We start from the raw sequence: 288,358 nt of genomic DNA, 5'->3' as shown, positions 1-288,358 counted from the left end.
ACCAATACTGGGCCGTGGATCATTTGGTATCGGGCCACAGTATTTAGTATCCGCCCTTGTGGCCACAGGGAGTTCCGATGCTTTGCCTGCGATGTCCGCTGCGGAAAACGTTTTATCCCAGGAGACCACTACAGACTGTGATTGGCTGCAGTGGTCACATGGGATGAATCGTCATCCCAGGAAGCCGGCCTGGAGAAAGAAACAGATTTATGAGTAAGTATAAGATTTTTTTTTTCTGAGTTGCGTTTTTTGCAGCGGAATCGCTGTGATTCCGCTGCAGTAGACCCAACAACTGCTATTTGTTGTGGATTTTACCTCCCCATTAAATTCAATAGGTAAAACCCACACCAATTAAGCAGCATTTACGCAAATACAATTGACTTGCTGCGGAATAAAACTCTGTGCCGTATGTCAATTTCTGAGCGTTTTTTCCGCACACTATTTACGCAGCGTGTGGATGATATTTGTTCTATCTCATCCACTTTGCTGCTACTGTATTATGCTGCGGATTTTTCACAGTATTAATGCAACTTGTGAGCTAACCCTAAACCCCGCAACGTGTGAACTAACCCTAAACCCCGAAACAATCCCCCGACCGGTCCGTGGAGAAATTGTTTTGCATGAAACTGGTCCTTGGTTAAAAAAAAGGTTGGGGGCGGCTGCACTAACCCCTTCTTTCCCATAGAACCGTAGGGATGCTGACATTAACCCCCATTACTGCCCTAAATAATAAAGGTTTTGACATTAATCCTTCACTGTCTTAGACCAACAGGGATACAGAAATTAACCCCTTTATTGCTCTCTACCACATGGGATGCAAACAATAACGCCTTCACTGCATTAGACCACAAGTTCTGCAGACAAAAACCTTCGCTGCCCTAGACATGCATGCTGCATAAGGCACTGTTCACATATGTGTTGTGACTTCTGTTCATAACGGAAGCCACAATCCTGTTTTGAAACCCACATAAGACAAGACCAATGGCTTCTAATAGACCCCATTGCCATATAATGGGTTACGACAGGGTACTATCCTAGGGCCGTTTGCAATGCTATTCATGCTGTCAAATCTAACGGAATTGCCGACTAGGTCTCCAATGCAAATGTAAACACAGAATAATACTATTTACCTGGATGCTATTTGTCTCTATGTATCTGGCTGCTGTATGGATAATTGTTAGGGTGCTTTATCTTAAAATTGACAGTATTTTATGCTGATCTTATTGCCCGGCTCAGAGGGAACAGTGCTCGGGTCTTTAACTGTCACACCCACTAGCTAGGCTTAGAGGGAACACTGGCTACATCACTAAAATCTTAAGGGCCTGTTCACTTCAGCACTCGGTTTCCATTGATAGGTTCTGTCAGACCTTTCCGTCGGCGGAACCGATCAACAGAAAGGCAAACAGAAACCATAGCTTCCGTTTGCATTACCACGGATTTCAATGCTAATGCTTCCAGTGACGTAGCTATAGGGTTTGCAGCAGTTGAGTCTGGGGCCCTAAGCCTTGAGGGCCCACAGTGCCCGTTGCCACACAGAGCTGACCGCGTTGGTCCCGGTTCCAACTGTATCTGCGTCCTCAGGACGCAGATACAGTTGAATTCAATGATAGAGCAAGGAGCTGACGGCTCCTTGCTCCACATTAACTGTGCCGTGTGCCATGAGCGGCTCGGTGCAGACAGAGGAGATGTAGTGATGTCACCGCGCCTGTCTGCTCTGAGTCACTCATAGCAATGGCCATAGGGGAAGGATCACCTCCACTCATCGTGGGAACGAGGAAAGGTAAGTGATTTTATTATTTTTCTATTAGGCACATATCATATGGGGGCATTATACTGGGTATGGGAGGGGGGCTGATATGGTGACAGCTATAGGGGCATTATACTGTATGGGGGCATTATACTGCATGGGGCAGCTATGGGGGCATGATACTGTGGGAGCATTATGCTGTATGGGGCCTTATACTGTATGGGGGGCATTATACTGTATGGGGCAGGTATGGGTGGCATTATACTGTGGGGGAAGCTATCGGGGGCATTTTACTGTGGGCACTATACTGTGGGGGGAATATACTGTGTGGAGGGCAGTAATGGGGGCTTTATGCTGTGTGGAGGGCAGTTATGGATCATTATGCTGTGTGGGAGAAGCTTTGGAGAGCATTATACTGTGGGACAGCTATGGGGGGCATTACACTGTTGGGGGGGCATGTATGGGGGGCATTATACTGTGGGGGCAGCTATGGGGGCATTATATTGTGAGTGGGCATCTATGAGGGGCATTATACAGTGTGGGAGAAGCTATGGGGTGCATTATACTGTGTGGGGCAGTTGGGGAGATGTAGGAGGCCCAAGCTGAATTCTTGCACAAGGGCCCATGAGCCTTTAGCTACACCCCTGAATGCTTCCATTCCATAAGGTTTCCATTTTTTTGCGAAAACAATAGCGCAGTCGAAAACAGGAAACCATTAGCAATGAAAGCATTACCATTGAAATCAATGGTAATGCAAACGGAAGCAATGGTTTGATGACCATCAACGGAAACTGAACGCTGATGTGAACACACTGTAAGGTGTAGCGCACACTGTATGAAAAGTTAGACAGCTATTATGCCGGTATCTCACCCTAGACTATAAAGTATTTTATTCCAGGGCACATCTTATAAATGTTAGAGTGGTTGCGGAGGACTTTGTACCATATAAATAGGGAGTGCCAACCTGCCAGATTCTTATGGAAAGCAGAGTTTGTCCGACATGTTTCAGATTACTTTAGCCTTCACCCCCACAGCTGGTGCTGCTTTTCATTGGTCTCCACCAACTCCGACTAACAAGTAGAGCCAGCCATTGTTTTTTTTCTAGCCACTGAACTTGATTCACACTTTATTAGAAGAGAGAAGCCCAGTTATACCAAACATAGGTGAAATTATCATATCTATTAACAGGAAATACATATATGAGAGAATTCTAGTTTATGGGGAACATAGTTCCTTTAGTTTGAGAAAACATTGGCAGGTCAAATGATCTCAAAACCTGCAGAGTTCAGCTTTTATTCATCAGACTGCAAATGTAAAATAAAACCTTCATTCTGATTTTAACAGACAACAAGGACAATATTTCTCTCAGACAATTTTTCATATATGTGTAAGGCCTCATGCACACGACCGTATTTTTTCCCACCCGTAAATACTGGCGTAAATACGGGTCCGGTGTCACACGTATTCCACCCGTTTTGCACCAGTATTTACGAACCCGTGCCCGTAAATATGGGTCCGGTGTCACCCGTATTCCACCCGTATTTACGGGCACGTTTTTGGCGGCAAAATAGCACTGCACTAATCGGCAGCCCCTTCTCTCTATCAGTGCAGGATAGAGAGAAGGGACAGCCTTTTCTGTAATAAAAGTTAAAGAAATTCATACTTACCCGGCCGTTGTCTTGGTGACGCGTCCCTCTCTTCACATCCAGCCCGACATCCCTGGATGACGCGGCAGTCCATGTGACCGCTGCAGCCTGTGATTGACCTGTGATTGGCTGCAGCGGTCACATGGCCTGAAACGTCATCCAGGACGTCGGGCCGGATGTCGAGAGGGACGCGTCACCAAGGCAACGGGCGGGAGACCGGACTGGAGGAAGCAGGAAGTTCTCGGTAAGTATGAAAGTCTTTTAATTTTATTTTTTACAGGTTTATACTGATCGGTAGTCACTGTCCAGGGTGCTGAAAGAGTTACTGGCGATCAGTTAACTCTTTCAGCTCCCTGGACAGTGACTATTTACTGACGTCGCTTAACAACGCTGCCGTAATGACAGGTGCACACATGTAGCCACCCGTCATTACGAGAGCTCCATAGACTTCTATGGACTGTCCGTGCCGTTATTACGGCCTGAAATAGGACATGTTCTATCTTTTTCAACGGCACGGGCACCTTCCCGTGAGAAAACGGGAAGGCACCCATCGCCAATAGAAGTCTATGAGCCCGTTATTACGGGTCGTAATTACGACCCGTAATAACGGGAGTTTTTACGGTCGTGTGCATGAGGCCTAATACAAGAAATGTTGTACAAAAATAATCTCTATGTGTATTCCACATTCATTAGAAAGCAATTAGACTAAATGCCCTCTTTATTTTCTGCAATATAAATGTCCAAGAGAACAGAGTGGTAGACGTGATTAATGTAAAAGACCGAAGCTGGAGCACTTTGCTTACATAACGCACACTTTTAGGGTCTGTGCAAACTGGGCGGATTATCTGCGAATTTCATTGGGCAAAAAAGCGTATTACAGTAGCTGCAAAGTGGATGAAAATATTGTGAAACCGTGCTTAAATTGACCTGCGGTGCATTTTTTAATCCGCAAAATGTTATGCTGCGGAAACATTGCACTTATGATTTGTTTTTTTCTTTATTGAGTTCAATGTGGAGGTAAAAGTCTCAAAACAGCAAATATTGTGATTTTTGCAGCAGAAAAACTATGATTCCACCGAGAAAAAAAAAATCACAAATCTAAAAAGAAATACAAATTTTCCAAAAAAACTTTTACTTGTTTAAATCAAATAAAAAAAAAAAAAGTCTATACTTACCCCCTTGTTTCCCCGGGGTTTTCTCCGTGCAGCCCAGCCTCCTGGGATGACGTGTCATTCCATGTGACTGCTGCAGCCAATCACAGACTGAAGGGGACATATGGGCTGCAGTGGCATCACAGGAGGCCGGTCTGCACAGAGACCAGAGGGATGCATCGCTATGGCAACGCCAGTCAAGTTTTTTTTCTACTTTTTTTTGTCTGTAGCGGCTATTCCGGGCGAAAATCTGCACCACAATATGGTGCGGTCTTTCAACCGGAATTCCCTGCTGGTTCTAAGTTGGATACGCTATGTACTTTTATGCATTGTATCTGAACTGTGTGAATATAATCTTATTATGAATCAGAGCTGGTTTTAGAAAAAATATGGCCCTGAGCAAAAAAGCTAAGTAGGCTTTACACCTATAATTTTTATACTTCTAGGAGTGCCCCTCAAAGTCACCAAATAGCGAAACACAGGGTCAGTAATACAGACCGGTGGGCAGGGCCATATATACAGCTCATGCTGCCCTATGCACTGAGACGGAGTATGCCTCTGTTTACTCAATGGAGATCATCTATAAATGCAGGTACACCAATGTTTTTTTTTCATGTTTAGTACCTGTTGCAGCCATTTTATTTAAAACATGTTTCTTTCATTTTGGTATGGCACACAAATGATTGATGAGGATCCATTATGATTTTTTTTTTTCCCTCTACGAAAACGTAATATGATGGACAATAAGTAAATTTCTGCACGAACAACCCCCTACAGAAACTTCTACATGATACCTTTTTCTAGAGAGGTTAAAGGAGTATTCCCATCTCGGACTTTTGTGGCATATCTATACCTCACCAATGGGACCCGCTCCGATCTCTTGTACATCGCCCCTTGATCCTTGTCCTACCTTCTGCCGCTGTCACTGCACTCCGGCCACTGAGTTGCAAGGCGACCATGAGTTCGGAAACAGCGGAAATTGCTGAGCTACACGGTTTCTCTAACTCCCATAGAAGTGAATGGGAGGTATGGAAACAGAATAGCACAGCGAGCAACCCGGTTTCTGGACCTTGGGACATATGGAAACAGCGATCAGTAGCCAGAACCCAGCGATAGCATAAGAAGGTAGGACGGGGTCTGGGGGCCCCGTTCTAGAAACTGGTGAGTGGAAGTGGGACCCACATTTATCGGACATTTATGGCATATCCACAGGATATGCCGTAAATGTCCGAAATGGGAATACCCCTTTAATATGTGTAGAAATGCACTTGTTGTCAATAATTTTACATTACATTTGTACATGAACCGTGTTCCATATAATGTAAAATGGTAGACAGTACAAGACGTGCATTTCTACACAGACATGATATGCCCTTTTCTATACGGGGTAATCTGTGTAGAATTTAATGCGCCTTTTTTTCCAACATTACATTACATAGAGCACCGCACATGGAACATTTTATGTAGGGGCAAGTCTATGTAGAAATGCATTTGCACAGATTAGCCTCTATGGAATTTAGAAACTACTAAAAGTATATATCATATACAATTGGCCTGTGTGACTACATAATTCTTGTCTTTCACTCAGGATGAGGCCTAATGTACTCATATAAACTATGTAGGTAACTGAGGGCTCTTCTGCCAGGCCTCTATGTAGCACTGGGCCTTACACATGCCAGGGCTAGCACTGTTCCAGGTACAGTAAACAGGCAGCCAGAGATTACACTAGTCAACATCGGTCGTACGTATACACACACACACACACACACACACTTACATAAGCCACAGCGACGGCTGCCCATGTCCCATCACTAGCTTAATGCTAAGCCACTGCTCCTCCGCATCTTACTATAACAAGATCTTATATTTGTATATAGAATACCATACACACAGAGGGCACAGCCAGTTACCAGCCCCAGTGCCCCAATCACCACTGTGTATCCCGTTGAACATTAAGTGATGTGAGACGCTCTTTCCTCTGGGCACAACAGCACTGGAGACTCAAACACCGCTAGAATTCCTGCCTGAGGGGATGACTAATACAGACCCACCTACATAGCAACACCTGGAATTGGGCTGTGTGGGGCAGACGGTTGCAGTTGAAGAGAATTATTCTGAATTATTAAAAACCTGGTTACATTTAGTAACTTCTTAGGCTGAAGGAAGGAGTTTTGGTGGAGGCCTCTTCATCCCTCTCCCTAGGATACGGCCATGTATCTCCTCACTACAGTGCACAAGTCACACACTTACTACATACAGGCATCCACACATGTACATTAGTAGGCAGACTCACAGATACTGGGATGAACACACTTACATACAGGCATGCACACACACTTACTACATTCGTGCACACACACACACACACACACACACACTACATACTGTCAAACATACATACACACTTGCATAATTTTGCATGCAAATATATAAACCTAGGTACACACACAAATAGTGTCTCCTTACCTCTGTTGTAAGAGAGAAGTGCAGGGGAGCAGGTCCAGTGAAGATAGCCACAGCATGAGGAAGGGGAGAGCTTGTATACTTCTTAGCATAGTACAGTAAACAGTGAGGTGGAGGGGAGTCCACTAGGTAGCAGCATTGCACATTGCAACCGCACAGCCGCTTATCGGACGCAGATATAATTAAATACTATCAGCTCGCTGCACCGCCATTCTTTAGGCTACAGACCACGTTAGGCCTGCCGCCTATAAGACGCTGGGACAGGATCCCTGCGCAGGCTGGCGCGATGACGTCACTGCATGGCGCCGTCCTACACAAGGGTCCCGTCTCAATGTCTCATAGGCTGCAGGCCTAAGATGGCTGAGGAGGCCCGCTGTACAGCTCCATTAGTCGCAGTGGACGGGGCTAGGGGAGTAAAAGTTTTTTTTATTTGTTTGGAGGGCACTATCTACAGGGGGCTATGTGTGCCACTATCTATAGGAGGGCACCGTGGCAGGAGTCTACAAGCAGGACTGTAGGGCACAAGAAGCATTCTGTGGCATTGTCTACCGGGGAAAATGTGTGGCAAATATCTACAAAAAAGCACTACCGTATGTCTGGCACTATCTACAGAGGCAACGGTGTGGCACTGTCTATAAAGATCCACGGGTCAGAATGGCCTATGGCAAATCCGACCCGTATTAATAAAGTCTTACTGTTGGTATTCAGCTTGGACCCTCACCTGATGGCTGACCCAGGTAAAAGGACCTTCACTAAAAATAGTTGAGTGCCCCTGCCCTAGAATAATCATGTTTGACCATATTTATTAAACATCTGCAACATTTTTAAGATGGTTAACCTCCAGATATTTTTTAAATATTGTACTTCACATTTCAAAGTATGTCTCCAACAACTCTTAAATTTAAAAGTTTTGACGAAGTATTAACAAATCTGCCTTAATTCCTCAACCCTATTCCAAAATACACATATTACACAATACACATTGTTATAGATCACAATATTATACTAGGAATTTATTTGACTCAAAAACTTATAAATGCAGACTGTTCTCTTGTCCACCAAAATTTGCTACTGACCTCAGCTGCCTCAGTTTGTGTATTCCTAGGTAAACACCTGTTGACTGGGGAAGAATGTAGCAAACCACGTACACTTATAGGAGCATAGGGTTAATCATGTTTATACAGTGTTTGCTTGCATGGAGGTTACAGCAAGCAAGTGCATGGAATTTATCCAGGTTGCTGACGAAAAGCTGATTATGCAGCTGAGAGGAGATGAAGCAGAGAGGTCTGTGAGATTAGGTTTTGCCCTCATAGTCTGCCCTACATTGCCAATGAACCATCCGGTCTACAGCCGTGGTAGATCTCTCTATAATCACTCAGCGTTGCACATCCCTGCATAGCTCCTTAACATTCTTTGCGTTTTGTTATAAAATTGACATAAGGTTAAAGAATACCTCCACTTCTGTTATACGTTCCATAATACAATCTTTTAAAACATGTTATCAGTGGTGATCTGTTCCCCCACGATCACCTAAACAAAGAGGGGTCCTGACGTGCCCTTTATTTTTCTGACTCCTCTGAAACAGATCATTGTATTTCCTACTCTATTGTTACTCTCCTATTCACTGTAATGGTACTGCATGCAGATTAACCCCTTAAGGACGCGGTCAAGTCTGGGCCTTAAAGGAACAGTGTCACCAAAAAATTTTTTTTTATATCAGTTTGATGTTAGTGTTTTATTAAAAAGTTTGTATTTATTTGTGTGTTTGTGTGTTACTTTTTTTATTTTTACACTTTTTCTTCCCTATGGGGGCTGCCATTTTTTTTCCATTTCTGTATGTGTCGATTAACGACACATACAGACATGGAATACGGCAGCTCCAGTCCCATAGGGAATGCGAACGGGGCCCGTTCCATCCACTATGGTGTACGCCGTCTGTGTGGGAACGGCGCATGCGCCGCTCCCACACAGTGCAATTTGAAATGCGCGCCCTCCGGCGCCATTTTCCTGTGGACCGGAAGTCGCGGCCGGACAGTAAGATTACTACTTCCGGTCGCGGCTTCCGGACTTGTGCACATGGAGCAGCGGCAGCAGACGCAGCAGACGGACCGGAGGGAGCGGCGGCGACTGGAGCAGGTAAGTGATTTCTATGTATGTTTGTGTTTCAGTGTGTGTTTACTACTGTATGTTAACCTACTACACTGTGTGTTAGCTCAAAAAATGGCGACACACAGTGTAGGAGGTTAGACCGTTCAATCCCCTCGTTTCTCCCGGCACTAGCCAGGATAAAGGAGGGGGGGATTCTGAGAGCTCACTAGAGCGAGGGATTTTTTCCCAATTTTGCAGCATAAAGCAATGTGGTTGCTTTACCACATGCAATGCTGCAATTTTGGGAATTGCTCCATCTAGTGACCAGCAATGGGAAATATTATAAATTAGAATCCAATTTATAATATTTCCTGGCTCGTGAAAAAATAAAAAAAATTAGAACAATGTTTAATCACCCACACACTAATTGTTTAACTAAAAAAAAATAAAACATTTTTTGCTAACACCACATTCCCTTTAACCCCTTCCCTCTTTGGCCACTTTTGACCTTCCTGACAGAGCCTCATTTTTCAAATCTGACATGTGTCACTTTATGTGGTAATAACTCCGGAATGCTTTCACCTATCCAAGCGATTCTGAGATTGTTTTCTCGTGACACATTGGACTTTATGTTACTGGCAAAATTTGCTCGATATGTTCAGTATTTAATTGTGAAAAACACCAAAAATTAGCGAAAAATTGCAAAAATTAGCATTTTTCTCAATTTAAATGTATCTGCTTGTAAGACAGGCAGTTATACCACACAAAATTGTTGCTAATTAACATCACCCATATGTCTACTTTAGATTGGCATCGTTTTTTGAACATCCTTTTATTTTTCTATGACCTCACAAGGCTTAGAACTTTAGCAGCAATTTCTCACATTTTCAAGAAAATTTCAAAAGGCTATTTTACAGGGGCCAGTTCAGTTGTGAAGTGGTTTTGAGGGCCTTATATATTAGAAACCCCAAAAAAGTCACCCCATTTTAAAAACTTCACCCCTCAAAGTATTCAAAACAGCATTTAGAAAATGTCTTAACCCTTTACACATTTCACAGGAATTAAAGCAAAGTAGAGGTGAAATTTACAAATTTCATATTTTTCTGCAGAAATACATTTTTAATACAATTTTTTTTATAAAACAGAAGCTTTTACCAGAGAAATGCAACTCAATATTTGTTGCCCAGTTTCTGCAGTTTTAGGAAATATCCCACATGTGGCCCTAGTGTGCTACTGGACTGAAGCACCGGCCTCAGAAGCAAAGGAGCACCTAGTGGATTTTGGGGCCTTATTTTTGTTAGAATATATTTTAGGCACCATGTCAGGTTTGAAGGGCTCTTGCGGTGCCAAAACAGTCAAAATCAACCAAAAGTGACCCCATCTGGGAAACTAGACACCTCAAGGAAATTATCTAGGGGTGTAGTGAGCATTTTGACCGCACAGGTTTTTTACAGAAATTATTGGAAGTAGGCCGTGAAAATTAAAATCAACATTTCTTCAAAGAAAATGTAGGTTTAGCGATTTTTTTTCTCATTTCCACAAGGACTAAAGGAGAAAAAGCACCGTAAAATTTGTAAAGCAATTTCTCCCGAGTAAAACAATACCTCACATGTGGTAATAAACGGTTGTTTGGAGACACGGCGTGGCTGAGAAGGGAAAGAGCGCTATTTGGCTTTTGGAGTTCACATTTAGCAGGAATGGTTTGCGGAGGCCATGTCACATTTACAAAGCCCCTGAAGTGACAAAACAGTGGAAACCCCAAACAAGTGACCCCATTTTGGAAACTATACCCCTTGAGGAAATTATCTAGGGGTATAGTGAGCATTTTGACCCCACAGGTTTTTTGCAGAAATTTTTGCAAGTAGGCTGTGAAAATGAAAATCTACATTTTTTCAAATAAAATGTAGGTTTAGCTAATTTTTTTTCATTTCCACAAGGACTAAAGGAGAAAAAGCACCATAAAATTTGTAAAGAAATTTCTCCCGAGTAAAACAATACCCCACATGTGGTCATAAACGGCTGTTTGGACACACGGCGAGGCTGAGAAGGGAAAGAGCGCTATTTGGCTTTTGGAGTTCACATTTAGCAGGAATGGTTTTCGGAGGCCATGTCACATTTACAAAGCCCCTGAGGGGATAAAACAGTGGAAACCCCCCACAAGTGACCCCATTTTGGAAACTACACCCATTGAGGAAATTATCTAGGGGTATAGTGAGCGATTTGACACCACAGTTTTTTTGCAGAAATTATTGGAAGTAGGCCCTGAAAATAATAATCTACATTTTTTCAAAGAAAATGTAGGTTTAGCTCATTTTTTCTCATTTCCAGAAGGACTGAAGGAGAAAAAGCACCACAAAATTTGTAAAGCAATTTCTCCCGAGTAAAACAATACCCCACATGTGGTAATAAACGGCTGTTTAGACACACGGCAGGGCTTAGAAGGGAAAGAGCACTATTTGGCTTTTTGAGATCACATTTAGCAGGAATGATTTGCGGAGGCCAGGTCACATTTGCAAAGCCCCTGAGGGGACAAAACAATGAAAACGCCCAAAAAGGGACTCCATTTAGGAAACTACACCTCTTGAGGAATGCATCTAGGGGTGTAGTGAGCATTTTGACCCCACAGATGTTTCATAGAATTTATTAGAATTAGGCAGTGAAAATAAAAACAGTCCTTTTTCTTCAATAAGACGTAGCTTTAGCGCAAATTTTTTCATTTTCTCAACAAATAAAGGAAAAAAAGAACCCAACATTTGTAAAGCTATTTCTCCCGAGTACGGCAATACCCCATATGTGGTCATAAACTGCTGTTTGGGCAAACCGCAGGGCTCAGATGGGAAGGACCGCCATTTGAAGTGCAGATGTTGCTGGATTGGTTTCTGGGCACCTGTGGGCCCAAAACAGTGGAAACCCCCCAGAAGTGACCCCATTTTGGAAACTACACCCCTCAATGCATTTACCAAGGGGTGTAGTAAGCATTTTAACCCTGTAGGTGTTTTGTAGAAATTAGTGTGCGTTCAATGTTGCAGAGTGAAAATAGGATTTTTTTCCATAGATATGCCAATATGTGGTGCCCGGCTTGTGCCACCATAACAAGACAGCTCTCTAATTATTATGCGGTGTTTCCCGGTTTTAGAAACACCCTACATGGGGCACTAATCTTTTGTCTGGACATATGACAGGGCTCAGAAGTGAAGAGTACCATGCGGAGTGGAGGCCTAATTTGGCGATTTACAAAGTATTGGTTCACAACTGCAGACGCTCAGATGTGAAATAATAAAAAGAAACCCCTGATAAGTGACCCCCACTATGGAACTGCACCCCTCAAGGCATTTATTAAGGGGTGTAGTGAGCATTTTCAACCCACAGGTCTTTTCCATAAATGAATGCGCTGTGGATGGTGCAAATTAAAAATGTATATTTTTCCCTAGATATGCCATTCAGTGGCAAATATGTCATGCCCAGCTTATGACGCTGGAGACACACACCCCAAAAATTGTTAAAAGGGTTCTCCCGGGTATGACGATGCCATATATGTGGAAGGAAACTGCTGTTTGGGGACGCTGCAGGGTTCAGGGCCGAGGGAGCACCATTTGGCTTTTGGAGAGCGGATTTTGCTTGGTACTATATTTGTTTGAGTATTGCTGGTGTTTTATAATGTGGGGGTACATGTAAGCGGGGCGGAGTATATAAGGGGCATAGTCAGGTGGTATAAAAAAATAAAAATAATCCATAGATGTGTGTTACGCTGTGAAGCAATCCTTTCTGCACAGGCCGGTGTCGCACTGATAAATGGTGTCATTTCTTATCCCCCTTTTGGTCCACACTCCGCGCCTTTGTAGTTTGGGGAATTTTGCTGGGAAAGTATTATCCTGGTATAATACGGGCACCGTCGCTTCCAGCGGATATGTTTGGGCCCTCCCCTTCCTGGTTCCCTAATTTTAGGTCCTTGATAAATCGCCTCTTGAAACTGAAGAAATGTTCCCCTCGGGCACAACTGGATATTTTTATTTCCTGACTTATTGGAGCCATAACTAATTTTATTTTTCATAGACGTAGCGGTATGAGGGCTGGTTTGTTGCGGGACGAGCTGTAGTTATTATTGGTACCATTTTGGGGTACATGCGACTTTTTGATCACCTTTTATCCTATTTTTTGGGATGCCAGGTAAACAAAAAAACGCAATTCTGGCACAGCTTTTTTCGTTTTTTTTATACAGCGTTCACCATGCGTTATAAATTACATGTTAACTTTATTCTGTGGGTCAGTACGATCCCGGCGATACCTAATTTATAGCACTTTTTTATGTTTTACAACTTTTTGCACAATAAAATTACTTTTGTAAAAAGAATGTATTTTTTCTGTCGCCAAGTTGTGAGAACCATAACTTTTTTATTTTTTTGTCGACGGAGGTGTATGAGGGCTTGTTTTTTGCGGGACGAGCTATAGTTTTTATAGGTACCATTTTTGGATACGTGCGACTTTTTGATCACTTTTTATTGTAATATTTGTAGGGCAAAGTGACCAAAAAACAGAAACTCTGGTAACGTTTTTTACGGGTTTTTTTTACGCTGTTCACCGCGTGCAATAAATAATATAATATTTTGATACCTCCGGTCGTTACGGTCGTGGCGATACCAAATACATATGGTTTATTATTATTTTTCAATAATAAAGGACTTGATAAGAGTAAAAGGGGGATTGTGTTTTATTTGATTACTTGAAACTTTTATTGTTTTCAAACTTTTATTTTTTGCACTTTTTTTTACACTTTTTTATACTTTTTTTACACTTTTTCTCAAGTCCCACTAGGGGACTTGAAGGTCCAACGGTCAGATTTATTTTTTTCTAATACATTGCACTACCTATGTAGTGCAATGTATTAGATCTGTCAGTCATTCACTGACAGCAAGCCGTTTAGGCTTCGCCTCCCGGCGGGGCCTAAATCGGCTTCCGTAATGGCAGAGCAGGAGACCATTGTGTCTCCTGTTGCCATAACAGCAGTCGCCAGTCCCGATTGCCTGTCAGGGCTGGCGATCTGCTAGTAACCACTACGAATGCAGCAATCGCTTTCGATTGCTGCATCGAAGGGGTTAATGGCAGGGATCGGAGCTAGCTCCGGTTCCTGCCGTTACAGGTGGATGTCAGCTGTACAGTACAGCTGACCTCCACCGCTGATGACGCCGGATCAGCTCCTGACCCGGCGCCATCTAGCCGGCAGCTACGGAAGCCGATCAGGCTCCGCCGCCGGGCGGATCTTGACCGGCTTCGGTACTAGGCAGACCGGGAGGCCAGTATTAGGCCTCCGGTTGCCATTGCAGCCACCGGAACCCCGGCAATTTCATTGCTGGGGCTCCGATGAGCTGCAAACACCTTAAGTGCAGCGATCGTGTTTGAGCGCTGCACTTAAGGGGTTAATGGCGGGGATCGAAGCTAATTTCGGTCCCCGCCGTTACAGTCGGATGTCAGCTGTAAGATACAGCTGAGATCCGGTGATGATGGCACCGACTCAGCTTCTGAGCCGGTGCCAAACGTTTGACGTACATGTACGGCATTTTGCGGGAAGTCAATGCTTTCCATGACGTACATGTACGTCAAATGTCGGGAAGGGGTTAAGGATGCAGCAATTTTGTTTTTTCATCTCCGCATTTTGAAAGTTATAACATTTTAATTTTTCTGTCGACATAGCCGTATGAGAGCTTGCTTTTTGCAGGAGGAGTTGTATTTTAATGACACTATTTTGGGATACATAAAATGTACTGAATTACTTTAAAAAAAAATGTTTTTGGGGATGGGAAAAAAAAAGCAATTCTGCAATTGGTTTTTAAGATTTGTATTTATGGCATTCACCCTGCATAATAAAACTTGTTGCATTTATTCTGCAGGTCGTTACGACTAAGACGATACTAAAACTATTTATTACGTTTTTCTACTTTTGCACAACAAAAACAATTTTTTTACATTTTTAAATAATTTGTTTCTTTTTCCATCGACCAAGCTTTATGAGGGCTTGTTTTTTTGCGGAACGCGTAGTGTTCGTTAGTACAATTTTGGGGTATAGACAACTTTTTTGGGAAGATGTAAACAAGAAACAGAAATTCTGGCATTGTTTTTTTTTTACTGTGTTCACCGTGCAGGGGTTGTTACCAATTACGCAGAGATTTTTTCTGTACAGCAACTTTTTATTTACAATTTGTTTTAGTCCTGCTATGAAACTTGAATCTGCAATCCTCCTATTGCTTCTATAATACACTGCTATACTTCTGTTTGCAGTGTATTATGCCTGTCAGTGTAATACTGACAGGCAGTCTTCTAGGCCCTGCCTTTGGACTTGCCAAATAGGCTCATCTATATGGCAGACCTGAGGCCTTTGTTAGGTCCCATCATCACCCGCTGATCACGTCGTTGTAGGAACTGGTGCCTGTTGTGGCCTATTCGTTTTTCTGCCACATAGGATGATAACATTACTAAAGATTACATGAAGAGTTGGGGGACCCTGTTACAGATTTTGCATCAGGACCAAGGAACTTCAAGTAACCCCTCTATTCTACAGCCTTATTTCTTAATCTATGAACATGCATGGAGACCTCTATTGGATACCAGCCAAACAACTTTGATTTATCTTTACTGAATTATCCCCACCGTAGGAAAATGCAGATTTACATTTAAATTTACATTTGCAAGTTGTTTGTCTTTATGATTGTTGTTGATTACATTTTATTTACCAGAAATCAAACAACTCCTTTATCCCTGTGATTGTCTATCAATGAAGAAAAGGACTATAAACACTAAGATGGTACAAAAATAATAATAAATCACAAACAATTATTTAATACGTATGTCTCACTGTGTATATACTAACATGCCAGCGTACGAAAGATAAAATACTCACAAAAATAGTACCTTGTATAGTAGATTCATTTTTACATGGAGACTCTTCGTTCCCCATGCTGACATTGAACTCCAAGAACAATGACTCCACACAGGTGAGGTGGAATCAAGGACTGACTTTATTTCGTTCTTTGTATTCATCCATCTTAAACTTCTGGAAGGGTTAAAAAAAGAATAGTGAGGCACGTACAGTACTATTCTTTACATATAAGAGACAGGAGCTCATGTATAAAAAGCAATGGTAAAGTAAATAACGTAGATCAGGCTTTAAAAATGGATTATATACTTGCTATTCAACAGTATCAGAAATGGATGATAATAAATAGCAGCCATCAGTGCTCTCATATGCAACGCAGTCCTCATACAGTGCATTGAGTGACATTTTTATGAACATATTACATAATTGAGGCACATTTGTGCCATTTTCTCAGGCAAAACATGACCATAGGAGAGATTTTTTAAAAGTGGTGCAAATGAAAAGTGGAGTAGTTACAAAATTAAAGTTAGAATCTGGTTGTTATGGCCATCTACTCTACTTTTGCTTTACACTAACACTAGTTTTGATAAATGTTCCCCAGTGTGAGTATGTATGTATGTATGTATGTATACACACACACACACAAACACACACACACACACACACGCACAGTGAAGAGTCTTCGAGACGACCACCCAAATTGCATTGAAAAGTAGTCTTGCAGACAGGTTGTCCTCTCAAAGAAGATGGCCTTCATGCATAGTAAATGATGGAACTTACCTCTGACACAGGAAAACAGGTCTAGCTAAAGGGGTGGTCTTCTCAAAGCAGTGTTCTCTTGAGGAGGTTTCACTGTATATACAGTATTTTCAAATACACCCTGTAAGCATGCCGCTTGGGAAAATAAATCCAGGATATGATGCATATTTTAAAAAAAACACAAAAAAATAAAACTTCTAGAGAAAATTACATTACATCTTTATTTTTATTTCAGTGTATTTAAATGCTAGAGATACGTATGTATTAACTTTACATGCAGCACCAAAATATACTAACAATGTTTCAGAAAATTACAACAAATATGTTCATATTTCTATGTGTTAATGACAATATCACTCACCAATTCAGGGTGATTTCTCATCTCAAAGTAGCATGAAAAATTTAAATAGTAAACGTTATTTCTCCCAGTCAAACTGGATATTGCAAAGGCTTATGAGCTTCACTGGAGTGAGTAAATCATCTAAGGAAGGGATTTCACTTCTGTAACCTGTAAGCTAGGAAGCTTAAGGAAGGTGTTGTCTGAACCAAAATGTATTCTAATCTGTAATGAGCGAAGTTACCTGGTCGAGACTAACACACTTTTTACTATGAAACCTTACTCCTTTTAGTTCTATTACTTGCCAGGTTCTTTCCCAAAAGCTGCCAGCATGACTCTTTTAGATTTGATAAGGACTTAAATTTTTTCATTAAAGCAGAGGTGGTCCAAATGCAGATCTTGACTCGATCCGAGGACTGCATATTAAATTCCGTGTCACCTGTTCCCGGGCTAAGCAGTAGGACTATAAATATTGCATAAATATGCACTGGAGGAAACCAGTATAATACTGCTGATGACACCCACACTACAAAAACAGGGCACATCTTGTAAGTAAAAAGCTACCATATGGGACGTTGGTGTCTGAAGAAAAAGTATTTCACTACACAGAAAAGGCTGGGAGTGGTAAGCAGGGCTGGTAGTGAAGGTCAGACATTATTGGGCTTTGTAGGCAGTGAAGAGTTTATTAGGGGTTAAGCTGCGGGGGGGGGGTAAGGGTTAGTTCTAGCTTTAGTCAAAGATTTAAGCCCTTCGTGATCACCAATTCGCCTTTTCACGGCCGTCACTAAGGGGCCTTAGGCTAGGCGGCCGCCACCGCCATTTCACGGCAGCCTAGTCTAAGTCCTGCACGGGTGTCCCATGCAGGCTGGAGCAGGTGCTTAGCTGTCTGATGACAGCCGGGCTCCTTCGATCGTGGCCGTTTAATCCCTTAAATGCTGCAGTCAATAGCAACCGCAGCATTTAAGTGGTTTACAGAGGGACGGGGCTCCCTCTGTCACCCATCCGCGGCCCACAAATGCGAACGCAGGCCTCCGATGGGGTGCCATGGCAGCTGGGGGCCTAACAAACGGCCGTGCCAGACGCATGGCCTAATAGATTGCCTGTCAGTTTTACACTAAGCATTATAAGGTTGGCCGTTGCGAAAACAACGTAGCTCGCATGCCGCACTGTTTCCGTAATGGCCATTCACTTCCATTGGAGTTATGGAAACAGCGTAGCTCAGAGTGATACACTGTTTTCTTCTTACATGGTCGGAAATCACAAGTGCCAGTGGGAACACAGAATGTAGAACGGGGTTTAGGGGGCTCCGTTCTAGAGATAGATGCTGGTCCCAGAGTTGAGACCCGCACATATCCGACATTTATGGCATATCCTGTGGATATGTCATAAATGTCCCTGATGGGAAACCACTTTAATGTTAAATAAAAATTATTAATAAAGAAGCACAGTAATAATAAAAATAAAACAATTTTTTCCATTAAAAAGTGGTTTTATTTAGTAAAAGCATAAAAACAAAACATGTAATTTAATGCAAAAAACAATGGCAGAATTGCTATTTTTTTCCATTGCCCCCCAAAAAAGTAAAGTCAAATCGATAAGTCCCACGTGCCCCAAAAAAGTAGCAATAAAAACTTTGTCTCGTTCCGCAGTAAACAAGCCTGCGTATCACTACGCTAACGGAAAAATAAAACAGTTATGGCTCTTGGAAAGAGACGATGCAAAAACAAATAATTTTAGTTCAAAAGGGTTTTTATTGTTCAAAAGTAGTATATGTGGTATCTTCAAAATCGTACAGACCCTTGGGAATAAAGGGAACATGTTATTTACGCTGTACGGTGAAAGGCTAAATTTAAAACGCGTAGAACAATGGCGGAATTGCTGTTTTATTTCTATTCCCTCCAAAAAAAGTTGATAAAAGTTAATCAAAAAATTATATGTACCCCAAATTGGTGCTATTAAAAAAATACAACTAATCCCACGAAAAATAAGTCCTCCTACAGCTATGACCACGGAAAAATAAAAAAAGTTATAGCTCGTTGAATGCGACAATGAAAATAAAAAAATAAAAAAATGCTTGGTCATTAAGGTCTAAAATAGGCTGGTCACTAAGTGGATTAATAACAAAGGAGGAATAGAAAGAGGAACATTTTCAAGGGGCAAAAGGGGACGAGCTTACTAGTAGCACCGTCATCTGGACCAATTAAATGGCAGGCTGTACACGTGCCATCATGCATGCTTGACTAGTGGTGCAAATGTAGGCCTTTCTTTGTTGATCTGGATGGCAAAACGGACTCAATAATTCCTATAGATCCTGACTCAACAATTCCGATCTACACAGCACTGCACAGAATGCACACGTGGCTGTGTACTGTAGAGTGCACACATGAAAGAGGAGAATCAGGGACCACCAGTTGTCCACCACTTGTTTAAATATACTTTCAGCCAAAAACAGGGGGGAAAAAAAAAAAAAAGACTTTGTCCGTGAAATCATCTACGCATTATTTCTCTGGTAAACTGACCTGTTTCTGTTCCACACTTCTCCTTCTGGGACAGAAAGTGACTGTTTGAGTACCTCGGTCAGCCATATTAGTCCTCATAGGGCTAAATTTCTCAGTTATCCCATTTCTCATTTCTCCATGGTAGCCAGAAAACATCCCCCTCACATCCTTCTCACAGAACAGAGACATGCTTGAGTCTATACCTGTTGCGGAGGAAACAAAGGAACAGATGAATGCCAATGTTTCTAAGTGAAAAAATAAACAACTAACAAATGTTGGCTATCGCTCTTGCTTCTGATATTCTGACGCATCAACATTATTGAGCTCTGGGTGGAATTCCTTATACATTTTTATGTGCGTGGAAGGATAAATCATCTTGGGGTAATATCTTTGCCTGGCAAATCACTTTTTTCCAAATGTAGATATTTAGCTAAATTTAAATAACACTTATCCTTTTCTACCTCATTTACTTGGGTCTATTATCATTCACTTCAGACCAATAATTCCTCCACGAGCATATCTACTATATTCAGTAACTCCAGTATTAACCAATGTGTTTATTGGGATTTGGGCTGCAAGTGAGTAAATGAAATGTTCTATCAAAGACAGAGCCGATTCTAGCTTTTCTGCTGCCTGAGGCGAAAATTGAAATGGCGCCCCCCAGATTTAGATTTACATCCCCCTGGCTGTTCTACCTCACTACCAGCCTCCTCCAACTCTTGTGGATGTGCCGTTGCCTTGTACTCCACTGGCATGCGCGGTTCAGCAATGAAGCCAGGCAAAGTACACCTCGCTGCATGGTGCATGCCCAAGTAGTACAAGGCAATGGCGCATCCGAGAAAGTTGGAGGAGGCTGCTAGTGATGTATAACAGCCAGGGGGTTGTCAATCAAGCATGGAAAGGTGGGTTTGGAGGCAGGACTATGTTACTCTTCAGGATAGCTGCACCGCCCCATGACCCTTCAATGTGTAATTAGCATACAGTGTGTGCCATTTTAAAAGTTGATTTTATAGATTTTGCTGCATCTGCAAAAAACATACAAGGGAACATTTGGAAATATTGTCAGGTCATGTATTACTGCATGGTGGCAGTTCAGGGGGTTAAACCTACCTGACAGGTTCCCATTAACCCCTTAAGGACACGGCCAATTTTGGCCTTGAGGACAGAACAACTTTTTTATATTTCCCTCTTTGCATCCCGATGCTAATAACTTTTATTTTTTGTACGACGTAGTTGTATGAGGCGGGACGAGTTGTACTTTATGTAGTTACCATTTTTTGGTACAAATACATTATCGTTTAATTTCTATAAATTTTTATTTTGGCGAAAACGCAGGAAAAAAAGCAGTTCCGCAGCAGTTTTAATTATTTTATTTTTTACACCCTTTCATCGCGCCATTCAAACGGTTAATGGCGGAGAAAATATGTTTTTCTCCTCTCCGCTGTCAGAGCGGGGCCGTGGCTGTGTATTACAGCCGTTGCCCCGCTCTCGATCGCGCGCACAGACGGCTGTCACACAGGATGAGAATGCTCGTCCTAATGCGCTAAGTACTCGCCGCCCAGGACGAGCATTCTCGTCCTGTGTCAGCAACCAGTTAAATATACAATGAATTGAAAACAATTCCATCTGTCCTGCAATTTTGTTATTATAAATATATCCTATATAATTACAACTCCAGAACCAAGCTCAATGCATATATGCAACACCAGAACCTAGCTCAATACATATATACAGCACCAGTAGAAAGTTCAGTACATAAATACACCAGAACCAAGCTTAGTAGATATATACATCACCTTAACAAAGCTCAGTACATAAATACAACACCAGAACCAATCTCCGTACATACTGTATATAAAACACCAGAACCAAGTTCAGTACATATATACAAACACCAGAACCAAGCGCAATACATAAACACAGCCCCAGGACAAATACAGATCAATTTAGTGTAACCCCTGCTGTATAGGTTTGCATGGCATAAAACTACAGCTCCCAGCATGGCGAGAGCAATAGTAAGAATATCTTGGGAGTTGCTGTTTCACAAAAAAACTCATATCACCCATCATCTCACAGCAGATCATACAGTGACTACTGTATGGATTATAGGTAGAATAAACATTTACATTGAGTAACTCACAGGTGAGGTCTCCTCAGATTCTAGTTGTTCTCTTTCTCTTTTCTTCTCCGTCCGGTCCAGACCTCTCCTGGCAACAGCTCATTTCTACAGTTTGCTGCTCAGATGTCTTCAGCTTCTCACTTTTCAAACATTTCTGCACCTATAAACGAAGATAAAATTCTCATGGTGCCACACACTACGTCCCTAAATATAATAGCGCCATAGCCTGCACCTCTAATTATAATAGCACCTCACACTGTGTCCCTTATTATAATAGCACCATTCACTGTGTCCCACACAGACACACACACAGTGCCCCCTGTAGATAGTGCCGCCTCATAGAGCCCCCAGTAAATAGTGCCCCGCATAGAGCCCCCTGTAGACAGTGCCCCACATACATAGTTCCCCCTATAGAGCCTCCTGTAGATAGTGGCACCCACATAGAGCCCCCTGTAGATAGTGCCCACCATGGAGCTCCCTGTAGATAGTGCCTCCTCATAGAGCCCCCTGTAGATAGTGCCCCCCAAAGAGCCTGCTGTAGAGAGTTCCCCCCAAAGAGTCCCCTGTAGATAGTGCTCACCCATAGGGCCCCCTGTAGATAGTGCCCCCCATAGATCCCTGTGTAGATAGTGCCCCACATAAAGCCTCCCTGTAGATAGAGTTCCACATATAGCCCCCTGTAGATAGAGCCCCAAATACAGCTCCCTGTAGATATTGCCCCACATATAGCCCCTGTAGATATTGCCCCACATATAGCCCCCCTGTAGAATGCCCCACATATAGCCCCCTGTAGGTAGAGCCCCATATATAGCCCCTGTAGATAAAGCCCCACATATAGCCCCCTGTAGGTAGAGCCCCATATATAGCCCCTGTAGATAAAGCCCCACATATAGCCCCCTGTAGGTAGAGCCCCATATATAGCCCCTGTAGATAAAGCCCCACATATAGCCCCCTGTCGATAGAGCCACTAACACTTTTAACAAAAAATGTTAAACGTTTCATACTTACCTGATCCCGTTCCTGCGCTGTCCTCTTGCAATGCAGGCATGCTATCTTCTGAGCAGGTCTGCTGGGGCTGAACGATGCAAGCGGCGCGATTATGTAATTAAAAGGCGCTGAATGGCAGGGCAAGGCTTTCTGATGACCTCATTGCACCACTTGCGTCGTTGAAAATCGCTGATTGGCGGGGTGGTTTGCAATCATGTCATTGCGCCGCTTGTGTCATTAAAAAGCGCTGAATGGCAGGGCACGGAACATGCCCTGTCAGCGCTTATCCATATAATTGTATCTGCGTCCTATAGATGCAGGTACAATTATAGTGTAGGTGGGGGTGGCGGCCGCTTGAAGGGAGAAGCTCATCTCGCCTCATGAACGGTGCGACCCTGGGTGTCGCCTGTATGTTACAGCCGACACTTCACTGCAATGAGCAGAATCAAAGATTAACTACTCAGATGCCGCGGTCAATAGCGCGGCATCCGACAGCCCATCATCCTTCCCACGACGCTATCGCAGGGGGGCCAATGGTTGTCATGGCAGCCTGGGGGCCTAATAAAGGCCCCCAGGTCTACCATATTTGCGCTCCATCTAATCCCTGCCAGAGCCATGGCTTAATAGTTAAGTAATACTGGCTCCTGTACCTGGAGCTAGAACTAGGAGACAGGAATTAAGAGCAATTGTTAAAAGTAAAAAAGTAAATATCTATCCTGAGTGATAAACACCACCATGCAGGTCACTATTTACCACAGAAGGCTGGCCTGTGTAATCTCAAGACACCATTATACAGCATTAATAGCCATCCCTGGTAAATAGCAGCGAGTTCCTCCAGTTACACAGTACATATATCTGATAATACAGATAAAACTGAATATTGACTGTAAAATATTAGTCAGAAGAGAAGTTCCTCAGTCAGGGTATGTTTACACGCCTTATTGTCAGATGTATTTTGGAGCATAAAAGGCTCGTATTATGCTCCAAAATACACTTGAAATATGCCTGCAGACAGTATCGCATTGATTTCAATGGGAAAAACACTGTGTTGTTCATGAGAAGCTTATTTTTACGCTTTATGGAGCCTCAATATATGCTTGCAAATACCAAAAACGCTTTGAAAATTAGCTCAAAAGATGCCTGGAAACAGAGGCGGTTTCCTCTTGAAATCAGCCTCGTACGTTTCTGTCTCAAACATATATCAAGTGAACATACCCTTATAGCTAGACAGGAAATTGCTCAGCAAATCTAAGACTGCTGTCTGACTAGTATGAAAGTCAGCAAAGGGTTAAAGTAGTTTATCCTGTATAATCAGGCCATGAGAATGAGATAAAGAGTTAATGATTATTAGATGTTTGTACGTGGGCTGTAAAACCCCTATTAAAGAGGCTCTGTCACCAGATTATAAGTGCCCTATCTGCTACCTAATCTGATTGGCGCTGTAATGCAGATAACAACAGTGGTTTTTATTTTGAAAAACGATAATTTTTTAGCAAGTTATGAACAATTTTAGATTTATGTTAATTGGTTTCTTAACCCCTTCCCCCTGCTTGCATTCTGGGCCCTAATGACCTAGCCATTTTTTAAGTTTTTCCATCGTCACATTCGAAGAGCTATAACTTTTTTATTTTTGAGTCGACATAGCTGTATAGGGTCTTGTTTTTTGCGGGACAAGTTGTATTTTTTTAATAGCACCATTTTGGGGTACATATAATTTATTGATTAACTTTTCTTAACTTTTTTTGGGGAGGGGGATAGAAGAAAACCTGAAATTTCGCCACTCTTTTTTGCGTCCTAAATCTCCTATAAATAACCCAATAACTTTATTCAACGGGTTGTTACGATTGCAAAGATACCAAATTTGTATCGATTTTGTATGTTTTACTACTTACACAGTAAAAACACTTTTTTTTTCAACAATTATTTGTTTTTGTGTCTCCATATTTGAAGAGCCATAACTTTTTTATTGTTCCGCCGATGCAGTTGTATGAGGGCTTTTATTTTGCGGGACAACTTGAAGTTTTTATTGGTACCATTTTATAGTAGATGTGACTTTTTGATCACTTTTTAAGTCAAGTCAGGATTCACAGAAAACAGCAATTTTTCCATTGTTTTTTATTTTATTTTTTTACGGCGTTCACCGTGTGGGTTAAATAAAGTAATAGCTTTATAGTCGGGGTTGTTACGGACGTGGCGATAGCAAATATGTGTAATTTGTTTTGCTTTATTGTGCTTTTTTCAATAGTAAACCATTTTTTTTTTTTATTAACTTTATTCAAATTTTTTTTCACTTTTATACTAGTCCCACTAGGGGTCTTTACTATGCGATCATCCGATCGCTTTTATAATACACTGCAATACTTTTCCTCTGGCGTGACCTAGCAGGCATTTACTACAGGCAGACCGGGTGGCCGTTATAAGGCCCCCGGCTGCCATCAGAGACACAGACACTCGGCGATGTTATGGCCAGGTGTCGGTGGAATGAGAGGGAGCTCCCTCTCTCTCTCTCCAAAACAACTCAGATGCGGTGCTCGCTATTGAGCGCCGCATCTGAGGGGTTAAACAGATGAGATCGATACTAATGTCGATCTCACATGTTCGAGCAGGGATGCCCCCAGCCCTTAGCTACCTCTGGTAGCTGAGAGCAGGGAGATTGAACAGCTCCCTGCTCTGTTTATTTATCCTGATACAGCGCCGAGAAAAGGCTATTGCATCAGAATAAAACCCACTAATGACCGCTGTGAAAAGGCTGATCGGCGGTCATTAAAGAGGCTCTGTCACCAGATTATCAAATCCCTATCTCCTATTGCATGTGATCGGCGCTGCAATGTAGATAACAGTAACGTTTTGTTTTTTTTAAAGACAATCATTTTTGGCCGAGTTATGAGCAATTTTATATTTATGCAAATGAGCCTTTCTAATGGACAACTGGGCGTGTTTTCTCTTATTTCCAACTGGGCGTGTATTGTGTTTGTAACATCTGGGCTTGTTTACTTGTTTTACTAACTGGGCGTTATGAATAGAAGTGTATGTCAGCATCCAAACAAGTAAACACGATGGTCAGCATCATACACTTCTCTCTATTCATTTTGATCTGTACTCACAGCACAGCGTGATCTCGCGAGATCACGCTGTGCTATCACATACAACCACAATAACTTTATCGAAGTGTCTTGAGAGTAAATAGACATTGCCTCCAGCCAGGATAAGAGGTCTATTCACACTCCCGACACTTCGGTAAAGTTTCTGTGGGACAATTTTTGGCACCGGTTCCCCTTACTGCACTTCCGTGGCTTCGATTGCGGTACTGCACAGCTAGTTGCAACATTCTACTCCCTTTTGTAGCAGGACAGGTAGTTCTCACATATAAACGGTTCGGGGCCTAGCGATAGTGTTACCTTCAGATGGTCCGCTGGTGTCGATATCCCACAATGTTGATTTTCCCCCAGGGTTGCACCCCAATTTTCTCTCTTACTCTTCTAGACCTTCTCCTTTGACTTTCCACCATGTTTTAACGACTCAGGGTCTTGGGTCTTTTGATGTACTTGTCCCGGAAATGGAGAGATCAATAACTAGACGTTGGGACTTTATACGGGTACAACACTTCTATAATGATAAGACGACGAAGCTGCATCTGCATAGGGACCGGACACCGCTGGAGCAGTTGTGTGTTGCCTCTATTCCTCCAGTTAAAACTATCTCTATCACTTACAATTTTCTGCAGGATTTAAGTAATGATACACTTCCATCCTTTGTGAAGGGGTGAGAGAGGGAACTTGCTTTGCCTCAGTCGATGGTTGACTGGTCGAAAGCATTTGCCTTGTATCATAAATTCTCTATCTCTTGTAAAGCCCAGGAAACTAACTAGAAGATATTATCTAGGTGGTATAGGGTCCCAGTGTTGCTCCACTCCTTTTATCCAGCGGTATCAGATGAATGTTGGTGGTGCAGCAGAGCAGGTGGCACTATGTTGCATATTTGGTGGGGATGCCCATTAATACACAAATTCTGGTCTACAGTAGTGGACCTGATTCACAAGATCACAGGTCAGGTGCTTCCCAATACTCCAGAGGTGTTGCTTCTCTCCATGCTCCCTGGTGCAATCAAAAGATATATGAAAACCCTGATTAGTTTCCTGCTGATCGCAGCTCGCACTGTTATCCCACGTCTTTGGAAGACCAGTAGCGTGCATACGATTACTGACTGGTTTCAGGAGACACTACATCTGCAGAGAATGGAGGAGGCAAGACAAGCCCATCATAGGTCCTCTGGGAATGTGAGTTTGGTTTGGCAGGAGTGGAGAGTGTTCTGTGAGTCTGACGATTATTTGTTGAATGCATAGGCTTCATAGGGAGGGGAGGGCGGGTCTCCTTGCAGTTTGAGTCATGTTTCCGTTAGCTGGGAGTAGGGGGGAGTGCATGCCCTATACTGATGGGGACATTGATACGTTCTGGGGGGGGTGATATGTCAGATCCGTTAGAGTTCTCTGGGTTTTCTTGTTCTGCTTCCATTTCTTATCCTCTCTCTGACAAAGGCTATGTTTATTGGTGATCTGCGCTGCCGAGTGGTTTTGGTTCTGGTCGCCGTGGTGCCTACAGTCCTGTTAGTAATGCTCATTTTGTATTGACATGTATATGCTTTCTAATATCCATGTTTTCTGTTTCCATTATAACTTTTTCTTCTGCTGGGTCAGAGGACTGCTGTACATTTTGTTTTGGAACTTTGTATGCATAATAACATTTTATTATTTTGTATTACTTTCTATGTATTTTATGTTTTGCTGTATACATATTCAGATGAAAAAATAAATAAAAGAATGTAAAAAAAAAAGTTTCTGTGGGACTTCTCTTTACAACGCCCACTTGATCAAAAGTTAAAAAACACCCAGTTGGGCATTAAGAAACGAATTAGCATAAATCTAACATTGTTCATAATTTGCTCAAAAATGATCCTTTTTTAAAAATAAATACCACTGTTGTATCTACATTACAGTGCCTATCAGATTAGGTAGGGTATAGGGCATTTATAAACTGATGACAGAGCCTCTTTAAAGTTTAAAGTTCAGTTTAACTTATTTTTTGCAAAGGTGAGCACTCAGGGCGTTTCTAACAGGCTGAGTCTTTATCTAACATTTATGTATGTACCATAAGTTATCTTAAACCTAATTGGTTACGCTACCACTGCAATGAAGCTATACTTGTAATCCTGTGTGTCTTCTATTGACTTTAGTATGTTATCTCCCTTTGGCATCCTGTCCTGCATAAATAAACCGACAGGTTGTGGTTCTACAGAGAATGCCACATGAGATACTGAAGCACTTATCTGCGTCTTCTCTCCGATGCATTGATATCCTGATTAGGACTCCGAGTGTAATGGCGGAAGGAGGTGAAGGGAACAAGTGAGCCCTAATCTACCCACCGCCCTGTCCCTGCCTACTTGCAACGACCCGCCCTAGGCGACGGGGTACAACTGGGCGGCGGTCCCTACGCTGTCTAAGTGCAAGGGGGTACAAACAGGGAACACGCAAGGGAATACAGTAGCCCACGGAACGCCGCAAGGAAACGGAGCGGGAAAGAGCCAGTCAGGATCAGGAAGTAGTGGAGTATACAAACGGGAGCACGGAGCAGAAGCAAGCCAGGGGCAGAGCAACGCAGGATAAACGGAACTGAAGCAAGGCAGAAGCACGGCAGAAGCAGGCTGGAGCAAGGCAGCAGTGGGGCCAGGAATCCAAGAGAATAACAAGCAAGGAGGAAGAGAAAACGGCAGGTATAAATGGACAGGGGGCGGAGCTAACTCTGACTGACCAGGCCGCGATAGGCTCTCCCACTCCTGAGCCTGCCACCCTGATTGGTGGGAGCAGGTGTCAGTCTCAGAGGTCTGGCCTCAGGTGTCGACTGATTAATCCTGGGAGTATACCCAGACATAGTGCCTGGCAGATCCTTTACACCGAGGCTGGATTCTTAGGCTTTATTCAGACGAACGTGAAAAACGTCCGTGCAACGCGCGTGATTTGCACGCGCGTTGCACGGACCTATATGTGTCTATGGGGCCGTGCAGACATGTCCGTGATTTTTGCTCAGCGTGAGTCCGCTGAAAAAAAGTCACGACATGTCCGTTCTTTCGGCGTTTTGCACGCATCACGCACCCATTGAAGTCAATGGGTGCGTGAAAACCACGCATGCCGCACGGAAGCACTTCCGTGCGAACTGCGTGATTCGCGCAAGAGCTGTCAAAAGGATGAATGTAAACAGAAAAGCACCACGTGCCTTTCTATTTACAAACATCCAAACGGAGTGTCTTTGAGAAGAGCGAACCCGGACAACCGAACCGAACTTCACCGGGTTCGGCCAAACTCGTTTTGGCCGAACCCGGCAAAAAAAATTCCGGTACGCGACGTCCGGATATAGTCACTGTCCAGGGTGCAGAAAGAGTTAAACTGTTTCAGCACCATGGACAGTGACTTCCGATTCTGACTTACCGCTAACTCCCGGCTTCTTCCTCCAGTCTGACCTCCCGGGATGACAATTCCGTCCAAGTGACAGCTGCAGCCAATCACAGGCCAAGCACAGGCTGCAGCGGTCACATGGACTGCCGCGTCATCCAGGGAGGTGGGGCCAGATGTCAAGAGAGGCGCGTCACCAAGGACGCGTCACCAAGGCAACGGCCGGGAAGTTCTCGGTAAGTACGAACCTCTTTTTTTTTTTTAACAGGTTGCTAGATATGGTGATCGTAATTCACTGTCGAGGGTGCTGAAAGAGTTACTGCCGATCAATTAACTCTTTCAGCACCTTGGACAGTGACCGACGTCGGCTAGCCTCATCTCTATGATGGCGGCTGCGCGAAAATCACGCAGCCGCGCAGCATACACGGATGACACACGGAGCTGGCAAGTGACTTTTGCGCGCGCAAAACACCGCGTTTTTGCGTCCGCAAAAATGCCACGTTCGTGTGAATCCAGCCTTAGAGTACCTTTAACTCTACCAAATCCAGGCTACTCTGACACAGTAGAAATACAGATTTGCCACTATAGTCCAGAAAAGTGGACAAGAAATTTACATTCCTAAACTCCACAGAATTATCTGCTCTACCTGGAAATACATGTATATGTGAAGCTGCCTGAAGAAATGTTGAGGTAAAGTCCTGCTTGGGCAGTACATCACTTGACGGGAGCCCCCCCCCCCCCAACCAGGACTTCACCTGAAGCAGCGATTACATGCACAGTAATGTATCCACATAGTTGCCAACATTGAATTTTTTTCCAGGGGCACTTAGGGTGTGGCTTCTTTGGTGGGTGTGTCTTACAGGATGTGGCTTTCTTCCCAAAATTACAAATAAACAAACAAAAATGTCTGCACTAGTTTGCCTGACAACTATTATGGTGGCCAGTATCTCTCCGTTATATGTTTAATGTTTTAATGTTGGTATCTAAAAATGTTTTAAAAAGCATTAGTCAGGGTCCTCAATTTCAACAGGATTGTAAAGAATTTAAGTTCCAAGTGAAAATGACCATCACATCCTCAATTAACCAAGGAATGAAACTTGAACTCAAACGTTATCATGGAGTAGATTTGCTCATGATTTTGCCTCAAATTTCATCAATTGGTTTTAGTGGTAAATTTCACTCCTTGCAATACTCATAGTTTTACTATCCTGTTCCGCAGCAGGAATCTCTACTGCAGGTGAATATACCGTAGTCTGACAGAATAAATTCACATATCAACCTGGGATCCTGATCTATATTATTCTGCAAGTTGAGTTACATTGATGCTCATATGACAAGTCCAGCTCATCTCCATTACAAAATGTTACCACTTTATAAATGCCATCATCTTGTTGCCAGCTAAAGGCTTTCACTGCACTCTAGAAAGACTTTCTTCAAACTCCATTTTATCTGGAAGTAGGTAACAAAATACCCGCTCGTGCCTGATCGAATTTTCTTATTTATATACTCAAGGACAAGGACTGTATGTCTAGATTTACACACAATGCTTTCGGTGGCACTTTTTTCCCAAAGAAACTGCAGCCAGATAATACATTAAATTCTACAGTGAAATATAAGAATGCCTACATATACACAACATCTTGGTTTCTGACAGATTTTTTTCTGCCTACAAAATATTCTGTGTGAACATGGCCTTAATATGTAAAATCAGCTTTATAAATAGTTTAACTAGCACATGAACATAGTGAAGATATTTTGCATTTCCAAAATGCAGTTACTGTACATCAACTACTATTCTTCAACGTCATCTTAATAATCTATTGTAGCAGAGTCTAAAAAATTACAAAACAAACACAAGAGATGAATATTCAAAGTGATGTAAATAGGTCACCCATTCGTAATTTGGATGCAGAGTTTTACTATATTGGATAATTGCTTGGGTAAACGTTTTAAGTGTAATTGCAAAACCATTAAAAGCTCCATTGATACACCACACTTTCTAGTGATGCAATTATTAGCTGCAGAGCAAGTACGAAATAGGAGCAAAATGACATACCATACTAATAAACTGATGCCATCAACCGTTGCACGTTACCACACTTTTGCCCTAGGTCAGCCCTAGAGTATACCAAAAGTAGTACACACACTGAAAAACGAAACAAACATACAGGCATATACTGTAAATGTATATATAAATATTAGTGGCGGAAGCACAGCAAAAATTCAATATGTAACTATACTGTAATGAAGACATGTTTCTATCGTGCAAAACTCTCTTTTTGAGGACCCGGTAGCCTACTACGATTGCCAGAACCCCACAAAAAATATATATTCAGAGCCATATGCGCACCCATACCCATACACACACACACACGCACACACACACACAATGGCCTTACGCAGAGTCTGAAATTTTTTTTTTTATCTATTCAACGGATAGCAACTATATCCAGCTGTATACTTCTTTTTTTTTATTAAAGAAAAGGCCAGTTTGTTTACCTTTGGACATGTATGTCTAAGTGGCAAAAGTTTAAATCTCTAAAGGCAATGGCTACAGGGTGATGTGTCGCTTTGCAAGGCTGCCTATGTGGTCGTATTGCGACATGCGACCTAATATGACCGCAAAAAAATCAAAACGTACTGGATTTTGAGTCGCAGGTCACAAGTTGCATGCAACATGGCTTACCATAACCTGAGATGTAATTTCAATGGTGACGGATCCGGTGGAAATGGTTTCCGTTTGTCACTGTTGTTTAAGGGTTCCGTTGTTTTGATAGAATGAATAGCGCAGTTGACTATTAAACCCTTAAACAACGGTGAACATTTCAACCGGATCCGTCTCCAGTGAAGCCAATGGTGATGCAAAAGAAAGCCTATGGTTTCCGTTTGTTTCAGTGAGGGTTCCGTTCATGGGTTCCTCTGATGGAAGCCTCAGACGGAACCCATGAACGGAGTCCCGACGCAGATGTGAACGAAGCCTAAATTGTGTAAAACAGTGACTCCAGTGAGACTTGTATGCGATATGATCATGAAAAAAAACAATTGCCTGTGACTCGCACACAAATTGCCCCCCCAAAAAGTTGCTGGACTCCAAGGCTATATCAAATAACAAACCTTTTTTTTGTTGCGCGACGCTTGTACGATTTTATGTCACGCGACACATGTCCTCGTGTAGCCTTAACCTAATTGGTTACTATAACTTAGGGCTCACGCACACTGCTGTATTATGGATCCATAGAAAATCCCAGTTGAACTGAGCGGTAATATGCAATATGGGACCCACAGTAGATTATACGGATTTACTATACCTCTACATGCCTCCAATGTCATACAGAGGTTTTTGTGCCAGATTTCATATGAAATCGGAAGCATATAGACAAATAGTAAGACCCCCATAGAGTTCCATGTGTGCCGTATTAAGAGATTTTTTTTTCTTTCCTTATGAATACGACAGAAAAAAAAAGTACCATTTTCCATATGGCTCCATGCAAATGCATTATAGACGGCAAGACAGAGCCAAAGAGACTTGTGACACCTCACGGCCACCATGCACATTGCTCTGATGTGTGCATGAGGCCTCTAGGCGCTTTCATAGCGGTTGTGGTTAAATGTCCAATGTAAGGTGTTATTTGTATAGATGTATTGTACCTGTGTAGGTATAACACAACGTTTTGACAGGTCAAAAATGCTGGGGGGTCGATGTTAGTTTAACATCTAGTGAAATATGAGAAAGCCTACAAACATAGTATTTGGGGCGTTTTTGTAATCAGTTGTGGTTTTATCAAAATGAGTGTTTCGTTTTTCCTGGCATTTTTTTCAAAATTGTAAGGGAAAACTATACTTGCTCTCACCAGTAATTTGATTTTCCCTTCACCCATGACAGCACCAAGAAAGGGGATCCGCCTCCCAGGACAGCAAACCTACAGATAAAAAGGTCGAGCCTCTATTCACGCCTTAGTGGTTTCCTGTCCTAGGAAGAGACCTACAGGCCCTGTTGCGCCAGGGCACGGGAACTTTTGTTTTCAATACCTGCAGGGTAGTTATCTTCAGGAGAATTCAAATTTTAAGCTCTGCTCAGAAAACATGTCCGGTGTGGCTCATTGTCATTTATTCCATGCTGCAGAGGCCTTTGGTAGAAAGGCTAGAGTAGGGTCTGGAGGTTCAGTGGCATCTGACGCACTTCCGGTTAGAAGTAGGAACATCAGGGGTGCGCATGAATGGAGCGGGCGCACATCATCTACATCATCACTGAGCGCCGTCTTCCGATTGGAAGATTAAGCGCTCGGTAAGGCGTGCAAACGATGAAGCGTGTGCACACAGCACTGGAACCTGTGGGACGCTTGAGCACTTCCGGCGGAAATGGGCTTTCTGGAGGGTGGCACGAGATTTAAATCTGAATTTGATCATATAGAAGGTGCCACTGTTGAGATACTATGTCTGCAATTGTAGTGATTTAATAAAAAAAGTCCGGCCTGAGAAGCTTCAGAAAACTCCATTGAAGACGTTGCCTCAGCTAGGAGAACCAGCTGAAGTTTCCATCCCTACTCTGGCCACGGTAGTTTATGCTGCATAGAGGTGGTGGTGAGTGTTAGGCTGGGTTCACACGAGCATGTTAAGTCCGTAATGGACGGAACATATTTCGGCCGCAAGTCCTGGACCGAACACACTGCAGGGAGCCGGGCATTTAGCATCATAGTTATGTACGACGCTAGGAGTCCCTGCCTGTCCGTGGAACTACTGTCCCGTACGGAAAACATGATTACAGTACGGGACAGTTGTCCTGAAGCGAGGCAGGGACTCCTAGCGTCGTACATAACTATGATGCTAGGGGCCTGGCTCCCTGCAGTGTGTTCGGTCCGGGACTTGCGGCCGAAATACGTTCGGTCCATTACGGACGTAACATGCTCGTCTGAACCAAGCCTTACAGAGCATCAGAGGTCACCCATATAATTACTATACACCAAAACATCCACTTTTTTTTTTATGCTGAAACATGTTACTCAGAACTGAACAACCTCAACCAAGATGTGAAAATACAATAGAACAATAGTCATTCTAATCCACCTAGCTAGGGAACAAGGGTGTAGCTAAAGGCTCACGGTCCCTGGTGCAAAAGTTCTTCTTTGGCACACCCCCACACCCCCCAACTTCTTCTCATGGTCGACGGCCCGGAGCTTTCAGCTGCATCGCTGGGTCTTCTAAGTGACCCAATGATACAGCGATGGCAGCCAGGAGTGTCATTAAGGTCTTAAAACATCAGGGGAGATAGCATATCTTTAGCACTATAACCCCATAGCTATGGATAGGATTACATATAGTGGCTCAGCATACTTTATCACATATGATAGGCTTAGATATAGGGCCCAGCAGACAGGATCACACCATGTGTGATCCTGTCTGCTGGGCCCTGTATCTAAGCTTACAACATGGTAGGCTTAGACACAGGGCCCTAGCAGACAGTGATCTTATACAGTATAAGATTACAGTCTGCTGGGACCTTGTATTTAAGCCTACCATGTGGCAGGATCACACATTGAAAAGTGTATACAAGCCTACAATGCAGGAGGCTTAGATACAATGCCCAGTAGACAAGATCACACCATGTGTGATCCTATCTGATGGGCCCTGTATCTAAGCCTACCACATGGTAGGCTTAGATACAGGGCCCCAGGAGACAGTAATATTATACTTACCCTTCTCCTCGGCTCCGGGCAGAGCAAAGGTCCTGACGCCATACAGAATTGCGACGTTGTTTACAGCTCACAGCACTGTGACATCATGACATCGAAGACATCAGGACCTCCGCTGGGCTCGGGAACAAGGAGGGTAAGTATACTGTTACTATAGTAACAGGGGCCCCTTGTAGTTTATTACATTGGCCCCAGTTACTATAGTAACTATTAATCGACGTGGTGCAGAGTGCTTCGGGGTCCGGTCGCAATTGCGTCCCCTATAGCTACGCCACTGTAGGGAAACTTTGGTGGCCGTACTACCGTTATTAGGAAACTGAACTCTTTAGGGTGAGTTCACACAGAGTTTGGGGGTTTTTGCAGGAGGAAAATCTGCTTCAAAATTCCGTTTGGAATTTTGAGGCAGATTTTCCTCTGCCGGCACGCCGATTTTCGCTGCGTTTTTCGCCCGCGGCCATTGAGTGCCGTTGGCTTAAAACACAGCGAAGTACGCTTTCTCTGCCTCCCATTGATGTCAATGGGAGGTCAGAAGCGTGAATGCCCGAAGATAGGGCATGTCCTATCTTCCCGCTCGCGGGGAAAAAACGCCTCCGCCTCCCATTGAAATCAATGGGAGGCATTTTCGGACGTTTTTTGGCGTGATTTCTGACTCGGTTTCCGCGTCGAAAACTCTGTGTGAACTGGCCCTTTTACTGAAGACGACATTTCCTAAGATCTAGGCAGTGGAATTTACTTTCTTTCTGAGATTTTGGGGAGGGGGTCCCACAAAATAAGGGAAGAATAGTCTCCTGAGACCGATGAAATTTAGGGGCTACTTTGGGTAGGAAAGCTAGGTCTTGTTTAATAACCACCTGTTTTCTAATGCCATTGAAAAAAGAAGGGTTTACAGAAAGAGTATGCAATTCACTGATTCTCCTAGCAGATGTTAGTGCAATTAAAAGAATGGTTTTGAGCGTCAGGATTTTAATGGGGAATTTTACTCAAAAGGAGGCTTTGGTCAAAGCATTTAGTACCAAATTAAGATCCGAAGGGGGGATTCTAGGTCGATCAATTGGCCTGGCCCTGACAAACCTGTTTATCCAGGAATAATCTGCCAACCCACAATTGAACACTCCTAAGGCCAAAATCTAGACTTTCAAGGTGTTAGTGGATAAACCTTTCTCCAAGCGGCTCTGCAGAAACTCTAGAACTGGTTTAAAAGGGACTATTCTAGATTTGAAGAAATGTATGCCACGTTCTTGCATAAATATTCGTGGTCACCCTCTTTCTTCTCTTCAATATAGTTGAAATAACTTCTTGAGAGAATTCTTTGTTGGTTAAAATTTTCCACTCCAATTCTATGCAGTCAGATGGAGGTTGGAAACTTAGGGGTGCACCACTAGGCCCTGGAAAATGAGATTCTGAATTTCTGAAAGAATCCAGGGACACTGACATTATCCTTAGCCAGGTAAACCAGGGTCTTCTTGGCTAAAAGGAATAAATTAGAATCACTCTCGACTATTATCGAGACAGGGAGGAAAAGCATAAGCCAGGCTGAAGTTTCATTTGTGAAGAAAGGCATCCACTCCAAATGGGAATTCTCTTGAATTCAGGGAGAAAAAGGTGTCCACATTACGGTTTTCTTTGGATGCAAATAAATCTATTTCTGGTCTGCACCAAAAGGCCACACTTTTGTTGAAGAATGACTGATTGAGGATCCAATCCCCCTGATTTAACTGATGCAGACTCAGAAAATTTACCCTGTTGTTCTGCACTTTAAAGCATCTGCCCCGATTCCAATCTCCAAGACTGAAGCGTATCATGCACGGGTAATTAACCCCTTGATGCATTATTACACACATGTACTTGATAAGCGTTAAAGTATGGAGCGCGCTCACGGGCTGAGCAGGCTCCATACGCTGCGTGTGTCAGCTGTGTTTTACAGCTGACACCTGGGACTAATGGGCAGGAACAGCGATCGCGCATCAATAAAAAAAAGTTATGGCTCTTGGAACGCGGGGAGTGAAAAACGAAAAAGAAAAAATGAAAAATGGCTCCGTCCTTAAGGGTTAATAGGCCCATGCATGGTACTCTCAAGCGTTTTACAGTTGCCTTGGCACGTTGCTTTATGACAAAAGTCAGATTGGGAGGAAGATTGGAATTGAAGCAACACATTAAGGTGATTTGCGTACATGATGCGCATTACGTGCTTGCCAATTGTATCTGACAAGTTTATAAAACAAAAAACGCACCAAAATCATCACCCACTTATTTCCGCATCAAAATGTAAAAACTGCACCTAAAAACGCATAAAAAATATGCACTATTAGACCGGATTCACACGAAAGCATGCGTTTTGCACACACAAAAAATGCGGCATTTTGCGTGCGCAAAAGGCACTTAACAGCTGCGTGTGTCAGCCCCGTATGATGCACAGCTGCGTGATTTTCGCGCAGCCGCCATCATTATGACACTGTATGTTTGTAAACAGAAAAGCACGTGGTGCTTTTCTGTTTTCATTCATACTTTTCACTTCTGTTGCGAGAATCACGCTCGTCCCACGGATGTGCTTCCGTGTGGCATGCGTGATTTTCACGCACCCATTGACTTCAATGGGTGTGTGATGCGCGAAACATGCACAAAGAACGGACATGTCGTGAGTTTTTCGCAGCGGACTCAACCTACGTAAAAATCACGCAACTGTCTGCACAACCCCAAAGTCTAATATAGGTCCGTGCGACGCGCGTGAAGATCACGCGCGTTGCACGGACGTATATCACGTTCGTCTGAATAAGCCCTTAGGTGCAGATTTTACCTGCATTTACGATGCAGATTTTCGGTACCAAATTACCTGACACCTAATGGCTCATGAGCAGGATGTGTATTAGGTACAGATTTTCGGCGTGGATTTTCCTGCGGCTAATCTGCAGCACAATACAGTGCCAGCAAAGTAATTGAGACCTCAAGTAGTCTCATCTACACATTGCAGAATTTTTCCGCACGTAAATTGACCTGCAATGCGTATTTTTAAATTTGCAGCATGTCAATTTATCTTGCGTTTCCACATGCAAATTGTATGTGACAAATTTATAAAAAAAAACGCAGAAAAATTTGCATTGAAAAAAAAACCCTTAACTATTAGGGCTTATTTAGACGAACGCGTAATACGTCCGTGCAAAACGCGCGGGATTTTCACGCGCCTCGCACGGACCTATGTTAGTCTATGGGGCAGTGCAGACTGTCCGTGAGTTTCACACAGCATGTGTCCGTGTGTCCGTTGCGTAAAACTCACGACATGTCCTATATTTGTGCGTTGTTCATGCATCACGCACCCATTGAAGTCAATGGGTACGTGAAAATCACGTGCAGCACACGGAAGCACTTCCGTGTGATGCGCGTGATTCGCGCAACAGCAGTTAAAAGTATGAATGAAAACAGAAAAGCACCACAGTGCTTTTCTGTTTACAAACATACAAACAGAGTGTCATAATGACGGTGGCTGCGCGAAAATCACGCAGCCACGCATCATATGGTGATGACACACGGAGCTGTTAGGTGCCTTTTGCGCGTGCAAAACGGCGCCTTTTTTGTGCGTGCAAAACGCACACGCTCATGTAAATCCGGCCTTAGGTGCGGATTTTACCTGCAAAATGAATTGTGGTTTTGCGGCAGATTTTTCGCATCAAATGCCGCAACGTGTGAATTTAGCCTAAACACTATACATCCATCTGAATGAGGCCTAAGTCAATGGGGATTTATGAAATCTTTTTACACCTTGGATTAGTGACTGGATTGTGGGGTGGATTTAAAGCAAGATATTTCACTGTAGCTCAGTTGTTTTTTATCATTAAGGTCAGACATAGTGATCATGTTGCAGTTATTGTTGCGACTACCGCAAAATCATGGGAAAATATCACGGTTTTGCTGGCATTTTTAAAAAAACAAAACATGTTGATTTGTTGCATTTTTGTAGTAGTCGCGGCAATAAACTTTGACATGAGCACTACATCTGAATACCCTTCCTTCTGAAGGGATAAACCACAATAGTAACAGGCACGTTACACCTCATGCACACAACGGTAATTTTCATCCGCAATAACAGATAAAATTGCGGACCCATTCATTTCTATTGGCCACAGACATTTTTACGTATATTTATGCCATAGAAATGATCCGAAAATTATAGGACATGTCCTATACTTGTCCACAATTGCGGCCCTTACTCGCCATAGAAGTCTAGGGGAGCTTCCACAATTGCAGAAGGCTACGGATGTGTATCCGTAGCAGTTGGATCCGTATTTGCAACAGCAAAATCCCTTACGGTCGTGTGCATGAGGCCTTAGGCAGGTTCAGACTGTGGGTTTTTTCACACCGATTCCAGCGCTTTATCAGCGTGGAAAACACCTCTTACTTAAACACCCATACTTACCCCCTCCGTCTTCTCTGTGCGATATCCAGCCTCCTACGATGACGTCGCAGGCCATGTGATGCTGCAGCAGTCACATGTGATAAAATGTCATCCCGGGAGGCCGGACTGCAGGAAGAAGGAGAGTGTTCTGGGTAAGTATGATTTATAAAAAAAAAAATCAGAGTTGCGATTTTTGCGGTGGAATCGCTGCGATTACGCTGCAAAAGTTGAAACACTTGGCTTTCTGTTGCGGGTTTTACTTCCCCATTAAATTCAATGGGGAAAACCCGCAACAGAAAATCAACAAAAATGCAGCATAAATTGACATGCTGCAGATTTAAATTGCGCACCACAAGTCAATTTATTAACGTTTAAGCTGCATTTTTTTTCCGCAGCGTGGGCATGATATTTTCGAAATGTCATCTACTTTGCTGCTACTGTAAATGCTGCAAAATTTCCGCACACAATTCCGTTGCGAAAATTGTGCAGCGTTTACGCTGTGTGGGAATCTGGCCTCAGGGTGCGGCTGAAAACCACACTGAAAAAAAAATCAATGGCTTTTTTTCCACGATTTGCAGCAGTTTTGTGGTTAGCATGGAAACTGTGGTGAGTCGCGGTAAAAACTCATGGGTTTTTTATCCGCGAGGCAAAAAAAAAACAAAACAACAAAACAGCAACGTGTGAATACACCCTAAAGGCAAATTCAGCAACTGTTATTTCAGTCTCAACTAAATACTGTGTGAACATACCCATAAAACGTTGGCGCTCCCTCCACCATCACAGAAACAAACCACATGTTAGAACCCACAAACAGAACTTCATTTGAAACCAAATTCAAACACTAGGCCAATACAGCGTACGCATAGCAGATAGGAACTGATAGGAATTATACGTAAACATAGTATAAAAATAAATAAATTAGTCTAGTGGTGATAGATTATCAACAATGTCAACTTTGTACGAAGTTCACAAATTACCCATCTTTCTGATGTGCCATTTCCATCATTTAGCTTCTGCACAATGCCCAGAGTGGGAGTGCCAATGCCGTGATCCATATACAGGAAGAAAGCAGCGAGCGCATTTCCTGCTCAAACAAGTCACTGATACATTTGCATCGCTCGAAACAGGTCAGGATTCTATGTTTCTGATGGGTATAGTTTACCTAAGGGTATTAACATTACATGTCTTGCCTGTGGTGCAACGCAGCACACGTGTATTCCAAATATTGCTTCTATTATAGCTGGGGACAATTGTGAAGGATTCGTGACACTGGGAGAACAATAATCCAAATCAAGTGAATTAGCTGAAGAATTCAACGTGGACGTAAATATGGATGAAACCGTAAGGCCACATGCACACAATGCATATTACGTGCGGATTTGCTGCATGGATTTTCCTGCGGCATAAAATAAAACCAGCAAAGTAAATGAGATTTCAAGTAATCTCATCTACATGTTGCAGAACTTTAGATTGACCTGCAGTGCGTATTTTAAAATCTAATGTCAATTTATCTGGCGTTTCCATCTCAGAGTTGTATCTGACAAGTTTATAAAAACAAAAAACACACCAAAAAAAAATCTAAACCTATTTCCACATCAAAATTTAAAAAAACTTGAAGTTACCGGCGTTTGCCTGCGGTTTTGATGCAGATTTTCCGCATCAAATCACGCAACCTGTTGCCAAACGTTGCAGGCGTTTGAGGTCGTCTAATTCCTCTGAATAGGGTTTACAGAAATCCATGCACATGTTGCAGAAACAACCCCATTCAGACAGATAGAATGGATTTCAGACGTGTCTGCGACAAATCTGCTATTAATGAACGTTCACTATCTGTAGGACTTCAATATGTGAACAAGCCTTATAATCTGTCAAGGGGCAATTTAATGTATCTAAAATATATAATCCTGAATATAAATACTATATAATAAAATAATGCATTAGTGCCAGTGTAAAAATATGTATTTCTATGGTAAATTTACATCCGAATGTAAAGATTTTTAGTGCTTGGTAACGAACATTGAATTGTTATCTCGATATCCCCAAAAATATCTGTGACCGCAAAATACGTGAAACTGCTACATTAGCATTATACAGGTAACTAGATCTTCTGAAAACTAACTCTGCTGCTTCCTAGACTTCTTAAACCCTTTTATATTTCCATTATGTGACGCATGCGGTACCTGCTGCCTGTTTTGCCTTGACACTATATTTCACAATCACCTTAAACCTGTGTCTTGAATGCCTATGACAATTTTCTATGTGGGGAGGGGTAGTAAGGTGTTGGTCAACAGCAGACCAGGCTCCCGGCTTTTCAGATCACTTTGCATAAGTTCAGGTGTGCAGGGGAGGCCTGATGTGGATCAGCTCAGCTGAGCTGTGACTACTGGGCCTGGAGACGGCTGACTTGCCCCAAATATGGCTGCTTGATCCATTCCTTTGGTAAAGTATGATCGTAGCCAAATATCAATGTTCCACTTTTCGGGACTGGAATTGCCTTTTTTTATTTATATTGTCACTTTTATTTTTACCATCATGTTATTATAAAACCTCAACAGGCCTTGAAAACCGCATGACGCGAGCCACCAGAGTTCAGTATAGTGTAACGTCTGTCCTCTGTGGTAACGTACAGCCTACAGAAACTATTCTAGAACCGTTTGCCCATTGTGGCTTTCACATGCGTTATTTAATGCTGCTGCTTTTCTCCATGAGGGGGGGAAAAACCCGCAAAACCACAACAAATAGGGCTTTCTGAGGTAACAAAACAATGACATAAACTGAAGTCTGCAAACACGGAGGCCTCATATATGAAAACCAGACAAGAATTGTTTCCCATAGCAACCAATGTGATCACTGCTTTCATTTTAACACCTGCTTTAAAAACTGGAATCTCATTGGTTGCCATAGATCCTTCCCAATTCTTGTCTGCACTAGTTTTATACATGAGGCACAAAATGGCATTGAGATTTTTGCAAAATTAATTCTCAACTTGGTGCTGCAGTTTTCAAACAGAAGAGTCTGAACTAGACCAGTTTTAGGCGTTTGTAGTACAGGCACATTTAATGTATGTATTAGGCTGGATTCACACTCGCTGTGTTTTTCGTTGTGTTTTTAATGGTGTTTGCACCTTTTTTTTTGAATGTGTTTGTTAGTGCAGTGAGATATTACATTTAAGGGCTTGTCCACACGTAAAGGAATCGCTGCAGAAAATTTCTGCAGCAATTCCGTTAAACGGCTTTCCGCTGCGGCAAAAGCGCACCATTTCCTGCGTTTTTGACTTCCGAAAGTGGTGCGCAGTTTGCTGCATTTTTCACAATGTTGGGAGATGGTGACCTCTCCTCTGAAAAACGCAGCAATTCAGTCCACTTTCCGCAGCAGGAATTGACATGCTGCGGTCCGAAAAATATGCACCGCAGGTCAATTTCTGCTCTGAATTTTTAAGCAGTGTGTGGATAACACCAAATAAAAGAAAGTCACAAAATAATCCTTTAAAAACGCACGTTACGTTTTAATAACGCATTTTTAGATACAGTTTAAATTGGCAGAAAAATTATTTGTGAAGGAGTGCATAGGGTGCATTTACATGAGACGCAAGCAGACACCGCGGTTTGCTGCAGTTTTGCCTCTGCAGTTTTTACAGATGAAACTTGTAAAAAAAAATTTTCATCTGTAAAAAATAAATAAAACACACAGGCAAAGAACACATCATAAACCGCGGCAGTTGGAGATAAAGCCGTGTGCGTTTTTGCCACTATTTTTATTTTTTTACCTTGCAATTTAACGTCTCATATAAATGCACCCTTAGGGTAGAGAAACACACAGCGTGTTCAGAGGGGATGTGCTGCATCAAGCTGCACAGCGTATCCGCCCTGAATCCTGCAGGAAATGGCGTCCGAAAAACAGTGGTGCGGTTTTGCGGGAAGAATTTCCCCTGCGGAAAGCAGTGCTGAACGTGTCAACACGTAACGAAATTGCAGCAAAAAATTTCTACAGCATTTCCGCTAAAACTAGCAGACATTCCGCTGTGGGAAAACCGAACCGTTTCCTGCACTTTTTTACTGCAGAAAGTAGTGCAGATTTTACTGCATTTTTTTCAAGTCTGTGAGATGCTGAAAAACGCAGGAATTCAGTCCACTTACCGCAGCAGGAATTGACACGCTGCGTAACGAAAAATACGCACCGCAGGTAAATTTCAAGACTGACTTTATACGCAGTGCGTGGAAGACATTTGCTTGTTCACACCTACTTTGCTGCTACTGTATTCTGCTGCATATTTTCCGTAAGAAATTCTGGACAAAAAATATGCAGCAATTCCGTTATGTAGGGGCAAACCCTTAAAATGACCCCCTCCCTCTCTTCTATGTGTAGTCCGGCCTCCTAAGATGACATTGCGGGATATGTGAATGGCTGCAGCGGTCACAGGGGATGAAATGTCATCCCAGGAGACCGGACTGGAGAAAAAGCAGGGAATTCTGGGTAAGTATAACTGTTGTGGTTTTTTCACTTACGGTTTTTGCAGCGGAATCATAGTGGTGTGTGTCGCAACACACACCACTTTGTTGCGTTTTTAAGCACCCCATTGAATTAAATTGAGAAAACCTGCAACACAAGAGCAGTGATTTCACAGCCAGCAGAAATTGCTGTGACTTAAAAAAACGCACCGCAGGTCAATTAATGAGCGTTTTTCCGGCTGCTTTTTTCCGCTGTGTGCGGATGAGATTTGTTGAAATTTCACCCATACTGCTGCTACTGTATTACGCTGTGAATTTTCGGCAATGAAATTGGTTGCAGAGAATCCGCACTGTTTACGCTATGTGTGTTCCTACCCTTAGGCCGGGTTCCCACGGGTCGGATATGCTGCTTAAAATCTGTGCGGCGAATCCGACCTGGAACCGGCAGCACCACACCACATTGAGGTGCAGTTTTTCTTACGGAATTTTCGCAGTGCTGGGGAAAAAAAAGAAAAGCTTTCATACTTACCCCCTTTCTCTTTTCAGCTCATAGTCCAGCCTCCTAAGATTTTGCAGGCCATGTGATGCTGCAGCCTGTGATTGGCTGCAGCGGTCACATGGGATGAAACGTTATCCCAGGAGGCCGGACTGCTGGATTAAAGAGAGCGTTATTTGTAAGTATGATTATATTTTTTTCGGAGTTGTGATTTTTGCTCTGGAAACACGACTTTTGCGGCAGAATAGCAGGAACACTTGGCTTTCTCTTCCAGGTGTTGTCAATTTATTAGTAAAATTGGAAAAAATGTATGGATATACAGGGGAGCGCTACTAATGAGTAAACGGTTGGCAATGGTAAATTCCTTGATTTATTAAATATAGGCAACGCGTTTCAACACAGGACATGTGTCTTCATCAGGCCAAGGAATTTATTAACTTTTACGCTGCGTTTTTTTCCCCAGCGTGGGCATGAGATTTTCTAAGTCTCATCCACTTTGCTGCTACTGTAAATGCTGCGAAATTTCTGCACTGAATTCTGTTGCAGAAATTCCGCAGCGTTTACAGTATGTGGGAACCCGTCCTTCGGGTCCACAGAAAATCTGCAACGGATTACATTACCTATTTAAAATGCGTGAAAAAGTCTATGGAGGCTTTTTATTAAAATTGGTGTTTCATATGGCATTCTTGGGGTATGTTTACACGGTTTCTGTACTGAGCAGAAAAATATGAGGCTGTTTTCAAGAGGACCGCCTCTGAAAACCAGGCAGCTATGGCAAAAGTTTTTACGTTTTTCTTCAAAGCGTTTTTTGTATTGTCCATACGAAATGGTCAGTATTTGCCTCAAAAACACTTCAAGAAGTGACATGCATTTCTTTTTTTCCAGATGTAACATTTTTGAAACCGTGGCATAAAATTAGGCCTCATATGCACTACCCAGCTTTTAACATTGAAAACAATATTAACGCCATACAGCCCCCCTGTGGATAACGCCATACAGCCCCCCTGTGGATAGCGCCATTCAGTCCCCCCTGTAGATAACGCCATTCAGTCCCTATCTACAGGGGGGACTGTATGGCGCTATCTACAGGGGGGACTGTATGGCGCTATCTACAGGGGGGACTGTATGGCGCTATCTACAGGGGGGACTGTATGGCGCTATCTACAGGGGGGCTTTATGGCGCTATCTACAGAGGGGGCTGTATGGCGTTATCTACAGGGGGGGTTGTGTGACACCCAGGGGAGGGGGGGCCCAGTCAAAAGTTTGCTATGGGGCCCAGTCTTTCCTAGTTACACCCATGGTGCGAAGAGTTCCCGAAAAAGCCGGGTAGACGTGTCCAGTCTTTTTACGACTGCTGATAATTCAAGGAATCTGAAATCATTACTGAAGACTGTCATACAGCTAAGACCCTGTCCACATCTGCATTGTGCCATTCTGTTGTTCTGCTCAGAGGAGCAGAACAAATGAATAACGGAACTAATGGTGCCATTGCACGATGGACACCGCCGGTTGCTGATGAAACCCATTTACTTTGGGTTCCGTCGGCTTTCCGTCATGGTGTTCATGGTTTTACCAGACACAATAGCGCAGCATGCTGCACTATTGTCTGGTGTAAACCCTGCCGGATCTGTGATGGAGGCCACTAACGGAGCCTCCGATGCAGATGTGAACAGAGCCTAAAGAAGCTTTCCAAAGAATACCGGATTATGAAATTGGTACTTATGCAATAATATTTCCTTTAATGCGACTCTAAATACTTGGGATTGATGGCATGTGCTGTTATCTGTGGCTGGTCATGAAGAGGTTAAGAACGTCTTGGTTCAATCCCGCCTCTAAGAGCAGTGATTGGTTAGCTGTATTCTAGCAAGCTCTGGGCTGCAAGCTGGAGAAGGGGTCACATACATACAAGCAAGCGTGCAGCTGAGGTACCACCATAGAGAGCAGCACAGGGCAGCTAGGGATGTGGGTAGCTCATGTAATAAACTGAACTACATGGATTCACTGTGCTTATATAGAGGTGACCTTATAAACAGGGCTATGGAGAAGAGATCACCAGAAATGGTTTCACCATGGGACAAGTGCTGATACAGGGCAGGAGGTAATGGAGATGACACTGAGTGGAGAAGAACAGATTGAATGGACAGGCTGGAAGTAATAGGAAGGTAAAGTGCAAGTCCCTGGAGGGAAAAGCCTATGTGATCCAGCATGGTGAACAGGAGCTCCGCACCCTGTAATGTACATGATTGACAGCTGGATCGGTACCCTATATCGTATATAGTGTGTATGTATGTATGTATATATATATATATATATATATATATATAGCGCAAGTGGCGTTGTCACATTATGTATTGGGTTTATTTTTTTATAGTAAATATGTGATTAATATTGTTACAGATGTTATATTGGATTTGCTACAGGTTATTTATGCTCATGTTTGTTACTATAAGGTCTATATGTATGCAGGTTATTTTGCTTTGGATCATACTTTGTAAGACATCAGAAGGCTGCAATGAGTCGTTTTGCTGGGGCTTTTCATTGGATTGCTATGCAGTAAAATCTGACTCCTTGCTTACTGTTAGTAGTGACTTCATATATAAAATACTGTTTTGGGGGATCGTTCATCGCAGCAAGACCTTCTTACTCAATGTTTTGTCATATATGCTGACTGATAACACTGCAATGTGCTGCAGGTCTCTGCTGAAAATCCTATGTGATTTTGCTTATGTGACTAACTTCTCTCAGGGTTTGTACATATTGGGAAGACATGAACTTTTCCTATGGACACTCATGTGACTATATTCCTGCTCCTACATTATATAACCTACATTGTGGCAATTACTGCCATCTCTAGATTTTGGAAATATTTCTGTTTTGTGCTTGATATTTCCCTGTGATTGTGAATGAGTATTCTCTCAGGTGAGAGTAACCACAACTACTGCTCCTCAGTGATCTCATGCGTTGCCACGCATTGTGTACAGCCCAATGCATCCAACACAGCAGCAGACTGTAGAACAACCATTATATGTCATAGAAATAAAAGGAAATTGGCGTAGTCATCCCGCAGTGACAAATTGCTTCCATTGAGTTCTATGTGGAGGATAGTAGCTATGTTTTCTTGATAAGTATCATAAAGCACTTGTAGCCTTTAGCTCTAGTGTGTATAAGGCCGGGTTCCCACAGGTCGGATACGCTACGTAAAAATAACGCAGCGTGTTTGACCTGGAACCTGTAGTACATTCCATCCGAAAAATCGTACCACATTGTAATCGCAGCACTTGTAAAATGAAAAAAAAAAAAGTTGATACTTACCCCCTCCCTCTTCTCTGAGCGTAGTCCGGCCTCCTACGATGACACTGCAGGCCATGTGATGCTGCAGCCGGTGTTTGGCTGCAGTGGTCACATGGGATAAAACATCACCCCAGGAGGCTGGGCTGCAGGAAGGAGAGAGTTCTGGGTAAGTATGATTTATTTTTATTTTTTCCCGAGTTGCGATTTTTTTTTTGCGACGAAATCGCTGCTATTCCGCCGCAGAAGTCTAAACGCGTGACTTTTTGTGGAGGGTTTTGCATCCCCATTGAATTCAATGTAGAAAACCCGCAACAGAAAATCAATGAAAACGTAGCATAAATTGACATTCTACAGATTTGAATCCCGCACCGCAGGTCAATTTATTAACGTTTACGCTGCGTTTTGTTTTTTTCCGCAGCGTGGCCATGGAATTTAGAAGTCTTATGCACTTTGCTGCTACAGTAAATGTTGCAGAATTTCCATACAGAATTCCGTTGAGGAAATTCCGCCGCGTTTACGCTACATGGGAACCCGGCCTAAGAAGGACCCATTCCATTGCAGCCTCCGCTGTTTATTTTTTTAGCATTGCTAGTTTACTTGGTCCTGCGCTACGTCTATTTGATCTTGGCTTGAATTATATTAGAGTAGCTGGCATTAATGTCTTTTCTCTTTCAGTGCCCCCTCCTACGCATTTTTCTGCTTCATTATCCATGTCTGTCCAGCCTTCTTTCTCTAGTTCCTTTGAAAGAATGAATAAGATTAACCTTTTAGCCCTCAAAGCCCCATGTTAACTGGTGTCTCGGTACCCCTGCGGGACAGAGCTTTATGGTAAAAATGTACAAAGTGTTTTCGGACTGTTCTTATTTATAAAAATCCGGGTCCTTTCAGGTACACCTGCTGGCACAAGTTTAGGATATCTTGCTTAGTGTTTGTACTCTGAATTTAAATATTGTTTTGTTGCACAAGCGCACTTTTTCTATATGATTATGTGATGAGTTGTCCTTCAAAATGTCGCTGTGATAAGTTTTATTCATCCTAAGTGACTATAGACACAAGGCTTTGGTCACAGTCAGACAGATGTTCAAACAAGGATTATGGATAGACCCCAATGACTGTTTCCCACATCCAGAAATGAATGTAAAAACAAAACCTAACATTTTAGTTAGTATCTTAAAATTAATTGGTTCCAAAATTGTTACCATACCTCGTTTATGTTTTTATTTTTTTTACATTTTCCCAATCAGAACTCATTGTTCCTGAGGCTAGTGATTGGCTGCAGCGATTTTATATAGGTGTACGGACACGTCATCGCTGCAGCCCTGCCTACAATGAACGGCTACGCTGGAATGAGTCTTTTATTGCTTTATGCCCCCCCCCCCTCCCCCATGGCAAGATTTTTTCTGAATGTGTAAAACCCAGGCAAGATATCAATCCCAATTATTTTCCCTGTCTTTGTTGCTTTGCACTTTCACACATCGCATACTTGTTTCCATTCTGAAATTCTGCAATAAAGTGCAGCAGATTCTAGACATGCTGTGGATTTGCAAATAGACAGCATTCCGATAATTCATTCAAAATAATAATCGCATTCCTCCAAATCTCGATTTATTTTTTATTTTTACCCTCTATTGTTAGAAACATATATATATATATATATATATATATATATATATATATATCTCTATATATCTCTATCTCTTCCATCTGAACATTAAATAAAGAAAGCTTTTCATCTGGTTACGCAAAGCACCTTTATTCCATAGACAAAAATAGAAAATAGAGACCTCCAGCTCACCTTATATAGCAGATGTAAGTCATCCGGCACGGATCCTCGTGTCGGCACACGATAAGTAAACAGTAGTAGAAACAAAGGGATTTGGATCCAGCGTGGGTTTGTTGGATAAAATGGAACAAGGTTCCAAGTTTAATGAAAAAATTTTTGTTCGGTTAAAAATGAAGAGAGACACCAGGAAACACAAAGGGATTTGTGAAAAAGTGTGCAATCCTGGTAGTGTAGGAGAAGATATCCGTATTGGAGTGAAGCCTACGCGTTTCAAACGCTACACGCGTCCTTAGTCATGGCTGATGCTGCATCAGCCATGACTAAGGACGCGTGTAGCGTTTGAAACGCGTAGGCTTCACTCCAATACGGATATCTTCTCCTACACTACCAGGATTGCACACTTTTTCACAAATCCCTTTGTGTTTCCTGGTGTCTCTCTTCATTTTTAACCGAACAAAAATTTTTTCATTAAACTTGGAACCTTGTTCCATTTTATCCAACAAACCCACGCTGGATCCAAATCCCTTTGTTTCTACACCTTTATTCCATGTACGTCACACTGACTCATTCTCCTTCTGCAGCTTCAAATCATTCAGTATTGAACTTGTCAAATGTTTTTTTAGCACCTATGATTTAATATCCACTCTTCGCACCTGAAGAGGATGTGGGGGGGGGGGGGGATAAGTAATTATTGTTTTCACCATAAAATTTTCATGAGATATAATAAATGCAATAACTATCACATCCCCCAAAAATATGAAGTTAAAAGTACATGTGGGCTTTTAATGCAGTAGTGTTTTTTGTTGTGTGAACCTATCCTGGTATTTCCTACTGGTTCAGGAATTTTAGTCTGAATACAGAAGTATACAGGGCTGGGTATAGGGGGGCAAACTGGGCCATTCCCCACGGCCCCAAACGCCTAGAGGTCCCTCAGAGGACTAGACTGCCATGAGCAAATTGAATTTACCATTGACCCTTTTACTACCATAGACCAGGGATTTTTAAATAAGTAGCAAAAATCTAAAAGTGACAGGAGGGGGGGGGGGGGTTGCGGTAAATTCTCCACAACGGAAAGCCGACGGAACCCATTACTAAGCTTAGGGGCCTCTATTATGCATCATGTCAAGGGGCACCTCTGTAGCCACTTAGATGCCGTAGTTGTCATTAACCCCGGTGTCTAAGGTGTGAAACGGCTGGGTTAGGAGGTGACTATGATCCCAGCTGTTACAGCTTTTGTGCCATTGACTGGGTGCACCATTATACCCTATTGCGGTCAATAAGCCTCAATTAGGGCATAATGGTAAGCTCATTTGCGCGAACAAGTTAATGACTTTCCTGGAAGCAGCCATATTGGAAACGCACTTCCTTCTGTCTGTATAGACCAGGGGTCAGCAGCCTTCGGTACTCTTGCTGTTGATAAACTACACTTCCTAGCATGCCTTGACAAACTTTGGATGGAATAATAAAACCTTTGGCTGTCTTGGCATGCTGGGAGTTGTAGTTTCACAACAGCTGGAGTGCCAAAGGTTGCTGACCCCTGGTATAGACAGTAGAACAGGGTGTCTGCTTTATGGCAGCTGAAATGAATGAGTCAATAGACTGAGAAATCTCAGACTATATTACAGTCTCCAGTAAGTGATGGAGTGCCGCCACTACCCACAGAGACCAGGGAGTGACAGGAGTGTGTATAGTATTACTGTCTTGCCTTATCTAGGCCTCCAGCAGTGCAATAGATCTGTCATTGTAACCACAGCTTTAAATGGATAATGAGCTCATCCTGTCCTAGTTTACACAGCAAAACTGTCAAGTGATCTGCACCAAACAGGAAGTATCAGTTTATTGCAACTGCTCTAGTGGTCAGTGTAAGAACTGGAATTTTTCTAGATTTTCAGAATATATACTAGTCCATCTCAATGAATTAGAATATCATCAAAAAGTTCATTTATTTCAGTAATTCAATTCAAAAAGTGAAACTCCTATATTACATAGATGCATTACATACAGAGCAATCTATTTCCAGCAGTTTTTGTTTTTTCTTTTAATGTTGATTATGGCGGACAGTTAATAAAAAAACAAAATGTAGTCTCTCCGAAAATTTTAATATTGGGTAAAGGTTGAAGATTCTAGACTCGTGGTGTCACTCTCTAATCCGCTAATCAACACAAAACATCTGCAAAAGTTTCCTAAGCCTTTAACCCCTTCAGGACTGAGCCTGTTTTGGCCTTCAGGACGAAGCCGATTTTTCAAATCTGACGTGTCACTTTATGTGGTAATAACTCTGGAATGCTTTTACCTATCCAAGTGATTCTGAGATGGTTTTCTCGTGACATATTGTACTTTATGTTAGTGAAAAAATTTGGTCAATAAATTCAATATTTATTTGTAAAAAAACACCAAGATTTAGAGAAAATTTGCACAAATGGGCATTTTTCTAAATTTAAATGTATCTACTTGTAAAACAGATAGTAATACCACACAAAATAGTTACTAGTTTATATTTCCCATATGTCTACTTTGTTTGCATCATTTTTGAACGTCGTCTTATTTTTCTAGTACGTTACAAGGCTTAGAACTTTAGCAGCAATTTCTCATATTTTCAAAAGGCCATTTTTTCAGGGACCTGTTCAGCTCTGAAGTAGCTTTGAGGGCCTTATATATTAGAAAGTCCCCATAAGTCACCCCATTTTAAAAACTGCACCCCTCAAGGTATTCAAAACAGCATTCAGAAAGTGTTTTAACCCTTTAGGCGTTTCACATAAATTAAAGCAATGTAGAGATTAAATTTACAAATTAAATTATTTTTTTTGCCAAAATTCATTTGTAATACATTTTTTCCAGTACCACAGAAGGTTTTACCCAAGAAACACAACTCAATACTTATTTCCCAGATTCTGCAGTTTTTAGAAATATCTCACATGTGGCCCTAGTGTGCTAATGGACTGAAACACCGGCCTCAGAAGCAAAGGAGCACCTAGAGGATTTTGGGGCCTCATTTTTTTTTTTTAGAATATATTTTAGGCACCATGTCAGGTTTGAATAGGTCTTGTGGTGCCAAAACAGTAAAGACCCCCCCAAAAGTGACCCCATTTTGGAAATTACACCCCTCAAGGAATTTATCTAGGGGTATAGTTAGCATTTTGAACCCACAGTTTTTTTGCTAAATTTATTTGAATTAGTATGTGAAGATGAAAATCTACTTTTTTTTTCTGAACAAACATAGAAATTTTTAATTTTTACAAGGAATAAAGTATAAAAAACACCCCAACATATGTTAAGCAATTTCTTCCAATTATAGCAATACCCCATATGTGGTAATAAACTGCTGTTTGGACCCACAGCAGGGCTCAGAAGGGAAGGAGCGCCTTTTGGATTTCTGATTTTGCTGGAATAGTTTTCAGTGCCGTGTCACGTTTGCAATGCACTGGAGGAACCAAAATAGTGGAAACCCCCAAAAGTGACCCCATTTTGGAAATGACACCGCTCAAGGAATTTTTTTTAGGGGTAAAGTTAGCATTTTGACCAAACAGTTGTTTTGCTGAATTCATTGGAATTAGTCTGTAAAGGTAAAAATCTACTTTTTTGCTGAAAAAACGTAGCCATTTTTAATTTTTACAAGGAATAAAGGAGAAAAAGCACCCCAACGTTTGTAAAACCATTTCTCCCGATTACGTAAATACGCCATATGTGGTAATAAAGTGCTGTTTGGACCCACACCGAGGCTTAGAAGGGAAGGAGCTGTATTTGGCTTTTGGAGCTCAAATTTAGCTGGAATAGTTTTTGGGTGTCATGTCGAATTTGCAAAGCCCCCGAGGGACCGAAACAGTGGACGCCCCCCAAAAGTAACCCCATTTGGAAAACTATACCACTTAAGGAATCTATCTAGGGGTATAGTGAGCATTTAGACCCCACAGGTCTTTTGCAGAATTTATTAGAACTGGGCCGTGAAAATTAATATCAACATTATTTCCACTAAAAAGTTGAATTTTTTCAATTTAACAAAGGATGTTTTGCTTTTTCTTTTAAATTTTTCCCTCCCCGCTTTCCGAGAGCCATAATGTTTTTATTTTTCCGTCAATAGAGTGGTTTTAGGGCTTATTTTTTGTGGGACGAGCTGTAGTTTTTATTGGTACCATTTTTTGGTACATACAACTTTTTTTAGCACTTTTTATTACATTTTTTGATAGAGCCAAGGTGACCAAAAAAACGGAGATTTTGCAGTTTTAAATTCTTTATTTTTCACGGCATTCACCATGCGAGTTAAATAATGGTATATAGTAGTAGCTTGGACTTTTACGGACGTAGCAATACCAATTTTGTGTATTTTTTTTCTTTTTTGACATTACTTTAGAGAAAAAATGTGAAAAGGTTTTTTTTTTTGGACTTTAAATATTTATTTAATTTTTTCCACTAATAATAACTATTTACTTTTGGTTTTACACATTTTATTAGTCCCGATAGGAGACTTGAACCGTTAGATCACTGGTAGAATACACTGCAATACTAATGTATTGCAGTATATTGTCATTTTTACATGCTCCTGTAACAGCTCGATCGCTGTTTCTGTCCGTTAGTCCCGGGTGTCAGCTGTAATACACAGCTGACACCCGCAGCGTATGGCGCAGGCTCAGTGCGTGAGGTGCTCGATACATCACCCCCACACCATGACATGCTATTAAGTCATGGTGCGCGAAAGGTTTCATGCGCAGCGGATGGTGCAAAGTGAAAATTTCAATTTTCGACTGGTGTGCCATTTTAGTGCACTATGTTGTGCCCAGTTTGTGCCACAAATACCACACATAAAATATTAACCGGGTTCTCCCGGGTATGGCGATGCCATATTGGTGGACGTAAACGGCTGTTTGGGCACGCTGTAGTGCTCAGAAGGGAGGGAGCGCCATTTGGCTTTTGGAGCGCAGATATTGCTTGGTAGGAGCTCTGGTGTTTTGCTGGTATTTCAGTTTATAATGTGGGTGCATATGTAGGCTGGGCAGAGTACATCAGGGGCATAATAAGAGGGTATAATAATGCAGTAAATAAATAATAATCCGCAAATATGTGGCCAGTGGTGCACTTATAAATGGCGCCTGATCTTATCCGCTTTTAGAACACTGCATATTTCGCATCGCCATATTCTGAGAGCCAGAACTTTATTCATTTTTTCACCACCGGAGCGGTGTGAGTGCTTATTCTTTGCGGGACAATCTGTAGATTTCATTGGTACCATTTTGGGGTACATGCGATTATTTATTTATTTTATTTTTTTTTGGATCACTTTTTATTCCACTTTTCGGTGTCCAAAAACAAACAATTCTGACTGTTTTTTTTTTTATTTTTTACGTTGTTCACCCTGGGCTATAAATGACCATTATATTTTATTCTGCGGGTCGGTACGATTATGGCGATACCATATGCATATTGTTATTTTTAAATTTTACAGCGTTTGCGCAATAAAATAACTTATTTATAAAAGAAACTATTTTTTGTGTCACCATATTCTGAGAGCCATAACTTTTTTTTTTTCCAGTCAAAAAAGCTGTTTAAGGGCTTGTTTTTTGCGGGACGGGTTGTAGTTTGTATCGGTACCATTTTGGCATACATGCGACTTTTTGATCACTTTTTATTGTATATTTTGGGAGGGGTGGGGACCAAAAAATAGTGGTTCTGGCACAGTTTTTCGTTTATTTTTATTTGCGGTGTTCACCGTGCGAGAAAAATAACATAGTTTTATAGTTGGGGTCGTTACGAACGCGGCGATACCAAATATGTGTACTTTTTTTTTACGTGTAATTTTTTTTCCTATAATAAAAGACTTCCTATAGGAAAAAAAGCAGTTCTTGCTTATGTCACGTATAACTTTTATTTTTACACTTTTTTTTTTTTCTTTTTTTTTAAACCTTTTCATTCTTTTTTTTTTTACTTTCTTTACTTGTCCCACTAGGGGACACTTAGACTTGCAGCTCTGATCGCTGCTGGAATACATTACACTACCTATGTAGTGTAATGCATTCCAACTGTCATTGTGACGTGACAGTCACACTGACAGGAAGCCTACGACGACCACCCTCCGACTGGTCCTCATAGACTTCTGTACATGGCAGCCCGGAAGCCATTGTCTGGTGTCCGGTTGCCATGGGTACCATCGCCAGCCCCCGTGATTTCACGTGGGGGCTGCCGATCTCCGCTAAACTCCTTAGATGTGGCGATCGGAATCGACCGCCGCATCGAAGGGGTTAACTGCCGAAATCAGCGGCGATGGGCCGCTGATCGGCAACAGGGAATGCAGGGCAGACACCCTGCACAGTTAACTGTCAAAGCACTGACGTAACTGCACGTCGAAGTGCGCGAAGTTACTGCTCCCCTCGACGTGCATTAACGGCAAGGTGTGGGAAGGGGTTTAATGGTCCAACAGTCTGGTTCAGTAGCTACACAATCATGGGGAAGACCGCTGACATGACAGTTGTCCAGAAGAAATCAAGGTCCCAGTGTCTGGAGGAAGAGTGGAGAGGCATCAATCCAAGTTGCTTGCGGTCCAGTGTGAAGTTTCCACATTCAGTGATGGTTTGGGGAGCTACGTCATCTGCTGGTGTTGGTCCACTGTGTTATATCAAGTTTCAAACATCTTCGAGATTCAAAAGATGGTGGACACCTAAGAGGTGGAGCTACAGTTCATTACATAGTGGGGTTCTGATACTCACAGAACTGGTCTTATTTAGGCCTTATTTGTGCGTGCAAAAAACGCGGGTGCGTGCATCGCGAAACACGGGCAAATATAGGACATGTCATGAGTTTAACGCAGAGCAAATACGCTGCATGGAATTCACTGACAGTCTGAACGGCCCCATTCACTAACATGGGTCTGTGCGACGCACGTGATTTCCACACGCGTAGCACGGACGTATTATACGTTCATGTGAATAAGGCCTTACTGTGTTTAATTTATCGTTCTGTTTTTGTGCCTGTGAAATACATTTCAGTCCAGTGTTTGTCAGCTTCGCTGATGGATTTTTGCTCTTTCTTTTTCGGAAGATATGAAAAGGTCAAGTGGGTAATGAATGCACATGTAGCTGAAGTTTTCTGACTAGAGGCTCTTCTATATTAATAAAAGCTGAGAAATTCTGCATGAGGAATTGTTTTTCATAGCAAGATAGGACAAGTTTGAGCTGAAAATTCTTCAATTCAGATAACCAAAGACTTACCAGCATTCGGCACATTATGTGGATTAGTCTGCTGTAGATAACAGTGCTGAGAGTCTACACGATTCTTAAACTGCTGACTTTGCCAGGTTGAAGAAGAATAATGGCATTACTGTGTGTACAGACTTTTTTTTTTTTTGTACAAATTTCCCAAAGGGTATGTCCAGGCACGGACAACTGTTGACCTATCCACAGGACAGCTCGTCCATGTATATGATCGGTGGGGGTGCAACAACCGGATCCCGTACTGATCAGCCTCTCCAGCTGCCTCCGGGCGCCGGATGTTATGTAGGGTATGCAGTATTCAGTATGCAGTATTCGGAGCGGGAAGCAGATGGCTCCGACACCTGCAGTACTGCAGCTCGGCCACTATTCTGTGACCTGAGCCATCTGCTTCCGTCATATACTGATGACGTTTCCATAGGATTATGGAGCTTGGACAACCCCTTTAAGGTCCCCTTCACACACACGCACTTTTTTTTTTTTAAATGCCTTTTTGGTGTTATTTTTGTTTGTTTGTTTATGTTATTTTGTGCATTTTGTTTTACCTGGCATTTTTGTTAAGTCTTAGGGTATGTTCACACGGCTTATTTTCGGCTGTTGATTTCAATGTGAAACACCGTGCATGCGTAAAAAAATGCCCGCGAAAAAAGTGCATGTCACTTCTTGAGCCATTTTTGGAGACCTTTTTCATTGACTCTATAGAAAAACAGCTCCAAAAATGCTGCGAAAAACGCGAGTTGCTATAAAAAAACAGCTGAAAATTTTCAGACGTTTTTTAGTAAGTATGTGTACATAGCCTAAGGCTATGTTCACGTGCTTAACCAAAAACGTCTGAAAATACGGAGGTGTTTTCAAGGGAATACAGCTCCTGATTTTCAGACGTTTTTTTGAGCAACTCGTGTTTTTCGCTGCGTTTTTTATGGCCGTTTTTGGAGCTGTTTTTCAATAGTCCATAAAAAACGTCTTCAAAAACGTCCCAAGAAGTGACATGCACTTCTTTTAAACGGTCGTCTTTTTACGTGCCGTCGGAACTGAACGCCGTATTTCCAATTGAAATCAATGGGCAGATGTTTGCAGGCATTCTGCTTCCGATTTTTCAGCCGTTTTTCGGGACATTTACTGCCCAAAACATGGCTGAAAACAATAACCTTATAGAGAAGCCTATGGGAAAAACACACCAAGCCTAGAGCATGCTGCATTTTTATTGAAATGCCACTAACTAAAATGCTGTGTGTATATTCTGTCTTATGTTTTACTAGGTGCCAGCTTTAATATATAGCCAGCATCCTGCTGCAATAGCAGAGATTGGAGTTACCTCCAATCTTGGCCGTTTGACCTCTTAGATGCTGCAGTCAATATGGACTGCGGTATCTATGTGGTTAGACGGATTAGAAGGGGTTCCCTGACAGAGGTAGCACCCGATGGACTGCTATGACAGCCAGGAGCCTAATAATGGCCCCTGGCTTCCATAGCTGTATACCTAATAAATTGCCAGTCAGTTTGTTACTGCCTGGCAATAATGCTTTGGTATACAAAGTTTACCAAAGCATTATATCGCCGATCAAATGATCGCATTGTGAAGTCCCATAGTTGGTACTAAAAAATAATGAAACTTTTAATTTAGTTCATTTAGTGTTCACGTCAGAAATTTTTTTGGTATCCTCAGGATTTGTAAGGAGCCGTACTATAAAGTTATCACATTATTTAAACTGCATTGTAAATAGTGTAAAAAAAAAAACTGCAAATAACTGTTGTGTTGCTTTTCCATCCTATTTTTTCCCCCAAAATATAATAATGAATTTGTGTACCCCAAAACATTTTCATTAAAATATTTGTCCTGCAAAATTCAAGCCCTCATATGTCAAAATCAATGTCAAAATAAAAAAGCTTAGGGTCTTGGAATGCGGCAACCGTTTTTTCATGAAATTTCTTTTTTGTGCAAAAAGAAGTAGAACATAAAAATAAAATATACATATTTGGGATCACCGTTATCATACTGATCTATAGAATAAACATAACCTGGTAGTTATGCTGCACGGTGAACGGCGCAAAATTTATAACTAAAAAAAACAATGGCGAAATTGCTGTTTACTTTCCATTCCCCCTGTAAGAGTTAATCAAAAAGTTATATATGTACCCCAAAATGGTGGCATTGAAAAATACAACTTGTCCCACAAAAAACAAGCCGTGATACAGCTGTGCCGGCAGGAAAATAAAAGTTCTGGCTCTTCAGATGAAGCGACATACAAATGAAAGAATCTTGCGGTCCTGAAGGCCAAAATAGGCTCGGTCCTGAAGGGGTTAAAGTAACATCTGGCTGCATCTTTATTTGGGCAAAATTAAAAAGAAAAAGCAAAAACTGAAAACGCAACTAATTGATGTGTGAATCCAGCCATAAAGTGTATGAGTACAACCCCCCCCCCCCCCCCCATCCCTGTGCTCAGTTTAGGACATTTGAGCATCGGAGAGGACAGTCCTCTGCTCGGGATCCTCAGCTATGTCCCGCTTTAGGCAATTGCGTCCTTGCATTCAATAGACAACTATTCAGCTGAATGGCTGGCATGAAACGTTACATTTCCCTTGCGGCGGCTCTGATAAGATTATATGACTATACCATCACAGCTTGTCTGGTGAAGGCTCCTCTTGTAGTAGCCAGTGGAGGAGAAAGTCATGAGTTCAGTCTATTCATATAAGTGTCTAGGTCCGGGGGTTCCTGTTTATTATGTAGTTACTTTCATAGGAACATGGATCACATGCTGATTATCCTTTCAGGCAAAGTCTTCATTAGTCTTTGGTGCTCAGTTCTTCTATTCATGGCTTCTTCTGCACAACTGCTGAGTGAGTTCTCTCTAATCTTATCTGATTGTGGTGAAGGGGTTGAAGGGTACCGTCTCAGTCTTCAGTGTGGCAGATGGCGGTGAGGAGACATGACTAACAGAAGGATCTAGTTGATATTACATTTTTCTCTTTGCCTGGATCATTATTTAACATTTAGTAATTCTGTTATTCATCCTTGAATTAATTATAGATTCTGTCAGCAGGATCTCTAGGTATTACAAATAATCCATGTCATTTTTTTTTCTTTCTACGTCCTTAAAGGGGTTATCCACTTTCAGAAAATGTAGTTGTTTTTTTTTTGTATAATTGAAATGTATGCAATTTTTTTAAATCTACTTTCTGTATTCCCTGTGGTTTTCAAGATCTCTGCCTGTTGTTATTTAGTAGGAAAATGTATTGCTTACTTCCAGTGGATACAATTCTGTCCATGGTCATGTGATGGACACACGGGTGCTGGGATCGTTAGAAGACACAGCTCTGCTACACATACTGTAACGAGCTGTGCACCTTTTGTGATCATCACATGACCATGTCTTAAAAATCGCGTGGAATCAATACAGAAAGTATATGGGAAAATTGTATGTATGACCTATTATTTATACAAAAAATAACACTAATTTGCTGAATTGGACAACCCCGTTGAACTTTTCTGTATGGAGTTATCGTTGCAGATTAAGTGTTCTGTGTGTTGTTTTAGTAATGTATTGACTTTGAGCTAAACGGCTTGTTCTTGATAGTAAGGGCCCGTTCACATCACCGTTGCCCTTCTGTTGAGGGGTTCCGTCTGAGGTTTCCGTCGTGTTAACCTCTCAACGGAAGGCAAACGGAAACCTAAGCTTCTGTTTCCCTCAGCATTGATATCATTGGTGACGGAAACATTGCTAAAGGTTTCCATTTGTCACCATTGGGACAGGGTTCCATTGTTTTAACGTAATGAATAGCGCAGTCGACTGCGCTATTGATTTAGTAAAAAAACGACAGAACACTGTCACAACGGTGACACACGGAATCCCTTAGCAATGTTTCCATCACCGTTGATATCAATGGTAAGGGAAACTGAAGCTTAGGTTTCAATTTGCCTTTCCGTTGAGCGGTTAACCCTCCGAAACCCTCCGATGGAACACCTGAACGGAAGGGCAATAGGCAATTAGGGCAGCCTAATAAGAGGGGTCTTTGTTATTATGTTGTACTATTTTTATACATATAATATCCTTCTTACTGGATGATGGCTCTTCAATAATCCGTGTTGAGGCTTGTCCACACGTAACGGAATTGCTGCAGAAAATTTCTGCAGCAACTCCGCAGAAAGTAGCAGAAATTCTGCTGTGAAAAAACCGAATGATTTCCTGCACTTTTTGCTGCAGAAAATAGTGCAGATTTTGCTGAGTTTTTCTCAATGTTGGGAGATGGTGACATCTCCTCTGAAAAAATGCAGCAATTCAGTCCACTTTCCGCAGCAGGAATTTACATGCTGTGGCACGAAAAATACGCACCGCAGGTCAGTTTCTAGTCGGAAACCTTACGCAGCGTGTGGCTGAGATTTGTTAAATCTCGCCCACTTTGGCGTTACTGTATTCTGCTGTGTATTTTCCGTCTGAAATTCCAGGTTTTTTATTGCGTGTAGCATGACAACCAGAGTGGCTCCTGAAGCAGTCGGAAAATGTTGGCGACCAACAGAGTGATGTACACACAATTCTTAGTTGAAGTCCTGGAAATGGCAGTACCGTCTCTTTAAGAACCGCTGCAGATAACATAAGTATCAATTCAATAGAACGTCACAACAGTAGTTTGTAGATAACTAAATACTTGGCAGAATACCATATAACCCTTGCAAACGCTCTTTTCCTTACAGCCTAGTATTGGTCTGCTCTGTGGCCCTACCAGCATTTGCTCTCACTTGGGTCAGTTGAGGATAGACTCCTACTGTTATGAGCGCCATTGTCTTGACACACAGCCTTTCTCAGCGCTGCTGCCATGGAAACCAGACACACCAGACAGACACAGAAGGACAGCGAACACAAGGGGGAAAAACACAGACACTATGGCCACATATTTAAAGAGAACATGTCACCAGCATTTCACCTATTGAACTCTACCCACCCCTCTCTTGCCGCTGCTGTCAAAAGTTCATTGCTGGTATTACCTCTCCTAAACTCATTCTCCAACCGTAAATAACGGTTTTGCGCCTTTTAGGGTCAGTTCACACATTTTTTTGACACAATGAAAACGTGTCGGAAAACGCACCAAAAAACGTCCGAAAATTCCACCCATTGATTTCAATGGGAGGCGGAGGCGTTTTTTTCCCGCTAGCGGAAAAACCGTCTCGCGGGAGAAAGAAGTGACATGCCCTATCTTCGGGCGTTTACGTCTCTGAACTTCCATTGACATCAATGGGAGGCTGAGAAAGCGTATTTCGCTGTGTTTTTGCCCATCAGCGCTCAATGGCTGCGGGCGAAAAACGTGGCAAATGGCGTGCAGGCTGATCAAAATTCCAAACGGAATTTGGAGGCAGAATTTTCTGCCTACAAAAAACTCTCTGTGAACATACCCTTATGGTAATAATCCATCAGTCTTGTTAGTTCCTCTTCTTATGCCCCCCAACCACCGAAAAACTGGCCCGCTCTGAATGCTAAAATCTCGTCTGAGATAGCGTGCACGTGACCGTCATGTATGGTCCAACGCCCTTCCCTGCTTCGTCCAGGCCTCAAATCTAGTTGCTGCCTGTTGACGCAATCATGGCCAAAATATATTAGACTGAAGTTGTAAATGGGTATGTCAACTGATACCCACCCAGTAAATTTATCCAGATCCAAATCATAGGTTATATCGGAGAGAAGTAAGGGACACGAGACAATGCTTGTATACACAAAAATACTTCTCTGCGATTTTATTTACAAAAGTAATTCCAATAATATCTTTCCAAAAAGGAGTAGTTTGATTTCAGCCAATCATTTACAATGTGATGTTGACTCTGGTTTAGCCAATAGCATACAATGAGATGTTCGTACTGAGCCAATCATAGGCGTAAAAAACTTTTTAAATGTAAAACCATAATTTCCCAAAATATACCACGTCAACCTGGCTAAAGACTCCTACTGCCCCCACCGCTACAGTAAACAATCTGTTTTTCCCAGAAAGTAGCAGATAGTAGAGTCCTTTTCACATAATAAAAGGGGTAAATATTTGTCTATATTCTCCATAACCAGAAAGACTAAACATGCAGCTCAGGAACGAAAACCTATTGTTTCAGACAATGCTGGCATGGATACAATCTCTTAAAGCAACGTGAATTCTTAATCATACAATGGATTCTTTTAGGATACAAGATGGATGCCACAAAATGGAGTCACGTTAACCTATTTGAAATACTTTCACACTGCGGAAGCGCCGCTATGGTGTCCCGTTGTGCACACGCACCAGAATAGGACATGCGCAAGTGCGGGATTTTGTGTGTGCTGGGGGAAGGTGAGGAGCGGTCAATCATAAGTAAAGAGGCAGGGTTAACACGGAAATGCTTGAGGAATGAAGATATAACCCTTTTATGCTCATTAGCACACGGTTACATAAAAATGTACCACCAGGTTTTGCTGGTTTAATAGGTGAGATTCTGGTGACAGGTTCCCTTTAAGAAGGTAGCATTACTCCCTTACATCCTAGTGTACAGCTATACGTAAATTGGACCCATCATTAGGTCCATAACTATATTTTGTTTTATATGCAGTCTAAAAAACATGTTTTCCAATGAAGTCTTGTTTTTTTTAATACAAATCAGAGTAGTGACAATGATTAGCAACCAAGACACCTATATTTAATGGCTATGTCCGTCTTGGGAATCACTTTTATTGCTCCAATTCAAAATACAATAACAAATAAAGCAACTTTGCAAATAAGATATTTTGAAACCAAGAAAAAAATTATTTTTGTCTGCAGCACCTATGCAGACCCATGGGTCTCCATAGTCGTAGACTACAAACAAATTCTGTGTAGTCTGATCGTGCAGTCATGACACTTTTTTTTTTTTTTTTTTTTGCGATCCTATTGTGACCCCCAACATATTTAATTAGTAAATCTACCAATGAACATAAATTTTACCACAAGCAAAACTCATATAGAATTTATGTAGATAATTAGCCTTTTGTAAATTCATATAGCCCATTGGTTATCATGAGTTACATCCAGCATTAAATCTGGATTACACGTAAATCCACCGAGAGAACTAAGAAGCGTTAATTGTGTCGGTCTGTACATCATACCAATCTGTCAAACCGCTCTTCAGAACAAAGAGGTGTTTATTTATTTATTTTTTTTCAAATTGTGTAACTTCATTAGGACAGTCATTGACATGTTTTTGACTATAAGGGTTAGTCCACACATACCGGATTTTCTGCGGAAACTAGCCCAGAGTAAAAGCCGGCCCTCTGTGATAAGAGTAACTAGCAGCCACTCCTACCGTGTATTAGATTGCATAAGGAACTAAAATAATACATTTCATAGCTCATAATTACTGGTGGATAAGGGGTATGTTCTATGATGAGCAGGGGGTCTATGTACTTTTAGTTTATTTTGTCTGCAGGGGCCCTCTGCTTTCTGTCCCCTTTTGTAAACCCATGTAAAATTATATTTTAAAAAAAACGGGAAGGAAAATATTTCAGCCTCGTCACTGGTTGGTGTTATACCAGCACTAATATCTTTACAGTCATTGGTCAGTAATTCCTACTTTGTGAGGCCGAATTTCTTATAATTGGATGACATTTGTGTGTGAAATGGAAAATACAGCTTTATTTGGTAGACTTTGTTCTTATGAAATATATTAAGCTCCGCTTATCAGGTTGTTCAATCTACAAAGCGATGAATAATTAATGTGGAATTGGAATTAGTGATCAAAGTGACTGAAAAGTTATTGTTCTCTCCTGGGTATTTATTTTAAGCAGTAAAATTTATATCTTCATGAGCAATGTGAGCACAAAGCTAGTCAGAAAACTGGGCAGAGTCTGACCACTACGTGGCTTTGGCAAGCAGAGGTTTATAGGATGAGGAGGTGCGTTAGGACTAGGGGCGGTGGGTTTAGATAGGATTATTAGACTAAGCTAGAACTGGGGGTGGAGCCTTCAGGAGGTTTTATACAAGGGTGCTAGGCAAGGGCAGCAATTTTATGGCCAGTAGAATTGCCGCCCACCCTCCCCATTCGTATATCTTTTGCATTCGGTATCACCTATGTGGTCTTCGGGTAAGAGGGACAAAAGTAGTTCTTCACATCTTCTATTGTATTTTAGTCTTTTATGATTGGGCTCTTTTTTTTTTTTTAAATCTATTTTGATTTGTTTGGTGTTTCTCCAGAACCCGCTATCCCAATCAATTGACAAGTCAAAAGGAGATTTATGCTGGAGTTAATGTTGATTTTTGTATGATGAAATGTGTTGTAAAGCAGGCTTTTTCAAGGGGTGGTCCCTTGGTAGGTCTATCCACTTTGTTTTTTCTATACCCGTATACTAATTTTCTGGAGACAAACCATAAAACTGTCACACTGGCATAGGGTGCCTTTGTTTTGCAAAATTTCACCCATTTTCCGAACTGACAATGTTGATATGCTGACACGACATATTCCTTAACCCCTTCCCGCGATTGGGCGTGACTACGTCCGGAATCAAAGTGATTTCTCGCATTCTGGCGTACAGTTACACCCAAGCTTCAAACTGTCACAATGTCAACAGACATGGTGACAGCGTCCCGATCGCAACTGTCATAGACAGTTGCTGAGCAGGACTCACGGGAAAAGACCAATCAGAGTGGTCCCGTGCCGGCACGAGCTGTGATTGGCCAGTCAGTACTGACAGGCAAATCACAGCGCAGGAGCAGTGTTTTGCCGGCATCTCCGTCTCTGACAAGCTCATTCCTGTCGGAGAGCTTGTCCGAGTCGGAAGCAAGTACAAATACAGTGGAGATTGTTAAAAAAAGAAATAAATAAATAGCGATCTGCCGCTTTTTTGCCCACTAACCAGTGATCACCCCCTTTGGTGCCCACTGGTTAAGAAAAGATAAATAAAAATATATATATATATATATATATATATATATATATATATATATATTAATTTCAGTCCCCCACAGTGTCCTTCTGCCATGCTGTGATCTGTGCCCATCTATCACCTGTCGCAGTACCCGGTCACCATCACCCTGCTGTGTCCCTAGATTGCCCACTGCCAGAGTTCCCTGTTAGGTAGCAATGCCACGTCTCATTTCGTTTTTCCCCTGGTAGGTAGGGTACCCTTACTAATTGAATACAGCAGGGTCGCTGGTCTGTTCTCATTGCACGGTTGAGAGTAGCGGTTTATTTTTTTGATAACTTTTTTTTTTTAAAAGTTATAAAAAAATTTGTTCGTTAGTTAAGTAGCAAGAGTTCGTTCGTATGGGCAAAAGAGTCTTCTCAGCCGAGGAAGCATATGAAATGCTGTGTTCCGATATGGACAGCGCGAGTGAAGGTGACGCACAGTTCGCGCTTCCATCTTCCTCTGCATCCAGTGACTCTGAGTCTGCACCCCCCAGTCGGCGCAGAAGAGCCGTAGGTCCTGCTCTGCCTGCGTTGACCTGTGAAGCTGCGGACAATTATACCCCCCAGGTGCCTGAATTTACAGCCCCCTTAGGCATTCAAATTGAAATTACGGGTTTCAGCCCCATTGATTATTTTAAACTTTTTATTTTTTTAATTTTTTTTCAGACGCCTTTTTAGAATTAATTGTCCAGAATCCCAACTCATTTTATGGGAGAGGCCAAAATTGGACCCCCACAAACCCAGTGGAATTGCGGAAGTTTTGGGGCTTATTTTTAAGTTTTGGTCTCATAAAAAAGCCCAGTATTAGAGACTATTGGTCCCGATATTTTATATAATACACCCCTTTACCGCACAGTAATGACAAGGATGTGATTCGAAGCCATCCTGAAGTTCCTGCATTACAATGACAATAGTCACTGCCCACCCCCACAGGACCCAAATTTTGATAGGCTATATAAAATAAGACCATTAATTGCCCACTACTCCCACATTTTTTCCCAAGTTTATAGCCCCCAACAAAATATTTCGGTGGAGGAATCACTAGTGAGCTTCAAGGGTAGACTGCACTTCAGGCAGTATCTACCCAATAAAAGTGCCCGGTACAGCATAAAACTCTACAAGCTATGTGAAAGTGCCACCGGTTACACCTACTCTTTTAGGGTCTATGAGGGAAAAGACTCCCATATAGATCCCCCAGAATGCCCCCCCTTCCTAGGAATTAGTGGAAAGATCGTATGGGATCTTATCCATCCTTTACTTGGCAAAGGATATCATTTATATCTGGACAACTTTTACAATCGTGTCCCATTGTTAAAAGTTCTCTCGTCCAGATCCACCTTGGCGTGCCGAACAATCCGCAAAAATCAGAAGGGACTCCCCAAAACTTTGCTGGGTGAGATCCTAAAATTAGGAGAGAGCAGAGCTGTCTGCAGCGACGATCTGCTCCTCCTGAAGTACAAGGATAAAAGGGACGTCCTTTTACTGACCAGCATTCATGACAGCAGAGGCAGCCTTGTCCCTGTACGTGGCTCCACCACCCAAGTTCCCAAACCCTATTGTGTACAGGAGTACAACAAATATATGGGTGGCGTTGACCTGTCTGACCAGGTTATAAAACCATACAGCGCCATGCGCAAGACCACGGTATGATATAAAAAGCTGTCTGTGCATCTTACACAGATGGCATTATACAACGTCTTTGTCCTCTACAGATATGCCGGCAGTGGGGATACATTCCTGCAATTTCAGGCAAAGATCATCAAGTCCCTGATATTTGGTGACCAGGTAGGAGAGGGCAGTTCATCCGGTTCTTCCATCAGCAGGATAATTCCCGGTCAGCATTTCCCCACAGAAATCCCCCCCCACTGAAAAAAAACAGCAGCCCCCAAAAAAATGCAGTGTGTGCGCCAAGCGAGGCATTCGTAAGGACACCACATACCATTGTGAAATGTGTCCCACAAATCCCGGCCTGTGCATGAAACAATGTTTCAAAATATATCATACCTCCTTGGATTTTTTTTTTTACATTTATTCTTCATTCACCTTTTCTGTCTCCGATATTGGCCATGAACAATTATGAATTTTTTTTGCTGACCAGCCCCATTTAAAATTTGTAAAAAAACACCTAAACAAAACTAAAAATTCTCACTATACCAAGGCCCCGAGGGAGTGTCTTTCTCACCTAGGTTGCAAATCTGAGTGAGAGGAATAAATCCAGATGAGATTGGTTGTCTCCGCAAATCTTTTTTTTTCGCTGAGGCCTTTGATTTATTTTTTGGGCTGGATTTTATGGAATGGTGGGTAGGTTGGTAGTGGGACCTGCCATTCCCTCTCCCTCCATTGCAGGTTTTCCAGGTTGTCCTCCTTATTTACTAAAATTAAAGTATTTCTTTTTATACCCCTAGATGAATACCTAGAGGGTTGTCACTTCACAATTTAAAAATTCTCACTATATCCCTAGATGAATACCTTGAAAGGTGTTACATTAAATCTTCTCTCTATACCGCTAGATGAATTCTTTGAGGGGTTTAGTTTCCTAAATGGGGTCATTTTTCTGGGTTTCTAATGTTTTGACTCTCCAGAGCTTCTGTTTTCATGACACAGGGCAGTAAATGCCATCGTAGTAGGCCTCAGCTGTTGCATGGTGCTCTTTACATTCTGAGCCCCACCACGTGCTCAAACAGCAGTTTATCTCCACAAATGGGGTATTGCCGTATTCAGGAGAAATTGCGTAACAAACTGTGGGTGCTTTTTCTCCTTTAGCCCCTTGTGGAAATTATGAATTTGGGGCTATAAAGCAACATTTTCTTTGAAAAATCTAAATTGTATTTTACTGCCCAGTGTATGAAACACCTGTGGGGTCAAACTGCTCACTATACCACTTGAAAAATTCCTTGAGGGGTGAAGTTTCTCAAATGGAGTCACTTTTGGGGGGTTTCCACTGCACTGGTACCTTTACAAATGCGACATGGTGCAGAGAAATCAATCCAGCACTCCAAAAGCTCCTTTCCGAGTCCCGCCGCTTGCCCAAACAGCAGTTTATGACCACGTTTGGTATTTCCGTACTCTGGAGAAGTTGCTTTACAAATGTTGGGGTGCTTTTCCTCATTTATTTGTTGAAAAAAATAATTATCTTGAGGTAAAGCTACATCATCTTGGAAAATAATGTAATTTTCCATTTTCACTGCCCAATTCTAATGAAATCTATGAAACACCTGTGGGGTCAAAATGCTCCACCCCTAGATGAATTCCTCAAGCGGTGTAGTTTCCAAAATGGGGTCTTTCCTTTATTTTTGCACCACAAGACCTCTTCTAACCTGATATGGTGCCTGAAATATAATTTAAGAAAAGGAAGGCCCAAAAATCCCCTAGGTACTCCTTTTGCTTCTGGGGCTTTTGTTTCAGTCCACTAGCGCAGTAGGGTCACGTGGGATATTTCTCTAAACTTCAGAATCAGGGCAATAAATATTCAGTTGTGTTTCTCTGCTAAAAACCTTCAATATTACAGGAAAAATTGATTAAAATGGAATTTCTGCAAAAAAAAAAAATTACATTTGCAAATTTCCCTTCCACTTTGTTTTAATTCCTGTGAAACGCATAAAGGGTTAAGAAACTTTCTAAATGCTGTTTTGAATACTTTAAGTGGCGCCGTTTTTAAAATGGGGTGATTTGTGGGGGCTCCTAATATATAAGGCTCTCAAAGCCACTTCTGAACTGGTCCCTAAAAAAATAGGCTTTTGAAATTTTCTTGAAAATTTGAGAAATTGCTGCTAAACTTATAAGCCTTGTAACGTCCTAGAAAAATAAAAGGATGTTCAAAAAACGATGCCAATCTAAAGTAGACATATGGGAAATGTTAGCTAGTAACTATTTTGTGTGGTATAACTATCTGTCTTACAAGCAGATACATTTGAATTTCGAAAATGCAAATTTTTTGCTAATTTTCTCTAAATTTTGGTGTTTTTCACACATAAATATTGAATATATCGACCAAATTTTTGCACTAACTTAAAGTACAATATGTCACGAGAAAACAATCTCAGAATCGCTTGGATAGGTAAAAGCATTCCCAAGTTATTACCACATATAGTAACACACGTCAGATTTAAATAATGAGGCTCTGTCATATGGTCCAAAAGTGACTGCATCCTTAAGGGGTTAAAGAAGTTCTCCAGCGATTCTGAGATTGTTTTCTCGTGACACATTGGACTTTATGATAGTGGAAAAATGTGGTCGATAAATTCAATATTTACCAGTGAAAAACACCAAAATTTTGTGAAAAATTGCAAAAATTAGCATTTTTCTAAATGTAAATGTATCTGCTTGTAAGACAGGCAGTTATACCACACATAATAGTCGCTAATTAACATCCCCCATATATCTACTTTAGATTGGCATCATTTTTTGAACGTCCTTTTATTTTACTATGACGTCACAAGGCTTAGAACTTTAGCAGCAATTTCTCACATTTTCATGAAAATTTCAAAAGGCTATTTTTACAGGGGCCAGTTCAGCTGTGAAGCGGCTTTTAGAGCCTTATATATTAGAAACCGCCAAAAAGTCACCCCATTTTAAAATCTTCACCCCTCAAAGTATTCAAAACAGCATTTAGAAAGTTTCTTAGCCCTTTAAACGTTTCACAGGAATTAAAGCAACATAGAGGTGAAATTTTCAAATGTCATTTTTATTTTGCAGAAATTCATTTTTAATCTATTTTTTTTGTAACACAGAAGTTTTTACCAGAGAAACGCAACTCAATATCTATTGCCCAGATTCTGCAGTTTTTAGAAATATCCCACATGTGGCCCTAGTGTGCTATTGGACTGAAGTACCGGCTTTAGAAGCAAAGGAGCACATAGTGGATTTTGGGTCCCTGTGGGACCAAAACAGTGGATCCCCCCCAGAAGTGACCCCATTTTGGAAACCACACACTCAAGGTATTCACCTAGGGGTGTAGTGAGCATGTTAACCCCACAGGTGTTTTGCAGAAATTCGTGTGCACACGATGTGGGATAGTGAAAATGGGATTTTTTTCCATAGATCGGCCAATATGTGGTGCCCAGCTTGTGCCACCATAACAAGACAGCTCTCAATTATTATGCGGTGTTTCCCTGTTTTAGAATCACCCTTCATGTGGCCCTAATCTTTTGCCTGGACTTTCGACAGGGCTCAGGAGTGAAAGAGTACCATGTAAAATTGAGACCTAATTTGGCGACATATAAAGTATTGGTTCACAATTGCAGAGGCTTTGAGGTGAAATAATAAAAGAAACCCCTGAGAAGTAACCCCATTTTGGAAACTGCATCCCTCAAGGCATTTATTAAGGGGTGTAGTGAGCATTTTCACCCCATGTGTCTTTTCCATAAATGATTGCGCTGCAAATTAAATTTTTTCCCTAGATATGCCAATTTAGTGTCAAATATGTCGTGCCACTGGGGGGACACACCCAAAAATTGTTAAAAGGGTTCTCCCGGGTATGGTGATGCCATTATATGTGGAAGTAAACTGCTGTTTGGGCACACTGTAGGGCTCAGATGGGTGGGAGCGCCATTTGGGTTTTGGAGCGTGGAATTTGCTTGGTAATAGTTTTGTTTGTAGTATCACTGGTGTTTCCGTTTATAATGTGGGGCTTATGTGAGCTGGGCAGAGTACATCAGGGGCATAGTCAGGTGGTATAATAATAAGGTAAAAAAAATAATAAAATAATCCATAGATGTGTGTTACGCTGTGATCGATCCTTTCTGCACAGGCCGGTGTCGCACTGATAAATATCCTTCCTTATCCCCCTTTTGGTCCACACTCCGCACCTTTACAGTTTTGGGAATTTTGCTGGGAAGTGTTGTCCTGGTATAATACGGGCACCCTCGCTTCCAGCAGATATGTTTGGGAGTTCCAGGTGCGATTATCGCGGGCTCTAGTGTGTTTCAAGGTTTATACTACTGTTATGCCCATGGTTATATGCTGATTCCGGTTTGATATCTGTTATAAACATACTGAGTCATAGAGGGTTCGCAATGGTATCAGTACTCAGTAGTTTACTGTTTAATACGTTTTTAAATACACACGGTGGGGCTTTTGTCACAGTGGTGATTGTACCCCTGCCGTCAGCAGGCACGGTGGTCTTTTACTGTGACACGTTTTGAAGTTTAAATTTTTTTTTTATAATAAAGAAGAGGCCGTACTGCAGACGAAAAATAAAATAAGGGGAAGCCTTCATGACTTAAAATAGATGGGAGGGACATGGAGTTGGTTGGCCTATGGGAAGTTAAAGATAGGGATAGTAGGAGGGTTAGTGGGAGTAGGGGTGGGGATTGAGGGGGATGTATCTGTTTCCGGTAGTTTTCTTCCTCCTCTTCGCCAGGACACAGAAGCAAGAACATGTTTTACATCCCTGCTGTGTCTGACGAGGAGGTGCTGGAGCTGCTGCGGACCGCGGCAGCCTCACAAGGTCCTGGATGGATGGGGGCGCATGTAGCGGCACTGCTGCACGGCCAAGCGGGTGCTCCGGACCAGGAGCTGGCGGAGGCGTTGGGAGCGGGCACGGAGCGCTCCACCACACCGCCGGTTTAGTCACTGCTGGAGCAGGCGGAGGTATGGGACCGGCGTTCGAGGGGGACGGGTAGGAGGCAAGGAGAGCTCGTCTCTCCCGTGACTCAGGTGGTGGCCGGCACTTCTGGCGCAACGCGCAGCACGAGGCGCTCGCGCCCGCCCGAGTCCATAAGTCATCCCGCGGGCGCTGCGGCGCAAGAGGAGCCCCTCTGTTGACCCTTCAGGCCAGACTCCAGGGCGGCCTGCTGCTGCTCTCCCGCCTGGTCCTGGGAGGAATCCCAGAACGCGGCAGCGACGAGGATGATGCGACCTTCACTTCCAGCCACCCCCCCTCCCTCTTCTGTGCGTGGCGGAGGGGCAGCGGCGACCCTACATGGCGATGTGCCAGCCAGAGGGTCGGCTTATCGCGACAATGAGCTGGCGGTGGAGGATGGCAGGAGCAGAGGACGCAGGATGAGGTCGGTGGTTGGAGTGCCAGGTACTGAACAGCGTGGGGCTGGTTCAGCAGGCCGGATGATGCAGGACCTGGAGCTAGGCCAACAGGATGATGTGATGTCGCCTTCCCGTTTCCCGGACAGAAGTTGGAATTCCCCGTGCACACACTGCCAATGCGGACAGCGCCAGAGGGGGACCGGAGCATTGGAGGACGGTGAGCTGCGGGCCTCTGCACGTGGACATGGGTGTCTGGCTGACGGGTTCACAGTCCCTGGGCAGCCTGGTGAGTTGACGCCTACGTTACCTTTTCCAGCTTTATTGATGTCGGGTGTCGGTGCGGATTGTGTTGCATCGGCTAGCGTCGCGGCGGAGTCGGGGGCCCGGGGTTACAGCCGGATGTGGGGGGATAGCCTGACGGAGTTAGTGGGTTATTTAAAGGCGTTGGTGGGGCGGCTAGGCGGCACTCCTTCACAAGAACAGGCGATCACGGCGCCGGCCGCGGTTTTGGGGGGCAATATTGGTAGCGCTCCGGTTCTTCAATCCGGGGCGGCGATAACCATGGGGGCGGCGGATGCAGTGTCTGTTCAAACAGAGTCACCAAAGGAGGTTGATAGGGTGCGTTTGGATGATCGCGCGCGCGGAGAGGTTTATGTATGTTATGAGGTCCCGTTGGGGGCACATTTGAAGCAGGAGGTTAAAGAACGGATTTGGAAAGATGAGTACGTGGAGATCTTTTTCCACTCGAGAAGTTTAACTTAGATAAGGTTAGGCGGGATGAAACAAAGAAAGACGAGGAGGAAAAACGACGGTTTAGGTTGATTCCAAAAACTTTCGTCAATTGGATGTAGGCTTTTGCAATTTTGGCGAGTGTTATTGGAGAAAAGGCGCCGGATAATTGTTCTGCCTTATTTTGTTATTTATACGCGGTGGGGGAGGCGCATCGGGTTTATGGGGGCCAGGCTTGGCTTCGTTACGATGAACAGTTTCGGCAACGAAAAGCGGTGCGGCCAAATATACTGTGGGATCATAAGGACATAGCATTATGGTTGAAGGTTACGGCGCTTTATAAACAGGGGCAGTCCTTTCCTGGGAGCGGGAATACAGCAGGAACTTCCAGCGGGACTAGTCAGGCCTCTGGTTCCAAACTTTGGAAGTGTTGGCACTTCAACGAGGGGCAGTGTAAATTTGGAGCAACGTGTAAATTCAAACGTGTGTTCACACTGCAGCGGGCAGTCGCATGGAGCATCAAAATGTTTTAAAAAGGGTAAATTACAAGGGGGAGCCAGCGGTGCGTCTGGTCATGGGGGAGACTCCGGTGAAGCTCATAAGGATGGCCCCCTTTCTAAGTAGATACCCTAACAAGGAGGGGGCGCAGTTGATTAGTTCGGGTTTCGTTCTGGTTTTGTTATTCCGCCTCCTTCTCATGAGGTTCCTTTCACGAAGCGCAACCTTAAGTCGGCATATCAGCATGCGGGGGTAGTCTCGGAGAAACTTACTAAGGAGGTTGATCTGGGCAGAATGGCGGGCCCCTTAAGTACGGTCCCAGTTCCGGGTTTGGGGGTGTCTCCTTTAGGGGTGGTCCCGAAACGGAAATGTAACAAGTTCCGGCTCATTCAGCATTTGTCGTTCCCAAAAGGGGCGTCGGTTAATGACGGCATTGACCCGGACCTGTGTTCCGTGGTATATACATCGTTTGATGCGGTGGTAGCATTGGTGCGAGGTTACGGAAGAGGAGCATTGATGGCCAAAACGGATATTCAAGCGCCGTTTCGTTTATTGCCGGTCCATCCGGACAGCCAGCGGTTGTTGGGATGTTATTGGGAGGGGGGTTATTACATTGATCGTTGTCTCCCTATGGGTTGTTCGTTGTCCTGTGCGTACTTTGGGGTTTTTAGTTATTTTTTGGAATGGGTAGTTGGGGAGGTCGCCGGGGTGGAGTCTGTTATTCACTATCTCGATTTCTTGTGTGTTGGTCCAGCGCATTCGGGGGTTTGCGTGAATTTGCTGGAAACATTCAACTGGGTGTCGCGGGAGTTCGGGGTCCCCTTGGCTGTAGAATAAACAGAGGGTCCGGTGACGACCATTTGTTTTTTGGGGATTACAATCGATTCTATGGCAATAGAGTGCAGATTGCCGGAGGATAAGCTGGGGGATTTGTGGTTGGAAGTGGAAAGAGCGTGTCTGATTAAGAAGATTACGCTACGTGAATTGCAGTCTTTATTAGGGAAATTAAATTTTGCTTGCCGCATCATGCTGATGGGCAGGGTGTTTTGCCGACGGTTGGCAGCGGCGACGGCGGGTGTTGGGAAGCACCATCATTTCATTCGTTTGGCGGCGGAGCACAGGGAAGATTTGCAGGTTTGGCTCCATTTCTTGGCACACTATAATGTTAGCTCCCTTTGGATGTCGCGGGCGTTAGACAGCTTTGATTTGGAATTGTTTACTGATGCGTCCGGTGCAGTGGGGTTCGGGGCGTTCTTCAAAGGGCAATGGTGCGCGGGGCAATCACCGGTTTCGTGGGTGGAGGCGGGCTTACTGCGTAACTTGGCCCTGCTCAAACTGTTTCCCATCGTGGTGGCAGTCACCATTTGGGGAGACAGGTTCCGTGTTAAGAAAGTGCGCTTCCATTGCGATAATCTGGGGGTGGTGATGGCTATAAATAACACTTCGGCGTCGTCCCCTCCAGTGGTTCGCTTGTTGCGTCAGTTGATGCTTGACTGTTTGCGGTTGAATGCGTGGGTGGTGGCGGTGCATGTTCCCGGGGTGGAGAATTTTATTGCTGATGCGCTTTCTCGCTCGCAGTGGGATCGTTTTCATCATCTGGTCCCGGACGCGGAGTTAACTGGCGTGGATTGTCCCAGTCATCTGTGGGAGCTGGTATCCGGGCGGCAGGTGCATTGATTGAACGGTCACTAGCCAGTTCTACGTGGTCGGCTTATGCTGCTGGATGGAGGCAATGGGAAGAGTGGGTGAGATCTTTGGGTGATGTGTGTTCTGATGATGATAGGATGGTGGCCTTGTTGTTTTGGTTGGGGGAAGCGTTTGCTAAGGGTTGCACTGTCGCCAAGGTTAATCGCTCCGTGGCGGCCATTGCTTTTGGTTTTAAATTACGGGGGTTAGTGGACATCACGAAGAGTTTCCTGGTGGGCCAGGCATTGAGGGGTTTGAGACTGGGTGTAGTGGTGAGAGATAAGAGGCGCCCCGTGTCTTTTCAATTGTTATGTTCACTGGAGGTGATGGTGTGGCAGGTGTGTCGTTCAGTGTATGAGAGAAAGCATTTTCGGTTGGCTTTTGCGTTAGCCTTTTTTGGAGCGTTTCGGGTGGGGGAATTGGCTTCGCCTAGTTCGGTTAAACCAGGGGGCTTGCTGCAGGATAATGTTGATTTCTATGAGGATAGGGTGGAGATAGTGTTGCGACGGTCGAAAACTGATCAGGCGGGTGTGGGACGTCGGGTGGTGGTGTTTGCGGTCCCAGGAAATCCGGTTTGTCCAGTTTTGTGCCTCAGGGAGTATTTAGAGGGATTAGACCTTTTGGATGCTCCATTGCTACGACATGCAGATGGCAAGTTTTTGTCGCGTTATCAGTTAGTCTCGGTATTCAGAAAACGTCTGGTGGCTTGTAGGGTGCAGGCGGATCAATACTCGTCTAATTCTTTTTGCATTGGGGCAGCGACGGAGGCAGTGAGATGGGGTTTGGATGATGCAGGTGTGCGGCGGATAGGGCGTTGGGAGTCTGCGCGTTTCCGTTCTTATGTTCGCTTGCACATGTTGTGATATGGTAATGTGTAACATGTTCCGGATGTGTGCGTTCCGCCTGAGAAATACTTGTGTGAGGCAGTGAGTGGAGGTCCGTGTATGTTTTCCCTTTTGTTTTGCAGGCCATAACTCATGCATGGTGTGGATTATGGGGCACTCCTTTGTGTACTGGGGTGCCCTTCGCGCAGACGTACGACCGGACGGTCGATAGCTCAGGATCCCTCGGGACGTGGCGGTCCTGCAGTGGATGGGTATACGGGGAATGACATGGAACAGGGTTTGGCCTGAGTTTCATAACTTTGTACTGCTGGACAGGGCACCAGAGGTGCTGGTGTTGCATGTGGGGGGCAACGATTTGGGCCTACGCCCTTTTCGGGAGTTTGTGCGGGACGTCAAGCATGATTTGCTTTGCTTATAGGTGACTTATCCTAAGTTGGTGACTGTGTGGTCAGAGATGGTCCCAAGGAAGAGCTGGCGCATGGTTCGTTCTGTGGCGAAAATTAACAAGGCCCGCATAAAGGCTAACGGGGCTATATCGGGCTTCGTGGCACGTAATGGCGGGGTTGCGGTGCGCCACTGGTATTTGGAGTCTGGGACAGGCAGGTATTGGAGAGAGGATGGTGTGCACCTCTATGACGTTGGAATGGATATGTGGAGTCTGGCTTTGACTGAAGGAATTGAACGAGCGGTGGGTGTGTGGAGGAGCTCGCAGGCTTGAGGTGGTCAAGGTCTATTTCGCTTTGGCGGGGGGGGGGGGGGGGGAGTCCTTGAAGTAGGTCGTAAAAAGTGGTGGGGGGGAATGCATCACGGGTTGCACCCCCAATTAGTTGGTTTCTTAGGGTGTTACCCCTTTTGAAGACTGGGTTATATATGGTGGTCATCTGCAAAAGGTAATTGGTGCCCCCGGGTCGGGTTACGGCTGGGGGTAAGGTATTGGTGGGCAGATAACCAAAATTAAATATCGGTAGCTTCAAGGACTTTCCCCTGTCATTCTGGTTGTTTAATAATGTTATGACCCTGATAGGGTCGCAGTTGGTTATTTAATGTTATGAAGAATTCCTTTTTGGGGATTCAAAAAGTTATGGTATTTTAAAATTTCCTTGTTATTTAAATAATAAACGGCTGCTGTGGCCATTAAAATCCAACTGATGTTTCAGTGTCTGCTTTGAGTAAAGGGTAGGTTTCCATAAGGGGAGAAGCGACTCGACTTATTTGAGTCATTAATCAACTTTTGGAATTAGTCAAGGCCGGATTTACACGGCTGTGTTCAATCCGTGATATGTGGACCTCATGTTGGCCGTATTTCCCGGACCGACCACAGTTCAAGGAGTTGGACTTCTTGCATCATGGTAATCTATGCCTCGCTGCGGGAATACTATCCCATACTGTAATCATGTTTTCAGTACGGACATTATTCCTGCGGGGAGGCAGGGACTCCTAGCACCATAGATAACAGGGATGTTAGGAGCCCGACTCCCTGAACTGTGTTCGGTTTGTGAAATACGGCCGACATATGGTCCGTAGTATATCACAGACCGAACACGGCCATGTGAATCAGTTCTAAATGCTTAGGCCCCATGCACACGACCGTGTTCGGTCTGTGATATGTGGGTCGAATGTCCCGGACTGAACACCGTGCAGGGAGCCGGGCTCCTAGCATCATACTTATCTCTGACGCTAGGTCTTGTTGCGGAACAACTGTCCCATACTGTAATCATGATTTCAGTACAGGACAGTAGTTCCGCGGACAGGCAGTGACACCTAGCGTCATAGAGAAGTATATTTCAGGGAGCCCGGCTCCCTGCACTGTGTTCGGTCCGGGACATGCGGCCGACATGCGCACCACATATCACAGACCGAACACGGTCGTGTGTATGGGGCCTTACTGAGCTCTGAACTTGCAGATTCACATGCAGACTGCTTAAAAATAATAGAAATACAGAAATTAGCCAGCAACATGCGCAGATGAATGTCTCTTTTTCCATGCAAAAGTGAAGGTGCCTTTTTAAGGGATGAAGGCGATCTGGTCACACTTTGTGGTCTGAACAAAACACTGTGGCGGTATTGTTGTGTTCTTTGTGTAGACTTTAATTATATCATAGCTAACTTCGAACAGATGCCTTCACAGTGGGTATTTTTAAGCCTTCATGTTGGGGCCCAGCAAACTGCCTGTAGGAAGAAACCGTTTTTGTATAACCTAAAACATTACCACAACTGTCCCTCAACAAATTCCTATTAACCATTGTCAGTAGCAATTTTTCAGGTGAAGTAAGGCCATGGAACGAACTTCCTCTTCCTCTAGTCATACTCACGAGCTGGTTTGGCAATGTCTTCATTATTTCTTCTTGCTCTATTTCACTCTGACCTGCTCTATGCCCTTCACCAAGTCCCTTTTCCTTTACCTTTCAATTTTGGTCTTGGTGCTTAGTGATTGTGTCCATTTTTGGCTGCTTTTTCTCTGTGTATGGGCAACTTAAGTCACGGCAACTAGTATGACTCAATGTGAACACTGTTCAGAGCATAAATTATCAGTGTGCCAACAGCAGGGAATGGGAAAAGCGGCTTTGCAGCAATTAAGCCAGGGCACTGCCCTAGCAGCCAGTAATATTAACCATATTAACCCTTCCCGTCACAGCTATTTTTCCTCCCCCACCTTTCAAAAGTCATATCTTTTTTTCTATTTTTCTATCGATCTAGCCATATGAGGGCTTTATTTTTGCAGGACGAGTTGCAGTTTTTCATGCCGGCATTTATTGTACCATATAATGTACTAGGAACATGGAAAAAAATTATTTGTGGGCCGGAGGCAGGGCTTAAAAGGAGTACAAAGATGGCAGCCCTGAATGTCTTCATCCCTGTGATCGAGTCATGTAGGGGGGGGGGTGGACTGTCAGTTGTCTGTCCCCCTATTTTTAACAGATTGGATGCATCTAAGGGGTCAAATGACCTGGTTTCCGCTCATTACACTGAAGTGTCAGCTGTATTGTAGAGCTGACACCCATGTTGTGTGTAGCGAGCTTAGCCTGTGAGCCTGCTCCATATTTCCCCCTGCCTTGCTATGATGTAAGTATATGTCATACGTCGGGAGGGGGTTAATCTGATTTTCTAAACAAATAAACAACAAAAAAAGTGAAATAAAGTTAAAAACTTCTTTATGATCTTATAGGGGTTTTCCCACTACTGGACAACTAATGACCTAGCCACTGGATAGGTCATCAGTACATGATCTGTGGGGTTCCGGAACCTGCACCGTTAAGCCAATCTGGCTGCCTCCGGGCACCGGAAGTACATGCCGGAAACAGTTGGCTCCGGCCACGGAATAGTGGCCGAGCAGCAGTACTGCAGCTCTGCTCCTATTCAAGTAAATAGGAGCAGAGCTGCAGTTCTGCAGCACGGCCGCTGTGCTATGTACAGAGCCAACTGCTTCCGGCTCCGTACATCGCGTAATGGGCCATAATATCCGGTGCCCGCAGGCGGATCAGCTGATCGGTATGGGGTCCGGGTGTCTGACCTGCACCGATGATCTACTGATGATCTTTCTGGGGGATAGGTCATCAGTTGTCTGGTGGTGGACAACCCCTTTAACCATCACCACCCGCTATCATGTAGTGGGCCGTCGATGGTGGTTTAACGCTCATTCTGGATCATTGCCCTGTGCAAACAGGGCAATGATCAGACGATGAATGAGCAAACGCTTGTTTACACGGCCAATATAATGGTCACCAGTCAGCAGCACATCTCCCTGTGTAAACAAGGAGATGTGCTGCTGACATAATGGAAACGTATACGGAGTAACAATCGTTTGTACCCATACATAACCAATCATTGCTCCTTGGAAAAGGAGAAAACGAGCGCCGATCAGCAAGCTATCTTGATCGGCACTCATTTTCAATGCCCATAATGGGCTGTGTAAGGATGTATGCACAATATGCGTTTTTTGCCGCGCGGCCGATAATTGCACCGGAAAAAAACGCTGCAATAAACTCATTCATTTATCAATGTGATCTTATGCCGCGCGGCACAAACCTCAGAAAAACCGCACCGTGTGAATACACCCTAAAATAACCATTGGACACTGTAAGGGTATGTTCACACGCTAGCTGTCATTTACGGCTGAAATGACAGCCTGTTTTCAGAAGAAAACAGCTGCGTCGTTTCAGCCGTAAAAGCAGCTCCTCGTAATATACGAGGCGTCTGTGACGCTGGTATATCTTGAGCTGCTCTTCATTGAGTTCAATGAAGAACGGCTCAAATTACGTGGCAAAGAAGTGCCCTGCACTTCTTTGCCGAGGCAGTCAATTTACGCGTCGTCGTTTGACAGCTGTCAAACGACGACTCGTAAATTACAGGTCGTCTGCACAATACGTCGGCAAACCCATTCAAATGAATGGGCAGATGTTTGCCGACGTATTGTAGCCCTATTTTCAGGCGTAAAACGAGGCATAATACGCCTCGTTTACGCCTGAAAATAGGTCGTGTGAACCCAGCCTAATGCTGATATCAAAGCTAATTGGACATAGTCTGTAAGTCAAACTTTTTTTATATTCATCAACACCTTCATCTGTGTGAATCTGATATAACGTTAGCCAGACGTGGGCAACCTGCTGCGTCAGTTTGTGTTTTAGCTACCAGAGTCTTGGCAGAGAAGGGCAGCAGTAGACTAATTTATTTAACTTCTTGTGGGCGTTTGGCAGTCTGCGGAGAATCAAATCAAGTCATTCAACGGAGTCTTGACAGATGCCATTAATGTAATTACTGCCCATGGTACGTTTTATTTGTGGCGCTTTAATGTAATTTGCATTTGGGGATATGTCTGCTGATGCTTAATGTCCTCTCTGTCTGGGGAATAAACCACCCATAACCAGGCAGTGACCTCATTTCATCCTGATCTTGTTGATTTCAGTCTGATGATGAAGGTCTCACTGTTCTGGAAATTGATTTCTTCTCCTCACTGCGCTGTCTCGCCCTGGAGTTGAAGACGTATTCCTTATGAATTACTGCCAGTACTTACAGATACCCCACCCAATGTAGTTAGATCTGCCTGCTTCCTTCTTATGTGGTGGCTACTTTGCTTCTGATCGGATATTGCTAAGCAGAAGGATGATACGCTGGCTTAATATTCTGTGGTACTCTGCTTGTCAGGAATGGTGAGTCAGGACGTATTGTGGTTTGCTCTTAATGTGATTTCATGTAACACTAGGTAATGTGGATATTTCTGGGGTTAATATTTATAACACCTATTTGTTCAGCCGTATTCTGCGAGTTCTCAGGCAATTTGCTTTTGCCTTGAATTTTTTTATTCAGTGCCAGTGTGAATACAGTATGTGTTGAGCAATTTTTCATTTCTATAGGTCCTCGTCATATCACATTGTATTATCAGATATATATTTACTCCCGTAGGGCTGCATTTAAACCTACTGTATTATTTTAACATAATTTTCACATTACACAAATTATGCAGCCCCAAAGAGAGAAACAAATTCAGCTCTACTACATCTGTATGTGTCTGTGTGTATAATTATAGATGGATATAAACTTTTATTTTCATAGGAGTTTTAAATATTGACTAAATTAGATTATGAAGTGTACACCTAGTACTCATTATGATGTCCAGATTAATATGGTATATTACAAATTTATATGGGGTCACAATAATAAATGCAGTGCCTTATTCTCTTCACATTGTCTGAGGCTCCGTCGCAGATTGTAAATTATCACTGACAAAATAGCGCAGCATCCTGCGCTATTCTGTCTGGCAAAACTGTGGACATCGTGACAGAAGCCCGACGAAACCCAATAAATTTAATGGGTTCAGTCGGCCGCCGCCTGTTTCCATCCTGCGTTAGATCAGGTGCTCTGTTTTTCCCGTTATTTTGTTTCTCTGAGGATACAGAATAACGGAAAAGCAGATGTAATTAGAGCCTTAGATATATCGGATCTATTGTAAAGCTGTATGCCTGTAGTTTTTTATTCTGCCAGATGTAATTCCATAATTTTGTGTGGTTTTTAAAAAAAATTCTGTGGTTTTTAATCTAAAATGTTTTGCTGGATGACCTTATGTCGGCTCTTGCTATTGGGTTATTTTTTATTGACTTTCAGTAAAATTATGTCCTTGGGGTCAGGATACAGTTAATAGCATTAATGTTAAATGACTCATTGTGGGTACATGCATCTGACATGCAAAATATTTTTTTCTCTTCTTCTAACAGGATAAGTTATTGTGGACGTTGGTCAGATGATTCTCCGCCTGGTTATCACATGCTGTGTCGTGAAGCTGAGAGAACACTGACAATATTATTTAAATTGTGGAATAATTAGAGGCGTATAATGGAGAGCCATACCTCCGTCCTCCAATTGCACAAGCCCATTATGGAGCTCTGTTACGTCAGCTTCTATCTTTCTCGCGGTAATGTCAGGGGATTCACATACAAATGCTGTGTAACTCGAGACAAAGCTGGAGCATGCTTTGATAACTGTTTTCAAGTCAGTGAGGAGACAGAGCGTGCACAGCACAGGGATCCACCCTACGGAAGCTTTTCAGAGGCCTTAAAGAAAATTAATACAAGGGACCTGCTCACAGAGCTTTACAAGCTCACTGCTGCTAAAGATAGACTGCTGGTTGATCTCCTCAACACATCCAAGACCCCAAGATCCAAAATGGGTAATCAGGATGGTAAATTTCAGGACCTTGCTGGAGCTTCTCCGTTTCTGGATGAATCCTCTATCCCAATTGATTTTCAAGAGTCATTGACAGCCTCGGTGGAACGAAAGGCTCCCTCCTTGAAAGGAAAAAAAGGAAGGAGGTTTAGCCGAAGGAAAGAGAGCATAGAGGATTTTGTGAACAAAAAAATTAAGCGGAAAAGCACACCGGACGCAGGAATGGTACCTGGTAAAGAAACACCATTAATTAAGGTTTCTTTGGCAGGCCCAGTGGATACCATGTTACGTCCAAGGCTCCAGTCGGTGGAGAATACGGACGTTAATGTGTTGGGTCTTTCTGTGAAAAACGCTCATGAAAGACCCAGTGAGAGTTCGGGGATGCTTGGTTCTGGGTCATCAGCTGGAAGTTCACAATCTTTGTATGACAATGATGTTTTTGGTGACTTTTCTTTAATTTCTCAGAATGGCAGCCCTATGGGGGATTTACAGGATGTCCTCCGGATGGTACAGGAGCAGCGGAAGGACACTACAGGTCAGAGCGATTTATTAAACAGAGTCCCCCTAGAATATGCTGGCAGTGATCAATCCTGCATTGAGAAAAATATTAAGACTGTTGTAGCCAAAGTCCAAGACCACAGCCCTTGTGTGCAGAGAGTGGTGACTACATATAGCTTCTCTGATGATTCTTCTAAGGAAGGTAGATGTGAAAATGTCACTGCTGTCCACTCTGCTGTGTCAAATGAATTTGTTTCTAAAGTTGATGTACTTAATCTAAATGAAACTTTTCAGAAGGACAAAGATGAAAACTCTGAGGTACATAATGTGGAAGCCATGGTTGATAAGAAGACCCCGCAAGTACATGGGTTTGTTAACAAAAGTCTCCTTAGGGTCCTTAAAAGTGATAATTTGGAGGAGACCGAGTATTGGCTAGGGCAGCTTGATCACAAAGGAGGACATGGTCGGGTCAGCCCCAGCCTGGTGAAACAGGTAACGAATTTCCAGGAATATTTAAATGTATCGAGCGCATCTCAATCTAACAGTAAAGTGGAGAAAGCGATCACAACCCCGTCTGTAGACTGTGGTTTGGTCCGACACTCCTTCGCATCAAGTAATAATGTCAATAAAGAAGGGTCTCCTGTCCCGTCTCCATTTTCATCACGACTACCCAGTCCTCAGCTTCATCACCGGATTCTCCCTTTGCGCACCAAGACTTTTGAGGATGACCCTAGATCATGGGGAAGAGAAATGCATTGGCCTATACATGATTTTTTCAAAGAGTCATCATTACTCCCTAGATTAGGGGGTAAAGCAAAAGCATCTAGTCTTACTAATCTAGGGCCGGACTCCTGCATTACTGATGATTTCAGGCAAAGGCCGAACGGAAATCGGAAATTGCATGCCTTGCAGCTTGATTTACCTCCTCCAGGTTAGTAGCTCTGTCTTCTACTCTTATTTACTTGGGCGATATGATTTGCTCTTATTGATTTATATAGTTTGAAGTGCCCTTCATTTAAAACAATAATCTTGTATGACAATTATGATCGCATTAACCATGATCTTGTACATGACTTAGATGTGGTGTGGCTAATAATTTCACTTTAGCCTGGTAAATAAATTTTTATTTTTGCCCGGGCATCTGAAATTTTCGTGTGCTCATTTATAACCTAAAGAGTGAATCACTAGCAACTACATCTAAATCCTGTTGTCTTTTTCTTCATCAGAAGTCACACCCTTTCCAACTAACCCATATTTCCTTAGATTATTATAGCATTAAAGCTGTTTTTGTCTGTTAAACTGCAATGTTTTTATGCATTCATCACATTACAAGCAAGATTATTTCTACCAATTCATTTAGGTATAGACGGTGCACGGTCTTTATATTGCTGGAACTTCCTTTGTCTCTAAAAATACTTTTTGCCAATATCCTGGTAAATGTTTGGCAGAAACCCATCTTCTATTTTACAATTGTTAATGTTTTATGTTTTATGCAAACCTTTCATTGAGTAACTCTTGAAACATGTGACCGAGTGTAAAGCCAATTAGTGAAGGGTGACTAAAAGATGTTAATGAGAATAAGCAGTCAAGTGTAAGGATTTTATTAAACTTGAGGAATTGCAAAGCAGATATCCCATTGCTGGATTGTGTATGAAATAAAAATGTCTCCAGAGTTTGGCTCTGTGTAAACACTGCAGAAAATGCCTTGCTTGGCTCTGTACTGCAAAGCTGGGCCAGGCTTTCAGACTGTAGCATAACAACTTGTGATGAGGCTGAACTATAGGTTAAAGTATAGGCTCACTTGTAGAGGTTTAACTTGAAGCTCCTGGGCCCAAATGCAAATCGATAACATGTTCCCCATATATCATGTGCCATTTATAATAGTTTGTTCTTATGTGCCGGAGGGGCCTATGGAACCCTTTAGGCACTGCTACCTCTGCACCCCCTATAGCTGAACCACCACTCGCTATTGTGAACCTTTGTTGTATATAAATTTCTAGTATTGTAATTGCTTGCTTTAAGAGCAGTAGGGCTCTGATTACAGAGGAAGGGAGCTGCGAAAAAAATAATTTTCTGTTCTGCAGGCTGTGCGCAGACCTACTTCGCTGTACTACTAGATATACTAATCCACCTCTACTAAATTCTCTCACTGACTCTCTGTAGATATATTGTAAGACTACACTTTTATTTGATATGCGTTAAAAATAAAGATTGCGCTAGGCATCCTTTCTCTATTCCACCTAAAACAATTGGTTTATACTGGGGCAGTTGTTGCTGAAAGAGACCAGACCAGGAAACCGTACATCTGTCTGAATGCAAAAATTTAAATTTAAATCTAGCAACACCGATTCAACCAACAGCCCTATGTTACGCTCACGAATCTTCATGAGCGTATTATAAATGTCTCCACGCCTTGCATCCACAGTGTGACCTACAGACACCTCAGGAGACTATTTTCAATAGGATATTAAGATCGTACCATTTCGTAGGAACGCCGGAGTTCTGATATTCAAACTCCGGTGGCCATGATGAGAGCAGGGCACGGCGGCATGAACATGTGTGCAGATATAGGTAAACATTTATCAAATTAAGTGCATTAGACAAATTGTGCAAGAAATGTGCGCGAATCACGTTATTTTATCATATTTCACTGTGCCTTAGGCCTTGTGCACATGACTGTATTACTGTTCCATAGAACTCGTAATAGGGAACGCATAGGCTGATTTCATTCAAAGGCATATGAAGTTGGTTGTTGTTTTTTTCTGTCTGTGTGAATAAACAGAAAAAAATTGCCACGTTCGATAAAACGCTGTGAAGCAGAGGTATATGGAGACGTATGGTTCCCCGTGGAACACCATATGAAGGCACACAGAGTCTCTGCTGCTCTTTGGTACAGATCCTCTGTGGATCTCTGTGTGCTGCCGTACAGCCTCCTGCATGCAACTCGGTTGTGAGCGTGAGGTCTTTAAAAATATTAAAGCCTAAATCTGGTTGCTATGCTATAGGTAACCATTACAGTTTTTTCTTTTGCACTAGTTCTTATACGTGAGCCACAAAAATGTTTTCGGACCGCCTGTGTCTGCTGCACTGTAGAGCGATCCTGGCAGCAGTCTGCATTCTGCTGATGGACTCACAGGCCAGTGGTAGGGAATTTGAGTGCCAAAAATCTGCACTATTTTATAATGGTTAGCAATTCCAACCATACAAGGGAATTGTAATGCAAAGCCAAAATTTTGTGAGACTGATGCGAAGTCCGGTTCAGACTGATAACTGGTAACCAAGAAGCCTTTATATCAACGGTTGAGACCTGAATATCCACATTTGTTTACTTCAGAGTAATAGTGTCCTGCATCGCCTTGGACAAATCAATGTGTTTTTGTATCCCTTGCCTGACACTATTTAACTGTGTATGTTTTATATCTGTACAGAAATTGTCTTCACGCACTGTCCCCAGTGGGGCTAGCAATCTAAATTCCCTATCAGTAAATGTTTTTGGAATGTGGGAGGAAATTGAAGTATCCGGAGGTGACCAATGCAAACACAAAAACTCCATGTAGATGTTGTTCTTAATATTAACTAGGGGAGCCCAGTCCTGCAACGCAACAGTTTTAACCACTGACCCACCATGCCGTGCACCCCACTGGGTTTGCATCTTTTGGGGTGTGTGCTCTGACTAGGCAAGTACACATCAGGGCTGTTCTAACAGGGTGGTCTTTGTTTCTTGATCAGTAGGACCATTTCTGTAGACCCCTTTATATATTTGAGATAGTCATTGAATGTTGCTTTTTATTTGTGTAGAGATTAAAATGTGTGTGTATGTATGTGTTATCTATCTATCTATCTATCTATCTCTATAGCACACAAGAAAATGGCGACCGCACACTGCTAACACCAATGCCACCTAAACACTATAAATAAATATGCATTGCCACTGAATCTACTTACAATAGTGAGGTACTTAGCGCAAGTTTTGATCAACTTGTGTGAGCCCACCTGCCATGACAAGGTGACCTCTATATAAGGTGGTTCCCTACGCTGCACATGCACCCTGAACTGGGACTAGGCCTACATATTCTTTGGCATGGTAGGAACCAGCATTAAACTAATTAAAATCACCCAGGACCGAATTTGAGGAGTATATATTTTATCGCAGCACTTCAGAACTTGTTTCAATTTAAATCGGTGATCTATAAACATGGTGCACTTTTCACAATGTTTATACACAAAATGTCAATAATGGATGTCAACACTTTATGTACTTTTACATGTTTTTTTTTTATGCTATATTTTGTTATTTACACTTGATTGTTTTTATTGCCACATATGGTGTATATACACCTGCCAGTTTGTTTTATCACATTGCTTGACAGAGGCCCTGTGATAGGGCTGAAATGCTGCATTGACATAGAGAAATAAATTACTGATTTAAATTGAAACCGTTCGGGAGTGCTGCGATTTCTTCTATTTATACATTTTGGACCCTTGATCAAGGTCAAGTTCGCCTGACACCCTATACTTGTATCTGTTTGAAGTACTCGGAATAAGGTTAAAAAATTTGCTGAATCATAAGGAAGTTCAAACAGGAAAGATACATTGAAAATGAGCTAGAAAAAGCAGTAAAACGCTGTAATTGGCAACCTATTTATGGGTGGCACTATAAAAGAACGAATGCAGTGTGATTAGCTGGACATCCAGCACTACTCTCTTCTGGCATAAAGGCTTGTGGATTCTCACATATAACTCAAAGGGTTTTTCCCATCAGGGACATTAATTACATATCCACAGGATATGTCATAAATGTCAGATTGATGAGGGTCTCACCTCTGGAGGTTGCACCCATCTCTAGAACTGGGCCCCCTAAACTCTGTTCTGCTGCTCTGCATTGGAGCTGAAGCGTGTGATTTCCGACCATGAAGAAGAAAACAGCGTAGCTTGCTGAGCTATGCTGTTTCCGTAAGTCCCAAAGTAGTAAATGGCAGTTTATGGAAGCAGCATAGCATTCAAGCGCTGCTATTTCCGTAACTACCATTCAGTTCTATGGGACTTATTGAAACCGTGTAGCCCGCTCAGCTATGCTGTTTTCTTCTTCATGGTCAGAAATCACACGCTTCAGCCACAACACAGAGAGGCAGGACAGGGTCTGGGGGCCCTGTTCTAGAGAGGTGCCGGTCACAGAGGTGGGACCCGCATCTATGTGACATTTGACATATCCTGTGGATATGTCATGAATGTCCCTGATGGGGAAAACCCCTTTAACTACCTGCCAAATGGTTGCTCAGTACTAATGCTCCATTAGCTGCTGATGAGTTTGCCTTGAGGGCAAGGCAAGTTTTTAATAGGAAAAAAAATACATATACTGTATCATTACATTTAAATTTAAGCTACATATTGATCTGAAGTATTGGGTGATAAGGTTAAGGTGGTAACTTCTGAATGCAGCCCACAATTCTGTCTGCTCTTAATATTTCATTACTTTAGTCTCCTTTTTATTTTATTGCTAACCACAACATAATTTGGGCCCTTGAAACATTGTAGCACTTGAGTGTATGTTTACACGACCTATTTTCAGACGTAATTCAGGCGTTTTACGCCTCGAATTATGCCTGAAAAGACTGCTCCATTACGTCTGCAAACATCTGTCCATTGCTTGCAATGGGTTTTATTATGTTCTGTTAAGACGAAGTGTAATTTTATGCGTCGCTGTCAAAAGACGGCGCGTAAAAATACGCCTGCGTCAAAGAAGTGCATGTCACTTCTTTGGATGTTTTTTGGAGCCATTTTTCATTGACTGACTACATCGAAAAAACGCTCCAATTACGTCCGTAATGGACGGCGCGAAAAAAGCGAGTACTTGCAATTACGCCTGAATTTCAGGAGCTGTTTTTGTCTGAAAACGGCTCCGTAATTTCAGACGTTTTTTGCGTTTGTGTGTGAACATACCCTAACAGTAACTCAAGATCTCTTGGATGTCGACCTACTGTGTTATATTTCAGGATGTTGATAGATTAGTGAAGAGGAAGTGGTTTGATTTGGAAAATTTTGGTAGTCATTAAACACAATCGCAGGGTCCGATACACCACAGAGAGGTCACTTCTGATGACATCAAGTTTGCTGATTTTTGCAAATCTCAGAAAGGATAACATGCCTAATGCATAAGTAGTGTAGTATTCTGTAAAGGAGAACTGCAATATAACTCTGTGTGTTTATGCATTGATGCAATTTGTATCCATATATAAATTCATTAGGTACCAAAAATGTTCTGCTCCTGCATTTACATTCTGGTAAGTATGCTCTATAGAACAAGGGAAAGAAGTACCCTAGGGCAATGATGTTGGATGTAGAATAGTATATAAAGTACTGATATGCTCATCTTTAGTGCACCTTATACAAGTGCATTTATGATGCTCCAATGACTACACCTCTTTGTCACAGTTGAAGGTGAAGGATGAAGTCACTGGTAAATGGATGGATCATATCTTAGTAAGCTAAAGGTAGAACTCAACTCCTTCTTTTTTTTTTTTTTAGGCAACCTAGCACATCAAATACGCTAAATGCAGAACAATACCATTCTTTTATCATTATACCTTCCTTAAGATAATAAGCTGCATTCAGGTAACTAAGGCTTTGTTCTCACCTGCGTCACGGCTCCGTTCAATACCGTAGTCGACTACGCTATTGATTCAGTCAAAACGACAGAACCCTTGCACAACGGAGACAAACAGAAACCATTTGCGCCGGGTCAGTCCCCTTTGAAATCAATGATGATGAAACCTATGGTTTCCGTTTGTTTCAGTCAGGGCTCTATTTTGGCAGAAAGCTCAGACGGAACGTCAAAATGGAGCCCTGATGCAGATGTGAACGAAGCCTAATGCAGTAGCATTTTAGCGTCTGTATTATGGCCAATAGATTCAGATCCCCGCAATTCAAGTGAATCAAACTTCGATAACCATAGGTGATCTTAAACAAAGCACCTCATTAAACCTCCTGTCCTCCCTTATGGAGTTTTCCCCTGCAAAGGCCACATATACAGTCCCGTAGGTAAACTGAATGGCTGCCATGATGTGTAATCCTAGGGATATGCAGTCAAGTGACCGCATCATCCATCAGATCTGGCCTGTACATGCATTTGTACCTAATTTATGTCATGTTGAGTAGCTTTACAAATACATTGCTTTATTTAACTTGTACAGACCTTGAGATAAAAATCTGAGTTTAGTTCTGGATGTGAATGCTGGATAACACTACGTTCATTTTGCTGGTTTCCTGTTAGTTGTATGGTGTGATGCTGTGTAATAGCCACCAGAGTTTCCCAGCCAGGGATCCAAAAAAAAAACCAGCAAGATCTGATCCTCTTACAGTAAAGCTAAATGATTTTTTTGAATCACAATGAAACGTAGGTGGTTTTAATAATCTTTCTTGAAAATTGGATGGAATTTTTCATCCTAGTAGCCGGCAGGAAGGAGTTTCCGACTAGCAAGCTGAGGAAAGTCCTGGTTAGCTAGCAATGTCTCCAGAGAGAGGGCTGCTAGGTAGCAAGCCTATCGTAAATGTTGCTATGAGCAGCATTTATATTTATAGATCATGCTACCAATAACAGTGATTTTTATAGCAGATCGATCAAGGTCAACGATAAATTTATAGGTTACAGGTTAGGAAAACAGGCCTTAAGCATGTTACACCGATTATAGCCCCAAACAAGTCCATAAAACTCTGCTAGCTTATGCAGAGAATATACTCTTTACACCACTCCGTATGAGATCCTGGTGTAGAAAAATGACCTTACTTCCTAATAGAATGGGCAGAAAACTCACCTTTTAGCTCTGATTGATTAATTTCTCTGGTCATTTTTGTTAAATTGGGTTGTATAGTTAGTACGGTCAAAAAAAGACATATGTCTATTAAATTCATCTAAGGGATGGGAGAAATTATACAACTTTGTTTTACCACTATTGAACCAGAGGAAGGTTTAAAAAATAAAATAAATCTATATAGTAAATATAAAATTACCCATAAGGCATCCCTAAAAAGGAAAAATTCCCTCCTGATCTTAAGTGGCAATCCAACTTGATCAACTTTAAAACAAGAATTCTGTACAATGCATTCGGAAAGTCTTCAGACCCTTTACATTTTTCACATTTTGTTATGTTGAGGCCTTGTACTAAAATAAGACAAACAATCATGTTTTTCCCCATCATTTGGCACTCAATACCCCATAATGACAAAGTGAAAACAGAATGTTAGTAATCTTTGTTATTTATTGAAAAGGGAAAACTAAAATATTGCATTGACATAAGTATTCAGACCCTTTACTCCGTACTTAGTTGAAGCCCCTTTGGCAGTGATAACAGCCTCCATTCTTGTTGGGTAGGATCCTACAAGGTTTGCACACCTGGATTTGAAGATTTTCTGCCATTCTTGTCTGCAAATCCTCTCAAGCTCTGTCAGGTTGGAAGGGGACCGTCGGTGGACAGACAATTTCAGGTCTCTACATAGATGTTCAAGTCATGGCTCTGGCTGGGCCATTTAAGGACATTCACAGAGTTGTCCCTAAGCCACTTCAGTGTTGTTTTGACCGTGTGCTTGTGGTCAGTGTCTTGTTGGTAGGTGAAATTTCGGCCCAGTCTGAGAAACCAGAGCACTCTGGATCAGGTTTTCATTGAGACTATCTCTGTACTTTTTGTTCCATTCGTCTTTCCCTCAACCCTGACGAGTCTCCCTGTCCCAGCCACTGAAAAACACCCCCCACAGCATGATGCACCCACTACCATGCTTCACTGTAGGGATAGTATTGGGCAGGTAATGAGCAGTTCCTGGTTTCCTCCAGACATGACACTTAGAATTGAGGCCAAAAAGTGTAATCTTGGTTTCTTCAGACCACAGAATCTGGTTTCTCACTGTCTGAGAGTCCTTAACCCCTTAAGGACGCAGCCTAGTTTTGGCCTTAAGGCTCAGAGCCCATTTTCAAATCTGACATATTTCACTTTATGTGGTAATAACGTCGGAATGCTTAAACCTATCCAAGCGATTCTGAGATTGTTTTCTCGTGACACATTGGGCTTCATGTTAGTGGTAAAATTTGGTCGATATATTCAGTGTTTATTGGTGAAAAATTGCAAAATTTAGAGAAAATTTTGAAAACATTACATTTTTCTGAATTTAAATGCATCTGCTTGTAAAACAGACGGTTATACCACCCAAAATAGTTACTACTTCACATTTCCCATATGTCTACTTTAGATTGGCATAGTTTTTTGAACATTCTTTTATTTTTCTTGGACGTTACAAGGCTTAGAACATAAACAGCAATTTCTCATGTTTTTAAGAAAATTTCAAATGCCTTTTTTTTAAGGTACCTCTTGAGTTCTGAAGTGGCTTTGTGGGGCCTATGTATTAGAAACCCTGATAAAACACCCCATTTTAAAAACTAGACCCCTCAAAGTATTCAAAACAGCAGTTAGAACGTTTTTTAACCCTTCAGGCATTTCACAGGAATTAAAGCAAAGTGGAGGTGAAATTTGCAAATTTCATTTTTCTTGCTGAATTTCAATTTTATTCATTTTTTTTTCTGTAACACAGAAGGTTTTACCAGAGAAACACTACTAAATATGTATTGTCCAGATTCTGCAGTTTTTAGAAATGTCCCACATGTGGCCCTACTGCGCTCGTGGACTAAAACACAAGCCCTAGAAGCAAAGAAGCACCTAGTGCATTTTGAGTCCTCTTTTTTATTACAATATATTTTAGGCAGCATGCCAGGTTTGAAGAGGTGTTGAGGTGCCAAAACAGTAGGAATCCCCCAATAGTGACCCAATTTGGAAACTACACCCCTCGAGGAATTCATTTATGGTTGTTGTTACCATTTTGACCGCACAGTTTTTTCACAGCACGTATTTGAATTGGGCTGTGAAATGAAAAAAATGTCATTTTTCCAATAAAATGTCATTTGTGATCAAAATTTCTTATTTTCACAGGGAACAAAATACCCCATTTGGTTGCCCAATTTGTCCTTAGTGTGGCAATACCCCATTTGTGGTGATAAACTGCCGTTTGTGCCCATGGGAGGGCTCAGAAGGAAAGGAGTGCTATATGTTTGTTGGAGTCCAGATTTTGCTGGATTGGTTTTCGGGTGCCATGTCGCATTTGCAGAGCCTCAGGGGTATCAAAGCAATGGAAACCCACCAAAAGTGACCCCATTTTGGAAACTACACCCCTCAAGGAATTCATTTATGGTTGTTGTTAGCATTTTGAGCACACAGTTTTTTCACAGCACCTATTTCAATTGGGCTGTGACATTAAAAAAATAAAAAATTACATCTTATTGGAAAAAATTTCATCAAAATTTCTTATTTTCACAGGGAACAAAATGCTCAATTTTGTTGCCCAATTTCTCCTGAGTGCAGCAATACCCCATTTGTGGCAATAAACTGCCGTTTGGGCCCATGGGAGGCCTCAGAAGGGAAGGAGCGCTGTGTGTTCTTTGGAGTACAGATTTTGCTGGTTTGGTTTTCGGGTGCCATGTCGCATTTGCAGAGCCCCAGAGGTATCGAAGCAATGGAAACCCAACAGAAGTGACCCCATTTTGGAAGCTACACCCCTCAAGGAAATCATTTATGGGTAATGTGACCATTTAGACCACATAGTTTCTTCTCAGAACTTATTTGAATTGGGCTGGGAATTAAAAAAAAAATATATTTTTTCCAATAATATGTCATTTTAGCTCAAAAATTCTTATTTTCACAAGAAATAAAATACTCCATTTTGTTGCCCAATTTGTCCTGAGTGCGGCAATACCCCATTTGTGGTGATAAACTGCCGTTTGGGCCCATGGGAGGGCTCAGAAGGAAAGGACCACCATTTGGCCTACTGGGGATTTTCTAGTGCGAAGTCATGTATGCAGAAGCACCTGAGGTACCAATACAGTTGAAACCCGCAAGAAGTGACCCCGTTTTAAAAACTACACCCTTAAGGCATTCATCTAGAGGTGTAGTGAGCATTTTGACCGGAGACCTACACCCCATAAACTGTAATGTAGGTTCTCCCGGGTATGGAAATACCCTACATGTGGCTGTTATCAGCTGCCTGGGCACACAGCAGGGCTCAGAGGGGAAAGATGAGGGGGGTAAGCTGTGCGGAGTGCATCAGGGTAAGTAAAATTGGGGTAAATTATAAACCAAGGGATGTATGATAAATTTTAAAACACTCTTTCATACAGAGCTCTGGTTATTCGGGACACGTGTCACATTGATATATTGTGTCATCCCTTATCGCCCTGTTATAGCAGACTTTGCACCTCTATTGACTATTTCCCTTCTTGCCAGTTTGGGGAACTTCTCCTGGAAAGTGTTGCCGCCCTGGTACGATGCGTGTGGGCTCGCTTCCAGAAGTACTGGGTGCCCCCCCTTCTTGGTCCCTAAAGATTAGGTTCTTGATAATCACCTCTTGAAATTCCAGGAAAGTTCCCGTCTGGCCTGCACATCGATGCAGCACGTACGCATTGTACAAAGCCATCTGTATGATGTGCCCGGCCAGCTTCTTATACCACACCGCATGGCGCTGTAGGGCTTCAGGATTTGATCTTACAAGTCCATCCCTCCCATGTACCTATTGTAGTCCAGGATGCAGTCTGGTTTGGGGGTGGCCTTTCCTTCATATATCCTAAACCTGTAGGTATACCCTGATGCACTCTCGCACAGCTTATACATCTTCACGCCATACCTTGCCCTCTTACCCGGCAGGTACTCTCGGAATTGAACCCTCCCTTTAAAATGTACCAGGGACTCCTCAATAGAAATACACTTCTCGGGGGTGTATGCTTGGGAAAACCGGGCACTGGAACGGTCTAATAGGGGTCTCCGTTTATACAAACGGTCAAAACTGGGGTCATCTCGGGGTGGGCACGGCTCATTATCAGTATAATGTAAGAAGCCAAGTATTGCCTCATTTATTTATTTTTTTAGGTTCTAGTTTAGTTCTGAAGTTGCTTTGAGGGGTCCATATATTAGAAACCCCTATCAAACACCCCATTTTAGAAATTAGACCCCTCAAAGTATTCACAACAGCATTTAGAAAGTTTATGAACCCTTTAGGTGTTTCACAGAAATTTAGAGCAAAGTAGAGGTGAAATTTACATATTTTTTTTGTCAGAAAATCCTCTTTATACCATTTTTTTTATAACCCAAAAGGATTTATCAGTGAAACGCAAATTAATACGTATTGCCCAGATTCAGCAGTTTTGAGAAATATCCCACATGTGGCCCTAGTGCGGTAATGGACTGAAGCCCCGGCCTCCGAAGCAAAGGAGCACCTAGTGGATTTTGAGGCCTCTTTTTTATTAGGCACCATGTCCGGATTGAAGAGGTCTTGTGGTGCCAAAACATTGGGAACCCCCCAAAAGTGACCCCAATTTGGAAACTAGACCCCTTGAGGAATCCATTGTAGTTTTCTTGGGGTGCATGCGACTTTGTGATCAGTTTTTATTCTATTTTTAGGTGGCGTGGTGACTAAAAAACAGCAATTCTACTATTGTTTTTTTATTCTTTTTTTTCTACAGCGTTCACCGTGCGCTATAAATGACACATTCACTTTATTCTGCGGGGCGATATGATTACGGCGATACCAGATGTTTATAGTTTTTTTTTATGTCTTATGGCGTTTGCACAATAAAATACGTTTTGTAAACAATCATTCACTTTTTGTGTTACCTTATTCTAAGAGCCAGAACTTTTTTATTTTTCAATCAATAAAGCCGTGCGAGGACTTATTTATTGCGTAACGAACTGTAGTTTCGATCAGTACCATTTTTCGGTACATGCGACTTTTTGATCTCTTTTTATTCCATTTTTTGGGAGGTGAAGTGACCAAAGAATTGTGATTGTGGTACGGTTTATTATTATTTTATTTTACGGCGTTCACCATGCGGGATAAATAATGAAATAATTTTGTAGTTCAGGCCGTTACGGACGCGGCAATACCAATTATGTATAGTTTATTTGTTTGTTTATATATTTTTATTAATAATAAAGGACTGATAAGGGAAAAAGGGGTATTTTTACTTTTAATACTTTTAAATCTTTTATTTTCTTATTTTTACACATCTTTTTTTTAACTTTTTTTAACTTTATTACTTTGTCCCACTAGGAGACTTGAGGGCAGGAGGCTCTGATCGCTATTTTAATACACTGCACTACATACGTAGTGCAGTGTATTAGAACTGTCAGCTACTCACTGACAGCAAGCATAGTGGGTCCTGACGTTGTCAGGACCCACTAGGCTTCCGTCTATGGCATAGCCGGACGCCATTGTTTGGTGTCCGGTTGCCATAGTCACCATCGCCGGCCGCTATCGTGTAGCAGGCCGGCGATGGCAGCTTAACCCCTAAAAAGCCGCGATCTCTATAGAACGCGCCTTTTAAGGGGTTAATCAGCGGGGACACAGCGATCGGTCCCCGCTGTAGGAGCTGTGACAGCTGCTGAACAAGACAGCAGCGTCACAGCTCCTGTATGTGTCGGGAGGACGGCCGAAACGGCCGTTACTCCCGTGACGTACTATTACAGCATGGAGCGCGAACGATACAGCTGCCATGCCGTAATAGTACGTCAAGGAGCGGGAAGGGGTTAAGGTGCTATTTTCAAACTCCAGGCGGGCTTTTATGTGTATTTTACTGAGTAGGGGCTTCTTTCTTGCCACACTGCCATAAAGCCCAGATTGGTGAGGCGCTGCAGTGATGGTTGACCTTCTGGAAGTTTCTCCCATCTGCACACAGGATCTTTGGAGCTCAGCCAGAGTGACCATTGGGTTCTTGGTCACTTCTCTTACCAAGGCCCTTCTCATCTGATTACTTAGTGTGGTGGGGCGGGCAGCTCTAGGAGGAATCCTGGTTGTTCCAAACTTCTTCCATTTAAGAATTATGGAGGCTAGTTTGCTCTTGGGATCTTTCTGTGCGTCAAATTTTTTTTTGCACCCTTCTCCTGATCTGTGCCTCCAAACAATTCTGTCTCTGAGCCCTACAGATAGTTCTTTCCTCCTCCATTGCTTGATTTTTACTCTGATATGCATTGTCAGCTGTGAGACATTATATAGACAGGGATGTGTCTTTCCAAATCATGTCCAATCAAATGAATTTACCACAGGTGGACTCCAAGGTGTAGAAACGTTTTGATATAGAGAAACTAAATTTCAAGTGTGATCGCAAAGGGTCTAAATAATGTCCATGTGAAATTTGAGTTTTTAATAAATTTGCAAAAATGTCTAAACTTGTTTTTCGCTTTGTCATTATAGAATTTTGAGTGCAGAATGATGGGGGAAAAAGGTGCATTCTTTAATTTTAGCGCAAGGGCTCAACATAACAATGTGAAAAATTGAAAGGGTCTGAAGAATTTCCGAATGCGCTGTACATTAACATACTGTAGGAGCTGATATTTTTTCGCTCTAGGAAATGGTCTAAGCATTTTTTTAAAGCGATCTACCGTTCCTGCTCTGACCAGCTCCTGCATTGGGCTATTCCACGGATTTCACAGTTCTCATATTTAAAACCTGGCAATACAGATGTAGCTATCTTTATCTTGACTCTTAACGCATTAAATACACAATGGCAAGAAACAAACTGACTTTTGCAATGGCTTTTGTTATCAGAGACCAGATAAACATGGCTACATCTGTATCTTGCTGGCATTAGAAGCCGCTGATTTGACATTGCATTTTATTATTTAGTCTATGATCTAGTACAAATATAGAACTAGCAAATATATTAAAAAAATATCTTTATTAGAATGTATTCTAAAAACATGCATAGACCATCACACAAAATATAAAACATATAATAAAAATGTGCTAGTGGTATGAGGGGTCGCAATGCATCACATAACATATACATGTGGTAGGGCGGCATGATATATATATATTCACAAACGCTGTACAAAAACACCTCATAAATTATCAATACATGAATATGTAGTCACTGGATGAGGTGAAGGTGAAGAGATGAGAAATGATCAAAGATCCAAATTCATATCAGATACCAACCCGTATTTTGCATGTTTGCCCCTCAATAAGACAGACCACCACCAAACACCCCGACGCACGTTTCGCCGTCAGCTTTTTCAAGGGGTAATGGTCAGTAAGAAATCTTGAGCTTAAATAGGAGGAACAGAATCATATGTTCCAATCAGAAAGTATCATACATATCATGAACAGTTGTAATATAAATGAATCGCATTCGTTCAAAATACCTTGTGAGCAGCTATCATGTAAACATGCGGCGCCGCCATGATCCCATCACCCTGGAACAGCAGAGAGGTGGATAACACATATTCATGCGCACCCGCGTCATGACACGGCGCCGGGGGGAGGGGAGCAGGGCGGCGCGTGCACACCACACTAACACATGTGGCCATATTGAAAGAGGGCAAAGTTGCCAGAATTATTAATATTTACTGCTTGATCGTATTTAGCACAGTGCCGCTATGATCTCGTCGTCCCCGGACAACAGGGAGGCGGACACCACATATACATGCGTACCCGCATCGCCATGCTGCGCCGGGAGGAGGGGAGAAGGACGGCGCATACATATCACAAACATACATGCAGCCATATTGCATTAGGGCAAGATTTGCCCATAGTATATATATTAACCCCTTCCCGCACCTTGACGTTAATGCACGTCAATGTGAGCAGTCACTTTGCGCATCTTGACGTGCAGTAACGTCAGTGCTTTGACAGTTAACCGCCGCGCGGCGCTACACCGCAGCCGGGGTTAACTGTGCAGGGTGTCTGCCCTGCATTCCCCGTTGCCGACAATGGCTTCTGGGCTGCCATGTACAGAAGCCTATGAGGACCACCCGGAGGGTGGTCGTCGTAGGCTTCCTGTCAGTGTGACTGTCACGTCACAATGACAGTTGGAATGCATTACACTACATGTGTAGTGTAATGTATTCCAGCAGCGATCAGAGCTGCAAGTCTAAGTGTCCTCTAGTGGGACAAGTGAAAAATGTAAAAAAAAGAATAAACATGTTTTAAAAAAAGTGTAAAAATAAAAGTTATAAGTGACATAAACAAGAACTGCTTTTTTTTCCTATAATAAGTATTTTATTATAGGAAAAAAAATGAACACGTAAAAAAAAAGTACACATATTTGGTATCACCGTGTTCGTAACGACCCCAACTATAAAACTATAATATTATTTTTCCCGCACGGTGAACACCGCAAAAAAAAATAAACGAAAAACAATGCCAGAATCACTATTTTTTGGTCCCCACCCCTCCCAAAATATACAATAAAAAGCGATGAAAAAGTTGCATGTACGCCAAAATAGTACCGATACAAACTACAACCCGTCCTGCAAAAAACAAGCCCTTACACAGCTTTTTTGACTGGAAAATAAAAAACTTATGGCTCTCAGAATATGGTGGCACAAAAAAGAAATTATTTTCTAAATAAGTTATTTTATTGCGCAAACGCTGCAAAATATTAAAAAAGATATACATATGGTATCGCCGTAATCGTACCAACCCGCAGAATAAAATATGATGGTCATTTATAGCCCAGGGTGAACGCTGTAAAAAAATAAAAATAAATCCTTGTCAGAATTGTTGGTTTTTGGTCACCCGGCTTGCCGAAAAATGGAATAAAAAGTGATAAAAAAAATGGCATGTACCCCAAAATGGTACCAATGAAATCTACAGATTGTCCCGCAAAGAATAAGCCCTCACACGGCTCCGGTGGTGAAAAAATAAAAAAAAGTTCTGGCTCCCAGAATATGGCAATGCAAAATGTGCAGTGTTCCAAAAGCGGATAAGATCAGGCGCCATTTATAAGTGCCACAAAGGCCACATATCTGCGGATTATTTATTTACCGCATTATTATACCCTCTTATTGTGCCCCTGATGTACTCTGCCCAGTCTACATTTGCTTGTTTTTTGCAGTGCAAGTTGTAGTTTTTTATGGCACCATTTATTGTACTGCATAATGTACTGGGAAGCTGAATTTTTTTTATTTGTGGCGTGAAATGCTGCACGTGCATGACGTTCTGACAAACCGCATTCACATGAGTTAGGGCTTATTCAGACTAACGTGTTAATCGTCCGTGTGAAGGACGTTTTTTTTTAATGGCCGTCACACGGCTGCATGTATTTCTATGGGGTTATTCACACGGTCGTTATTTTAACGGACCGTGTGAAGGGCCTGTTAAAAAAATTGGACATGTCCTATTTTTGTACGTTTTCACAGATCCCTCAATAGACTCAAGTCTATGAGGGATGTGTGAAAACGGGTCCCGCACGGCTTCAAATCGGCCACGAAAAACGGCCGTTCTTCACGTCAGATTTCACTCACATTGGTCTGAATATCGCCTGAGGCCTTATTCACACGAACGTGTCCGTTTTGCACACCCAAAAAATGCTGCGTTTTGCGTGCGCAAAAGTTCAGTGTGGCATTTTTATATGGTGCATGGCTGCGTGATTTTCGTGCAGCCGGCATCATTATGACACTCTGTTTTGATGTTACAACACAGTAAAGAAGGAGGGTCTTTTATGTTTCCCTTCACTTCTTTACCTATTGTAGCGCGAATCACGCACGTCACCCAGAAGTGCTTCCGTGTACCGTGCGCGATTTGCACGCACCCAATGACTTCAATGGGTGCGTGCTGCACGAAACAGGGGCAAGTATAGGACATGTGAGTTTTACGCAGCGCACATACGCTGCGTGAAATTCACTGACCGTCTGAACGGCCCCATTCACTAACATAAGACCGTGCGACGTAATAAGTATCATGGACGTATAACATGTTCGTGTGAATAAGGCCTTATATTGTAATTTGTAGTGAATTTTCAGTGCGCAATTCGCATCAAAAATAGGAGGCAAGTAAGTGGCCTTATTCAGACGTCGATGTTTGGTTTGTGATACACGGACCGTGTATCGGCCATATTTCCCGGACTGACCACAGTTCAGGGAGCCGGGTTTCTAGCATCACAGTTTCTATGATCATAGTCCCTCCCTTCCCGTGGGAATACTGTCCCCGGTCCCGTACTGAAAGCATCATTAAAGTATGGAACATTATTCCCGCGGAGAGGCAAGGACTCCCAGCAACACTGATAACTATGATGCTAGGAGTCCGGCTCCATGAATTGTGGTCAGCCTGGGAAATACGGCCGATATACGCTCCGTATGTCACGGACCGAACGCGGCCGTCTGAATAAGGCCTTAGTCTTCGTTACACAGTGCGGTGAAATCCCATTTTTTTTGCCCCAATTTTTGGAAAAATTTGATTTGACCGCACTGTGAGAATATAGCCTAAGAGCACTTTTCAAGTTTTATATCCTTTTTTTAATGCAAATTTTGTAATTGCGGCACAAATCACATGGTTTTGCCACAATTTTGTTATAATTGCGGCAAAACGGCGCCATTTTTTCCGCGATTACGAAAAAACCGCTAGGAAAACAAAAAAATACCAAAAAACATTTTAACATACTTTATACATACTACAAATGGGGTCAGGGGGAATGGGAAGCAGATTGGATAGGGGAAAACACTCACCAGCCTGCAGGTCCGGTCGGCAGTGTAGAGGAGCTGGCTGGGGGGCGGGATCTCCACACACAGCTTCTGCACATGCTGCATCTTCCCCGTCCAGTACGTGAAGCTCCAACAGGTATGCAGGGGGTGCCGCGGGCGTTAGTAGGGGCGGGGCGCGAGTGTTGCGGGGGGGGCCCGTGAGCGTTACGAGGGGGGCCCGCGAGCGTTGCGTGGGGGGGCGACAGTCCGAAGGGGGGAGCGACGGCAGCCCGGCGGGCCCCTTTTCTTCATCCATGTGGCCGCGCCCCTGACGCGAGTACCAGTAGTACCCGTCTGATGGCGGCCCTGACTGCAGAACCCCATCATTAAAGAAATGATGCAAATGATATTTTTTCATTTAATCCAAATGGAGAGCTGGTCTTTAATTTGGTAATCCATTTACATTCAATACGTTCCAATTTTCGTAAGGTGTCACCAATGATGATTTTATCTATGCCACAAACTCTTAGATCTTGCCATCTATTGTTGTGGTGTTTTCATTTGTTAATCTTCTCCCAATCATTACATTCAATTGTACCTGCTTTCTTAATGTCCCTCACGTGTTCTTGAATACGTGTTCTCATTTCCCTTGTGGTCATCCCCACATAGGAGAGGCCACAAGGGCAAGTCGCCATACACACCACACCTGTGGTACTGCAATTGATAAAATGTACAATTTTGAAGAATTTCTGATTATCAGAATCAGAGAATGCATTTGTTTTTACAATCAATTGGCAAATAGAACAGTGGCCACAAGAGAATGAACCCCAATCAGGTCCCTTAGAGCCAAAGAGATAAGCATTTGGTTTCGGATCACTATAATGGCTACGAACCACTACATTTCCACCCTTATCTGCTGGTTTGAAAATCAAATTTTTAATGTTCTTAAGTTCATTCAAAGCTTTCCGCTGTGCCTGCGAAAGGTTATCATAGCCCCTATCCTGAGGTAACTCGCGTAACTCGTCAACCACCATCCTCACAAACATTTCCACTGCTTGATTCAATTATAAGGGTGGAAATGTAGTGCATTTGGGACGTATATATTTGGGAAATCCATAATCGCTCCCCTCCTGTTCCTCTAAGGGTATGGTCACACGACAGCGTCCGTAACGGCTGAAATTTCGGGGATGTTTCCGCCTGAAAACATCCCCGTAATTTCAGCCGTAACGGCATGTGCAGGCGCTTGAACGCCGCGTCCATTACGGACGTAATTGGCGCTGCTATTCATTGGAGTCAATGAATAACGGCTCCAATTATGGCCAAAGAAGTGACCGGTCACTTCTTTGACGCGGGCGTCTATTTACACGCCGTCATTTGACAGCGGCGCGTAAATAAACGCCTCGTGTGGACAGACAAACGTCTGCCCATTGCTTTCAATGGGCAGATTTTTGTCAATTCTATTGAGGCGCTATTTTCTGACGTAATTCGGGGCAAAAACGCCCGAATTACGTCCGTAATTAGTGCGTGTGAACATACCCTAACAGAGATTCTAATGCCCGTAACGCTCCCAATTCTTCTTGGGCTGAAAAGAAATGATGGGGATCACTCTTGGCATAATATTTTTTATAAATCCGCTTACGAGCAAAAAGAAATACATCCTTAAAGGGAACCTGTCACCAGCATTTCACCTATTAAACCAGCAATACTTGGTGGTAGAGGGTGAAAAATCATTTCTATATAACCTATAATTGTCTTCTTAGTGGGGTCTGTAGCTTTAGTATTTAGCTTTTTAGTGTTCCCACATCATATGCTAATGAGCAGAAAAGAGTCAGATCTTCATTTGAAAAGAGTCAAATCTTCGTTTGGAAACAGTCATATCTTCATTCCTCAAGTCTTTCCAAGTTTACTTCGCCTCCTTACTTTTGATTGACAGCTCCTCGCCTTCCCCCAGCACACAAAATCCTGCGCTTGTGCATTGATGTCCTCTTTTGGTGTGTGCGCACAAAGGGACACCACATAATTACGATAAAAGGCGCAAAACGTTTGCAGACCGATATTTACAGTCGGAAGAGGAGTTTAGGAGCGGGGATAACGGCAATGAACTTTTTATAGAAGCGGCCAGTGAGGGATAAGTAAAGCTCAATAGGTGAAATGCTGGTGACAGGTTCCCTTTAATAGCTGTAAAGTCGTCAAATCCAGATCCAGATACAGGTCAGAATGACAAACCGAGTGAGAGAACAGAGATCTGACAGGGAGTGAGTACAACATCAGACAGGTTAATTACCTTTTAGTTCGCCGTTTATGGTTTCATCTCCAGTGGGAGTGCCACCGAAGCCTGAGCTGGATCGTTGTCGGCACGGATAGGTAACTATTGATTTTTTTTCTGTTTGTTTTCATTTCCAGCCCCTAATTAAAGATTTCCACTTTCTGGATAACTCCTTTTAATCCCTTCCCGACATTTGACGTATAGCGATGTCATAACCCGGTAGGGGAAGTATGGAACGGCTCACTCTCCATACGATGTGGGTGTCGGCTGTATGTTACAGCCGACACTTCACAGTAACGAGCGGGATCGCGCTCGAGCTTGATCCTGCTAGTTTAACCTGTTAAATGCCGCCGTCAATATCAACCGCTGCATTTAAATCTTGAGGGTTACGACCCCCTCTAGCAGCTCATCGCGACCCCTCCAATGCAATCGAGGGGTGGCGATGGATACAATGGCAGCCTCGGGGCCTAATGAAGGCCCCCAGGTTTGCCATCTTTGTGGAGCTTAATAGAAGACTGTCAGAGAGACGATATACTGCAATACCTTAATGTTGCAGTATATAGGGCAAGCGATCCAACAATCGCTGGTTGAAGTTCCCTAGGGGGACTAATAAAAAAAAAAAGTATACTATAATGTTTTGTTTTTTTATGTATATTAAAAGTTCAAAACCCCCTCATTTTCCCCCTTGAGCATTGTAAAAACTAAAATAAACATAATTGGTATTGCCTCATCCGTAAAAGTCTGAACGATTACAATATATCATTATTTAACCCACACGGTGTACGCCGTATAAAAACTAAAAATGTAAACGCCAGAATCGCTAGTTTTTCGACACTTCATCTCCCATAAAAAGTGATCAAAACCTTGCATGTACTCAAAAATAGTAGCATTAAAAACTACACCTTATCCCGCATAAAAAATAAGCCCTCATACCACTTAATCGACGGAAATTTAAAAAAGTTATTGGCGACACAAAATTAATTTTATTTTTTACACTTTTTTTCTTATAAAAGTAGTAAAACATATAAAAAACTATATATTTGGTATCGCCGTAATCCTATTGACCCGCAGAATAAAGTTAACATGTTGTTTTAGTTGCACAGTGAATTCCGTAAAAACAAAGCGCAAAAAACAGTGGAGGAATCGCTGTTTTATTCATCTTCTACCACACAAATAAATGTTTTTTTCCTGTTTCCTAGTACATTATATGGCACAATAAATGGCGCTACGGAAAACTGCAACTCGTCCCTCAAAAATCAAGCACTCATAGGACTATATCAACAGAAAAATCAAAAAGTTATGGCTTTTGGAAAGTGGGGAGGAAAAAATGAAAATATGAAAGTTGTTTACGACGGGAAGGGGTTAAAGGACAGAACATGCACTTAGTGTAATTAGTGTAATTTATGTAAAACGACAAAGCCCGTTTTAATCAACCAAATTTGTTATTTGAGAATCAATAATGCTGTATTACAAGAATACTTTTTTTGGTAAGATATAGATGGCTGTGCACCTTCTCCATTTTATCAGAGCGTGTAAATTTAGTACACCGTTATTTCTGCAGTCTGGAATTTTGTCCCTAGTAATCCCTTTAAAGAGGCTCTGTCACCAGATTTTGCAACCCCTATCTGCTATTGCAGCAGATCGGCGCTGCAATGTATATTACAGTAACGTTTTTATTTTTAAAAAACGAGCATTTTTGGCCAAGTTATGACCATTTTTGTAGTTATGCAAATGAGGCTTGCAAAAGTACAACTGGGCGTGTTGAAAAGTAAAAGTACAACTTACCTGCAAACGCTGATACTGCTGCAGAATCAACTGTAGCCTCTGGTGCCGATGTGTCTTCGCTCGTCTGACACGATGCAGGACCTGTGAGTGACGTCACAGCGTGATCTCTCGAGAACACGGCTGTGTCTGCACTGCCAGAAGCTGGGCGTTCTGAAGAGAAGTGGATGATACTTCTCGTCAGAACGCCCAGCTAGTAAAAGTAGTAAAAACGCCCCGATGTACGCACATAATACACGCCCAGTTGTACTTTTACTTTTCAACACGCCCAGTTGTACTTTTGCAAGCCTCATTTGCATAAATACAAAAATGGTCATAACTTGGCCAAAAATGCTCGTTTTTTAAAAATAAAAACGTTACTGTAATCTGCATTGCAGCGCCTATCTGCTGCAATAGCAGATCAGGGTTGCAAAATCTGGTGACAGAGCCTCTTTAAACACTGACTTGGCAGTACTGTTGCTGTAATACATAGTCTAAAAGATTAAGATGGAAATTAACCCTGTGCTTAACAAAATTATCTGAAAAGAACTTTGGGATATTTTTTTGGATCAATCTCATAGGTTTTTTTCCCCTTTTTTTTTTTTGTTTAAAATATACCAAAATCAAACCGTACCTGCCATCATAATTAAAGGTGCACTATAGTACTGCCACAGCGCATAGGAACGTCATGTCACAGCACATAGGGTGTGCCCTGTACTTTTTCAGGCTTATACTGTATACAGCAGCACAATGCAGATTTTGTGCCTGTAATAGAAACAACCCCGTTCAGATGAATGGAATAGATCTTCTGTCGTAGAAATTCCTGCAACAACATTTGCAGTGTGTACAGGGGACCTAAGGCCGAGTTCCCACGTAGCGTAAGGGTATGTTCACACGGCAGCGTCCGTAACGGCTGAAATTACGGGGATGTTTTCAGGAGAAAACATCCCCGTAATTTCGGCCGTAACGGCATGTGCAGGCGCTTGAACGCCGCATCCATTACGGACGTAATTGGCGCTGCTTTTCATTGGAGTCAATGAATAACGGCTCCAATTACGCCCCAAGAAGTGACAGGTCACTTCTTTGACGCGGGCGTCTATGTACGCGCCGTCATTTGACAGCGGCGCGTAAATATACGCCTCGTGTGAACAGACAAACGTCAGCCCATTGCTTTCAATGGGCAGATGTTTGTCAACGCTTTCAAGCCACATTTTTCGGACGTAATTCGGGGCAAAAACGCCCGAATTACGTCCATAATTAGTGTGTGTGAACATACCCTAAACGCTTAGGAATTTTCGCAACGGAATTCTGTGCGGATATTCCGCAGCATTTACAGTAGCAGCAAAGTGGATGAGATTTAGAAAATCTCATGCCCACCCTGGGGGGAAAAAAAATGCAGTGTAAACGTTAATAAATTGACCTGCGGTGCGGAATTTAATTATGCTGCGTTTTTGTCGATTTTCTGTTTTCTGTTTTCCCTTTTTGAATTCAATGGGAATGCAAAACCCGCAACAGAAAGCAAAGTGTTTGCGACTTTTGCGGCGTAGTCGCAGCAATTACACCTCAAAAATCACAACTCCGGAAAAGAAAATCGTAGGAGGCCGGAGCTGATGTCAAAGGGTGGAGGGGGTAAGTATGAGCGTTCTTTTACGCAACGGAAATTCCGTCCAAAAACCGCACCACACTGTGGTGCTATTTTTCGGATAGAAGGTGCTGCGGGTTCCAGGTCAGATACACTGTGGAATTTTTATGCAGCGTATCCGACTCGTGGGATCCCGGCCTAAGGCTGGATTCACAAGTAGTAGATTTGTTGCAGAAAATTGTGTCCGAAAATCCATCCCATTCATCTGAATGGGATTGTTTGTGCAGCAGCTATTTGGATTTCTACAAGCCTCGTTTAGAGAAATGGGTCACTTGCGGAAATTTCTGCAACAATTCTGCTGTTCGTGAATTCACCCGAAGGCTACATGCGCACGGTTCGTATTTTGTTGTGGAAAATACACATCAAAACTGCATGAAAAGGCAGGAAATTTGCGGGCAAAAACTGCACTTAATCGCGTGTTTTTTGGTGCGGAATCTGTGTTTTCATTCTGCGGGTTTTGGTATGTTTTTAATTAGAACTGGGCAGATGCATTTCGCAAGCAGAAACGCAAGATAAATTGACATGCTGTGGATTTTAAAATACGCACTGCAAGTCCATTTACATGCCAAAAAAAAACGCAGTGTGTACATGAGATTTCCTGAAATCCGCACGTAATACGTATCGTGTGCATTGAGCCTAACACTTGACTCTTAATGAACTCAATGAATGGTATCTGTGGCCCCTTTAGGCCAATTTCCCACAAGCAAATTCCGGCCCAACCGGTAGTCTAATGAACTGAACTAACAGCATTATAGGGCCCTCTAATGCTGTTATTTCGCATCATCAGATGTGTGGCCATAATACGAGTGCAGAAAACACTGAAACTGACCTTGCACTGAAGACCACTGTGCTGCAGCTGCCACCTCAGCATGCATAGCTAGAGGCACCAGACAAGGTTGCCCACTTTTTATGGGTTTGTTCACCCTAACTAGAGATGAGCGAACTTATGATAAGTTTGGTTCGGCTGGTTCGCCGAATTTCTTCAGAAAGTTTTATTCGGACCGAACCTGTAATTCAAGAAAGCCCATAAAAATCGTGTATGGAGCTCCCGTAATGACGGGTGGCTACATGTGTGCACCCGGCATTACGGCAGCGTTGCTAGGTGACGTCAGTAAATAGTCACTGTCCAGGGTGCTGAAAGTTAACTGATCGGCAGTAACTCTTTCAGCACTCTGGACAGTGAATTCCGATCACAATATAGAGCAACCTGTAAAAAAAAAAAAAGATGTTCGTACTTACCGAGAACTTCCTGCTTCTTCCTCCAGTCCGGCCATTGCCTTGGTGACGCGTCCCTCTCGACATCCGGCCCGACATCCCTGGATGACGTTTCAGCCAATGTGACTGCTGCAGCCAATCACAGGCCAATCACATGCTGCAGCGGTCACATGGACTGTCGCGACATCCAGGGATGTCGGGCTGGATGTCAAGAGAGGGACGCGTCACCGTTGCCTTGGTGACGCGTCCCTCTTTCGGCATCCAGCCCGACCTCCCTGGATGACGCGGCAGTCCATGTGACCGCTGCAGCCTGGGATTGGCCTGTGATTGGCTGCAGCCTGTGATTGGCCTGTGATTGGCTGCAGCGGTCACTTGGACTGAATCGTCATCCCGGGAGGTCAGACTGGAGGAAGAAGCACGGAGTTATCGGTAAGTAGGAACTTCAATTTTTTTTTACACGTTGATGTATATTGTGATCGGAAGTCACTTTCCAGGGTGCTGAAACAGTTACTGCCGATCGTTTAACTCTTTCAGCACCCTGGACAGTGACTATCTCCTGACGTCGCGTACCGGAAAATCAGTGACTCGTAAGCCGGGTTCGGTCAAAACGTGTTCGGCCGAACCCGGTGAAGTTCGGATTCGCTGCGAACCAAACTTTTCACGATGTTCGGACCGAAACAGGGTTCGGTTGTCCCGGTTCGCTCCTCTCTCAACCCTAACTATAGAACCCTTGACCGCAACGATCAGGGCTTATCCTAGTATCCGCTTCGAAAAAAATTCAGGAGACAAAATATAAAGCTAGTATGTTCGCTGATGACCTGCTTCTGACTATAACTCAAATCTCACCCCAAATTATTTGGTGTACTGTCTGATTTTGAAAGGCCTCTAGTATAAAGGTAGAATATAGATTAATCTGAAGTCGTGTTTTTAAACACGCAGAGATGTTACTAAAGCAGATCGTATCTTACTTTAAATTCCAAAGATGAGAACATTACCTCATCTATCTTGGTATTATTCTAACTATTATTGTTCAAATGGAACTATGCACCATTAATCTGCCAAATGCAAACTGACTTCAGTAAATGGTTATCACACTCGCTTTCATGAGTAGGATGTGAACAACATACAATTAAAATGGTTACTTTGCCTAATTTCCTTTACCTTTTTAGGTCTTAACCATTTCCCATCCTTTCAAAACTTTTTAGATTTATACCTTCTCAGATATCCAAGTTTATCTGGAATAATAAAAGATCTGGTATAGCTCCAGAAGATCTGATTTAATTAGAATGATGGCGGGCTCTCATTACCGAATTTTACTAAATAATTTAAAGCTACCCAAATTGCACAACATACTCCAACCATTAACTCGTTAGTGACCGGCCCATAGTGTTTCTACGTCGGTCACTAACGGGCCTTATTCCGATGCAAAATACTTTTTATGTCGCTGCATCGGAATAAGAAAACCGAGCAGGGAACTGTCAAATCTCCCTGCTCTCAGCTGCCAGATGTAGCTGAGGGCTGGGGGCGTCCCTGCTCGAACGGGATCTCCCACTCATCCCACTGACACCCGGCGATAAGATCGGCGAGTGTCTGTGTCTCCGATGGCAGCCGGGGGCCTAATAAAGGCCCCCAGGTCTGCCTGTAATGAATGCCTGCCTCCACGGACAGGCAGTAATACACTGCAATACAGAAGTATTGCAGTGTATTCTAAATGTGATCGGGTAATCGCATAGTGAAGTCCCCTAGTGGGACTAGCAAAAAAAGTGAAAAAAACAGTTTAATAAAAAGTGAAAAAACAAAAACTGAAAAAAATAATGAAAAACCCACTTTTTTTCCCCCTTACAAACTGCTTTATTATTAACAAACAAAATAAAGTAAAAAAGTTATACGCATTTGGTATCGCCGCATCCGTAACGACCCCAACTATAAACTTATTACATCATTTAAACCGCAGGGTGAACGCCGTAAAAAAATAAAATAAAACACGATGCAAAAATTGCTGTTTTTCTTTGAATCCAGCCTTAAAAAAAAATGTGATAATTGATCAAAAAGTCGCATCTACTCCAAAATGGTACCGATAAAAACCTACAAGTCGTTCCGCAAAAAAAAGCCCTCATGCAACTGCATCGGCGAAAAAATGAAAACTTTACGGGTCTTCAAATATGGAGACACAAAAACAAATAATTTGGAAAAAAAAGTTTTCACTGTGTAAAAGTAGTAAAACATAAAAAAATGATACAAATTTGGTATCGTTGCAATCGCAACAACCCACTGAATAAAGTTATTGTTATTTATACCACACGGTAAACGGCATAAATTTAGGACCCAAAAAAGTGTGGCGAAATTGCTGTTTTTTTTCTATTCCCTCCCAAAAAAAAGTTAATAAAAGTTCACCAATAAATTCTATGTACCCCAAAATGGTGCTATTAAAAATTAAATCTTGTCCCGCAAAAAACAAGACCTTATGCAGCTATGTCGACGCAAAAATAAAAAGTGTATAGGTCTTTGAATGAGACGATGGAAAAATGTAAAAAATGGCTTGGTCATTAACTTCTAAAATTGGCTGGTCATTAAGGGGTTAATACGTTTAGGGCTCCTTAATGGACCACTAGAATCTACATTATTTATTCCCTAAACTTTCAGTTAACTTTTTTGGGCCTGATTTAGAGACTTTTATCTATCTGTATTTTGTCCCTTTTACTCTGTTTGTTTCCTTTTTGTTACTTCTATTTCCTACACAGCCCGCTTACTTTGTTTTGTTTACAATGTACACACACTCCAGTCATTCACACATCATACAACCTTTGCTGATACTTTAATATATAAAAATTCTTTACTTATGAGGGCCTGTTCACATCAGCGTTTGGTTTCCGTTCAACCTTTCCCTTAGAGGAACCGATGAACCAAATCTATCGCTTCCATTTGCATTATCATGGATTTCAATGGTAATGTTTCCGTTTTGTTTCCATGAAAACCCCCCAAAAAAACAATAACATTATGGAAGGAAACATGCTGAAAAGGAAGCATTACTGTTGAAATCAATGGTAATGCAAATGGTAGCGATAGTTTTTGTTCATCGGTTCCTCTGAGAGAAAGGTTGAAAGGAACCTGAATGCTGATGTGAACAGGCTCTAACATAGAAGTGATAAAGCAATATACATTATATCAAGAAACAATGAATTGCATAGAGAACACAACCATACACAGCCACCTCCTTTTCCCACCTTCCCTGGGTACTAAGCACATGTGGCCAGTAATGTATATGTGTATATATAATATATATCCAGATCTCAACCCTATACGGTCTCTTGGAACTACACTTATAATCACAGCCACATAGACCCTGACCATTAGAACATGTACATATAGAGACATGCATAAATAGCATATATATAAGCTACTCCTCTTTACTCAACAGAATATATTCCTAGAATATCTATATGTACACATAAAGTCCTACTGTTTTGGTATTATACTTCTATTATGTGTGTGTGTGTGTGTGTGTGTATGTATGTGTGTGTATATATATATATATATATATATATATATATATATATATATATATATAATTATGACTTGGCCTGTTCCTGATATAAGGGCTGTTCGTCCAGAGAGAGTCTAAGAGCTTCAAATGGCCTAAATGTTCCCCTTAGATGTCTCCACCCATTCGATGGATCCACCCAAATAATGCTCTCCAATGTGTATCTGTACAGCATACGTAAATCTATTCCCGGAATGCCCAGCTACATCCAGTATACAATGGCTCCTTCTTGTACAGAGGAACATTGTATTGCTAATAAGGCAGTAGATTAGAATCTATGACCTAATGGCCTCTGGACATACTGACACCTCAATGGGTGAACATCACTCAAATATATCTGGTAAATGCATATAGTATACACAGATTATATTTATGTGGTCATAGGACAGTGTCTGGATGGGAACAATATTCTCCTTTTAACCGGGCTACACTATCTCCCCACCATACAAGTTTTAAACAGTTCTACTTATACTGTGCACTCTATAAACATTTGGAGATCTTTACACTTCATTCAAACCTTTCCTCCACCACTTTTACATTTATTTCATACTCCTATGCTCCCCTCCGGTGGGATGCTTGGTCTTTCTAATGATGGATATCCACCCGTGTTACATAGTTCGTATGGTTGAAAAAAGACACACGTCCATCAAGTTCTTCCAAGGGATGGGAAAAAGGGAAGGGATGAAACAAAATTCTACACATTGACATAGGAGCTGATATTTTTTTGTTCTAGGAAATTATCTAAGCCTTTTTTAAAGCCACCTACTGTAGCTACTGGGACCAGCTCCTGCGGTAGGCTATTCCATAAATTCACAGTTCTCACAGTAAAGCAGGCTTGTCGCCTCTGCAGATTGAACCTTTTTTTTCTCCAGACGGAGGGAGTGCCCCCTTGTTCTTTGAGGGGGTTTTACAGGGAACAGGATTTCACCAGATTTTTTGTATGTGCCATACATATATTTATAGAAGTTAATCGTGTCCTCCCCTTAGTCGTCTCTTTTCAAGGCTAAAAAGGTTTAATTCTTTTAACCTTTCCTCATAACTTAGATTCTCCATGCCCCCTTATTAGCTTAGCTGCGCTTCTTTTTATTTTTTCCAACTCCAGGGCATTATTTCTATGAAGTGGAGAACAGAACTGAACTGCATATTCTAGATGAGGCCGCACTAATGCTTTGTAAAGTGGTAATATTATTTTCCTGTCCCGCGGGTCCATGCCTCTTTTTTAATACACGACAATATCTTGCTGGCCTTAGAAGCGGCTGATTGACATTGCATGCTGTTATTTAGTTTATGATCTACAAGTACACCCAGATCCTTCTCAACAAGCGACTCCCCTAGTATAGCTCCTCCTAGGACATATGATGCATGCAGACTGTTGGTACCCAGATGCATAACATTACATTTATCTATATTAAACTTAATTTGCCAAATGGATACCCAAACACTTAGTGTGTCCAAATCCGTTTGCAATTTACAAACATCTTCCATAGATTGAACATTACTACATAACTTGGTGTCATCTGCAAAAATAGAAATAGTGCTATTAATCCCATCCTCTATATCATTAATAAATAAGTTGAATAATAGTGGTCCCAGCACGGAACCCTGGGGTACACCCCTTATATCCGGGGACCATTCAGAGTAGGAATCATTGACCACAACTCTCTGGATACGGTCCTTGAGCCAATTCTCAATCCAAATACAAACTATAACTTCTAAACATATAGTCCTTAATTTACCCATTAGACGTCTATGAGGGACAGTGTCAAATGCCTTTGCAAAGTCCAAAAACACTATATCCACAGCGGCCCCTCGGTCTAGGCTTCTACTCACCTCTTCATAAAAACGAATCAGGTTGGTTTGACAACTGTTGTTCTAAGTAAATCTGTGCTGGCTGTCACTTATAATACTATTATTATTTTTTTCACATACGCCTGTATATAGTCCCTCAACAGCCCCTCAAACATTTTTCCCACGATGGATGTTAAGCTTACTGTTCTATAATTACCCGGGGAAGACCTAGATCCCTTTTTGAAAATAGGCACCACATTTGCCCTATGCCAGTCCCTTGGCACAATACCAGTCACTAGAGAATCTCTAAATATTATGAAGAGGGGGACAGAAATAACTGAACTAAGCTCTTTAAGAACTCTAGGGTGTAACTCATCTGGTCCCGGGGGCCTTGTGTACATTTTATTTAGCTTGGACCATATCTACATTCAGCCAATTGAGTATATCAACTGATATATTAAAGGGGTTATCCGGGGACCAAAAATTGCATTGCAATAATATATTTATGTGAAACTAAGTAACTTACTAATATAATTTAATTAAAAATTCTGTGCTAAATGGTGCAGTTCAAACCTCATGAATTATTCAGGATGTGCTGGAGCTTTTCTAAAAGTGATGACGCTCCGACACGGCCCCATGTGACTAAGCTCTTGCTTCATGTGCTGTTCGTTAACATGACCGCAAGGGGCTGTCACATTGCCTATTGCTTGAGTCCCGAGCAGAGCATCAGCTGATGCTCTGCTTGGGGACTCCACAACTTCTGCCGACGTTACTGTCCATGTATGGACAATGACGTCGGCAGAGTAGTACTGGAGTCCCCGAGCAAAGCATCAGCTGATGCTCTGCCTGGGGACTCCACAACTTCTGCCCACGTCATTGTCACTGTCCATATATGGACAATGAGGTCGGCAGCAGTACTGGAGTCCCCGAACAGAGCATCAGCTGATGCTCTGCTCCGGGACTCCAGTACTGTTACCGACGTCACTGTCCATGTATATAAAGTGACGGTGACGTGGGCAGAAGTCCTTGAGTCCCCGAGCAAAGCATCCGCTAATGCTCTGCTCTGGGACTCCAGTAGTGTTGCCAACGTCATTGTCCATATATGGACAGTGACATCGGCAGAAGTTGTGGAGTTCCCAAGCAGAGCATCAGCTGATACTCTGCTCGGGGACTCCAGCGATACGAAACCCCTGAATTGACCAAACATGGAAGTCGGGAGCAGTACTGGAGTCCCGAGCAAAGCGCTATCTGATTCTCTGCTCAGGACTCAAGCAATAGGCAATGTGACAGCCCCTTGCAGTCATGTTCTCGAACAGCACATGAAGCAAGAGCTTAGTCACGTGGGGCCGTGTCAGAGCGTCATCACTTTTAAAGCTCCAGCACATCCTGAATAATTCAAGAGGTTTGAACTGCACCATTTAGCACAGAATTTTTAATTCAAGTATATTAGTAAGTTACTTAGTTTCACATAAATATATTATTGCAATGCAATATTTGGTCCCCGGATAACCCCTTTAACAGCACTGGCACCTGCTACATCAGCTGCTCTTTCTTCTGTTGTATATACAGAGCTAAAGAACCCATTTAGTAACTCTGCCTTCTCTTGATCCTATGTGTCCAACTCCCCATTACCACTATTTAGGGGTACTACATGTTCAGACCATTGGCTTTCTTGCATTTAAATACTTGAAGAATTTTTGGGAATTTTTTTTTTTACTATCCTTGGCCACCTGCCTTTCATTTTGTATTTTTGCTGATTTTATTACCTTTTTACAGATCTTATTAAGCTCCTTATAATTTACAAAGGCTACAGCTGTACCCTCAGATTTTTATTTTTCAAATGCCCTTTTTTTGTTGTATATTGCCCTGTTTACAGAAGGTGTAAGCCATGTGGGGTTTAATTTTAGTCGTTTATACTTGTTACCTATAGGAATAAATTTTGCACTATAATTACCCAAAGTAGATTTTAAGATTTCCAATTTTATCATTTGTACCATTATTTGACATTCGTTCTTCCCAATCTATGTGCTGAATTGCAGCCCTTATCGTGGGGAAATTGGCCTTCTTAAAATGTAAGTGTTTTTGCCCTCCCACCCGGGCTTTTTTTTTTTTTTTTTTTTTACAGTATAGGTAAAATGTAACTATATTGTGATCACTGTTACCGAGGTTTTCACGAACATCGGCATTCCCAACAAGTTCTGCATTATTAGAAATGACCAGATCCAACAGAGCTTCACCTCTAGTCAGGTCTTCCACAAACTGGCCCATAATATTTTCCTGCAACAGGTTGAGGAAATTTCTCCCGTTTGCAGTTGAAGCCGAACCATGACACCAGTTATTCCTGTAATTAAAATCTCCCATTATTACTACAGTACCAGCCTATGCAGCCCGCTCCAGCTGTTTATATAGCTGACCTTCCATCTCCTCAGTTATATTTTGGGGTCTACAGATTACACCCAAAAAAAATTCTGTGTATACCTGCCTTTGTAATTCCACCCACAAGATGTCAATCTCCTCACAATCTTCACCCACTATTGTCTCTTTCACACTCAACCTTCATATCACTTCTCACATACAGACATACACGACCACCTTTCCTATTTGTCCGGTCTTTCCGAAACAGTGTAAAACCCTGTAGATTTACAGCCCAGTGATGTGAAGAGTCTAGCCATGTTTCAGCAACACCAACTGTATCTATATCTTCCTCCAGTACCAAGGCCTCCAGCTCCCCCATTTTGCTTGCTAGACTTCTGGCATTTTTGAACATATACTTTAACTTGCCTTTCAATGTTTCACTTTCTGAATCAGAAATGTGATTATTTGGGCATTTTTATTTCCATTGCTGTTTTGTAACAAAAGGATCTCCTTATCCTGTTGTCTAGTCCTCTCCCCATGGTCTATTTCTGCCCCCCCCCACCAATTTAGTCTGACCCCTCTCTAACCTAACTACCCCTTTATTTTCTTCATTGACCTCCCTCCTCAGACCTAGTTTAAATACTCTGCCACCCCAGCTAGAATTTTCTCCCCCAGCACAGCGGACCCCACTTCCATTTAGGTGCAAATCATCTGCAGAATACAGTTTGTACCCCAATGAAAAGTCAGCCCAGTGCTCTAGGAACCCAAAGCCTTCCCCCTCTACACCAAGACTTGAGCCATGCATTTAGCTCCATGAGCTCCAGCTGTCTTTCTTGTGATGTACATGGCACAGGCAGTATTCCTGAGAGTACAACCATGGAGGTCCTTCCCTTCAGCTTGTAGCCTAGTTCTTTAAAATTATTCTTAAGGCTCCTCCACCTACCATGTATTCTATCATTGGTTCCCACATGGACCACGATAGCTGGATCATCACCAGCCCCTCCCAGTAATTTTTCCACTACATGCCGAACCCTGGCACCAGGGATACAGCAAACCATTCGGTTGAGGCGGTCTTGGCGACAAATTATTCTGTCCGTCTTCCTGATTATAGAATCCCCTATAACTACTAATTGTCTTGCCTTAACTGCATTACCATCCCACCGACTACTAGCTGGGCTGTTCTCCCGGCTGTTCGGGAGATCAGTATCCACTTGGGCTGCCATTTCTGAGACCAACACCCTCGCATCCTCACCCAACTTGGCAATTTTGCTTGGAATATCAGAAACAGGATTTTCTTGGTGTAATTCCTTCTACTGCCCCTAACTACATTAACCCAGCTACTTGCCAGGTCCTGTTGACCCGTGTCTTCACTCTCCAGATCTACCACACTAACTGTGTGCTCATTGAGCAGCATGCGCCGCTCAAGATTGTCTATTGCCCTCCGTGTTGCATTTTGCTCCTCCAGATCTGTAATACGAGCTTCCAGATGAACAACAGAGTCACAGAGGTATTCGCCCTGGAATTCTGGCACCAGTCGGGCATACATATGGCAAACTGTGCACTGAAGAAAACCTCCAATCTTGCTGTCTGTTATTCCAGTTACAAAAAAAACTGTGAACAATTGTTAAAGTAAAATAAAATAAGAGTACTTACAGGGACTTTAAAGGGATTGTCCACCTTCTGACAACTGATGACCTATCAACCGGATAGGTCATCAGTATGTCATCGTGGCAGGTCCGACACCTGGACCCCGCACCGATAAGCCGCTCCCGTGGCATGCGTGCAGCGGATGTTGTGGCACATAATGCTATATGCAGAGCCCGGAAGCCGTTGGCTCCGTACATAGCATAGCGGCCGTGCTGCAGAACTGCAGGTCTGCTCCTATTCAATTGAATAGGAGCAGAGCTGCAGTACTGCAGCTCGGCCGCTATTCCGTGGCCGGAGCGAACTGCTTCTGGCTTGTACGTCCGGTGCACGGTGGCACCGGACCAGCCGATCTGTGCGGGTCCCGGGTGTCTGGCCCCCACACATCATGTACTGATGACCTATCCGGTGGCTAGGTCATCAGTTGTCAGAAGCTGGAAAACCCCTTTAACTCCTGTTTTCAAGTCCGGTTTAATAACTCCACTTGATCCACAATCCACTTAAAGAGGCTCCGTCACCACATTATAAGTGCCCTATCTCATAAGGAGATCGGCGCTGTAATGTAGGTGACAGTGATGCTTTATATTTAGAAAAACTATCTATTTTAAACCACTTTATGAGCGATTTTTAGCTTTATGCTAATGAGTTTCTTAATGCCCAAGTGGGCGTGTTTTTACTTTCGATCAAGTGGGCATTGTACAGAGGAGTGTATGACGCTGACCAGTCAGCGTTATGCACTCCTCTCCATTTACACAGCAGCATCGAGTTCTTACTAGAAAACGATGTGCAGCCACATACACAGACATTAACGTTAATCAAGTGTCCTGATAATGAATATACATTACCTCCAGCCTGGACGTCATGTGTATTCAGAATCCTGACACTTCTGAATCTTTTCTGTGAGATTTCCAGCAAGGGAAACGAAATCTCGTTTACATCGTAATCTCGCGAGATTACGTGTGGCTTGCTGGAATCTCACAGAAAAGATTCAGAAGTGTCAGGATTCTGAATACACATGACTTCCAGGCTGGAGGTAATGTATATTCATTATCAGGACACTTGATTAACGTTAATGTCTGTGTATGTGGCTGCACATCTTGTTCTAGTAAGAACACAATGCTGCTGTGTAATGAATGGAGAGGAGTGTATGACGCTGACTGGTCACTGATTGGTGAGCGTCATACACTCCTCTGTACAACTCCCATTTGGTCGAAAATAAAAACATGCCCACTTGGGCATTAAGAAACTCATTAGCATAAAGCTAAAAATCGCTAATAAAGTGGTTTAAAATAGATAGATTTTCTTAATAAAAAGCACTGCTGTCACCTACATTATAGCGCCGATCTCCTTATGTAGGAGATAGGGCACTTATAATGTGGTGACAGAGCCTCTTTAATAAAGCAAGCGTAAAAAGAGAGCTAGTTATGCTGACTCTTCCTACAAAATCGTATATTAATCTGCTCAACTCCTCCTGCTCTGTAACATGCTGCCTGCAGATGTGATCAGTTCCCTTTTAATGCCATTTTTTACTATTAACTTTAATGGCGTTTTTGCTTCAAACTCCAAAATAGCTAACTTTTTACTTCCCTTTTTAGTGACCATTAAACATATCCATGACATAACATGCTTCATTTTGTTATAGAGCTCCATTTTTGTGGAGTTTCATTTGATTATGACTCATAAATTTAGAAATAACTTCCCAGTATTGTTGGTAGAGAATAGTTTCTGCATTGATTAAAAACTTCAGTAGAGACGTTGTGGCCTCCACTATCAGAATTTTTTTAGATGGCCAACCAAGAAGGAGGTCAACCTGAAATGCATGCTTTAAGCTGTTCTGGAGTTCATATCTACACTACTCAGCAATGGGTAAAACAATAGGGCATTGATTACTTCAGTTTTCCATCTTCTGGCCATTAGAAGGAACTCTTAGGGTATGTGCACACACACTATTTACGTCCGTAATATACGGACGTATTTCGGCAGCAAGTACCGGACCGAACACAGTGCAGGGAGCCGGGCTCCAAGCATCATACTTATGTACGATGCTAGGAGTCCCTGCCTCGCTGCAGGACAACTGTCACGTACTGAAAACATGATTACAGTACGGGACAGTTGTCCTGCAGCGAGGCAGGGACTCCTAGCGTCGTACATAACTATGATGCTAGGAGCCCGGCTCCCTGCACTGAGTTCGGTCCGGAACTTGCGGCCGAAATACGTCCGTATATTACGGACGTATTTAGTGTGTGTGCACATACCCTTAATCTGTATGTGCTGTGTCCACTTAAATGCTGGAAGTTTTCTGTCCACAGCCCCTGCTCCAGCAAAAACAAAGATTTTTGTTTATTTTCTTTGGGCATTGCAAAATACTTTTTGTTAATTATGATTAAAAAAATTATAAAAATTTGCCGTCACTGAGTATAAGTGCAGTTGCACACGACCAAGTGCCACTCGGGCCGTTTTTCACGGCATCTGACTGGCACCCAATAGTTTTCACGGACCCATTCACTTTAGCAGGTGACTCTGGTCTGTGATAACTGACCTGATTCTCCGATCCGTGGAAAGATAGGATATGTCCTATCTTTCGACTGATCACTACGGGACCCGGCCGGCACACAACAGTCGCGTGCATTAGGCGTTAGTGACCCGTACTTATGCCATGAGAGAAGCTGGCGCTAGTTTCCATTTTTATTTTCAGAATATCATAGGGTATGCAGCACCCCCATCTTCTCCCCATAATAAAAGGGTGTTTCCAGTTTAAATGCAGCTTAAAACTCCAGAATGATATTTCATAATAGCTTGTTGTGTATGGACCTCATTTAACCCCTGTCCATTGTTTAAAAGTCTGTTCCATTAGGATGCTCTCTGACCACTTGTAGCGTTGCACTTCATTTTGCTATGCACAGCACAGTGTATTTTTTTTCTACTTCTCAGAACACACATTATATTTTTAGTACCAGCAGCTATATATATATATATATATATATATATAGAGCCACTTTAATATGTTGGGGAATTTTCAGTATGGTTACTATTCGCTACCTAAAGGTTTGTATGGTGGCACACAGTCCATAAGGGTCCTTATGCCTAGGGAGTAAAATCAGAGGTACAGTATGGCTCTATAGAATTCTATAGGCTCCATATTACTGATCCATACAGCGTATATCCATAATTTAGCCATGTGCATTAGCCATCATACACATATCTATTCCTCCATGAGCAAGAATAGTTTGCTTGAAGGGGTTATCCCGCGAATCACTTATCGCCTATTAAGAGGATCAGGGATAAACGTATGATCACTGTGATGGGGATCTCAAATTTTAATGGATTATCAGTCGCACTATTCAAAGTTTGATCAATGAAAATAGCCACCCACATGCTGAGTAAAGCTGAGATATAGTAGGGTAATAGAATTTCTGGTCACTGTCATCCAAGTGCAGCATCAAAATATAGATGGTGTTTATAGTGGACTGTATTCTGCCAAAAAGTGGGTACAGAAAGATGATGTGATGCCATTCAGTATATTCTGAAAGTCTTTCTGCTCCTAATGTGCTCGAGAGAACATGTATTCTGCCCAAAAAAAAATCACCACACGCATATGATGAAACGTTTGCATATGTTTAGACATTTATCTTAAACTGGCTTGGTCAGCTTATTCTGTCAAAACGACAGAACCCTTGCACAACGTGGACAAACGGAAACCATTGACACTGGATCAGTTACCATTGAAATCAATGGTGATGGAAACGGAAACCTATGGAAATGCCCCCTATATTGTGTTTTTTTTTATGTAGCGTACACGGCTCCATAATAAGAAAAATACCCGTTCACAAGCGAATTCTAAGTTTTACTTATATCTACTCCATCATTAGGGGTGATAATTTTAGAGCGGATTCTGCTTATTTATTCCAATTTTCATATGATGCTTCAATGATGTCCTTAATGCGTGTATGTATTATTTATTGATACATGTGTGTTTAACCCCTTAAAGGGAAACTGTCACCAGCATTTCACCTATTGAACTCTACTCACCCCTCTCTGGCTGCTGCTGTCAAACGTTCATTGCCGTTATCCCCTCTCCTAAACTCCTCCGACCAGAAAATAATGGTCTGCAAACATTTTGCGCCTTTTATGGTACTTCGCATGCGCCGCTATGGTGTCCTGTTGTGCACACGCACCAGAACAGGACATCGATGTGCAAGTGCAGGATTTCTTGTGTGCTGGGGGGAGGTGAGGAGCTGTCAATTAACAGTAAGGAGGCGGGGTTAACTCGGAAAGGTTTGAGGAATGAAGATATGACTCTTTTCAAATGAAGATATGACTGTTTTATGCTCATTAGCATACAATGCAGGAACACTAAAATACTGAATACTAAGGCTGGGTTCACACAACCTATTTTCAGACGTAAACGAGGAGTATTATGCCTCGTTTTACGCCTGAAAATAGGGCTACAATATGTCGGCAAACATCTGCCCATTCATTTGAATGGGTTTGCCGACGTACTGTGCAGACGACCTGTAATTTACGCATCGTCGTTTGACAGCTGTCAAACGACGACGCGTAAATTGACTGCCTCGGCAAAGAAGTGCAGGACACTTCTTTGCAACATAATTTGAGCCGTTCTTCATTGAAGTCAATGAAGAGCAGCTCAAGATTTAATGCGAGGAGGAGCTTTTACGTCTGAAACGAGGCAGCTGTTTTCTCCTAAAAACAGTTTGTCTTTTCAGACGTAAAAGACACTTATTGTGTGCACATACCCTAAAAGGTACAGAGATTACTTAGAGGATAATTATAGGTTACATAAAAATGATTTGTCACCAACTACCACCAGGTATTGCTGGTTTAATAGGTGAAATGCTGGTGAAAGGTTCCCTTTAACCCCTTCGCGCTCCACGATGTGCTATTCCGTCATGGTAACCAGATAGTTCGCGCTCCATGACGGAATAGTACGTCACAGGACGAACGGCTGTTTTGGCCGTCCTCCCGACAAATACAGGAGCAGTGACAACTGCTGTCTCGTACAGCAGTTGCCGCAGCTCCTACAGTGGGGACCGATCGAGATGTCCCCGCTTATTAACCCCTTAGAAGCCGCGTTCAACAGCGATCACGGCTTCTTAGGGGTTAAACCACCATCGACGGCTCGCCACATGATAGCGGCCGGCTATGGTTGCTATGGCAACCGTAGGCCTAATAATGGCGTTCGGCTATGCCATCTACGGAAGCCTAGTGGGTCCTGACAAAGTCAGGAACCACTATGCTTGCTGTCAGCATGTAGTGCAGTGTATTAGAATAACGATCAGGGCCTCCTGCCCTCAAGTCCCCTAGTGGGACAAAGTAAAAAAAAGTTGTGTCAAAATAAAAGTATTAATCCCCCTTTTTTCCCTGATCAGTCCTTTTATTATTAATAAAAATAAACAAATAAACTATACATAACTGGTATTGCCGCGTCCGTAATGGCCTGAACTACAAAAGTATTTAGTTATCTATCCCACGGGATGAACGCCATAAAAGAAAATTAATAATAAACCATACCAGAATCACAATTTTTTTGGTCACTTCACCTCCCAAAAAATGGAATAAAAAGAGATTAAAAAGTCGCATTTACCTAAAAATGGTTCTGATAAAAACGACAGTTTTGTTACGCAAAAAACGAGTCCTCGCACCGCTTTCTTGATGGAAAAATATAAGTTATGGCTCTTAGAATAAGGCAACACAAAAAGTAAATGATTTTTTTTAAAAAAGTATTGTGCAAACGCCATAAGACATAAAAAAAATTATAAACATCTGGTATCGCCGTAATCGTATCGCCACGCAGAATAAAATGAATGTCATTTATAGCGCACAGTGAACGCTGTAAAAAAAAAAAAAAAAAAAGGGATGAACAATCATAGAATTGCTGTTTTTTTTTAGTCACCACACCTCTTAAATATAGAATGAAAACTGATCAAAAAGTCGCATGCACTCCATGAAAACTACAATGAATTCCTCAAGGGGTCTAGTTAACAAACTGGGGTCACTTTTAAGGGGTTTCCCCTGTATTGGTACCTCAGAAGCTCTGCAAATGCGACATGGCGCCCAGAAACCAATCCAGCCAAATCTGCATTCCAAATAGCGCTCCTGCCTTTTTGAGCTCTGCCGTTTGTCCAACCAGCAGTTTATGATCACATATGGGTTATTGCCGTAATCGGGAGAAATTGCTTTACACATGGGGTGCTTTTTCTCCTTTTATTCCTTTTCAAAATTTAAAATTCGTACCTTTTACCGGAAAAATTAGATTTTCAATTGCCCAGTCTAATTCCACAAAATGCAGCAAAAAAAAATAGTGGGATCTAAATGCCCACTATACCCCTCGATAAGTTTCTTGAGGGGTGTAGTTTGCCAAATAGGGTCACTTTTGGGGGGTTTCCATGGTTTTGGCACCACAAGACCTCTTCAAACCGGACATGGTGCCTAATAAAAAAAGAGGCCTCAAAATCCACTAGGTGCTCCTTTGCTTCTGAGGCCGGTGCTTCAGTCCATTACCACACTAGGGCCACATCTGGGATATTTCTCAAAACTGCAGAATCTGGGCAAGAAGTATGGAGTTGCGTTTTTCTGGTTAAACCTTTTGTTTTACAGAAAAAAAATGGAATAAAAAGGATTTTCTGACAAAAAAATAAAATTTGTAAATTTCACCTCTACTTTGCTTTAAATTCCTGTGAAACACCTAAAGGGTTAATAAACTTTCTAAATGCTTGAATACTTTGAGGGATCCAGTTTCTAAAATGGGGTGTTTATGGGGGTTTCTAATATATAAGCCACTTCAGAACTGAACTGGTACCTAAAAATAGAGTCTTTTGAAATTTTATTCAAAATATGAGAAATTGCTGCTTATTTGATCATCCGATCGCGTTTATAATACACTGCAATACTTCTCCTAGGCTATGCTACTAGTGGCAGACCTGGGGGCCTTTATTAGGCCCCCGGCTGCCATTGAAGACACAGGCACCCTGCGATATCATCGCGGGATGCCGGTGGGGTGAGAGAGGGAGCTCCCTTCCTCTCTCCAAAACCACTCCGATGCGGCGCTTGCTATTGAGCGCCGCATGTGAGGGGTTAAACCGGTGAGATCGATACTGATATCGATCTCGCCTATTCGAGCATGGCTGCTCCCTGCTCCCCGCTTCCTCAGAGTAGGGAGATTTAACAGCTACTTGCTCTGTTTATTTATTCTAATGCAGCGCCGTAAAACGGCAATTGCATTGCAGAATAAGGCCCGTTAGTGGGCGCCGTAAAAACTCTTAATGCTTTGTTTTCTTGAAAACCCCATTAAATAATTGAAACCAATATCAAAACAAAGATTTAAAGTGTAACTAAACGTTCAACAAATTTATGACCTGTCATAGTGACATATCAGAAGTTTTGATTGGTCGAGGTTCGAGCACAGAGACCCCCAGCTATTGCTAAAACGAAGCGGCAGGAGGTTAGCAGCTTCATTTCTATGTGGCTTTTTTCGGAAAGCCGATGTAGCGTGTAGCCGATGTGTACGGGCCCATAGATTTTCTATTAAGTCCACACACCACTACATCAGCTTTCTGAGAAAAGCCAAACAAACGAAGTGGCTCAGCGCTCACATGAGCACTTCTGCTGCTTCATTTTAGCGATTAGTGGGGGTCTCAGTGCTCGGACCCCCACCGATCAAAACTTCTGACATGTCACTATGACATGTCAGAAGTTTGTTAAAAGTTTACCCTTTACCCTTTAACATTTATTTTTTTGCCAATATCATTCCAAATCCAGATGGTGGTGCTGCGCCTAACTTATTTTTTCTTTAAAGTGAGGAAGCTGTTGGGTACAAGGTAGATACAGCCCCCTTGTGGATTTGTGAGAAACTGCAGGATAAGCAGTAAATGATCATTTCAAACCATCATACGCCTTTAAATTGTACATATCACTTATTGTATGATTTAATGTGCATAAAAGGGTTTAACTACTGGATGCTAAGTGCTCCTTGTATTTTGCTCCCACTATTTAAATAGTGCGGTAGCACTAGTATACAATAAGTGCAGTATGATTTATTTATTTCTTCAATACCAATCACACAGGATGCTAGCATGTAGATCGTGCACAGTCCCTTCTGACAGGACTGGTATTTTTGCAGCGATCATAGTGTACTAGAGAAATGTTGTCCAGGGATATTTATGATTGCAAAAAGAGTATCAGAAGGGGATTTTTCCACCCTATGGTAATTTAATATTTTTAGTTTTGACCTCCTCTGAATCAACTTGGCTATAAAGTTTTAACTATGTCGCCTTCTGTGTTACGGACGTGCTTGTACAGATTCATCACCAGCACTTTTGCCACCAGCATTTTTCAGTGCAAAATGGTGGCTGGTCCCTAAAGCTGGAGGAGGGGGCATAGGCATGTATTATTTTATTTATTTAATTGCAGTGATGTAAAAAGAAGACTGTTGCCCTCATGCAATGGCGTAACTACCGCTGTAGCGGCTGCTACCGGGCCCACGGCATGAGGGGGCCCATGCCGCCCGCTGACACCCCCCATGCCCAGTGGCGCCGCTAGCAGCCGTTATGGCTGCTACAGCGGTAGCGACGCCAAAACAGGGCCCCCGCCGCCAGGCCTCTAACATTTATTGGCCTCCCGGCACGGGCCCCCTCATGCCTGGTGGCATCGCTAGCATCGGACGGTGCCCCGGCGCTAGAGACAGCCACATTCGCTTGTATCTGCATCCTCTGGACGTAGATACAAATTAATATTAAAGGCTGCTGAGGGGGCGGCGGCACCACTGAAACCAGCCGCCGCCACCCCCTCTTGCACTTGCTCATTTGCTCCTTTCACGAGGAGCAGTGGCGTAACTATCGCTGTAGCGGCTGCTACGGTGCCTGCGGCATGAGGGGGCCCGTGCCGCCCGCCAACACGCCCCCCATATGCCCGGTGGCGCCGCTAGCAGCCGTTATGGCTGCTACAGCGGTAGCGCCGCTACTACGGGGCCTGCCCCACTGAGCCTCTAATATTTATGGGCCAGGCAGGCACGGAACCTCTCATTCCCGGTGGCGTCGCTAGCACCAGAGGGGGCCCTAGTTCTAATGACAGCCACACCCTCTTGCAGTAATTGTACCTGCGTCTCTAGCACGCAGTTACAAATACATTCATTTGCCCTGAATGGCCGACCATTTAGTGCCTTACAATGACGCTGATTGGCGGGGCAAAATGACTTGTCCCGCCAATCCGCGCCCTTCAACGACGCTAGCGGCGTGATGACGTCATTGCGCCGCTTGCGTCGTTCAGCCCCAGCAAACCTGCCCAGAATAGAGCAGGTCTGCATTGCCACCGGACTGTGCGGGAACGGTATCATGTGAGTATGTAAAGTGTTTTTTTGTTTTTTTTTCCTCTAAGGGTATGTCCACACGGCCTATTTTCAGACGTAATTCAGGCGTTTTACGCCTCGAATTACGCCTGAAAAGACGGCTCCATTACGCCTGCAAACATCTGCCCATTGCTTGCAATGGGTTTTAAGATGTTTTGTTCAGACGAGGTGTAATTTTACGCGTCGCTGTCAAGACGGCGCGTAAAAAGACGCCCGCGTCAAAGAAGTGCATGTCACTTCTTTGGACGTTTTTGGAACCATTTTGCATTGACTCCATTGAAAAACAGCTCCAATTACGTCTGTAATATACGCAGCGAAAAAACGCGAGTACTTGCAAAAACGTCTGAAATTCAGGAGCTGTTTTCGCCTGAAAACAGCTCTGTATTTTCAGACGTATTTTGCGTTTGTGTGTGAACATACCCTTATAAAACTGTGAGTGGCATGCTATACGGGCCGGGGTCTATATGTGGGGATGTGAAGCACTATATACAGGGGGCTATATGTAAGGCACTGTCTACAGGGGTGCGTTATATGTGGGACACTATATATACAGTGGGAGCTATATGTGAGGCACTATCTTCAGAGGTGGGCTATATGTGGAGCCCTATAGGGAGAGCTATATGTAGGGCAGCATGGTGGCTCAGTGGTTAGCACTATTGCCTTGCAGCTCTGGAGTCCATATGTCGGCATGATCTACATGGGGCTGTATGTGGGGCACCATCAACAGGGGCTTCTATGTAGGCACTACCTACAGAGTCTCAATGGGGGTCACTATCTACAGGGGGATAGGGGGCACTGTGTGTGTGTGTGTGTGTGTGTGTGTGTGTGTGTGTGTGTGTGTGTGAGACACTGTATGGTACTATTATAATCAGGGACACCGTGTATGACGCTATTATAATTGGAGGTGCAGTGATTGGCGCTATTATAATTGGAGGTGCAGTGATTGGCGCTATTGTATTTAGGGGTATTGAGAATTTTATCTTCGTTTATAGGTGAAGAAATATTTTAAAAGTGAGAAGCTGAAGATATCTGAGCGGAAAACTGCAGAAATGGGTTGTTGCCGAGAGAAGTCATCATAGAGGTCTGGACCGGATGGAGAAGAAAAGAGAAAAAGAACAACTAGAATCTGAGACGTCACCGGTGAGTCACTTAATGTAAATGTTTATTCTGCCTCTAATCGGTACAGTAGTCACTATGATCTGCAGTGAGATGATGGGTGGTTTGATTATATGATTTTTATTTATTTTTTTGCAAAACTGCCCGAACAATGGTAAGGATATGAGGTAGATGCTATGCTGGGAGCTGTACTTCTACGCCGTACAAACCTATACGGCAGTGGTTGCACTAAATTGAGCTGTATTTGGTCTGGTGCTGTATATATGTAATGAACTTGGTTCCAGTATTGTATATATGTAGTGAGCTGGGATCTGAAGCTGTATACTTGTATTGCGCTTGGTTCTAGTACTGTATATATGTACTGATCTTGGTTCGTGTGTGTGTGTGTGTGTGTGTGTGTGTGTGTGTGTGTGTGTGTATTGAGCCCACCTTTTTTATGTTTGAGATACACCCCCCTGGCTGATACAACTTCAATCAAAATCTGGGGGGGCGCCATTTCAATTTTCGCCTCAGGTAGCAGAAAAGCTAGAATCGGCCCTGAGCCTGCAGGCCGCTTTAGGCCTGCAGCCCATAAGGCGCTGGGAAGACTCCCTGCGCAGGCTGGCGTGATGACATCACTGCATCATGCAGGTCTGTGCATGTGTCCTGACAAGAGTCTGTGCAGCGCTCCGTCCGTCGCAAGAACGGGGCAAGATAAGTACAATATTTTTTTGGGTGGGGGGCTGTGTGCCACTATATACAAGGGGGGAGCAGGGTGGCACTATATACTAGGGGGGGCTGCAGGGTGGCACTACATACAAGTTGGGGCTGTGTGGCACTATATATAAGATTAGGAGCAGGGTGGCACTATATACAAGGGGCGTATGGTGGCAATATATACTAGGGGGGCTGTGTGGCACTACAGAGGAGGCTGTGTGGCACTCTACACAAGGGGGAGCTTTGTGGCACTATATACAAGGGGGTATGTGGCACTATATATGGGGGCTGTGTGGCACTACTAAGGGGGGCTGTTTGCCACTATCTACTAGGGGGGCTGTATAGCACGATTTACAAGGGGGAAGTCTGTGGCGCCTACTACAGGGGTCTGTGTGTGGCACGATCTACTAAGGGGTTATGTGTGGTACTATATACAAGGGAGGGGGCTGTGTGGTACTATATACAGGGGGAGCTGTATGGCGCTATCTACAGGGGGGCTTTATGGTGATATCTACAGGGGGCTGTATGGCACTATCTACAAGGGGGAGGTGGGGGCGCTATCCTCAAGTGGGTGTGACAAAGTCTACAGGGGGGCTGTGCAGCACTGTCTACAGGGGCTGTATGGCACAGTCTACAGGGAGCACTTTAAGGGGGGCTGTGTGTGGTGCCTAGGGGGGGGGCAGTCAAAAGTATGCTATGGGGCCCAGTCTGTCCTAGTTATGTCCCTACCCTCATGCTTTAAAGCTGCATTGGCAAACTGTGTCAGTGGTGCCTATAGGTTTTGAAAATGAAAACTGCTATCTGACATTTATTGATGACACATATGACCGTCGTGGTTTTCGAGATGTGCTTTCACTCTCTGTTAGACAGTTGTTTGAGCCTTGTCTACTTACTTATCATTATTGTTATGTTTACACGCAGAGGCTCCGTCTGCAGTTCCATCATATTTAATGTCAGGCATCATTGGGCTCCATCATATGACAGATCCAGCGCGGCATCCATTATGAACAGAAGCTCCTATGCTGCACGTTGTACCGGCCCATAGGCTGTCTCTCAATTGTCCTTGTTGCCCACGACAATCCATTACGGTTCAATTTTCATAATCGAACTATACATCACATGACATGGGGGTCACCTTACCAAACAGTTCAAGCACTCCCATACTTCTATTGATTAGCCAGCATCTGATTGTTGGATTTGCTAACAAGGTTTAAAAAAGAAAACTTTTATAATTAGTCAATTAACATTTCATATTACAGTGGTTCCTAAAGTTACAATATTATTGGTTCGGGACGTCCATTGTAAGTTTAAATATTGTAATGAAGTCCCCAAAGTAACAAAATGAAGATGAAAACAAATAAGCAGATAACTAATACAGCCTAAAGCTAGTCCTTTATAAAAGTCCGATATAGCTGCTGAAGGCTGTAAATCATTTTCTATGGTGAGGACAGGAGCTTCTTCAGAGTCCTGTACAGAACACAGTGTACCATAAAATAAATTGGTGCCGCTCTCACCTGATGTCAAAAGGAGCAGCTTATCCTGACGCAGGTAAAGGGCAATATGGGACATGTAGTTCTGTACTATACTGTAGGGAGGCGCTACTAGACAGCCAATAAGTGCAGGCCTTCAGTGATACAGGTGGCTTACAGTGAAATGCCCTTGCTGATTTGCTAAATTTTCTAGCCAATCACTTGTGCAATGGACCACCAGTGTCGGTGGCATTGTATGTTTGAATGTGGTTTACGGTTACAATGTCCCAGGAGAGACCATTGTGTCTTGAAACTATTGTAACCTGAGGCCATTGTTTCTTGACGGGCCACTGTATAGGTTTCTGTATGTTGTGAATAGCTACCTTCCTACTAAGAATAAGATCCTCTCATTGTGCTAGGATCTGAACCCATTTATTCTATTTTTTTTCTTTCTTGTCATATGACAATCTGTGGCCATCTTTTGACTTCACCCTGGAACGTTACTGTTCTTATTTTATGTAGGGTACATGAGTGTAGGTAGGGTCAAGTGTTCTTCTTCTGTCACTCTCCATGAAGTTGTTTGCTATAATCAATTAATCCACATTTTGTCTGCACACTTTTTTTCCTTTTGACACTATGAATAAGTATATTGTGCATGTGATAGGGGAAAGAACTGCTACGTTATTTGCCCTGCAGAGGAGGGACACAGCTAAGAGGGATGGGACTTCCAGACGTGGTGTCATAGCAACAGAACTTGCCACGTCCTGCGTCATGATGACGATGACTGTCCCTCACAGAACGACAGAAAATGGTTCCATTGAATCTGCTGGAGGAGGAAGCGGGGGCAGAGCAACGCTAGACATCGTGATGTAGTGTGGAGGGGCGGAGGAGGGGCGAAAAGAGCGGGAGAGGATATCTAGCGGGAAACGGAGGAGGAAGGATATAGGAGACGAGTAGCACAAACAGGGCAGACTAGCGGCATCTATAAGAGGAGACTGAAGGTACACTGGTGGAGGCGGTTGGCGCTATAGAGGGGACAGCAGAGGAAAAGAACTTAGCAAGAGGAAGACAAAAGAAGGAGCTGACCGACATCATAGATAAGTGACCTCGGCGATTACGGTGTACCTATGCCTGTATTGGCGGAAATGTGTACACATGAAATCATGTTACAATCGTAGACAAGGTCCATTTTCTATCGCCGAGGCCGATTGTAATAATACGTCATTTAAAGTCACCTTGATGTGACACTCCCAAGCTCACATACACTCGCATGCGCCCACACACACTTAAGATTTTACCCGTGCGGTACATTTCGGGTAATGCTAACACCGGCGGTAGCCGATAATGAAGATGATAACGTTAAAGTAAAATATCTCAGCGAAAAAAAATTCTATCTCCAAAATCATTTGCACCATCGTTTTTGTATTTAAAAGAGCTTTCAAATGAGCCCCCACTCAACCCCCCGTGCCATTTAAGATTTTACTGCCCCCAAGGGGGTGGTGGTGTTTTTTTCCCCCGTTAACTGGTAGATTTTATGAACCCATTAAATCCCACCAATTTTCAACCCTCTACCTCGAGCCGTTCAAAAGTTATGAGGGTGTTCCAGAACTTATGGCTGGCACTGTGCTATGTATGTGTATATATAATGTATATTAATAATATATAGTATCTTGTCCTATGACTGCATGGCCCCAGTCTGCCTGTTCGTTAGCATATTAGTCATTCTGAAATACTAGTAGAAATAGCTGGTTTCAATAGCAAAAGTTTAAACCACTAATATTGACATTGGTATCATCTGTTTGTGCCAAAATGATTTTTAAATAAAGAGTAAACTTATCGATATATTTTGTGCATAGACCTTGTATAGTGCCTCTGTACGAAAGTCAGTGGGCATATTATTCACCTGTGTCCTCATCCTGATTACATGGCACATCGCTTATGAATTGATTTTTTCACACACAAGCCATGTCCACAAATACTAGTCACACTCCCATAATAGTTACAGTGCTCCCATTAACCGCACCATTTACATACAAATGGTGTCATTGTAGTCTGCTGAGCGCCCACATAACCAAAAGTGCTTAAAGGGTAACTAAACTATACATGTATGTAAATATGTGTTTAAACATTTTTGACTTTTAATGCTTTGTTTTCTTGAAAACTCCTAAAAAAGAGCATTCAAACCAAGATCAAAACAAAGATTTAAAGTGTAACTAAACAAAATGACGTGTCAGAAGTTTTGATCGGTGGGGGTCAGAGCACGGAGACCCCACGATCTCTAAAACTAAGCTGCAGAAGCGCTGAGGTGCTTTTGGTTTTGATCGGCTTTTCTTGGAAAGCTGATCAGTTGGTGTACGGACTCATAGACTTTCAGAGAAAAGTAGATCAGAAACGAAGCTGCTTTGTTTTAGCGATTGGTGGGGGTCTCAGTGCTCAGACCCCCACCGACCAACACTTCTGACATGTCACTATTACATGTCAGAAGTTTGTTGGAAGTTTAGTTACCCTTTAATATTAAAAAAATGTAAAGTCAGCCAAAAATTAAAACTTTTTATTTGGCTTTTCCTCATCCAAGCTTCTCTTCAAGAAGTGACTGTGAGCAGCTAACAAGTTGCTGCTCAGTGAGTTGTTCTGCTCCAGTCTGGGAGGTTTCCTCTATTTCTGGAGATTCACAACTGCCTGGACTGCCGGTGTGAAGTATTTGTATTGAAGTTACTCTGAAGAGTGATTATAAACATAACATTTTGTACACTTTTTTTTAACGAGGAGCAGCTTGTAATGAGCAGTTGAATCCTTAAGGCACATGGGAAGGAAATGCTGCGTAATTTCTGTCTAAAATCTGCAGGGTTTACACAAGATAAATTGACAAGTTCCACATTGAAAATCAACACCACAGGTCAATTTCGGCACTTGTTTTCTGCTGATTATTTTCCGAAGTTTGTGGATGAGATTTGTTTAACTCTTATCCACTTTGCTGCTACTGAAATACGCTGCAGATTTTCTGCAAGGCAATTCTGCATGGAAATTCCGCTTCATTTCCATCCTAATTGTTCTGCCTTGCAGCAATATATAAAGTATGTAAAAATCTAAGGAAACAGACTTCTAGGGTGCTACCCAAAAGTGCTGTTAAAAAGAAACAGGAGGATGTGACTCGGTTGAGTCTGATGTGTGAAGTGTTGATGTGTGAAGTTTATGTGCATTCTGAAAACACCAACACAATCTCTTACCACAAATTAGGCCTCGTTCACATCTGCGTTGGAGGCTCCTTTAGGGGCCTCCGTCGCAGATCCGTCCGAGAGTGCCGGAGGCCATAGTGCAGCATGCTGCGCTATTGTCTTCGGTAAAATGACAGACACCCCGACGGAAAGCCGACGGAACCTATTAAAGGCAATGGGTTCTGTCAGCCGCCGGCGGTGTCCATTGTGCAACGAAACTGTTGCTCCTGTTATTTCCTTGTTCTGCTCCTCTGATGGAGCAGAACAACGGAACACACTGACACAGGTGTGAATGTAGCCTTATAACTTTAGAAACTTAGAGGTTTTGTGTCCATCATGTTTAATGACCTGTTGATGGGATTTGTTGTAAAACATTGATCATGGAGTTCCCTCCCGTGGTGGGGCTAATTTCTGTAAAAAGATATACTTGACCCTTCATTTTTATATTTACACCTTTCTTTATAATGGTGCACACAAATCGTTGTGATTTCAAACCATTCAGAATATTTTATTATTTTTCACGAGTCTGATGGTAAATCAATGCAAAGTAATAGACTAAATATATATATTCTAGACTTGATTGATTCTTTGGCTAAAAAAAAATGTTGTTTTTTTGTGCAGGCGGAGGAAGTATATTAAGAGATATTGCCAAATCACTATCAGATTTTCGGGCTGAGTCTTCTGTTCAACAAACAAGGCCGGACAGGAATCGTCTCCATCTGACTCTTGACATACATGTAGGTGTATATTAAGGGGCTTTATTAACATGAGAGAGGTTGTTGATTCCAGGTGCAGAAGTGTCATTTTAATAACATTTTAAGCCTAACATAATATTGGTTAGACTTTGATCATTTTCTCCCCCGATTTGCCCCCTTTGATGTTATTTTCTCTCAATTCTGGATTTTCAGGTTTTTTGTTTTCTTCAACTTCACCATTCCTTTATTGCTTAAATTTAACTCTTTTACAAATTATATGTGAGTCCTCACTGGCTAAACCGCTCACAGCTTTATGGTCTCATTTAGAGCGCCTTGATCGGTCCTTTGTGATAGGTACCTTGCTAAATGGAGGTCTAATTTACCAACTCTGAAAAAGTTACGGACGCTTCTCTGCCCATTGTAATTGACTTTAAAGCCATTCTAATCCAATATAGGTTTATCTATTGGAGGTAGCTCAATCCTGCTCAACTCTTGACGTTTACCCCACCGGACACTAATAACTGCTTCTCTTGTTATAGCCCTGCTGCTGATTTTCTTCATGCTGTGTGACTTTCCCCAGGTATTTTTCCCATTTGGTCGGCGGTGTTGGACTTCACTACTAATCCTTTTGACTTTCCCATTGTAAGCTCTTTCCTCTCCAGAAATTGTCTAAGTTTGTTCTTTAGACTATTTTTCTAGGCTCAAACTATTATTGTTATCTATGGTTAACACTGTTATGAACACCCCCAAGGGTTACACTGATGCTGTGACACAATTTTTCTCCTTGTAGACTTCAAGGAAAATATAGTACATGTCAGTAATTCAAATGGCTTCCAGAGAAGGAGCTGCAAATATTCCTTGTCTCCTTTTCCATGCTAGCTCAGAGGGGGGGGGGGGTCCTGAGTCGGGGACCGCCCCCCCCCCCTCTGACATTCATCTGCCCTAATAGGGCATATGGATGGGTTGTTCAAATGGGACAACCTAATTTCTTACTACATTCATCCCACAGATATTCTGCTCGTAAGGACTCAAATCAAAACCTTTTTTTTTCTATATTACTAAGCATTACAGGGTGCCCTTATGAGACCTTAGCAGTGCAAATAAAAAATAACAGCTGGCATGACGGTCACTTTTTGTTATTACCTGCTGGACCTCCTGTTGGTGCTGCAGGTTGCTGACCTCCTGCGGTGCTGCATTAACATTACTGAGACTTTCAAGCTATTTTACCTGTCTGACTGAGTGTGACTGCTTTACTCAGATGTGATCATGATAAAAATATTAATAATTTAAAAATAAATCCCTATTAAGTAATACCTTTTATTGGCTAAATGGAAAACTTAGGAGACACAGATCTGAGTCAATGCAGCGGCCCCTTCATTCTCGGGATCGCGGGAGTACCAGAAGTTGCACCCCTGCCGATCTTTAATTAATGGCATATGCCATAACTTTATTAGATGAGAATATTGAGGTTGCACCCCCACCGAACTTTAATTGATGGCATATCCAAGGCATATGCCATAACTTTATTAGATAAGAATATTTCTTAATATACTTTAGTGGGAAAAAAGACAAGTTACGAACATCAAACATATTTTACTGGCTAAAAACACTGTACAACATTCTCTTTATTTGAACTCCTTCACTGCCCCTTACTCTCTAAAAACAATTTCATACAAAGTTTATTGGTCTAAGGATGTTTTTGCACATGGTGAGATACTATAGCGCCCAGAAAAAGCCCAAGAGAACATGGCTACAAAACTCCATGCGTGTTATGAGACAGTCAGGTCCCTTGTCTGCTCTACAGGATCCCTGTACAGAGTATCTCCTCTGGTTAGCATGCCTCCCTTCCGAGAGCTGACTGTGTCAGACACTCCCACCTCATTAATACCTGTTACCTGAAAGTTGGGAGGTAAAGTAACTTGAAACCGGCCTCCTCCCGGCTGTCTCCAGACTATGACATTTACATTCCGTAGAAAGGCTGCAGCAAGGCGGAAGAAGGAGATCTCTGATTCAGCTGAGAGGACTTGTATGCTTATGATACACCGCTTATTTTTGGATTGATTTTTGACACGACGGCTGCTTCCTTGCTTTTGTTTTCTTTTTTTTGGGCTTTTAATTAGTGGCGTGCTGAAGCTGGAACTTAAACAGAAGTCTTTTCATAACTGCCAAGCCGGTCACTGCTCAAAACCTCTGTCATATGTATGTGATTAAGCTGCCAAGCAACTAGTGAGCTCTGTTTAAAAAGCAGGAAGCCGGAATCTGAAGCCTACTATAGAATACAACGGACAGTAACACAGACCGGTTTTATTTTTACTCCTTGCTTGTAATTTTTTATATGGCGTGACTTCATGGAGATTGTGTTCTTTTAAACTTTGAAACTCAATGGACATGGAAGGGAAAGACAGCGTTACTAAAGTGCCAAGTTCTCCAGCAACCCCAGCTGCAAATTTACCCGACAGTGCTCCACCGGCTGTGCTAGGTAAATTTTCCATTAAGTCGTTTTTTGGAATCACAACAAAGTTGGAAAATCAGAAGCCCAAAGAGGAAAGTGCCGTTCTTAAAGCATTTCGCTCATTAGGAAATAACGCGGAAAAGCAGACTAACCAACTGGATGTGGTTAAAGGTGCAAATGGTGACCTCATAAAGCAAACAGACACAGTGATGGATAGAACAAGGGAGTCTGAGGAGTTAAAAGAACAAATTAAAGATGAACAAATTAGCCAGGAGGAGCAATTACATGAGGATTTAGAAATTACAAGGGAAGGGGATTTACACCATGTAAAGGATTCACAAGTCTCCAGAGGACAAGGTATAAGTGACGACTCAGAGGAGGAAAACAAAGAACTGTATCCACAAATAGATAACCTGGGAGGAACAGAAGCCCTGGTTTTACAAGAGCAAAAGGATGAAAAGGAGGGAGTGTACGCGAAGCGTCTGAAAGCTTTAGACATTTGTGAGGATGTGAAGTCTGAGATGCATTCCTCATCAGACACTGCACCAGGTGAAACAGGCTATGAACAAGATGGTATGCTGGTACATGGTACTCTAGTTCACATCTCAAGTGATTCAGATTCTGACGGCGAAGGCTCCAAGCAAGATGTATGCCAAAAAAAAAGAAAGACTTCTGTGTCCCAGCTTTTATCTGATTCTCAAGTATCCTTGAACAATGGCCCCAAGCAGAATCCAGAATTGCAGAAGACTGATGATACTGTTATCATAGAGGGAGGGGGCCATCCTGAGCTTGACTTGAACAAGCCAGAAAATGAAACGACCACTATGGATCAGAAGTGTATTACTGATGAAAATATAGGGGAAAGTAGTCCAAGTTCTCAAACACGTACTCCTGATACCCAGGTTAAAAAGCCATTCCAGCAGCCTGCCATTTTCAGTGAGTTTCAAGTGCACAAGAAGGGGGCATCTACCGATGACCAAGAAACTGTAATGGTGAAACAAGGTGATAGTGACTTGGCTTTGCTAAAACTTTCCCAACCTGTTCAAAAGTCCAAGCTTCCAAGTGGGGCTTCGATCCGGAAAAAGGAAGTAAGGTCACCAGTGGAGCCTAAATCAAGCTCGAAATTCATGGAGCAACTGTCCCAGCTTCTCAACTTTGACTTACCGAAGCAAGAAGAGAAGGAGGAGGATTTACTTCCGGGTCAAACTGATGACAAAGGCGAAGATACTCATGTTGCAGAGGAAAAGCCAGAGTCTGCACTGGAAGCATTTAAGTCTTTTTTCACAGGTTCTACTAAGAAGATCCCACCACTTGATTCCCTTGATCTGGAGACTGTGAAACGCAAGCAAAAGACTGAAAAAGAATCGTTAAAGTCTATCTTTGAAAAACCAAAACCCAGTGACAATGACCAGACTATGGACGGGAAAAGTGTATGTTGGTTTTATTTTCGTTTTGTATTGTAGGGCTTAATGCTTCAAAGAGGTTGTCTACTAAGGCTCATACAGACAACATATTATGGACTTATGTTGGTTGGATCCTTAATATACGGTGCCCGTAGACTGCTATGGGTCCATTTTATATAGAGGCATATGAATACTTTTTGTGTCATGAATTCATATGGGACCTTATGTCATTAATATGGAGGTATTCTCCCCTGGAAGTATTGTGTCTAGGGAAGAATATGGCACCTCATGGAGGCACCTCATAGCGGCACACAGAGGGCCCACAGGTGCGTTATATGAACCTATGGGGACTTTGTGTTCCTTCATACTGGGCAATACTGTGTGTGTGTACCTTGAATGTAAAGACTTTGCAATGGTCAATCACTTTTACTAGGAACATAATTGTATTTCACTGAATGCTTGTAATTGAATTTAGAAAACTGCACTGCTGACTACAACAAGCACAACCATAGTAGACCAAAAAAATGAGCAATACTATAAAGAATTCCCTAATTTCCCACTTACGTGAGGTCAGTCTGCGTGCAATAGAAATGTGCATTGTATATGGGCTGAAGTGAACTTGCATTACGTACAACATATACAGCATATAACAGAGTCTTGACTGTTAGTGTTGCAGTAAAAGCACAATTTGATGTTTACAAGGGACTTTGATAACTTAATGAATTTCTTGTAAATAATATTGGTTATATAAGAATTATCGTTACTTTCGAGGAATAATTTATTTGCTCTTTGTCTGATAATTTTTTTACTTTTTGTTGCAGCCAGACAATAGTCCATCAGACCCAGAGGATCGAACCCCCGGGAGATTGCAGGCTGTGTGGCCACCACCAAAACCAAAGGATGAGGACGAGAAAGTGGGTCTAAAATATACTGAAGCAGGTAGGCCAGAACCTATAGTATAATAGTTTGTTGAAACAAGATATTTGTCCATCCAGTTCAGCCTATTTTTTTCTGCAATGTTGACCCAAAAGAAAGAAAAATCCCTATATAGTAGAATCCAATTTTCCTCTTCCTAAGAAAAATTCCTTCCCGACTCCAATTTGGCAATAAGAATAAATCCCTGGATCAATCACCCATCTACAGTAATCTAATAAACATAACTTGTCATATTATTACAAAGGCATCCTGGCCTCTTTTGAACTCTTTCAGTGAATTCACTATACACGCTTCCTCTAGCAGAGCGTTTGATAATTTCACTCCTCTTACAGTAAAGAATCCTCTTTTTATGTTTGTGTAGAAATCTTCTTTCCTCTATACTTAGAGGATACCCCCTTGTTACAGTAATGGGTATAAAAGATCATGAGAGAGATCTCTGTATCGACCTTTTCTGCCTATGTTCTAAACCAACTAATGTTTATTATATTGTTAATGTTACTAATTTTGTTAATGTTTCTGGTTACTGTAGGCCACCCATTTCTTCTATTACTTAAGTTGCCTGCCCTTAAAGAGGCTCTGTCACCAGATTCTCAAATCCCTATCTCCTATTGCATGTGATCGGCGCTGCAATGTAGATAACAGTAACGTTTTTGTTTTTTAAAAACGTTCATTTTTGGCCAAGTTATGAGCTATTTTATATATATGCAAATGAGCTTTGAAATGGACAATTGGGCGTTTTTTTTCGTTCTGTCCAACTGAGCGTGTATGTTGTTTTTAACTGGGCGTGTTTACGTGTATGACGCTGACCAATCAGCATCATACACTCCTCTCCATTCATTTACACAGCAGCGATGTGCAGCCGCATACACAGAGATTAACGTTAATCAAGTGTCCTGATAATGAATACACATGAAATCCAGCCTGGACGTCATGTGTATTCAGAATCCTGACACTTCTGAATCATTTTCTGTGAGATTCCAGCAAGCCACGCGTAATCTCGCGAGATTACGGAGGTAAACGAGATTTCGTTTCCCTTGCTGGAAATCTCAAAGAAAAGAGTCAGAAGTGTCAGGATTCTGAGTACACATAACGTCCAGGCTGGATTTCATGTGTATTCATTATCAGGACACTTGATTAACGTTAATCTCTGTGTATGTGGCTGCTGTGTAAATGAATGTAGAGGAGTGTATGACGCTGACTGGTCACTGATTGGTCAGCGTCATACACGTAAACACGCCCAGTTAAAAACACCATACACGCTCAGTTGGACATAACGAAAAAAAACGCATAATTGTCCATTTCAAAGCTCATTTGCATATATATATATATATATATATATATATATATATAGCTCATAACTTGGCCAAAAATGTTACTGTTATCTACATTGCAGCGCCGATCACATGCAATAGGAGATAGGGATTTGAGAATCTGGTGACAGATTCTCTTTAATACTGCTCAAGCTCTACTATCTCTTTCGTGTGCACTGGTGACAAAAACTGTACACAATATTCCATGTGCGGTCTTGCTAGAGATTTATAAAGTGGTAGAACGAAGTTCTTGTCGTGCATTTCTGCCATTTTTAATGCACCCCATGCTCAGGCAGCAGCTGCCTGACACTGGTTGCTGCAGCAAAAATTCCTATGTCCTTTTTGTCCGTTTTCAAGTGTTTTCCCATTTAGTATTTAATTGTGATATGTATATTTTCCTTTTCTGGAGCATAATCTTACATTGTTAAACCTAATTTGCCACTTCTCTGCCCAACTTCTCTAGATCCATTTGCAACAAAATACTGTCTGTCTTTGTGTTGATACTAACTTGTGTAAAGTAAATATCTACTAAAATTTAAATTTTACTGTTCAACCCCTCTCAAAGGTCATTAATAAACACAGTGCAAAATACTGACACCTGTGGTACCCCACTAGTAACAGTGACCCAATCTGAGTATGTACCATTAATAACCACCCGCTGTTTTCTATCACTGAGGCAGTTACTCACTAACACAATTTTCCCCCAGTCCTAGAAATCTCATTTTATGTACGAAACTTTTATGCGGCACAGTATCAAGTGCTTTAAAAAAATCAAGATGTATAACATCAAATAACCCCCCCCCCCCGGTCCAGTCTAGTGCGTCCTCAGCGAGCGCGCAATATTCAATAGGGAGAGGGAGACAAGATAGCATCAGCTTATCTTCTGGCTGATCCAAAGTACTGGTCATGTTGAAACCATCAGGGGACACTTCAGAGGCTCTCATACACATCTCAATAATACTCATTTTATATATAGGTTGATGTACTAGGTATAACACAGTCTAAAGGCCTGAAGGGGTATCTGCGGTGTTCTTTGCGTCGTGGATTGGCCCTGCAGGCGGTATTACAGTGTATCTGTTTTTCCTGGTGTGCTCCTTTAATTATATCCATAATTGTGAGGTACCTGCAACTGGTGAAACTGTGCACTTATAGGCAGAGAAACTGGAAACAAAAAGACAAGTAGAACTTAGAGAAGTGTATTTCGTCTTGTAGTAATGTATTCTAGTTCTTACTTTGCTAGATTTATTCCAGTAGAAATATAAAATTTGTAGCAGAATCTCCTATTTTTGTATAGTAATCACGATCTCCAAGAACTAATATTTCCTTGACTACTCTACGGATGTGACGCACGGTCTTCCCTGTATTCAATGTTTGATCAAATAATATTGACCTACATGAGATAATTGTCAGCTATCTGTGCTACTGTGATTGGTGATGTTTAGAAGTCTCCTGTGTTTCTGAACCAGTAGTGGGTTGTTCTCTGTATTTTAAGAGTTAAGGGCCATTTACACGGGCCAATTACCTGGGAAACGAGCATTCATTCGAATGCTCGTTCTCGATCATTGACCTGTGTAAACAGGGCAACGATCAGCCGCCGATGAGCGAGCAAACGCTTGTTTATTAGCTGATTTATTCTGAATGTGAACAGGGAGATGTGCTGCCGACATGATGATAACGATCGCTCGTCCCCAAACATAGCTCCACGTGAAAGGAGCCAACGAGCGCCAATCAAAGAGCTGTCTTGTTGATCGACGCTCGTTTACTCGGCCCATTGACCCATGGTGTGCTAGAAAAATGGGATGACCCATACTGAAAGGGGTTTTCCAGACTATAATTTAGACGGCCTATCATCGCGTTTGCTGACTTAAGGGGCCTTGCCGTTGTAGCGAGAGCTGCACCCCATTCATTATTTACCAGGCATAGCGCCGTACATTTGATTGTGGCTGTGCCAGTGTATTTAAGTCCCATTTTAATAATTTAGGACTGAGAAGCGGTACGCCTGGTAAACAATAAAGGGGATGTGGCACTGGAGTCAGCTGATCGGTGGGGGTGCCAGGAGTCAGACCCTCACTGATCTGATATTGATGGTCTATCCAAGAATATTATAGTCCCGGAGAACCTCTTTAACTATACATGGAGGTGTGTGGTGTTTTCATTGTCATTGCTGCATAATTAGGAAGTGAACAGTCTGGCTTGTTTGCAGTCATCATTCCAAATACGTGTTGATTTGTTAGTCATCCCAAATATGTAGATCATTGTGCAATCCGCTATGACACCATGCAGCACAAGCGTGTTGTGTAGGGCACAAAATATCTATAAATATTCACTGCCTCTCTGCCATCTTTGGTTTAAATGTATATTCAGATTCCAGGTGAAAGGCGCACATTTCCTTACTTAACTAGACACCGGACCCTCCACAGTGTCACATAGTTATAGCAAGTCACACGGTGCGGTTTTGCCACGTTTCTTTGCTGCACTGAAAAAAACGCATGCGTTTTTACTGCGCTTCGTAAAATTGCAGTAAATTGATGTAACAGTGAATGCATTTTTTGGTACGGTTTTCGGCCATGCGGTAAAACGGTACTGTGTGAATACACCCTTACCCCACTCCCGCATGTCGCACTCACACGGGTCCAGGAAAGTGAGATATGGAAAATACTTGTCCAGTCTTATGAAAATAAAGGGCCTGTTCACACCTGCAGTGGGGTTTCCATTGTTTTGCTCAGTCAGAGGAGCAGAACAACAAAAATACTACAAGCGCCAGTTCCGTTACACGACTGACACCACCGGCGTCCGATGATTTTTTTGGCGGAAACAATAGCGAAGTTGACTGCATTATTGATTCATTCAAAAAAACTGAAACCTTACAGAATGGAAACCATTAGCAACGGAAGCATTACCATTGAAATCAATGGTAATGCAAACGATAGCTATGGTTTCCGTTTTCCTTTCCGTTGATGGGTTCCTTCGATGCAAAGGTCTGATGGAACCCATCAATGGAAAATGAATGTGAACACAGCCTAAGGGCAGGTTGTTTGTTGTTTTTTTGAGGGGGGGGGGGTGTTTTTTTTTTTGTTTTGTTTTCTTAAGACTGTAGTCAAGAATGTTTCCATTCACTAACATCAATCAGAGATCTTGCAAATGGCTTTGAATTTGAAACAAGTATATTAAAAAGTTGCATAACTATTCATTATACAATGATCAAGCTTGATTTACATAGGACCTGCCATCTCTTGTAAGGAAGCACTCCAGCAATTCCCCCCCCCCCCCCCCCCTATTTATTGCAGTGTAGGATGTTATTAAAGAATAATGTAGAGGCTCCTCTGTATGCCTTATTTAAAGCTGTTTTAGTTAATATACCATTTATGGGTTGTCTGCCATCTTGGTTCCTTCTTCAGCTCTGATATGGTTCGGCTAATGCAGCCTACATTTGTGATGGGGCAGAGTCTCCTCACACTGCACTTGCTCAGCTCTGATTCCTATCGAAGTGCAGCAAGTGAGAGGTCAGTGACATAGAACTTGTGTCCTCACACTGCAGATTCTCAGTGTATCCTATGTGATGCAGCTTAGCCTGTCTGCCCTGCTTCCAGCTAGTGATAGTACACCAAGCAAAAGAAAAATGCAGGATGCACCTGGCGCCACCAGAATGAGAAGGGATGGCTGATAACACAGAGAACACCCGATCAGCACCTGTTCCCTGAGGTATAGAACAAGTGCTGGTTGGGTGTTTTATCTCATGATTAAAAATTCATGGGAATGAGTGATCGTAGTAATGAGCGCTCGTCCCCATACTGGCTCCTTGCGAAAGGAGCAGACGAGCAGAGATCGACAAGCTGTCTCGTTGATCGGCGCTCATTTGCACGGCCTAACGTCTTAGCGTTACAATATCGATCCTCTCCTGTTAGGTTGGTTAACATATAATATTATATCTAGTAATTTCTTTGCATTTTGGCTTCCAATGCTTGCAACTATACACCATATGCTGCGCTTTAATACACAGTGAAAAATAAAAGTGCCCAGCGGATGGCAAAAGCACATTATTTTGGCATCCTATAGAGGTCTATGAACCTGTTTGTATTTGCAGCTAGAGCGTTTCCTGGCGCATACGCCAAACATGTGAACATAGCTTTAGTCACAACCTTTTGTGGGATATATGGGCAACAACAATTATGGTCATTACTACAACTCCCGCTGGGGGGTTATCTTTCAGCTTTTCCAGATTTTTGAATAGCAAATCTGTCCATGTTTTTGTGGTGATCACCCGCTGCTATATATTTGCACAACTAGGCATAGTATATGCTGTTCAGTAATACTGGAAACCTCTGCGACTACTCCGGTGGGACATTACAGTTTGCTGATACACTGACCTCTCTCCGTCCGCTCACTCCTCACTGTAAGTACGGACACAACAGCGGAGAATGAGTGGGGGGGCCTAAACTATTGGCTTGGTTAACCTCTTAGATGCCGCGGTCAGTAGCAAATGCGGCATCTAAGAAGTTTGACATAGACTGACCGAAGGAGCCTCTTCCCTATCGGCAGTCCACGGTGGGATCCCGGGGTGCCAATAACATTTAATGGCAGCTGGTGGCTTGATAAAGGATGTTAGGTCTGCCAAAGGTATGGCCTAATAGTTTTCTAGTCCGTTTTGCACTAACAGGCAATAATGCTTTGGAATAGTAGGTATTTCAAAGCATTATGTAAGCGATCAATGGATTGGATCTTGTGGTCTCCTTGTGGGACAAAATATACATAAAAATAAACTCCCTCGCCGCAATAAATTAAAAAAAACTTTATTAAAAATGTTTTAACTTTTTAAAAAATCTATAAAAAACTGGTATATGGTACCGCCACAATTGTAACAACACGTATTAAAAAGGTATCCTAATATTTGAACCGCATTGGTGCATGGTGTTAAAAAAATAACACAAAAAAACATTGCGGAATTGCTGTTTTTTGGTTTTTTTTCATCCCCCCCCCCCCCAAAAAAAAGATTAAGAAAAGTAATAAATGATATGTACTTTAATGGTGTCAAGGAAAACTACAAACCGTCCCAGAAAAAACAAGTCCTCATAAAGTTTTGTTGACGGAAAAATAATAAAAATGTTCTTGGACTACATCGATAAAAACAAAAATCACTTGGTCCTGAAAGCCCAAAATAGGCGGGTCCTCAAGGGGTTAATTTGAACTCTCCAGTTATAGCACATGACAGAACTACAGGGTGGAGTCTTCGGATATGATAGTCACCATGTGCATGATCATGTTTGCAGAAGGAGTTGCTTCAAATAGAGAAGGGTGTCCACCTAAATGGCTCAGTGTTGTACTACTCCCATTTTATCTCGGTGATTGCTTGTAAGTGGAAGGTATAATCTTCTCATTTATCTAGTAACTTCACAATTTGTCATAAACTAAAGTGTCCACATGGAACAACCCTGGCTACAGAATTTTTGTTTATGTACAAAGTTCAGCGTCGAGAGCTGGAATTAGTTTTTTTTCACTATTAGCAGACTGGGTATTGGGAAAAGCGGTGTGGAGGAATGTGGAAGGATTGCGACAACCCAACAATTTTCTTTGCTTAGTCTACTGGCTCTGGGTTTGTGAAATCCAACATTATGATGTAATTGTGCATTGGAAACAAGTGTCAGAATAACAAAGTTTTTTCTGAATTAGGGCCTGTTAACATCAGCGTTGCTTTTCCATTCATGGGTTCCGTTGCCGCTTTCCGGCGAAAAAGATCCCATGAACGGAAAGCCAAACCAAAACTAAAGTTTCCGTTTGCATTACCATTGATTTCAATGGTAATGCTTGCGTTCACTTTGGTTTCCATTTTTTTTCCGTAAAGTTTCTTTTTTCGCCTAAGCAGTTATGCAGTTGACTGCTTTCAGTTCATGGGTTCCTCCTACAGGAAGCTGCAATGGAACCCATGAATGAAAAAGCAATGCTGACGTGACCACAGACTTAGCCCTTATTCACACGACAGGGTTTCCCGTCTGCAGTGGGAACAATAGACCCCTAATGGGGCTATTCACACGACCGATTTTTTGACAAGCCAGGAAAACCGGCTGTCAAAAAATGGGACATGCCCTATTTTTGAAGTCTATGGGGCTGGGTAATACATGGCCATCACCGGAATTTGTCACGAGTGACGGCCGTGTCTACCGTCGCTCGCGCTCTCCTCACAGCGCAGAGTGCATGTGAGGAGGACGAGTTTATGCCATTCGAACGAATGGCTGTACGCTGGAGGTAAGTTTCCACAATGTGGGGGTGCTGTATACAGGGGTACTGTGTGGCAGGGCTGGGGTGTACAGCAGGTGGAAGGGAGCACTGCGCTGGCTTCCTTCCCTTGCTTGTTTTAAAAGCGCCCTGGTCCGGCGACACCTCCCATGGCGCCGCTAGTAGCTGCTGCGGCTGCTGCTACTGCTGTAGCGACGCCACTATAGCAGAGCAGGGAGCTATCTCCCTGCTCTGCTATGTGCTAGCCCCACTTTAGCTCCTTGAAGGAGCGGAATCCCTGTGTGTTCGGGGATTCCGCTCCTGGACAGAGCACTTGAGGTCTCTGTCTATATCTGGACAGTGACATCAGGGGAAACTCCTGAACACTCTGTGACCGGGGATTCCACACCAGGTGAAGCCAGTAACGTTCAGTGTCCATAAATGGACACAGACTACAGGGGCTTTTCCTGAAGTGGAATCACCGGCCACATGTGGATTCCCCTTCAGGAATTGCCCCTGATGTCACTGTCCAGATTTGCCCGACCCGGAACGGATGCAAAACTAATGCAAACCGGCCGGGAAAAACGGCTGATTTGATTGGCCAACACTCGGACTCGGTCGGAACCCTGTCGTGTGAATAAGGCCTTAAAGGATAATAAAGGTGTGTGTGCGTGTGTGTGTGTGTGTGTGTGTGTGTGTGTGTGTGTGTGTGTGTGTGTGTGTAAAATATACAAATAATTATTTTTTTTGAATACAGATGGTGTAAATCATAATAAAAAGATGATATACTTCTGAGCTCAACAATACCTATGTCTGCATTACCCAGAATGTAGTTTATCTCAAACCCAGAAATAACAATCTTTATACTAATTTACAGAGTGAGTGTTTGGGCGTCCACTTGGCAAATGAAGTTTAATGTAGATAAATGTAAAGTTATGCATCTGGGTACAAACAATCCGCATGCATCATATGTCCTAGGGGGAGCTACACTGGGGGATTCACTTGTTGAGAAGGATCTGGTTGTAATTGTAAATCATAAACTAAATAACAGCATGCAATGTCAATCAGCTGCTTCAAAGGCCAGCAAGATATTGTCGTGTCTTAAAAGAGGCATGGACTCGCAGGACAGGAATACAATATTACCACTTTACAAAGCATTAGTGAGACCTCATCTAGAATATGCAGTTCAGTTCTGGGCTCCAGTTCATAGAAAGGATGCCCTGGAGTTAGAAAAAATACAAAGAAGAGCAACGAAGCTAATAAGGGGAATGGAGAATCTAAGTTATGAGGAAAGATTAAAAGAATTAAACCTATTTAGCCTTGAAAAAAGACGACTAAGGGGGGACATGATTAACTTATATAAATATATGAGTGGCCCATACAAGAAATATGGTGAAATCCTGTTCCATGTAAAACCCCCTCTAAAAACAAGGGGGCACTCCCTCCGTCTGGAAAAAGAAAGGTTCAACCTGCAGAGGCAACAAGCCTTCTTTACTGTGAGAACGGTGAATCTATGGAATAGTCACCGCAGGAGCTGGTCACAGCAGGGACAGTAGATGGCTTTAAAAAAGGCTTAGATAATTTCCTAGAACAAAAAATATTAACTCCTATGTGTAGAAATTTTTTACTTCCCTTTCCCATCCCTTGGTTGAACTTGATGGACATGTGTCTTTTTTCAACCGTACAAACTATGTACTATGTGCTGCTGACAACGATATTTTGGACATTGACACAATCAGCCGATTTATCAATAGATCGCTGCCCTGTTTACACAAAGCAATTGATGAAAACCAGCTTTCTGTGAACACTCGTTTGCCCGATAATTGGCCAGTGTGAAAGGGCCTTTAGAATGCAAATTTTGAGTAAAGACCATAAACCTGGAGACCGTGAATGCACAAGTAAAACCTGATGATCCTGTAATATCCCACTTGTTAATATTACTTTTGATCTCTGAGCTCACGAGAAGACTTTTCACCACCTTTAATCTCCAGATTTAAGGTTTCCTCTGCATTGTTTTCCACCCAGGATTTGCGCTGCATTGACTGCAAACAATTTTCTTAATCGTTTAAAGCGAAGAATTAAAATAGACACAAGCCGCCTATGTTTTCCCTCTATGCTCTGAAGTTATATGCAATCTATTGTTCTCTGTAAGCAGCCATATCAGTATAGGGAGAGGCTGACTGTACTGTTCTTCATTGGGATTTGTGAGAAAAAATCCCAGCCCCCATGATCACTATTTTGTTGCCTGTATGTTCAGTGCTGAGAACCTCTATGGCCAAAAATCTGTGGACATCCGTCCTAATTATTGTGTTCAGGAAGGCTAAAGATTCGCCAGATTTGTTAAGAGGTGAGTACTTTTCCCACCGATATAAATTAGTTTAAAACTGGTGTTTGAAACGCTAGTTTTAATGTATCCCCCCCCCCCCCCCCCCCCGAGTTACTTTAAACGTGGCACTAGACAAGTAATCCGCGGCAAACTGTACCGTGTGCTGCAATCGGTTACGTTTTATTTTGTTGAACCCGTAAGAAGTAGAAGCATGCAGATCTATTCCGTCCAATTGATTCATTCGCATACAATGGAGGCCAGACCTCTCAAAATAACATTTCGGTTACGCATGGACCTTTTGTCAATTTGTATCTGGCAATAAGATGGGAAGAATTGTCTGCAATCTTATGGACAAATAAAACTTCACAAAGGTCCGGGAGTGTCCAGAACGCTGTCTTGCAAAATCGTGCGGCCATTTTTGGATAGACCCTCATGACTGCACAATTTAGCAGGGAACCAGCGGTTTTACCCACAATGCTGCACAGCCATTAACTAGCAATTTGAGAACGACGCCAAACAGCGTGCCAGGTCAATACCGCACAGTGGGGCATGACCTTAAGTGAGATATATTCAGCCCAATATTCAATAATATTGCGCTAGTAGCTGAAAGGGTCTTGTTTGTGATAAATATCAGCACAGTCTAAATTAATGGAGTGAACTGGCACATCTAGTGACACATCTTCCAGCCTGAATGTAAGGGTGGGAAGCACTAGTGATTGGCGTCTCCGGGCAATGGAGGCTAGCTGATATATTTTTTTTTTCCAAGGGCTAGACCGTTGCTTTAAGCGCGTTTCCAGGTAGAATGTAAAAATAGGCTATGTACACCTTTTTGAAAACGTTTGTTTTTTTCTTTTTGTTTATTTTTTTTACATAATGAATTAGTGTGATTGGTGCAACTCTTGTAGTTACATTTTATTAAAAATTATTTTTACTTTTTGAGATACATCTGCTTTGTATTCTGTATACAGAGCAGCTGTATCTAGCGTGAAACCTGTATTGTCAGGTCAGCGGCACTGACTGGTTCAGTGTCAGCGGGTCCTGCGTGTCTCTGACCCACAGGATCCACCTGTTCTCGATCACATCTAAGTTTATAAGATAAACGGGATATAAATTTCTGAATTCTTACTTTTTTTTCTTTACAGAATACCAAGCTGCTATCTTGCATCAGAAGAGGAAGCACAAGGAGGAGTTGGAAAGTCTAAAGGTAACGGAGTCACCCTGTTTGGGCAGCCTGCTAGACACGCTCTGATTTTTGCATCTTTTCACATTTTTCTTTTCTTGTGTTTACTTGATATCAGAAAAAAAAATCTGTACTCTAACCACTGTCACTAGTAGTGCAGATGCTGTATGCCTTGTGTATCAAAACATCATATCATTTCTTTACAGTGCAGTGACAGAGATTGTTTTATATACATGATGCCCTATAAGAAGGTTGCAGTACTGATTCTGCCCACTCGAGGGCAATGTTACTCTCCAGATAAGCATCCTAGTCATAATTGTGAGAATTGCTTTGAATTTTTTTTTGCAATAGCCTAAAGATAAAGCACGCTCACTCCACATCATTTGCTAGTTTTTGGGGGGGTTTTTTTTCCTTTTTCTTTATTTCTATTAACAGATTTTCCAAAACAAAAATTTCTTCAACAATTTCAATCTATAAAATTCCTTTACAGATAAAAATCACAATACAAATTTCCCCCTTTACCCCGAACCCCCTAAAGGATAGAAACTGAGCAAATAAAGTAAAAAAAACAAACCAGAAAACCTTCCTTTTCTTCCCAACTTCAACTAAACAGTTCTTTAACATCTGGAGATACCTCATTACACCAACTTCTCCATCGCTGAGAGAACTTTCTCGTTGCCTTCATATTTTTATATGCAACACCCTCAAAATGAATATACCTTAGAACCGCTACTTTACATTCTTTCCATCCTGTCGGCTCTTTGGAGATCCAATGTCTCAGTATCCTTTTTCTGGCAATATATAAGCTACACCCTAGTGATCTTTTTTGGGGAATTACCTAGAGTTCTCCCTAGACTGCATCCAAGTATACATGTAATCGGACAGGAGTCTATCTCAATATTATAAATTCTATTCAATGTTTCTATAACCCTATTTCAGTATCTTCTTAACTTCTGGGCAATTCCACATCTAGAATATGCAGTTCAGTTCTGGGCTCCAGTTCATAGAAAGGATGCCCTGGAGTTGGAAAAAATACAAAGAAGTGCAACGAAGCTAATTAGGGGCATGGAGAATCTAAGTTATGAGGAAAGATTAAAAGAATTAAACCTATTTAGCCTTAAAAAAAAAAGACTACTAAGGGGGGACATGATTAACTTATATAAATATATTAATGGCACATACAAAAAATATGGTGAAATCCTGTTCCTTGTAAAACCCCCTCAAAAAACAAGGGGGCACTCCCTCTGGAGAAAAAAAGGTTCAACCTGCAGAGACGACAAGCCTTCTTTACTGTGAGAACTGTGAATCTATGGAATAGTCACCGCAGGAGCTGGTCACAGCAGGGATAGTAGACGGCTTTAAAAAAGGGTTAGATAATTTCCTAGAACAAAAAAATATTAGCTCCTATGTGTAGAAATTTTTCCTTCCCTTTTCCTGTCCCTTGGTTGAACTTGATGGACATATGTCTTTTTTCAGCCGTACTAACTATGTAATATGTAACTATGTGGATCAAATCTCCCTGCAAGCCCTTAAACCTTGGACAGCAATCTGTCTCTCTTCATCCCTTTTTTTTTAGTCTAGTTGGTGTATGAGCTCTATGTATTATAAAAAGTTGAGAGTCCTTTCGGGAGGGGACTTTAGATGGCAAAGGAACTACCTGCCATAAATTTATCCATTGTTCTTCCTCTGTTTTCCCTACATCCTTCTCCCATTTACACACTAGATGTCCCCAGTTCACCATTGTTTCACTAATCAATTCTACATCGATTTTTTTTTTTTTTTTTTTTTTTTTTTTTTTTTTTTTTATCTTATCCCTAGAGTTCAAAAACAGTTCTTTAAGGGATTTCCCACTTTTTAACTGGTATATTTTGTGCTTTAACCCCTTAATGACCAAGCTATTTTTTCCATTTTTCCATCATCGCATTCCACGAGCTATAACTTTTTTCTTTTTGCGTTAACATAGCTGTATGAGGACTTGTTTTTTGTGGGACAAGTTGTATTTTTTAATAGCACCTTTTTAGGGTACATATAATTTATTGATCTACTTTTATTAACTTTTTTTTTAGGGGGGGAATAGAAAAAAAACTAAAATTTTGGTACTCTTTTTTTTTTTTTTTTTTTTTTTTTTGCGTCCTAAATCTACGCCGTTTACCGTGTGGTATAAATAACACTAACTTTATTCAGCGGGTTGTTATGATTGCAATGATAACAAATTTGTATTGATTTTTTTATGTTTTACTGCTTTTACACAGTAAAAACACTTTTTTTTCAAAATTATTTGTTCTTACGTTGTTTTTACGGCAGGATTCACAGAAAACAGAAATTTTTGCATTTGTTTTTTATTTTATTTTTTACGGCGTTCACTGTGCGGGTTAAATAATGTAACCTCTTTATAGTTGGGGACGTTACGGACGCGGCGATACCAAATACGTGTAACTATTTTACTTTATTGTTTTTTAATATTAAAGCATATTGTAAGGGGAAAAAGTGGGTTTTTCATTTTTTTCGCTTTTTTTTTAAATTAACTTTATTAAACTTTTTTTTACTAGTCCCACTAGGGGACTTTACTATGCGATCATCTGATCGCTTTTATAATACAATGGAATATTTTTGTATTGCAGTGTATTACTGCCTGTCCGTTTAAAACGGACAGGCATCAGCTAGGCCATGCCTCTGGCATGACCTAGCAGGCATACACTACAGGCAGACCTGGGGGCCTTTATTAGGCCCCCAGCTGCCATAGAAGACACAACACCCGGGTGCCGGTGCGATGAGAGAGGGAGCTCCCTCCCTCTCTCCAAAACAACTCCGATACGGCGCTCGCTATTGAGCGCGCATCTGAGGAGTTAAACGGGTGAGATCAATACTGATCTAGATCTCACCCGTTGGAGCAGGGATGATATATATATATATATATATATATATATATGTGTGTGTGTATGTATATGTGTGTATATATATATATATATATATATATATATATATATACACATACACTACCGTTCAAAAGTTTGGGGTCACCCAGATAATTTTGTGTTCTCCAAACTTTGCTTTCGTCGAAGAATGCTCCATTTGCAGCAATTACAGCATTGCAGACCTTTGGCATTCTAGCTGTTAATTTGCTGAGGTAATCGGGAGAAATTTCACCCCATGCTTCCAGAAGCCCCTCCCACAAGTTGGATTGGCTTGATGGGCACTTCTTGCGTACCATACGGTCAAGCTGCTCCCACAACAGCTCTATGGGGTTCAGATCTGGTGACTGCGCTGGCCACTCCATTACAGATAGAATACCAGCTGCCTGCTTCTTCCCTAAATAGTTCTTGCATAATTTGGAGGTGTGCTTTGGGTCATTGTCCTGTTGTAGGATGAAATTGGCTCCAATCAAGCTCTGTCCACAGGGTATGGCATGGCGTTGCAAAATGGGGCGAAGGAAATCTTCAGTTTCTTGGCAATTTCTCGCATAGAATAGCCTTCATTTCTAAGAACTAAATAGACTGTCGAGTTTCACATGAAAGCTCTCTTTTTCTAGCCATTTTGAGAGTTTAATCGAACCCACAAATGTAATGCTCCAGATTCTCAACTAGCTCAAAGGAAGGTCAGTTTTATAGCTCCTCTAAACAGCAAAACTGTTTACAGCGGTGCTAACATAATTGCACAAGGGTTTTCAAGTGTTTTCTAATCATCCATTAGCCTTCTAACACTGTTAGCAAACACAATGTACCATTAGAACACTGGAGGGATGGTTGCTGGAAATGGGCCTCTATACACCTATGTAGATATTGCATTAAAAACCAGACGTTTGCAGCTAGAATAGTCATTTAGCACATTAACAATGTATAGAGTGTATTTCTGATTAATTTAATGTTATCTTCATTGAAAAAAAAAAACTGTGCTTTTCTTGCAAAAATAAGGAAATTTCTAAGTGACCCTAAACTTTTGAACGGTAGTATGTGTGTGTGTGTGTGTGTGTGTGTGTATATGTTTATATATATAAATTTCAATAGAATACATCCCAAAAGATTGGTTGTGTTGGTTACCTGCCTCCTGTGACGAGTCCAGCTGTTTTTATATCAATGGAAGCCAATGAAAGACACATGCCATTGCATAAGAATACGGTTGCATATGTTTTGTTTTTTTTTCCTTTTAAGAGTATACGTTTTGTTTTATAAAACAAAAACAAAATTTTTTTTTATCCCTTTACTGTTTGGCGAAAATCTTATGTGGTTATGGGCTTAGCCTTAGAGAATCTTTATCTGCCTAATCCTATATGACAGAATTGTCCAAATAATTAAAAGCCCAGTAAATAATCAGCTGACTCAAAGTATCTGGTTTCAATTCACTTTACTTAAAATATTTGTGAACAGCAATTCCTTGTAGTCTTCTAATGTATTTCAGACTATATACTCTCGTAAAACATTACACAGCCTACTTACAGGTTGGCAGAGAAGCCATAGGAAGCTTCAGAGGTTTTATTTTGAGGCCAGTTAACAAAATGTTACTATTAACCGCTACATATTATGGAATTGCTATATTATTCATTAAAGCTGTGTTCACATCACCGTTGCTTTCCATTGGGGGGTTCCGTCTGAGGTTTCTGTCGGATTAACCCCTCAACGGAAAGGCAAACGGAAACCTCCGCTTCTGTTTCCCTCACCATTGAACCCAATGGTGACGGAAACCTAGCTAATGGTTTCCATCTGTCACCGTTGTGACGGGGTTCTGTCGTTTTGACGGAATCAATAGCGCAGTTGACTGCGCTATTGATTCAGTCAGGAACAACAGAACCCTGTCACAATGGTGACAGATGGAAACCATTAGCTAGGTTTCCGTCACCATTGGGTTCAATGGTGAGGGAAACAGAAGCGGAGGTTTCCGTTTGCCTTTCCGTTGAGGGGTTAACCCAACAGAAACCTCAGACGGAACCCCCCAACGGAAGGGCAACGGTGATGTGAACAGGCCCTTAGATAATAATTTATCTACAAAGCCTCCAAAGTAGAGGTTCTCTTAGAAAAACATCCATTATTTGCCACCTTAACTTGGTATCTAATACACATGACTATTGATGTTCCCAGCAGTATTCTTGGGTTAGGGTGCATTAATACATCTGCGATACCTGGCCAGTTCTGTTTTTTCTGGACAGGACACAACTGATGGAAAAGTTATGTACTTTGTGCACCTCCCCAGTTTGTTCTGTACATTAAATAGAAAGTCCCAGTGGCCGGTGGGGCTCACAATTTAATTTCTTTATTGTAAGCAAGAATAGATGGAAACCAATTACCGGAGCACGTTTTTTTTTTTTTTTAAAGAGTTGGAGGAAACCAGAATACCTTGCATTACCCGGAACAATCAGACAGAGAACACACTCCGTTCACGCAGATCTTGCCCTGGCCATTTAAAAAAAAAAACACATCTCTGCTGAAGCAGGGCAGCCGTGCTAACCCCTGTGCCATAGTGCGGCCATAACAAAAGTTCAATTCTGTGGATATGCCATATATGTTTAAGATGGAAATACCCCTTTAAGTATAAGGGTATGTTCACACGCAAACTCAAAAACGTCTGAAAATACGGAGCTGTTTTCAAGAAAAAAACGCTCCTGATTTTCAGATGTTTTTTAAGCCACTCGCGTCTTTTGCTGTCTTTTTTACGCCCGTTTTTGGAGCTGTTTTCAATAGTCTATGAAAAACTGCTCCAAAAACGGCTGAAGAAGTGACCTGCACTTCTTTTTAGCAGCAGTTTTTTTTACGTGGCCATTTTGAAAAACGGCCGCAAAAAAAACGGCCCGTCGGAGCAGAACACTGTTTTTCCCATTGAAATCAGGATAAGTTGTATTTTTTAAGGGCACCATTTTGGGGCAGATATAAGTTATTAATACCTTTTTATTAACGCTTTCTGGAGGAAATGGGAAAAAAAACGCAATTCCACCGTTGTTTTTTGCGTTATAACTTTTTAACCATTCACCATGCGAGATAAATAACATGTTACCTTTATTCTATGGGTCTTTATAATTGCTGCAATACCAGATATGTATCTTTTTGTTGTGGTTTTTTTTATTTTATTTTTTACCACTTTGCACAATAAAAGCACATTTCATGAAAAACAATATTTTTTTTTTATATCATTGGATTCCAAGATACATAGCTTTTTATTTTTCCATTGATGTAGCCATATGAGGGCTCATTTATATTTTTTATTTATTTTTTCGCGTTATTAGTCTTTCCAAATAGAGCTATTTAAATTATTGATAAACTTTTATTATATTTTTGGGGGAGGAATAGAAATAAAAGCAATTCCCCCATTGTTTTCTGCTGTTCACTGTGCGACTCAAATCATGTGATAAGGTAATTGTACCGGTCATTAACCCCTTCCCGCCCAATCACGTACAGTAACGTGACGAAAACTGGTGTCTTAATGCCTTTTCTCATTACTGTACGTGATGGAGATGAATCTAGCTCAGGAGCTGAGCCAGCGACATCACCGCCGGGTGACAGCTGTATGTTACAGCTGGCACCCTGAGGTATCGGCCAGGACCAGAGCTAGCATCCGATCCGGCCGATTAACCCCTCAGATGCTGCGTTCAATAGAGATCGCAGCATGTGAGGAGTTTTCAGCCACCGGCACCCCAGCAACGTGATCGCTGGGTTACTGGTGGCTGCAAAGGCGATCGGAGGCCTAATACTTACCTCTCGGTCTGCCAGCAACGGAAGCCTCCTATGTCCCGCTTGGCGGCGGGGCCTAAAAGGCTTCTGGTACCATCAGCAAGATGGCGCCAGCTCAGCTTCTAGCTCAGAAGCTGAGCCGGCATCATCAGCAGTGGGTGTCCGCTGTATGTTACAGCGGACACCCCGATCTATCGGCAGGAACTGGAGCTAGCTCCGATTCCTGGCATTAACCCCTTCGATGCAGCAATCCATTGCGATCGCTGCATCCTAGACGTTTGTAGCAAATCGGCAGCCTGCCATGCGATGGCAAGTCTGGCGACTGCTACTATGGCAACAGGAGCCCTAACAGGCGGAGCCTGATCGGGTTGCTATCAGTGAACAACTGACATTTCCAATACATTGCACTACATAGGTAGTGCAATGTATTAGAACATCAAACAAACAGTTGGACCTTCAAGTCCCCTAGTGGGACTAAAGAAAAGTATAAAAAAAGTAAAAATAAAAGTTGTAAAACATACAATAAAAGTTTCAAGTAATAAAATAAAACACAATCTCCCCCATTATACCTTATCAAGTCATTTATAATTGAAAAAAATAATAAACCATACATATTTGGTATCGCTGCGACCGTAACGACCTAAACTATAAAAATATTGTTATTTATCCAGCGCAGTGAATGCCGTAAAAAAACAACTAAAAAAACACTGCCATAATTGCTGTTTTTTTTTGGTCACTTTGTCTTCCAAAAATTGAAATAAGTGGTCAAAAAGTCGCATGTATCCAAAAAGCCTATAAAATCTATAACTCGTTTCTCAAAAAACAAGCACTCCTACAGCTCCATCGACGAAAAAATTAAAAAGTTATAGCTCTCACAACATGGCGACAGAAAAAATACATTCTCTTTCCAAAAGTAATTTTATTGTGCAAAAAGTTATAAAAAAGTTCTATAAATTAGGTATCGCCGGAATCGTACTGGCCCGCAGAATATAGGTAACGTAGTTTATAACGCATGGTGAACGCTGTATAAAAAAAACCGTAAAAACTATGCCAGAATTGCTGCTTTTTTGTCACCTTGCCTCCCAAAAAAAGGATAACAAGTGATCAAAAAGTCGCATGTACCCCAATATGGTACCAATAAAAACTACAGCTCGTCCCGCAAAAAAACAGCCCTCACGTCACTACGTCGATGAACAAATAAAATTAGTTAAGTTGTTCCCCTCGGGCTGCACAACTGGATATTTTTCTTTCTTGACTTATTGGAGCAATAAGTCAAGAAAGAAAAATATCCAGTTGTGCAGCCCGAGGGGAACAATTCTTCTGTTTCAAAAGGCATGTATCAAGGCACTAACATTAGGGAACCAGGAAGGGGAGGGCCCAAACATATCTGCTGGAAGCGAGGGCGCCCGTATTTTACCAGGACAACACTTTCCCGGCAAAATTCCCTAAACTGCAAAGGTGCGGAGTGTGGACGAAAAGGGGGATATGTAAGGACATTTATCAGTGCGACACCGGCCTGTGCAGAAAGGATTGCTTCACAGCGAAACATCTATGGATTATTTTTTTTATTTTTTTACCTGATTATTATACCACCTGACTATGCCCCTGATGTACTCTGCCCAGCTCACATATGCCCCACATTATAAACGGAAACACCAGTAAGACTCCAAACAAAACTATTACCAAGCAAATTCCACGCGCCAAAAATCAAATGGCGCTCCCACCCATCTGAGCCCTACAGTGTGCCCAAACAGCTGTTTACTTCCACATATATGGCATCGCCATACCCGGGAGAACCCTTTTAACAATTTTTGGGTGTGTGTCCCCAGTGGCACAAGCTGGGCACGACATATTTGCCACTGAATTGGCATATCTAGGGAAAATTTTTAATTTGCACCTTCCGCAGCGCAATCATTTATGGAAAAGACATTTCGGGTGAAAATGCTCACTACACCCCTTAATAAATGCCTTGAGGGGTGCAGTTTCCAAAATGGGGTCACTTGTCAGGGGTTTCTTTTATTATTTCACATCAAAGCCTCTGCAATTTTGAATCAATACTTTATATGTCGCCAAATTAGGCCTCAATTTTACATGGTACTCTTTCACTCCTGAGCCCTGTCGAATGTCCAGGCAAAAGATTAGTGCCACATGTAGGGTGATTCTAAAACAGGGAAACACCGCATAATAATTGAGAGCTGTCTTGTTATGGTGGCACAAGCCGGGCACCACATATTGGCGTATCTAAGGAAAAATTCCCATTTTCAAGCTCCCACATCGTGTGCACACGAATTTCTGCAAAACACCTGTGGGGTTAACATGTTCACTACACCCCTAGGTGAATACCTTGAGGGTGTTGTTTCCAAAATGGGGTCACTTCTGGGGGGGATCCACTGTTTTGGTCCCACAGGGACTTTGCAAATGCGACATAGCGACCAGACCCCAAATGCAGCAAAATCTGTACTCCAAAAGCATATGGCCCTTTTTCCCTCCTGAGCCCTGCCGTGTGCACAAACAGCAGTTTATGACCACGTGTGGGGTATTGCCGTACTCCAGAGAAGTTGTTTTACAAATGTTGGAGTTCTTTTTTTCCTTTATTTGTTGAGAAAATGAAAAATTTGGAGCTAAAGCTACATCTTATTGAAGAAAAAGGATTTTTTTTTTTTTTATTTTTTTTTATAACATATTTTTATTACATTTTTCCAAAAAAAACAACACATCATACAGTAATGCATTGCCATAATAATAAACATTACAAAAAAATGTACAAATGAACATGAGATCGTAAATGCTTCCCAGCAAAATAGGTTTAATCTTGGATGGTATTCCCCAGAGGCTATCAACCCTCCTTCATCTCCTCTGTCCTTCCCATCCTTTAACCCCACATGTCGGGTAGTCCTGTAAACATAGTTACATAAACTCGCGTAACTGCCTAACTAACACATCAAAACAATACATAAAACAAATAAGAAATGAGAGCATACATAACATTTGGAGCTTCGTGAAGCAGTTCACCCACTCAGGCAGCTAGTCCGCAAGAAGAAAGAAAATCAAATAGGAGATATACGCTTTACTCCCGTGGTATTTTCAGTGCCCCTAAAGTGCCCTTGAGATCCTCAATCAAGTACCATGGCGTTCCCGTGAATGGGCCTATAATGTCCCTTCGTTCTGTACTGGTGAAATATTTTGTGAGGAAAAGCTTCCATTTCTCAAAGAATTTTTTACTTTGCGTGTCTTTATTCTGTAATATACCAATGCGGTCTAGATAAAACAGTTTCCTCAACCCCTGGACCACCATATTCTGAGTCGGTACCTCAGCTACCAGCCAGTTTTGGAGTATGCATCTCTTTGCCACTATCAGTGTGGCATGGGCCATGGGGGATAAATGTGTCGTTTCCGTCTCTTCTAATTCTCCATCATGTTGTATATGGAATAAGGCCTCCATTGGCCCTACATTCCCGTGGAACCTGCCCACCTGCTGCAGTAAGGATGTTATCTCCCCCCAGAATGGCTGAATATGTGCACACGCCCAAAGGCCATGATACATGTCCGTCTTTGAGATATTACATCTAGGGCATGACGTTTTCCTATCTGGTTGTGAGGCGGATGGGGCCAGGGTAAATGCATATATTGCTTGGTGTATAATCTTCAATTGAGTTTCCCTCCAGTTTTCGTTGTGTACGTGCGCCCTGAAATCCACCAGCCCTTTTTCAATATGCCTTTCAATGCCTGGTAAATTAAACAGTTTTTCCCATCTCCCAAAGGCCTGCCCCGGGGACATCTTCAGTAGTAATGGTCTGAGTGTACTATATAATTGGGAAATGGAGTGCCTGTGAATGTCCGTGAACCATGAGTCAAAGAGGTTGGGGGGGGACCTCATCCGCTACATCCGCAAGTTTAGTTTTACAGTGATTAACTATTTGCATGTACTGTAAGTGCTGATGCCGTGCAAAAACGTATTTATTCTGGAGCTCTTGCAAGGTTAACCACCTCTTATCCTGTGCGTGAAACATATCCCCCAATGTCGCTACCCCTTTCTCCCTCCATTCTGACATTAGTTTGTTAGATCTTCCTGCTGCAAACTCTGGGTGCTGCCATAAGGGCATATGTTTTGAAATGCGGTAAGAAAGATTATAATGTTTGCGCAGTACCTTCCAGGCAATGATGGTATCTCGCAACAGAGCTGATTTCTTGACGATCTTTGGGAGACAAGTGAACGTTGTGTGTACCAGAGCCATGAGATCCCAAGGTTTTGCTAGCTGTCTCTCCAATCTAGTGTTGGAGTGGAACTCTGTGTTGTGTTTCCAGTCTAGCAGATGTCTACTCAGACAGGCCAGATTATAACCCCGGATGTTAGGGAAATTGACCCCTCCTTCCTCCTTCCGCATCATGAGTTTCGTGAGCGCTATTCTTGGTTTCTTTCCCCCCCATATGAATTTGGTAAATGATGAGTTGAGTATATTGATATCTGAGTGCTTGACCAGAAGAGGAATAGTCTGGAGCGGGTAGAGTAATTTCGCAAATCCTGACATTTTGACCAAACGGCTCCTTCCCATAAGTGATAGAGGTAGACTGTGCCATCTCAGAAGATCTGCTTGGATATCCTGTATAAGGGGAGGATAATTTAGATCATATAGGGAGTTGGGTGCTCGACCCACCTTAATGCCCAGATAAGTAATGTTTGGCTTTGCCATCTCAACATCCAGGGTGGCTAGGGACCGCCTATATGCTGGGTCCTGTGTTCCCAAATCTAATAACTGGCATTTTAACGTGTTAACTTTGTACCCTGAATAGCTCCCAAAGTCGTTCAATGCCTGGAAAATACGCGGAACATCTTTAAGGGGGTTTGCGAGAAATAACAAGATGTCATCTGCAAACAACGTTTCCTTGACCTCCATCTCCCCCACCCTTATGCCCGTATATAGTTTGGATGATGCCAGATAACGTGCCAGCGGCTCCAAAGCCAGATTGAACAATAGTGGCGATAGCGGACACCCCTGCCTTGTACCTTTACGCAGACGGAATGGTTTAGATAGAAAGCCCGGTGTGGAGATTCTAGCCTTTGGGTCTTTGTAAATGTGGTGTAATAAGATCCTGAATGCCCCCGTTATTTCCATCCTATCCAGGACTGCATCCAACCATTTCCATCGGACATTGTCAAAAGCTTTCTCCGCGTCTAGTAAAAGTAAAGCCGAATGTTCCTCCGGAAATGGGTTATGCTGTACTCTATCTAACACTGCCAGAACCGTCCTAATGTTAGTGACCGCCGACCTGCCTTTAATAAAACCTACTTGTTCTGGGGCTATGAGGAACGGCATTATATTCGCTAACCTATCAGCTATAATTTTGGAAAGGAGTTTAGCGTCCACGTTTATCAGCGATATGGGCCTGTATGACCCTGGTAGTAGGGGATCCTTTCCAGGTTTTAGCAATAATTTCACATAAGATGTGTCTGCTGATGGTGGTAGTCCCTCCTCTCCCAGAGCATTGTTAAACAAAGAGACCAAAGTCTCCGTAATCTGTTCCCGCATTACTTTAAAAAATTCGCCGGTCAGCCCATCTGGGCCAGGTGCCTTACTATTTTTTAGGTTTCTTATTGCCTCATCTACCTCCTCCCTTGTGACCCTGGCATTTAGAAGTTGCAACTGTTCCGCGGAAATGACCTTGTCTAACAGTGTGTCTGTCAGCGGAAGGGAAGATGTATCAGAGTACAGCTCCTCATAGAATTTGGCCAGGATGGTGTTAATACTAGATGGATCGCATGTTTCTCGCCCATTATGATCCCTCAATTTCGCTATATGTTGCACTGAGCGTTTTCCTCGAGCCATATTGGCCAAAAGTTTACCCGCCTTATTTCCAAACTTATGTAAAGTAGCTTCAAAGTCTCGAGTATGCAGTGTTTCTTTCTGAGCTGCCCACTCGTCAAAAGAGTGTTTTGCCTGAATCCAGGCCTGTCTAGCATCCAATGTAGGGTGTGCCAAGTATGCTGTATAGGTTGCCCTCAGTGTAGCACTAGAGGCATTAAATTTTTGCGTTATTTCCCGTTTTTTGCTGACGGTATTTGCCATTATCCTCCCCCTCAGCACTGCCTTGGCCGTATCCCAGAACAGTGAGGGGTCATCTCTGTGTCCTGAATTCGTCGACGTGTATTCTAACCACCACCCTCTTAGCTGTCTCACAAAGGTGTCATCAGTTGCTAAATGAGCCGGGAATCTCCATATGAAGTCTGATCCTCTGGGATATATTTCCTGGAAATCTACCCGTACCGGGGCGTGATCTGAGATCACTAGGTCCCCTATCTCGGCGACCCCCAGCCTCGGTTGTAATGTTGGGGATATTAAAAGGTAGTCTATCTATCCTGGACCAGGACTGTTGAGCGTGGGAGTAATGCGTAAATTCCCGGGCATCCGGGTTACCCCTTCTCCAGGGATCTATTAAGTGTGTTCTTTCCATCAGGGGTCCTAACACTCGGTCCTGTTTTCTGGGGGCCCTTGTAGGAATGGATTCCGTGCTTTGTGAATTGTGTGTGCATCTATCCTCCTTGTGATCAGAAACTGAATTAAAATCACCTCCCACTATTTTGTGCTGGACATTATCTGACAGAAGGGCTCTCTCCAAACCATTGAAAAACTAAATATAATCACTGTTAGGTCCATACACGTTATAAATGCTTAATACCCCGCATGGTGTGCTTAGAGTAATATGGAGCAGTCGCCCTTCCTTATCAGCATCAGTATGAATTACCTCATGTACCAGGTTTCTATTTATTAAAATAAGTACCCCCGCTTTACGGCCACAAGCTGAAGAGCCGTATACTTGGCCCACCCACAATTATTTCATGCGGTGGAAGTCGCTCTCCTCCAAATGTGTATCCTGAAGAAGAGCGATGTCTGTATGGAGTTTTTTTAAGTGACGGAGTACCATCATTCTCTTGTTAGGGGACCTGAGGCCCTTTACATTCCATGAGGTCAGCTGCATAAATTGGGCGTTCCGAAAAGGTTCACTATTGACTGGTCATATCTATCTATTTCTAGGCAAGAGTGCTTTGCTGCCTTGGTAGCCGCTCGGCGGCGTCTGCTCCAGATTGCTCCCAACATTACAATAACAACATTTACATTTGGTGGCAGAGAATTGGCACAACCTTTAACAACAAAATGCCCATCCAGGAATGTCACCAGCATTTCCTGTGAGACAAACTTTAAATTGGCATACATAACTTCACTTTTTTCTGGTCTGTGACCCCTCCCCCCCTCCCCGCCATCTTTTCGTGACATACTGAATCTTCATATTTCAAATTTTAAAATATTAAAATAAGTTGGACTTCCTATACATCACGGGTACAAGTGCTTATGCCTATTACAGCATGAATTTTGTCGGAATAACATCCCACCAGAACCAATTGCCACATGAATATATAAGGCACAATCAAATGCGCTCATGGAGCCCCTATGAGATACTTATCAGTCCGGGATGGTTGCAAGCCGGTTTTCTGAGCGTTGTCGGTGTGGCGTCTTCGATGATTCTGCCCGTTGTTGCTTGGGTGAGGAAGTGGAATTGCGGGCGATATCTGACCATGTACAGTCCCTCGGTGGAGAAACTCGTGCACGGGGTCCTTCCCCTCCTGTACCTTGAGTCGCCGTCTCCTCTCCCGATTTTCTAGGGCCCCGAAGTCCAGGGATCTTGTCTACATATAATGCCGCCTCCTCAGGATTGTGGAATACCTTGGTGGCGCCATCCGTCTGCATGATCCTCAAGGTGGCCGGATATTGTAGCTGGAATTTGATTTTGCGTTTGTAAAGGGAGGTGCAGACCCCACCAAATGCTCTCCGACACCTTGTGACTTCTGCCGAATAATCTGCAAACAGGATGATTTTTGCACCCCTTATATGCAAAGGGGTATTACGGTTCCGGAAAGTGCGCAGAAGTTCCTCTTTATCGTAATCCAAGTAACGCATGATCACCTGGCGCGGTCTGCTTTACGGCTCTCCTTTGGCGTTGGCGCTCGGACCAGGGGGGCCCACTCGGTGCGCCCTTTCCACTCTGCAAGATCTGGTTAGGCCTAGCGCTTCTGGTTTCTCCGTCTCGCAGATGCCCTGGAGAAGCTACGGTCTAATATGCTCAGGCAGTCCTACTATCCGTAGATTATTCCTTCTGGAACGATTCTCAAGATCTTCTAAGCGGTCCCTGAGTTTTGTGTTATCTCGCTTTAGGTCTCTAATGCAGGTATGTGCCCCTGCGGATTCATCTTCCATGAGACCAACCCGCTGTTCCAATTCATCTAGTCGATTGCCATGAGATGTCACCTCATTTTGGAGTTTTTGGAGCGTTGTTGTGACTGTGGCTATTAGGGAGTCTCTGATGTCGGGGGCCAGTTGGGTAGCCACCTCAATTGCCAGCTTCCGATAATCAATCTGAGAGTCAGTCTTTACCGACGGCGATAACATTTCCCTCTGTATTTCTGGGCTCTGAGACCGGCTCTGTGAAAGTGAAGGCTGCAGCGGCGCCGCCATCTTGGATGGCGCCTCACCTCGTGTGCTGTGTTCGGCCGGGCAGGAGATCTCTCTGCTGCCGCTCCGGAGGAGATATCTCTCCATAAACCGCCCGGTTCTTGTCACCCAACTCTCCTCCAAACGCCGGGGTGGTTATATCCTGCGGGTGTGTGGCGTCGATGGGTTAGGGGATCAGGGCTTCAAGAGCTCATGCAGCTCCGTCCTCACATCCCAGCGCCGGAACCGGAAGCTCAGGATTTTTTTTTATTTCCACTACCCAATTCTAATAAAATCTATGAAACACCTGTGCGGTCAAAATGCTCACTACACCACTAGATGGATTCCTCAAGGGGTGTAGTTTTCTCAATGGAGTCACTTTTTTGGCGTTTTCACTGTTTTGGTCCCTTAGGGGCTTTGCCAATCTGACCCGGCCTCTGCAAACCATTCCTGCTAAATTTGAGCTCCAAAAGCCAAATGGCGCTCTTTCCCTTCTAAGCTGCGCCGTGTGTCCAAACAGCCGTTTATTACCACATGTGGGGTATTGTTTTACTCGGGAGAAGTTGCTTTACAAATGTTGCAGTGCTTTTTCTAGAAAAAAATAGCTAAACCTACATTTTCTTTGAAAGAATGTAGATTTTCATTTTCACGGCCTACTTCCAATAATTTCTGAAAAAAAACCTGCGGGGTCAAAATGCTTACTATACCCCTAGATAATTTCCTCAAGGGGTGTAGTTTCCCAAATGGGGTCACTTTTGGTGGATTTCCACTGTTTTGGCACCGCAAGAGCCCTTCAAACCTGACATGGTGCCTAAAATATTTTCTAATAAAAAGGATGTGCTCCTTTGCTTCTGAGGCCAGTGCTTCAGTCCATTACCACGCTAGGGCCACATGTGGGATATTTCTACAAACTGCAGAATCTGGGCAATAAATGTTGAGTTGCATTTCTCTGGTAAAATCTTCTGTGTTACAAAAAAAATAGATTAAAAATGAATTTCTGCAAAAAAAAATGAAATTTGAAAATTTCACCTCTACGTTGCTTTAATTCCTGTGAAGCGTTTAAAGGGTTAAGAAACTTTCTAAATGCTGTTTTGAATACTTTGAGGGGGTGAAGATTTTAAAATGGGGTGACTTATTGGGGATTTCTAAAATATAAGGCCCTAAAAGCCGCTTCACAACTGAACCGGCCCCTGTAAAAATAGCCTTTTGAAATTTTCTTGAAAATGTGAGAAATTGCTACTAAAGTTCTAAGCCTTGTAACGTCCTAGAAAAATAAAAGGACGTTCAAAAAACGATGCCAATCTGAAGTAGACATATGGGGATGTTAATTAGCAACAATTTTGTGTGGTATAACTGCCTGTCTTATAAGCAGATAGCATTTTTCTAAATTTAAATGTAATTTTTGCAATTTTTCACAAAATGTTGGTGTTTTTCACTAATAAATATTGAATTTATCAATTTTTCCACTATCATAAAGTACAATAAGTCACGAGAAAACAATCTCATAATCGCTTTGATAGGTAAAAGCATTCCCAAGTCATTACCACATAAAGTGACACATGTCAGATTTGAAAAAATGGGTCTGGTCCCCAAGGCCAAAATGAGCTTGGTCCTCAAGGGGTTAATAATCCGGTGAAACCACATGTGCAAAAGAAAACTTTTTTTTTTCTAAGGCACAGGTTCTCCAGATTATTTGCTCAAAAGGGTTATCCCACCACAACAACTCATCACCTATCCACAGGACAGGTGAGAAGTGTTTGATTGCTGAGGGTGCCTGCCACCGCTGGAACCCTAACCGTTTAAGGCTATGTTCACACTTAATAAAATACGCCTGAAAATATGGAGCTGTTTTCAAGGGAAAACAGCTCCTGATTTTCAGAAGTTTTTTACGCCCGTTTTTGGAGCGATTTTTCTATAGAGTCAATGAAACACTGTTCCAAAAACGGCTCAAACAGTGACATGCACTTCTTTTTCACGGGCGTCTTTTTTACGCAACGCTTTTTGAAAATGAGGCTTATAAAAACGTCCCGTTGGAACAGAACGCTGTATTTCCCATTGAAATCAATGGCAAATGTTTGCATGCATTCTACTTCAGTTTTTTCCGGTGTTTCACGAGGCGTAAATGCCCGAAAATACACCTGAAAAGACTATGTGTGCACATACCCTAAGGGACCGGGGGTCCCGAGTCCCCTGAATGTGCAGTGCTACTCCATTCGTTCTTTTTGGGACTGCCGGATATATCAAAAAGTATTTGATAGCTAAGCAATTACTTCAAATATACTCACTTTAATCTCTTCAGGACCGATGTTATTTTGGCCTTCAGGACCAACCCCATTTTTCAAATCCAACATGTAAATTTATGTGGTAATAACTCAGGAATAGTTTTACTTATCCAAGTGATTCTGAGATTGTTTTTCTGTAACACATTGTACTTTGTTAGTGGTAAATTTTGGAAGATTTTATATTTACTCTTTATTTATAAAAATAAAAAAAAAGTAAACATTTTACAAATTAGCATTTTTCCAAATTTGACATCCTCTGCTTTTAAAATGGATAATTGTACCACACAAATTAGTAAACCAGTAAGGTTTACTATATGTCTTCTTTATGTAGGCATCATTTTTTTTCCGGGGAAGTTATAAGGCTTGTAAGTTTACTAGCAGTTTTTCAAATATTCAACAAAATCTGCCCAAAAAATTTTTAGGCACCACTTCAGTTTTGAAGTGGCTTTGAGGGGTCTTTATAAGAAAGCTTTCATAAATCACCCCATTTTAAGGACTGCACCCCTCAACGTATTCAAAACCGCTTTTAGGAAGTTTAACTCTTTAGGTGTTTCACAGGAATTTAAACAAAGTGGAGGTAAAATTTACAAATTCCATTTTTTTACTTTTTTTTTGCAGATTTTCAATTTAATCCATTTGCTTCCGTAAACAGCAGGTGTAAACAGAAAAAAATATCCCACATGTGGCCCTAGTGTGCAACTGGACATAAACACAGGCATCATAAATAAAGGAACACCTTGTGGATATTTGGGATCTCCTTTTTATTCAGATGTTTTCCATGCACCATTTTATGTTTGAAATGGCCTTGAGATGCGAAAACATTTGATATACCCCATTTTGGAAACTGCACCCCTCAAGGAATGTATCTAGGGATGTAGTGAGCATTTTTGACACCACAGGTGTTTCATAGAGTATATTAGAATTGGGCCGTGAATATTAAAAATATATATTTTTATTCCAATACTATGTAGTTTTAGCTCAAAAGTTTTCATTTCCACAAGGAACTCCAGAGAGAGAGCACCCCAAAAATTGTTAGGCAATGTTTCATGAGCATAGCATAGCAATACATTATATGTAGCCATAAACTACTGTTTGGGAACACTGCAGCGCTAAAATGAGAAGGAGCGTCTATTAGCGCACAGATATTTCTGGAATGGTTTTCTGATGCCATGTCACATTTACTAAGCCCCTGAGGGACTAGTACAGTGGAAAAACCCAAAAGTCACCCCCTTTAGGAAACTTTACACACCTTGAGGAATTAATCTGGGGTATAGTGAGAACTTTTTGGTTGTGAACTGCTGTTTGGACACACGGCAAGACTCTAAAGGGAAAGAGCACACTGTAGTTTCTAGAGTGAAGTATTACAAATAGTTTTTTGACGACCTGTATTACAGTGAAACCCCCCGAGAAGTGACCCCATTTGGGAAACTAAGCCCCTTTAAAACTTATCATGAAGTGTAGTGAGCAATTTGACCCCACACGTATTTTGCAGAAATTAAAACACAATGGATGTTGCAGGTTGAAAATTGCCATTTTTCCACAGATATGCTATTTTAGTGCCTAATATGTTGTGCTCATCTTGTGCCACTAGAGACACACACCCAATAAATTATTAAGTAGGTCCTCCGGAGTACATTAATACCCCATATGTGGTCATAAAGTGCTGTTTGGGCACACTGCCAGGCTCAGACCGAGCCTGGCAGTGGGAGCATAGGTAAGTTTAGTGGCATGCATCTGCGCATAATAAGGTGGTATAATAATGGGCTATATAAATAATAAAATAAATTATTCATGGATATTGACGTACGCTTTGAACAAATCCTTTTATGCACAGGCCAGTTTTTTGGGGGGCCGGTGTTGCTTTTATAAACGGTGTCCCCCTTTTGGAACACACAATGCATCTAGACCAAGAAAGGTGCAGAAAGGCAGCAACACTTCCAGCGGAAAGGTTAATGTTTTGGGGCAGATGTGCTTAGGCCCTCCCCAGTTCCCAAATGTTAGGGCCTTGAAACTAAAGAAATGCTCCCACCAGGCCTGCACATTGGAATAACACACAAACGTTATACAATGCCATCTGTATGATGTGCACGGGCAGCTTTTTGTACCAGGGGACATAACTGTATGGTAAATCCGTAGAATTGTACAAAATATCCGTACTCCACTAATTGCCTAATCTTTGACTTCTTCACCAGCCCCACATGGAGCACAAGACCCTAAAACGTCATCGTCTCTGCTGCATCTACAGGGTCCACCTGTGGGGGTCTAGCAAATGATGACTTGGGGTTTTGGGTGAAGAGCTGCTGGATGTATAAATTAGTCTGGGCCGTCATTTTGCATCACAGCGTTCCGAGAGTCATAACTTTTTATTTTTCTGTTGATGGAGCTGTGTGAGGGCTTGTTTTTCATGGGACGAGATGTAGTTTTTATTGGCATCATATTGGGGTACATGTGATTTTTTTTTTTTTCTTCTTTCTTTTTATTGCTTTTTATTAAATTTTTTTGGGAGGTGAGGAGACCAAAGAACACCATTTCTGGCACTGTTTTAAATGAGAAAAAAAAAACGATGTTTTCCGTTCAGAATATATAATAACTTTATTCTGCTGTTCGATACAATTACGGCGATACAAAATTTATATCGGTTTTTTACATTTTTTACTACTGTTACACAATAAAAATACTTTTTGCCTAATAAAAAAATAATAATTTGTGCTTCCATCTTCTGAGAGCCATTTCTTTTTGATTCTTCCATCGACAGAGCCGTGTGAGGGCTTGTTTTTTGCGTGACAAACTGTAGTTTTTATTGGTACCATTTTGGCGTACTTTGTGATTATTGTTTTTTTAATCACTTTTTTATTTCAGGTTTTGGAGAGAAGGTGACCAAAATACGAAATTCTGCCATTGTTTTTTATTTTATTTTTTGTGGAATAAATAAAAATAGTTTTATAGCTCAGGCCAATACGAACACGGCAATAACGATTATGTCGTTTTTTGCTTTGTCTTTTTCTAATTTTTAATAAGCACTTGATCAGGTAAACAGAGCGATTCTTGTTTTTATTACTAAAAACTTTATTTTATTTTTTCCACACTTTATGGCAACTTAAAGATCTGATCTTCTGATCCCCTGTACCAGTGGCGTAACTACTGCTATAGCAGCCGTAGCGACTGCTACGGGGGCCCGCAGCATGAGGGGGCCCATACCACCCGCCGGCACGGCCCCCCCGTGGCCGGAGGCTCCGCTAGCAGCCGCTATGGCTGCTACAGCGCGACGCCACTGAAGGGGTTGTTCCTACAAAACACATGCATCCCCTATCCTGTGGATAGGGGATACATCTCTTTTGTAGGACAAACTATAGGCCGTCTTTTTTTTTGGGGGGGGGGCTATATGGCGTTATCTACAGGGGGGGTCTGTATGGTGTTATCTACAGGGGGGGTGTCGGATTGCGTTATCTACAGTTGGGTCTGTATGGCATTATCTACAGGGGGGGTCTGTATGGCATTATCTACAGGGGAGGGTCTGTATGGCGTTATCTACCGGGGGGACTCTGTATGGCGTTATCTACAGGGGGGCTGTATGGCGTTATCTACAGGGGGGATTGGGGCTGTAAGACGTTATCTATAGGGGGGCGCTGTGTGGTGGAATCAATAGGGTGGCACTATCTACAAGGCAGGGGGGTTGTGTGATACCCAGCGGAGGGGGGCCCCGGTCAAAAGTTTGCTATGGGGCCCAGTCTTTCCTAGTTACACCCCTGCCTTGTGCAATACACTGCACTGCTTATGTAGTACAGTGTATTGAAACCGTACATGGCCGACCAGCAGGCCATTGCTAGGCTTCCTGGTTGCCGTAGCAATCATCGGTAACCCACAATCACTCTGTGTGCCGATGGGGTTCAGAGAGAGCCCTCTTAATCTGTTAACCACTTAGATGCCATGGTCACTATTGACCACGGCATCTAAGGTATAAAACAGCGGTGATCAGAGTTAACTGTTATCTGCCCCATTGCAGCGGGATGTCCGCTTTATTGTACAGCCAGCACGTGTGCCTGCTTCTTCAGGGTGTAACTGTACGCCCATTTTAACAATGCCTTAATGCAAATGGCCTTAGTTACGCAAATGTGGGAAGTGGTTAAGGGCTTATTCACACAGTGCGGTAAAATTGCTGTTTTTATTGCGATTTGTGATGCGATTTTTCAAAAAGTTCAGCCTTTAGCCGGTTTTTTTGTGGCAATAATTTACAATTTAATTACACCGTGTGAATAAGCCCTAAAAAGGATTTTCTGAAATGAAAATTATGTTTAGCTTCCTCCTTACTATAGCCTGTTCCCAGACACTCGCTCTGTTTCTCCTGATTAACGCATTCCTCAAGTGATGGGAAATAATAGGGGACAACATTATGATCTGACAGTAGTGAATTTGGACGGCTTTAGCTGTTGCTGATGTACCGAAAAATATGTGGTGGTGATTACTACTTTAATATTTCACTTATTTTCTCTTTCTTTTTTTTTTTTTTTTGTAACGTTATTCCATACAAGTGGGGATTACTTCACCAAGCAATAATGTCTGTTCTAGAGTCCCAAGCAGTGAGGAAATAACTAATAAGGGAAAGTTGTAATGAGTGGAGCAATCATCCTGCACCCTAGACCGCCAAGTGCAGTTCATGTGTATGTGGTTATCGTGTGACCCCCGCATGTTAGTTGAGGGACACATGGATCTGTGCTTTATATATTTATTGCCATCCCCTTAAGCAGACCTTTTTGTAATTGCTGCATTGACGACACATAGAAGATAATGCAGATGCCTGTTACAGATTAAGGGCGGATTTACACGAACGTGTAATACGTCCGTACAACACGCGTGCTTTCCACACGCGTCGCACGGACCTATGTTAGTCTATGGGGCAGTGCAGACAGTCCGTGATTTTTGCTCAGCGTGAGTCCGCTGCTTAAAACTCACGACATGTCCTATATTTGTGCGTTTTTCGCGCATCACACACCCATTGACGTCAATGGGTGCGTGAAAATCACGCGTAGCACACGGATGCACTTCCGTGTGACGTGCGTGATTCACGCAACTGCAGTCAAAACTGTGATTTCAAAACAGAAAAGCACCACGTGATTTTCTGTTTCCAAACATACAAACCGAGTGTCATAATGATGGCAGCTGCGTTAAAATCACGCAGCCGCTCATCATACGCAGCTCACACACGGAGCTGTTAAGTGCCTTTTGCGTGCGCAAAATGGTGCGGTTTTTGCGTGCGCAAAACGCACACACATGTAAATCCAGCCTAAATTTGTAGTTTTGATCAGAGTAATTCTGAAATTATTGAACAAGGGATGTAACTGAATAATATCCAATATTTGATAGAGTCGTCTTCTGCTTATTTAAATGGGGTCGCCTCTGGAAGAAAAACCCCTGTCCGTATTTACTTTCAAAACATACGGACGTCATAGGGGAGGCACCACAGCCGGGATTCCATTCTTTTAGCCAGAGTGGGGAGCTACTCCGTAAGAGTGGCTATTTCATTGGTGTAATCAGCCCATGTATTATGAATAGATGCTGTGTGATATTACTTTTTACCCTTTCTGTGGTCAAGATGTACAGACGGTACACCATCTTTGCTAAATTTCTGCTACGCTATAACCGCTACAGTACGTCGCAGAGTGGCTACGCCGCGCCCTGCCGCTCAGGGGTGGTGCTTCTGAGTACATTGCATCCTGAAACTGGACGTAGTGCTTCTTGGATGAAATGGTGGTCTTCCAGTCATGTGGTGTTTAGTGTTTGGGTGGAGAAACCTGGAGGGAGATGCTAGTGTGTGACAAGCACAAGTGGTTTGGCCCGAGTCTGTGTGTCCTGGAACCAGTTGCGTGTGCCGGGCAGGAGTCTCTCTGTGAGCTGTGGTGGGTGACAAGTAGGAGCCTTCCAACGTGTATCAGCGTGCAGCCAATTAGGGCACGAAATTGCCAGGCCCCTGTGTCAGTGAGGAGTGCCCTTTGCTCTGTTAGCAGCAAGTAGGAGCTAGTTTGCCATCATTCACCAGATTTAATTGTGCCTCTCATATTGAGAAGTGTTTTGTGGCCGCGTGTGGCAACAGCACCAGTGTAGTAAGGTTCAGTTGCCACAAAATCCCCTGGTATCCATTCCATCTTTTCCATGACAGACCTATATTGACAGACCTTACACCACCTGGGCCGCTCACTTTACAGGCTGTGGGAAGATTGCAGGGAATTTAATTTGATCATAAAGGGAGTGATTTTGATGATTGTGCCTTTTTAGAAAACTGCTCGTTGCTTTGGTCGTCTTGTTTGTGCAATCCAGTCACGATTAGTTTTAGTCAATACAGATATTATTTTCCAGAGCAATTCATAAAAAAATTAAAAGGAAGAGAACAATAATGATGTGGTATATTCTACCTATATACCCTGAATCGCCTCTAAAGTACACTAAGACCTTTAGCCTCAATGGTATAGACCAGTGATAACCAACCACCGGGGTGCGCACCAATACCGTGCCGCGGATCATTTGGTGCCGGGCTGTGGTATCTGGTATCTGCCCCGGTGGCCTCAGGGAATGTCGGGCGAAACACTGCACCAAACTGTGGTGCAATTTTTCTCCCAGAATTTCCGCTGCGGAAAACTGCTGAGCAGGCCTCCTGGGATGCCATTTCATCACAGGAGACCGCTGCAGCCTGTGATTGGCTGCAGCGGTGGTCACATGAGATGAAACATCATCCAGGCCGGCCTCCTGGGATGATGTTTCATCCCATGTGGCCGCCCCTGGCCCCAGTTCCAACTGCATCTGCATCCTTAGGATGCAGATTCAGTTGAATTGAATGCTGGAGCAAGAGTGACTCTGTCGTGAGTGGCTCGGCGCAGGCAGGCGCAATGTTGTGACATCATTGCGCCTGTCTGCGCCAAGTCACTAAGCACAGACAAGAGAAGAAGGAACGGGGATAGGTAATTAATTATGTTTTTTATTAGGCACATATGGTGGCATTATACTGGGTATGGGAGGGGGGGCTGATATGGTGGCAGCTATGGGAGCATTTTACTGTATGGGGCCTTATACTATGGGGGCAGCTATGGGAGGTGTTCTACTGTGAGGGGGCAGCTATGGGGAGTGTTATACTGTGAGGGGGCAGCTATGAAAAGCATTATACTATGGGGTCATTATACTGTGTGGCGGAAGCTATGGGGGCATTATACTATGTAGGGGAAGCTATGGGGGCATTAACCTGTGTGGGGGAAGCTATAGGGGCATTATACTGTGTGGGGGAAGCTATGGGGGCAATAACCTGTGTGGGGGAAGTATGTGGGCATTATACTGTGTGGGGGAAGCTATGGGGGCATTATACTGTGTGTGGGAAGCAATGGGGGCATTATACTGTGTGGGGGAAGCTATGGGGAGCATTATACTGTGTGGGGAAGCTATACTGTGGGGAGCATAATATGGGGAGCATAATACTGTGTGGGGGCATTATACTGTGTGGGGAAGCTATGGGGAGCATAATACTGTGTGGGGGCATTATACTGTGGAGGCAGTTATGGGGGCATTATACTGTGAGGGGAGCAGCTATGGGAAGCATTATACTATGGGGGCATTATACTGTGTGGGGAGAAGCTATGGGGTGGCATTATACCATGGAGGCAGCTATGGGGGCATTATACTGTGGGGGCATCCATCCTGCCATACAGCCCCCTGTAGATAGTGCCTGCCATAGAGCCCCTGTAGATAGTGCCCCCATATAGACCACCCCTGTATATAGTGTCCCACAAATAACTCCCCCTATAGTACTCTACAGATAGCCCACCCCTGTATATAGCCCCCTGTAGATATAGCTCACCCCTGTATATAGAGCTCTACAGATAGCCCAACCATGTATGTAGCCCCCCTGTAGATATAGCCCACCCCTGTATATAGTGCTCCACATATAGTCCACCCCTGTATATAGTTTCACAGATAGCCCACACCTGTATATAGCCCCCCTTGTACATATAGTCCACCCCTGTATATAGTGCTCCACTAGATAGTCCACCCCTGTATATAGTGCTCCACAGATAGCCCACCCCTGTATATACTATATACAATCGTGGGCTATCTGTGGAGCACTATATACAGGGGTGGACTATATGTACAAGGGGGCTATATACAGGGGAGGGCTTTCTGTGGAGCACTATAGGGGGAGCTATTTGTGGGATACTGTATACAGGGGTGGGCTATATCTACAGGGGGACTATATACAGGGGTGGGCTATATCTACAGGGGGACTATATCTACAGGGGGACTATATACATAGTTACATAGTTACATAGTTACATAGTTAGTACGGCTGAAAAAAGACACATGTCCATCAAGTTCAACCAAGGGACGGGAAAAGGGAAGGAAAAATTTCTACACATAGGAGCTAATATTTTTTTGTTCTAGGAAATTATCTAACCCTTTTTTAAAGCCATCTACTGTCCCTGCTGTGACCAGCTCCTGCGGTAGGCTATTCCATAGATTCACAGCTCTCACGGTAAAGAAGGTTTGTCGCCTCTGCAGCTTGAACCTTTTTTTCTCCAGACGGAGGGAGTGCCCCCTTGTTTTTTGAGGGGGTTTTACAAGGAACAGGATTTCACCATATTTTTTGTATGTGCCATTAATATATTTATATAAGTTAATCATGTCCCCCCTTAGTCGTCTTTTTTCAAGGCTAAATAGGTTTAATTCTTTCAATCTTTACTCATAACTTAAATTCTCCATGCCCCTAATTAGCTTCGTTGCTCTTCTTTGTATTTTTTCCAACTCCAGGGCATCCTTTCTATGAACTGGAGCCCAGAACTGAACTGCATATTCTAGTTGAGGCCTCACTAATGCTTTGTAAAGTGGCAATATTACATCCCTGTCCCGTGAGTCCATGCCTCTTTTAATACACGACAATATCCTGCTGGCCTTTGAAGCAGCTGATTGACACTGCATGCTGTTATTGAGTTTATGATTTACAAGTACACCCAGATCCTTCTCAACAAGGGCTGGGCTATCTACAGGGGGACCATATCTACAGGGGGACCATATCTACAGGGGGACCATATCTACAGTGGGGCCAGATCTACAGGGGGACCATATCTACAGGGGGACCATATCTACAGTGGGGCCAGATCTACAGGGGGACCATATCTACAGGGCTGGGCTATACACAGGGGGGCTATATCTACAGGGGTGGGCTATATACAGGGGGAATATATCTACAGGGGGCTATATCTACAGTGCTGGGCTATATACAGGGTGACTATATCTACAGGGGGGGCTATATACTGGGGTGGGCTATATACTGGGGTGGGCTATCTATGGAGCACCGTATACAGGGGTGGGCTATATCTACAGGGGGCTATATACTATATAGCCCACCCCTGTATATGGTGCTCTATAGACAGCCCACTCCAGTATATAGCCCCCCTGTAGATATAGTCCCCCTGTATATAGCCCCCCTGTAGATATAGTCCCCCTGTAGATATAGTCCCCCTGTAGATATAGTCCCCCTGTATATAGCCCAGCCCTGTAGATATAGTCCCCCTGTTTATAGCCCAGCCCTGTAGATAGTCCCCCTGTATATAGCCCCCCTGTAGATATAGTCCCCCTGTATATAGCCCAGCAGATATAGTCCCCCTGTATATAGCCCAGCCCTGTAGATATAGTCCCCCTGTATATAGCCCCCCTGTAGATATAGCCCCCCTGTAGATAGCCCCCCTGTAGATAGCCCCCCTGTATATAGCCCCCCTGTATATAGCCCCCCTGTAGATATAGCCCCCCTGTAGATATAGCCCCCCTGTAGATATAGTCCCCCTGTAGATATAGCCCCCCTGTAGATATAGTCCCCCTGTATATAGCCCAGCCCTGTAGATATAGTCCCCCTGTATATAGCCCAGCAGATATAGTCCCCCTGTATATAGCCCAGCCCTGTAGATATAGTCCCCCTGTATATAGCCCAGCCCTGTAGATATAGTCCCCCTGTATAAAGCCCAGCCCTGTAGATATAGTCCCCCTGTATATAGCCCAGCCCCGTAGATATAGCCCCCCTGTAGATATAGTCCCCCCCCGCAGATACAGCCACACTTCTATTACAATTTGAAAAAAAAATATTTCAAACTCACCTTATTCCCGCTCCCACGCCGTCCGGCAGCCATGGAGACCTGCTCTCTTCTGCGCAGGTCTCCAGGGGGTTGAACGCAGCGTCTATGAAAGGCGCTAATTGGCTGGGCAGGATGACTTTCCCTGTCAGTCAGTCAGCGCCTTTCATCGACGGAAGCGTCACTGGTACAAAAGGTACCAGTTGCTTCATTCGTGGAAAGGCGCTGAATGGCCGGGCACGGAACGTGCCCGGTCATTCATTGCTTCTAATTGTACCTGTGTCCTTGCGACACAGGTACAATTATAGTGCAGGAGGAGGTGGCGCTGGCGCCCCCCTCTGAACTGCGCCCGGGGCACGTGCCCCGCCTGCCCCCCCCTAGCTACGCCCCTGGTTATAGTAATGTAGTAGTATTATAGTCGCGTAGTATTGTTATAGTAATGTAGTAGTATTATAGTAATGTAGTAGTGTTATAGTAATGTAGTAGTCTTATCGTAATGTAGTAGTGTTATAGTAATGTAGTAGTGTTATAGTAATGTAGTAGTGTTATAGTAATGTAGTAGTTATAGTAATGTAGTAGTGTTATAGTAATGTAGTATTATTATAGTAATGTAGTATTATAGTAATGTAGTAGTGTTATAGTAATGTAGTAGTGTTATTATAGTAATGTAATGTAGTAATATTATAGTAATGTAGTATTGTTATTATAGTAATGTAATGTAGTAATATTATAGTAATGTAGTATTGTTATAGTAGTTCAAATAACTAATTGATTAACAATAATTTTGTATTGTATCAAATTTGAAAGTAATGCGGCCCGTCAACTTCACATTTTTTCTATATGTGGCCCACTTACCCGACCGAGTTTGAGTCCCCTGGTATGGACCATGGTGTATAATTTCTAGCAATTCTTGATTTGTGAAGAACAATCATTCTTGTTTTGTATTTTTATAGTCTCTCTTTTAATGTGTAACTTCGGTCCTGCTGTGTAATTTACGTTGTGAATTCCTTCTTGATCAAGTTTTTTTTTAATTGAAAATTCATTCAGTTCCTTGGTTTGTAGAAAGCAATAACATACAGCACCGTTCTCTGCAGTGCTAATCTAAGTGGGAAATGTGTCTAAACCTATGAATTTATGTCATGGCCCAAGATCAAAGAGTAGATGGATTTGGACTGCAGGGTCACTCGTTGTGTCAGATTCTAAATAACAGATTAAATAAAAGGTTAATCACAAATGGCGATAATAGAAAAATGTCTTTGTAGCATCTCAAATGTGTTGCATTATAACTGCCACCTCCATGTCTTGACTATAGTTTGCTGAATTCCTTTTCTCAATACCCTCGTCGGTAGGCCTGGTATATTGGTGATCAGTGTAGCAGATAGTAAGTAATGATGTTATTCACCATCAGATTGGATAAAATGAACATTGCTTGCAAATTGGCCTCATGCCTGAAAACTAGTGCGGACAAAAGTTGCCAGTGTTTCCCATGACAATTGACAAGTGACTGGTTGCTTCAGGGGAGTAGCTAAAGGGGGTGCAGAGGTTGGAATTGGGGAGCTTCAAGTTACGGCTCTGGATTTCTTCAGGTAACGCTGACACTTTTGACTGCACAGACCCCTTTCCCCTTGGAACCCAGCATGTACCTGACGCAGCATGAGTTATGAACTGCTTTCAAGCTTCCTATTGCCTGATTTGGAGCTACCTAAACATGTGGAGGAAAAATAGTAACATAGTATGCAAGTTCCTGTGACTTCATCTGTACTGAAGTGGTAGTCACCCAGACAGGAAGTCAAGTGGTTGCTAGACAACATATGAAGTAAGACTGCCTGCAAAACCCACCAAGGGGACTGCAATTTGAATATTTTGTGTATGCAGTTATTATAGTGGGACACTAGCCACCTACTGTCACATGCTTTATGTTCTCACATAAGGTTTGTGAATTTGCTATTAGTGATATGGGCAATGTGTTATTGTCACACTTCCTGATAACATGGGTTTCACACCAGAATACTTGGAGTTCTTGATCTTTCAGTCCCTTAATCTTTCATTGATCCCTAACTTGGCTCTGCGTTGAGAACTGAGTCTTTGATGAAAGCTTTGAAAGACGGGTGTGCTTTATATCTTTCACAGTTTGCATGTTTAATGGTGCTTGGCTGTAGATGTTGTTTAGATTGCTATGGTTTTAATGATACTTGGAACATCACAATGGAGTTCTCGAGAACGTTTCTGTATGCCGTCCAGAAAGCATATTCTGAACCAATCTGCATAAGGTTTGGGTTGCATTTTACATTTGTGTTCCTCCCTGTCTATATGGTGTAAAATGTTGTTTGCTTTGTAATAAAGCATGGCCTAGGAATGCTTTTTATCTGCTCTATAGTTAGCTAGCCGTGATCCAAGCGCAAACTTTCATTAACTTGTTTTGCTCAAGGAATCTGGCACTTTTTTTTATTGGGTCAAGTTACAATTGCAGAGAAACTCCCGCTTGTCAGATTGGCACCTTTTGTGTAACAAGAATATGAAGATGTTATACATATAAAGTGAAGCTGAACTTTGGAACCCCGTGCCCTATATTGATATACTCCTGTGGCAACATTTTTTTTAGCGTAACTTACATTAAAGAGAGAGGGAATTCTTAATTAATAGGTAGGGGTTAACTGGAATAATAAAATTGAAAGCCTTTACTACGGATAGGCCGTTAATATCGAAACTCTGTGGCCCCTTCATACAGCTGATCAGCGGGGGTCCCGAGAGTTGGACCCCCAATGCTCCGATATCGGTGTGCTATCCTGAGGGTAGGCCATTGATTCTACATCTCTGGACAACCCCTCCTGTTCAGGGTTCTTATTTATTGACCAGTGGATAGCGGCTATAAAAGTTTCTCTTTCTTTCTCTTTCTCTTTCTCTCTCTCTTTCTCTCTCTCTTTCTCTCTCTCTTTCTCTCTCTCTTTCTCTCTCTTTCTCTCTCTTTCTCTCTCTTTCTCTCTCTCTCTCGCTCTCTCTCGCTCTCTCTTTCTCTCTCTCTCTTTCTTTTTTTTCTCTTTTTTTTTCTCTTTCTCTTTCTATCAATAGAAACTGTATTTATTCCTCCTGTCGTAGAGCTATTGAGTTTTTGAACACTTACTGCCAGGTTCCCCCACAGGTCACAGAATTCTTAGCAGTGAAACACTTATCAGTTTATTGTCAGGGTCCTGGGGATACATCTAACAAAAAAGGAATATCCAAAGCTACAACCCCATTTAATTGCTATTTTATACATGGTCTAATATGCTTCTTGAAAAGCCGCTAGGAATTCTATTTTCCTGGAGCTTAAGCCATAACCCTGTATAATAAGAAGTAAATCGGTTGTTTTATGTCAGTCTGTGTTTGCAGTACCACAGGCAGAATACAGGCTATTGTAGAGGACATCTATCTAGTCTTCTGATGATTGTCTCCTAAGGCAGTAGCTGAAACTTGCTGCAAGGATCAGTTGTATTGTGAATCTATCTTGTGGTATGTCATAGAGATGGGAGTCTTGGCGCCGAGACCCCATCCAACGGCAGTAGTGTAAGTGCTGTTGCCTATGGCCTGACAGTGTCTCTCCAAAAGAACCAAAGGCCCTTTGTTCTAGTGATCAGTAATTATTTTGCGGTATTCGTCATATGCTGCAACATGTCATTATTAATACTGAATATACCTTTATTTTCTACTATGGAAATGATCAAAGAATATTGCATATATCATCCCTTCCTGGAGGGCCTGTGGTGCCCTTCATTGCTGCAGAGGTGAAGTCTCCATGTGCATCTCGACATATGGTCCCATGTACTTGGACTCCAGTTCTTCATTTTATGGATGCTGGCTGAGCTCTGATTGCTTTTCATCTAAACTCTGCTCTTGTGACCCCTGTTTGGTGTGTTTCTCATTTACTAGCAACATATTTTCTTCTGGAGCTGATTTAAGATTATCCCCTTGCTATTTATATGCATACTGTATGTTTACACAACACATTGCAAGACAGAAAGATGTATAGTGTTTGGCAGGGAGCAGCGAAGTCGGAGGGGATGGCCAGGATTCTGTCCTTTTCAATAGGGGATAGTGGTGAAGGGTTCATATTAATGCTTTATATCAGGGGTATCTCTTCACCAGGAAAAATGTAAAGTAAACTAATAATCCCCTAGTACACAAGCAAATACATTAAAACTTAGTTTTTGAATCAGACCTTCCAAACGGACAAACTTTTGCAAAGAGAATCTTGTGATTGCATTCTCTCATTGTAATTCCTTATATTTCAAGGATGTCTCTGTTATGGATCATGATAAATTGTTGTTAAATTGAATGGATTATATACCAATACTTGTGGAAGCGACCCAAAAAGAATGATCTCAATCAGTCCGCATGCTGTAGGTTGCTTCATGACCGTATATAATAAGGACTCTTTTAGGCTTTGTTTAAATCTGCGTCAGGACTCCGTTCATGGGTTCCATCTGAGCTTTCGGTCAGGGGAACCCATGAACGGAATGACTGAAACAAATGGAAACCATATGTTTCCGTTTGCATCGCCATTGATTTCAAGGGTGACGGATCCGGTGCAAATTGTTACTGCTTGTCACCTTTGTTTAACCCCTTAACGACCGCCAATATGCCTTTTCATGGCGGCCGTTAAGGGTACTTATGCCAGGGTGCCGCCTTTTCACGGCGCAGGGACATAAGCCCGGCGCAGGTGCCCTGAGCCGGCTAAAACGGGTGTCGGGCGGCCTAAAGACAGCCGGGCACCTGCTCTAACTGGTGGGATCGATATCCACATCGATCTCACCCCTTTGATGTGGCGCTCAATAGCGTGCACCGCATCCACGTGGTTTTGAAGAGAGAGTGCTCCCTTTCTCACCCCACCGGCACCCTGCAATTGCAGGGTGCAGATGGCTTCTATGGCAGCCAGGAGCCTAACAAAGGCCCCCAGGTCTGCCTGTAGTGGATGCCTGCTAGGCCATGACCTAGCAGGTGCCTGTCAGCAGTGGCGTAACTACCGCCGTAGCAGCCGTAGTGGCTGCTACGGAGCCCGCGGCATGAGGGTGCCCGTGTCGCCCGCCGGCACGGGCCCCCACCATGGCCGGAGGCTCCGCTAGCAGCCGCTATGGCTGCTACAGCGCGACGCCACTGAACACTACGGCAGAGCATGGAGGTATCTCCCCGCTCTGCCATTAAACAAAAGACATGTATCCCCTATCCACAGGACAGGGGATACATGTGTGATCGCTGGCAGCGATAAGGAGAACGGGGGACTGAAAGTCCCCTGAAGTTCTCCATCACAAACCTCGGACTTCCGGGGTCTGTGTCGGCAGCTCCGTAGAAATGAATGGAGCGCCGGGCGCGCTTGTGCGCAAGCGTGACCAGCGCTCCTTTCATTTTTATTGAGCTGTGCAGACGCCGGAAGTCAGAGGTTAGTCATGGAGAACTTCGGGGGAATTTCAGTCCCCCGTTTTCCCTATCGCTGCCAGCGATCACACATGTCTCCCCTATCCTGTGGATAGGGGATACATGCCTTTTATTAGGACACACTGTAGGTCGCATTTTTTTGGGAGGGGGGACGCTGTATGGCGTTACCTACAGGGGGGGACGCTGTATGGCGTTCCCCACAGGGGGGGCCTGTATGGCATTCCCTAAAGGGGGGGACGCTGTATGGCGTTCCCTACAGGGGGGACGCTGTATGGCGTTCCCTACAGGGGGGGGCTGTATGGCGTTCCCTACAGGGGGGGCGCTGTATGGCATTCCCCACAGGGGGAGCGCTGTATGGCGTTCCCTACAGGGGGGAGCTGTATGGCGTTCCCTACACGGGGGGACGCTGTATGGTGTTCCCTACAGGGGGGGACGCTGTATGGCGTTCCCTACAGGGGGGGGACGCTGTATGGCATTCCCTACAGGGGGGGGGACGCTGTATGGTGCTCCCTACAGGGGGGGACGCTGTATGGCGCTCCCTACAGGGGGGGGACGCTGTATGGCGTTCGCTACAGGGGGGGGATGCTGTATGGCGTTCGCTACAGGGGGGGACGCTGTATGGCGTTCGCTACAGGGGGGGGCGCTGTATGGCGTTCGCTACAGGGGGGGACGCTGTATGGCGTTCCCTACAGGGGGGGCTGTATGGCGTTCCCTACAGGGGGGGCTGTAAGGCGTTCCCTACAGACCCACCCTGTAGGGAACGCCATACAGACTCCCTGTAGGTAACGCTATACAGCCCCCCTGTAGATAACGCCATACAGTCCCCCCTGTAGATAACGCCATACAGACCCCCTGTAGGGAACGCCATACAGACTCCCTGTAGGTAACGCCATACAGCCCCCTCTGTAGATAGCGCCATACAGTCCCCCCTGTAGATAACGCCATACAGACTCCCTGTAGGTAACGCCATACAGCCCCCTCTGTAGATAGCGCCATACAGCCCCCCCCTGTAGGGAACGCCATACAGTCCCCCCCTGTAGGGAAAGCCATACACCCCCCCCTGTAGGGAACGCCATATAGTCCCCCCGTAGATAACGCCATACAGCCCCCTCTGTAGCTAGCGCCATACAGCCCCCTCTGTAGATATCTACAAAGGGGGCTGTATGGCGTTATCTACAGGGGGGCTGTATGGCGTTATCAAAAGGGGAGGTTTGTAAAAAAAAAAAAGGCACTATCTACAGGGGGGGGGGGGGTTGTGTGACACCCAGGGGAGGGGGGGCCCCAGTCAAAATTTTGCTATGGGGCCCAGTCTTTCCTAGTTACGCCCCTGCCTGTCAGTTTTACACGGACAGGCAAAAATACGCTGCAATACAGAAGTATTGCAGTGTATTATAAAAGCGATCAGAAGATCACATAGTGAAGTCCTTTAGTGGGACTAAAAATAAATTTATCAAAAAGTTTAATAAAGTTAATAAATAAATAAAAATCTCAAAAAATATGAAAAACCCACTTTTTCCCCTTAGAAAACACTTTAATATGAGAGAACCCCCAAAAGAAATTAAAATATTACACATATTTGCTAATGCCACATCCGTATTGATTCCACCTATAAAGTGATTACATTATTTAACCTGCACGGTGAACGCTGTAAAAAAATTTAATAAAAAACCGTGCCTTAACCCTTAAACAACGGTGACAAATGGAAACCATTTGCACCGGATCAGTCACCATTTAAATCAATGTTGATGTAAACGGAAACCTATGGTTTGTTTGTTTCAGTCACAGTTCCATTCATGGGTTCCCCTGACGGAAAGTTCAGACGAAACCCATGAACGGAGCCCTGAAGCAGGTGTGAACGAAGCCTTAGCCTGCTGCATAGTACCAATATCGCTGCTGGATTTTCAGATTGTAGAAGTCGTTCTAATAATGGTGCTCAATGTAATTTCAACACTGAAAATATTTATATAAGATTTCTAGAAATGCAGGAACTGAATTTTGCTATGCAGCAGAAGACTTTGCTATGCAGCAGGAGTTTTTTGTGAGCATTGTATTTCATCTTGCTGCTTTACATAGTTGTTGTGTTACAAGTTTTGCCCCCAAGCGAAGATCTCAGGGACTATACTGTATGCAGCAAGGTAGCAATTTATGTTTACATGTATGTACGTACGATGGTCTACGAAGCAGAGGAGTTCATGAATGGAGGCAGGGTATCTTAGCTGCTTAAACAGCTTGCAAAAGTTGGTCAGCAGTTTCCAAGTTGCAGCAGCTTAAAGGGTAAGGCTTGTTGTGGATAATTTGCTGCATTGGAATAGTGTCCAACATACAAGGTTACTCGTGAACCAATTTCTAAAAAATAGATCCTGGGACAAGTGATTGGCTCTAAATAAGGCTGTCTGTTGTATTAGCGGCCCATTATTTTGTCAGAACCTTGGCCCTCAGAAGATGCTCTGGGGCTTTATTAGGATAACCCTTTACCAGATGTAGAGTTGTGCTTCAACACGTTCTCCGGTCTTGTATTGTTCAACCACCAGCTGTACTAGACTGTACATTATAGGAAATAAATCTTGACCAGTCATGTATGTACCTGTGTATTTCGTTCTTTTGTCTGAAGGACATAGTAAAGACTGCACAACAAGTTCATACAAGGCATTTACCCATTTTCACCAATTAATATAAACATTAAATCTTTGTTTTTAGATTGGCATTTTTCTGGCTCTAACATTTATAATTGCTTTGTTGTTTAAAGCCATGGGTTCACTGGTATCCAACTTATTGTATATGGATGTCTTTCTCTTTAAAGCAAACCTGCCTCGAAAAATTGGTTGCTATGTTTTCTGAGCAAAATGGTTACTTAATTCTGACCAGATGCAAGTTGTTTAGTCTTTTGCCAACTGCCAGATAGACATTATTAATTGAGGGCAATTTGATGATGAGAGAGCCCCGCAGAATTACCATTTAATGACCCATGCCACATTACATCAATTTTTTTTCCAGCCTGCTCAAAAATAGAATTACTAACTACAAAACATTGTAAGGAAAGTATGGTGCATTATTAAGTCCAAAAAAAAAAGTCAACGGAGAGGCATTTTATCAGCCATCAGTTTCATCTGTTCTCCAGATTTCTAATATGTTGACTTCATTAGAATAGGAGAGATTATCATTAGTAGAAAAGTTTACAATATGGAAAATAAAATCTGTCTCTTTGCCGATTTTGTTTTTTGTACAATGTTGCCAATGTATACAACTTTGCACATGGCTGAAGTCAAAAGCCGGGATGATCAGAACACACAGTTTATCATTCAAACCATTAGTTCATTCTTTGTTCTCTTTCTTGCAAGAGTTATTGGCAAAACAGTTCTTCACAACATGTATTCTTGTATTAACGAACGTTCAATGGAACTTTTTAATATCATCAAAAGTATCATATATAGTATGCAAGTATAGAGATACCTACGCCACTGGTTACAAACACGGCAAAGATTAAATCCTGTTCGTGTGTAATGCTACCAAATACTTCGGTTATTTTTCCCAACTTATTTGCACCCTATTATTGGCAAAGGGGTGGTTTTTGGAAGATGTATAAAGACCAACTATGGAAGTACATTTAGGTGGACGATTAGCTTCTAACTTTTTAAACTCGCAACAAGCATGCAAAAATAGATTGCTCTATTTGGAATAGTCTTCTCATGGAAATATATTTCCAGTTGTAGCTTAAACAAATTCCTAAATATACTCTGCACTGCTGTTGATGGGAAATTCTTAATTGCTTGCACTAGTGTAGTAATTCACTTATTGGCGATAATGACTACAATCTGAGGAAAAATCTTCCGTAATGGCTCAAGCCCTGCAAGGCAGCTCAGAGACCCTTTTTACGGACCCATATGCACTCCATGGGGTGGCCTGTGGTGCTTTTGTAAGGCACTGTATTCTTCCTAGAAGCAAAGCCTTTAGTGGAGAAAATTTGTTATACAGCATGAGATGGAGCATTCCTCAATTTTATTTATTTTTTCTTGTGGCTTCTCTGTACCACTCGGATCTGTAATATGACTATGTACATTAGTCCTTAGTCTGAAAACCCAATGCCATTCTTTCACTAGTTTTTGATTGGTCTTCACTAGCAAAAGACTAATTTTTTATTAAACCATGGTGACTGAATTTTTTTAATGTATTAATATTTACCCACATTAGTAATAGCTGTACTATTATAAATACAGGGTCATAGATACATTTAAAATGGCAGAATCCTGAGTGATGTTGTTCTCCTCAAGAACTTAAGGATGCTAAAGATCTCTTTCATTTATGTAGACAAATAAGATTGGTTTCTTATGTTATTGCCCTGGTTTTGTAGATCGGTCCAAACTAAAAATGATATTCTCATATCCAGCTTTTCTTTTTTTTGTGAGGATGGACTGGCACCACTTCACTTTCAGCCTTGGGGGGCGGACTAGAATCCCTCCTGACGACAACATGCTCCACAGTGCTGTAAAACAGAGCAGGACATAGTCCGAATCACTTTAAGAATACTTAAATGTATTGACTTATGGATCAGTTTCATACTACTCATACCGTTTGCATATGGACCAATATGCATATATTCTGTTCACTTGACACAACTCAACTTTGGTGGTCTGTGCAATAATATACTAATTTTTAGTTCATTATGATTATTTTTTTCTACAGTGCCACTTTCTTTAAATTTCGTGAAATATTGGTCTAATGCCCATTGCTTAACCTTACCGACTGCCGTATAGTGTTTTGTACGGCAGCCGTTCAGGGTAGTTCTTCTGAAGTGCCCAATAACAAATATAAATCTTTATTATCCCATAAGGGAAAAATTACCCCCAAAAAACAGACATTTAAAACACAGAAAATGAAAAACAGTTCACGGTGGCACTTCAGAACAAATTTTCCCGCATCGGACAGGGTGCTCTTGAAGCCCAAGCTTCGGCTAGCAGCCTTCGGCTTCAGGGCAACAATCGGTGACCACCATCTGCGGTCTCTGATTTTATATATATATATATATATATATGTATGTGTGTGTATGTATGTGTGTGTGTGTATATATATATATATATATATATATATATAGCGACCGCCACATCTGAGTCGTATTAGAGGGAGCGGGTCTCCCTCTAACACCCCAACGGCACACTCGCGATGTGATCGCATTGTGCCAATTCTTTTAATGGCAGCCGGGGGCCTAAGAGGTCTGCCTTTAGTGATTGCCTGTTAGGCCATGCCTCTGACAGATGCCTGTCCGTTTTACACTGACAGGCAATAATACAGAAGTATTGCAGTGTATTACAAAAGCGGTCAAAAGATCGCATAGGGAAGTCCCCTTGTGGGACTAAAATAAAAGTTATAAAAAATGTACTAAAGTTTGTAATGAATAAAAGCCCCAAGTAAAAACAAAATAAAAACCCACTTTTTCCGCTTACAAAATTCTTTATTATGAAAAAAAATTAAGTTACACATATTTGGTTTCGCCACGTCCGTAACAACCCCAACTATAAAATTATTACATTATTTAAACCGCACGATCAACGCCATAAAAAAATAAATAATAATAATTTAGAAAAAAAGGATTTTTATTGTGTAAAAGTAGTAAAACACAAAAAAAATTAGATCATTTTGGTATCGCCACAATTTGTAATGACCCGCTGAATAAAGGTATGTTATTTATACCACACGGTAAACGGCGTCAATTTAAGACACGAGTGGTGACATTTCAGAGGTTTTTTATTCTTACCTCCACCAAAAGTTAATCAAAGTTAATTAATAAATTTAAATGTAACCCCAAAATGCAGCTATTAAAAATACAACTTGTCCCACAAAAAAACGAGACCTTATACAGCTATGTCAACTCAAAAATAAAAAAGTTATAGCTCTTTGAATGCAACGATGGAAAAACGTAAAAAATTGCTTGGTCATTAAGGTTTAAAATACCTTCGGTATTAAGGGGTTAATTCCCTGCTATGATCTTTATATCTCTTTTTTACTTGTTTTCCACAGTCACAGTTTGAAGTTGAAATCTTCAATGTACGAGGAGAGCAGGCTGTCCAAACCTCACGATTAGAGGAAACCATACAAAGCCTACGAGAAGAATTGGAAAACAGATTGAATAAGGGAAAGGGAGAAGTTCAGGATGCCTGTGTTTCAACTGAAGATGAGAACCTACCAAAGACATTCCGTAATGTTTATATACAGACGGACAGAGACACTTTTCTGAAACCCAGTGATGAGGAGAACAAAACTCAAAAGAACAACCACATTCTTCCTAAGAAGTTGAACATCCCATCACTAAATCAGAGCCTAGCAAGCCCTACAGAGATTCAGGATTCATCTTCGATTGTGCCCCCACCAGTTCCGCCACCTCCGCCCCTCCCTTTTTCCCTGGGAGGTCAGTTCCAACCACCACCAGCTCCTCCTTTTCCCGGTTCAAGTTCCATTCCACCACCTCCACCTTTGTCAGGTTTTAGACCTCCTGCCCCACCTCCATTACCTGGCTTTGCGCCCCCACCTCCACCTCCACCACTACCAGGTTTTGGCCCACCTCCACCGCCACCACTTCCAGGCTTTGGTCCTCCACCACCACCACCTCCAGGCTTTGGTCCTCCACCACCACCACCAGCGCCAGGTTCAGGCCCTCCACCACCTCCTGGTTCTTTCTTTGGGGGATTTTTATCAAGAGAAATAGAACCACGCAAACCCCCAATAGAGCCTGGTTGCCCCATGAAGCCGCTTTACTGGACAAGAATTCAGCTGAAGACCAACAGGTAATATACTGAGCAGTAAGGAGTGTGAGAAATTCTCTTGTAGTAGAGATGTGTGTGTGTGTGTGTGTGTGTGTGTGTGTGTGTGTGTGTGTGTGTGTGTGTGTGTGTATAATCTCAGGAAGTATTTTACAGTCCCATTGTTGGTGACCTGATGCATTGAGTTAGAAGAAAGTAAACCACTCTGAAAATAAATATATACCATGTCCTCAAATATGTTACATGTTCTGTCTTGTATAAATCTAGTGCTAAGTCTTCCTTGTGGGATTTACTAAAGGAGCCAGACATTGCAGACACCAAAGAATTTGAGGATCTGTTTTGCAAAGCCAGTGTTCGGCAGAAGAAAAAGCCACTATCAGAGTCTTATGAGAAGAAGACCAAAGCTAAAAAGGTGCGTGTTCTACTTTTTCCTTATTTGATGAGCTATTCTTCACTTTGGGTAAAGCACATTCGAAGTATTCCTGTAATAAGTAAGGATATGTTTATACTATATGGGGGAGGACACCTCTTTATACAGTATCTGCCTAGTACTTTTTTTTTTTAGCATTGGTTATACTGTATGGGTAGTCTAAAGATGACCAATGTTGTAAATTATTATTCCACCATTGCCGATCATATAGGTCTTGGATACGGTTTGGATAAAATACTGTTTTGAAAAGCTAAAATACAAACTAAAAAATGGGGAAGCGGGCGAAGTAAGGGGTGCCAGGGGACCAAATACCAGTCAACAAATTAAAGTGAACTACAGGTGGTTATGCCTTCTAATGGTTGAACTGAAGAATACGTATGTTTGCAGTGGTATAGTACAACCTAATGTGTGTATGTTCTTTACAGTGAACTAATGTAAAATGTTAAAGCTATGGATTAGGACTGTTCCAAAATGTGATAGGGATTTCCATACATGTCAGACATTAAAGGCTTTTACATATAGGACCTTTTGTGTTTGTAGCCTGGAATATGGAAATGTGACCAAGTTCCACCTGCAAAATAGCATTTTATTAGGATAAATATAAACAACACATCAAGTGTTTCTCAAAAAGTCACAAGAAGATTAGTTTTCCAATAATATCGACGTTGATCGATGTTATTTTACGTGTGATAACAGGTGTTGCCTATATTTTATATTCATTTTATTAAATGTTGCTCTGGTTTTACCTTTCTTAAACACATTATTAAAGGTTGTTTTAGCCAGTAATTACACCAAGTTAAGACCGTTTAGTGATAGAAAAATTTGAAAAGTGCACAATTCCTAAACTTAAACACAGCGTGCCAAGTAAAGCTTACCATTAAGGTGGCCATAGGTGCAGATCAGACCACATCTCTGGTGCTAATCAATTTTTTTACCGTATACAAATTCTATCTGACTCTCTTTATGCTTCCAACTTTGTGGGAACAGTTTGGGGAAGACCTTTTTCTGTTCTAGCATGCCCCAATGCACAAAGCAATGTCCATAAAGGCATGGTTGGTTAAATTGGTGATTGGAATAAACTGGCCCTGACCTCAACTGATCTCTCGCACTCTCTCTCTCTCTCGCATGCTCTCTCTCTCTCGCACGCTCTCTCTCTCTCTCGCACGCTCTCTCTCTCGCATGCTCACGCTCTCGCGCTTTCTCTCGCGTGCTCACTCGCACGCACTTTCTCGCATGCTCTCTCTCTCACGCTCGCTCTCTCTCGTGCTCGCTTTCTCTCTCGAACACGCTCGCTCTCTAACGCGCTCGCTCGCTCTTGCGCTCGCTCTCTAACGCGCTCTCTTTAACGCGCTCGCGCGCTCTCTCTCTCACGCGCTCGCTCTCTCACGCGCTCGCTCTCTCACGCACGCGCTCGCTCTCTCACGCACGCGCTCGCTCTCGCACGCGCTCGCTCGCTCTCTCACGCACGCGCTCGCTCTCTCTAACGCGCTCGCTCTCTCTCTAACGCGCTCTCTCTCTAACGCGCTCTCTCTCTAACGCGCTCGCTCTCTCTCTAACGCGCTCGCTCTCTCTCTAACGCGCTCGCTCTCTCTCTAATGCGCTCGCTCTCTCTCTAACGCGCTCGCTCTCTCTCTAACGCGCTCGCTCTCTCTCTAACGCGCTCGCTCTCTCTCTCTAACGCGCTCGCTCTCTCTCTCTAACGCGCTCGCTCTCTCTCTCTCTAACGCGCTCGCTCTCTCTCTCTCTAACGCGCTCGCTCTCTCTCTCTCTAACGCGCTCGCTCTCTCTCTCTCTAACGCGCTCGCTCTCTCTCTCTCTAACGCGCTCGCTCTCTCTCTCTCTAACGCGCTCGCTCTCTCTCTCTAACGCGCTCGCTCTCTCTCTCTAACGCGCTCGCTCTCTCTCTCTCTAACGCGCTCGCTCTCTCTCTAACACGCTCGCTCTCTCTCTCTAACGCGCTCGCTCTCTCTCTCTAACGCGCTCGCTCTCTCTCTCTAACGCGCTCGCTCTCTCTCTCTAACGCGCTCGCTCTCTCTCTCTAACGCGCTCGCTCTCTCTCTCTAACGCGCTCGCTCTCTCTCTCTAACGCGCTCGCTCTCTCTCTAACGCGCTCGCTCTCTCTCTCTAACGCGCTCGCTCTCTCTCTAACGCGCTCGCTCTCTCTCTAACGCGCTCGCTCTCTCTCTAACGCGCTCGCTCTCTCTCTAACGCGCTCGCTCTCTCTCTAACGCGCTCGCTCTCTCTCTAACGCGCTCGCTCTCTCTCTAACGCGCTCGCTCTCTCTCTAACGCGCTCGCTCTCTCTCTCTAACGCGCTCGCTCTCTCTCTCTAACGCGCTCGCTCTCTCTCTCTAACGCGCTCGCTCTCTCTCTAACGCGCTCGCTCTCTCTCTCTAACGCGCTCGCTCTCTCTCTCTAACGCGCTCGCTCTCTCTCTCTAACGCGCTCTCTCTCTCTAACGCGCTCTCTCTCTCTAACGCGCTCTCTCTCTAACGCGCTCGCTCTCTCTCTCTAACGCGCTCGCTCTCTCTCTAACGCGCTCGCTCTCTCTCTCTAACGCGCTCGCTCTCTCTCTCTAACGCGCTCGCTCTCTCTAACGCGCTCGCTCTCTCTCTAACGCGCTCGCTCTCTCTCTAACGCGCTCGCTCTCTCTCTCTAACGCGCTCGCTCTCTCTCTCTAACGCGCTCGCTCTCTCTCTCTAACGCGCTCGCTCTCTCTAACGCGCTCGCTCTCTCTCTCTAACGCGCTCGCTCTCTCTCTCTAACGCGCTCGCTCTCTCTCTCTAACGCGCTCGCTCTCTCTCTCTAACGCGCTCGCTCTCTCTCTCTCTAACGCGCTCGCTCTCTCTCTCTCTAACGCGCTCGCTCTCTCTCTCTCTAACGCGCTCGCTCTCTCTCTCTCTAACGCGCTCGCTCTCTCTCTCTCTAACGCGCTCGCTCTCTCTCTCTCTAACGCGCTCGCTCTCTCTCTCTCTAACGCGCTCGCTCTCTCTCTCTAACGCGCTCGCTCTCTCTCTCTAACGCGCTCGCTCTCTCTCTCTCTAACGCGCTCGCTCTCTCTCTCTAACGCGCTCGCTCTCTCTCTCTCTAACGCGCTCGCTCTCTCTCTCTCTAACGCGCTCGCTCTCTCTCTCTAACGCGCTCGCTCTCTCTCTAGCGCGCTCGCGCTCTCTCTCTCTAGCGCGCTCGCGCTCTCTCTCTAACGCGCTCGCGCTCTCTCTCTAACGCGCTCGCGCTCTCTCTAACGCGCTCGCGCTCTCTCTCTCTAACGCGCTCGCTCTCTCTCTAGCGCGCTCGCGCTCTCTCTCTAACGCGCTCGCGCTCTCTCTCTCTAACGCGCTCGCGCTCTTTCTCTCTAACGCGCTCGCGCTCTCTCTCTCTAACGCGCTCGCGCTCTCTCTCTCTAACGCGCTCGCGCTCTCTCTCTCTAACGCGCTCGCGCTCTCTCTCTCTAACGCGCTCGCGCTCTCTCTCTCTAACGCGCTCGCGCTCTCTCTCTCTAACGCGCTCGCGCTCTCTCTCTCTAACGCGCTCGCGCTCTCTCTCTCTAACGCGCTCGCTCTCTCTCTCTAACGCGCTCGCTCTCTCTCTCTAACGCGCTCGCTCTCTCTCTAACGCGCTCGCTCTCTCTCTCTAACGCGCTCGCTCTCTCTCTCTAACGCGCTCGCTCTCTCTCTCTAACGCGCTCGCTCTCTCTCTAACGCGCTCGCTCTCTCCCGCGCTCGCTCTCTCTCTACCGCGCTCGCTCTATCTCTAACGCGCTCGCTCTCTCTCTAACGCGCTCGCTCTCTCTAACGCGCTCGCTCTCTCTCTAACGCGCTCGCTCTCTCTCTAACGCGCTCGCTCTCTCTCTAACGCGCTCGCTCTCTCTCTAACGCGCTCGCGCTCTCTCTAACGCGCTCGCGCTCTCTCTCTAACGCGCTCGCGCTCTCTCTCTAACGTGCTCTCTCTAACGCGCTCGCGCTCTCTCTCTCTCTAACGCGCTCGCTCGATCTCTCTCTCTAACGCGCTCGCTCGATCTCTCTCTCTCTAACGCGCTCGCTCGATCTCTCTCTCTAACGCGCTCGCGCGCTCTCTCTAACGCGCTCGCTCTCTCTCTCTCTAACGCGCTCGCTCTCTCTCTCTCTAACGCGCTCGCTCTCTCTCTCTCTAACGCGCTCGCTCTCTCTCTCTCTAACGCGCTCGCTCTCTCTCTCTCTAACGCGCTCGCTCTCTCTCTCTCTAACGCGCTCGCTCTCTCTCTCTAACGCGCTCGCTCTCTCTCTCTCTAACGCGCTCGCTCTCTCTCTCTCTAACGCGCTCGCTCTCTCTCTCTCTAACGCGCTCGCTCTCTCTCTCTCTAACGCGCTCGCGTGAACAGGGAGATGTGCTGCTGACATGATAGAAATGCATGGGGACGAGTGATTGTAGTAATGAGCGCCTGTCCCCATATGTTACTGATCATAGCTCCTTATGAAAGGAGCAAACAAACGTATTATTTGGACACTAAATGGCAGATTTAATTGGGCATTGAATGGTACTTTTGTGTGAGAAATTGTGTGGACATGATATGGTAGTATTATTTGATTTAAAAATAGTACTTTAGTATATATTCTGGTATAAACTTTCATGTAAAAAATAAGCAGAATTGCAGTAACAACAGTTTAAAAATGACGAAGGGAGATTACAAAACTGACCACTTATTATTGGTTAGATGTGCCAAATTATCAGTACACCTATGTTTCTTAAAATTGTCTTTTGCTATAGGTTCTATGTCACAGCCGTAAGCAGAAATAGTTCTGAGAGCTATGATATTTACTCTTTTACAAATACTAACTAGAACATTTTTTATGCAGTCGGAGGTGCTTTCTTTCTCTGCGTTTCCTATTACTTTCTGTTATAAATTAATTGGTGCAGACTGGACAACAAAAGCAGACCATGTGTGGGTTTGTAAAGCGGTGTGATCACACATCAGGATGTTTTTGAGATATGAAGAATTGTGATCCATCACCCTGCGTCTGTCAGCACCATGATTAACATATCAAAGCTCAAGACGGGGTTAGCATAACGGCCTCACTGGCGTCTTCTCCCCCTTGGACCTCCCTAATTGCTTGCATGTGTTTTCAGAGCTTTAAAACCGAGGTACAAGGGTCCCGTGTTAGTAGAGAGATATGTGTCACCATAGTTTGAGTAGGCATAGGTCCCAAGAGAGAAATTTTGTGCGAGGGTAATGCAGTCCTAGCTCATAGGCTTTAGATCATGAGCACAACAGAAAATAGAATATGGCATTCAAGTTATGCACTATATACAGTTTTAGTTGGGAATTTGGATTACAATCCTTATCATCTAATCACCACATTTCATCATTATATTACAGTATAGTAACATGTAATTGTCATTATCTCCAGGTGTTAGGTACACCCCAATATATACATTCTATTGTGTATCTAACAAAAACAAACTCCAAAAGTGAGTGAAAAATAGTTAATGGTATTGAAAATCTTAAGATATAAAGCAGAATTATGATGAAAGACCATAAACATCCACAAAAAAAAAATCCTATCCAAATAAAATAAATTTGTAAAGAAATTGTCATCAAATAATTCAAAAACATGCAAGAGTGTCTGTTTATAGAGGTGCAGATATCTTATGGGTAAGCACATAATTACCTGAAGTGAATTCCTTCCCTGGTGGCACCAATTTTTTTTTTTTTGTGCTTAGTTCCCTTTTATTCTTTATGATGTCTCATGCAGACGGCCATATTATGGACACGTGTTGTACAGATCTGTAATATGGCCCCTACAGACTGCTTATGGCATGTTCCAAACAGTGGCGTACCTCCCATCGAGGCAGTTAATACTATTGGGCCTGTGCTATGGGTACAGCACTGCACTACTTCCCTCCACACATTCATAAGGTTTACCTGCACCCACCACTAGGGGAACTGGTATAGATTTTTACAGTTCTTATTAAGTTCAATACTAGCGGTATAGATCCATATACAGTAAGCTCCCGCTAATCGTGGCTGCAGGCAGCCAGAATGTTATAATTCAGGTACTTTGTGAAAAATGCATCTCCATCCCATATAAAGAGAGATTATAAACGTATTATGGAGTTTTCAGTGGGGGATGGGACCCCAATCTGCACTTTTAGTATGGGTCTTGATGACTTTTTTTGTAACCCCTTGCTTCCAAATCATGCTGTACTATGGATGCGATGCTTCTAGGGGGGACCCCATTGCTTCAAGGAGGCACAGAGTATCTACTGCTCTGTAATCCAGAACTGTAGGGACTTTGTGTATATAGGATTCCTAGACTCATGTCATTCTCTATAAACTAAGCTGTATTCTAATATATTCATTAAATTATTTGAAATGACACTGGTACTTAGCTGCCATTCTAACAGATCCACCGTCTAAACCACTCTTTAAAAAAAAAAAATAAAATTCTTATAATTTCCTGACTAGAAACCCCTGAGACCACGTTCTAAGGAGAAATTCCGGTTCTGGAAAAGATTCCAAGGCAACGGGCTGGCTTAGCAAAATCCCATTCTCGAAGGTTCATTTCAAATCTTTCTAGAGCTGCTAGGATTTTGCCTTCTTCATAACTGTTAGAGGATTTAAAGGGGTTAGCCAGGAAGAAGCTGCTACAGCGCGACGCCACTGAAGGGGTGTTCCTACAAAACACATGCATCCACAGGAAAGGGACACGTGTGATCGCTGGGAAGCCCAGCGATAAGGAGAACGGGGGACCGAAAGTCCCCCGAAGTTCTCCATGACAAACCTCGGACTTCCGGGGTCTGTCTGCAGCTCCATAGAAATGAATTGTGCACTTGTCGCGCTTGTGTGCATGCGTGACCAGCGCACCTTTCATTTTTATTGAACTGCGCAGACGCCAGAAGTCCGAGGTTTGTCATGGAGAACTTCGGGGGACTTTCGGTCACCCGTTCTCCTTATTGCTGCCAGAGATCACACATGTATCCCCTATCCTGTGGATAGGGGATGCATGTCTTTTGTAGGACAAACTATAGGCCGTTTTTTTTTGGGGGGGGGCTATATGGCGTTATCTACAGGGGGGGTCTGTATGGCGTTCTCTACAGGGGGGACTCTGTATGGCGTTATCTACAGGGGGATTGTATGGCGTTATCTACAGGGGGGATTTGGGGCTGTATGGCGTTATCTACAGGGGGCTGTATGGCGTTATCTACAGGGGGGCTGTATGGCGTTATCTACAGGGGGGCTGTATGGCGTTATCTACAGGGGGGCTGTATGGCGTTATCTACAGGGGGGGCTGTATGGCGTTATCTACAGGGGGGTCTGTATGACCTTATCTACAGGGGGGACTCTGTATGGCGTTATCTACAGGGGGGATATGGGGCTGTATGGCGTTATCTACAGGGGGCTGTATGGCGTTATCTACAGGGGGCTGTATGGCGTTATCTACAGGGGGCTGTATGGCATTATCTACAGGGGGGCTGTATGGCATTATCTATAGGGGGGGCTGTATGGCATTATCTACAGGGGGGATTTGGGGCTGTATGGCGTTATCTACAGGGGGCTGTATGGCGTTATCTACAGGGGGCTGTATGGCGTTATCTACAGGGGGCTGTATGGCGTTATCTACAGGGGGGCTGTATGGCATTATCTATAGGGGGGGCTGTATGGCGTTATCTATAGGGGGGGGCTGTATGGCGTTATCTACAGGGGGGATTTGGGGCTGTAAGACGTTATCTACAGGGGGCCTGTAAGTCATTATCTACAGGGGGGCTGTGTATGGCGTTATCTACAGGGGTGGTTCTGTATCGCGTTATCTACAGGGGGGTCTGTATGACCTTATCTACAGGGGGGACTCTGTATGGCGTTATCTACAGGGGGGTCTGTATGGCGTTATCTACAGGGGGGCTGTATGGCGTTATCTACAGGGGGGATTTGGGGCTGTATGGCGTTATCTACAGGGGGCTGTATGGCGTTATCTACAGGGGGCTGTATGGCGTTATCTACAGGGCGCTGTATGGCGTTATCTACAGGGCGGCTGTATGGCATTATCTACAGGGGGGGCTGTATGGCATTATTTACCGGGGGGGCTGTATGACGTTATCTACAGGGGGGATTTGGGGCTGTATGGCGTTATCTACAGGGGGCTGTATGGCGTTATCTACAGGGGGGCTGTATGGCGTTATCTACAGGGGGGCTGTATGGCCTTATCTACAGGGGGGATTTGGGGCTGTAAGACGTTATCTACAGGGGGCTGTGTATGGCGCTATCTACAGGGGGCTGTGTATGGTGCTATCTATAGGGGGACACTGTTTGGTGGGAATCTATAGGGAGGCATGATCTACAAGGGGGGTTGTGTGTTACCCAGCGGAGCGGGGGCCCCATTCAAAAGTTTGCTATGGGGCACAGTCTTTCGTAGTTACGCCCCTGTCTCCATCGTCACTGTTGCTCTTTCTGTTTGTTTACACCCCTTGCTTCTGTTCCTGTCCGTTTCCGGTCTTGTAACCCACCATACCCATGATCCCTTGCTGCATCTGAGGAGACAGCTTACATCCCCCCCTTGCTCCCTCCACAGCATCTCCGCTATTTGCATACTGTCACGCCCCTTTATGTTCACAGGTCATTCCCTGCACTAATTAGTCACCCAGCTCACTGCACAGTCGCACACACTCAGTAATTATCACACAGGGATGAGAGGGCTACATACAGGGATGATGGGGGTTCTATACAGGGATGTTGAGGGTAATACACAGGGATGTTGTGGTTATACAAAAGGATGATGGGGTTATAAACAGGGATGATGATGTAATACACAGGGATGATGATGTAATACACGGGGGATGACGTAATACACAGGGATGATATAAGAGTAGCATATGGTTGGACTAATAATTAAATTTTTTTGCTCACTTCTATGCCTAAAATGATATTGACAAACCCTATTCAAGGTACTCAACATGACCACGCTTTTTTTTTTTTTAATCCTTTGTGAAATCCGAGGTGATAATGTTGTAACTTATCGTGCAGCTCTGTTCTGAAGTGTATTGGTTTTACAAAATTACAATATTAATGTTTGCTTTATTATCTCTGGTCTGTTGCATGTACATTTCTATGAAAGACAAGAGCTTTAAAATGCAAAATAGTGGCGCTAGATGTGTCCTAATTTTTAGAAGTTTAGCTATACATATCTCGAGTTCTCTTGGGGGAACATTTCCTCTCTACTAGTACAAGCTTTGCCAAATATATCTAAAACAAAAAAACTGCTTGTCTAGTATTCTGTTGCCATTGTTTATTGGTAAATTTCCGTGAGAAATTGGAGTACAGCCTTGCAGAGAATGATGTAAGCTTGTGAAAATTTACACAGGACCGGACACCACAGATTAGATGGCTCGTTCTGCCACCACTCACCCACCCCTCTACAACATCCTAATGTGCCGGTTTCATTACTCTTTAATGTTTCTGATGGCAATTTGCTTTGCAGTTTTTGTTTTAACCAGATGAGTCTTGCATCCTTGATGAGAGGAATAACAATAGAACTCAATCATGCAATTACATCCCACATGTATAATCTGAATGCCAAGTACATAGTAACTTGCATAAACTATTTTTTAACCCCTTCCCGACATGTCGTATGGATACGTCATGGAAAGCTAGAGCTTCCCACATTCTGTTGTATCCATACAACAAATGGTGGACACCGGCTCAGAAGCTGTGTCAGTGCCACCATCCCCAGGTGTCGGCGGCATGTTAGAGCTGGAACCCTGGGGTAATGGCAAGGACCAAAGTTTGCTCCAATCCCGCCATTAACCCCTTAAATGCAGCGGTCAAAAGCGATTGCTGCATTTAAGGTGTTTGCAGCTCATCGGCACCCCAGCAATTAAATTGCCGGGATGCCAGTGGTTACAAAGGCAACCGGAGGGCTAACTCTGGCCTCCCAGTATGCCTAGTACGGAAGAATTTTCAAAGGCTTCCATAGCCGCCAGCAAGATGGCGCCGGATCAGGAGCTGTGCCGGCGTCATCAGTGGTGGATGTCAGCTGTATGTTGAAAAGCAATCGCTGCATCTTAGTGGTTGGCAGCAGATTGGCAGCTGTGCCCTTTAATCGCAGGGCTCCCGACTGCTAGTATGGCAACAGGAGGCCTAACGATGCCCTCCTGCTTGGCCATTACGAAAGCCGATTAGGCCCCGTCTGGAGGCGAACCCTAATCGGCTTGCTATCCGTTAATGACAGATCTAATACATTGCACTACATAGGTAGTGCAATGTATTAGAAAAATAATCTAACAGTTGGACCTTCAAGTCCCCTAGTGGGACTAAAGAAAAGTAAAAAAAGTGTAAAAAGTAAACATAAAAGTTGTTAAAACTAAAATAAACCATACATATTTGGTATCGCCGCGTCCGTAACGTCCTGAACTTTAAAAATATGATGTTATTTATTCCACTCTGTGAACGTCGTAAAAAACAATGCCAGAATTTAGTTTTTTGGACACTTTGCCCTAGAAAAATTTGAATAAAAAGTGATTGAGAAGTCGTATGTATCCAAAAATAGTACCAATACTAACTACAGCTAGTCCCGCAAAATAACAGCCCTCATACAGCTCCGTTGATGAAAAAATTAAAAAGTTATGGTTCCCAGAACATGCCAACAGAAAAAAATACATTCTTTTTACAAAAGTAATTTTATTGTGCAAAGAGTTGTAAAACATAAAGTGCTTTAAATTAGGTATTGCCGGAATTTTACTGACCCGCAGAATAAAGTCAACAGGTAATTTATGACGCGTGGTGAATGCTGTATAGAAAAAAACTATGCCAGAATTGCTGATTTTTGGTCACCTTGCCTCCCAATAGGATAAAAAGTGATCAAAAAGTCACATGTACCCCAAAATGGTACCAATAATAACTACAGCTCGTCCAGCAAAAAAACAGCCCTCCTATCACTACGTCTATGAAAAAATAAATTACGTAAAGCTCCAATATGTCAGAAAAAAAAATGCAGTTGTGCCGGCCCGAGGGGAACCTTTCTTTTGTTTTAAAAGGCGATTTATCAAGGCACTAAAATTAGGGAAACCGGAAGGGGAGGGCCCAAATATATCTGCTGGAAGTGAGGGCGCCCATATTATACCAGGACAACACTTTCCCAGCAAAATTCCCCAAACTGCAAAGGGGCGGAGTGTGGACCAAAAGGAGGATAAGTAAGGACACCATTTATCAGTGCATCACCGGCCTGTGCAGAAAGGATTGCTTCACAGGGTAACAACTATTTATGGATTATTTTATTGTTTTTTTTACCCCATTATTATACCATCCGACTATTCCCCTGATGTACTCTGCCCAGCTTACATGTACCCCCACATCATAAACTAAAATGCCAGCAAAACTCCAAACAAATCTACTACCAAGCAAAATCCATGCGCCAAAAGGCGCTACCTCCCTTCTGAACCCTACAGCGTGCCCAAACAGCTGTTTACTTCCACATGTATGGCATGTCCATACCCGGGAGAAGCCTTTTAACAATTTTTGGGGTGTGTCTCTCCAGTGGCACTAGCTGGGCATGGCATATTTGCCACTGAAATGGCATATTTAAGGAAAAATTAACATTTTTACTTTGCATCATCCACAGCGCAATCATTTATTGAAAAGACCTGTGGGGTGAAAATGCTCATTACACCCCTTAATAAATTCCTTGAGGGGTGTCGTTTCCAAAATGGGTTCACTTCTCAGGGGTTTCTTTTATTATTTTACATCAGAGCCTCTGCAATTGTGAACCAATACTTTATAAGTCGCCAAATTAGGCCCCAACTTCGCATGGTGTTTTTTCACTCATGAGCCCTGTCAAATGTCCAGGCAAAAGATTAGGGCCACATGTAGGGTATTTCTAAAACCGGGAAACACAGCATAATAATTAGAGAGCTGTTTTGTTATGGTGGCACAAGCTGGGCACCACATATTGGCATATGTATGGAAAAAAATCCCATTTTCACTCTTCAACATCGAGTGCACACTAATTTATGCAAAACACCTGCGGGGTTAACATGCTTGCTACACCCCTAGGTGAATACCTTGAGGGGTATAGTCTCCAAAATGGGGTCACTTCTGTGGGGTTTCCACTGTTTTGGTCCCACAGGGGCTTTGCAAATGCGACATAGCACTCAGAAACCGATCCTGCAAAATCTGTACTCCAAAAGTCAAATGGCGCTCCTTCCCTTCTGAGCCCTGCCGTGTGTCCAAACAGCCGTTTATGACCACAAATGGGGTATTGCTGTACTCCAGAGAAGTTGCTTTACAATGTTGGCGTTATTTTTTTCCTTTATTTATTCAGAAAACGAAAAATTTGGAGCTAAAGCTACGTCTTATTGAAGAAAAAGGATTTTTTTTTAATTTTCACTGCCCAACTCTAATCAAATCTATGAAACAACTGTGGGGTCAAAATGCTCACTACACCCCTAGATGAATGCCTCATTGGTTGTAGTTTCCTAAATGCGGTTACTTTTTGGGCGTTTTCATGGTTTCAGGGGCTTTGCAAATGTGACATCGCCTCCGCAAACCATTCCTGCTAAATATACCTCTAGATAATGTCCTTGAGGGTGTAGTTTCCCAAATGGGGTCACTTTTGGGGAGTTTCCACTGTTTTTGCACCACAAGACCTCTTCAATCCTGACATGGTGCCTAAAATATATCCTAAGAAAAAGGAGACCCCAAAATCCACTAGGTGCTCCTTTGCTTCTGAGGCCTGTGCTTCAGTCCATAAGCACACTAGGGCCACATGTGGGATATTTAAAAAAAAAATACAGAATCTGGGCAATAAATATTGAGTTGTGTCTCTGTGGTAAAACCTTACAAAGAAAATGGATTAAAAATGAAATTCTGCAAAAAAAAATGAAATTTGTAAATTTCACCTCTAATTTGCTTTAATTTCTGTGAAACGTGTAAAGGGCTAAGAAACTTTCTAAATGCTTTTTTGAATACTTTGAGGGGTGAAGTTTTTAAAATGGGGTGACTTACTGGGGGTTTCTAATATATAAGGCCCTTAAAGCCACTTCACAACTGCACTGGCCCCTGCAAAACTAGCCTTTTGAAATTTTCTTGAAAATGTGAGAAATTGCTGTTAAAGTTTTAAGCCTTGTAACGTCCTAGAAAAATAAAACAATGTTCATAAAACTATGCCAATCTAAAGTAGACATATGGGGGATGTTAATTAGCAACAATTTTGTGTGGTATAACTGCCTGTCTTACAAGCAGATACATTAAAGTTTAGGAAAATGCTAATTTTTGCAATTTTTCTCAAAATCTTGGTGTTTTTCACAAATAAATACTGAATGTATTGAGCTAATTTTTTCCAATAACATAAAGTCCAATGTGTCACAAGAAAACAATCTCTGACTCGCTTGGATAGGTTAAAGCATTCCGAAGTTAATACCACATAAAGTGAAACATGTCAGATTTGAAAAATGAGGCTCTGTCAGGAAGGTCAAAAGTGGCCAAAGCGGGAAGGGGTTAAAGCATTTTGTATTTACTCAATTCCCTTAACCTCTTCACGCGCTGCTCCGCAACTGTACGTCCCGCAGAGGGCTTGCTTCCCACATCGGGACGTACAGTTGCGGAGTAGTTCCCGGCGCACACTGTCCTAACGGACAGTGTCCGGGAACCGGGAGGTCCGCTGTCCCCCACAGCTGACACTCCAGTCTTGCCGGTCAGCGCACCATCGAAGCTGATTTCGGCAATTAACCCCATAAATGCGGCGACAGATTGCGTTCGCCACATTTAAGGGGTTTAAAGCACATCGGCAGCCCCCACTAAGTGATTGTGGGGGCTGCCGATGCTTGTCGTGGCAATCGGAGGCCAGACAATGATCTCTGGGTTGCCATGTACGGAAGCCTCGGAGGAGCCGCCTCCGGCCGGTCCTCCAAGGTTTCCTGTCCGTGTGACTGTCACATCACAATGACAGTTAGAATGCATTACACTACGTAGGTAGCTCCAAAATCCAAATGACACTCCTTCCCTTCTGAGCCCTGCTGTGGGTCCAATCAGCAGTTTATTACCACATATGGGATATTGCTGTAATCAGGAGACATTGCCTTACAAATGTTGGGGTGCATTTTCTTCATTATTCCTCGTAAATATCAATTTCAATATCAAATTTCTATGTTTTTTCAGAAAAAAAGTAGATTTTCATTTTTACAGACTAATTCCAATATATTTAGCGAAAAACCTGCGTGGTCAAAATGCTAACTATACGCCTAGATAAATTCCTTGAGGGGTGTAGTTTCCAAAATGGGGTAACTTTTGGGGTGTTTCCACTGTTTTGCCACCACAAGACCTCTTCAAACCTGACAAGGTGCCTAAAATATATTCTAAAAAAAAGGGTGCCCAAAATCCACTGGGTGCTCCTTTTGCTTCTGAGGCCTGTGTTTCAGTCCATTACCACACTAGGTCCACATGTGGGATATTTCTAAAAACTGCAGAATCTGGGCAATAAATATTGAGTTGCATTTCTCTGGTAAAACCTTCTGTGTTACAAGAAAAAATGTATTCGAAATGAATTTCGGCCCAAAAAATTTTTTGTAAATTTCACTTCTACTTTGGTTTAATTCCTGTGAAACGCCTAAAGGGTTAAAACACTTTGTGAATGCTGATTCGAATACCTTGAGGGGTGCAGTTTTCAAAATGGGTTGACTTCTGGAGATTTTCTAATATATAAGGCCCTCAAAACCACTTCAGAACTGAACTGGTCCCTGAAAAAATGGCCTTTTGAAATTTTCTTTAAAATATGAGAAATTGCTGCTAAAGTTCTAAGCCTTGTAACGTCCTAGAAAAATAAAAGGACGTTCAAAAAAAGATGCAAACATAAAGTAAACATGGGAAATGTTAACTGGTAACTATTTTGTGTGGTATTTCTATCTGTTTTACAAGCAGATACGTTTACATTTAGAAAAATGCTAATTTTTCCAATTTTTTTCTAAATTGTGGTGTTTTTCAGAAATAAATACCAAAATTATCAACAAAACTTTTTCACTAACATAAAGTACAACCTGTCACAAAAAAACAATCTCAGAATCGCTTGGATAGATAAAAGCATTCGAACGTTATTACCACATAAGATTTTTAAAAATCGGCTATGTCCTGAAGGCCAAAACAGGCTGGATCCTGAAGGGGTTAATAGAGGGCTCCGATAAACTGCCAGATGGAAGAAACTTTATACATACTGTATATCCTACCTTGTTACAAAAATAGCAGATTAATATATGTATGTATGTCTGTGTATATGTGTATATATATATATATATATATATATATATATATATATATATATATACACATAAATACAGACATACACAATTTTTATTTTATTTTTATTTACATTTTTGACCTGAACAATTCGGTATGTCTGCAGGTCCCCCAGAGGTTTAAGGTGCTGGACCTGTGGCAAGCAGCAGGATGCCAGTGTTCGAGTCAAACCTTCAAGTGTAAGCCAGTGGTCTATATCCCGTGGCTCTCGGAAACCTTTGTGAGCTTTTAATGACTATATGGAGCCACTTATCACCTCCATTTCACAAGCAGGAAAATCCTCTTTAGTGCAAGGACCCTCGACTTAGATATCAATATCCTTGGCCCCTATTAGTGTTCCATGGTTGGGCATGAGTTGGGTAGATATTAGGGCTAACTACGGTCTTGAGTACATTTTCTGGTTTTGAGTAGAGTGCGTTTTCTGGACTGGTATGCAACTTACTCCATCAACAAGCACATTGGGTTCAAAAGTTGTTGGCATATCAAATTTAGTTAATAACTTTGAGCATGTACCTGCAATATTTTGCTGTACTCCTAGATCACAACTGCTGGGCATAAGAAAGGGTCTAGCTGTGCCATATTCTGGTAGTACTTAATACCACAGAAGTTTTTCTGGGGGGTTCAGGTCGGTCAACTGAGTGTTAATGACTTGGTTTCTTTCCCAGAGGGCCCAGTCTCAAAAGTAATTGTGACCATGTGTATTTGTGTTTAGAGACCTGAACTTCTTGGCTGAGCATTACGTGGACTTCTCAAATATTTAGAATAAAAGGATTTTGGGCGTGGGCTGTTTATCACTGAGAATTTTTTTCTTCCGTTCTGTTGCGCTGAATATTTCTTTATTTTTTTAATATGTTTACTCATTCACTGCTGGTAAAGCATGCAAAATTTTATACAAAATTAGTTTTTCAATCTGTTTTGGCAATAACAGAGTTTAAAAAAAAAAACAATTTTGGGAAGCACTGGCTTATTTTATTTAGCTCTTTTTTTTCCCCCTTTAAAACATTTCTTTCTTTGTAATATCACTGCTTTCCTGGGAAGCTTTGTTTATAGCTTGTGACGTATGATCATGTCCGTTATTCTTAAATCTAGTTAGTTTTGCTTCTGGCCCTTTTTTTATTTTTTTATTTTTTTTAACCATTTTTATTTTTTCTGTAAGTGACAATATCTCTTGACATCTTGGTATGTGGATGAATTGATGGGAAAAAATGTATGGAAACAGCGGAGTGTGTGTGTATAACGGCTTTAAGGACAACCTTACCCCTCTTGGCGTGTTCATTTCAGTAAATACTTGTATTGCCCATGAAATAACAATTTTGGAACATATTTTCTTCCAACTCTGCATAATGCCATTACTCTGATAGTCCTCCTAGAAATTTATGAATAAATTGTCAAATGTGTTGCCATTCCCCTTGTCAAAGGGGCGTGTCCCTACAGTCTCACTCTGTCAGCACTGATTGGACATTGTCAGTCTATGAAGTTACACTCCCCCTCCCGCCAACTGGTTACGCCCAGTGGTAAATTTTTTCATACGTTTCTAGGAGGAGTAGCTGAGACACGACACAATGTAGAGTTCTAAGAAAGGATGCCCTAGAATTGTTCGTTCATGGACAATACAATTACAGATGTTTCCATCTTTATCGTGACTTTTAACGCGTTAAATACACAGTGGCAGGACATTTTAACTTTTTCAATGACTTTTCAATCGCTTTTGTAGTGTGATATCATGCAAGTTATCAGTCAAGATAAACTTGGCTACATCTGCATTTACTAAAACAGACTTGTCCGGAGAGGTGACAGGTCCTCTTTAATGATAGGGAATATGTGGTAGTAGTAAATTCTATGGTAGAATGACTTTATTTTTGTATATTATTTAATTTTATTTTTTTAAAGAGGATCTTCTTCTGATAGGCCATCAATGTTTGATAGTTGGGGGTCAGCGATCAGCTCAATGAAAGGTGGTATCATGGTTTACGTAGCAACTCGTCCCATTCAAGAGAGTTCAAGTAAAAATAAACAAAAAATAAAAAAAATATATATATACATATATATATATATATATATATATATATATATATACACACACACAATGTTTAGATATACATGTGGGGTAAGTGATGGCTGCTGTACTTCTGAAATAATGTACACGCTGCCTAACATTTGTAAGTTTGTTTGTTAAGCAAAGGGTTAAAAGTCACTGCATAGTGAACTGGCCAAGAAAAAAAAAAAAGCGTCTGCCTGACTCCAGCACTGTAATCAATTGCTTAATTATATCTGTCACTTCTAATACAGAGACACCCTGGAAGAGCCGATTGTAGACAGCTGCATTCTTCCCTAACATTTCAGTGACCACAAACATTGCGTCCCAATATAAAACTGGAGAATACACTTCCCATATTTATTATATCATATTTTCCAAGTGATAAATCATCAACAGATGCGTGTGAGCAGAGTCTTGCAATTGACAAGTAATGTGATCTCAAGATATATCCTGTAAACGTTGTGTATTTTTCAGCGGCACAACGTCTTTACTTAACCAGGTAAAACCACTTACCATAGTGTAACATTGGCATCGTAGATGGCCACATCACTTGTCTATATGACCCCCTTTATAAAAATAGTGGTTTGCTTGTGTGATTTAATATTGAATAGCATACATGAGGACCCACATCACACTCCTACAACTCGGGGCTCTGTGCTACTAAAACTTTTTTATAATATGGCACCTAAGGAAAAACAGTCCATTTTAATATGGATGTGTGCAATGGTTTGCTAGTTTCAGAATTTGAGATGTTGATAGGTTTCATTTATAGTGGTCGTATTTAAAAGAGCTTTCTGGGACTTTAACAGCATCTTAATCCTACAGGTGGCTGTGTCTACTACTGTAGTTCAGTCCAATTCAAGTGAATTGGACTGAGCTGTAGTATCGGGCTTAGCCACGCCCATATGTACGGCGCCGTGCCTATGAAAGGGATGTGGTGCTCGCCAGTTAAAATGCCTACTTCATTCATTCAGGCTGTAAAAGTCCTTGCAGAATTCCTCCGATTGTGGCACGTAGTGGTCATCCTGTTTTCTTTCATGGCTTTTACCGTATGATGCAAATAGAGGTCATCCACAATTGTCATTGCCCTTTCTCAACAGTTTATTATAAAATATTTGTCTACCTGAAAAGTACCAAGAATCCTTCTGAAAGGGTAGTAACGATTTTTAATCAAGCAAATGTTTTAGTTTCTCATATTTTATAGATTTTGTGATAGTATCTATGCTCAAAACATGGAAAAGTGTACGACCTTTGTCTCTGTGACCAGCCATATTTGGTTCTCGGTGGATCAGGTATGCTGAGACCTGTAGTTCCATCCTACCGTTTCTGAGATGCAGAACTGGTGATGTAGACTATTCAATATGGCTGGTGGGATATTTTTTTTGTGCAGGAGGACCCAGAATGTATGAACTAGGCTCTGTATGAAGCTCTGTTCAGGCATTTTTCCCTGAAGATAGTTTCTTAAGTAGCTCATAGAAACCATATACAAAATAAAGTTCTACAAAAGTGGAGGTTCGGGTTAACTGATTCAATATGGAAGCCGCCAACTGCCAAAGATGACAGCAGGACATATTCTCTGCTCATACATCTGTGATCGCCATTGCGGTTTTGCGAACAATAATAGTAGTTCTAAAGATGTCATTCTGTTGTATTATGCTTAAGGAAACATGTTTGAGATCCATTATATGAAGACAGAATGTTAAACTCACATGTTCTCTTTAATATTAATGGTTGCTGTAAATAGTCTCTCTAGTCTATTAGAAAAATATTTGTAGGAATAGCAACAGTGCCCAATTCCACTTCTACATTCTTTTCTAAGGTAAATCTAAACCTAGATCAACTTGGTTGACTTCCTGCTGCTTGCTCTGCCCTTTGTAGGGTAGATTTTATAACATCGTGATATGTCTCGAAGACGGGGACATTTACAAGAATTATTTTTTTTTTTCCTGCTGATTTAATGTGCTCTTACTTACAGATTGTAAAACTGCTGGACGGAAAGAGATCACAGGCCGTAGGAATTTTAATATCCAGCTTACACCTTGACATGAAGGACATTCAGCAAGGTACGTTGACTTTTAGGAAATATCAATTTCTCCATCCTTTTTCTCATTGGTGGTAATAGTTTATAATCCTTCTATTCTTGCTGTAAGGAAAATCCTCATGTGAGCTTGTGCTTATACATATGAAGTAGCCAATCTGAGCACACACACCTGCAGTGTAAGGCTCTGTTCGTACCGCATTCACAGTGCATGTTCGGCGTATAGCAAACCCTTACATATGATTGCCATTGCCCAAAATGTATGTTTTTTAAAAACTATGCCATCCGGATGTTTGCCAAAAGGATACTGTTCAGCATATTTCCAGTGAGGCGCATTTCCCGACAGAAGGGAAAAGCCACAACCTGAGCCACAACCTGAGCCACCTAGGTGTGTTTAATAGACAACCATTACACTATTCTCCATTCATAAATAATAGCTGTGCCCTAATCAAACAGCTAAAAAGGAAGCACAGCCAAGCAGCCCACATCGAAATAAATAAATTGCAGGTAAGCAATGCCCATGGGATCGTTGCTGAAATATAATTTTTAAGGCCTCACCGGGGATTCCTCCTTAATAATGTGACCGTATACACACCACAGGCAATTAAGATTATTCGAACTTATGCACAGGAGTTTTGCTCTTGTCATAGATCAATTCCAGTAGAAAGACACCCCATCCCCAGGTAACTATATTATGAGGTTAGCTGGTTAAATCTGCACAACTCAATCCACTGTGCCTGGTACTGCAGTTCATATCAAGACAAACTAAGGGACCGTTTACACTGGGTAATGATCGGGTGAACAGGGCAACGATCAGCCAATGAACATTCAACGGCTGATTTGTATCTTTTATGTAGCATGAAATATTATCGTTGTCGGCAGCATGAACAGGGAGGCATGCTGCCAACATGATAGAAATGTATCGGGACGAACGATCGTAGTAATGATCACTCGTCCCCATACATCACTGATCATTGCTCCTTTTAATAGAAGCAAACGAGCACCGATCAATGAGCTGCCTCGTTGATCGGCGCTCGTGTTCACGGCCCAATGTTGCAGTCCTTGAAAACTCCATTTAAGCAGAGTACCGTGTATTAGGTAAGTGGGGACAAAACCCTTTGCCAATGTGTATAACTAGATGAGAATCTGCAGTAACTTTTTTCTCCCTTCTACTGTATTCTATTTTCAGGATAATGATTTTTATAAAACTGCAATTTATTTATGTGGTCATTTGGATGCGGTTTTTGAGGTTCCTTACTATAGTTTAATGTAATTTTTCGCTTTTCAACTATATGGGGAAGGTGTGCGTTGAGCGGCTCACCTACTGGATACAGATCCATCTGTATCCCATTACAGCAGAAATGACCTCAAGTCTTTGAAGTACAGTGCTCGTTAGTTTCAGGGCACTTAGATGGAAGTATTACAGGGACTTTGCTGTGTTTTACACTGCTCTCCCCTCTACTCCCTCCAGGAATTAGCACTCCCAGTCCCCCTGCCCCTTGCCCTCTTGCTAATCATTATTAAGGCTTTAGCTACTTTTTAATCAGTTTAACACATTGGTAAGTTTCCACATGATGGCTCTGACTGGAGCTTAGACTTGTGGGACTATAGGGGAGCGTGCTGGGCCTCTCATTTGTCAACTGTGGAATGTATAAATATTGTATTGGCCTGTTTAAAGAAGAGGGAATTTACATTGTGATATTGCCCTTAGTCTGAATATTTTTCAATGTTGGAGGAACGTAGAAAGCTGTAATTATTGTTGTGATGTTCTCTCTGCTCAGACGTTTTACTTCTCTGCTCGAAAGTTTCATTCATGCACAAACAGGAATTTCAAACTTCTTCTTGTGAAATGCAGTTTACCTTCCATAGCAAAACTTAGAAAGATCCTTCTTGTAAAATCTCTTTGCATTGAAACAAAAAGTCACATGTTTGTACTCCGACCCGAATCTTGTTGCATTAGGCAGAAGAGGTGGCCCTGCAGGTAATGATGTCAGCTCTTTAGGGGCCAAAGTTCTGCAAACAATTAAGGCTATGTTCACACGGAGTATTTTGCAGGGCCAAAACGGCCCGAGAACGCCTCCCATTGATTTCAATGGGAGGCGTCGGCGTCTTTTTCCCGCGAGCAGTAAAACTGCCTCGCGGGAAAAAGAAGCGACATGCCCTATCTTCGGGCGCTTCCGCCTCTGACCTCCCATTGACTTCAATGGGAGGCAGAGAAAGCGTATTTTGCGCTGTTTTATGCCCGCTGCGCTCAATGGCCGCGGGCGAAAAACGGCGCGAAAATCGCCGCGAAAATCTGCGTGCAGGGAGAGGAAAATCTGCCTCAAAGTTCCAAACGGAATTTTGAGGCAGATATTCCTCCCCCAAAATACTCCGTGTGAACATAGCCTTAGGCTGGGATACCCAATCTCCTTTGGTGCCAGCTATTTGCTTTTTCATTACTGGGAAAAAAATCTTTCAAAATGTAAACTGCATGAATAAAAAACACATCTATGCAGCGAAGGACAAAATTGACTTTAAGAAAATGCTAATTTTACAAAAACAACTACTTTTTTTGCCTAATCAAATAATGTTTTTCTACCGAAAATGTAAAATTCTTCTGCCAAGTTGTTAAAAAATTCTGTTTAGCCATTTTTCATCAAATTATGCATTCTGAAATTACCTACTATATTTCGTGAAAGGAGATCCATGAAGATTGGTGTTGATTGCGAACCGCCATTGTACCAATAGGTTGACTACAGAGCTGATGTTACAGGCTGGTCCAGAGATGTTCTTGAGACTGGCCCTGGTAATAGTATTGGAAGCTAGTGCCCCTTTGTCACGGAAAAAGAAACAGCCCTATAAAGGGAAGGTGTTAAATCTTCTTCTGTACTTAAAATTAAGTTGTTTTCATAAGACAACCCCTTAAATTCTTTAAGAATCCACCCATTTTTTGCCTCAAGGACTATACACATTTTTTTAATGTCTCTATCTCAACGTTTTTGAACATAAAACTTTTTTATTTTTGTGTTAATGCAAAAATTAGGTATTGTTTTTTGCAGAACACGTTGTACTCCATCTGTACCATTTTGAGGTTCATAAACTCTACAATTCGACTGTTATTTAATGAAGAAATATTTTAAACTCCTTTCCTCACTGACCAAAACTAAGGATATATATTTATAGTAAAGGGTGTTATGGTAATGTTGATACCAAATTTGCGAGGGTTATATTTTCTTATGAGTTTTTCATTAACTAAAATAAATTATATTTAACGGGTTTTTCCCACAGACACATGTATCTCCTATACATAGGATAGACAATACATGTTTGATTGCTGGCACCCCCTGAGGTGAGAACAAGGGACTGAAAACCTCCTGAAGTGCTCAATTAGAATGGAGCTCTGGCCTAGAAATGGCACCATCACTCTATTCCCATGGGGCACTTAAGGGGACTTCGGTCCCCCCATTCTCATCATTGGGGGAGTCCCAGCTGTCGGACCCCCAGCGATCACACATGTATCCCCTATTCTGATAATAAGGAATACATGTGTTTTGTGGGAAAACCCCTTTTAAAAAAATGTATTATTCCTGTGCGTCTAACTTCTGTAATCCTTTATCGATCAGCTATTATTACAGAGTGAAGCAGCGGGGAGGTGATTTCATGGTGGCCATTTGAATTTAGAGTCCATCTGAGAAGCTCTCCGTTCTGGCTCATAGAGGGGTGTTTCTGGGCTCTAATGGGGTATTTGGATGGGTGTTGTTTTTATCAGACAACCTCTTTTAATAGATGATCTAAGGAAATTTATTTATCTTGTGGTTGCTTACATTTTATTTAATTTATGAAAACTTTATGTACCAGGCAAAATATTAAAGTTGGTCTTCCCAGTCATGAGTAGCAAGAATGTTTTTGAAAGTCCCATGCACAAATGAACATTATAAAGATTACTGTCTTGGCTAGAAGGCGAAGCAGAATATTTATCACAGTTTATAAAGTTCAAAGGTGTCTTGATCCCATCACTTTGCTTGGACCCCGACTGTGCATTCGCAATAACCTCAAGTACTTATTTTCTAAATATTATTAAACAAGTTGTCCTAAATTATAAATTTCCCTGGATCTTTGTAAAATCTCAGGCTTTGTTTTGTTTTGTTTTTTTATATACAAAGGATATCATTGGAGATGATGTAACCTGTTAAATATAGGCTACACATATATTTTTGGTTTAACATAAATAAATGAACTATGTGTAACATTTAAATATTTGTTATAAAATATTGTGCATTGCCTTTCTGTGGGAGTTTTTCTCTAAATAATATGGCGTTGTTCACAGCTGCGTCTGGGCTTTCGTTGTTCTGCTCTGTCAAAGAAGCAGAACAACGAAAATTCTGAGCTACCGGATCTGTCGCATGACCGAACTAACAGCACCTGCTGGTGCAGATTTGAATTTAATAGGTTCTGTAGGGTTTCCCTTACAGTGTCCGTTGTTTTGCTGGAGAAAATAGTTCTGCATGCTGCGCTACTTTGTCTGGTAAAAACAATTAAATCTGCAACGGAGGTTCCTGAGGGAGCCTAACTGAAGTTTGGTAAAAAAATAAATTATAAATAAATAAATTTAAATACTATAATAATGAAATAATATATTTTTATACCTCTGGTATTTTTTTACCCTAAATCCAGCCATACACTTTAGATAGCTGTCTGTTCGGCCAGCAGCAATTCCTTTTAACCCCACCATAAACATGCTCTGTCAATGGGGAGAATAGGGAATAAGCTGCTGCCAGACCTCTCTGTCAGCTGCTTATCTCCTGTGGGGACAAAGGATTGGGAATGAAATCAAACATGCCTAAGAATTCTTTTTCCCCGAAATCTGCTGTCTAATGTGAATGGCCAGCGGCTTCATTCACAAAGCTGTATAAACGGTCTGGCTGAGATCACCGTTTTGTCCAAATGGTGGGATCAGATTGTGTCCTGGGAAAACAAGAATGGTAGTTTTCAAAGGAAAGGCTTCCCATTCACTTGGACTGTCCATACCAGGTAGTCTGTTTCGTGTATATTATAATTAGCTCCTTTTGTACGTGTGTATTTTTTTTCTTTGTTGATTTGTAGTCTTCTGATAAATAACCGGTCTTGATGATGGTTTATAGGCTTTTTGGACCTGCATTAGAAGGACATCATTTAGGTCAGGGAGGAAGACAGAGCTTTGATCTCCAAAGCAGAATTATTATCACATGATTTGTTGTTCCTTTGAAAATAATTCTGAGCGTGGCTAATTCAAAGTCTGCAGTTTAAGCATCTGACGTGACTGTCTTGACATTTTGTCCAGGATCTTCTTGAAATTGATGAATCAAGCACATTAACCTTTATATTGTATATCACAATGATTGCAAATTCCTGCTGTGGCTGGAATAGAACTCCAATTGTGCTCGGTGAGATGAAGACATACTGAGCGTCAATCTCATAAAGCATATTTCTATGCAAAATGTATTTGTGTTGCAGTCAGCAGTCATGTGTAAAATACGCATTAGGGGTATTTGTGTATACATTGGAGTCAGGCTTTATAGAGCAATTCTGAATAGAACTGCACTTGAGATAACAATTATTGAACTAATATAGGTGTTTGAGCAGATTACATTCTGTGACCAAAGTTCTTTTCTATTTATGTCTAATTATTTTACCTCTGCATTAGAGTAGACTATAAACCATAATCCACTGTGTTGAGCCCAAATTTGAGTTCCCTTGGTTAGGTCCGTTGAATAGGTCTTGTTCATCGAAATACTTGTTAATGTGTGCATGACCTGATGTTTATCTGGTTTTATACTTCTCTTGTATTCAACCATCACTTTTACATAACTAATATGATAAAGACCATGTCTGATGTTTCCTATTCTCTTCATATCCGTTTTTCTTATGTAAGCATTGTGCTATTTTGAATTTTGATATTTTCTTTGGAGTCAGAGGACTAGAGCATATATTTTATTTTTCACACGATATCTGGGAGTTCTGTGTTTTTTTTTTTAAATCAGGGTATTAATTTAGTTGTGTGAACAGTGATGAACCCGTCCTAATGCCTCAAGCACACTTCAGTGATATTATTCAGTGTGCTATCCATTTTTTTAATGGATAGTACATAGCCTAGCACACTGACCCATTAATTTTTATTGGGCCATGCACACATCTGTTTGTTTTTTTTGCAGATCCGTGTATCCGTTCCAGTGGCGGACACAGACTGCAAAAGGCCCCTGTGCAGATAATGTGCCAGGGCCCCCCCGCCCCCCCCCCCAATACCGACAAAGTTACCTAAACATATATATGCATATAAAAATAAACCTTACTAATAAAAATTATGAAGGAAGATTTATATTGTACATTTTATTACCAGTTTAGAACACAAGTAACACATTTTTTTCCGGGTTAAATTCTTATCTAAACTAAGTCCCTAAATGTGGGCAAAGAAAATGAAAAACCTATACTCACCTCCTCCGGCGCCTCCGTTCCCCCTCCGCAGCCCCTATCCCTTTCTGTGTTTACAAAGCTGCTGTGGTGACGCGCGGTCGATGGCACATGACCGCTGCAGCCAATCAATGCCCTCAACAGCGATTTGCTGTGGAACTACTGTCCTCAGCAGCACACCAATGAGGAGTTATTGGCAGCAGCGGTCACGTGCCATCGGCAGCGCGTCACCAGTGCAGCCTTGTACACTTGTAACACAGACCGAGACAGGAGGATGGGGGCTGCGGCGGGTGAACGGAGGCGAGGGAGGAGGTGAGTATAGTTTTTTTATTTTCTTTGCCCACATTTAGAGACTTAGGTTAAATTGAATCATTGAATATAACACAAAGCACTCATGCAACTGAGATGCAATAATTTAGATGATCTTATCATGCTTAGCTTACTGCACTGTTACCTATCAAGCAGGACTGAATCTCAAGATATCTACAGAGGGGGCTGTATGGCGTTATCTACAGGGGGGACTGTATGGCGCTATCAACAGAGGGGGCTGTATGGCGTTATCTACAGGGGGGACTGTATGGCGCTATCTACAGAGGGGTCTGTATGGCGCTATCTACAGGGGGGTCTGTATGGCGCTATCTACAGGGGGGACTGTATGGCGCTATCTACAGGGGGGACTGTATGGCGCTATCTACAGGGGGGACTGTATGGCGCTATCTACAGGGGGGACTGTATGGCGCTATCTACAGGGGGGACTGTATGGCGCTATCTACAGAGGGGGCTGTATGGCGTTATCTACAGGGGGGCTGTATGGCGTTATCTACAGGGGGCTGTATGGTGTTATCTACAGGGGGGACTTTATGGCGTTATCTACAGTGGGGTCTGTATGGCGTTATCTACAGGGGTTCTGTATGGCGTTCCCTACAGGGGGGGTCTGTAGGGAAAGTCATACAGCCCCCCCCTGTAGGGAACGCCATACAGACCCCCCTTTAGGGAACGCCATACAGACCCCCCTGTAGGGAACGCTATACAGCCCCCCCTGTAGGGAACGCTATACAGCCCCCCCTGTAGGGAACGCCTTACAGCCCCCCCCTGTAGGGAACGCCTTACAGCCCCCCCCCTGTAGGGAACGCCATACACCCCCAATCACTCAAAAAAATGCGACCTACAGTGTGAAAAGACAAAAGACATGTATCCCCTATCCACAGGATAGGGGATACATGTGTGATCGCTGGCATTGATAGGGAGAGCGGGGGACCGAAAGTCCCCCGAAGTTCTCCATCACTCACCTCTGACTTCCGGTGTCTGCGCAGCTCAAGTGTGACCGGCGCTCCATTCATTTCTACGGAGCTGCCGACACAGACCCCGGAAGTCCGAGGTTTGTGATGGAGAACTTCAGGGGACTTTCGGTCCCCCGTTCTCCCTATCAATGCCAGCGATCACACACGTATCCCCTATCCTGTGGATAGGGGATACATGTCTTATGTTTAATGGCAGAGCGGGGAGATACTCCCTGCTCTGCCGTAGTGTTCCGTGGCATCGCGCTGTAGCAGCCATAGCGGCAGCTAGCGGAGATTCCGGCCAAGGTGGGGGCCCGTGCCGGCAGGTGACGCGGGCCCCCTCATGCCGCGGCCCCGTAGCAGCCGCTACGGCTGCTATAGCAGTAGTTACGCCCCTGTGTTAGGGGGAGTTCACACTGAGGTTTTTTTCGCGAAAAACGTCAGAAAGTGCCTCCCATTGAAATCCATGAAATTTTTCCTGCGAGCAGTAAAAACCGCATGCGGGAAAAAGAAGCGCAATGCCCTTTCTTCGGGCGTTTCTGTCTCTGACTTCCCATTGACAACAATGGCAGGCAGAAAATGCGTTTTTTGCTGCGTTTCCCTGCCCACGGCCCGATGGCCGAAAAACGCCACAAAAAAACGCAATGAAAAACGCGGGAAGTGTTCTACCGGCAGGTCAAAATATGCCTCAAAATTCCGGAAGGAATTATGAGGCAGATTTTTCTACATAAAAACTTCTCCCTTCTGACATGAACTTTTTAACTTCATCTACCTGTCCTCTGCAGTCTGCACGTCCTCCACTCGTCCTGTGTCTGTCCTCCGCTCATCCTATGAGTTCTCCGGCAGTCCTGACTGTACTGTCCAGCCGCCCGAAGTCTTACGTCGCACCGCCCCCTGTCCTCTCCCCTGCCTGAGCGCTCCTCCTACCACCAGCATCGCCGTCCTGTCCTATTCATCTGTGCCAGATTGGCAGTGCAGTGTAGCGGCTATCACCGGGCCCGGGCACCCGCCCCCTCCCTCCCGATTGGTAGTGCAGTGTGGCGGCTATCACCGGGCCCCCGCCCCCTCCCTCCCCTCATGCCTAGTGTTGTGATGCTACTAGGCATGAGGGGGCCCGTGCCGCCAGGCCTGGTACATAAAATGTAATGTGCCTGTCAGGGCGACACGGGCCCCCCCATGCCGCGGGCCCCGTAGCAGCTGCTACGGCTGCTACTGTGGTAGTTACGCCACTGAACGGGCCCCCTTCCCACGCGGGGCCCTTGTGCAGCTGCACCGGCTGCACATGCGGTATGTCCGCCCCTGATCCGTTCCACAAATTATAGAACAGATCTTATTCCTGTCTGTTTTTAAAGATCAGTCTCGGCCATTCTATGCATTGGTCTGTCAAAATTACAGACCAGGCACGGAAGCCATCCATGTGCGGTCCGTGTTTTACGGATCCGTGATTTGCAGCCTTATAAAGGGCCACGGATGTGTGCTTGAGGCATAAGCTTTGTTCACACACAGCGTGATTGCTGCGGATTTTCCATTCTGATCTGCTAATGGAAAATACGCAGCATATTACAGTAGTAGCAAAGTTTAATTCGATCTAAGAAACCTCATCCACACGCTGCAGAAAATATCTGTGCAAAGTTTGTCCGGCAGTGGAGGTTTTTTATTTTGCAGCTTGTCAATTTATTCTGTTAAATAGTTGCGTTTTTGCTCTGAAGTTAAACTCTGCAACAAATACCAACTGTAAAAATAACTCTATTAAAAAAAAAAAAGTGCCTATACTCACCTCCCCAGGCATTTCCATAGCGATGCCTCACAGATTGCAGGGGTCACGTGCGACACAACGTCATCTCAGGAGGCCTTCTCCACACAGACCACACGAGGAAGCTGCGCATGAGCAGGCCAAGAAAGGTGGGTATAGGCTTTTTTTTTTTTTTCATTTATATTTCCCTCTCCTCCGCATCAGCAAACCCGGATGAAAATCTGCACCAAATGAAACACCGTTTGGTGCAGACATTCGACCAGAATTCCCTGCAGTATCTGGGTTGGATTTGCTGTGGAGCTTTCCGCAGCAATTCCTACCATGTCAACATGCTTCAAAGAAGCTCTGTCACCAGATTATAAGTGCCCTATCTAATCTGATTGGCGCTGTAATGTAGAGTGTTGGCGCTATATAAATAAAGATTATTAGATAACAGTGGTTTTTATTTTGAAAAAGGGAACATTTTTGAGCAAGTTATGAACAATTTTAGATTTATGCTAAGTAGTTTCTTAATGACCAACTGGGCTTTTTTTAAACTTTTCACCAAGTGGGCGTTGTAAAGAAGTGTATGACGCTGACCAATCAGCGTCATACACTTCTCTCCATTCATTTCCATCTGTACTCCCAGCACAGCGTGATCTCGCAAGATCATGTTGTGCCGTCACATACACCCACAGTAACTTTACCGAAGTGTCGGGAGTGTGAATAGACCGCGTCCTGGCTGGAGGCAATGTCTATTTACTCTCAAGACACTTCGGTAAAGTTTATGTGGGAGTAACCACACAGCATGATCTCGCAAGATCACGCTGTGCTGTGAGAATGAATGGAGAGAAATGTATGACGCTGATTGGTCAGCGTCATACACTTGTCTTTACAATGCCCACTTGGTCAAAAGTTAAACGCCCAGTTGGCCATTAAGAAACTAATAAGCATAAATATAAAATTGTTCGTAACTTTCTCAAAAATGATCGTTTTTCTAAATAAAAACCACTGTTGTTATCTACATTACATCGCCGATCAGATTAGGTAGGGGATAGGGCATTTATAAACTGGTGACAGAGCCCCTTTAAGGAAATACCATCTAAAGTCTCAAGCAACCACAAATGCTGGAAATGCATCAAATTTTTGTTGCAGATTTTAGTGCAGTATTTCATGCAGTTTTTTGAACCAAAGCCAGGTGGATTCAAAAGAAATGGGAAGAACTTATACTTCTCCTTCCTCCTGGATCCACTACTGCCATTGGCTAACAAACTGTTTAAAAAGCTGCACCAAAATCTGCAAAACAACTCGGTGTGCTTCCTGCCCAAAAGCTTATTTTCCCTGCTTTTCACTTTGGTTGAATGCAATCTATTGTTCCCTGTCAGCAGCGATTTCAGACAAGGTAGAGGCTGTAGTGTTGTTCGATTCTGAGAAACTCCCAAAAAATCGATATAAAGAGATATTAGGAGCTCTCGTCCTCCTTTTATGAACTTGTCTACATTCATTTAATTGAGACGTGGTTCCCTTTGCTAATGGCATAGTATAATACTTTGCATAGAAAGATCAATCTTAATATTTTCACAGTTCGAGCCTGCAGTAAAATAATCCTATTCACAGATTTCTAGAAATTTGTAGTTAGGCCTGCAATCTGTCTGGGCAGCGCTGCTGGAGGGGCCAGCCTAGATGTGGTGTGTGTATCTCTGGTGCCAAAGACTTTGTGCTGACGACTTTATGTAGCAAGGGAGTCTCCTGATCCCACATAAGACCTTCCATGCTCCCCGCCTCATAAATCACCAGGCATCTTATAGACACAGTCAGGGAGGGAAGTGTCTGAAAAGTCAAGTTCACAGGAGACGGCTAAACAAGACTGAAGAGTCATCATTACTCTTTCCTGCCTCCTCTCTGACACTGTTTTTAGATTTTTAAATATACATTTGCTAGAAAGAGGATCTCGAGTCGCTGAGTACTCTGTTCTTCTCCTCAGAGTTTATAGATGCATGGACCCAAAGACAGAAATGAGAATGAGCAGTCACTGTTTTCTATACCTGTTTAACCATTGCTGGGGAATTTTCTCCAAACTGTTCCTAATAATTGTATATCCTGAGGGCCCACCCAGCACCTATACTGAGCATCATGTGCACGTCCACTTTTTATTTGTCAACTTTGTCATTGTTTGTTTCCCGTTGCTCATACAGCGCTAACACATTCTGAAGCGCTGTACAGAGATGGTCACTGTATAAGGTCTAATAGGTTATTTGTGAATAAAACCATAAGAAATAGAGCCTAATGGCAAATATTTGGCTTTAAAGTCCTCTCCAAATGCTGATCCTTCAGGGCCCGTTATTGTATTAAACATGGGCCCACCGCAGCATTCTGTGGTACTCCGGTGCGCCAGTCCAGCTGTGGTCCTTATACGTCTCTTCTCTGCTGGCTATAGGCACAGGCCTGATATACATGTTGAAAATTTAGTCATGTTCTGTATTGGACTATAAGCAGGAACCATGAATAAGTTCATACACTTTAGTATAGTAGTATCAGATTTGTTCTCTTTATAAGCGTAAATGATCTGATAATCGGTTAAGGCATCAGTGACTCCATTGTTGCAACCCAGCAGTCAGCAGAAAGCAAGCACCATTTATGGCAGCCTATTTCTTGCTTATGGTCTAGCACATATAGGCAAGCCTAAAATAGTCTATGTCTGCTGATGGGCTTCAGAGAAGCCAGCAGTAATGTAATAATGTTACTGGTCACTTCAGCTGAATTCTGATAGTAAAGACTGTTTTGTAATTGGTACATATGCTGGTGTAGGTTCACCTTTGTCTGAAGCGTTGTTTCTGTAACCATCCCCTAATATACTCTTATTAGTTAAAATCCTGTATTTTATGGAAGTATATGATCTCACTGCCAGTGTGGAGGTGCCGGGTTTATATCTCACACACAACCTTTCTCTCTTAGGCAGACATTTTCCACTGTAAATTTTGCTGCCAATCTACAACAACAAAATGTGTGTGTTTTTAAAATTGGGTTCTGATTGACTAGCATTGTACTGTACAATGAACCCTGGCCTTAGGTCATAAAATGCAGCCAACAGTCTGTAGCCTAACAGTAAGTAGTTCAAGTGTGTGTCTCTGTATGTACGTGTGTGTGGGTGTGTGCATGTGTATGTGTGTATATATATATATATATATATATATATATATATATATATATATATATATATATATGCATGCACAAACTCATTCTCACACTTCCCAATGCATACAACAGGCAATGAGTAGTAGAGGTGGAATTTGCTTCTGTTTTCTTTCGAGTGGATCTGTCACAATATTAGTATTGTTGTTTAAGGGCAGCATAGTAGGGGACATTGTGTTGTTTGGCTAATAGCCCTTAAAGGGTTTGTCCACTTTCAGCAAATTAATGTTGTTGATTGTATAATTAAGTTATACAATTTTCCAATATACTTTCTGTATTGATTCCTTGTGGTTTTTAAGATCTCTGCTTGTTATTCAGGAAGATCATTCATGGTTTACTTCCAGTGGATACAATTCGGTCCATGGTCATGTGATGGACACACAGGTGCTAGGAGCGTTAGAAGACACAGCTCTGATGCACATACTGTAACTGTAATTAGTCTTACACCTGTGTGTCCACCACATGACCATGGACAGAATTGTATCCACTGGAAGTAAACCATGAATATCTTCCTGAATAACAAGCAGAGATCTTAAAAACCATGAGCCATTAATACAGAAAGTATATTGGAAAAACTGTATAGCTTTTAATTATACAAACAATAGCATTAATTTGCTGAAACTGTACAACCCCCTTAACAAAGAAAACTGCGGACTGATAGTTTAGCAGCAGGGCTGCCCTCACGTTGATGTTGCCTTGTGTAGTGCGTTCTGCTATCGCCCCTTTCCCCACATGGTGTTTTGTCCATAAAGTGCACAAATAATCCTATCAAACAGTACCTAATTATAAGTACCATACAGTGCCATGTATTTGCCAGATAATTTCTCTACACAGGTGCCTAAAAATATAACATTTCTGTACAGTGCAGCCACCCCCGCCATACACATCAAAAATATTCTCTATTAGTACTGGCATATCAATCTATGTGCCTTCGCTCTACACAGGAAAAAATTCTCTGTATATAGCTAGGTTATACGTTATTTAACGCAAACACTGATCAATAGAAGACGCCTCAAGATCTGCTCATTCTTGCACGATATATTTTAAAGGATAATAATACTATGCAATGTCTCGATGAAAATAGAATTGAAATATGGTGAATATATTTAGCAAAACCTCACCCCTACCCCATGTGTCTACTTAGACACATACTCTTTTAACCCCCTGATTTGCCTTTGATTGACTTTGTAAATACTTAGGATTGATACTTCCTGAAGGCCATCTCTCTTTGACATTTAAAGCTGTGGTATTTATTCTTTTGAAACACTGGGATAAATACGGATTACTTGGATGAACTGTGATTTAGATTTTTGCCGTTTTCATGTAGAGATATTGCATTTCTTTATTTACTCTATTGGTTGGGAATGTGCCGTTATTTGCATTCTCCATTTGTTACACTAATTGAACATGACTCTTGTATGAGTTTTTAATTCCGCCAAAGGAGAATGACTACAAATTCTGTTGGTATATATCCCGTCTTTGAAGTTTTATTTTTCTCCAGAATTCAGAAAGTTGCTTCCAGGGATTGACTTCTGGCTTCTGCAAATGTTGCAATCTCTGTAGACCTCTTAAAGTGCATTTGGCAATATATTTTCTTGAAGACCGTCCTTTTTGATTTGTTAGTTTATCTTAATTCTTCTTGCTTATCCACTGAATGTTTCCTGCAAATCATTGGCAAAACTTCAGAATGTTGGTTTTTTTTCAGGTCCAAGAAGATACTTTGCTTTGAAAACAGAGGGTGATCTTGTATTAAAAATAAATACAAAATATTTAAAGGGGTTTTCCACTTTCTGACAACTAACGTATCCACCAGATAGGTCATCAGTATATGATCAGTGTGTGTCCGACACACAGACCCCGCACCGTTCCGCTACACCGGCTGCCTCCGTGCACCAAATGTTTGGCACGGTATGCAGTAGTTGGATCCTGAGACAGATGGCCCCGACCACTGCAAAGCGGCCATTAGGCAGAACTGCAGCTCTGCTCCTATTCACTTGATTCCCAATTAACATTTTATTTTGCTCAACATAATTTAATCTGTGATCAGCTGAGAATATATTGCGAAATTTACTGTAGTCTGTATAGGAGTGATCTCAGTGCCTAATATACCATAAGAGGTGATGTGTTTGTCATTTTAACTGCATTTTACTTAGCCATGAGCTGACTGTGCTATGGAATGCATTGGCGCCTTATGAATCATAACATCTTTTCCATAACTCTAATATTGCAAGCCCATGACTCTCATAATGCTATTTTATGTGGAATTTCCGTAAACTCCCGGGATAATATTTGGGTTGTATGAGCTGTCACAGGAGCCGTGTCCCCTCATAGATCTTGTAAAACATACCACTGGTGGCATCTACAGCCCTGAGGTGTTCAGAGAAAGACTTGTATAATCATTTTGGATTTAGTGTGTTAAAGCACAGGGCGCAAAGGAAAGTTTCTACTTAAAACAATTCAATAACCGGAGCGTGTGAAATGTAGCTGGCGAGTGTTTTTTTTATGAGCGCCTGCCTGCCTGGGAGCTGGGTCCTGCTCTGCTTTGTGTCCCATCTGACGGCTATTATTTTCTAATGGGAGCAGGTTTGCTCTAATGACGCTCCCGTGTATAAATTCTTTTTGCAGTGAGCAGACACTGTTGGGCCACATAAAAATGTTTGCCTTAATTTCCCTGCAAAAAAGGATTTCAGAAACCAGACCAGGCTTGTAACAGATTTTTTAAAGGTTGAGGAACCCAATAAAATTACCAGCCTTGCACAGCATGCGTCTGCTTCCTTTTGGAGTTATTGTTAGGTGTAGGTGAGATATTCAGGAGGTTGACAGTGTGTGTTGGAGGGAAGTGAAAACCCACCAGGAAAGACTGGTTTTAATGAGTCTAATTTGCATTACATGGCGAGCTTCATGCAGACAAGCTTCATAACATTAGCACTTTTCAGACTGTTGGAGGTGTGAGCCCTGTGACATTGCCCCTGCTGGCTGGTAAATGAGACAACAGTACATTGCCTAATAATGTACAGCTACCATAAAGTTGGTGTAAATGTAGATGGTTTTATCACTTCTAAGAATGTAAAGTGGTGTCATCTGTTCTTTGTCATCTATAGTACCATATACAAGGAGAAGCAGCTTTCTCCTGCTAGATGGCTCCGTTTAGATTGGAATAAAATACGTTTTCTTATAGAAAACCTATCTCTGGAAGCCACAGTAATCCTACGAGCCACCTGTTCTATCGTGACCACAGGTTTAATTATAATTCATTCAATAAAACTGGAAGCTATTGTCTGTGGTGTCAAAACAATCATTGCCAATTAGTTCTATTGGCAACAAAATAACCATTGCCTCTACAGCAAGGTATTCATACAAAATAGTGATTATAGTGCCAAACCAAGGTCACCACCAAAATCTTTACAATCTTGTAGTTAAACACAGAGCTCTGTCTATTCTCTTATGGAAGATCCATTGATCGTTCATATTGGTCATCTGATATCTGCTCCGAGAGTATTCATTCAGCATGGAGGCTATGTTGCTGTGAGACTCTGGATTTTTATTCAAATCATTAGAAAAAATGTGCTCCTTTTGTAGGCAGGTTGCACATGGTAAGGAAGAATGAGGAGAATAGCAGACCCAATTTTTTGGAAAGGTTTTAGAAACCCATAAACACCCTTAAAAGGCCTCCTACCCTCCTCATTCTTCCATACCGTGTGCAACCTGCCTACCACGAAGGACATTTTTTCTTCTGATTTGAATAAAAATCCAGAGTCTCACAGCAACACAGTCTTTATGCGGAATTAATACTCTGGGAGCAGATATCCGATGACCAATATGAACAATCAATGGGTCTTCCATAAGAGAATAGACAAAGTTCTGTGTTTAACTACAAGATTGTAAAGATTTGAGTAGTGACCGCGGATTGGTAATTATGCTATTATACACCGTGTATCACTATTATCCCTGATCACCCTCTGGCAATCTATAGCGAATAGGAAATATATAATAAAATAGACACCCACCCCCCTCCGCCTTATGCTGGAACCCTTAAAGGGAACTAGTTACATTGAACATGCTGTTTGATCTGCCATAAATCAAGCTGTGCTAAGCAGATTGAAATACAGATTTGTGCCAAAAGATTCAGGATAATGTTTTAATTTATAAATTTAGATCCCTGCTCTCTGTAGCCTTAAGAGTCCAGTGGGAGGTCCTACTCCATGGTTGGCAACTGTTGTATGCACACGCATACAGAGAGAGCTGTCAATCATTGGTTGAAATCGCTCACTGGACTCAAGTCCACAGAGAGCAGGGATTAAAATCAATAAACTAAAGGTTACCCTGAATCTTTTGGCACCAACTGTATGTCAATCTTCCTAGTGCTTCTCTTCCTATACATGCTGCTGGCAGATCGGACAGCAAGTTCAATGTGCCTGGTTTCTTTTACACATGGCTCGACAGAATATATTTCATGTTCAAGCACTTTGTTGGTCACATTGTTAGTTTTGGTTTCACACCCTATTAGGGTTTTAGGACTAGTTTCCAGCCTTTAAATGGAAGTACATTATTAATTAAAAACGGAACTATTGGTTGAGAACAACATTCTTAGGTTTAGGAAACTTAGGCAGCTATAAGCATGTTAAGTTGAAGGGTATAGCCAACAGATTTGAGAAGCGAGACTTTTTGAGTCCAAAAGCTAGTCAAACATAAGTGGAAACAGAAGAGAATGATCTTTGTGAAGAAAGGGAAACCCGAAAAATGATCTCTTTGCTTCAAACTGGAAATTTACAATGGGAAAATATGTCCTGGAAACATGTTTCTGTAAACTAAATGCTATTCTGGCAAACTGGGTTGGCCAACTTTTTTAAACTAGGAGAATACTTTTATGAGGGAGAGTATATAGTTTTGACAAGAATCATTGATTGACCTCCTGTATGGCTAGAACCCTTTAGGGCTAGTTCACACTGAGTTTTTGATACTGTTTTTTGACATGGAAACCACGCCAAAAAAAACTGAAGAAATCGCATCCCATTGATTTGAACTGGAGGCGGAGGAGTTTTTCCTGCGAGACAAAAAAGCGACATGCTTTTTCTTCCCACAGTTCCGTCTCTGACCCCCACATTAAAATCAATGGGAGGCAGAGAAAGCTTTTTTCGCTGCATTTTTTTGCCCGCTACACTCAATAGCCGCGGCCGAAAAACACAGTGAAAATCTGTGGCAAAGGATGTGCAGGCAGGACAAAACCTACCTCAAAATTCCTTCAGGAATTTTGAGGCAGATTTTTCTGCCTGAAAAAAACTATGTGAACATACTCTTAGAGAAATTAATACCTCCAGTTTTACGTATAAAGATGGATCTTACATTTATAAATTAATCCACTTCTTTAAAATAATAATTAAAAAAAGCTCTTTATATACAGGATTGGCCAAAACTTATATTAAACATTTCATAAACAAAAGCCACGAACCTGCAGGGAACCACTGCCATACTTCACTGTTGGCTGCAGATTTTCATCCAAGTACCACGCTCCAGCAGTTCGTCTATGAACAGGCAGCATATATCTGGATTGACATGTCAAAACTTTTTTTGGGCTGAGTGTGTTGCCTTCCATTACCCATCACTTCAGTCAGTTTGTGTAAAGGTAAGTTTCTTGACTTTGTTTCCCTTTCAAGGGAATTACTTTTTGTCAGCAAGTCTTTTGTGGGGTCCAATTCGGGTTTCAGAGGTCTCAGTGAGTGAGTGATTTGCTAGTCATACTGGGCACCTTCTAGTTGCAAATGGGTATAATTTTGATATACCTTCTGTGCTTCACCTCAGTGCTCAACCCTATTTGTTTCATTCTGATTGCTGATAAAAAAACAAACTTTATTTTTTATTTTTTTTGGGAGAGCCCTAGCTACTGCGGGACACAAGTTTCTACATATAAGAAATATTAATTTAAGCATTTGTTACGTTCACCCTTGTTATCAAGATATGTCAGAAGATATATTACGTAGTGGTTTATTCACTGTAACACCATTGATCACTAGAAAAAGGGTCCTCATGAGGAATTCCCCGCGTGTCTTTTAATGGGATTGATGGGGACAGGCACAGACCCCCACCGATGACATTTTCTGATGTCTCTGTGAAGATGACTAAAGGGTTGTCCCAAGATTAAGTATTACATTTCTATTAGATCACCAAATCATATTATTATTCAATACGAACACATGCTCCTTTGTATAGAAGTTGGTGTTATACACTTGTCATGGCGCCACCTGGTGACTTTTGATTCCCTTCTCAGGGTGAAAAGAAGCCGGTTCTAGTGCGCCAATTCTTATTCGCTGTCCAGTACAATAGCAAAAATTACTCCATGACACATGTACGATAGGATCCACGCAGTGAGACTGAGCTACTGGCCAAGTGTGACCACCAGCACTGGTCACATTAGGTGGACCTTATGAGAGGGAATCAAAAGAAAACCAGGGGGCCTAATAAGTATCTAACTGCAATATCTAGACACATTGAAAAATTATGTTTTGTGTAATCTAACAGAAATGTAATATTTAATCATGGGGAAATATTTTACCTTTTAATATTTTCAAAAATGAATGTTTAGAAATGGCTCTTTTGGGCTTACACATTAATAAAGAAACACAAAAAATGAGCACTGAAGACCAAACCTATACACACTAAAATCTCTGACGCAACCACTAAAATTGCAGTGAAAATAGTCTTATAGAGGGGTGGTCCTCTCATAGAAAAGTGCTGCAGCATATAAGGAAAATGTTAAAAAATCCATGACCAGAAAATCTGGTCTGGTCTGGTCTGGTCTTCTCAAAGCAGATGCTCTCTTAGAGAGGCTTCACTGTATAAAAAAAATCTGAGGTGTCCAAGACTTATGCACAGTGGTGTAAATAATACCAATGTTCTTGGCTTATTCTAAAAAAAAACAGATGAATACATATATATATATATATGTCCACAGTACAGCAGCACCGGCGGCAATGGAGGGAGGGTGCGCGACCCAGTAATTTGACCGTCGTTCCTTATGGATACAGCAATTTCAATAAACAGGCAGCACTCCAGACATCAGGTGAAAACGAGCTAGTTTATTAGCAGATAGGCTAATAAACTAGCTCTTTTTCACTTGATGCCTGGAGTGCTGCCTGTTTTTTGAAATTGAGATATATATATATATATATATATATATATATATATAATTTGTATGTGTGTTCTGACTGTCCTTTAATGGCGCTGCCTTTGCTCCTAATTTAATTTCCTCCTATTGGAATTTGCTTCTTGTATCTTGAACTTATGAGATGACTCAAAGGGACAGCAATGAAGTCATTACGAGTTTGTCATTTTTTGTTTAGTCTAATTTGGGTAAATTAATTTTGTGCTGTGTGACATGAGAAGAGGAGATCTAGTACTTTGTGTAGTACATCCCTTATCTCATAGTGTTTTTGTACTAAATTTTTGTATGAAGACTGGTTTGCCAAATTCCTTTTCTCAGGGCTCAAGAATCGATCTTTCTTTTTTTAGTACTAATTCGTCGTTCATAATGTATGTTGCATTTTGCTCACTCATTTCATATACCTTGACACATTTAAATCCGTATATAAGCCGCATGTACGTTTATTTAAAAAAACAACAAAAAATGCTCATAGCAAGTGAGACTTGAAACTCCTGCGCCACTGTTCATCTCCATGGTTCATGTTGCATCTGTACGTACATATACACATTCTACAGAAAGTCCCCTTCTCCATAAAAAGTTAAGATTCACTCCGTATATTGGGGAACTTGTTACTTACACGTCAGGTTTATTGTTGGGACTACAAAATGTGATCACCTCGTGTTTTATAACGTTTCACTGTATTTCGTACCTGACAGTAGTGACTGATATTTACTGTTGCCTTATACTGTGAGCTGGAAGTTTACGGTTTTGGTTGGCGAAATTAGAATTTTATAGAAAAATTATATTTTGTAATATTTTGTACTTGTGTGGTCTAGAAAGTACAATTTCATGTTCTATCTCTTGGAGCAAAACTAAAGTCGTACACACGAGATAGCTGGTGACTAAACAGCTATTCCTCTCAACTCCACCATAAAAGTGCTCAGTTACCTCGACTGAGTGTACTTGTCTATTTCAATGGGGAAAGGTCCCTCTGACAGTGACTTTCGTCTCGTGGAACAGAGCAGCAGGCATTTTTAAAAATATGTCCACTCCCTCTTCCCCTGACATTTGCTCCCCCGTGCACATTAGATGGTCGGCCAAAACCAGCTGGTTGAGTTGACTTTTATATCCTGTATGGCCAGCATTACGATAAGTTGCATTTCAAGTATATTCCTGCATTCAGACTGAGGCCCCAATAATTATTGGAATATTTGCAAAGGCCTATCTGTTTCATTCCACTTCCTACTGGTTTTAATGGGTGTACTTTTAAAAAAAATATTATTTCGACAATAAGAATACCAAAATGTAAGCCTCTTGCAGTTATAAAATGTTGGCAACCATTTTGTTTTCTAAATTTTCTGGTTTTATTGGTTCTCCATTTATATTTCGAAAAATCTGATTTAATAACACGTGCTTAAAAGTAGTTTATACCAAAGAACAAAACTTGTGCGGTTCTCTATAATGTAATAAGTTCAATGAATATACAAAAAATCAATCTGGATAGACTGTACATACAGGAGCAAAGGTGATGTTGTGCCTATAAGTAGGTTGAGTGTATAGCAGAGGATGTAGCTCCCTCGCTATGGCCTTGAAGATTAGGCTGATGTCGAGTAACGATTTTAATAGAAAACAAAAAAACATATGAAAATGGGTGCTGCCACAAGAAAAATGGATTGCATCCAATACATAACGTAATTTGGTCAATGCATTGTGACTTAGTGAGGCTAAAACCAAGCTCTTCATTGGTTTTTACCTGGAAAGGCGTTGTTTGACAAACTAGTTGCTAAGGATACAACGTCTAGAAGCTACAGCTCTTCTCTAGCAACCATTCTGTGATTACATGGGTATTGGCTCAAGGCCAAATTGGCAATGATCTGAAGACAGGGTTGGTGCATGGGCCCTCAGAAGTAATCAAAACCACACTTTTATCCAGTTCCTGTACCTCCGATTTTTGCAAACTTTCTAAAAACCTGTTTCTAGTCTAGTTCCACACAAATTCAACTTCTGCAAGTCTCACACCGATGACCAGAGAGTTGTGGAATTTATAAAGCATTTTGATCCTTCTTCTTGATCTGTCTTTTTATAGCCTGTGATTTTCTTTCCGCAGCGATACTAAATGTAGACGATTCAGTCGTGGATCTGGAAACATTAGAAGCTTTGTATGAAAATGTAAGTGGTAACTAATGTATATAAATGATCTTTTTCATATTGTGCCGCCCGTATGTATATATTTGTTTTTTTACTTGATCACTATTTCTATTGTGAAGGGGATCGTGTGATTTTGGCATATTAGAAAATGGAGTGTTGTATAAACTGTCTCAATTTTCTATTGGTGAAAGTGGCTTAGGAAATTAGAAAAAAAAGACTATTAATGTAAGGCCAGGATCACATGCGCAGTTTTGATGCAGTTTTTGCTCAGTTTTTTTTAGCCAAAGCCAGAAGTGGATCCAAAAGGGAGGAAAGGTATAAAGAAATGACTTTCCATTCCTCAAAAAAAATAAGCCAAAAACTGCACCAAAACAGTGTGTGTGATCCTGGCCCTAATGACATGCTGTCTTACAATTACATCCAGCGAGAATGCATTTGTCAAGCACTAGCGATAACCTGACTGCAGTAAGTCATATGTAGGCAATTAATATCTTCTATTGATTATTCCCATATGTTGCCTTGCATAGAAACGCTATAGGTCCAAGCATCACGTAGTAGTAGAGCCATGAATAGCCAGATGTCATCAACTCTATGGGAACACCAAGTAGAAGCGTAGACTAAAAATTATTCTGCAGGAATAAGGGAGGAAAATAATCTCCCAAATCCATATTACATTAGATTATATTCCTTTTAAAGGGTGTACATTTTTATTTTTATTTTAAATTTTGCTGCCAGTTCAGTTTCTTTTATCCTTGGAAAGGGGTTGTATCATTATTGTCAGCAGTTTGAGTTTATGAAAAATTGTTGTCAATTTGTATTTCTCCGTGGTATAACTATAGGGAATGCAGAGGTTCCAGTAGCACTCAGTCCCCGGAGGCTAAGGAGGCTCAAACGGTCCCTTTGCCCCCATTTTAAGAAGACCAGTACTATATAAATGACGTGATAGTTTGGGGCCCTTTACATATATTGTGATTGTTGCTGCAAAAAAACACCACAAAATTTGTTTGTGTGGATACACCCAAATAGAGCTCTGTGTGACCATTTATCTAGCACTTCGAGGCTGATGTGGGCATAATTACTAAAGACCAACCACTGAGGTGAATGTGCAGTGACAAAAATTATAATCTGAGAACAGAAATTGCAAGGTACTAAATTATAGGTGGATACTATTTTTGTTTTTTTTATTCTGGCATTCGTTTTTCCTGTAATTGGCATCACTATATCGCTCTGAAAACCAGGCAATTTAATATGCAAGTCTATATTTACAGAGAGCTCAGAAGGATGAGCTGGCAACCATCAAGAAGCATTACGAGACCTCTACAGCAGAAGATGTGAAGCTGCTAGACAAACCTGAACAGTAAGAAACTGCTGCTTTTCTTCATATAGTAATATAGGTGATAATGATAGATAGTAATGAGAATTGAGTATACAAATGTAAATATGTGATTGCCAAGTGTGGGTGGTGGTTTAATAAATGCTAGGTGCACCCAGTTTTGCATGACCTTTCTGCCCCACCTGATTTTTCCATCCACTGTATTACATTATTTGTATTGTTTATATGGCCCACATATTTCAATATTTTTTTGCATGTTTTTTATCTAGGTTCTTGTACGAGTTATCTCAGATCCCAAACTTTACAGAACGAGCAAAGTGCATCATTTTTCAATCCGTCTTTGCAGAAGGAATTGGCTCAGTTCATAGGAAAATAGACATTGTCACCCGGACCAGCACGGTAAGTGTTACTGAGTGCAAAGCCCATCAGCACTACGTTTTCCGTCACCCATGCCGGGTCATTGTGTATGCGTTTAGGCTTTTGTTGGTGAAAATTGTACTATTGTAATATTTGACTAAATACAAATCAAAATAAGGAACCAAATAATAATTCAATGTAAATTAATAACATTTCAGCCAAAAATTTTAATTTTTCCCGGTAATATTTATGGGACAATGGTATACTGGAGATTGAACGTCAATATCTTCGGTCTTGTTTTTAGGTATTACAATTACCTTTTTGTTTTAAGCCTCAAACACATTAAGACAAAAAGCTGGCATGAGGCTTTCTAATGATGTATATCACCAACGGACAGGCTTGACCCGCTTTTGTCATCTGTTTTCCAGAGCTTGTTGCAAACGGATCATGTGAAGAACATCATGGGTTTGATTCTTGCCTTTGGAAACTACATGAATGGAGGCAATCGGACACGAGGACAAGCAGATGGGTTTGGGCTGGAAATCCTACCCAAACTAAAAGATGTCAAGAGTAGGGTGAGCTTCAGACCTTTTAACGTTTTTAATTTTATGTTTTTTTTTTTAGTACAAAAATGAAACTTGTTTTTTATACTTTTTTTTTATGTAGGTGTATATAATTTTTTGGGCCCTGATGTTATTCTTATCGTCATTGTTTGAAATTGGGAAAGCATGCTTTCCCCCTAAAATAAGGCAATTGGCAACTACATCAGCACTTTAGGGATATAGATTGATTTTGATTCAACCTTACTAAATATGTTACTATGTGAAATGACAGGGAATCCGATGCACTTATCTAGTAGTTTAAATAGGTGGAGATGGCAGTCACCATACATACATACTGTACACACACACACACACACACACACACACACACACACACACACACACACACTATATATATTTATATATATATATATATATATATATATATATATATATATATATATATATATATATATATAATATATATACACAGAAGCAATTCTGGGAATATAAGCCCACAAATGGAAATATTGACTGCAACTCGCAAATGGAAAAATGGGTTCACTTTATCAGCAGTATTTTTATGCACACAAGGTTCAGTCTGTATACTGTTTTAGTTCAGCTTCTGCCCAGCCTTCTGTAAATTGTATGAGCCCACTGTTACCGGCAACTTCAAAGAAGTTTTCCCCACCATAGAAAGTATTGCTAGAGTTTTGCTATCCCTTTCTGATCCATAGGGGTATGACTGCCGGGACCGCCAATGATCCTCCAAATCAAGCAGGTACAGCACTAGTTAAGCTCTGTCGCCCCTTTCGTTTTTCCTGCACAGCAATTCTCCTGGCTACAGGCTGTGCAGGGAACAGCGGCACGGCCCATTAAATGAATTTAGCCAATATGTTGTTTTCGAAAGCGCTTCCTTTACAATTAGGAGCAATTACAACAGTGATTGCTTACAGCAGCCTGTGTACTTTAAATAAAGATGTCTGGCACATTGTGCCAGCATCTGTTAGCTTTCCACTCATAGAATAAGGACTATTGTCAGGGCTATGTTTGCCGCTAGGCACTAGAGGTCCAGTGCCTAGGGTGGCACCCCAGCACCAACTAAAAAGGAAAAAAAATATCATGATCATAATTGGTGAGTGTAAATGTGCCTTTAATGGGGCGTATTCAGGCTTAGTGCCTATGGTAAGCGTGAGCTGTAAGTACGTCCCTGGCTGTCCATGGCGCTTGTATTCTGCTGATAGCGCCTGTAGGGCAATTGCTGTGAATATAACATTTCCTGAACAGTTACTATTGTATTGTACTGATTGTACAATGAGAGATTCCTAGGAAAATGTTCATTATTATATTATGTAAACCTCTCATGGAGTGGCTGTGGCTCCAAACCTGATCTTCAATTTTTAAAGAATATTCTCAAATATTTTTCAGAATGGTTAGCACTGCTGTGGCGTGTCTGACTGGTAGCTTGAAATTTGATAGAACTATACAAACACCGCTTACTACTGTACGTGTATTTTAACCACGCTATGCATGTGTGTTAGAAGTGTAAATTTAGTGTTTCACGTGTGTGAATTGATGACTGGTGGATCCTTATCTGTCTGGTTATTTGTGTGTGTGGGATTTATGTCTGGCTGCTGGAGATGTATACAATGATGTGTGGAATCCATTGTGGAATGTCTGCCTTGCATAAGCATTTGGGTGACATAATTGTGAGAAGTAGATCTCGCCTTAAGATACATATTTGACTGATGTATATTTCCCGTAAGATAACATGGTAAGGTCTGATTGAGCCTTTGTTATGAGTCCGTAGATCTAATACTCTCAGATACATTCTGGTCTGGGACATCTTCTGTTGATGGTATGTAGTCTATACATATTAGAAAAAAGGAAAGGGAATTTTCCCCCAATGGCCATGCAGAGTCCAATATGATGATAGGGACAACTATGAGGAAACACTGAGCACTTCTGACAATGAGGAAGAAGATAAATTCTGCCTTTCCAGTGTGCCTAGAGATCTGAGGATAGGAAGGAATATCACTAACCAATAGCATTGGCAAGACATCTTAACGTGTCCATACGCATTAGATAACTGTTGGCCAACTTCTCATTTTGCCGACCGCTATCTCTCCTCTCCCACTAGGAACATGCACGCTCCGATTGGCCGCACAAGTAGACAATAGTGGCAGACATTTTAGTCAGCAACTTATCTACCGCGGCAACAACAGATCGGTACCAGTCAAAAAGAATGAAAAAGTTTTCATATAGTTATTAACATTTTTAGATTTTGTATTTATTCAACTTTCTTGGCTTTGTGATTTGGTTGGCTCGACTTGTGCGACTTGTAGTGGCTGCACCAGATTTACAGGTAGTCTTGTGAAATTTTATTAAATTGGTGAACAATTTTACCCAGATCCCAATCTGATTGAGCTTCTGTGACGTGCTAGAAAAACAAGTCTGATCCATGGAGATGCCACCTCGTATTAGCATTAAAATGTCATTTTCTGATAATACAGTCCCTTTAATCCAGGGACTAGCATCAAAATAATATTTTTTCTTCCTGAAATCTTTTTGGCTTTTGTTTAACGTTGTGTTTTATTTGTTTAAAAATGAATTATGACATTTTGTATATTAGTCTGTGCATGTCACCAAGAGAACTGGCAAGAAACCGCATTATTTTAGTCTGCTTCATATTATATAATAATATCTTATGCTGCCTATTTTTCTCTTTCTTCAGGATAATGGAGTCAGCCTTGTTGATTATGTGGTCCGATATTATCTTCGGCACTTTGACCAGGTGGGAATGTTGTTTAAAAAATTTGCTGTGTTTATCCTTTTGATGTAATATATTCTTTTGCTTATGTTCTAAGGCTGTGTTCACATCAGCGTTGCTTTCCGTTCATGGGTTCTGTTGCAGCATTTTGTCGGATGAAACCATGAACGGAAAGCTAAACTGAAACCAAAGGTGATTTTAGTGGTAATGCTTCTGTTGCAAATGGTTTCCGTCTGTCTCCGTTCCGTAAGGTTTCTGTTTTGTTTTTTTGTGGAAACCATATCGCAGTCGACTATGCTATTGTTTCTGCTAAAAAAACTGAAACCTTACAGAACGGGGACAAATGGAATCCATTTGCATCGGAAGTATTACCATTGCAAACGGAAGCTATGGTTTCCGTTTGCCTTTAAGTTCATGGGTTCCTCCGACGGAAAGCTGCAACAGAGCCCATGACCAACGCTGATGTGAACAGGCCCTTAGAAATCCCTTGTTTTAAATTTACCCAGGTGCAATTTGTTTATCAACATACTGTAGAAACGCCATATTCTGAGAGCCGTCTCTTTTCTAGGATGCTGGGACAGATCAGAGTGTCTTTCCAATGCCTGAGCCTCAAGATTTCTTCCTTGCTGCACAGGTGAAGTTTGAGGATCTGGAAAAAGACTTAAGAAAGCTCAGAAGAGATCTAGAAGGTACAGCAAATTAAATCACGTTAGATAGAAAATTTAAATAAAGAGATCTTACAACAAGGCATCTTATTCTGCTGACATTAGGATGATCTGCTGTCACATTGTCGCAGTATATGACTAGATTGAGTGTATTGCTGAATCTCCCAGCGTATGCAGGCACAGATTTTCGGTCATCACCAATAAGAACCTGTCCAAAATTGATAGGACCAAAGTTTAACTTTTTGATCAATATAGATGGAAAATGCTGCAGACCGTAGTTGTTGACCTAAAAATATAATCTTGTGCATGAGTGAACCTGAATGTACAGAAAATAATAATTTTTGGGGTTGAACGTAGCCATTGTAGCACTTCAGTCCCTTAATTCCTATTTATGTTAGGGTTAGCATGTGTTTGAGATCTTAAGGCAAACCTAATGGAGACTTAGATTAGTTGTCACATTAAGACAATGCCTGGCCACATGACCTATTAGGGTATATGAACATCATAAAACACCTGCTGCAAGAAGCTGCTCCTGTTCTGGAGGAATCACCCGACCATGTATTATATTGTAACCCATTAATTTGATTGAAGGCCATGTAAGACCATATTTCTCCTGCACTGGCCACTGCAGGAGAAATGTGGGGACTTCCACAGCTTCTCCAGCTTATCGCCAGGGGTTTCAGCTGCCAGACCGATGGCGATCAGCTAATCGCCAGTGTGTCCTCATTTTGTCCAGATTGGACAACCACTTTAAGCATTAGGCATCATTTGAGTTATTCTACTGAAATGTGATCTTAAAATTTCAGTGTCACAAATTTGTAGTCAGAATAAATATTTGTTTTAGTGAATTTTGTTATTTAACATTAAAAAATAAAATATCAGTTATTACTGTGAAGTCTGGTATTTAGTGCATAAAAAAATTTTTTTTGTTCAAAGTGAGCTGATAAAAATGTATATCTAATTTCTCCGCAATATAAAACGATAACATTAATGTAAACAATATGGATACTTTGTTAATGTATGATGTGTATAACCATAATAAAAATGAACTTGGGGGTGGGAGGTTCAGTACCCGTGTACATCAAATCTGTGGGAAATGGACTTGAAGCATGCAAGAATTCCTCTCTGTCATCTGTAAGGCCATGTGTTTAACTCCACAGAGCTTTCTTGTTTAATAAGAGAAATACTTCTCCCCATGCTTGTGTAACAACAACTTAACAGCTCCAAGAAAAGAATTTTCAATTGGTAAAAAGGGATTTTGGAAGAAAAGCACAGGGCCAAGATTAGAGAGGGAGAGAGTCTTAAAGCTGGGACATAAAATAAACAGTTTATAAGCTTTGCTTACGCTTTGACGGGTATGTTTGAGGCTGGGAGATCAAAGGCTGCTGCCGTAGCAGCACCATGTAGGTTTGGTTTCTTAATTTCAAGGTTTTTTTTATTCTGCTAATATATTCTTAAAAGAAAACTTTTAATTTGCAGATGTCTTATTGTTGTTCATGTTTTATAAGTATCTTGGTTAATGTTTTCCTTAAGCTGTGCAGACAAAAAAATTATTTTTGGTCTTTGTGAAAAAGTAGTAGTGGTGATGTTGCTGCCATAACTGCAATATAAGCGCTGTATTTTTGGCACTTAGAGGTTGACTTATAAAGACAACCCCTTTTTAATAGAAGCCGACCCGGGTCTGTCTTTTCTAACCACTATCGATCAGCTGTTTGCTTGAGGATGCCGCAGTAACCGACAGGGAAAATGTAGCATTAACACTGGGTCAGCCTGAGCTGGAGCTGCCCTTACAAAGCTGTTCTCCAATCTGGCTCATAAAGGAGCAGTCTGGAGAAGCCCCCCCCCCCCTTCATGATGTCCATATGCCTTGATAAGGTACTGACAGGGTTTGTCGTTATGAGACAACCCCTTTAAGAGGTAATACTGTGGTTAGGTTCAAGTGGTTATCCCACTGCTCCTTATATCCTAATGGGCTGCTCTTGGCATATGACCAGATTCCTTGGGTTACCGCTCATCAAATACTGTACTGACAAAGGTGCAATTATATCCTGTTGACTTTATTAGGACATGTTTTGGCCATTGCAGTCATTTCGAACTAAACACTTGGTGCCCACGTAGTGCAGATGCTGCAGAATTTCCGCAACGGAATTCTGTGAGTAAATTCCGGAGGGTTTACTGTAGCAGCAAATTGGATGAGGAACGTAGAAAAGATACCTCTTGTGTGGATGGTTCAGTGAGTCCACATGACCATCGGATGGTATTAAAAACAATTTATTGGTGGACATGCTAAAAGGTTTAAAATACAGATGCTGCAACGCGTTTCAACCATGCACCGAGTCTTCGTCAGGCATGTGTCCAAACTTTATATGCCTGCCGAAGACCTCGGTGCGAGGTTGGAACGCGTTGCAGCATCTGTATTTTAAACCTTTTAGAATGTCCACCCAATAAATTGTTTTTAATACCTTTCGATGTTCCTGTGGTATCACTGAACCATCCACACAAGAGCGCCCGATACAAGGAGTATCTTTTCTACGTTCCTCATCCTATTTGACCATGGCAGAAACTCCAAACTTGGAGCTATACACCATGGGTCTGCTCCGGAGGCTTGCTCAGTGTGCCAAGACCAGGGTAAATCCACCCGATAGGCATCAAAGTTGAGTTGTGCCGACGATCCCGCACAACATCATCAGGTGAGTCAATCCAGAAGGCTGGACTGCACCAAGAAGGAGGGCGTTCTGGGTATGAATGTTTGTTAGTTTTTTTCCGGCGTTGCGATTTGTTGGCGTAAAGGCTGCGAGTATGCCGCAATAAATGTCTTTCTGTTGCGGGTTTTGCATTCCCATTTAATTCAATGGGGAAAATCAATATGCAATCGAAGAAAGGAACTGCAGGACTCAAGATAATCCAATAAAGTGTATTTGATTTATTCACGCAGCATAAAAACACTTGCAACGTTTCAACCCATGAATGGGTCTTTATCAATTGCTGTTTTCTTGAATATAATCAATGAAAATGCAGCATAAATTGACAGGCTGCGGAATTAAATTCTGCACCGCTGGTCAATTTATTAACGTTTACGCTGCAGTGTTTTTCCGCAGCGTGGGCATGAGATTTAGTAAATCTCACCCACTTTGCTGCTAATTTTGGTATGTGGAAAAAACAAAAGACAAAAGAGAGATGGCGTTCCTCTAAGGTGATAAGATAACGTACTTCAAAAGAATTAATATGTACAAGTAAGTTTGGGATGACCTTGTATCCCATATGACACATGGCCTGAAACATCATCCAGGGAGGCCGGAGTGGACCTCAGAAGAGGGAGGGGGTAAGTATGTGCGCTCAATTACGCAGCAGAATTTCTGTCCGCAAAATCGCATCGCGATTTTTTTAGGACGGAAAGTCTTGCGGGTTCCAGGTCGGATACGCTGCATTGTTTTTCACGCAGCGTACCCGTCCTGTGGGAACCCGGCCAAAGGCTAGTTTCACTCACAGTTTTTGCAGCATTTTTATGCATTTTTCATGGCATTTTTAACAGTGTTTTTGAGATGCATTTTTTTGGTGCAGCAAGATATATTAAAAGCACTACAAACACTGTGTTTTTTCTCTTAGCGGTTTTGCTGTTATTTTGAGGACCGTGGCCATTTTGTCAAATGGACCATGCTCTGGGTGTGCCATTTTTTTCTGGCGTATTCTTTCCATAGGCTTCTCTATAGGACTTCTTAAAATGTACATTTTTTTCTAGCATTTTTAAATGCTGCAGTTTTTACATTCAATTCTTTATGCTGTTCAAAATGCTGCTAAAAATCTGTGTGAAGGAATTCTGAAGCTATGTTCACACGTAGCGGAATTGCTGCAGATTTTCGGTCCAGATTTGTGGGTGGAAAATATGCAACATATAACAGTAGTACCAAAGTGGATAAGGTATAAAGGGGTTGGCGCAGGGGCGTAACTAGGAAACACTGGGCCCCCTTCCCCTGATGCCACACACATCCTGGCCTTGTAGATAGTGCCCCCCTGTAAATAGTGCCATACAGCCCCCTCCTTTAGAAAGTGCTATATAGCCCCCCTGTAGACAGTGCTATACAGCTCCCCCTGTAGACAGTGCTATACAGCTCCCCCTGTAGACAGGGCTATACAGCTCCCCCTGTAGACAGGGCTATACAGCTCCCCCTGTAGACAGGGCTATACAGCCCCCCCCTGTAGACAGGGCTATACAGCCCCCCCCTGTAGACAGGGCTATACAGCCCCCCCCCCCCTGTAGACAGGGCTATACAGCCCCCCCCCTGTAGACAGGGCTATACAGCCCCCCCTGTAGACAGGGCTATACAGCCCCCCCTGTAGACAGGGCTATACAGCCCCCCCCTGTAGACAGGGATATACAACCCCCCCCCCCCCCTGTAGACAGGGCTATACAGCCCCCCCCTGTAGACAGGGCTATACAGCCCCCCCCTGTAGACAGGGCTATACAGCCCCCCCCTGTAGACAGTGCTATACAGCCTCCCCATACAGTGCTACACAACCCTCCCTGTAGACTGTGATATACTTTCAATTATCACAAAGAGGGACAATCGATGTGGCGCGCAGCATCAATTTTTTTTAAGCCACGCCTCTAATCCCACCCAATCCCCGCTCATACACACCCGGTTCTGCCCACACAGTATAATGCCCCCATATCTGCCGCTATATAGTATAATGCCCACACACAGTATAATGCCCACACAGATTCCCCATACAGTATAATGCCCACACAGATACCCCATACAGTATAATGCCCACACAGATGCCACATACAGTATAATGCCCACACAGATGCCCCCATGCAGTAAAATATCCAAACAAATTCCCCCATACAGCATAATGCCCCATAACTGCCCCCATGCCGCATAATGCCTCCCATACTGCCCCCACACAGTATAATGCTCTCCATAGCTGCCCCACACAGTATAATGCCTCCCATAGCTGCCCCCACAGTATAATGCCTCCCATAGCTGCCCACACACAGTATGCCTCCCATGGCTGTCCCCACAGTATAATGCCCCCCATAGCTGACCCTACACAGTATAATGCCCCCATAGCTGACCCTACACAGTATAATGCCCCCATAGCTGACCCTACACAGTATAATGCCCCCATAGCTGACCCTACACAGTATAATGCCCCCATAGCTGACCCTACACAGTATAATGCCCCCATAGCTGACCCTACACAGTATAATGCCCCCATAGCTGACCCTACACAGTATAATGCCCCCATAGCTGACCCTACACAGTATAATGCCCCCATAGCTGACCCTACACAGTATAATGCCCCCATAGCTGACCCTACACAGTATAATGCCCCAATAGCTGCTCCCACAGTATAATGCCATCCATAGCTGTCCCCACAGTATAATACCCCCATAGCTGACCCCATACAGTATAATGCCCTCCATAGTTGCCCCCACAATATAATGCCCCCAATAGCTGCCCCCACAGTATAATGCCCCCATACAGTATAATGCCCCCATAGCTGTCCCCACAGTATGCCATTCATAGCTGTCCCCACAGTAAAATGCCCCCCCCATACAGTATAATGCCCCCCTTAGCTGTCCCCACCGTAAAATGCTCCTATAGCAGCCAACATATCAGCCCCCCCCCTTTTCTACCCAGTATAATGCCCCATAGTGACTAATAGAAAAATAATAACATAATTACTTACCTATCCCTGTTCCCACGACGGGTGGTGGATGCTTCTCCTCTGGTCTGTGCTGTAAGTGACTCGGCGCAGACAGGCAATGACGTCACTACATTGCGTCTGCGCCAAGCCGCTAACGTGAGAGTGAATGCTGGAGCACGGAGCTGTCAGCTCCTTGCTCCAGCGTTCAGAAAGCGGAACCTGCACGATAAGTGCTGTGTGGCTATGGGGGGCCTGCGACCATTGCGACCCCTAGAGCTACCACACTATATACAGTAGCTTATGGCCTAGTGTTCAATAGTATCTGCATCCGAAGGACGCAGACACTATTGAATGTGGTGTCGCTACCGCTGTATAAGCCATAGCGGCTTCTAGCAGAGCCTCCGGGCATGGGGGGGCCGCGGGCCCCGTACCAGCCACTATGGCTGATATAGCAGCAGTTACGCCACTGGGTTAGCGTGTTATTAAAATTGATGGCATGAGACGGCGGTACAATACCTTGCACAGCCACTACAAATGTCACGGCCCGTGCAAGTACGAACGGAGAGAAGAACCATGTAAACAATGAAGAGGATGCGGCCAGGGCCGGCCTTAGGTTGGATGGCGCCCTGTGTGGGACTTTATATTGCCGCCGCCTACACTAACCAAAAATTAACCACATATATAGACACGCACATACTGAAACGTATATACTGTACATACATAAAGACAGATATTTAGACATACGGGCAAATATACATACACACATCTGGAATATATACATACAGGTAAATATATAGACGTACAGTCCTATGTAACACCACCGATAACACAGTGATAACTCTCGGAGTACAGATAATGTCGTAGATGATAACTATACCCACAGACACAGGGTGTATAGGGGGCAGCAGGATATATAGGGGGCAGCAGGGTATATAGTGGCAGAAGGGTATATAGGAGGCAGCACAGATATCTTCGTTTTATCTGTTCTACATTAATATTGAACACACACTTTTACAAAGAGACATAAACACACACACACACACACACATACGCACACACAATGTAACATGTGATCGCATGGGAAAAAAAATTGGAGCAATGAACTGGAAAGTTTACTATAACAAAATTGAAAGTTTGTTGCTACAACAAACTTTCCCAGGGACCGATTGCGGGTGCTGCAGTCGGTTGCCATGCAACAGCCTCCGGGTCTGCCATGCACGGCAGCATATGAGGACCAGCCGAAGGCTGGTCCTCATAGGTTTCCTGTCAGTGTGACTCTCAGCGTCACACTGACAGTTTTTATAATACGTTACACTACCTAGGTAGTGTACTCCGCACAGCTTACATATACCCTGATGTACTCTGCCCAGCTTACATATGCCACATTATAAACTGAAATACCAGCAAAACCCCAAACAGAACTATTACCAAGCAAAATCTGTGCTCCAAGAGTCAAATGGCGCTCCCTCCCTTCTGAGCCCTACAGCGTGCTCAAGCACCAGCTTATGTCCACATATATGACCGCTGTTAGTCCCAGGTGTCAGCTGTGTATACAGCTGACACCTGGGACTAACGGACAGGAACAGCAGTCGCGCTGTTACAAGAGCCTGTAAAAATGACATAATACTGCAATACATTGGTATTGCAGTGTATTGTACCAGCGATCTAAAGATCGCTCGTTCCAGTAAATAAAAAAAGTTGTTATAAGTGAAAAAAATATATAACATATTTAAAGTCCAAAAAAAAAACCTTTCCCGTTTTTTCTCTAAAGTAATGTAAAAAATAAACCAAATTGGTATCGCTGCATTTGTAAATGTCGAAACTGTTACAATATAACATTATTTAACTCGCACTGTGAACGCCGTAAAAAATTTATAAGCCCTCACACCACTCAATCGACCAAAAAATAACAAAAAGTGATGCCTCCCGGAATGCGGTGAAACAAAACGTTTTGTTTATTTAACAAATCGTTTTTACTTTGTAAAAGTAGTAAAATATTAAAAAACAGGCAGGGCTTAGCAGAGGCAGAGTGAAGGCAGACCTGGGGGCTTTCATTAGGCCCCTGGGCTGCCATGACTACAGTCGTCACCCCCTGATCTCACTGCGGGGGGGTTATAAGCTGTCAGAGGGGGGCCCCCTCTTTTTAATGCCTCGAAAGCTGCAGTCGCGGTCGAGGAACAGCGTGATCTCTGTTCCTGGCAGTTTGTCCCGGGTGTCTGCTGTAAAACACAGCCGACACCCACAGCGTATGGAGCGTGCTTAGCGCGTGAGCGCGCTCCATACTTCTCCCCCTGCACCAGGACATACCAGTGCGTCCTGGTGAGTTAAGGGGTTAAAAACCCAGATAACCACTTTAACAAATCTCATCCACACACTGCAGAACATGTTTGTGCAGAAATTGACCTGCGGTGCATATTTGTTATTCCGCAGCATGTCCATTTATGAATTATCACCATTGGATACAAAGGTGTAGTAAAAATCCACAACAAACACCAACTGTTGTGATTTTTGATGCGGAAAAGCTGTGAGAATCTGTAGCAAAAATACAAAGTAGGGAAATAATAAAATAAAAAAAGCCCTATTTCTAGTTAAAAAAAACAAACAAACAACACGCTCACCCCCACTGGCGTTCCCAATATGGATGCCTCACATCTCCCAGTCTCATTTCTGTGCGGTCAGCCACCTGGGATGACGTTTGATCCCAGTTGACCGCTGCACCCAATGACCGTGTCGTGGTTTGTGGACCCACTAGGCCGTACCGCCGTAGTGGGGAGGCAGCTGGCCAAACAGGGAACCCCAGCAATACAAAGTCCCGCACAAGGGTACCTGGATAGTCCAGACAGTGGCCGCAGCTCTGGCACTGATGGAGATGGGTGCAGCAGGTAGAGCCAGATGTGGCGGATGACACAGATGCCACAGGTTGCGCCAGACGTGGCGAATCCCTCTGGACGTGGAAGATGACACAGATGCAGTACACACGACTCCTACTAGTAGGCACAGGAGCAAGAACACAGCACGGGATACAGGAACAGGTAACAGGGCACAGGAAACAACTGGAACGGGAAACACTACGGGACCATTTGCAAGACAGACTTGGGAATTACGAACAACGCTCAGGCAAGGATCAGAAGGCCTGGAGCCCTCTTATAGTCCAGGAAATCATGTGTGTTGATGATTTCCTACATGTGCCCGCTTGCCCTGTAAGAGCGGGCATGAGCGCGCACGCACCCTACGGGACCCAGCGGAGCGGAAGTGAGTGCTGGCGTATCCTGGGAAGGAGATGGGGACCAGCGCTCACAATTCCATGGCTGCGGGTGTCAGGAGGTGAGTGGACTCGACGGCCTGCGGCCATGGATGCTACAGACCGGCTGCAGCAGTTATATGGGACGCAACATCCTCCCAGGAGGTTGGCTCAACACAGACCAGACAGTGACGTGTCGCAATGGGAATGTCAAAGAAACCCCCTGCCGCGCCGTAACTATTGTTAACCCTACCTTTTTGTGCAAGCATTAACAAATTGATGTTACGATTCCCCTTGTCATACTGACAGTATCACACTGTGATAAACATGTCAGGAGAGGTGACCGATTCTCTATACATCTCTGATTCTCTAAATCTAGTGACTCACAGGTGACGACGTCTCAGATTCTAGTAGTTTTTTTTTCCTCTTTTTTTCTCCATCCGATCCAGATTTCATGACGACTTCTCCTGGCTATGACCCATTTCTTCAGAATTCGCTCCTCACTTTTCAAACATTTCCACACGTATGAACGAAGATAAAATTATCATGGTGCCCCACACTGTGCCCCTAAATATAATAACCATACACTGTGCCCCTAATTATAGTAACCACACACACCCCGCTCTACATTGCTATCTACAGGGGCTGTGTGTGTGGAGCAATGTATCTTCGTCCTGAGGACGCAGATACAAGTGAATGTGGCTGTCGCTAGCCACCGGGCATGAGGGGACCCATGCCGCTCGGTGGCATTGTCGTGTGGCCATGGGCCCCCTGGGAGCTTTGGGCCCCAGGCGGCCGCCCGAACGGCCTTATGAGGATCAGCCATTGCATGTTTGTAAACAGAGAACCTTGTAATACTAAGCATATACAACAGACCTTCCACAGATGTAGTATAGAAAGACAAATATGGCACTCACCATATATATTCCATTTTTATTATAGCAGAATTCATCACCATAGCAGAAAGGGCAAAGACCTAAGTGACTGCAAAATCTGTAACAGGGCTCTTCACCTACCATCTGCCATTTAAAATCCTGATGTCTTCTTATTTGGCATAAAGACTTTTGGGCCCACTCAATCACTGGGGCCCGACTGCGACTGCTATCTCTGTATCCCTATAGCTAATCCCCTGAGAAAGAGCTTTAGCAGGGTTCCTTCATCATAAGTGATGCTTCATCCATGTACCTGAAGTTCCTCTTGTGTGCTTAGGTAAAGGGGTTTTCTGAAATGAGGAAAAACAAAGGTTTTTTTTTTCTGCTGGAACAGTGCTACTTTTGTCCATGGGCTGTGGCTTGTTGTGCATTTATTTGACCTGCAATACCAGACATTGGCCATGGACAAGAGTGGCATTTTTTTTTTTATTGCAGACCACCCTAGAGAACCTGTCACATCTCCTGACATGTCTATCTTAGTAAACGCTTGTATTCCTCATGAAATAATTTTAGAACATCTTTTCTTAGAAATGTGCGTCGTGCCATTCCTGTTAATCCTTCAAGAAATTTGACTAAATTGACATCTTGTCAAAGGGGCGTGTCCTGGCAGTCTCACTCTGTCAGCACTGATTGGACATTCCAGTAGGGGGTGTAACCTACACAGACTGACAAACACCCAGTTGGAATTTATGAATAAATTTACAAGGAGAAATAACGGGGATGGCACAATGCAGTGTTCTATAAAAAAAAAAATCCAAAATTTTTATGGGGAATACAATTATTTACTAAAATAGACATTTCAGGAGAAGTGACAGGTCCTCTTTAAGATTCTGAAATTAGTGTATTCAAATGATCCAGCATTCAAGACAAACAGGTTCTCTGGATTGTCCTGCATCCCAATTATGGAACTTTGCTATACCTTGAAATATTGGCATTTCTTAGGCGCTGTTCACATTATAGTCAGAGCTTCTACTTCATAAATGGAGCCAAGAAAAGCTATGCCAAATCAGTTTTCAAAAAGATCCTGATGGACCCCATTGACTTATAACTGGTATCAACTAGGATTCCAGTATTTTTGAAGAAAATACAGACTGCATTATTCTTGGCATTAAAAAATACTGCAATGCCTGAAGTAAGCCATACGGTAGTGTGAACAGAGCCTTAGGGAACAGGTTTCGATTGAACAGTGTGGCATAAAGGTGTAGAAGCATTAACAAAAAAACAAAAAAAGTTTTTTCTCATATGCACTGCCTTTTTGTCCCTTTTTAGTTCTTCACATGCACTCTGTGTTGTATGTGTTTATGGGTTTTAAATTGGCTTTCAATTAGTTTTACCCAATATATGTTTTTATTTTTACAAGTCGCTAAGTTGTGGTTCTCCATTATGTAAGCACAGCTGGTGTTCTAGTATAGCAGTTTGAGAACCGTAACCTGAAATATGGGGCATGAAGGTTTTCCTTACCAAATTCCACAGGTATTTTTCAAGAACACATTTATTACAGCTCTAGTGACAATGCCCAAAATCTACTTTTGTTTGTCTAATGTATTTAGTGTAACATTAGCCTTGATTGAACTTGTTCTGCATGTAGACTTTGGGGCTACTGAATCATAAACCACTCAAAAGAGGAAATTTAAATGCCTACTTGATCTTCCAGAACTTGGAGGTTTATTTGCATAACCTGGACCCTTTTGTGTTCTTAAACTATTACGTTTCATGACCTCTTCTCTCGAATGTTGCCCTAACATGACACCAGTCTGATCCCCAGTGCTCTATACAGCAAATGGTTGTGGCCGCCATTGTCAATTAGTGTCCCACACTCCTGATTACCGCCACTGATTGGTATGGGTCAGTTCAATATAATAAACACACTTATGACTTCCACTCACATACTAAAATAGAGAGAAAATATATATATATATATATATATATATATGTGTGTGTGTGTATATATAATGAGAGAGATTGAGCTTTTGTTTCTACATTTTGAACATAAACTCCATAGTCTCATTGTCTAACCCCTCTCACACAGGGATCAACTGTAATCTGCGAGGAATAATGTGGCTGTTCAATTTCCCTGCAGCGCCATCACAGGAGAAATAAAGCATTAGATGGTACCAATTGAAATCAAAGGGCTGTCCATGCAATGTTTGGACATGCTGTGTCCTACAGAAAGAGAGGCGATCTTTGTAGCTTAGCAAATTTATAAAGGTCCCGAATGAGGGACTCCCTCTATAAACTGTGCCCTTTTAATAGGGTTTTTGCAATTAAGGTCAATAAATCAAACAACCCCATTAACACAAATATAAAAAATTGGTGTGCTTTGAATTTTTAGAAATAAGGTTATTTCGAATGAGCACATAACCTATTCCCATTGTAATATAAGTTTCTCAAGTTTCTGTTGCTACTGGGATAACATGCCATATGATAGAATAAGCATTGCATATTTTGTCCTGAATGTGCTATGTATGAATATTGCGTCCATTGCCAAAAACCAAAACAAAACATTTTTATATACAACGTAATGTTTCAAATAACTTACCACCCTTTCTTTGGGTTCAAGTGGCAAATGTCTAGTAAGATATATCAATACAATTGTAGATCATTAATTAAACGTAGTGCAGAAAATAATACTTTTCTATATTTTTATTATTATTAGCACACAAAGCATTAGTTGTAGTGCAAGTCACTACTTTTCTACAGTTGTGGTGTTGCTGATGCATACTGTATCAATAGTTTTCTGATTACACACATATACACCGGTATAATGGGGCACGCACTAAAGCAATCGGAAGCCTCCATAACCCTCTTTAAATGATAATAACTTATAAATAACGGTCAATCGGGGTGTTCATCAACCAGAACAAATTATCTATTTTAGTTCCTTTGTCCCGCATTTCTTGTATGTTATCACATTTCCAAATAAAATACATGTAGTTATTAAATTAATTAGTGTGCATTATATTGTCCCATCTGAAATTAGTTCAAAGGAACATGTGAACATGAGATCATCCATGACTTAATTTTAGAAAAGAAAAAAGGAATGTCTGTGGCACATAGACTTTGGCAGCAAAAAATACAAAAACTTAAATGGACGATAAATAGTAAAATGTCTTCTTTAATCTCAGATTAAAAATACAAAAACTGATTTGTGTGTCACAAGTCTTTCTTTGCTTGACGTCAGTAGTGTATGGGCCGAGTTTGTTTCTACTAGGCCCATACATGAAGTCGATAGCTTTAACTGAAATGGCTCCAGATGCCTAGAATGAGTTTAGGAATGAAAGTTAGCAGAAATAGTAGATGAAGTGCTATAGGATAAGGCCCTGTTCACACAGTTTTTTGACGTGGAAACCGCACCAAAAAACTGCCGAAAACGCCTCCCATTGATTTCAATGGGAGGCGGAGGTGTTTTTTTCCCACCAACGGAAAAACACACTCGAGCGGAAAAGAAGGGTCATGCTCTTCTGGCATTTCAGCCTCTGACCTCCCTTTTACATCAGTGGGAGGCAAAGAAAACGGTTTTCGCAGCGTCTTTTGTTTACAGTGCTCAATGGTCGCAGCCGAAAAACACTGCAAAAAGAGTGCAGGCAGGTCAGAATTCCTGAAGGAATTTTGAGGCAGATTTTTCCACCTGCAAGAAACTCCAAGTGAACAGGGCCTGTTTGTCTCAGAATCCTGTGGTCTGATCTCTTCATCTGTTGGTTATCTATTTTAATTTTGTAGTTAAGCACGATGTTTGCTCAACAAATCTCTGACCAAAATGAGAATTACCCAGTTTCCTGCATCTTTTTATATGCATCAATTTTGCGAAATCGACAATGTTTAAAGCTCCGTCGTATGCTTTACAGACTTTTTCTGTTTTGTAATTAAGTAACATAAAGTGTTTGACATATTGAATAGCATTACGGGGCGTTACATGGTTCCATAGTCCCCAGTGTTAAACTTTGCTACCTCCTCCTCCCCTCTCTCTGCTAGTCACAGTATAATTTCTTTCGGATTATCACACTCCAGAGCCAATAAACTGCTAATTTGTGTGGAAGGTCCTAGAAGGGCGTAGTGAAGCTTCCCTGATTTTAGTGCTGCAGCTCAAAGGTCCTTAGGCAGTTTTACTCAAAACTTGTACCCGCATCTATCAGACATTTGATATCCTATGAATATGCCATAAATGTTTCCGTTTAGAATATAACATTTTGTGAAATGCAGAATCACTGGGATCACTGCTCTCCATACCATCTTTCAAGTATTGCTAGTAATCCATCACTTTGCTTCTCCAGTTTTTATTAATGATCGATGACTTTTTCTCTATAGTTTGTGAGAAGCAAACTAATGTGGTGATGGGAGATTCCCCAGAGGATCACCTGCAGCCCTTCAAAGACAGAATGAGAGAGTTTATCCAGAAAGGTGAGTGTCATTCAATTCCTGAATCTATTTCTTTTTTTAAGAATTGCTTATTTATTGAGAGAGAATCTTTTGATAAATAGATAGATATTGGTAACCTATTCTCCAGCACTTTACAAGCAGGGAAACCAGTGAACATAGTAAGTGACAAAAAATGGGAAATAATTTAACGTCAATAAACTATGAAACAAAACAATTGGAGAAGATGCTGCCCATAAGGGCTTTCGATCTTAGGGCATAATGGGAGTGACAAGATAGGTACAAAGTGAAAATTGTATGTACAATTTAGTACGTACGATTTTGTATGTACAATTTTTAATATACATTGAATATAAAGTATCTGCCAACACAGGCGCATATAAGGAGGGCATAGTGATTATAGAAAGTGTAGGAGGCATTTGCGTTGGTTGAATCATCCTTGTAGAAAATGTTTTTCAAGGCCTGCTTAACCCCTTAAGGACCGGCCATTTTGCACGTTAATGACCAAGGATTATTTTTAGTTTTTTCATGGTCGCATTCCAAGAGTCGTAACTTTTTTTTCTATTCCGTCGACATAGCCGTATAAGGGCTTGTTTTTTGCGGGACGAGTTGTATTTTGTAATTGCACCATTTTTAGATGCTTATAATATATTGATTAACTTTTATTAACTTTATTTTAGGAGAGAATTGAAAATAAGCAGCTATTCCAGCATTAATTTTCACGTTCTAAATTTACGCCGTTTACTATGCAGCGTAAATAACATGTTAACTTTATTCTATGGGTCGGCATGATTACGGGGATACCAAATATGTATGGGTTTTATATGTTTTCCTACGTTTGCACAATAAAAAGCCTTTTAGAAAAAAATTACTTGTTTTTGCATCGCCGCATTTCAAGAGCCGTAACTTTTTTATTTTTCCGTCGATGTGGCCGTATGTGGGCTTGATTTTTGCGGGCCAATGTGTCGTTTTCATTAGTACTATTTTGGGATACATAGGACTTATAGTTTAACTTTTATTTAATTTTTTATGGGGGGAATGGGAGAAAAGAGAATTTTGGCGTTGTTTTTTGCGGTTTTTTTGGACGCCGTTCATCCGGCCGTTTAATTAATGTGTTCATTTTATTGGTCAAGTTGTTACGATCGCGGGGATACCATATATGTGCATGTGTTATATGTTTTGCCACTTTTACTAAATAAAACCACTTTTTGGGCAAAAAAAGTAGTTTTATTTGATTTTGACTGTAATTTATTTTATTTTTTTTTCACAAACTTTATTTAACTGATTTACATTTTTTTTTTTTTAGTCCCACCAGGGGACTTCACTATTCGATCTGTTGATCGCATATATAATGCTTTGGTATACTTAGTATACCAAAGCATTATTGCCTGTCAGTGTGAAACTGACAGGCAATCTATTATGCCATGCCTCTGGCATGGCATAATAGGCATACAGCCAGGGCAGGCCTGGGGGTCTTTGTTAGACACCCGGCTGCCATGGCAACCCGTTGGCAGCCTGAGATCGCATTCGCGGGCCGCCGATGGGTGACAGAGGGAGCTCCCTCCCTCTGTCAATAGATTTAAATGCCGCGGTCGCTATTGACTGCGGCATTTAACGGGTTAAACGGCTGAGATTGAAGATTTCTTCAATCTCGGCAGTTGCAGCGGGAGCCCAGCTGTCAGTCACAGCCGGGTTCCCGCAGCGATCTCCATCACGTACATGCACGTGGGAATGCGCGAACAGGCTGCATTCCCCGACGTGCATGTACGTGAAAATACGTGAAAATGCGGGAAGGGGTTAAAGCTGTGGATGTTGGAAATAAGTGTAATCGTATGAAGCAAAGCATTTCATAGGTAAAGAAGACCTCCGGTGGTAACACAACTTTCCATGTCTGCATATATATATATGCCACATTCTACACTTTTTAGATATCGTGTACTTAAGTTTTGAACTGCTGCCTTGTCTGTGCTTTAAAGAAAAAGCCTCCATCTTGATTCTTAGATTTCTCCAGCTTTCTCTTCCTCTCGACTTTGCTATAAATTCCATGAAGCTTCAGCACAGCATCACATGACCAGCTAAAGACACACTTAGACACATTTCTGCATGCTGGGGGACACTGATTATCATTATCTCTATATTCTCTTAAATAAGCTGAGAAACCATAAGTATACAGACAGGGGAGGCTGCTCTATATTCTTCTACAGAATAGGAACCTGTCTAAGTATCAGTGGTAGCTGATGATAGAAGTTTCTGTCCCCCCCCCCCCCCCCCCCTGTGCAAGACTAGTGTGGTACAGGAACTGCTGAAGCCTGTGATGGGTGACATATAGATCTCCATAGACTCAAGTAAGAAAAAGTGTCATCGAGCCGGACTCACACTGCTGCTAAGCAACCATCCCAGTCTGATCTATATAGATAGAAGCAGCGATAAAAATAACAGGTGAGAGACTGACACATGGAATACCAGAATGGTACATATGGGAAAGTTTAGTTTTGTCCAGAGTGTCCCTTTTAAGTGCCAGAGAAGACCAAGAGGCAACAGTGAGACATGTAATGACGGAGGAGGATGGCACTAGTATATTGGCTAATCGTAGAGCAAGAGTGGGAAGGTAGATCATGACTAAAGTGGAAATATGGCAAGGTACAGCATGGGGGATATTTTTGATGACCAGTAATAGTTTTAAATATAATTCTAGAATGATCAGGCAACCAGTATAATGACTTGGAGAGCAAGCTGAAACATTCATATAACTATTATACAGAAAGATCAACCGGCTGCAGAATTCATGATGGATTAAAGCAGATCAAGTTTTACTAAATATTTGTTTGTAATTAATTACAGTTATCAAAGGAGGAAATAATGACTAGATTGGTATCCATAGTGAGGTAGTGACCGATTACTGAGAAGTTCTTTAGGAGAAGGCAACGGGATTTGGCATTGACTGTAAATATAAGGAAGAAAGGGCAGTTTAGAGTTAATTGTAAGTTCAAGACATCAGGTCTTGAATCTAGGATGGATGGTAGCGTTACCAGCAGAGATGGAAACATCAGGTTAAGGCAATGAAGATGGTGGAAACAGAAGGAGCTCAGCTTGGGAAAGATGATGTTTAAGAAGACATAAAAGCATAGACACCTATAATACTTTAATATTCTCTAAAACCACCAATATTGACCAGTTTCACATCCTTGTTTTAGGGTGATTTTGTTTTTCCAGAAACTTGTAGCAGATTTTTTAAATTCATCGAACAAAGTCCACTTAACAATCGGCAAAATAAGATTTATGGTAGCAGCACTTATGTGTTTGTTTGTCACCGTCCACTTTTAGATCTGCAAAACTCCAGACTGTGGAGTAGTTCTGGGTCAGAGTTTGAGGTTATTGGGCCATCAGGTGCCTTTTCTCAAGTTTTATCTAAAATCTAAAAAAAAACACAAAATGTTTGTATAATGTAAACCCAACAAAATTATGAATGTGATGGCTTTGTATTTATATAATAAACATACAATAGGTTAAAGTATCTGGTATACGTTCTAAATTAAAGGTATTCACTGCCTGTCTAAACGTTTCAAAAATTTATTTATTGATCGTATTCAATTAAAAGCTGGCCACTAATGCCAAATAAAGATCTGTATACAGGCGTTGGTAACACAGATCAGATGAAAAATGAAAGTGTCTACAGCGTATAGGCTCAATATTCTCATAAACAGCTGACTCCACGTAGCGGCAATAACAAATATTGTAATGGCCTGGTAGCCACTAAAGCACAAACACTTTGCTACGCGTTTCTGTGCCCCTATGTCCTCAGGGGTACATTTGTTAAATTATTCTAACTGCCGGTCAGCACATTTCTGCTGTATTAGGTTACCCACTGTACACTAGACGCTGATACCTGTTCTAGCGCGCGCCGGGAAACAGCAGATCTAAAGAAGACTTAGTCCCATCTCCTCTGGTCGCGTCAGCATGGAGCCGGCATCAATCGGCATACAATACTTTAGAGTGACGTGGCCGAAAAGTCCGGCCCCTTGGTTACATTGCGGCCAGTAGAGATGATACAGCATCATTAGTAACTGGGGGAGCTTCAAGCTGCCTTTCGAACTCTAAGTCCATATTTCCGTAAAGGGATAATGAAGATTAAAAAGGAGGATATTGTCCAGAACAAAGGATAGGGTATAGAGGAGCAGAAAACAAAAGGGTTATAGGGAACAAATACATAGGGGTGTGATAATAATCACACCTGACCCACGATGTTAATAGGATGTAATACAACACACAGGATGTGGGAAGCACACTATAGTGCCTTTAAGGGCCAGCCTATCAGCCGATAAAGAGAGAGCATAGTGTAGTGAGGCAGTAATAATAGGCAAAAATGCCATATAGGATATATTAGGACCGCTAGGATATATTCTCATTTAGGCCCAGTGGTTTGATGGCTTGCATCCTGAAGATCCACTGGCCCTCCTTCTGTAACATCTTCCTGTCCCAATCTCCCCCCCCCCCCTCTGGCAGATGGCTTAATATGTTTCATCACTGGAATTTCAAGACCGCCTAGTCCCCTTGATGACATTCCCACACAAATTTGACCTATTTACGTGGGTTAAAGACCTGAATTTGTTTATTAGGAAATTGAAATGGAAAAAAAAATTCAGGACTCCTGACAAACGCCAGTGTGTACAACTAGGTATTCTTGAAGAGGACTTGCCACACATGAGAGTCCTTGAAGAATTCTGGAATGAGGGACAGAGGGGGTTAGGTGAGAGACCATTTATGGACTTTAGGAAAACCTCATGTAAAAACCCACCCCTTAATTACAATACTATGATGGATGTTTTCTTGGTGGTTGTAACTGACCAATTAAGTAAACAAATAGGTTTACTATAATTTATCCAGGGAGGAGATGGTTGCTCTTCAGACCCTTGAGAAAGATGATAAAATTGTAGTAAAACCTTCTGACAAGGGGGGGGGGTAATGTCATCATAATGGAATGGGTACAATATAGAGACATGTGTATGAATATCCTTAAGGATCGGTTGTGCTATCGGATTCTGGCTGAGAACCCCACTGTTGGTTACTTGGCCGAACTTAAATGCATCCTTAATGAGGCTTTAAGGGACAAGGTGATTGACAATAATGAATGGACACTTATTTTGGATAAGTGGCCACAATGTGCCACTTTCTACAGCCTTCCAAAGGTCCACAAGGGTCTACTACTCCTGAAGGGATGACCTATTGTCTCGGTCATTGGCAGTGTATTCCAAAATGCCAGCATGTATGTTGACGTGAGCCTAAGGCCTTTTGTCACAGCACTTCCATCGTATGTGAGAGATACGATGGAGGTGCTGAGAAAACTGGAGGGCATTCGATGTGATCCCGGTGTTCTCCTTGCTCGTCTTGATGTAGAGGCACTCTACAGCTCTATTCCCTATCAACTTGATTGTAGGGCTGTAGAATATTTCCTCCAAGATAGGGGGACCCAATTTCATACACACAACCAATTTGTCATCAAACTACTTTGGTTCATCTTGGAACACAATTTCTTTACTTTTGACGGTCAAATCTTCCACCAGCTCAGATGGGTACGTATGGGTAGCCCATGTGCCCCTACCTATGCAAACTTCTTTCTAGGCTGGTGGGAGGAGATTGTGTTCAGTGAAGAGCTGGAGAAGTACACTTCTTCCATATTGTTGTGGCTCAGATTCGTTGATGATGTGTTCATCCTATGGTTTGGAACATCCAATGAGTTCAAAGAATTTGTATCCTTCTTGAACAACAATGATCTGAGCCTCTTCTTTACTTTTTTTTCTTCAGAGATAAAAAAAAAAAAGGGACATCACATTCTTGGACATCAGAATACAGAAAACCGATCATGGATATATACAAACAGATGTGTTTAGAAAAAGCACAGCGACAAACAATCTTCTTAGATGGGATAGCTGGCACCCTATGCCTCTTAAAAAAGGTATAATGAAGGGGCAGTATATAAGCTAGGCGAAACTGCTCAACACTATCAGACTGCAAAGTGTCAGCAAGTGGTCTGAGAGAGTGGCTGTCCGAAGTACACCTCTAGGGAAGCCCCTACGTTCAAGCCTATCAGCAAGCAATAGGGTCTATCAGAGAGTCCCTTCTTAACCCAAAGAAACGACCTATGACGCTGCACATCAGAATGTCAGAGAAATTCTTAACACGTACTGGGGATCTTGAAAGCTGACCCAGACGTTGGGAACCTAGTTGGAGACAACCCCCAGATCAATTTCAGGAGAGGTCGAAACATCAAAGATAGACTGGTAAATAGTCACCTTGCACCTGAACATAGGACCACCTGGCTGTCGACAGGTCTTGAGGGGACTTTTCACTGTAGTTCGTGCAAAGCATGTAGTTCTGTTTGGAAAAATAAGATCTTTAAAAGTAACACGACTGGCAAGATTTTTAATACCAGCTCTTTTATCAACTGTAAGACCAGTGGGGTTGGCTACTTGATTACCTGTGAATGCAATATGTTGGGGGAAAAAAAAGGGAGTTTAGGTGCAGAATCAGGCACCATATTTGTGACATCAATAGAAAAGAAGATACCCCTGTTTGAAGACATGTGTGGGAATGTCATCAAGGGGATTCGACGGTCTTGAAATTCCAGGGGATGGAACATATTAAGCCGTCTGCCAGAGGGGGGGATTAGGACAGGAAGATATTACAGAAGGAGGCCCAGTGGATCTTCAGGATTCAAACCACTGGGCCCAATGGCGTCTTTAGCTATTATTAATGCCTCATTACACTAAGCTTTCTCTTTATCGGCTAAAAGGCTGGTCACTATAGGGTGCTTCCCACATCTTGTGTGTTGTATTTCATTGTATTACACAGGGCCGGCGTCAGCACCCGGCAAACCCGGTCAAGTGCCGGGGCCCACTCCACTTGGGGGGCCCACTCGGCCGCCGGGTGCTGACGCTGCCGTCGTAAAGGCATCACTGTCCATATATGGACAGTGATGTAAGAAGGAGAGAAGTCCCAGGCAGAGCACTCGCGTCTCTGCTCTGGGACTCTGTCTTTGGGAAAGCCCCTGACATCGCTGTCCATATATGGACAGTGATGTCCGGACCAGAGAAGTGTCCCAGCCTGGCGTAGCAACTGCGACCGGGGCCCTAAGCCTGTTGCCACACAGCGCTGACCGCTTCCAACTGAGCCTGCGTCCGCAGGATGCAGATTCAGTTGGGTTGAATGCTGGAACCTCGCTCCAGCATTCACTGTGCCGTGAGCAGCTCGGCTCAGGCAGGCGCGATGTAGTGACGAGTCACTCACAGGACAGTGCAGAGGAGGAAAAGGATCCTCCACACGTTGTGGGAATGGGGGTAGGTAACTAATTATGTTATTATTTTTCTATTCGGTACATATGGGGTCATTATACTGGGTATGAGAGGGGGATCATATTGTAGCTGCTGAGGGGGCATTATACTGTATGGGACAGGTATGGGGGGCATTATACTGTGTGGGGCAATATACTGTATGTGGTAGCTATGGAGAGCATTATACTGTATGTGGCAGCTATGGAGGGCATTATACTGTATTGGGGGCATTATACTGTATGGGGCAACCATGGAGGGCATTATACTCTATGGGGGGCATTATACTGTATGGTGCAGCTATGGGGGGCATTATACTGTATGTGGCAGCTATGGGGGCATTATACTGCGTGGGGCATTATACTGTATGTGGCAGCGATGGGGAGCATTATACTGTATGGGGCAGCTATGGGGGCATTATACTATATGGGGATATTATAATGTATGGGGGAGCTATGGGGCATTATACTATATGGGGCAGCTATGGGGGGGCATTATACTGTGGGGGCAGCTATGGAGAGCATTATACTGTATGGGGGCATTAAACTATGTGTGTCAGCTATAGGGGCATCATACTGAGGGGGCATTCATGGGGTCAGGCAGCTGGGCATAGGCGTTTGCAGGGGTCTGGTGGTGTAGGGGCCATGAGCCTTTAGCTACGCCACTCCCAGGCAGAGTGCAAGTAGTGCTTTGCCCGGGACTATGGCTCTGGGGTTGCCCCTGACAACACTGTCCGTATATAGACAGTGATGTCAGGAGCTGTGTGGCACTACCTGGTAGGGGGGCTGTGTGTCACTATCTACAGAGGGCACTAAATTTATGGGGGTACAATCTGGGAGCCTAAGTTCTATATGGGGGTATAAACATGTCCTAACGTCTATATGGGGCACAAAGTGACAATTTTGGGCATTTTACTGCCGCCGTGAGTTCTTCCGCAAAGGGGCCCACTAAGTCTGTGTCGCCCAAGGGCCCACATAAACCTGGAGCCGGCCCTGGTATTACATCCTATTAACGTCGTGGGTCAGGTGTGATTATTATCACACCCCTATGTATTTGTTCCCTATAACCCTTTTGTTTTCTGCTTTTCTATACCCTATCCATTGTTCTGGACAATATCCTCCTTTATAATCTTCATTATCCCTTTACGGAAACGTCGACTTAGCGTTTGAAAGGTGGCTTGAAGCTCCCCCAGTTACTAATGATGCTGTATGCATCATCTCTATTGGCCACGACGTAACAAAGGGGCCGGACTTTTCGGCCGCGTCACTCTGACATATTGAATGCCGATTGGTGCAGGCTCCGTGCTGACGCGACCAGAGGAGGTGGGATTAAGTCTTCTTTAGGTCTGTTGTTTCCCGGCGCGCACTAGACCAGGTATCCGTGTCTAGTATACGCCGGGTAACATAATACAGCAGAAACATGCTGACCGGCAGTTAGAATAATTTAACAAATGTACCCCTTAGGACGATCCCCTGAGAACATAGGGGCGCAGAAACACGTAGAAAAGTGTTAGTGCTTTAGTGGCTACCAAGCCATTACAATATTTGTTATTGCTGCTACGTGGTGTCAGCTGTTTATAAGAATATTGAGCCTATATGATCTAGACACTTTCATTTTGGCTATCTGATCTGTGTTGCCAACGCCTGTATACAGATCTTTATTTGGCATTGGTGCCCAGTTTTTAATTGAATTTCATCAATAAATAAATACATTTTAAACATTTAGACAGGCAGTGAATCTATATAAGAAACATCTCTTATTGAGTTGCTTGTCCACACTCAACGTTACGCTAGGCTTTTTTTAACCTTGCATGATAGAATTTTACAAACCACTTCATGTCTCCTTCAGCTCTCATGATTCGACACCTCTGTGTTCTTTCTCCTTCCAAAATCCCTGGCAAACTGTCTACTCTAGTGATTGCCACTCCACTGCCTTCCCAAGCTCCTACAGACTTATAATTCATCCCGTTCCTCTTCTAGGGTTATTTTATTATAATCATATTGTTACAACATGTTCTGGCAGGGTTGCAACTTACGCAGAAATAGCATTTGAAGTGTGTTATGTGAGGGAGATCTTCTTCGACAGATGGCATGCTAGTGAAGACACCGATCTCTACAATTGTGGAACATGCAGATCGTGCTCAGGCACCTTGTAATTGTTTGCTAGAAAGGCCAAGTTGCTTAAGAAAACTGTTCATGTAATTCCAGGTCCTGCTCAACAACAGAGGTTTGTCAGGGAATCGATTATTTTTTGTCGAGTTTTTGCCAGAAAATAGACATTTTCCTGGAGGCATGACAGTGCTAGAGTTATCTCGTCATTGACTTTCCCCACCATCTCTAGCTTGTATGTGTGAAAATACTTCAAGTTACACACAGCAGAATGTATATTTGATCGCTTAACCCCTTGGAGACACAGCCAATTTAAGCTTTTTCATTTTCGTTTTTTCCCGCCTTCCAAAACCCATAGCTTCTTCTTTTTTTCTTCTTATTGTTGACCTAGCCGTATGAGGGCTTGTTTTTTGCGGGACAAGTTGTAGTTTGTCATGGCCTCATTTATTGTACCGCATAATGGGAAGCTTAAAAAAAAATATTTGTGGTATGAAATGGGAAAAAACAGTGATTACGCCATTTATTTGGGGGGGGTTCTTTTTACGGTGTCCATCAGGCGGTAAAAACTACATGTGCACCTTATTCTACAGGTTGATACCAAATTTATATGTTTTGTTTTAGCAAACTATTTGCTAAAAAAAAACGTTTTGTCGCCATGTTCTGAGAACCAAAACTTTTTTATTTTTCCGTCAATTTAGCGATGTGAGGGCCTAATTTTTGTGAGGCAAGCAGTAGTTTTCACAGATACCATTACCGATACCAAAAAAACACTTTAACTAATTTGTACTTTTTTTAATAGTCCCCCCTAGGAGACTTGAACCAGTGATCGTTGGATTGCTTATTGCAGTATATCATGATACGGACAGTCTCCTTTGAATCCCTGCCAGAGGCAGAGCTTCAAATGAGTACAAAGATGGCAGCCCTGGGGGCCATTATTAGGCCCCCAGGCTGCCATAACAACCATTGTAAACAGCCGATTGCATGACGGGGGAGCGCGATGGTGTGTTTCAGGGGGCGGCCCCCTGCTTCTAACACTTTAAAGGTTTGACCCTGGGATTTTAACACTTTTTCAGGATTGACCGTGGCATTTATAGTGTTAAACAGGTGGAATCAAAGTGAACTTTGATTCCGCCTGCTGGAGTGAGGTGTTGGCTGTATTACACAGCCGTCACCCGCCGAGTATGGAGTGCGCTCAGCCCGTGAGCGCGCTCCATACTTCCCCTTGGCGACAGCAACGTAATAGTATGTGGCTTGTCGCCAAGGGGTTAAACGGGTTGTCTGGCTTACAAATTCCATTTTAAATGCCTTATTAGGGAATTCTAAATAAATAAGGGGGGGGCCTTTCAGGATCCTCCTCTATTAACCAGAGTGGAGAGCGGCTTCAAAGAGCATCTCTTGCTCCGGGAGAACGAACACATCTGTGCATTATACAGAGTTTATTGATTTCAATGGGAATTGTGCAATGCTTCATAGCCTCTGTGGTGGCGCTGCAGGACAAAACACTTCCCTGCAAATCATAGGAGATTGCTGTGGGGCTCCCACTAATCAGGGGACCATCTAACAAAAAGGCATCGTCCAAAGCGGATCTTCTCTTTGATAAGAATTATTCATGGAAAAACCCATTTACATAGTCTCAAACTATCATGTAAGGGGAAAATCTGAAGAAACCGCAGAATGTATTTATCATTCTTTAGGATAGTGGTACCTTGAAAAACTTCTTCTGCATTGTGATTCCATGTCATGTGAATATAAGCTTGCAAGAACAAGTGGGGCCCGTCCTTATTTATCGGGGGAAGGATGACCATAAAACGTAATCATGGTTAGGTCTCCGTTGCACAGGTTATTTGTGTGCCAGCTTTCTGTTATACGTGTGTTATCTGCTTGGTGCTGGTATTCTATTTGTGAAACACTGGAGAATATGGAATTCTATTCACAGAGTGGTAGCAGAGTGTGCATTTATAACCCCTGCAGTTTGTTTTTTTACAACTGTGTTCTCTATTTCCTGGAGTTTTGTGGAGGTGAACTGACCATTGAACTGAGAATAAGTCTATAACCTGGGTAAATATGAACATTGTCTCCTCAATAATGCACTTTTCGGTAATTACTCTTTGTAGGTTCCTGATTTTGCAGTGAGGTGGAGAGCCTGATGGGGGCTTTCCCAGCATGCACTGTTCCTGCATATCAACTGGGGATAGGTTGGTAGCATAGGACATTTTGGCATCAGAAGGTTGTGTAGCTTGAGTTGTATGATACAATGTTACATACGTTTCTATTTACTATATTCCAATGGTAGTCCTTGTAAATGTTGTACATGGTTGTGTGGAGTTTTTAGTTTATTTTCATTTTGAATGTGATTTTTTTTTTTTTTTTAAATTGACGTAAACTCAGATCACCTATTTAAGGTCATGGAATTGAAACCTTAAAGGATTGTGCACTTTGTCAAGAAATATTGCACTGGGCCTTGAGATTATCTTCATTCTACTCCTTTATTCTTTTTTTTAATTTTAATTTTATTTTTTATTTAATTTATTGTTTTTTTTTCTAATTACTCAGTTTTCCAAAGTGATACATTATTATTATTATTATTATCATCGCTTTCAGCAGGGGTATTGTACAGATAAATTGCATGTTTTTGGTCATTTTGTTGTACATAACATAATTTAGTAACTCAAACGGTTTCGAGAGCACCAAAAGCTTTTAAGGTTTGATGGACTAAATACTCTATAAACCGCCATGTAAGTATTTAATGTTAACAGGATCATAGGATAATAGGATCCTCTATATATGCTCACACATGCTAAGTGACTTGGCTATAAGAAGAGTAAAGAACATGAATAATCTTGGTTCATGCTCGCTGGCAACCACACGATTACTGGCTTTTTAAGCAACGTCAAAAGCCAGTATTACTTAAGAAAATATGATGCTATCCATCTGGGCTTACTTGGTGCCGACCAAAGATTTAATAGCTGATGGCAGGAGGCTAATGCCTATGAGCTAAAGAAATTTGCATCATGATCAGTTTGGTTCAGTAAGGCAGAAATAGGAGGTGCCAGTATTCACACGTTGACTTTCTTCCAAATTTCTCTTCAAAAACAAAATAAAAATAATGCATAAAAATCCTGTTTATCATTGCTATGATCTTCTATGCTACCTATTAGGTTGTACAAAGTTTGGAGGGATGGGGGGATTGAGTCAACGGAGAAGCTTCATGCCACCCATTGTGGGACCACAATGTGCAGGACACTTGTCTCGGGCGGCATATATTTAAACCATTGACCCTGGTTTAGTAACACCCATATTTATATGTGGATATATTGGGCCCGGGTGAAAAAATAGTGCACATATTGCCCAGAGAGCGCCATACAGTGTACAGATACACATTGCGTAATACAGCACCCATATACAATGCATTGGGAACGTTTTCAGACCCTCTAAATTTTTTCACATTTTGTTATGTTGAGGCCTTGTGCTAAAATAAAATAAAATTCAAGTTTCTCTCAATCATTCTGCACTCAATACCCCATAATGACAAAGTGAAAACAGAATATTAGTAATCTTTGCTAATTTATTGAAAAGGAAAAACTAAAATATCGCGTTGACATAAGTATTCAGACCCTTTACTCTGTACTCAGTTGAAGCCCCTTTGGCAGCGATAACCGCATCCAGTCTTGTTGGGTATGATGCCACACGATTTGCACACCTGGATTTGAGGATTTTCTGCCATACTTCTCTGCAAATCCTCTTAAGCTCTGTCAGGTTGGATGGGGACCGTCGGTGGACAGCGATTTTCAGGTCTCTCCAGAAATGTTCAATTGGGTTCAAGTCAGGTCTTTGGCTAGGCCGTTCAAAGACATTCACAGAGTTGTGCCTAAGCCACTCCTGTGTTGTCTTGGCTGTGTGCTTAGGGTCATTGTCTTGTTGGAAGGTGAATCTTCGGCCCAGTCTGAGGTCCAGATCACTCTGGATCAGGTTTTCATTAATAATATCTCTGTACTTTGCTCCATTCATCTTTCCCTCAACCGTGACCAGTCTCACTGTCCCAGCCGCTGGAAAAACACCCCCACAGCATGATGCTGCCACCACCATGCTTCACTGTAGGGATGGTATTGGGCAGGTAATGAGCAGTGCATGGTTTATTTCACACATGACATTTAGAATTGAGGCCAAAAAGTTAAATCTTGGTTTCATCAGAACACAGAATCTTGTTTCTCACAGTCTGAGAGTCCTTTAGGTGCTTTTTTTGCAAACTCCAGGCGTGCTTTCATGTGTCTTTTAATAGGAAAAGGCTTCTTTCTAGCCACTCTACCATAAAGCCAAGATTGGTGAAGTGCTGCAGTGATCTTTGGAGCTCAGCCAGAGTGACCATTAGATTCTGGGTCACCCCTCTGATCAAGGCCCTTCTACCCCGATTACTTAGTTTAGTGGGACGACCAGCTCTAGGAAGAGTCCTGTTTGTTCCAAATTTCTTCCATTTAAGAATTATGGAGGCCACTGTGCTCTTGGGAACTTTCAGCGGAGGAATAATTTTTTTTTGTACCCTTCTCCAGATCTGTGCCTTCACACAATCCTGTCTCTGAGCTCAACAGGCAGTTTTTTTTTCCTCCTTGTGTCTTGGTTTTTTCTCTGATATGCATTGTCAGTTGTGAGACCTTATATAGACAGGGGTTTGGATTTCCAAATCATGTCCAATCAAATGAATTTACCACAGGTGGACTCCAACCAAGGTGAATAAACATTTCAAAGATGATCTATAGAAATGGGAGGCCCCCAGAACTCGAATTTCAATGGTCATCGCAAATGGTCTGAATACTTCTGTCCATGCAAAATTGGAGGTTCTTTATTTTTAATAAATTTGCAAAAATTTCTAAAATTCTGTTTTCACTTTGTCATTATGGGGTATTAAGTGCAGAATAATGGGGAATAACTAGAATTTTCTTTTATTTTAGCACAAGTCCTCAACATAAGAAAATGTGGAAAAATTGAAAGGGTCTGAAGACTTTCCAATTTCACTGTAAAGTGAAACTGTACCCAGTGTGTCATACTTTTCCTACATAGATCCATTAAGTACCCGTAGTATGGCAAACAGTGTCCAGAGAGGGCCATACCTGTCTCATATAGAGCAATTACGTGTCTACATAGTGTCAAACAGTTGTGCAGTATTTATCAAACTGGTCACTTATAGATATGTTTATATTTTTGCTCCACAAGCTCCGTTTTATTTAGCGGTGTTGTCAGAAACCAAAAAAAAGTCCATACTTTTGAGTACAATCATATCTATCAATAGAAAAAGACCCATTGATGAAAACAAACTTCTACAAAGTAATGTATATTCATTACAATGCAGAGCAATGCAGGTCTAGAGATGCCCCACCGTCCCTTCTAGGCTGCAGTTCAAGCCGCCTGAGTTGGGCATGACAACGTGGCAACTGAGCAGCGCTATTTTGAGTCCCCTAGGAGATTGTATTGGAAGTAGTTGGAGTAATAATTTACTATGCCAACTCTCAAGTAGCTCATTATTGTCCTGTTGAGAGATATTTAGTCATTTTGAACACTTTTTTTTTTTTTTTTTTAAGTTTTTATTTATTTTTTTATCCATACACTGACTTGTCAATAAACATGCCAAAGAGACATTTGAAGTTCCTTTGTCTTCAATTTGTCAGGAAGGAGACTCATCAGAAGTTAGACCTTCTAGATACAGGTCTATTTAGGGTACTTTAATACGCTGTTTTTATTGTATATTGGGTAGAGCTGCCAGATGTTACATTGAAGTGAATGGAATAAAAACAAATCTCATTCATATAATTTAAACTTTAAAGGGGTTGTCCAGCATTAGGAAACATGGCTGCTTTCTTTCAAAAAGAGCAACACGTCTGTCTACAGTTTGTATGTGGTATTGCAGCTCCGCTTCATTCACTTCAATAGAGCTGAGCTGCAATACCAAACACAACCCATGGAAAGTTGTGGCGCTGTTTTTGAAAGAAAGGAGACATTGTTTTTTCTAACCCGTTTAAAACCACGGCATGCCTAAACGTTACATTTTTTTCATATAGACAAAATCATGGTAAATTAAGTCTTGCTTTATTTCCCTTTTAAATGATTATGATGCGGATCTTCCTGTAACAGAGCTAAGATTATAATCATTAATTTAAAAATTTACTGTTTTGTATTTTTATTTTAGCCAAAGAAGAACATAAAACTGAAGAAAATAATCTAAGTAAAGCACACAACAGGTAACAAATGATACTATTTCTTGTATAAATAGATTTTCAGTCCCATTTTACAATTTATAAAAATTCATTAGCTGTGTTTGTATGGTTTTATCTAAAACCAAAATAATTATGGTAATCTGGAAAAATATGGTGCCTAATTGCAGAAATAAAATGAAAAATTTTCCACATTATCATAATTCCTGAATCCATAAAGTCCAATAGACCGGGACCACACTAGTCCTAGAAATGCTGGATTTAAATTATTATTTTTTAAAATTCGTAAACCTGAGGAATTTTAATTTACCAGCCTTAGGCCTTATTCACACGGCCGGGTTCGGTCCGTGATATACAGACCGCATGTCGGCTGCGTTTCCCGGACCGAACACTGTTCAGGGAGCCGGGCTCCTAGCCTCCCTGTGGGAAGACTGTCCCGTACTGAAACATGTTCAGACGGGGCGTAAAAAAACTCCCTGTAAAAAGAAGTAGCGTGTCACTTCTTGAGCAGTTTTTGAAGCTGTTTTTCATTGTGTCAATAGAAAAACTGCTCCAAAAAATGCCTGAAAATTTTTTTTCAGCTCTAAACGTCTGAAAATCTTTGAAAGCAGCTCTATAATTTTCAGCCGTTTTTGACTCCGCGTGTGAATGTATCCGAAGGCTGCAATCACTCACCAGGCAGTACTTGATACTCAGGTGCCCAATCTAGGAGTCCACACAATTCCAGAGAGTCCCTGCATGGGGCCCTAACAGTTATTGAAAATGCTGTGTATGAAAAGCAGAATAATACAGTCTTCACACAGCACACAACGAACCCTCCCCCCCCCCCCCCCCTGTGTTTATTCTAGGATTTTTGTTTTCCAGTGTCAATAAAAAAACATTTAAGCTGGGGAGGCTTGTAGAGGTTATCCTGTTTGTAATTATCATCATTTTACGGTTCATGCGGCTTATGTGTTCATATTATTATTTGACCTGTATCACTTATCTTTGCCATTCATTGTGGTTCTCCAGTTTGTCCATAAAAAATTTTTTGCTGTTTGTTATTTTTGGATAAATTGACCAGAAGAAAACAGAAAATAAGGCTGGAGACCTTGGGTACAAGATGTAGCACAGAAGATGTAAAGCATTTGACTTTAGCCCAGATATTTTGAACTGCGGCCCTCTTTACACGTGCCGTTTATTCACATATTGTGCAACATTTTTGCTGCAGTTTTTACCGTTGTAATATTACTGCATTAAATTGTAATTTAAAAAGAAAATGTATCCAAAACAGACGTGTGATTCTCGGTTTCACAATGGCATTACATATTTAGGCCATGTTCACACGGCAGAAATTTTGCCGCGGATACCACGGTAAAATTCAGCCTCCCATTCATTTCAATGGGAGTCAGAAGCTTCTTTTTAACGCTAGCTGATTTTTCAACTAGCAGACAAAAGAAGTGTCCTGCCCGATCTTTGGGTGGATTCCGCCCCAAACCTTCCATTGAAGTAAATGGGAGTAGGAATCTTCCCGCCAAGCAAAATCCACCATGTGAACATAGTCTAAAAGGCTATTTCTGTTTCAGCAAATTAAGTTTATTCATTGTGTAATGAAGTTATGCAATTTTCTAATATACTTTTTGAATCAATTCCTATCGGTTTTTAACCCCTTAGTGACCAACAATACGCCTTTTCACGTTCGTCACTAAGGGGCCTTAGGCTAGGCTGACGCCTATTCACGTTCGCTTAGTCGAAGTCCTGCACGGGTCTCCCGTGCAGGCTGGAGCCGGGGCTCAGCTGTCTGATGACAGCTGAGCTCCTGCTCCAACGCCCGCGATCGAAGTTTACCCGTTAAATGCCGCCGTCAATAGCGACCGCGGCATTTAACTTTGTTTACAGAGGGAGTGCACTCCCTCTGTCACCCATTGGCGGCCCGCGAATGCAATCGCGGGTCTCCGATGGGTTGTCATGGCAGCCGGGGGCTTGATCAAAGCCCCCAGGTCTGCCCTGGACATATGCCTGTTAGGACGCGCCGGAGGCACGTCCTAACAGATTGCCTGTCAGATTTACACTGACAGGCAATAATGCTCTGGTATACGAATTATACCAAAGCATTATAGCAGCGATCTGAAGATCGCACAGTAAAGTCCCCTAGTGGGACTAATAAAAGAAGTAATCAAAGTGAAATAAAGATTATTAATAAAAAGTACAGTAAAAAAAAATAATAAATTTTTTTTTCCATAAAAACTGGTTTTATTTAGTTATAGTGTAAAAATAAAATAAAAGTACACATATGTGGTATCGCCGCGACCGTAATGACTCCATTAATAAAGTTAATATGTAATTTTTTTTCCATTGCCCTCCAAAAAAGTCATAATAAAAATGAATCAATAAATCCCATGCACCCCAAAACAGTACCAATCAAAACGACGTCTCATCCCGCAGAAAACAAGCCCAAAAAATCACTACATTGATGGAAAAATAAAAAAATTACAGCTCTTGGAAAGCAACGATGCAAAAACAAATAATTTTAGTTCAAACGTGTTTTTATTGTGCAAAAGTCGTAAAACATAAAAAACCTCTACATATGTGGTATCGCCGTAATCGTACCGACCCATAGAATAAAGGTAACATGTTATTTACGCCGCACAGTGAACGGCATCAATTTAAAAACGCATAGCACAATGGTGGAATTTCAGGGTTTTTTTATAATCCCCCAAAAAAAGTTAATAAAAAAAATTATACGTACCCTAAAATGGTGCTATTAAAAAGTACAACTAATCCCGCAAAAAAGTCCTCATACAGCTATGTAGATGAAAAAATAAAAAAGTTTTGTTTTTTTTTATAAATTCTTTTATTTGTCATTTTGTTATTTTATATCACAAATCTTACAAATAATATACACAAAATAGTGCAAAAATGGCATTGAAAATCATGCAACAGATCACAGAACAGTTATCAGCCTCACATCAACACATGAGTTCACCTGAGAGTACCATGTCACTGAAAACACTTATGTAAGAAAACTCCGGTATGCACCCTGAACCTGCAGCCGTGCATGGTATGTCCTATATGTGCTTAAAGAGGCTCTGTCACCAGATTTTGCAACCCCTATCTGCTATTGCAGCAGATCGGCGCTGCAATGTAGATTACAGTAACGTTTTTATTTTTAAAAAACGAGCATTTTTGGCCAAGTTATGACCATTTTTGTAGTTATGCAAATGAGGCTTGCAAAAATCCAAGTGTGTGTGTTTAAAAGTAAAAGTCCAAGTGGGCGTGTATTATGTGCGTACATCGGGGCGTTTTTAATACTTTCACTAGCTGGGCGCTGTGAAGAGAAGTAACATCCTCTTCTCTTCAGAACGCCCAGCTTGTGACAGTGCAGATCTGTGACGTCACTCACAGGTCCTGCATCGTGTCGGCCACATCGGCAGCAGAGGCTACAGTTGATTCTGCAGCAGCATCAGCGTTTGCAGGTAAGATCGACTTACCTGCAAACGCTGATGCTGCTGCAGAATCAACTGAAGCCTCTGGTGCCGATGTGGCCGTCACGATGCAGGACCTGTGAGTGACGTCACAGATCTGCACTGTCAGAAGCTGGGCGTTCTGAAGAGAAGAGGATGTTACTTCTCTTCAGAGCGCCCAGCTAGTGAAAGTATTAAAAACGCCCCGATGTACGCACATAATACACGCCCACTTGGACTTTTACTTTTAAACACACCCACTTGGACTTTTGCAAGCCTCATTTGCATAATTACAAAAATGGTCATAACTTGGCCAAAAATGCTCGTTTTTTAAAAATAAAAACGTTACTGTAATCTACATTGCAGCGCCTATCTGCTGCAATAGCAGATAGGGGTTGCAAAATCTGGTGACAGAGCCTCTTTAAGAGCATTAAAGAGAGCACCAGAGACAGAAAGAAGGAGAGGCCAATTAGTAAGGAAAGAAAGAATAGAAAATGGGGAGTGAGAAAAGAAGAAGGGAAGTGGGGGGAGCTGACCTGACACTCCGGGTCTGGACAGGAATTCACGAGGCCATGATGATTTTATATTCCTCGGTCGTTTGGAAACAAATCCATTCACGCCATGTTTTTAGGAAGGAGGCATGAGTCCCCTTCATTAATGCCGTGAGGTCCTCCATTCTCATGATTTCCTGGATCTTGTTGAACCACATGCCCACCGTCGGCGGACAGGACTGTCTCCACAGTGCAGGAACACATGCCCTAGCCGCGTTTACCAGGTGTCTAACTACCGAACGTCTATACACTGGCAGCGGGACCTCACACAGATGAAGCAGGAAAAGGCCCGGGGATTTCAGCAGAGGGTAATCCGTAAACTTTGAGGAAATGCGCCACACCTCGGACCAGAACCCAGTCAGGAGTGGGCAGTCCCAGAAAATATGCAGGATCGTACCCACATGGTCCCCACATCTTCAGCATAATGGCGAGACCGCCGGGATCATAGCATGCAATCTGGAAGGCACCCTGTACCAACGGGACAATATCTTAAACCTCAAGCCTCTTGAAATCTACTGGCCATGGAGGACTTACGTGTCATGGCGAACATACGGTCTTGTTGTTCAGGTGTAAATGTTTCGCCCAGATCCCTCTCCCAGCTGAGCAAATACGGAGGTGGCGGCAGGTTGGTGGGCGAGATCAAGAACGCATAGATTCTGGATAAAGCATGTCGGATCATGCCTGTGCCTGTGCACAAGAGTTCAAACGCGGAGAAAAAATAAAAAAGTTATAGCTCTTTGAATGTGACTATAGAAAAATGAATAAAATAGCTTGGTCATTAGGGCCTAAAATGGGCTGGTCACTAAGGGGTTAAGAACACTGCTTGTTGTCATTCAACAGGAACCTTGTTTACATTCAGTAGATAAAAATCTGTCTTGGTTATGTGATTATCACACAGGTGCATGGCTTGATATAGTACAGTTATCTGAGATCTCTTTGTAACGAGCCGTGCACCTTGTGTCCCTCACATGATCAGGACAGATTTGTATTGGCTGTTAGTGAACTGTGAAGGTTCCTGTTGAATGACAGCGAGCAGTGATCTTTAAAATTGTGAGGAATTAATACAGACCGTATATTTAAAATTTTGCACCCTAAGGTCCTGTTCACCTCAGCGTTGGACTGCCATTCATCGGTTCTGTTCATCCTTTCTGTCGGAGGTACTGATGTACGGGAAGCCAAACGCAGACCATGGCTTCCATTTGCATTACCATTAATTTCAATAGTGATGCTTCCGTTGCAGTTGCTTTCCGTTTGTTTCCATTTTGTAAAGTTTCCTTTTTTTTCCGGAAACAATAGCGTAGTCTAATACGCTATTCTTTCCGTGAAAAAAACGGAACATTACGGAACGGAAGCAAACGGAAACCAATTGCAACGGACGCATTACCATTGAAATCAATAGTAATATAAATGGAAGCTATGGTTTCCGTTCCCCGAAAGAGAAGGTCGGACAGAACCGATGAACCGAACCCGACCCTGATGTGATTTATAGATAAGGCCAACATCCAAAATATTCTTCATCCGAGCTTTTGCCTAAGCTAAACATGCATACACTACCGTATTTTATCACTATGACAATTTTTACAGCAAAAAGCAATTCCCAAAATAGCAAAACACGTCAAGGCCATATAATAACATTTTCTCCATGAACACAAGTCTGGTTACAACCACAGTCAGTTTTTTTTATATTTGTACAAAGCATTTGGTCACTTCTGGTTGGTTGTAGAAAAAATATCTACAAAAGCAGACTATGGCTATATGGAGACTTGTTGAGTGACCAAAGCATCCAGAGGAAAACATTTGTGCAACTTATTACAACTGCGACTATTTATTGTGCTGGAGGTACAATGCAGCTTTTTACACAAGTGGAGAAAACTTTAACTTGTCATGAGACCTGGGACGTAGCTGGGCAGTTGGGTGGCTGGATCATTGGCCCCGGGTGCTGGGTGCCGAGAAGCCAACCTGCCTTGGCCGTGGTATTTAGATACAAGGATAGGGCAGTGAACTGAATCTTTGCCCTGGGTGGGGGGAAGCCTAGCTATGACTCTGTCCGTAAGATGCAGATACCAAATATTCACTTTATTTTAACACCAGAAAGAAAGAAAAAAGTTGCAACGCTAAATCGTATTAAAGTTGCACCCAGATCACAAGTGTAACTTTTATGCATAAGTGGGTTTGTACAGGATTATAGGGTTAGAGTTGCAGGATCATACAGAGTGAGCCATCTTTTTTTTTTTATTCAGGGTTGAGGCTGGTGGTTTGAAGGGATATATGTCTTCCCACCAGGAGATCTTGTTTGCTGACAGCTCTTTTTCCCATTCGCAGCTTTGAAGAAACGGTTGGATTTTTTGGAGCTAAGCCAAAGGCCGGTGAGAAGGAAATCAGTCCCAATTCCTTCTTTGTGGTGTGGTACGAATTCTGCGGCGACTTCAAGGCTGTGTGGAAACGAGAGAGCAAAGTCCTCTCCACAGAAAGGTACGTTTCCAATCAAGGCCCTTCCTTGCATTACTCGGCATCTGGGCCGCCCAAATTACACTCACTCGTTCTACAGGCGCCTTTGTTTTCTTTTCGGATCAAATGGACATCAAGGGAAGGTGATTTCCCCCCCAGGGCTCCAGAGGGAACCCGCCAGCGGCCGCCTGTCCTCACGAAAAGATAAACACGCCAGATCCGATAAGTTACACTTTTCTTTACCACTTCCAATTACTTGCTAGTAAAATGAAAGGAGACCTCTGCTAATTTGGAACAGATTCCCCCGCCTTCTCTGTTGCTTTTTTCCTCTTATCTTTTTTTTTTTTTCATTTTCTCTGGTGTCTGACATAAAATGAAGCTGATGTTGGCCCCAACATCCAAACGGCACAAACTTCTGTCTTTTTGAATGAACAGAACAAGCCGGATGTTTGTTTTCAGTAGTAGCAGGTCAGAGTCTGATCAACGTTTGGACATCTTGGGATTTGTCATTCTGTGGTCTGATCTGAGCGGACTTGAGATCAGGAACATAAGAAGTAACACCTTTCCCCCTATGCCTTGTGCATGTTTGGAAGCACTGCGCTACAAGCTCTGTGCATTTGTGGAATGGATGGCGCAGGGTATATGGCTATGTCTGCTAAACAATCTATTTTATTAGGGCCATCATCTTCTACAGGTAAACCATATAGAAGTAGTACAGGAGCTTACAAGAAATCTCTATCTCATCAATACTCCTATTATAGGTTTCTAATTTTGTTAGACCCTTTTAGGCTTTTGTCCTGGTTTTGAAAGTCTGAAAACCAGCCCCGTCGCAAATACTGGGACACCAGTGAAAGTCACACCCCTAAGGGGAATGTGTCATTAGAAAATTACCTATTGTTTAAAACAAGTTATTATGTTAAACATATTTTTAGGTCATTAATTTTTTATGTCATTATCTATATTAAAAAAATAATAATAATGCTAAAATCTTGCAGTTTTCACTTTGGCCACTGAGCCTCACAATACACTGACACTTCCTGTTCTGTGGAGATGACTTTTCGGCAGTCATCACAAGCAGGATTACAATAAAAGGTAACACCTGTATATATAGATAACACAGGATCCGCCATTAACAATAGGTGATGGACACAGCTCCCCTCCACCCCCACCCTGCCCAATGACCTCTGCACAGGTTACAGAGCATGCCTAGAAAACTCTCCCATAGAAGTCAATGCCTCCGCTCCTGTTCACAGGTTCCTATGGTCCATGTGGCTGCTGTAAAGTACATTTATTTAAATGCTGTTAACAGCAGCTCAGGTAAGATGGCTTCCTTTCATAATCCTGTACAAAAAAATGATTTAAAAAAATAAATCTGAAAAACAGATTAGAAGAAAAAATTATGTTTCACAATCTGGTTTTAATTAGGAAAAAAAATATATAGACGATACATTCCCTTTAAAGAGGGCCTGTCACTAGATTTCAGGACACTAAATCACCAGCAAGTTGTTGTTCTGCCCGGGTTTACCATCCTAAACATGCCCCTTTCAAAACTGTCAGGTTTGGCATTTTGTCAAGTTATAAACAGTGTGCGCTGTATGTAAATGACCAGAGAAGAGTTCTGAGAGGAATCCAGATGTTCTGTCCTCTGCTTCATCTGAGCATGTGCAGGATGCCGTTAGACTCCTCTCCGGAATCTTCTCTGATAATTGACATATAGCACACTCTGTATTAACTTATTTTTAAAACAAATGCAAAAACTGACAGTTTTGAGAGGGGGCAAGTTTAGAATGCTAAACCCAAGCAGTATAACGACATGCTGGTGGTATAGTGCCCTAAAATCTAGTGACCGATTCCCTTTCAAGGGGTTTTCCAGTACTTGAAAACACGTGCATGTGGCTCAATTTTTAAATTCGAACTCACTACCTCTTAGAATTAAGCATTATTCTCATGCTGCCAGTCACTGGCAACCCCAACAGTTTCCAGCTGTCCTCATAGTGTGGTTTAGCATCACATGATCACGGCAGCGAATAGCAACTGAGATAACAACAGGAAATGGTAGGGTAAGCCAGTGTGGGAGAGGTCCCAAATTTTAAAGCTTAGCAGGTATATGTGTGTGTATTTTTAGAAAATGTATATGGTTAATATGACATATTCATCAAAGTGATATTCGTTGTATCAGAATAAGATGTTTTATATATATATATATATATATATATATATATATATATATATATATATGTGTGTGGTATCTGTGGTGAACTTACTGATTTATAAATAAATGAATATAACATTTATTGTTGGGTCTTGTGCATTCGATTTTGAAATGTGGGGCCTGTTTAGAGTATAGCTTCGGTTTTGGAAAACTTCTAACGTAACAAAGTCCTGCTGTCTTTCAGCTTTTAGCTCGGAGATCTCCGAAGATGTCAAGGCTAATAAAAACCTATTAAAACCCGGAGGATTGCTTTACATTTAGTTTAGTTTACAGAATTATACAGAGAACCCTCTTCCAAAGCTCACCTTTTTTTCTGTGTCAAGGTCACAAATACAACATAACTGGCATAGAGTTCACCTTGTGGTGCACTCGTTTCACAGGCACCTTCTGTTTCTTTTCGGTTGAAATGGAAATTAAGGGTAGATGACCCCCCCCCCCCCTCCTCAGTCTCCATAGTGAACCCACCATCAGCCACCTATCCTCCTGAAAAGATAAACACGCCAAATCCGATAAGTTACACTTTTCTTTACAGTTACCAATTACTTGCGATAAGTTTTATTAAGCGGTGTCCGCCTCAATAAATTTGTTGCATCTTACCTCTACGGACTTTAAACTAAGATTGGCGAATGAAACGCCAGTCTTTCTAAATCTGCTCTACAGAGTACAATTGGGCGCCTCCTATATCCACTAAGCCACAGAGCAACTTTCCAAAATTTTGCTATGATATAAACCTCTACTGCTTAACACCTAGGTGGCCACCCTCCAGCGCCATGACTGTGTATTAGTGATGTCATTATATAGAGCTAATAAAAAGTGTGCTGATTTCTGCACGCTGTTCACTCCCTTGTCCCCATGTCTCGTTCCTTTAATGTTGTCTGAATGTCTTGTTCCACCATAAACTTGGGAACTGAGCAGCATGGGGCACCGTGGCATTTATTTTATTGACTTGAATAAATCAATTAAGAGATTTAAACAGTGTAACTCAGTGTGGTGGGAAAAGGGTAACCAGATGCATTTAATACTTTGGAGTTGAATCTGCAGCCTCCTGTGGGACACGTAAAGTTTCAGCAGGGGAGAGGGGGGATGTTTTTTAAGTGGCAACACACTTTAGAGATTTCCAGATGATTTTGCAGAACACTTCTGCTTGTCTACTTTGTGTTTTTGCTTATTTCCATTTTTTTCATATACTCTTTTTAATGTTTGTTACTACGTTTTATATGTATTTTTTTTCGTTGTACCAAGTTATAAGAAAAAAAAATACATTTCAATTAGTCTTTAAACTGGGTAGGCTTACGTTTTGGTGATCTAAACATGACCCTTCTGATTTTGTATTACAGGGTAGCATATACAGCACTATAATACACTCCTGTAATGCATGGGTCTTGTCACTTTTGCGTAATTGTCCAATATGTTTGGTTTTCTGTGACAATTGAAAAGTTGCTTGCAATTTTGCTGGCCTCCTTTTATTAGTTTATCACTCCTAGTAATAAGGGAGGTGGCTCCTATAATAGTAATATGTGATGGTAGGGTTTATTTTTTATTTTTTTTACTATAATTAGTACCGAGCTCATGTAGTGATAAGTAGTGTGTGCACATAGCCTTAAGAGATAAGATAAATGCTGACTTTAAAATCAAAGGACAACTATCATTTTAAACACTACTGCTATGTCATAATGATGTAAAAATCATAGTTACACCAGACGAGTAATTGTCTAGGAGAGGTCCAATCCGCATACATCTGGGCTACCAGTAATTGTATACATACATTATCAATCACATCATCTAGTGGCAGCTATGGGCCAATGAGTAATGAATAATCTAATCCTTTCCAATCTGTCAACCAATGGTATCCATTCGCTATAACTGTGAAATGCCCATACGAGTGACTATTTACTCATTTTGTACATTCATGATTCTATATGCAGGAAAATGTACTACAGGTCATAGGAAATGTAATTGTATAATTCTGCTGTGGGTTTTTGAACTGGGATTATTTTTTTGATGATTTTTTTATTTATTTATTTTTTTATCTCTTATTTTTTCAGGCTTCGTCTGGCTCAGGAGTCTGTGAATAAATTGACAGCAGAAAAGAAAGTTGAAACTAAAAAGATTAACCCAACGGCCAGTCTGGTAAATATAAGGTTTTTAAATCTAAATAGTACCAAAATTCTGTGCTGATGAATGTTATAATATACTTTTTATACGGGTTGTTGCTCTTTTCTGATACAGTGCTATAAATCCACATAACCTACCATGCCATGGAGTTAAATGGTAAAATTCTGCCTACCTGTAGCTGCAACTAAGAGAATCTTAGAAGCTTACTGTATACTGTGTATACCCTTACTCAATAATAAACCATATAGGATGAACTCCTAAGATCCAACTAGTGGCAGCTGCGATCAGCCAGAATTGTATCATTTACATTCCAAGTGGAAATTCCCTTTAAGTTTCAGTGTTGTTTATCTGATGGTTTCCTGGTCCATCCAGCTTTGGATCATTAAATGACTGCATCTTATAGAACTTATTTGACGCTAATCATTGTCGCTAATTGAACATATATTCCACCCAGCCTGTGAAGTTCTTTGCTACTTTTATACATCAGTTACCTTAAAGGGATTTTCCACTTTCAGTAAATGTAATATATATATTTTTGTATAATCAAGTTATACGCTTTTCCAATATACTTTCTGTATTAATCTCTCATGTTTTTCAAGATCTCTGCTTATTGTTATTCAGTAGGAACATTCATTGTTTACTTCCAGTGGATGCATTTCTGTCCATGATCATGTGATGGACACACAGGTGCTGGGCTCGTTACAGTATGTGTATCAGAGCTGTGTCTTCTAATGATCCCAGCACCTGTGTGTCCATCACATGACCATAGATAGAATTATATCTACTGGAAGTAAACAATGAATGTTCCTAATGATCAACAACAAGCAGAGATCTTGAAAACCGTGAGGAATTAATACAGGAAGTAGATTGGAAAATAGTATAACTTTTAGTTCTATAAAAAATAACATCAATTTGCTGAAACCGGGCAACCCCTTTTAACCTGAATAGGTAGACTATTCCTTTTATTTTTATTTTTTTACATTCAAGGATCTTTCTTCCCAATTGACAGTAGAAAGTCAACTGTTATTTTAAAAAATAAAAGTAATCATTCCATAGGTGATCATAAATAATGTAGCTTGGGGGGCTGGCGGGCATTTGCCCTGGGAGCTGGGGGGAGCCAACAAACCACTCTACCTTAGTGAGGGTATTTAGATACATGCAGTGAATAGAATTTTTGCCCCCGGTGAAGGAAAGCAGAACATCTTCCAGACATTTTACTACATCATTCCAACATCTATATTCGCAACGGACTGACTATGGATTTCTGTAAGACCTCAGTAACTGAAAACATCCTATGGGACATCCTAGACTACAATGTGATATGTCACCGACTCCAATCATATAATTACCAATGAAAACATTACAATAATTTATGTTGTTATAGGATACACAGTCTATGCCTTTTATATGAGGATATACAAGTAAAATACCAATAAAACACAAATCAAATTGTTGCTTTGAGGCTGCATTTGAATTGCCCCCCCAGTTCTGTGGAAATTCCCAGCCTTGCAGAAGTCATCAAAGTATTGGCTGAAATGTGTCTTCATGCTCCGAGAGAATCTGATCCAGCTTGTACAGAGCGAAAGACGTCATTAGACAGCCTTAACGAGAGATGTCTCTGTGTTATGTCTGGTGCTGCAGCCAGTCTGAAAGGCTAGGATGCGAATAGGAGGTGGCTCGAAACCACTTTTACTGAGGTGCAAGGAACCATGTCAAGTCTGTAACCTATTAGAGAAAGTTGCTCTTGACCAACTCCTTGTATTTCCTGAGTCCGATCACAATGACATCTGTCAAGCAGGTGATGAGCTTATAAAGGCTTCTATAGTGAATAGAAGAAGAAGAAAAGTCTTTCCAGTCTCATTATATATGTCTTCCAGAAGATAAAACTGGTTCTTAATTCTTATTTCCCTTTGGAATTACAGAAGGAAAGACTACGGCAGAAAGAAGCGAGTGTCTCCAACAACTGAGACATGTCAATATATTTACATCATCGATATAACACATCTGCAAAGACTACATGTCGGAATCCCACAACCTGCCTGACAATACTGAGACGACTCCTACCTGTCTGAAGCGAAGACCGCTCCTTATATATAGACTTATATATGTAAATAGACATCGGTACCTAATATGGCCCTGTAAGGTGTAGGGGTCTTATAAAGCCAATGTGTATATACCCCTAGTGGGGGAGAGAGAGCTTAAAATCGGCAAATAGGTTTACTAAACTAATCTGGACTATTTTAAATCCCAGATTAAAAATGAAACCTTTTTTGCAACAATTGTTTTAATTCTGCTACTTTTATAGAATGCACTTGTATATTCTTGTATAGAATATTGGAGATAAATATATATATAAATCTATTTATGTATGTAAGCTTGATAATATCTGTTAATAAACGCTCTTCATGTGTTCAGTATATAGATGAGTTTTAGAGACTTCACAAGACGACTGCTTTGAAACTGGATCATCAAGGTCCAGTAGGAATTTGCAGCCAAGTATATATGTATATTTTGTTTTTGTTTTTGTTTTTCTTTTATACCCAACAATTATTGAGCAGCTAAAATCTTGCACTAGAGAAATATTATGTTGTATGTTGTTTTTATATTTGCATTTATGCAGGTGTAGTGAGGTTTAGTGACATGCCTAATGGAACGGAGCAGAAGAGATGTGGCACCAATGAGGCATGTGAAGATATAATGAGCCCCACTGTGGTGTGCTGATAGCCCTTTAAATGACCTTCCCTAACTTACATTCATTCATTTAGGATTGTTGTATGTAATGGCTTATTCATAGTTGGGAGAAAGTACAACCATGTTTCAGGTCAAAGCAACAGATATGGGTAATTGTCCTCTGGATGTTTTTTACTGTCCCTCCTTTTGTGAGCATTATTTCCCACCACATGATGCAACCTAAGGAATGAAAGGACTAGATCACCATATTGTATAATCCTATTTATGTCTAAGTACAATTTTGACCTGTGCCATAATATCCAATATTTGTTACTATTATATGCTCAAAAAGAAAAGATCTCCATGGGGAGTTTTTCCCTATCAATTCAATAAAATGTATTTTAAATAAATTCTAAAGTATTCAGACTAACATTTTTAGACTATTAGCAAAAAAAACTCAGTTGGCGTTACTGTATGTACATATTTTTAAGCCTCTATGAAGGTGATCATACAGTACATGGGCTGGTGCCTCTTGTTATCTTCCTATTATTTGATCTCTGCATCAGGGATGTTCCCCATCCTGGCCCTTTTTTCCAAAAATAAAAATGCATGGGTCAGGTCATTGCAAAAAGATATTCCAGCATGTGCAATATTAAGTACATCTAATTGATACAACACTTTTGTTTGCCCCAGTCATTGTATGGATCAAGCAGTTTAAAGTCTGCTTTAACCCCTTAAGGACCCAGCCTGTTTGGGCCTTAAGGACCTAGACAAATTTTTAGAAATCTGACGTGCAAATATATCAGGGAATAACTCGAATTGTTGTTTTTTTTTTGTCACATAATGTACTTTCTTTTGGTGGTAAAATTTCATTAATATGGTTTACGTTTACTTATTAAAAGTTAAAAAAAATTGCCGAAAAAGTTAAATTACATTTTTTTTTGTTCCCCATATTTTAATTGCTATATGTAAAAATGTATGAATATATTATATAAATCTGTTAATAAATATATATTTCCATATGTTTTCTTGTGATACAAATTTTTTAAATTCTTTTTTACAACTGGAGTATATTTTAGGGCTTACAATTGTAACAGTACATATTGAAATTTTGCAGTAAATTTTGTTTTCAGCTCCAAGCAAAGTTTACATAGTCTAATAAGTAAGAGAACATTAGAAACCCCCCAAAAAGTGACCCCATTTTGAAAACTGGACCCCTTAAGGTATTTATCTAGGGATGCAGTGAGCATTTAGGCCCTACCATTTTTTCCCAGGCTTTATGCGAAGCAAGTGTGAAAATTTGAAATTGGCATTATTTTTTTTGTACAAGGTAAACTGAGAAAATGCACCCCACATTTTATTTCGCTGGTCCTTCTGTGCTCGGAAATAGCCCCAATGAGGCCGAGTCATTCGAGGTGTTAGGGCAAAGGAAAAATAACTCAAGGAATTGATAAAACAACAACCCCCAAGATATTCATCTAGGGGTATAATGAGAATTTAATTTTGATTGGGCTCTTGCCGAAATCTAAATTATAAGTGGCCAATATGGTAATGAGAAATGGGGTGAAAATTTAAGTAGAGAATGAATCAGAAAATAAAGTAATCAAAATGTCTGAAGAGCCAAAACGGGAGTACAAATAACATAAAAAATTTTATAATCTAGTGACGAATGTTATATGCGGAAACATTAGTGCATACAGAGGCCTGGTTTGTCTGGGCAAGTATAACACTGGTAGCCTGTGTCTCTTCTTATTCCATTTTTTAAACACAACCGGCATCTCTTTTGGGGACGTCTCGTTAGCTGTTGGTGGCACTTGGGATGGAAAATGCTGTCCCAGAATTACTCTGCTGGCCTCACTTGGGGTTGTAGCCGCGGTCTCCCCACCCTGGTCTCCAAATATAAAAAACGTTATGACCTTTTCATGGTAGTTCAGGTAAGGTCCCTGGGTTTTTTGCTTTCCTGTAAATAGTGAACGAATTATATAGTGCCATTTGCACAAGATGGATGGCCAATGTTTTAGACCAGACCCTGGACTTTCTAACTGCACTATAGGGTGTCAGCAAGGTCCACCCCTCACATATGATTATAATTAATAACCTCCAGATACAGAAAAATTACTGGGCTAGGTATTATTCCAAAGAACATCCCCCCTTATGTATTGTTTAGGCAACTCTATAATTAATTCATTACTACAGAGAATACAGAGTCTAGAGCCAGTTTATGTCAAAGAAGTATCAAAAACCTTTATTTAAATATACAAAACAAAAAACATATTTTAAAAAGATATATGACAGGAGAAAAACTCTAAATATGATCACCATAGAGACACATCAGGAGAGCCAGAGCAATAAATCACAAACCCCATTGCATGGGATACTATAAGTATAAGGCTAATAAAGAGTGTTGTTGTTTCCTATCTATACACATGTAGATACATAATCAGGACATAAACAGTCCAAGTGTAAAGTGGTGTAATAGAGGGAAAATGTGAGCCATGCCCTAAATCTTCATAAAGTAAGCCACCAGGGGCGTAACTAGGAAAGACAGGGCCCCATAGCAAACTTTTGACTGGGGCCCCCCCTCTGCTGGGTATCACACAACCCCCCCCTTGTAGATAGTGCCTCCCTATAGATTCCACCACACAGTGCCCCCCTATAGATAACGCCATACATCCCCCTGTAGATAACGCCATACAGACCCCCTCTGTAGATAACGCTATACAGCCCCCTCTGTAGATAACGCCATACAGCCCCCCCTGTAGAGAAGGCCATACAGACCCCCTCTGTAGCTAACGCCATATAGCCCCCCCCAAAAAAAAACGGCCTATAGTGTGTCCTACAAAAGACATGTATCCCCTCTCCACAGGATAGGGGATACATGTGTGATCGCTGGCAGCGATAAGGAGAACGGGGGACCGAAAGTCCCCCGAAGTTCTCCATGACGAACCTCGGACTTCCGGCGTCTGCGCAGTTCAATAAAAATTAAAGGAGCGCTGGTCACACATGCGCACAAGCGCGACCGGTGCGCAAGTCATTTCCATGGAGCTGCCGACACAGACCCCGGAAGTCCGAGGTTTGTCATGGAGAACTTAGGGGGGACTTTCGGTCCCCCGTTCTCATCGCTGGGCGTCCCAGCGATCCCACATGTATCCCCTATCCTGTGGATAGGGGATGCATGTCTTTTGTAGGAACAACCCCTTCAGTGGCGTCGCGCTGTAGCAGCCATAGCGGCTGCTAGCGGAGCCTGCGGCCATGGGATGGGGCCGTGCCGGCGGGTGGCATGGGCCCCCTCATGCTGCAGGCCCCGTAGAAGTCGCTACGGCTGCTATAGCGGTAGTTACGCCACTGCGTATAGGTTTGTACGGCGTAAAACTACAGCTCCCAGCATGGCCGGAACAATGGTGAGGATATGCTGGGAGATGCGGTTTCACAAAAAAAATCATACCACCATCATCTCGCTGCAGATCATACAGTGACTACAGTACTGATTAGAGGCAGAATAAACATTTACATTAAGTGACTCACCGGTGACGTCTCAGATTCTAGTTCTTTTCTTCTCCCTCCGGTTCAGACATCTATGATGGATTTCTCCTGGCCATGACCCATTTCTGCAGTTTTCCGTTTAGATGTCTTCAGCTTCTCACTTTTAAAACATTTCTGCACCTATAAACAAAGTTAAAATTCTCAACACATCTAAATATAACTGTCACACACACACACACACACACACACACACACACACACACACACACACATACCGTGCCCCCTGTAGATAGTGCCCACATATGGACTCTAGAGCTGCAAGGCAATAGTGCTAACCACTGAGCCACCGTGCTGCCCTACATATAGCTTCCCCTATAGTTAGTGCTCCACGTATAGCCCACTTCCGTAGTGTCTCACATATAGCTCCCCCTGTATATAGTGTCCCACGTATAGCCCACCCCTGTAGACTGTGCACTACATATAGACCCCCTGTAGATAGTGGCCCACATCCCCACATACAGACCTCCCCTGTAGCTAGTGCCCCACATATAGACCCCCCCTGTATATAGTGGCCCACATATAGACCCCCCTGTATATAATGGCCCACATATAGAGCCCCCTGTATATAGTGGCCCACACCCCCACATATAGACCCCCCTGTAGCTACTGCCCCACATATAGACCCCCCTGTAGCTACTGCCCCACATATAGACCCCCCTGTATATAATGGCCCACATATAGAGCCCCCTGTATATAGTGGCCCACATATAGACCCCCCTGTATATAATGGCCCACACCCCCACATATAGACCCCCCTGTAGCTACTGCCCCACATATAGACCCCCCTGTATATAGTGGCCCACACCCCCACATATAGACCCCCCTGTAGCTACTGCCCCACATATAGATCCCCCTGTAGCTACTGCCCCACATATAGACCCCCCCTGTATATAATGGCCCACATATAGAGCCCCCTGTATATAGTGGCCCACACCCACACATATAGACCCCCCTGTAGCTACTGCCCCACATATAGACCCCCTATACATAAAGACGACCCCCCCTGTAGATAGACCCCCCCCACTATAGATAATGCCATTCACATTCTTATGAGGAAAAAAATATATAAACTTGACATACTCACATGATCCCGTTCCCACGCTGTTCACTGGCGATGCAGACATGCTCTCTTCTGAGAATGTCTGCAGGAGCTGAACGAGCGTCCTCCAATGACGCTGATTGGCGGGGCAGAATGACTTGCCCCGCCAATCAGCACCTTCCAAGCATGGAAGCCAATCAGTGTCATTGTAAGGCACTGGATGGTCAGGCACGGAACATGCCCGGCCATTCAGTGCTAATACATGTATTTGGCTGCCGCTAGCACTGGGGCCCCCTCCGGTGCTAGCGACACCTACAGGCATGAGAGGGCCTGTATAAGGCCCACCGGACATTTGGGTGGGTGCGTCGGCTGGCGGCACGGGCCCCCTCAAGCCCCGGGCCCCGTAGCAGCCGCTACGACTGCTACCGCGGTAGTTACGCCACTGTAATCCACTTGTTCTTACCCATAAGGTATTCTCTGGTGTTTCCAGTGGTCTCTGTGTGCGCCCCGACGTGCGTTTCGCAGTGTCTGCTTCCTCAAGGGGGTAACACTCTTTATTAGCCTTAAACTTATAGTAGCCGATGCAATGGGGTTTGTGATTTATTGCTCTGGCTCTCCTGATGTGTCTCTATGGTGATCATATTTAGAGTTTTTCTCCTGTCATGTATCTTTTTAAAATGTTTTTTGTTTTGTATATTTAAATAAAGGTTTTTGATACTTCTTTGACATAAACTGGCTCTAGGCTCTGTATTCTCTGTAGTAATGGACCCTCACATATGATTGTTGTACTGCTGTATGCAGAGTGATTTAGTAATGGTGGCATTCGTCCCTCGCACAGAAACAGGGCTCTTTTCACCAGCATGGATGGAGGTTAACATAAGGACATCTTTTTTTTTATCCCTTTACTTAACTAACGTTATGTCCTCGTGACCGAGACCTACTTTCACTGGCCGTTAATTTCTGGTTTACCAGCGCCTTTGGAAGGTCTTTCTTGTTGCATCTAATCGTGCCGCAAGCCACCGTTTTTCTTTGAAAATAACTTTTATACAATGTGTAAAATTTTGTCAACATACAACTGCTACCCCTTGTCTAATAGTGGGTAAATTAGGTTCCAAACTATTCGCCCACTTATATTGAGCATGGGGGGGCATTCAGGTAGGTTAATTTGAATATCCTTTTCCTCATGTACCCTAAAACAGTGGGTGTAGCCAGTATTGCTTTCACAGATTTTATAAACCTTCATGCTGTATATGGCTCTTTTGCTGGGTAGATGCTGATGGAAGTTTAATCTCCCCTTGAATAAAACCAGGGATTCGTCAACGACAAGATTAATTTCTGGGGTATATGCCTCTGCAAATTTTTTATCAAAATGGCTAATAAGAGGCCTTATTTTATATAGCCGATCATTCCTGGGGTCATTTTCTGGTGGACATTGAAAATTATCAATATAGTGGATAAAATGCATTATGACCTCCAAAACATTTGCATTTCATCACTGCCCAATACATGGGGGTATCATACAGGACATCAGTCGGCCAATATGAACTTAAAGTGGACTTTTTTGCAAGGCCCATATTTAAAAGAATGCCCCAAAATTTTTGCATTTCTGCCTGGTTGACTGGATACCAGATGTTGGATCTTGCATAAAATGTGGGGGTTACTTTGTCCTCTAAAGATACTTTCGCGCAAGTGGAAGTGGCGGTAAAGGACTACTTTGATCTGAATGTGGGTTCTACGTCCTCCCCGATTTATATTGTGGGAAGCTCATAAAGCCACATTGCGGGGGGCCCTCATTCGACTAGGCTCCATTAAAAAGAAAAATAGAGAACGAAAAATCGCGGATTTATATCGCATGTTAGAACAAAAGGAACATACTTGGAAACAGAACCCCTCGATTGCTAATGAAACCTCGGTAGATGCCACTAGTTTGGAACTGGACCTTCTGTTGACGGAGCAGGTAGAACGCAAACTCAGATGGTCCAAACAGCGGTATTACTCGCAAAGTAATAAACCGGGTAAACTCCTGGCCCGTCAATTGAGGGTCCCTGTGTCGCCAAGAGAGCCTAATAGATTACGAACTTCCACAGGTAATGTAACAGCAGACCCCAATAAAATTACTTCCCTATTTCAAAATTTCCTCTCCAACTTATATTCCTCCCCCCCTCCCCCCACTATTTGATTCCTTGAGGGCTGAGGGCTTATTTGCAGACCTGACTTTCCCGGATATCACTCCTTCCAACCTTGAAGCCTTGGAGGCTGAGATATCCGAAGCAGAGGTTCAGGCGGCCATCAAGGAGTTGAAACCCTCCAAATCTCCTGGTCCTGACGGTTTTTCCCCTTTATATTATAAAAAACTCTCCCCACTACTGGTCCCGTATTTAACCCAACTCTTCAATGCCCTCAGAGCTGGTACAACCCCTCTCCCATCAACCCTTCATGCCCATATCGCTATGATCCCCAAACCGCAAAAGGACTCTCTCCAAATTACTAACTACAGACCAATATCCCTCTTGAACACAGATATTAAAATCCTGGCCAAGATCCTGGCGACTAGGATTAACTGCTTCCTTGACGCAATTATCCATGGGGACCAGGCTGGCTTTGTCCCAGGCAGACAGACAGACAAGTGATTGTACCAAGAGAGTTATATCTCTGATTCATGTAGCTCGCAGGAGAAATGTGGCCTCAATGCTTCTCTCGCTCGATATTCAAAAAGCCTTCGACACGATATCCTGGTCATACATGGAATTTGCCTTGGGGAAGTGGGACTTCCAACGTCACTTTATGTCCTGGGTGCATGCCCTCTATTCCAACCCCACAGCCAAAGTTTGCTATGCTGGATATCAGTCTGCTCCTTTTCCTATTGAACGGGACATTCTGGCTCTTGAGCCCTTGGCTATGATGATACGCCAAAATCAGAACATCAAGGGGTTGGAATTGGCGGGCATGCAACATAAAATGTCCCTTTTTGCTGATGACATGCTACTAATGCTCTCCCAACCTACTGTTTCCCTTCCCAACCTAATGAAAACTTTATCCGATTTTGCCTCAATTTCCGGGCTCGCTATTAACCCCACAAAATCAGTCGCATTAAACATTAATCTCTCCCAGCAAGTCCTACACTCCATACGTAGCCACTTTCCCTTTCAATGGGCCAGACACTCATTAGATTACCTGGGCATTCACCTGACCCCCTCCTATGATCAGCTATATTCTGCCAACTATCCCTC

The 288,358-nt window shown here is 42.3% G+C and overlaps 1 protein-coding gene across 1 annotated transcript; it reads left to right on the top strand.

Annotated features, from left to right (window-relative positions):
• Window positions 1-46,068: 46,068 nt before the first annotated feature.
• Window positions 46,069-281,459, top strand: FMN1 (formin 1). The gene is made up of 19 exons (XM_075843377.1): window positions 46,069-46,288; window positions 82,232-84,108; window positions 134,353-134,468; window positions 139,103-139,220; window positions 150,206-150,267; window positions 189,186-189,949; window positions 190,193-190,337; window positions 209,624-209,711; window positions 231,565-231,626; window positions 232,874-232,962; window positions 233,208-233,337; window positions 233,724-233,870; window positions 236,572-236,631; window positions 237,176-237,296; window positions 251,403-251,495; window positions 267,083-267,134; window positions 273,424-273,573; window positions 277,807-277,891; window positions 279,799-281,459. Exons 2-19 carry the CDS (start codon window positions 82,350-82,352, stop codon window positions 279,841-279,843), a joined length of 4,086 nt encoding a protein of 1,361 aa, XP_075699492.1. The 5' UTR covers window positions 46,069-46,288; window positions 82,232-82,349; the 3' UTR covers window positions 279,844-281,459.
• Window positions 281,460-288,358: the final 6,899 nt, after the last annotated feature.

Source organism: Rhinoderma darwinii, chromosome 12 (genome assembly GCF_050947455.1).
Source record: "Rhinoderma darwinii isolate aRhiDar2 chromosome 12, aRhiDar2.hap1, whole genome shotgun sequence".
Taxonomy (NCBI): domain Eukaryota; kingdom Metazoa; phylum Chordata; class Amphibia; order Anura; family Rhinodermatidae; genus Rhinoderma; species Rhinoderma darwinii.
This window is presented reverse-complemented; position numbering and strand designations above follow the sequence as displayed.

Excerpts from the sequence above, each read along its gene's own strand:
- FMN1 (XM_075843377.1), top strand. The coding sequence starts at position 82,350 with ATGGAGAGCCATACCTCCGTCCTCCAATTGCACAAGCCCATTATGGAG. Across the intron at positions 231,627-232,873 it reads TAGAAGCTTTGTATGAAAAT|AGAGCTCAGAAGGATGAGCT; the intron begins GTAAGTGGTAAC and ends CTATATTTACAG. Across the intron at positions 273,574-277,806 it reads AAAGTCCTCTCCACAGAAAG|GCTTCGTCTGGCTCAGGAGT; the intron begins GTACGTTTCCAA and ends TTATTTTTTCAG.